The 288,358-nt window shown below is 42.7% G+C and overlaps 6 protein-coding genes and 1 non-coding gene across 16 annotated transcripts; 2 read left to right on the forward strand and 5 right to left on the reverse strand.

The window, feature by feature from the left end:
* Positions 1 to 7,112: 7,112 nt before the first annotated feature.
* On the reverse strand, positions 7,113 to 8,478 carry LOC136147158 (acidic leucine-rich nuclear phosphoprotein 32 family member E-like). 2 transcript variants are annotated; one of them, XM_065906404.1, is made up of 2 exons: positions 7,878 to 8,478; positions 7,416 to 7,711 (listed from the first exon to the last, which is right to left on the reverse strand). In XM_065906404.1, the coding sequence occupies exons 1-2, from the start codon at positions 8,201 to 8,203 to the stop codon at positions 7,549 to 7,551; spliced, it is 489 nt and encodes a 162-aa protein (XP_065762476.1). In that variant the 5' UTR covers positions 8,204 to 8,478; the 3' UTR covers positions 7,416 to 7,548. The 2 variants fall into 2 exon arrangements, with proteins under 2 accessions (XP_065762475.1, XP_065762476.1); XM_065906403.1 differs by having other exon boundaries at positions 7,113 to 8,478.
* Positions 8,479 to 24,875: 16,397 nt separating this feature from the next.
* Positions 24,876 to 154,169, reverse strand: IQGAP1 (IQ motif containing GTPase activating protein 1). 2 transcript variants are annotated; one of them, XM_065906373.1, is made up of 41 exons: positions 154,075 to 154,169; positions 153,308 to 153,434; positions 151,770 to 151,892; positions 148,818 to 148,924; positions 122,930 to 123,029; positions 89,964 to 90,120; positions 88,142 to 88,219; positions 83,669 to 83,745; positions 78,034 to 78,101; positions 76,848 to 76,961; positions 75,883 to 76,061; positions 74,783 to 74,867; positions 70,472 to 70,635; positions 69,349 to 69,433; positions 68,425 to 68,588; positions 68,061 to 68,221; positions 66,564 to 66,688; positions 63,676 to 63,839; positions 53,832 to 53,922; positions 53,368 to 53,535; positions 52,473 to 52,615; positions 49,550 to 49,720; positions 48,768 to 48,851; positions 48,591 to 48,662; positions 48,425 to 48,494; positions 47,824 to 48,032; positions 46,589 to 46,744; positions 46,189 to 46,352; positions 44,862 to 45,086; positions 42,474 to 42,614; positions 42,298 to 42,382; positions 40,739 to 40,971; positions 39,812 to 39,944; positions 38,725 to 38,827; positions 37,922 to 38,057; positions 37,452 to 37,539; positions 35,351 to 35,563; positions 34,444 to 34,610; positions 32,322 to 32,444; positions 29,623 to 29,731; positions 24,876 to 27,178 (listed from the first exon to the last, which is right to left on the reverse strand). In XM_065906373.1, exons 3-41 carry the CDS (start codon positions 151,871 to 151,873, stop codon positions 27,065 to 27,067), a joined length of 5,130 nt encoding a protein of 1,709 aa, XP_065762445.1. In that variant the 5' UTR covers positions 151,874 to 151,892; positions 153,308 to 153,434; positions 154,075 to 154,169; the 3' UTR covers positions 24,876 to 27,064. The 2 variants fall into 2 exon arrangements, with proteins under 2 accessions (XP_065762445.1, XP_065762446.1); XM_065906374.1 differs by lacking the exons at positions 148,818 to 148,924; positions 151,770 to 151,892; positions 153,308 to 153,434; positions 154,075 to 154,169 and adding an exon at positions 125,043 to 125,189.
* Positions 154,170 to 186,055: 31,886 nt separating this feature from the next.
* On the forward strand, positions 186,056 to 209,010 carry ZSCAN2 (zinc finger and SCAN domain containing 2). 4 transcript variants are annotated; one of them, XM_065906220.1, is made up of 4 exons: positions 186,056 to 186,169; positions 187,832 to 188,347; positions 206,258 to 206,345; positions 208,477 to 209,010. In XM_065906220.1, the coding sequence occupies exons 2-4, from the start codon at positions 187,942 to 187,944 to the stop codon at positions 208,610 to 208,612; spliced, it is 630 nt and encodes a 209-aa protein (XP_065762292.1). In that variant the 5' UTR covers positions 186,056 to 186,169; positions 187,832 to 187,941; the 3' UTR covers positions 208,613 to 209,010. The 4 variants fall into 4 exon arrangements, with proteins under 4 accessions (XP_065762292.1, XP_065762293.1, XP_065762290.1 ...); XM_065906221.1 differs by lacking the exon at positions 208,477 to 209,010 and adding an exon at positions 206,810 to 206,868; XM_065906218.1 differs by lacking the exons at positions 206,258 to 206,345; positions 208,477 to 209,010 and adding an exon at positions 196,080 to 199,751.
* On the reverse strand, positions 207,339 to 220,431 carry WDR73 (WD repeat domain 73). 2 transcript variants are annotated; one of them, XM_065906222.1, is made up of 9 exons: positions 220,296 to 220,431; positions 219,355 to 219,632; positions 218,542 to 218,609; positions 218,145 to 218,233; positions 216,341 to 216,429; positions 215,666 to 215,730; positions 209,784 to 209,948; positions 209,092 to 209,451; positions 207,339 to 207,954 (listed from the first exon to the last, which is right to left on the reverse strand). In XM_065906222.1, exons 2-9 carry the CDS (start codon positions 219,393 to 219,395, stop codon positions 207,719 to 207,721), a joined length of 1,113 nt encoding a protein of 370 aa, XP_065762294.1. In that variant the 5' UTR covers positions 219,396 to 219,632; positions 220,296 to 220,431; the 3' UTR covers positions 207,339 to 207,718. The 2 variants fall into 2 exon arrangements, with proteins under 2 accessions (XP_065762294.1, XP_065762295.1); XM_065906223.1 differs by having other exon boundaries at positions 219,355 to 219,578; positions 220,296 to 220,418.
* Positions 220,432 to 220,462: 31 nt separating this feature from the next.
* Positions 220,463 to 223,783, reverse strand: NMB (neuromedin B). 2 transcript variants are annotated; one of them, XM_065906227.1, is made up of 3 exons: positions 223,562 to 223,783; positions 222,763 to 222,935; positions 220,463 to 220,723 (listed from the first exon to the last, which is right to left on the reverse strand). In XM_065906227.1, the coding sequence occupies exons 1-3, from the start codon at positions 223,716 to 223,718 to the stop codon at positions 220,658 to 220,660; spliced, it is 396 nt and encodes a 131-aa protein (XP_065762299.1). In that variant the 5' UTR covers positions 223,719 to 223,783; the 3' UTR covers positions 220,463 to 220,657. The 2 variants fall into 2 exon arrangements, with proteins under 2 accessions (XP_065762299.1, XP_065762300.1); XM_065906228.1 differs by having other exon boundaries at positions 220,463 to 220,728; positions 223,562 to 223,782.
* Positions 223,784 to 233,221: 9,438 nt separating this feature from the next.
* Positions 233,222 to 268,426, reverse strand: SEC11A (SEC11 homolog A, signal peptidase complex subunit). 3 transcript variants are annotated; one of them, XM_065906224.1, is made up of 6 exons: positions 268,062 to 268,426; positions 253,412 to 253,521; positions 248,644 to 248,793; positions 239,928 to 240,047; positions 233,927 to 233,984; positions 233,222 to 233,744 (listed from the first exon to the last, which is right to left on the reverse strand). In XM_065906224.1, the coding sequence occupies exons 1-6, from the start codon at positions 268,110 to 268,112 to the stop codon at positions 233,694 to 233,696; spliced, it is 540 nt and encodes a 179-aa protein (XP_065762296.1). In that variant the 5' UTR covers positions 268,113 to 268,426; the 3' UTR covers positions 233,222 to 233,693. The 3 variants fall into 3 exon arrangements, with proteins under 3 accessions (XP_065762296.1, XP_065762297.1, XP_065762298.1); XM_065906225.1 differs by lacking the exon at positions 268,062 to 268,426 and adding an exon at positions 265,517 to 265,539; XM_065906226.1 differs by lacking the exons at positions 233,222 to 233,744; positions 233,927 to 233,984 and adding an exon at positions 239,382 to 239,418 and having other exon boundaries at positions 268,062 to 268,425.
* TRNAE-UUC (transfer RNA glutamic acid (anticodon UUC)) lies at positions 258,137 to 258,208 on the forward strand. The gene has a single exon. It is a non-coding gene; the product is annotated as a tRNA-Glu (tRNA).
* Positions 268,427 to 288,358: the final 19,932 nt, after the last annotated feature.

A 288,358-nucleotide genomic window follows, 5' to 3' on the forward strand; every position in this document is an offset into this window, starting at 1 on the left:
AAACAGCTTGTTTCATTTACTTGGTATTTATTAAAGAAATAGAAAATCAGACAGAACTAAAACCTCACCCTTATTCTTTCTCCCTCCTCCCTAGAGGTGGTCACTGGGCTCAAGTTGGTACGTGTCATTCACATTAATATTTTTACACTTTTATTACATATGACATATGGATCCACCAACTGCATATGAAGTACCAAATTTTATTTTTTAAATTTTACAGAAAACTACATCATGCTAAATAAACTTTGGCAGCTTTTTTTCATTTACCATTGCTTTTGAAATTCGTTTGTGTTGATTCATTTGTTTTAATTCCTGTGTAGTATTTCACTCTACTTTTCATGTGTCTCATAGATTGTCTTTTTTTTTTAGAAAATTTAATGAGAATATATCTCTATTAGCTAGAGGTTAGTTTGTTTCACTCATTATAATTGGATTTATTTCTTCTGTCTTATTTTGTACTGTTTATCATGCTTTTTCTTTATATTTTCTGCTTTCTTGTTACATTGTCTGGTTTCAGTTTCAAAGAACAGAATTCATCCTAGGTAAAGTACAGAAGGATTTACTATAGGGTATAAAATGGCTTAAGGACTTGTGTGGAGGGCTGAGGAAGCAGACTCTGGGTCGAAAGGTTCAGAAGTGACCTGGAGACACATGTTGCAGAACCAGGCCAACAAAAGAGCCACTGCTTCTTCTAAAGTCTGGAAGCCACCTATTGAATTGGAGGACTGTCACTACACTGGCCACCTCCTAGACCCTGAAGCCACCATAGAAAAATACAACAGTACTCACCAACAGAAACAGCACATACAAAGGCTCAGCTTCACTTCCACCTCACAAATCAAGTAAGATACAAAATTGGACTGGAAGTGCCAAAACTGCATCCAGAATCCTAGCTGCAATAACATCTAGGAAATGTAGTTATAGCCTTTCAGCTTCTGAAATATAGGAAAGTGCAGTAGGACACTGGAATGGATATTGAGCTAAATCCTGTTTTCATCCACCAATTCACCAGTGCAGGGATCTATCATATCTGGGTTCTGTTGCACTAAATGACTGTTGTTGTTTAATTTATTTTATTTTCTCTCTTTTTTTTAGTGGTTTTTGTCATACTTTGACATGAATCAGCCATGGATTTACATGTATTCCCCATCCCCATCCCCCCTCCCACCTCCCTCTCCACCCAATTCCTCTGGGTCTTCCCAGTGCACCAGGCCCGAGCACTTGTCTCATGCATCCAGCCTGGGCTGGTGATCTGTTTCACCCTAGATAATAGACATGTTTCGATGCTGTTCTCTCGAAACATCCCACCCTCGCCTTCTCCCATAGAGACCAAAAGTCTGTTCTGTACATCTGTGTCTCTTTTTATGTTTTGCATATAGGGTTATCGTTACCATCTTTCTAAATTCCATATATATGCGTTAGCATACTGTATCGGTCTTTATCTTTCTGGCTTACTTCACTCTGTATAATGGGGTCCAGTTTTATCCATCTCATTAGAACTGATTCAAATGAATTCTTTTTAACGGCTGAGTAATATTCCATGGTGTATATGTACCACAGCTTCCTTATCCATTCATCTGCTAATGGGCATCTAGGTTGCTTCCATGTCCTGGCTATTATAAATAGTGCTGCGATGAACATTGTTGTGCACGTGTCTCTTTCAGATCTGGTTTCCTCGGTGTGTATGCCCAGAAGTGGGATTGCTGGATCATATGGCAGTTCTATTTCCAGTTTTTTAAGAAATCTCCACACTGTTCTCCATAGCGGCTGTACTAGTTTGCATTCCCACCAACAGTGTAAGAGGGTTCCCTTTTCTCCACACCCTCTCCAGCATTTATTGCGTGTAGACTTTTGGATAGCAGCCATCCTGACTGGCGTGTAATGGTACCTCACTGTGGTTTTTGATTTGCATTTCTCTGATAATGAGTGATGTTGAGCATCTTTTCATGTGTTTGTTAGCCATCTGTATGTCTTCTTTGGAGAAATGTCTGTTTAGTTCTTTGGCCCATTTTTTGATTGGGCCATTTATTTTTCTGGAATTGAGCTGCAGGAGTTGCTTGTATATTTTTGAGATTAATCCTTTGTCTGTTGCTTCGTTTGCTATTATCTTCTCCCAATCTGAGGACTGTCTTTTCACCTTGCTTATAGTTTCCTTTGTTGTGCAAAAGCTTTTAAGTTTAATTAAGTCCAATTTGTTTATTTTTGCTTTTATTTCCAATATTCTGGGAGGTGAGTCATAGAGGATCCTGCTGTGATTTATGTCAGAGAGTGTTTTGCCTATGTTCTCCTCTAGGAGTTTTATAGTTTCTGTTCTTACATTTAGATCTTTAATCCATTTTGAGTTTATTTTTGTGTATGGTGTTAGCAAGTGTTCTAGTTTCATTCTTTTACAAGTGGTTGACCAGTTTTCCCAGCACCACTTGTTAAAGAGGTTGTCTTTTTTCCATTGTATATTCTTGCCTCTTTTGTCAAAGATAAGGTGTCCATAGCTTCGTGGATTTACCTCTGGGCTTTCTATTCTGTTCCATTGATCTATATTTCTGTGTTTGTGCCAGTACCATACTGTCTTGATGACTGTAGCTTTGTAGTAGAGTCTGAAGTCAGGCAGGTTGATTCCTCCAGTTCCATTCTTCTTTCTCAAGATTACTTTGGCTATTTGAGGCTTTTTGTATTTCCATACTAATTGTGAAATTATTTGTTCTAGTTCTGTGAAAAATACCGTTGGTAGCTTGATAGGGATTGCATTGAATCTATAGATTGCTTTGGGTAGTATAGCCATTTTGACAATATTGATTCTTCCAGTCCATGAACACGGTATATTTCTTCACCTGTTTGTGTCCTCTTTGATTTCTTTCATCAGTGTTTTACAGTTTTCTGTGTATAGGTCTTTTGTTTCTTTAGGTAGATATACTCCTAAGTATTTTATTCTTTTTGTTGCAATAGTGAATGATATTGTTTCGTTAATTTCTCTTTCTGTTTTCTCATTGTTAGTGTATAGGAATGCAAGGGATTTCTGTGTGTTAATTTTATATCCTGCAACTTTACTATATTCATTGATTAGTTCTAGTAATTTTCTGGTAGCGTCTTTAGGGTTTTCTATGTAGAGGATCATGTCATCTGCAAACAGTGACAGTTTCACTTCTTCTTTTCCTATCTGGATTCCTTTTACTTCTTTTTCTGCTCTGGTTGCTGTGGCCAAAACTTCCAAAACTATGTTGAATAGTAGTGATGAGAGTGGGCACCCTTGTCTTGTTCCTGATTTCAGGGGAAATGCTTTCAATTTTTTACTATTGAGGGTAATGCTTGCTGTGGGTTTGTCATATATAGCTTTTATTATGTTGAGGTATGTTCCTTCTAGTCCTGCTTTCTGGAGAGTTTTAATCATAAATGGATGTTGAATTTTGTCAAAGGCTTTTTCTGCATCCATTGAGATAATCATACGGTTTTTATCTTTCAATTTGTTAATGTGGTGTATTACATTGATTGATTTGCGGATATTAAAGAATCCTTGCATTCCTGGGATAAAGCCCACTTGGTCATGATGTATGATTTTTTTAATATGTTGTTGGATTCTGTTAGCTAGAATTTTGTTAACGATTTTTGCATCTATGTTCATCAGTGATATCGGCCTGTAGTTTTCTTTTTTTGTGGCATCTTTGTCTGGTTTTGGAATTAGGGTGATGGTGGCCTCATAGAATGAGTTTGGAAGTTTACCTTCTTCTGCAATTTTCTGGAAGAGTTTGAGTAAGATAGGTGTTAGCTCTTCTCTAAATCTTTGGTAGAATTCAGCTGTGAAGCCATCCGGTCCTGGGCTTTTGTTTGCTGGAAGATTTCTGATTACAGTTTCAATTTCCTTGCTTGTGATGGGTCTGTTAAGATCTTCTATTTCTTTCTGGTTCAGTTTTGGAAAGTTATACTTTTCTATGAATTTGTCCATTTCTTCCAAGTTGTCCATTTTATTGGCATAGAGCTGCTGGTAGTAGTCTCTTTTGATCCTTTGTATTTCAGTGTTGTCTGTCATGATCTCTCCATTTTTATTTCTAATTTTGTTAATTTGGTTCTTCTCCCTTTGTTTCTTAATGAATCTTGCTAACGGTTTATCAATTTTGTTTATTTTTTCAAAAAAACAGCTTTTAGCTTTGTTGATTTTTGCTATAGTCTCTTTAGTTTCTTTTGCCTTTATTTCTGCCCTAATTTTTAAGATTTCTTTCCTTCTACTAACCCTGGGGTTCTTCATTTCTTCCTTCTCTAGTTGCTTTAGGTGTAGAGTTAGGTTATTTATTTGACATTTTTCTTGTTTCTTGAGGTAAGCCTGTAATGCTATGAACCTTCCCCTTAGCACTGCTTTTCCAGTGTCCCATAGGTTTGGGGTTGTTGTGTTTTCATTTTCATTCATTTCTATGCATATTTTGATTTCTTTTTTGATTTCTTCTATGATTTGTTGGTTATTCAGATGCGTGTTATTTAGCCTCCATATGTTTGAATTTTTAATAATTTTTTTCCTGTAATTGAGACCTAATCTTACTGCTCTGTGGTCAGAAAAGATGACTGGAATGATTTCAATTTTTTTGAATTTACCAAGGCTAGATTTATGGCCAAGGATGTGATCTATTCTGGAGAAGGTTCCGTGTGCACTTGAGAAAAAGGTGAAGTTGATTGTTTTGGGGTGAAATGTCCTATAGATATCAATTAGGTCTAGCTGGTCCATTGTGTCATTTAAAGTTTGTGTTTCCTTGTTAATTTTCTGTTTAGTTGATCTATCCATAGTTGTGAGTGGGGTATTAAAGTCTCCCACTATTATTGTGTTACTATTAATTTCCTCTTTCATACTCGTTAGCATTTGCCTTACATATTGTGGTGCTCCTATGTTGGGTGCATATATATTTATAATTGTTATATCTTCTTCTTGGATTGATCCTTTGATCATTATGTAGTGTCCTTCTTTGTCTCTTTTCACAGCCTTTATTTTGAAGTCTATTTTATCTGATATGAGTATTGCGACTCCTGCTTTCTTTTGGTCTCTGTTTGCATGAAATATTTTTTCCAGCCCTTCACTTTTAGTCTGTATGTGTCCCTTATTTTGAGGTGAGTCTCTTGTAGACAGCATATATAGGGGTCTTATTTTTGTATCCAACCAATGCCCATTGGTTGGGGCATTCAACCCATTTACATTTAAGGTAATTATTGATAGGTGTAGTCCCGTTGCCATTTACTTTGTTGTTTTGGGTTCGCGTTTATACAGTCTTTCTGTGTTTCCTGTCTAGAGAAGATCCTTTAGCATCTGTTGAAGAGCTGGTTTGGTGGTGCTGAATTCTCTCAGCTTTTGCTTGTCTGTAAAGCTTTTGAATTCTCCTTCATATCGGAATGAGATCCTTGCTGGGTACAGTAATCTAGGTTGTAGTTTATTCTCTTTCATTACTTGAAGTATGTCCTGCCATCCCCTTCTGGCCTGAAGGGTTTCTATTGATAGATCAGCTGTTACCCTTATGGGAATCCCTTTGTGTGTTATTTGTTGTTTCTCCCTTGCTGCTTTTAATATTTGTTCTTTGTGTTTGATCTTTGTTAATTTGATTAATATGTGTCTTGGGGTGTTTCGCCTTGGGTTTATCCTGTTTGAGACTCTCTGGGTTTCTTGGACGTGGGTGGCTATTTCCTTCCCCATTTTAGGGAAGTTTTCAGCTATTATCTCCTCGAGTATTTTCTCATGGCCCTTCTTTTTGTCTTCTTCTGGGACTCCTATGATTCAAATGTTGGGGTGTTTCACATTGTCCCAGAGGTCCCTGAGGTTCTCCTTATTTCTTTTGATTCTTTTTTCTTTTTTCCTCTCTGCTTCATTTTCCACCATTTTATCTTCTACCTCACTTATCCTATCTTCTGTCTCCATTATTCTACTGTTGGTTCCCTCCAGAGTGTTTCTGATCTCATTTATTGCATCATTCATTTTTAATTGACTCTTTTTTATTTCTTCTAGCTCCTTATTAAACATTTCTTGCATCTTCTCAATCTTTGTCTCCAGGCTATTTATCTGTAACTCCATTTTGTTTTCAAGATTTTGGATCATTTTTATTATCATTATTCTAAATTCTTTTTCAGGTAGAGTCCCTATCTCCTCCTCTTTTGTTTGACTTGGTGGGCATTTTTCATGTTCCTTTACCTGTTGGGTATTTCTCTGCCTTTTCATCTTGTTTAGATTGCTGTGTCTGGAATGGGCTTTCTGTATTCTGGTGGTCTGTGGTTCCTTTTTATTTTATTTTATTTATTTATTTTTTAATGAGTGAATTTTATTTTATTTTTTTTTATTTTTATTTTTTTATTTTTCAGTGGGTTTTGTCATACATTGATATGAATCAGCCATATGTGGTTCCTTTTTAATGTGGAGGTTTCACCCAGTGGGTGGGGTTAGACGATTGGCTTGTCAAGGTTGTTGTTGTTGTTTTAACGTATGTATTTATTCATGGTCTTTGTTGCTGTGTGCGGGCTTCTCATGACACTGGCTTTTCTTGTTGTGGAACTTGGCCTTAGGCATGGAAGCCCAGTAGTTGCCCCGAGGCCTGTGAAATGTTCCCAGATCAGGGATCTAACCAGTGTTCTCTGCATTGACATGTGAATTCATAACCACTGGATCACCAGGGAAGCCCTGAGTGGCTCTTTTTTATTTCCATTTTGCCCTAATCTAATTTGGAAAATTGTCATTCTACTTCTGTTCTTATTATGGTTAATCCAATCACTTTCCATTTAATTTTTTAATCAAATAAATACATATGAATTTTTTAACAATAGCTTTACAAGGCACACAATTTTCCCAAGTAAGTCCCAGTTCCCACGGTAAATAAGTTTTTCCTGCTGTTTTGTGATTATTTTTTCAGTTTTAGATGTTAACTATTCATTTGCTACTATGGGGAAGAATGCTTTGACTCTTTTGTGCCCCCAACACAAATATGATTTTCCCTGCTCCCATTCTTTAAATGTAGTTATTAACATATGATAATTTTTGGTAAGTCAATATTAAGTGTTTACACAACACACAATAGTTCCATTTTTACACTTTTTTTTTTTAGTTAAAAACTGCCTTCACTTTTTTTTTTAAAGCGATCATATTTTAATTATGCTAAAAATGCCTAATACAATGAGCTTTAATTAGAAAAATTAAGATTCTAAATAAATGGCTAGGGAATTTCACAATGGGGGGTCAATGAAAATTTTTCTCTACATACAATATGATCATTAACAGACTAGTTATCTTATTTGGAATGATAAGGCAAAAATAGTAAAACCACGCTTTTCCTATAAAAAGTTACACATTATATTCTGTAGGGATAGCTATCATACAAGAAGAAACAAAGAAGATGTGATCACTCTATTGCACACCCAGGAACATTAGGGAATCTGGTCTTAGAATGATCTAGTCATCTTCTTCCTCTCCATCATCTTCAGCATCTCGTTTCCTCTTTTCCCATCGAAGACCTTCTTCTTCCTCTTCTTTTTCTTCTTCTTCCCCCTCTTCAACATAGTCATCATCATCTTCTTCATCCTGAATTTCTTCTTTCATCATGTATGAGAGGCCCACCTCCTCTTCTCCCTCTCCCAGTTCTGAGCCTGCTTCATCTTCATCCTCATTCTCATCCTCCTCTTCTTCCTCTTCCTCTTCCTCATATCCTTCAGGTGGACCAGCTTCATCTTCCTCTTCCTCTTCATCATCTTCATCTCCATCCTCATCATCCTCCTCTTCTGAGTCTGGTGCTTCATTATCCTCCTGGTCAAATCCATCTAAGTATGTGATTTGCTGCAGCAGTTCAAAAATACTTTCTCTGTAACCTTCCAGGTTTGTGATCTCACAGTTAAACAAGTCAAGACTCTTCAAATTTTTAAGATTTTGCAGAGCTTCTACTGTATTGAGATCTTTGATTTTGTTTCCACTCAAATTGAGGTAGGTAAGATTTGGGCATTTCTCTGCCAGAACTTCCAAGCCTCCAGAAATTATATTATCACTAAGTTCCAACTTCCGAAGTTTATTTAAGCTGGGCAGCCGGGCCAGTGAACTTAGTTCCACATTAGTCATACTCAGAAACTCTAGTTTTTTAAAAGTATCATTCAGGCCCTCAATTTCCCCATTCACACAGAGGCAATTATCAAGGACCAATTCTGTTACCTCCTCTGGAGCTCTGTCCCTTAACTCCAGGTTAATCCTCTTCTTCATCTCCATGTCCTCCTCCTGCTCTTCTGCTACCACTCTCCTCCCTTACCTTTTCCTGCCTTTCCCACTACCCCCAACCCTAAATTTTTAAAAGATTTGGAAATGAATGAAAAGAAAGGCAAATATAAACGTCCACCACCACCAGATAGGTATGGGAAAGAAAGCAGAGAATCGCAAATGGAGTCCAAGGAGTTGGGACTCTAACTCGGCTGCCCCCACCTCCTTGTCCACACACTCGCGCGCGTACTCACACGCACACACATACACACACCCTCAGTTCCTTCCCCTTCAATGGCTGCTCGGAGACTCTGCCTTCACTTTTTATTTGCTTAGATTTCTCTCAACTCATTAGAAATCCTTTCCCAAACTCTGATTTATAGTATTCAGATTTTAGCTCTGTCTCTCCCCTCTTCTGGCCCCTCTGGTCTTCTTTCTAAAGTTCCCTGAACTGTGAAAGACATTACTGAACCTATGACTGGTCAGCTTGGAAGGGAACTTCTCTCCCAGATCGCTTTGCCTACCTGCTCCATCCTGGACTCTTGCTTTCCTCACCCGCTATCTGCTGGCTCTCGTCCCATCATCACCCTGAGAGTTCCCTTCATCTCCCATCTTCTGACCTCTGCCTCCCTTCATCTCCTGCCTTCTGACCTCATCTCAGGTTGTCCTCCTGCTCCGTGTTCTAATTCATGTTAGCAGAGGACATTCTCCAATAGTTTCCTGGGAAAAAATACATAAAAGATAAATCCTTCAGGCTTTGTGTGTATGCAGATGTTTTTATTTTTCCCTCAGAGTTGATTGATATTTGGACTAAGAATAGTCTTCTTCATCAGAAATCCTCCACATTTGCTTCTTTGGATACATTGCGTCACTGTTTTCTCACTTCCAGCGTTGCCATTGGGAAGTCCACTCACATTCTGTCTCCCTTTCCTTTGTAGGTGACCTGCTTTTTGAGGGCTATTATTATTTATTTATTTTCACACACCCTCGAATACTCTGAAGGCTTAGTATTCTGATATTTTATGATAATGTACCTTGGTGGGAGGCTTTATTTTTGCTCACCACATTGGCATTAGACATGTATGTGGAAACTGAGTACTCATATTCTTTTTTTCTGGAAAATTGTCTTATTTTTTCAACAATATTCTTTTTTCTTTCTTTCATGGAGATTCTACTTGGTCAGTTAATGGATCTCCTACATTGCTCTTCTAATTTTCTCATCTTTTCTCTCCTATTTTCCATTTTTTTTTGTCTTTTGCTGTTGTTATTCTATTTCCTAATAAATTTTTTCAGCTCTTTCAATTTTGTCTTTCCTTTCTGTTGAACTTTTATTTCTGTGATTGTATTTTTAATTTCTAAGTGCTCTTTCCTGATTTCTGAATGCTTCTTTTTAAAATAGCATCCTATACTCATTTCAAGGGCGTGGTATTAATTAGAGGTTATTCATGTTTTTATATTTTCTTCTACTCCTTGTATGGTCTGTCTCTGTTTTGTCTGAGTTCAGTTTTTAGTTTGTTCATTTTGGTCTCCATCTAGAGGCTTCCCTCAAGCCTCTGGTAATCCTTGACTGCATTCATAATTAAGACAGAAACACTAAATATGTATAGATACCTTGCTTCTGGAAATTAAAATGATTTAAATTAATATTTTTATATATTCTGTAGCAGAAATTGCTAGCTGTTCTCTCAACATTCATTCTCCTCTTCTTCCTTTATTAAAAGAAATTCTGAACTTTAACTGTGTACTTCATTGCCCAGCTAAAATCAACTTAAGACTACATTTCCCATTCTCCCTTGTGAATAGATCTGGTCATGTTTCATCCCACAGATGTTAGCAGAAGAAATACAGGCAACTGTGGGATCATGCCCCTAAATGAAAAGGAGAAAGATCTTTTCCCTCTTCTTCTTACTGGCTGAAATATGGATGTGCTAACTAGATACAGCAGCTGTCATAGACCATTAGATAAAAACTGTGTTGAGAATGACAGAACAATAGTTGCAATGGCCCCTGGGGAACCACAGTATTAGCTCTAAACTGCTCCTAGGCTATAATGTCTCTGAGAGAGAAGCATTGATTTTGTTTCAAGCCCACCTGTTTTGGCCTTGTTACAGGAATCAAGCCAGGACCTATTACATTTAAATAGAAAAAAATTTGTAAGTATATTAAGATATGGTTAATAACATTTGTCTTTGAGGAGTAGGGACTACTGGGAAAATTATATTCCACTTTACACATTTCTAAATTATATACAGTTTTAGAGATAAGTATTATTACTAGTAACATCAGGAAAAAATAAGGAAGTAGAAATATCAGTTGTTTTTAAAGAACTGACTGGAAGCTCTGTGCACCTGTGAGGCTCCTTGACTAGAGAGCTCACTGGAACAGAGACCAGAATTTTCAATGCCTGTCCTCCAAGTGACAATATCCCTAGGGTTTGGGGTGTGTTTTGCTTTTTTATTGGAATATAATTGCTTTACAATGTTGCGTTGGTTTCTGCTGTACCATGGAGTGACTCTGCCATGTGTATACATATATCCCCTCCCTCTTAGACTTCTCTCCCGCACCCCCACATCTCACCCCTCTAGGTCATCACAGAGCACCGAGCTGAGCTCCTTGCGCCTTATAGCAAGTTCCTACCAGCAGCTGTTTACACAGGTGGTATATATATGTCAATTCTAATCTCCCAGTTCGTCCCACCCTCTGTTTCCCCACCTGTGTCCACATGTGTGTTTTCTACATCTTCATCTCTGTTCCTGCCCTGGAAATAGGGTCATTTGTACCACTGGAGAGACTTTAAGATTTGTTTTTTCTCTTGAGCAGGTCAATTTCTCCTGCCTAAAGAATCTTCCAGTTGACTATCCAGAGGTATAAATAAGCTGCTGGCACTCTGAGAGTCACGTGGGGGAGAAAAGTGCTAAGAGTCTCACTATTTGATGTGTTGCCTTGCACTTAATTTCTCTGTTTTCAGACAACACCTCACTGGAAACTTTGTCTTTGCCTCACCCTAAGTCCAAAACATGTCGGCCTCTGTTTCCCCAGTTAATCTCCTGTCTACAGCCACAGTGAAAAGGCATCATCACCTCACTTTGAGAGGCTGGGAATGGGATCTGGGTGTCTAACTGCACCTTGTACACATTTTTGACCAATATTTGTATTTTTAAGTCTATTCCTTCCCTCTTCAGGTGCCTCGGCCCTCTTTCTGAACTTCTTTGATGTAAACCATCTTGCTTCTCATTAGATTTTCCCCTTTCCCCTGCTTCTCAGGCACTTCAGTTTCAGCTTTTTATGTTCTGCTGTGCTGATTACCATTGCTCTACGGGGTGGAAGTCATGGCTAGGCCGGCTACCGGAAAGCCCCTAACTGGACAAAAATTAAAAGTTATATGTTGAAGTGCTGGGAGGGTTAAAAAAAAAGTTAAAAGTAAAGGCACAGGCAAGGAGAAATTGCATATGTTGGACACGCTAAGAATTTCAGGATGGTGAACCCAGAATCAGGACCTAGGTGACCTAACTTGCAGAATGGCAAAATTATTTTCTTATGTGCTAACGTCACCTAAGTTGTTTCCAAGAACTGATATGGCTGCTCTTACAGGAGTAAATTTAAAACTGGGACATTTTTTTAAAAAATTATTTAAAAAAAATTATTTTTAAATTTATTTGTGACTGCACTGGGTCTTTGTTGCTGCACGGCCTTTCTCTAGTTGCGGTTGCAAGCGGGGGCTACTCACTAGTTGTGGTGCACAGGTGTCTCCTTGCAGTGGCTTCTCTTGTGGAGCACAGGCTCTAGAGGGAAGGCTTCAGGAGTTGTGGCGCACAGGCTTTGTTGCCCCTAGACATGTGGAATCTTCCCAGACCAGGGATCGAACCTATGTCCCCTGCATTAACAGGCAGATTCTTAACCACTGGACTACCAGGGAGCTTTATTTTGAAGCTCCTCAGGTCTGTTGACCATTGCTACCACCACTTGAGCATCCGTCTAAGAGGAATAGAAGAGAAACTCTGGGAACCCACACTCACTGAGATGTATCATTTGTCTAAGTCAGGGGTTGGTAAACTTTTTGCTGTAAGGAGTTTTGCAGATCATCTGTTCTTGTCTCCTCATAACTACTCACCTCTGCCAGTGTATCATGAAAGCAGCCAAGGACAACACGTAAAGAAATGGACATGCTTGTATTCTAATAAAATTTTATTTACAACAGCATTCTTTGGGGACAGATTTGACCCATTGGCTATAGTTTGTGACCCCTGATCACATAAAACAGACTGCTGAGCACATTCTGGGGCTCAAAGAGCTCAGAAACTCTGAGTTGCTGCTTCCGTATGTCTTGGATGGTGGGGGTAATTTGCATTTTTAAAAAATTCTCGGTGATGCTAATGCTGCCTGTTCTCTGGGATCTTGCTTTGAGGACCATTACTTTTAGGTGACAGGGAACAACTGGAAAACTCTGCTATATGTCTTCCAAATGTTCTAGAAAATTTTTCTAAAATCTCTTTAAACGCTGCTTCTTCATATTTGTTCTTTCCCTGTAGAAGATTAATTAAATGCATATTAAGCATTTCCATTTTATTGTTCATGTCTTTTTACCTCCCTTTTGTATTTTTCTACTCTTAATTTTTGTGTTACCATTTAGGTAATTTCATCAGATCTGTCTTCCAGTTTACTAATTTTTCTTTTCAGCCATGTCTAATCTGTCTTTTAACCTATCCATTGAGTTTTTTCTTCCTTAAGGACTGTTTTCCCATCTACAAACTCCATTAAGTTCTTTTTCAAATACGCCTACTCTTTACTAAGGCTTCCCTGGTGGCTCAGCGGTGAAGAATCTGCCTGCAGTACAGGAGATGTAGGAGACATGGGTTCTGTTCCTGGGCTAGGAAGATTCTCTGGAGAAGGAAATGACAACCCACTCCAGTGTTCTTGCCAGTATAATCCCATAAAGAGCCTGGCAGGACACAGTCCGTGGGGTCACAAAGAGTCAGGCACAACTGAGCACGCACAACTACTCTTTACTGAGTTCTATTCTTTTCTTACCTTTTTATTCCTTCTTTTATGCCTTTAGTTATACTAATTTTATATTCTCTTTCAGCAAGTAGTTCTGTTATTTCAAGTTTGGGGAGCTCTAATCCTGTTTGTTGTATCTGCAGGCTCTTATTTATGATGGATTATTTCCTAATGTTTTTAAATATGCTTTCAACTTTAGGAGGGCTCAATTTATACCCCATGGGAACCCTGGGTAGTGGGAATATGACTCAAATGTTGCTGTTGTTTTTTTTGTTCCATGAGGTGCATGGGAATCAATGACCAGACATGAGAATTTTATTACATAGAGACCATACATTCAGACCCTAAACCCGTGTATGGGCCAAGTTTTTGGCTTCTCAAGGGGCTTCCCCTCCCCTCCTCCCAGAACCCAGGCAGAGAGAGTCAAACTTCCTTGTCAACTTTGCCTGTGGTAGAGTTTACTCTTTCAGGCTGGGATTTTACCCTGCTTACAGACTTGTATATCAACCTGTTACTACTGAATGGTTGCTGGCAGGAGGCACAATATTCCCGGATCAGAGACAGCAAGCATCATGAGCATCATTTATGTGTCAGTTTACCTTGCTCACCAGGTCCCACAGGGATGATGCAGAAGAGCCCAGATGGGGCTTCCCTGGTGGCTCAGTGGTGAAGAATCACCTGCCAATGCAGGAGACATGCGTTCCATCTCTGGTCCAGGAAGATTCCATCTGCTGTGAAACTATTGACTCTATGCCTTAGAGAAGCCGTGTGCTCAGGGCCAGTAGATCAAAATCATAGAAGGCGATTTTGATGTTGGTCATTCATGGGTCAAACCTTAAGAAATGCTGCCGTTAAGAATGAAATCACAGGGACTTCCCTGGTGATCCAGTGGCTAAGACTCTGTGCTCCCAGTGCTGGGGAGCCTGGGTTGGACTCCTGGTCAGGGAGCTAGATCCCACATGCTGCAACTAAGAGGTCACATGCCTCAACTAAGAGTTTGCATGCAGTAACAAAGGCCTGGCACAGCCAAGTAAATAAATATATGTTTTTTGAAAGAATGAAATAGCTTTTAAAAGATTGGAATAAATAAATATAAAAAAGGATGAACCCAAGAATTAATATGGGCTCCTTAGCAAAACTCCCTGCACTCTTCTTTTGCAGAGCCCAGAAAGGCAGATGCCACTTCCCAGGCTCTCTCACAGATGGGCCTGGCCACATGACCAGTTTGATTATTGAGACTTAAGGGAAAGTCAGACGGGAAGCTGTTTGAAAAACTTTGGTTTTCAGATCAAAGGAACGTATTCAACTGCAGCCAGCCCTTATCCCCTTTGTACTTGGAATACAGACGCGATGCCTGGAGCTATGGAAGCCATCTTGCAGTCACAGAAAGAGAAAGCATTAAAAAGTTCCAAATTCAGAAAGACGGAAAACAACCTGATCAGGGCTAGCACTGTGAGTAACTAAACCAATACTAGCAAGTGTTTTCTTCTAGACGTCTGTGAAACAAAGGTAGCTCTCTATGTTTAAATCACTGGGAGTCTGTTTCCCATTTTTTGCAGCCAAAATCATTCCTGATGCACTTCGGTAAAGATCTACATTTCTTTTTTTTTTCTTTTTTTCCTTTAACTTTTAATGTTTTCATAATTTTAGATTCACATAAAAGTTGCCATTTTGTAAAGAATTCCCATATACTCTTTACCCAGATTCCCAAATATTAAGATTTTATTGCACTTGCATTATTATTTCTTTCTCTGTATATATGTTCATTTTTTCTAAGCCATTTGAGAGTAAGTTGATATGATGCCACTCTATCCATAAAAACTTCAGTGTTTATTTCATAAAAACAAGAGTAGTCTCTTATGTAAACATAATATAATTATCAAAATCAGGAAATTAATTTTGATATAGTATATTATATAATCTGCAGGTATTATTTAAAAATTTTTAAAATTATCCCAATACGTTATTACGGCAAAAGAAAATCTAGGATTGCTCTCAATATTTGATTGACATGTTTCTGTAGTATCCCTTTTTTTCTTAAGGCTTTTTTTTTTAACTCATTATTCTTTCTTAAAATATGTTTATTTTTATTTATTTATTTGACTGCACCAGGTCTTAGTTTCGGCATGCAAGATCTTCCATCTTCCCTGGGCATGTGGAAACTTTAGTTGCAGTATGTGGGATATAGATCTCCAACCACTGCATTGGGAATGTAGAGTCTTAGGCCCTGGACCACCAGGGAAGTCCTCTTTAGTATCCTTTAACTTGGAACAGTTCAGTTTTTGTCTTTGACTTTGAAAATTTTTGAAGTGTGTCCGACTCTTTGCAACCCATGGACTGTACAGTCCATGGAATTTTCCAGGCCAGAATACTGGAGAGGGGAGCCGTTCCCTTCTCCAGGGGATCTTCCCAACCCAGGGATCAAACCCAGGTCTCCCCCATTGCAGGTGTATTCTTTACCAGCTGAGCCACCAGGGAAGCCCTTTGAAGTGACAGGCCAGTTATTTTATGGAAAGTCCCTTCATTAGGGTTTGTGTAGTATGTCCTCCTGATTAATTTCAGATTATTCATTTAGGTAGGAGTAGCCTAGGAGCGATGTTGCATTCTCAGTTTATCCATCAGGAGGCACGCGATGTCAGCTTGTCCCATTACTGACATTAAGTTTGGATCATTTAGCTAAGATGCTGTCTGCCAGGCTTCTTCACTGTAAAGTTTCTATTTTTTCCATTAATAGTCAATAGAACTCTTGAAGGGAAAGAGTCTGAGACTGTATAAATATTGTTTTACTTAGTAAACTTGCAACAAACTAGTTTTAGCACTCATTGATTCTTGCCTTTTCCCTATTTATCCTTTTATATTAGAATGGGCTCATGAATTCTTATTTTATTCAATAGGTTATAACCCATTACTATTATTACATTTAAGTTATCCCAGCTTTAACCTTTAATCTGGTTTCCGTATCCTTCTAATATGTCCCTATCCATTTTTTAGGTTTTTTTTTTTTTTTCTTTCTGGACACAATAAGATATCCTGACCATCTTGTACTTTTCCTTTCCAGTCCCAGAACCAGTCACTTCTCCAAGCAGTCCTGGTTTCTTTTCATGGAAAAGGACGTTTGGGCACTGGTTCTTTGATTTTTGGAAGCTAGTCTTCCTGAGTTGGCTTTTTGTGAGAGGACTTACTCTTTAGCTTCTATTACGTCACCCTTTCAGTTCTGTGCTCTTTCAACCCCTGTTGCTGTTGTTTAGATGCTAAGTCGTCTCCCACTCTTTGTGACCCCATGGACTATAGCATGCCAGGCTCCTCTGTCCATGGGATTCTCTAGGCAAGAATCCTGGAGTGCATTGCCATTTCCTTCTCCAGGGGATCTTCCTGACCCAGGGATTGAACCTGTGTCTGCTACATTGGCAGACAGGTTCTTTACCACTGAGCCACCAGGGAAGCCCTACCTCCGGATTTTTCTCCACTTTGCAGACTTGGTGCCTCTGTACTTATAGGAGCTGGAAATGTGTTTCTCCAAAGGTCAGTGACTCTGCGAAAGTATAGTGAGCTTATCAAGTATACGTTTTTACAGAATCATATCAAATTTAGGGGTAAATGTCAGAATTGCAATTTAAGGCCCAAAGTATTTCACAAATAACTTCACCCAACTCAAGCTTTTTAATGGAATCCAAAATTCTTTAGCAAAAGTGACTTACAAATACCCATTTTTTATTTTTTTGTTTCCTAAGTAATGTTTAACAGTTATTGAGAGCTTTAAGCCAGATACTATTGTAACCTCCTCTTTCTCCAGCATCTCACAGCATGTGTTTCATGGAACATTAGTCTCATAGATGGCTAAGAGGGGCTCCCTGAAAAGTAGGAGGGGTGAGCTGGTCTCTTGACTGTAGAATTTCTCAAAGCTTTTTATTATTTTTTAAAATATTTACTTATTTATTTATTTTTGGCTGCATCAGGTCTTATTTGTAGCATGTGAGATCTTTCTTTGTGGCATACAGGCTCATGGTTGCCGTGCATGGGCTTAGTTGTACAGGGGCATGTGAGATCTTAGTTCCCTGACCAGGGATCGAAACTCATCCTCTTCATTGGAAGGTGGATTCTTTTTTTTAATTAAGAAAGTATAACACATTTATAGGAGACTTAGAAAATACAGAACAAAATTACATACATAGTTCCATTATATCTTACAATTATTTTTTTAAGTAGATAAATTAAGATTTTTAGTTGGACTTTCAATATCATGCTCTCAATAATTAATAGAATGGATAGACAAAAAAGTAGAAGGATACAGTAGACTTGAAAAGCACTATGAACCAATTCAACATAATTAAGATTTATACAATTTTCACACAACAGCAGGATACAAATTCTATTCAAGTTCCCATAGACTATAAACAAGGAAACACTTTGTATTTCCTTGTTTATAGTCTATGGGAACTTGAATTTCAAGAAAGCAAAACAAGGTGCAAAAATTTCATGGTCTAAAGGTATTTAGATCATACAGAGTCTGTTCTCTTATCACTGTGGAATTATGTTAGAAATCAATATCAAAAGATATTTGAAAATAATCCACACATATTGGGAAGGTGGATTCTTAACCACTGCACCACCAGGGAAGTCCCTCAGAGGTTTTTAATATGTTTACATATGTTGTGACTTCCAAGGAGAACGATGGAATACAACACTTCCCAAATTTCTTTTTTTTCTTAATATATATACTTTACTGAAATATAGTTGACTCACAATGTTTCAAGTGCACAGCAAGTTGATTCAGTTATACATAAACACATATATCATTTTTGAAATTATGTTTCATTATTGGTTACTACAAGCTATTGACTATAGTTCCCTGTGCTATATATAGTAAACCTTTGTTGCTTGTTGCATATTTTTTAAATTAGAAATTTAGCATTCTATTCATACTAAGTCAAACAAGTAGAATCAAAATGTAGTAAATGTTTTAGTTAGGCAAAAATTAATATATTTTCTAAAATCGTACCTCTCAATCTTAGAATGTCTCTTGTAGAGCATCTGCTGACCCAGCTTCCACTCTTCCAACACCCAGTAAACCAACTCTGCTTCCTAAACATCTCTAGAATTTACCCACCCGTTTTCATCCTAGCAACCACTATCCAGTTCAAGCAGCAAAGTCTCTCACTAACTTGAGACCTTAATTGGTCCACTTGTGTATCAGTCAGGGTCCCGGCAGGAAACAGATGGCTGCTGAAACTGGAGATGGGAAGAAAAGTTAAAAAGAAACAGGGCAAGGTTTAGGGATAATGCAGGAGCCCCTGGGGCTAGTTACAGCAGGCGTCCTTAGCACTCAGGGCCAGAGGGGACCTGGGGAAGGATTGCTTACTGCAATAGGGAGAAGGTGGTTATCTGTAGAGAGGAACCCAAGAGGAACTCTGGCCTTTGGTAGGGAGAGAAGTTAACTCACAGTGACCTGGAAGAATAAGTCTTAACCTCATCTTATTCTGGGCTTCCCTGGTGGCTCAGATGGTAAAGAGTCTGCCTGCATTGCAGGAGACCTGGGTTTGACCCCTGGGTCAGGAAGATCCCCTGGAGAAGGGAATGGCAACCTACTCCAGTATTCTTGCCTGGAGAATTCCACGGACAGAGGAGCCTGGCGGGCTATAGTCCATGGGGTCACAAAGCATCAGTCACGACTGAGCGACTAACACTTTCACTTCACTTTTTAGGACCTTATTTTAGACCTCTGCTCTCCTGGGGTGCCTGTCATTAGCCAAACCCAGGCAGAAGCTGGAGGGAGACAATGATGTAGACCAGGCAGCCAGCTTCCCAGGGCACAGAGGAGAGTGGAAGGTGGAGAGTGGATCTGAGGGACAAACAGGAAGTAGCACAGCCTGGAGTCTTGCCTCCGTATCCCCATCCATCCTCCACATTTCCAAGACCCAGATCTCATCATTTCTTGCTCTTCTTAAAATCCATCCATTGCTCCCTATTACTGTTGGAATAAAATCAGTAGTTTAGCACCAACTCATGAAAGCCAACGGATAGCATCTTTTCCCAACTCTAGGGACTTCCCTGGAGGTCCAGTGGTTAAGACTCTGCGTCTGCTGGACGGGGCGAGGGTTCAATGCCTGGTTGGGGAACTTAAGATTCTGCCTGCCATGTGGTGTGGCCAAACAAGACAAAACAAAACACTCCTACCCCCCAACTCTATGTTCAATGACCAATGGCATCAAGCTTGAAATCAGCTACGGGGAGGTGTTCACACTACGGAATTGACAAATGCTACTAACCATTATTTTTTTCTTTTATAGAACTGCGTATGTTAAGACAAAAACATTTTATTAGAAGAGAAAAATGAGCTCAGAAAATGTTCTTTAAAAACTCTTTCTATTGAAAACAGAGACAATGCCCAACCTAATAGCCATGAGGGCTCCTAGCACCCAGACTATATTCTCCAAGTACCCTTTCCCACTAAAAGTAACCAGGGCTCCTTGGAGAAAAGCTTATTTGAAGTCTGGGGTGAATAAAGTAGCAAGATGTGGCTGGAACATCTTAAGCCAGAAAGCGAGGAAGCTATCAAAGTCTACTGGGGTCATGACAAAAGGACGGTCACCACTGAAGGACTTCTACTGGCCCAAGAGAGGAAAATTTGAGCATGTAAAAACATTAAAAAAAATTTTTTTAACATTTAAATTTAAAATTTAACATTAAAATTTTAGACATTTTTTAATATATGTATATCTACAGTGGATTAAAAGACATTGAATATTAAAAAAACTAGGAGTCACAGGATTGAAAAAAACAAAACCTCACTGGTCACCTTCAGAAGATGTTAGGAGCCCACCAGGCTCCTCTGGCCATGGGATTTCTCAGGCAAGAATACTGGAGGGGGTTGCCATTTCCTTCTCCAGGGGATCTTTCCCAACCCAGGGATAGAACCTTCATCTCCAGCTTGGCTGGTGGAATCATGGCCACTGAGCCAACCAGGAGGATGAAGATGTTAGGGAACAAGCTTTTCCTGAAAGCTGGCAAATAAAGGGAGAGAGACAGCATTCCATCTTTTCCTGTATCAATAGTCTTCAAGGTAACCAAATAGTTGGCGATAGGACATTCTCTTTAGAAAAATTCTGATAAATGAAGAAGTAATGGCTGATTATCATCATTTTGCAACCCTCAATGAAGTAAGAAATCAAGTCAGTCGTGTCAGTGGCTGCTGAATCCATGTGGTATGTGATGAAGCGCAGATAGGAAAATTTATAACAAACGAATCAAGCTGGAAATATTTGAACTTTGTGATCAGGATTTACATCACAAAAAGATACAGCCCTGAGATCACCCTTTAGATCAGGATGTAATAAGAAACCCCAGAGTATAGAAATTCTACAGCATCAACACCAAATATTGTGTTGGCCAAAAAGTTCATTTGCATTTTCCTATAACATCTTGTGAAAAAACCTGATAGAAATTTTTAGCCAACCCAGTATGTTGCAAGATTTGAAAAAACAGAGAGAGGTTTCCCTGCTGGCCAGTGGTTAAGAATCTGCCTTGCAACGCAAGGGACACTGGTTCAATCCTTGGTTCAGGAAGATGCCCCAGGGCAACTAAGCCCATGCACAACTCCTGAGCCTGCGCGCCCTAGGTCGTGTGCTCTGCAGTGAGAAGCCGCCACAGTGAGCAGGCTGCATGCCACAATTAGAGCTCTCCGCCTCTGGATAAAGTCCCCACAGAGCAACTAAGAACCAGAGGACTCAAAAATATTAACATTTTTAAAAAAGAGAGAATTCATAGATTAAGGGATTTAAGAAACCCATCAACTAAATGTAATGTGGGAATCTTGTTTGGCAGCTGATTCAAATATATGAAATGTTTAAACCAACTATCACATGTCTGGGGAAATGTAAACACTGACTGCCTATTCAGTATTTCAAATTTATTTTTTAGGTGTGATAATGGCTTGGAGTTTTGTTTTGTTTTTTTCTTCCAGCGTTAAGAGTGGGATTTCTCACCCTGGGTTCTACCGACATTTTGGACTAGCTCATTTTCTGTCCATGGGCCTATTCTCTGCATTGTTAAGACTGCATGAGCAGCAACCCTCGCCTCCACCCACTAGATGCCAGCCGCAGTGTCTTAATAAAGACAGCAAAAAACATCTCCAAATATTGTCAAGTGTTTCCTGGAGGGACAGTTGCACCCTGTTGAGAAACACTGTGGTGGAGACACATACCCAAGTATTTGTGGTTGAAATGATACTGTAGCTGGGATTTGTAAAAATAACCCAAGGGGATGTGGGTGAAGGTAGAGATGAAAGTGTTGGTAATTGCTTAGGCTAGACAATGGACACATGGGAGTTCATTATACCATTCCTTCTGTTTAGATGTTAGACACTTTTTTCCATAATAAAATTTTGTTAAAAAATTGTTGTACCAAAGGGGTATTAAAATATTTCTACTTTTCCAAAGCATCACTAGCATATTAGGTTTAGTAAGTTATCTCTAAGTCAAAAGGAGAAGGGGGCAGAAGAGGATGAGATGGTTAGATAATATCACTGACTCAATGGACACGAATGCGAGCAAACTCCAGGAGACAGTGAAGGAGAGGAGCCTGGCATGCTGCAGTCCATGGAGTCACAACGAGTCAGACACGACTTAGCAACTGAACAATGACAAGTCAAAGGTTATCAGTGTAATTCATAGTCATTTAATAAGCCTTAGTAAAGTCCCTCACCTACTTCCCAAGTCTTGACACAGTGTATGATCTAAAGACTGGATAATAAGCTCTTTTCCAAACCAAGTAACTTTTTTTTTTTTTTTGCTTTCAGCAAAATTGGAGGAGCTAATCATATTTTTTTATTATAATTTCATTGAGATTTGGGAGATATAATTAAAGTCCTAAAAAATGGGTGACATCATTATCACAAAACACTTTCCATTCCATCTATTAGTACTTATTATGGACTTCCTGGTGGCTCAGATGGTAAAGTATCTGTCTACAATGCGTGAGACCCGGGTTCAGTCCCTGGGTTGGGAAGGTCTCCTGGAGAAGGAAATAGCAACCCACTCCAGTATTCTTGCGTGGAAAATCCCATGGAAAGAGGAATCTGGTAGGCTACAGTCCATGGGGTCCCAAAGAGTAGGACATGACTGAGTGACTTTTTTTATTATTTATGGCAGCAAAGGTTCTCAGAGCTCACATTTATAAAAGTAAAAATAGGAAGAGAATTGATCAACAGCTCTCTTTCATTATGGCCAGTAGTAATATTTATCCACAAATTTGGGAGGAGTGGTATTCCCAGGTGGCGCTAGTGGTGAAGAACCTGCCTGTCAATGCAGGACAGGAAAGAGACAAAGGTTTGATCCCTGGGTGGGAAAAGATCCCCTGGAGGAGGGCATGGTGACCCACTTGAGTATTCTTGCCTGGAGAATCCCAAGGACAGAAGAGCCTGGTGGGCTACAGTCCATAGGGCCGCAAAGTGTTGGACACAACTGAAGTGACTTAACATGCACGCACAAAAGTTTTTTATTATTTAATCTACTCATTTTTTATGTGGCTCATTTTAAAGTCTTTATTGGATTTGTCACAAGATTACTTCTGTTTCGTGTTTTGTCTTTTTTGGCTGCTAGGTATGTGGGATGTGAGCTCCCCACCAGAGCATCCCCTGCACTAGAAGCCAGTCTTCACCACTGACTGCCAGGGAAATCCCTAGCCATAAGCTTTTACACCTGCACTTTAAGAACTTTCATTTATTTCATTAAGAGATACATTTCAAATATCTTTTACAATTTTTTGTCAAGACAATACATTAGGTGATTTTGATTAAAGATGCACTAACAATAATTATAATGCAAAGTATTTTTCTGGATCGTTAAGAGCCTTATGGTCACAGGCAATAAAATATTTTAACTTTTTTCACAAATAACAATGACAGGATGGTCAAAAGTAAGACTTATGCTTTAAAAGATAACATTAGAATAAAATTCTAAGGGAAGTAGAGGAGAAACACGAGTTTAAAGAGGAAAAAAAGATGTCAACTTTCCAATCGACAAAGGGCTTTGTCCATGTGCCTTTAATTTGTATTGGACTATGGTTGCTTTATAATGCAGTCCGTTTCCACTGTACACAAAGTGAATCAGCCACACGTACACACACACCCCCTCTTTTTTGGACTCCTTCCCATCTAGGTCTCCACGGAGCACTGAGAAGTTCCTTGCGCTGCAGCAGGTTCTCATCAGTTACCTAATTTATACGTAGTAGTGTATGTAGATACACCAGTCCCAATCTCCCCATTCATCCTACCCTGCTTCGTGAGCCTTTAAAAACAGGCAGTCCCATTGCTTCCTGCAATTAATAATAATGAAGTACAAGTATTAAAAACTAAAATAAAAGTAGGGGTTTCCATTGGGTTCCTTTAAGAGTGAGGTTATTTTTAGCTGGAAATTCACAATATGTTGGCAAGTATACACTTTATAGGGCTTCCCTGGTGGCTCAGAGGTTAAAGCGTCTGCCTGCAATGCGGGAGACTTGGGTTCGATCCCTGGGTTGGGAAGACCCCCTGGAGAAGGAAATGGCAACCCACTCCATATGGAGAAGGAAATGGCAACCCACTCCAGTATTCTTGCCTGGAGGGTCCCATGGACAGAGGAGCCTGGCAGGCTACAGTCCACAGGGTCGCAGAGTCGGACACGACTGAGCAACTTCACTTTCATACACTTTATAACTTTTTTAAAAAACTGTATTTATTTTTGGCTGTGCTGGGTCTTCATTGCTGGGTAGGCTTTTCTCCAGTTGCAGCAAGCGGGGGCTACTCTCTAGGCAGGGGCTTCTCACTGCGGTGCCTTCTCTGGTGGAGCACAAGCTCCGGAGCATAAGCTCAGTAGTTGCGGCGCACGGGCTTAGATGCCCCACGGCAAGTGGGATCTTCCCAGATCAGGGATTGAACCTTAGTCTCCTGCATTGGCACATGGATTCTTTACTACTGAGCCATCAGGCAATACCCTATATTTGTATTTTTAAGTACGGCTGCCCCCTGGGGTCTTATTTAAAAGGCAGCCATTTTCCCTCCCTTTTGCTGCTGTTTACTTTTTCCATATCCAATGTCCCGTAGTCTTTTCTGGTGATTTGTACATAATGGAGAAGTCCCCTGAGGGACATACTGTGACCTAGAGTGCTACTGTAACAATTAATGCTACTGTAATTGGAAACTTCCAGCCACTTGCTGATCAGAACTGACATTGAAATGTCCACCAATAATGATTAAAGAAAAATTGGATGATTTTTAAAAAAATATTTATTTAGGCTATGTTGGGTCTTAGTTGCATTCATGGACCCTTAGTTGTGGCGCGTGGGAGCTGACCAGGGGTCTGAACCGGGTGCCCCTGCATTGGGAGAGCAGAGTCCTAACCACTGGACCACCAGGGAGCTCCCGGGATGGTTTTTTCATTTTAAAAAAGAACTAAGTGACATTATGCTGGTTCTCCACCTTGCCACACTCCCAGTTCTTTTTATGCTAAGGCTACTTAAAGCATTTTATAATTAAAAAGGCTAAACTCACAAGTTAAAAAAATCTCTTTGAGATAGCTGATTTGTGTTTGTTCCTTCAAAAAGACTATGAAGGGGTTGTTTTCTGTTGTGGTTTTCAATGATTAAACTTCACTCTAATTAACACTGTTTTGCAGGAACTGCTAACAATGAGACTGAGGAAAATCAACACAAAAACAAATGAATGACCTTTTATTTCACACAGAGATACAGAGGCAATTGTGTGGGGCAACGATCTGACAGGCAGTCCAAATTCTGGGAGGAGGAAATACATGGTCAAAGTCATGATGGCTGGTTGAAGAGAAGGTCAAAGAAGGAAGAGAGTTGAGACAGAGACTGCTATGGCTAATAAATTAAAATTAAAAAGAGCTACTAAGTGTCAATGCCACGACCTGAATTTGTCTGGGCATCCTCAATGCTGTGAACACCGTAATTATGCATGGTTACCATCAAAATTACCATCTCGAGGTGTAGTTTGTGGCAACTGTGTCAAGGAACTATGCTCCTTACAGATCACTGAAACATCATATTTCATTAAAGAGTTGTGAACTTTGCTCATTATCTGTCATGGACGTGACCTTTGGGGCCCGACATGAATTTGGGTTGAATATTATCTTTTAAGGTAAAACGGTTGATATTTTGGTTGGTCCCAGTTTTTGAGGCGATGCCACATAGAGTGGCATCTTCTTTTAATCTGAGGGAAATATTTACTAAAAAAATTGTCTTGTGAAACACAAGAAACGAGGTCAAGGTGGTGGAGACTCTTTCCCTAACACTCCACACCTCACCTCTTCACCTGTCTGTGGGCTGCCTGGGGTGTGCAGACTCGTATGGCTGCACCCGTGGACCTGACTCAGTAAACAGTCTATCATGAAAAACACACTTCCAGCATCTGTAACTGGGATGCGTCACATGATTTGTTATCAATGAAAACAGTTTATTGGCTTTAAATATACATCAGTAAATTTTTAACTGTTAGTTTTATGATAAAAGAACACTGAACCAAAACATCAGAGGAAAGGAGGCTCAGTAGCATGATTTCAATATATTTTCCTGGATAAAAAGACTGTTTTTAAAAAGTACATGACTTTTAATCTAAGAATGAAAGCTCCATGAGCTCAATGCTTAGCACTGAATTGTTTGTGACTAAATTTAAAAAAGAGAGTTCATCAAATAAAGGCATAGTGTGGGCAGCAAGAAAAAAGACAAAAAAAAGGCGGGGTGGGGAACCAGATTTTAATATCACATGTAACATCGCTTGGCTGCTTTGGTTTGGTTTTGTTTCAGTCTGTTTAAGGCAGGATAATCTCTCTGCAACCCTGCAGATAAACCCTAGTGTTTTAGCTATAAAAAAGTTTTAAGAGTTCAGATATACAGATAAGCCAATTAAAAAAAAAAACCCCCAAGCCCTTTTCTTACAGTATTCTAAAGACTTTGAAGCATTATATAAATCTTTAAAATTCCTATCACCCCCATTTTAAGAAATAAATCTACACTTTCATAAGGCACTCTTAAGATACAAAACAGTTTTGGAAACAGTTACATTCTACGCTAGGGATAACCCATTCCTTTGCCATAGGGATGGAGTGGATCGTTTGCCTGAAACTAGTCCATCTTTGCACCAACAGAAACAACCAAGTGTTCAGACCATTCTGAATTTACCTAAATAGCTTAATTTTAACAGTGGGACTCTCCCATCCACTGATGAGAACTGCCCAAATTTAATGGTGAAATTTAAAAACAACATCCCTCTCTTTCTAGAAAATGCTTCCTTTGAACACAGAACAGTGACTTTTATTAGCTCCCGCCCATAAAGGAAGACAGAATGGAAGACAACCAAAGCCTCCCTATATCCTTCAATTTTACTGATGGAACAGAAATATAAAGGAACTTCACTTTTAAGTGACAACCAATAACTATGGATAACCTAACATTTTGCCTGTGTATCTTCTAAGTATGCACGTTATTGGGCTAATGGCTTCCACTTCTAAACAGCAAGTATTCAAATTCCACCGTCCCTATCGCTAATAGAAACAAATACCAAAGCTTACAATATAGTAATGCAACCTCTAAGACTGTAACAACATGAGAGATTTCAGGAGAATTCCCACTCTTCCCTCACAGAAGAGAACAAAGGAACAAGATGGGTCAGACTGGGCCTGAAATACAATTTCAGTATGAAGAAAGGACGACCAATGTCCCTGTTGAGCGGGAGGAGTTAAACTTGTGGAGTTGGGGGCGATATTAGACTGAGGCAATGGTATGGGCTGGGTCTTTGTTTCGGAGAAATAAAGAAGGATTTTTAGAAAGGCGGCCGCCAGGCACTTTTTTCTTTATCCTTCTGAGCTGGAAGCAAATGCTCTGTTACTTCTCGTAGAACTTCTTGTTGAGAAGGAAGATGAGGAGGTTGACGTTGACTTTAGCTCTGTCAAATAATTTCATGACGGCAACTCCTTCATACTGTAGCTGCAGCAGGTCCTGTTCAAAAAAACATTCTGATGGTTAATCAAGTCCGTGGGACAAGAAAAGGAGAGACACGAGTAGGGAAGAATCTGGAAGAGATGTGGCGTGCCTTGTGCGCCAGATGTGAGCTGGGGTGAGACACAAGTGCCCAGCTATGGACCTGCCTGCTGCGGCCCAGTTCGTCTAAGTGATACATCGCCTGGAGAAGGTGACAGCGTTTCAATCCATGATGAGACATAATAACCACTGAACACAAGAAAGGCCAGTAATATCATCTCAACACCATCTACTAGAGTCTTCATTTCCTTTTCAAATGGCAGAGCTTTCCTATCCTGAACACGACGGGGAAGAGAGGACTAAATGTTTTTTACATTTACTGTATGTTCCTCAATGCAGAAGCGTGTTATACGATGTCTGTCTAAGTCCTGTCAGAAATCCTACTGGGGTGATTACTTCAGATTTAAAGATGAGGCTACTGAGGCTGGGGTATGTTAAATGACCCGCCCAGCAGGAGAGAGCTGGACGTGGTGAGTCTGGATCTGACAGCCAAGCCCTATTTCCCGACTACCCTCCACTGTCCGAAACAACCTGAGGAAATCAGAGTGGTCTCACACCCAAACTTTGGAAGAGCAGTGGTGAAAAAGCAAGAATCAAAGGGCCTGAAGGCCGGACTTCTTGGTGGTCCAGTGGTTAAAACTTCACCTTCCAAAGCAGGGGGTGTGGGTTCGATCCCTGGGTGGGGTGGGGTGGGGTGGGGTGGGGTGGGGGGACTAAGAACCCACATGCCACAGGGCCAAAAAAAACAAAACATAAAAACAGTACTGTAACAAATTCAGTAAAGATTGCAAAAAAAATCTTTAAAAAAGACAGGGGATTGAAGGGATTCCAAAAGTTCAACCAATTCATCTTTTGGAAAAATCTTAGCGGCTCCAGGTGGACAAGGACCCTGGTGCATCACCTGAACTGTAACATCTTGCACCTGGCGGTCATTCCATAGCTAATGACTCTGTGCATGGAGTGATACAATGAGGCAGAATGGGTAGCCTACACAAATTTGGTGAAACTGAGGGAATAAGAGACTTTTTGTGTGTAAGAACTTGAGTTAGCTACGTGCATCATAAAATCATTTCACATCTGTACAGTTAACGTGTTTTGAGGGTCTGCTGGTCATTGAGAAGGAGACAGAGAAATACTACCTGTCCTTAAGGAGTCTGCAGTTTGGAAGTCGAGAGGAAAGTAAGTTGATTACTGTAGTGAACAGGGGCTGGCTCTATAGGCTACGGAGGTGAAGTAGGAACTGACTGTGGTGTGGCTGGTGGGGCAAGTTTTAGGTGTGGTAACGACATGAAAGTCCTCAATAAATGACAGAGGAAGAAAGTGGGGGGAAACTCCCAATGAAGGGAGAGCGACATGCACAAGAGCCCGAATTTCCTTTCAGGGAAAGGCCCCTGCCAGCCTGACGGGGTGCAGCCATCTGAGAAATATAAGCTGGGTACCAACCACGAAGCACTGTGTTCACAGAACTAATGGAAGCTGGACATTACCTAGGAGTCCTCTCAACACTCTTATATTTTTTAATGTAAAAAAAAAAAAGAGAGAGAGAGATGTTTCAAAATAAAAATTAGGGACAGTTATGTCACAATATGATTCACTGCAGAATTCTTCTTGAATTTAAAAGGGGATTCAGAGGGGAATTCCCTGGTGTTCCAGTAGTTAGGACTTGGTGCTTTTATTGCCCAGGGCCTGGGTTCAATTCCTGGTGGGGGAACTAAGATCCCAAAGCTGTGTGGTGCAGCCAAAAAAAGTCATATTGCGTAACAGCTTCAGACTGGAAACCCAGGCCTGTCATTTACTCTTCATTCTGATGTAACTCACGCTATTTGTCTGCTCTTTGTTCTGTGATCCCTATTTATTAACTTAGATTCAATAAAAAGTTGCTTTCTCTCAAAAAAACAAAAAGTTCCCAAAATATAAAAAAAAAAAAAAAAAAAAAAAAAAAAAAGTTCCCAAAATATAAACAAAGTGAGATTCAGTTTACAAAGATGCAACTTACACACATCTTGTCAGAAGTATACCTTTAAACCTCCTATATCAAATCAAAATGAGAGGGGGAAAAAAAAGATTTCAAGCTACTGAAAAAGTTCATGATTTTGTACTGTCGAGATCTGTACCTAAACATTTTATTCACGTCCAAGGTGTCAGTTCAATTTAGTGGCAACCCTAAGTGTAAGCTTCAGGTATGCTCGCTGAAGACTTATATGTCTGCAAAAGCTCACTAGCCCAAACAGTCTGCAAAAGTTTGCTAGCCCACACAGACCAAATCCGACACGCAGAACTCAGCTCACTGCCAAGTGCGGGTGGCTTTCCTCACCTGGGTCTCTTTTCTCCCCTTACCTACCCTGACAAGAACAAAACTGTCTCACACGCAGAGCTGTCAGTTTTACCTGGTGCAGACCTACCTGATAATGTAACATAAATGTCTCCATCTGAACTCCCATGAACTTGGCCTTTACTTCGAAGTCTCCAACTTCTTCTGTTGGACTGATTTCAAAGATGACGTTTTTAAACCTGTTTGAAACAAAACATCACAAGGATTTGATTTTTGTGTTCTCATATAAAAATATTCTGTGAAGTCTGGAAAGGAGATGAGCTCAATGTTCAGCAGTGAAAAGTGTGACAAAATAAAGGTGCGAAGTACTATCACAGGTGGGGATGTGTGTGATATTGATGCCGTAATTACCATCTGCTTTGGGATCTGGAGAGAGAGGCAACCTCTCCCGGGAGAACGCGGTTCCTACTGAGAGGAACCGCTGAGGAAGGACACAGTGACCTACGAAGGGATGACATCAGGACTCCTCTTGGCCTTCCGTGTGGCCACTCCTGAAGCGTGATAGTGAAAGGAGAATCAAGAGGAAATGGGGCCAGGAGGAGGAGGAGAAGACAGATGTCTGAATACAAGCATGTCTGAGGACTGGAAATGGTACATAAACAAAGCAGGGGTCAGAACCAAAAGAACCAAGACAGGAAGTGTTCTGGAAGGAGTAGGTGCTATGGATATAAATGGAGTGAGTATTACCAAAGATAAACTGTTATTACTGAAAATATTTAAGGTACCACTCAGTCTCAACATGTTACACGCCCAGGAGTTTATGCACCAGAAAGTGGGAGCAAGCTGTTCTCTAGGTGATCAAAGAGTGTCACCCCGGATTTCCAAAACTCAACTATGAAGCAAACTGATCTATTATAAACAGAGCTGAGAACCATGGAGGATGCAAAAGAGGTCACCGAGAAGCTAGATGAGAGGTTACAGAGTCCACAGTCTAAAACACATGCATTTCACTCAACAGGAGACTCTCACAGGTTTTATAAAGATATTATTTTATGTAATAAATAATTTTATTTTAACTGGATTGGTTTGTCATCTGGTTTCTAAGTCGGCGGTAGCAAATTATTAAATAATGATAGGCACCTGAACAATAACAGGAAATAATGACAAAAAAAGAAGGGAATAAATAATAAATTATAAAAAAGGGTTGAAAAATGCATTAAGTGCTAATCAAAAAAAAAAATAAACCCAAAACACCAAGGTGCTCAATTGAAAAAATAATCAAAGAAAACATAGATAATAAGCCATGTTTAAATACATACACACACACACACACACACCCCAAAAACCTCAACTAGAATTCTACAAAATGCAAAATTTAAAAGTGCTACCTTTTTAATCTATTAAGTCAAAAATATCAAAAATTGCTTTGTTATTCAATGATGGTAAAGAATTATTGAGGTAAGAAAGCACTTTGAAACACATTTCAGACATTGTTAGAAAATATTTTGTAATATTAATACACGAATTAAAAACATTTTTTCCCACTACTATTGAAAATAGTATGACAGTTCCTAAAAAAATTAAAAGTAGAATTTATCATATGATCCAGTCATTTCACTTATAGGTACACAGAAAGCAGGGTCTCAAGAGATATTTGTACTCCCATGTTTACCGTAACATCATTCACAAAAGCAAAAAGATGGAAGCAACCCGTATGTCCATCAATGGACAAACGGATAAGCAAAATGTGGTTCACATATACAGTGAAAAGCGACTCAGGCTTAATAAGGAAGAAAACCTGTCACAGGTTACAACCTGCATGAACCCTGAGGACATCATGCTAACTGAAGAAAGTCAGACACAAAAAACAAGTATTATATTATTCTGCTATATGAGGCAACTAGGAGTCAGATTCACAGAATCAGAGAGGAGACTGGCTGGTTTCCCAGGGCTGGGGGAAATGGGAAACGGGAGTTGTTACTTAATGAGTACAGTTTCAGTTTTGTAAGATGAAAAGGTTCACACAACAATGTGAATGTACTTAACACTACTGAACTGTACACTTGAAAGTAGTTAAGAGGGACCTCTCTGGTGGTCCAGTGGCTAAGACTCCAACTTCTAATGCACGGAGCATGAATTCGATCCCTGGTTGGGGAACTAAGATCGCACATGCCTCACTACTTAAAAAAAACTAACTACTTAAAAAAAACTAACTACTTAAAAAAAACAGTTAAGATGGTAAATTTTATGTTTTGTGTTTTTCACAATAAAAAAAATTATACACTGATCAGAAATTGCAATTTTAGGCATCTATCATAAAATAAATAATCAAAGGTGGAATCAAAGATTACATTATAAAGGTATTATTACATGTGGAATATTATAAAAAGTAAAATCAACTTAAAATATTCTACAATAGGTAAATGGTTAAATTAAAACTACAGTATTAAAAATTATGTGATCATTCAAACTATGTGAAAAATGCTCACAACATGTAATGAGGAAAAAGCTGGATACATGACTATAAAGAGTATCATTCCAATTTAAGTTAAAAAAAAAAAAAGTAGTAAAGTGAGTGAATAATCTTAATGTGAATAGAGGCATATAGGGAAAAGATACAAATACATTTCCTTCTATGAAAGGCAAATTAACTCTGGGTATTAGGCCAAATCCTGCATATAACTGACTACTTTAATTAATCAATTACAAACACATGTAAAATATAATAATGATTATCCAGATAAGAGAAAGTCAATAAGATAAAGCTATGATAAACACAGAAACAAAAATAATCAATATATAAAATAAAGTTAAAAAGTAAATACTCACTGATTTACTTGCAGGTCCTCAATTTCCAAAAGAACTCCTTTTTCATGTAGTCTTGCTGCCGTGTATTTTAGAGAGATCTTTTTGCTTTTCTTCCCTTTCATTTCCCTAGGCTTTTTGGAGACCCTGTAAAGACCACATTATGTCACTTTCTATAAGTTACTATCTACTACGAATCTCTGTTGGTCACTCAAGGATATGAGGTTGAAAAACAAACTTTCCATATGCAAGCATAAGTAACAAACCAATTCTAAAATGGCAAATGAATGCTAGAATTTCTACTTCAGGGAACTATATTGAAGGGAACCCCACAGGAGTCACTCTTAGCCCCTTGGCTGTGCAAAGAAAAAATAAAAATACCTTAGAATGTATAATTTTTAAAAGAGTTTAAGTCAGCATAGCAACACAGAGAAATGGGAACAAGGTAAAAGAAACACATGTTAGCAGGCCACTGGGATAATCAAGGCACAGAGCGGTAAGAAAAGTAAGCTAGGGAGGAACTGAGATGAATGAAAGCAGGATCTGGGACTCTCAAGGGAAGGCTCTCAAGAAATGGGGCAGAAAAGCTGGTAGTTGGATAAAAGGTAATAATCCCTGCAGCTGGCAACTGAAGTACCTACCAAAATCACAACTGCATAAAATTTTGAAGTTGGCAATTACATTTCTAGAAATTTATCTTAAAAAATATGCCTACATCTGCAAAATGACATATGTACAAGAGGCTATTTGTTGCAGAATTTTTTATAATAAGTAACGAGACAATGTCAATGTCTCTCGATGGAGAACTGACTCAGCAATTACTTTATCTCTACAACAGAATACCACGAAGCCATTAAAAAGGAAATGAGAAACTAGCTCTGTCTGCCTAGAAGGCCTGAAACAATAATGGCTCTGGCAATGAGCACATCTAGTCCCTAGATTTTGGTTTCTAAATACCATCCATCATTACAAGGAACGAGGGATGTTTGGAGAAATAGCTGATTCCAAGCCTGGGGAGGGGAGAATACAAACTGAACCAGAAACATCTTGTGTCACAGAAAGTCAAGAGGTGCTCAGAGAATGATGGGGACATTTCAGAAGGACAGAGGCACCAACTACGTGATCTTGGTTATGTGAACCTGATTTTCACCCCTTCACGCCGGCCCTGCCTCACTTTGGGAAGTCTTCAGGAAGGGAGAGAAAAGGCATAGATAGGAAGCGTAAGCAGGCTAGGGAGAGGGGAAGCTGATGGGCTAAACACAGTGAATCTATTAATAGCTGAAAGGTATATGGGTGCTTGTGGTTCTATTCATGGGATTTTTCTGGGGTTTGAAGAGTCTCAAAATGAAAAGTTGGGAGTAAATAATAAACAGCCTTCTAGTAAGCAGAATCTGTGCTTAATCACTTCACCTTTCTGGATTTTCAATTTCCCTCCCTGAAAAATGGGCAGATTGATGGTTTGTAGCCAGCACCAAGGAGGCTGCATCTGCATCAGTTCTTCCTCGAAGCTGGGGAAAAATCATGGTCTGGGAGCCTGTGCTCAGGAAGTACTGAGGCCAGGGAATTGAACTGTTTATATTAATATTGTTCCTTAAGTGAGTTTTGAGGTGCATCCTGGTTTGGGGGCCACTAAAAGACTCTTTTACAAGGTTCTTTAATTTCCAGGGCCGAGAAGATATTTTGGAACACAGGATGTTTAGAAATAAGCATCCTTGAAACCCTCCACACATTATTTATTTACCATACCATAACAAATGGAGGGCTTCCCAGGTGGCTCAGTGGTAAAGAATCTGCCTGCCGAAGCAGGAGATATAAGAGACTTGGGTTCAATCCCTGGGTCGGCAAAATCCCCTGATGAAGGAAATGGCAACCCACTCCACTATTCTTGCCTGGGAAATCCCATGGAAAGAGGAACCTGGCAGGCTACAGCCCATGGGGTCACAAAAGTCGGACACAACTGAAGTGACTTAGCATGCACGCACACATAACAAATGGAACTAGGAAATTACAAACGATTAGAAGCCAAACAAAGGACTAATGCAATAAACAGATCCAGTGTGTTGTCAGTAAAAATCTCCAATGTCACTAACTTCAGTTGCCTCTACTTCTTTTTCCCCTGACATTGATTCTTTATAAGAATACTCACTTGCCCTTGCTGGCTAAGTTATCCAGGCAGGTCTTGATGTAGCTTTTATAGTAATCCACCTGCTCTCCATAAAAGGTGGCCTTAGAGTTCAGGGCAGCGTACGTCTGCTGCAGCTTCACCAGCTCAGCCTTCCTCCTCTGTCGGTATCTCCGCTGATTCCGAATATCCTGAGACATAATTATTAAAATCACAAAAATAATGATGTCATGTACTTCTGGAACCATTAACACTAGAAGCTGGCAGTTTTTAACTCAGCCTTGCTTGTTCTTCATAGGCAGCAGTTTTATGCTCAAAAATTAACAAAGAAATTCAGATCTCATCATTTTCCCCACTTCTATTTTCTAGAGGCAGGGAAAATGGGTTACTTTCACAGACCTCCGACAGTCTCAGAATCAACTGGCAAAGCGTGTTTAAACATCTTAAATATATTGTCAGGAGAGGGAGGAAAAAAATCATTTTAATATAACAAGTGCCAAGCTGCGAGGTGTGTGTGGTGTGCTTTAGTGCAGCAGCAGAGGACGCATAAACTCCTTGGCCTGCACCAGAGCCCCTTACTTTGAGAAGACTCACACAAATCTAGGATGTGATGATCGATCTGAAGCAAATTTCTATTGCACAGTTATCACTGAAAAGAGCCAGAGGAATTCTTTAAGGCCAAAAGACAAACTGAGACACAGGAAACGCTAATCAGGATGTTCTTCCTACTAATTTAGGCCATGGAATAAGCCATGGAAGGGCAGGCTAGGACCGCATGCTGGAAGGGTCAGAAGCGACTCCCGGGAGGAGAGGACTTGAATTGGCCCATGAACTAAAGGTGTGTTGTCACTGGAACAGCTCCCGTGTCCCCACGAGCCTCTGAGATGGCTTTCAACACGGCCAGGCCACTGTTGCCCCCTAAATGCCATACCCTGGCGATGTCATTGATCAGTTCCTGGTATCTGTTCTTTGGGTCCACGGTGCCAAGCTCTGTGAGCTTCTTCAAGCCTGACTGGATCTTCTCCTTCTTCTCCTGAAGACTGAGGTTGCTGTCTTCCTTTATGGTTTTGGACTTCTTCATCTTGTCCGGAGTTTTGGCATCACGGATGGCGCGTCTCTGCATGGCCCTCTGATGCTCTGCCTCCTATAGCAAGGAAGAGGACTTCACGAAAGGACCCACCCTCACCCACACCTGAGCCTGTACAGCCCACACACTCCATTCTAGAAACAGAGGGCAACAAGTTTATGCCCCCCTGCCCCCACCCCAACAAACACATGAAGCAGAGGCTGCCCTCCTTTCATCTGGAAGAGAAACATCTATGAAGCTAGAGGTTGGCGTCTTTTTTTCCCTAATGTTGACCATTTAAAAAATCTTTATTGAATCTGTCACAATATCACTTCGGTTTTTTGACTGTGAGGCATGCGGGATCTTAGCTCCCTGACCAGGGATTGAACCTGCACCCTCTGTATTGGAAGGCGAAGTCTTAACAACTAGACTGTTAAGGAAGTCCCAAGATACTGGCTTCTTTCCTGGACTCCAAGGTTTAATCAGGAGATTGAACTCTACTGCATACAAAATCCCTCACTTTTTCCCTATCACATGTGGGATATGGAAACCATTTACTTTTATTTGAAACCTGGCGTGATGAATGTTACAATCACACCAATGCAATGCCAGTGGTGGGTCAATGTTTTTTTTCCCCCCACCTCATCACAGCTGGATCACCTTCAGGCCTGCCCTCTGCTTTCAAACGTGCTGTGAACGCCAGTGAAGAGATCTTTCTTATGTCTGGTATCTCTCCTAATCACCAACCAATGTCTGTCTGTTGTGTTCCCACCCAACAAATGATCCACACCTGCTTTCCCCTTCTTTCAGCACTTTCCTCAAAGTCTGGCTATCATCACCAGTTCTCATTACCATTCCTCTCACCCCAAATCCAGTGTCTTGTCGTAGCTGTTGCCTTATTCATCTTCCCTGCACATCTTCCTTGCCTTAGCAAGGGCTGGTGCCTCCAAAGGACCCATGGTCCGTCCTTTATGACTGTTCTCTCTCAAAACCTCAATGATCACCTCTATGCTGATAGATCCTAGCATATGGCTAAGGTTCTGGGACCCTATTTTGAACTGTTTGTACTGGGGGGTGTTTATATTCAGAAAGGTCATAATTTTTCCCAACCTGGAGCAATTCCTTTCCTAATATTCCCTTTCATTCTAATGTCAAAACTACTGCTTATCATGTGATATAAAGAGCATGAACTGGAGTCAGACAGAACCAGATCCAAGTTTGGCTCTGCTACTGTAAGTGAATTACTGTGGGCAAGTTATTTAACCTCAAGGCGGTCTCAGTTTTGTCATCTGTGAAATTGGGAATCTTGGTTCAAGCCCCATACCTTCCTGATGCTTTGCTCCTCACTGGCCCCTTTCTTAATTTCTATTATTTGTGAGTCAAGATCATGGTGAATTTTCAGTGGTTTTCTAATTGTTTCAGTTTATATGTCACATGTATCCAACTGTATCATGAGTTCACATAACTCAGGAGTCATATTCTACTCTTCTCTCCTACCTACCAAGGCATTGAACAGAATTCTAACTATAGGACTTCCTGCAACAAGAGACGCCACTGCAATGAGAAGCCCATGCTCACTGCAAACAGAGAAAGCCCTCATACAGCAACGAAGACCCAGCAGAGCCAAAAAATAAAATAATAAAATTTTAAAAAATTTTAGAAATACTATATTCAATAGATTGCTGGGCAGACTCACTGACTCTGTCTCAGGTTAAATTAAAGCACACACACAGACTGTATGCAAGTGCCAGTGAGCTCTGTGCCCTAGAAACATCGACCTCTGGATTTAGGGACCAACAGGTTTCTCAGGAAGCCCTGAGTGCTACCATCTGCCAGTCACATCCAGGCCCACCTCCCAGTGACCACCTCTTACCATCTGTGTCCCCTCTTCTCAGCCCTGTCACATGCCCACCACAGGAGAATCTATCCATCTAATTATGGTACACGATAAACCCCCAAACTTTACCTGTTCACTGGTGGCTGGTGTTTCTAGGATTTCAGTCAAGGTCTCTCCTGGCTGGAACCGGATGACATCCACAATTAAGCGTTTTGTGCTGAAAGGAGATTCGGGAGGCATCCAAACATTAGCACCTGCCCCGCTTCCTCTTGAAGGGACCTCAGCAGGAGCAGAACAAATACCGCCTCCCAGAGTCCCACTGGGCAGCCCCAACACAGGTACGCGAAGCCCCAGGATTACTCATGCAGCTATGACAGAGTGGGTACTAAGGTCAGGATCTCAGAGATGCAAATTTGTTTCAGCAAATAAAGCAGGTAAGTTCTGTGTCAAGTATAGTACGGGAGATGACCAGAACTGTATTGGGCTTAAACGGCCAAGGTCATTTTAAGTGTGAACAAGTGGACTCATTCAGCAAGACCAAGGGACAGGCGTGATCACTGGGTTACAGTCACTCCACTCCTCCTCCTTTCAATCCTCACTTCAGTAAGATGGTCCGAGCATCCATTTCTGCATTCTCATCTCCAGGCACATCGAACTTATTGGTCAGTGTGAGAGACACTTCTGTCTTAGCCAGTGCCTCCTTATTTGGGTCATTTAAATTGCCAGCACCTTCTCCTAGATTTGGAAGGGTAGGGGGAAAAAAAATCAATATAATAAAGAGAAAAGACATTGGAGAGTAGATGATAATTCAAATAAAAGAGAATGCAAGTTTGAGGAGATAGTTGAATCAGCCAATATGTACCTTGGGGCAAGGATACCCTTCAGTGAGAAAAAATATATTATGCCAAATGATTAAGACAAAGGATCCCTAATAAAATAATAAATGTTTGACAAATCATTTCAACACCGTAATATTTCTCTCTCAAAATACTCTGTTCATTTCCTTTATAGGACTTATCATTTCTAGTTATATGATTATATGTATTGTTCTTGCTACTCAGTTGTTGTGTCTGACTCGTTGTGACTCCATGGACTACAGCAGGCCAGGCCTCCCTGTCCCTCAATATCTCCCAGAGTTTGTCTAAGTTCATGTCCAATGACTTGGTGATACCACCCAACCATCTCATCCTCAGATATGTATTACATTTGAGCGTTTATAATATGCACTACATTGAGTCCATTATCCACTGGACTTCAGTTCCTAACAGATGGGGACTGCACCTCATTTCTTCCCTGATGTGGATTTGGAGCACAAACAGCGTGGAGACCGAGAGGAGACAATCACAGCACTCCTGCCGTGCTCCCCATCTCCAGCTGCCAGGCAGTTAAGTCAGAGCCTCACCTATCAGGGACTCGATGGTGGGCACCTCGCCGAGGTCGTCCAGCAGCTCATGGATCGGATCGTTGTGCTCTGGGGCAATGGCATCCTGGTGGTCTAACAGGAGCTGCATCCACACATCCAGGGGTCAATTCCATTCACACACTCAACCCACCAGCCCCCAGCCCCACCCACAACACCTAACAGCACAAAAGAGGTTAGATAACAAGACTCCTGTGTTTTCAAGAACTGACGAGCTAATCCTCAACAGACTGACCCAAATAAACAACATGACACATAGAGCAACATGCTGGCCTGTGATGTATGAAGAAGAAATACTGGTACTCTCTCAGTACCAGCTATAGAGGATTTAAATGCACCCTACAGAAGAAAGAACATGGGAGCTCACAGACATCAATACCCAAGTCATCAATGTACTCTACAACCAGTTCAAATGACTCACACTCATGCTTTCATTTAAAGCTTCCGGGACTTAATATCTTTTAATTCAGAGAAAAGTGCATTAGATCAACATTATTATTGATTCAGGGCCATTCGCCAAATCCTACTTGGTGATGTCATAAAAAATGACAATCACTGAAATTTCATTTTACTTTCTCATTTCTTGTTCTATATGCCCGCAAAGGGGAAAAGGAATGAATTATAAAAATCTGAGGTGGGGAAAAAAAGAGCACTCAAAGGAAAGTCACTCGAAGGTAACACAGAGGAAAAAGCTGGTATCTTAGATCATGTTAGAAAAGTAACACAGAGGGCCAGGGTAAAAAGAAGGAGCAGTAAAAACAGTATTTTATCCAGTCACAACAGAAATTCTGAAGCCCACCCACGGGGCTTCTGAGTCAGCTGGCCTGAGGTGGCGTTTTAGAAATTTCGTTTTTAATAACCAGCCCAGATGATATTGACGCAGGTGGCCTGGGGATCACTTCAAGAAAGTTAAGAAAAATAAGCAAAGGAAGATAAGCAACAAGGCAGATGTGATGTCAGTAAGATCAAAGGATGGGGAGGTATCTGGCGTCCAGAGACAATGGACAACAGCCAGAGAAGGCAATTAAGACAGAGCAATGGAATTACGTCATTGAAGAAGAATACTTACCGTGTGGGTGTTGATGATCTCGCCAATGGAGATGTAGATCACTGGCTTGGTAAGGGTCACTAAGTCGGAATACTCGTCCACATTAAATTTATCTTGAAGCTCTGGGACATCACAAGCAGTTTGGAAAAACCGTCTGAAAATAAACACAGCAGTCAGGCCCCCACAAATGCCATGCGTGTAAGAAGCTGACAAAGGAAGGACACCCCACAAACCCTTGGAGCGGTGAGTTCAAACAGAAGCCAGGCAAGACGGTTGACTCGAGAGAAACTGCAGCATGTCCATTGTGCTTGACAGCCCTGGGACGTTGGTGCTCTTTCCACTTTATTTTGGTTCTGCCCACAAGAACCGCTCAACCATAATTTAAGACGGTTCTCAAACACCTGTTGTTGTCAGTGGACCCAGCTCTCGAAGACAGCGCCCTGAACTCATGACTGAATGACTAACTTATAAATACTGAAAGTGTGCGCCAATTCTTCTCTGATTACAAAATAACATGTGCCTGATGTAGATGTTATGTTTATGTTAAGTACTGTCTATTTCTTAGGAACACATTTTACTTCTTAAAAATATTTTTAAAATATGATTTTTCATTTCTATTTTGGCTCTGTTGGGTCTTTGCTGCTGCTCACAGGCTTTCTCTCACTGCAGGGACATGGGCTTAGTTGCTCCACGGCATGTGAAATCTTTCTGGACCAGGGATCCAACCCATGGGATTCTCAATCACTGGACCACCAGGGAAGTCCAGGACACATTCTGGTAGTCGCACATGCTCCTCATCATCACCTGGAGCTCCGAGTGCATCAGGCGTGTATCCTATGATACTGCGGTCCAGGGAATGCTGGGTGCGGTATTTCATCTCATCTTTACCCTTAAGAGGTAGAAACATGCCCACAGAGTCTTTTAAGCACCTCATCCCTTTCCCCTTACCTGAATTTCTGGTAGGACTGGGAGAGGTATTCATTAATGATGCTCAAGTGAGCGTTATCTCCCAGGAACATCTTATTGGAAGCTGCATGCTGGAGCATCTTGGCAATGGACCCGAGATTGCGGCGTTGGTCTGTGGTGAGCTGGCCTCCTGCCGACAGGTCAATGATGTCAAAGGCATCGGGAGCAACAATGGCTGGATTCATGTATCGGTAGTAAAGCAAGTTGCCAATAATCTGGGAAGAGAGGAAAAAGAAATGGGTGTTAAAAGCCACTCCAACAAGTAAGCCACAAATGACTTTGCTAACAAAACCAGAAAATGTGGCCCTGTGAGGAAAAAAAACACTCTACACACTCATACACACCTTTTCTCAAGGCCTGAAACTAAAATGACCAAACATCCCTCGACTGGATGCAGAAAAAAAAGAAAATGAGAACAGAATTGAAAATCACTACAATGAAAGAACAGATTCAGAAGGTAAAAATGATAGACATAAAGTCTGTTACTGAGCATTTTAGGACATTCTTTGTCCACATATCACGGCAGCAAATAAAGCCATGTCAGCCACATGTACTTTTCATTACCGTGCAGGTGGGCACTCATTCTAAGCAGCTAAAACAAATCCTTGAACAGGACCTAGCGTCATCTGTCCAACCCCCACCATTCTCATGCTGCAGATGTCAAAGGCAGACAAGTTAATGCCTCTGAAATCAAAGCCACTCAACACATATCTCTTCTACAGAACAGTCAAAGCATTTCCCCTAGAGTTTCATTCAGAAAAAAAGAAAATGAATTCACCTGAACAGAAAGTCAAGAATCGAGGCCTCACTGTAGGAAAGCAGAGAGCTAGGAGAGAAGAAAAAAGCGTTCAGATTAAGGAAAAAAAAAAAAAAAAAGAGGGAGCATAGCTGAGTAAGAGAGTTATCAGCAACAGCCTTAGCGGAAACAACTGTGCTTGCTACCATTCACCTGGCCACCAGCAGAGGGAGCAATTCTTCAGCGAAAAGACAGGACTCAAAGAAATGTTATCTCAAGACAGAAAAATCCATCTTCTCTACTTGGTTGATAGCCATGTGCCATTCAAACAACATAGGAACTATACAGGATCTAAGAGAGGTATCATTTACTGTTTACAATCACTTTCAAAACCTCACGCTCAATGGCGAGTTACTGACAAAATCTATGTTAAGGTCCTTACTGCTAAAGGTCTAAGGAAGGGAATAGCTACCCACTCCAGTATTCTGGCCTAGAATATTCCATGGACTGTATAGTTCATGGGGTCGCAACGAGTTGGACACGACTGAGAGACTTCCACCTTTCCTTTTCACTTTCAAGGTCAGGCTTAGTCCTGGAGAAGGAAATCGCAACCCGCTCCAGTATTCTTGCCTGGAGAATCCCAAGGACAGAGACCAGCAGGCCACTCCATGGGTTCTCAAAGAGGCAGACACAACCAAGCGACTAAAACAAACAAAACGAAGGTCTAAGGCCAGGTGTGGTCTGGACACTTTTCCTCCAAGGGCTAGTATCGGAAGGGAAAGAACGTGCCAGCTTTTGGTCTTACCTTCAGCAGCTCATCCTCACCAGCATCGGGGAACTTCTCATGTAAGGAGTCCTTCAGCACTTTGGCAATGAAGCGCATCCCGTAGCTGTGGGGTAGACAAAACTTGGTGAGAAGGACCGGGAGCTGGAGGCCACTGGTGCTGGGCTCTACCAGGGGCCACAGCGGGCGACACTCACGGGATTTTGTCCACGGAGCTGATGATGGCTGCCAGGAACTTGTCAGTCACGGCCCGCATGTTCCGGATGGAGTTGTCTAGCCGCGTCCTGACTTCCTCGTGAGACAGGGCCTGCTCTGGTGTCACGTCATAGGGCAGTTTGCTGGGAAAGCAGAAATTACCCCCATGTATGTCAGATCATCACTTCATGGCAAATAGAAGGGGAAAAAGTAGAAGCAGTGACAGATTTTCCTTTCTTGGACAAAGGTCCATCTACTCAATGCTACAGTTCTTCCAGTAGTCATGTACGGATGTGAGAGTTGGACCATAAAGAAGGCTGAGTGCCAAAAAACTGATGCTTTCTAACTGTGGTGTTGGAGCATATACTTGAGAGTCCCTTGGAGAGCAAGGAGATCCAACCAGTCCATCCTAAAGGAAATCAACCCTGAATATTCATTAGAAGGACTGATGCTGAAGCTCCAATACTTCAGCCATCTGATGCAAACAGCCAACTCATTGGAAAAGACCCTGATGCTAGGAAAGATTGAGAGTAAGAGAAGAAGGGGGCAACAGAGGATGAGATAGTTGGAGAGCATCACCGACTCAATGGACATGAGTTTAAGCAAACTCAGGGAGATAGTGGAGGACAGGAAAGCCTGGCATGCTGCAGTCCACGGGGTTGCAAAGAGTCAAACACAACTTAGCAAATGAATGACAACAACATGTTAGACCAACAGCCTGAGGCCAGGCTGTGTCTTTCATAAGCAGAATGACCCAGAGAGACCAGGTAATTTTGCTATGTTCACAGAGCTGGTGAACGGTGGGGCCGGAACTGGGGCTCAGGATTTCAGCTGTGAATTTGGAGCCTAGATCTATGTGCTAGGCACTGTGATGGGCATTTGGGATCAAAGTGTTAGAGACATGATAGCTTCTCGAGTTCCTCACGGTTTGTACGTGTGGGAGAGACACACACGTAACTATCTGTAAACACATCGTGCAACAATAAGAAGCTGACCGGAAGTCTTACAATGCCACAGAGAAGAGGCTTCTACTCAGATTGGAGGAATCAAGAAGACTTCCATAAGGAAGGAACGTATGAACTCAGAAAAATGGGAGGGAAAAAAGTCTTCTAGGAAAGAAGATCAAACACAAGGAGGGAAGAGGGAGGAGAAATGAGAACATTAAAATAAATAGAGGCCAGGTCATGGAGGGCCCTGTGTGTATGGCTAAGTCTGGACTTTCCCAGAAGCCAGGGAGAGACATTTAAGGGACAGGAGATCTGAATTTTGAAGATTACCCGAGAACCTCACGCGTGATCTAACCCTACTCTACACCAAATGAGAAACCCACTGCAGACCACTCTGCTCACATCTCTAGCCCTCACCCAAGCTGGATAAAATCAGAAACATTTTGGCTCTCTGAGCTGTATTTCCCCAGCATTTCCCATATTCTGGTGACACATTCCTGCTCTGGATGTACTCACATAGGTGGTAAACTATGGCCCAGGCAGAGAAGTCTCCTGGATTACGGGTTTTAGTTGGCCCAACTTGGAGTGATCCAGGGCAGCTCATCATTGGCCCACAGCATCTCCTGTTCCCTCTCACAGAACACAGAGCTCTCACTCAGGTCCAGGTGTCTCTTCCCACCTAACCCCATTTCCGCGATGCCCGTGTCCTTCCAGTTCCAGGCTCTCCAGAGCTCCTTTCACCTGCCGGCATTTGGACAGGAAGACTCTGCACTCGGCAGGGCCCATCGCATCCTCCAGCCTCCGCCACGTGACGGTTCACCCGCTCAGAAAGGCTCTCTCCAACCACTCTAAGTTAGCTCCCACTTGTATGCTTCATCACAGCTCCCTACAAAACTACAGAACTCCCCTCAGCTTGCAACTTCGTTTCTATGTACCTGTCTCATCTCTCCAAACTATGAACAGAAGGCAGGGAGTGTGTTGGTTTCAATCATTATTGTATGTCTCATCTGCTATTGTATTTTTTTTTGTTTGTTTAATATAGACCATTTTTTAAAGTCTTTATTGATTTTGTTTCAATATCGCTTCTGTTTTATATTTTGTTCTGACTGAGAAGCAGGTGGGGTCTCAGCTCCCCGACAAGAGATTATCCGCATCCCACCCCACTTAGAAAGTGAAGTCTTAACCACTGAACTGCCAGGGAAGTCCCCAATATTGTATTACTATATGTGCATTTAACGCACTGTCTGGCACTTAGGAAGTACTCTATAAATATCTGCTAAATAAGTGAAGAAATTACCAACTCAACTGCTTAAAGAAGAGGTTTCTATGGGAAAACTTTTGAACAAACAACTACTAACTTTCAAATCAAAGAAATATTAACCGCTTAAAAAGAGAGAGAAAATACTAAAAACATGAAAGAAAAAGGGGCTGTGATGATCATACCTCGCCTCTCCTGTCTGGGACTCCATCTGGTTAACCCAAGACTTGTAAATATCCACGGGGTCAGTTTTGATGTTGAGGGTCTTGTCATCCATGATCTCCTTCACCACTGGAGCCAAGATCTGTCTGAGCGCATTCTGGCCCCGGGCGCCGCGGTTGAAACTCACAACCATCTTAATAACTGTCGGATTTCCTGTCACAATCTCTTGAATCTGATCTACTTTCGACCTATAAAACACAAGAAACAAGTTCAATTCAAACTAATCACGAATCTACCAACTTTCAGATCCTTCCTACTTAAAGACCCCATCTCCTTAAAAACAGAAGTAGCTGGAAAGAGGTGGGTACATGCTCTTTCTCTAGAAACTTCCCCGACTCTCATCTGAATACGGGACCTGCCGGCAGCTGCAAACTCTTATCATGGAAACATGATCGGGTCTCTTATTAGCTAAAGATGGGAAAGTTTCTTGTTTGGATAAGTTTTTTAAAAATTCAGTCTTAATACAGAATGTTTCTAAAACTACTGGCAAATCTCTTATTCTATCATCTCCCAGAAACAGCAACATTTTATATTAGTGTTTATATTAGTTCATAATTAGCATATTAGTTTACATTGTGTATATATGATTAGTTTATATTGGTGTGTAGAATATATAGTATGAAAAACTGAAATTGAAACTGTTAATCGCTCAGTCATGTCTAACTCTTGTGATCCCATGGTCTGTAGCCCACCAGGCTCCTCTGTCCATGGGATTTCTCCGGTCAGAACACTGAAGTGGGTTGCCGTTCCTTTCTCCAGAGGATCTTCCCGACCCAGGGATCAAACCCAGGTCTCCCACAATGCAGGCAGATTCTTTACCATCTGAGCCACCAGGGAAGACCAATTAATTACATATATATGGCATGTATGTAATTAATTTGTACTTTTAGTATAATTAGCTTGCATTAGTGTATAACATATGTCGCTGTTGTGGTTTAGTCCCTAAGTCATGTCTGACTCTGCGACCCTATCAACTGTAGCCCACCAGGCTCCTCTATTCATGGGATTTCCCAGGCAAGACTACTGGAGCTGATTGCCATTTTCTTCTGCAGGGGATCTTTCTGACCCACGGATGGAATCCACACTCCTGCACTGGCAGGTGAGTTCTTTATCGATGAGCCACCAGCGAAGTCCTATACATTACTGTTATAAAAAATAGATGCTTCTTTAGAGTAAGTATTTCACACATATCACAGTGTGGAAAAAAGGCACAGACAGGCCTGAATCTCTAACTGGCAGCATCTGTGATGGAGGGGAGGGGTTCCTGGCCCTGCAGAAATCTGTCCCTACTTGATCTCCTCCTGCAGGGCTGTCTTGAAGAGCCGCAGGAGCAAGTACTCCTCTCGCTGGTTGGAGGCATAGTTGTAGAGAGTGAAGATCACAGAGTCCATGAACTTGGTGGACTTGTTCTGGGGCATCTGAAAGATCAGCTTCGCCAGGTAGGTGGGATTGGTCTGAAACATAAACCAAGGGATAAGTGATTTCCATGTAACGTGAAGGCTGGCACAAATATTCAAGACTTTTCAGTTTGAAGGATCAGGATGTACCTGAATCATAAAAGAAAAATATGACAAGCCCTTTGCTCATCCCTCAGTGGAAATCAGAAAGACTTCCACAGAGATCCATGCATAAGGCTTTCTTGAGAAAACGTTAACTAAATTTTACAGTACTGATTCCAGGAGCCACTCACCTGCAGTAAATAAAATAAGTGCTGATACGCTTCCAATTTCTCTCTCTTCTCCTTGCTCAAAGCCTTCAGACCTCCCTTCTGTTTATTTAGCATCATCATATCAGACAACTGTTCCTTATTTTTTTTGGTAAGTTTCTTACTGTGGGAAACCACATCCTGTAAACAAGCACATGTATACATAAATCAAAATGCTTTCAAAGATGCAACTCCAGGCATCATGGAAAGGTTTTTAGCACCTAAAAGCTTTCGTGAAGGTCTACTGCACTGGCGGATCCCATTACATACTTTAGAATTATTATCATCTGCTATTGCTGTTTTAATCACTCAGTCGTGTCCAACTCTTTGGGACCCCATGGACTGTAGCCCACTAGGCTCCTCTGTCTATGGGATTCTCCAGGAAAGAATACTGGACTGAGTTGACACTCCCTCCTCCAAGGGATCTTCCCGACCCAGGGGTCGAACTCGCATCTCCTGCTTGGCAGGCTGATTCTTTACCACTGAGAAACCTGGGGAGCCCCTGGAATCACTACATTGAATCCCATTTTCAGTATGTCAATCAAATCTATTCCTACTCAAATCTACTTATAAAGAACCTAATCCTAAAAATGTCCATTGATTCAGGAAACCAGCTTCTAGGAGTCTATCTTACAAAGTCTTGTATACAATAAAGCTACATGTACACTGAAACATTAACTGCAATATTATTCTGTAATAAAAAAAGTTGAAAATGCCAAATAGTCTGGAAAAAGACGTGACTCAGACTACTTCCTGATCAATTATTACACTGCCATTAAAAATAGTATTTGTGATGATATCATATAAAATGTATCTTATCCTCTTTATTAAATAAAAATGTAGGATACAAAATTATTGTTAGAGTGGTGGAATAATGGGATGATTTTTATCTACGCTTTTCTATTTTTAAAAAATATTTATTTGGTTGCCCCAGGTCTTAGCTGTGGCAAGCAGACTCTTAGTTGTGTCATGTGGGATCTACTTCCCGACCAGGGATGGAACCCAGGCCCCCTGCACTGGAAGCATAGTCTTAGCCACTGGATGGCTAAGACTTCTCAACTTAAAACTATGTGATCAAATAATTTCATTTCTTATATAACGTAAAAGAAAACGTACAGCATTCACTGAGAAGAAAGCCAACCCTGCAAGGCATAAAGGTGGGGAGGCAGAGGTATCAAGCAGGACAGTGCCCCAAGGCCCTGGTTGGTACTGGACCATACCTGCAGTGTAATTTTATTTTTCACCAGCAGTCCGATTTTGATATCCATGAGATTGAGGTCATTCTCCAGCTGCTGGTTAGAACGGATAAGGGTAATAACCTCTTCCCGCATCTTCATAAGATCGAGCTCCTCCTGAAAATCCTGGTCACTTTGGTCGAGCAGGTGGACAAATTTCCGGACCACGATCATAGGCGGGTCCTCGGCACTGACTGACAGAGAGAAAGCATGTGTCAGATGAGGAATGGCATTCCCAGAAGAAGTTCTGTGTCTTGGAAAGCATCAGCATTATCTTATATTTAAAAAAGAAAGCAAAGCAGCTCTATTCACACGTAAGATATTCGTTTATTTTTGAGATGTGTAGAGACAACCACCAAGTGCAGTCTTCCTGGTCATGCTGTTGCTATGTTGTTAGGCGGAAGGCAGATACAGCAAGCAGCAAGACACCAAGCCATGGGTTAGCAAAGGGGCTTCAGTCACAAGCAGCACCCTGCCCCCCAAGCCTTGCCTGCAGGACAAGAAAAGAGATCCGTGGAGAATACCCAGAACCCGATGGCTCTCAGCCACTGCCTCAACTCTTCTCTGCTGAGCCACAGTTACTCACTGAGAGTCTTGTAGTCATCACGAGCTTTGTTTGCCCGGATAAAAGCCTGGATTTTGATAATGTCATTTATCTAAGGGACACAAAAGAAGAAATTCCTCAGTTCATCTGTCCACTGCAAACACAGCAAAACTGATTCTACTGGTGCTTCTCACCCAGGGGTACTCACATGATCTCGGAAATACTGCAGGCGTTGTCTATAGCGCTTTCTAGCTTGGTGCATCCTTGCCAGGGACTGAATCTGTGGAGAAGGAGAGGGGGTCCCAGAAATGAGAAGAGTCCTTCATCTCCGCACATGTCATGCTCACACACCATGCTGATAAGAAACCCTGCCTGGGCTACGTACCTTTATAACTTCATCTTTGTGGGAGCGCAGGTAAGCCAAGCGGTCTTGGTACGCCTTCTTCTGCTTGTATCCTCTCCACTGAGACTGAAACCCAAATGTTACAGAAGACGTGTCATTTCCCAAGGGTCAGAGGAAGTTTAAAAACTTTCCCCCAAGAGCAATTTGTGATACACCCTTAAAAAGGACCACATCCACCTGTGATGGGGGAAGGAGAGACGGGACTCTGCTTCACCAGGAGAGCACCTGGCTAACTTCCACCTCCCGGAAGTGAGCACAGCGCTGCACGCTTTTCAAAGGGCATCCACACAGATGCTCTCACTAGCTCCTCACAACCAGTTGGGGAGGAAGGTTAAGATAAACACTAGCATCCACATTTACAGAGGAGAACACAAACTCAGAGAAGGGGCTCGCCACGTCCTAACAGTGCTGGAGTCGTAACTCCTAACCCAGAATTCTTTCTGAGCTTCCCTAGCACTGAAGCAAAATCACAGTTGCTTCTCTCCATATTCAAATCTCACAAAAAGGAACAGTCTTAGGAGACAGCGAGGTGGCGAGAAGAGCCGCCACTGAGCCAGACAACTTACCGCTGAACACCATGAAGCACACGCTGATCACGTGGCAGGAGAGAAGGGGATGGTCAGAAGGCAAAAACCCCACTCAGTCACTCAACCACAGGCCCTGACAGTTTATCACACTCAGACACTCAACTGCAGGTGCTGACTGTTCATCAGTCCTGCTCTGGAAGCCCCCTTGCTGTCTGCACATAGGAGGCTCTGAAATACCTGAATGCAGGTGATGGCCGGGATCTGTTTCTTTAGGAAATTCATCCTGGATCGGAACTCCTGCCGGACTAAGTACCCCCGGCAGCAAGCCTGCAGCTTGGTGATCAAGCCTTCGTTGGCCAGCCAAAGCTGTTCCCGGTTATACGCAGCCGTTACCCCAGAGATGGAACTCTGAAAACACAGCAGTCACGTGAGAAGACATACACGTACAGAGTTTTAACAGTGTCATCACCAGTGCACACACTAATGCTCACAGCTTGCCAAGGCTATACTAGATTTTTTTAAAATACGGTGTGATTAGCTTTTTTATTTAGTGTTTTGGCTGCACTAGGTCTTCCTTGCTGCACACAGGCTTTCTCCAGTCGCGGTGCACTGGTTTCTCATTGCAATGGTCTCTCTTGAGTTCTCTAGAGTTCAGGGTTTCGTAGTTGCGGTGCACGGGCTTAGTGACCTCATGGCATGTGGGATCTGCCTGGACCAGGGATCAAAACCACGCCTCCCACATTGGCAGGTGGGTTCTTTACCACTGAGCCACCAGGAAAGCCGCTATACTAGATCTTTAGCCAAGAAACAGGAATGAAGACTTCAGGTCTATTTTTCAAGGCCAAGCTGCCCTCACATCCCCCAGCAAGGAGTAAAAAATGTGATATTCTTTGACCTCATGTTATTTCCTATACTCACTCACCTACCTAACGCTGACCATCCCAGGAACTGTGCTTGTTGATCTGGGGTCATACTGACAAGAAGACAGAGAGACAGGTGCTACCAAGGCCTGGAGCCCCTGGAACGCCAGAGAGGAGGGCCCTGTGGGGGAGTGGATAGACCACAGATGGTCTGGAGAATCAGCCTAGCGTGTCTGGACTGTTACTACCAGCCCCGGAGAACCAGCAAACTTTCAAAGAGGAATAAAACTATTAGATGTGTTTTTAGAAAAGCAGCATAGTTAGCTGAGTAGCTGGAAGATCAGCGTGAGCAGGTGAATTAGAATCCTGGTAGTGTATGATCCAAGGGAGAGCAGCCCTGACCACCCTGGGTGAGGGCAGGAGTGCTGAGAATGATTACTGAGAACACCTGCAAACCCACCTGATAGCCATGGCCCCTTCTTGTCTTTGATGTCAGAGCTATTTCCGCCCCCCATCCCCCGCCCCGGACAATGTGTACAGTTAAAAGACTACATGAGGACCTCCCTGGCAGTCCAATGGTTAAGATCCTGTGCTTTCACTGCAGGGGGGATGGGTTTGGTCCCTGGTCAGGGAATTAAGATCCCACATGACGCGCGGTGCAGCCAAAAAAAAAAACCCCCAAATAAACAGAAACAAAAAGACTATATGACCTAGGGACAGTCCATGGGATGCAAGCAGAAGCAGCTTGGTAAGATCTTTGGGAAGGAAAGCTCTTTAAGAGAGACAGACAGCTGGCATCAGGCCTGCCTGCTCTCCTCCCCGTCTTCCTACTTCCTGCCTGCCTTCCTTCTGGATGACAAGGTGACCTTGAGAATGGCAGACGGAAGAACCCTGGGACAGACCAGATCGTGGAGCCACCACATCTTCCCTGGATGCTCAAGTTCAGAATTACTTTATGTGAAGAAAAAAAAAATACACCTTTATGTACTAGTCCAGCCCTGATTTTCCCGTCAAACTGTGCTGAGGTGTCTGCTGGACTTTTAGACTGAAGATAGAAAGGCAAATCTGGTGGTGAGGAGAAGGACTAAGGCGGCGGGCGGTGAGTCTGAAGGAACAAGATTTAGGTTTGCAAGCACACAGGTGAAAACTGGGGCTACTGGCTTGAATGAGATGACTGAGGAAGACTATACAGAGGAAGAGAAGGGGGCTGATGGAACCCAGATATAACGCAAGTGGAGTCAGAGGAAACAAAAGGAGAGAGAGATTAAGAAGGGACACTCGGAAGTAGACCCAGGAGAGAACAGCACTGGAGAAGCCGAAAGAGTCGAGGGTTTAAGGAAGCGGACACACCAAGAGGTCACCTATGACGAGAGCACACCTCCTCGGTGAACTTGGCAATTAAAAGGCCACTGATACAGTCTAAAGCAAGAGTTTTACTAAAGTAAGAGCTGGATAGCCATGAGCTAAGATGTGAATGGTAATGGAGAATGAATTCATGAAGGACAGACTGACTTAAAGGCATTTAGTAAGAACAGAGTATGAACTTACAGGCAAGACTGAATCAGGAGAGTTCTACAGGATTAAAATTTTTGTCTTTTTTGTTTTCAAAGACAAGGGAGACATGATTACGTATGTGGGTGGTATTTAAAAGTATATCCTCGAACCAGCAGCACCAGTATCACCTGGGAGCTGGTCAGAAATGTAGAATTTCAGGCCTCATGTCAGACCCACAGAGTCAGTCTTCATGTCACCGGGATCCCCAGGTGACTCACACACACACGTTTGTTTGTTTTTTTCACATACACACGTTAAGTTCTGGAGAGCACTGATCTACGTTACACAGAGAAGGTGACACTTGAGACCGGTGTGCCTGGACAGCCAGAATTTTGTAGATGGCAGGGGAGGGACATCTCACATTAGCAGGGACTTTATTTTGTTTATGATTACACCTCTGATGCACAGAATATCCGGTACATGTAGGAGGACAGGAGGTATTTAGAAAGTGTCAAATGAATGAAGAAATCCTAAAAAGAACGAACAGCATCAGCAAAGACATAGGGGATGGGAAAGACGTGCTTTGAAAGCTTTAATAAAAAAATGCTAACTTTATGTGAAAGTGCAGGCTATATTCAAATACAGTAAAGTTTGGAGTTTGTGGGACAGTCAGAAAAGAGATTAAGTATGTAAATTGGGAAAGATTAAGAGTAGTTGTATTTACCCTTGTTCTTCCTAAGTAGTATAACCTCTAAACTACAGGTACTGTCTCTCAGCTCCTTCTTTTGTGAAGAAATGTGACCTACCTGGATCTCCTCCCGAGAAAGCTGCATCGAATTCTGCACAAAGTCTGAAGGTTCGTCCCATCCTCCTTCCTGGGTCTCCAGATTGTGGTAATAATAATATCCACCTTTCACCCAGTGCTTCACCCACTTGCTGTTGTTATCTCCTGACATAAAATAAAGGAAAGATCCAAGAAACTCAGAGCCACACTCCCTACAGCCACATGTCTAATCCTATAGGATCACTCTGATCAGGCTGAACAACCTAAATGAATACCATTCCCAAAGCCTACCCCTTGGGTCTGTGAGAGAGTAAAGTGGGATCCTAAGTCCCTCTTAAATTATGACTCTGTAACGTCTCATTTAGTTCATTCATGTTCACACTATAAAAAGAAAATACCTATGAAGTCCACATGTGGAAACCGACCTTGACTACCTCTGCTCCTTTCAAAGCCTACACTAAAGTAAGACCACGTGTGTCAGAAAACTGTTTTCATAAAAGACTTGCAACCATTCAGTCTTTCTAGTTAATTTTCAAAAAAAGGGGGGGGGGGCATAAAATGGGATAAAGTATCTTATCTTTATTTCCCCCTTTCTGCAGATGAACTACTTTTAAGTATCTTATAGGCTTAGGTAGTCAGAACTATACCCTATGAAAGAAACATTTTCAGAAAATTGACCTTCTTAAGTTAGCCGTGACTATGGTAACTTAAGTCACCACCTTGAGTTAGCCGTACTCAAGGTGAAGAAAAAGTTATTTTTAAATATAGGGATATTATCTCCTTGAGTCTTTACAGTAAGTCCCCTACTGTACTTCTTCAGTGCCTTTCCCTATAGCTTGTCCCTTTCCTCTTCCTCAGTTCCATGGTATTTCTAAGCTCTTACTTTCAGGACACATATTGATTCACCCATAACTCACCTGCTGCCAGTTTTTTCTTCTTGGCTTCAGCAAGGTCACTCTGGTAAGTTTCACCACATTCGGGGATGACGCCATACAAGCCGACGTCGGGAGAACGAAGGGCGCTGAGTGTTTTGCCAACATTGCCTTTCTCCACTGCTTCATTGATGGCAAAGATTCCTAAGGCAACTATCCCAGGAGAGAACTGTTACTGGAATAGTTTAGAAAACATCTAGATTTGCTTACTAGCACACTGTCACCCCTGCAACTATCTTTTTTTTTTAATTTTGGCCACACCACCTGGGAGGTGGCATGGTTCCCCGTTCAGGGATAGAGCCTGGGCCTCTGCGGTGAAAGTGCCAAATCGTAACCACTAGGCAATCAGAGAATCCCCAGCCCTCTATTTTGGTCAAGCTGAGTACTGAGCTATGGAACACCTTGCCACCCCCCACTTTCCATCAGAACAGAAATAAACTGATACATACACCTTTGTGCTTCTTGGGTGTCTTTGTTGGACTGCCAGATTCCACCTTGAATTTCATCCAACCATAACACAGCTGACTCATCCTGGGTTTCCTACAAACCATTAAGAGCAAAATGATCTTAGAGTCATGAAATCGGGGTACATGCCATGATGGTGGCTTCTGAGACTCAATGAGAGACAGAGGAAGAGGTTTCAAACATACAAGACAAGACATATGGAATAGTCAACTGGAAGAAGCCAACATCAAAAACTGGTAAAAGGGTTACATGAGAAATACCTCAAATGTAAGTGATGGGTATAGGAAGGTGAATTCCAGTCATTCAGGAGGACAAGAGCAGCTAGAAGGAGCAAAAGGTCCAAACTGGGAAGAGACCCAGGGACTTAAACACTGGCAAGGACCACAGCATGCATATGAATATGCAATACTTTTTTTTAAAAAAAACCTTCTTTGCCAGCAATATTCAGAGGGAGTAAATATTCTCTACATATTTTGGGGGGCTTCCCTGGTGACTCAGTGGTAAAGAATAAGCCTGCCAATTCAGGAAACACAGGTTCGACCCCTGATCTGGGAAGATTCCCTGGAGAAAGAAATGGCACCCCACTCCAGTATTCTTGCCTGGGAAATACCATGGACAGAGGAGCCTGGCAGGCTACAGTCCATGTGGTCGCAAAGAGTCAGACATGACTTACCAACTAAACAACAATAACAATACATTCTCTATGACCACTGTTTTTAAGACTATCAAGACTTTATCGCATGTAAAGCTAGGAGTCATTATGGGGAACTTAAAGCTTATCATCGGCTTATATTCTAAAACTTGAAAGTTAAAACAGTTGTTGGAAACTTAGAGACACATCTTCACACAGAAACATAATAAATGGTGATTAGTTTACTCAGTGTGGCCAACAAGAGTTTCTCCAGCCCAGTGAAGTTTGAGTTTAATACTAGGAACAAGGGTGAGACAGAAATGGAGTCTTTTTCTCCTTCTAGGCAAGGCACCTTGGGTTTCAAAGTGACCAGGCTGGGAGAATTGTGTTTGAGACAACCTTGGCAGACCCAGCAAGAGTAACTACTCCTGAGGCTTGAGCTAATAGCAGTTGGGATAAATAGTAGCTCAAAAATCCTTCAAGGCTACTTGATATAAATATAATTTGCCATGGCACCCAGGAGACAGCTGGGGTCAGTTACTCTGTGTTGTCAGCTGAGGCAGGGTCTTGGCTTTGGGGGAAAATGGAAAATTTCACTGTCTTCAGCACACCCAGCAGCTGAAGAAACTACAAAATCTCAGAGGAGGCTTGGCTTTCCTCCTGTGTTATTGGGAAGAGACACAATATTTTATTCAGCCAAGTCAAGAAGTCACAAATCCCAGCAGTTTACAAAGTGTCTTGGTGACAGGGTGAGGACAAAAGAAGACACCTGAAATCCAAAGTAATGATTTCACTCAAATGCAGAGTTTTAGAAAGAAAGACCACTTTAAATTATGTTTAAGTACTGGGCTTACAATCATAGGCACTGTCCCAATGTGAGAAGCTCATAGTCTCAGTAAAGGATAAAAGGACGCCAATAAACAGAACACAAGAACAAGTAACCTAATAGCTTCAGAACTTAGCCGTTTTCTACCAATGGTCAGTTTCTGTTACTCAAAATAGAAAATGGCCACACACAACTCTCAAGAGTCCTATGAATAAATACTGGCAATGCTAAGCAATAGTTTCAATATGAGATAATATACTGAGTCAGTGATAACTTAAACTGAGAAGTCATGAGCTAGACAGCTGAAGCTGTATTCTCTGAGAGAAGCGGCGTAAACATCCTTGCACCCTAAAAATGGGTACTTCCACAGAATCAGGTCATTTGGAGGTTCACTTTTAGGCTAATCATACATGAGCTATCTCTGCACAGAATCTCCTGTAAGCAAAGCCAGGAGGTTTGGCTCAGCCTTCCTTGTATCTGGAGAAAGGTGCAGCTTATCAAGAATTCTGACCATCCAGGGGACTTCCCTGCTGGTCCAGGGGCTAAGATTCCATGCTCCCAATGCAGGGAACCCAGGTTCAATCAGTTCCTGGTCAGGGAACTAGATCTTACATGCTGCAACTAAAATCAAAGACGAAGATCGAAGATTCCCTGTGCCACAACAAAGACATGGTGCAGCTGAATATATAAATATTAAGAAAAAAAATTCTGACCATCCAGAGTTCTGTCATCTCTGTCCCGTGCAGACTAAAGCAGGAGGATTAAAACAAGCACTTTCATATATACATACATTTCATACATTCCTAAGAAACAAGTGACAGAGCTGTGGTGTGAAAGGAAAAAAAAAAACACTGGATCCGTGTCTTAGGTGGGTCAGGGGAAAATGAGACAGAAACATCCTTCCTCTGACTGAAAGAGGCAAGACAGACGACATACACCATCATCCCAGTGTAAGGAAAGAAGAGGACCTCGCTGCTCCAATTAGATCAAATCAGATGACAAAATCCAACATCCTCCTGCGAGAGTCTGCTCTAAGGATTAACTCAAACCACTCGACAGAGTTAAAAACCTGAACAAGATATTGTGGAGGATATTAAGATGAAACAGATTTAATGTGAAAATGCCATATAAAATATACCGAAATAACATCCCTTGACATCTCTGACTATACTTTGAAGCACACTGATTGCATTTTAGAAGAGGTAAAGAGCCAGGGACCAGAAATAAGAATCCAAGGAGTGGGCAGTGACTGGAGGTAAAAGAGGTGGAGAAGCCACAAGATACAGGGAAAGGAAAGGGCAGACAGACAAAAGAAGAGCAGTTACCATCTGTATGTACATATACAAAAGCACAGACATTTGCAAAGGGGACTGTGAAAATGAAAAGCCGCTCAGTTGTGTCCGACTCTGCGACACCATGGACTACAGCCTGCCAGGCTTCTCTGTCCATGGAATTCTCCAGGCAAAAATACTGGAGTGGGTAGATTCCCTTCTCCAGGGAATCTTTCCAACTCAGGGATTGAACCCAGGTCTCCCACATTGCAGGTGAATTCTCTACTGTCTGAGCCTCCAGGGAGGCCTGAGAATACTGGAGTGGGTAGCCTATCCCTTCTCCAGCAGATCTTCCTGACCCGGATTCTTTACCAGTTGAGCTACCAGGGAAGCCCACAAAGGGCACGTTTCACCCCCTAAAACCTCCTTAAAAGTCTCTCTTGTTTTATGTGGCATGGATGCACGTGTCATGATTCCTAAAATATTCATAAATGTGTAGACACATATATGTGTAATATAAATGTAATATCTTAGAACTCATCACGTATATTAACTGTGCTATACATACATATAGATATACCTTAAAGCATCAAACATACCATATACGCATGAAACACACATACATGAATCTATAAAACATTTATTAACACAAGTGCTGACCATTCAAAGTGGAGCCTTGATGGTTTAGGTATCAATCCTCTAGCTGCTCACAGTAAACGCTCAGGGAAAGAGCTAGAACTGGGGGCGCCACACTGGAAGGTTTGGGACAGGAGCAGTGTACCAAACCAACGTATTCAATATTCTAGCAACTGGTCCAGCTGTGTCAGTGCACACCTGCTGGTTTCTAGCTACATGCATGTACGCACGCCTGTGTACACACAGGCTGTGGGGTGGGTGAGGAGAAGCAAGACTTAAACATTATTCATATTTACAGCTATGAGTTCCTTGAGAACCCCTAAAGATACTGGGGCAGGGCCCTGTGGGGTTCCTGGGCACAAGGTCTTTCTGTCTCCCATTTCTTTGATTATAGGAAAAAGCTTTCATTCAGCCTCTGGGACCTTCCCTGAGTTTGGTATTCTGCCCACAAGCATGTAGACCCCCAGACCAGTTGGACCTGAAGGTTGATGACGCTGACTCTTCCTTACCTCGCTACCCATCCATCAGTTTATAAAACTTCTCACTGTCTTCCCCAAGTGGGGACATGTAGTTTTCAAGGCAGGAGTTTGCTGTGTCCCCCTTTGCCTAGCAAAGTAATAAAGCTATTCTTTTCTACTCCACTCAAAACTCTGTCTTTGAGATTCAACTTGGCACTGCTGTACATAGAAGCTGAGTTTTAGGCATCACTAATACCATGCCTTGGCATTCAAACAATACTAACCCAATGACCAGTAATCTACTTTTAGCAAGTATTCCCAAGGCACTAAATTTAAATGAAGAGAGAAGTGACTTGGTGAAAACAGTGGAGGCAGGACCTCCACATATCCCTTCTACATAAAAGCAACAAAAACACTGGCAAAAATCATCAGAATCAACTTTTTCAAAAATCCAGAAATTAACCAAAGGCTTCCAGAAGACAGAGAGAGTCTATTCAAGAACAGCTGACTCTCTGTAAGAAGAGTGAGGTTTGTGGCGCTTTAAATGGCTTTATTCCCTTTTTGTGCTCTGCCCACCCCCTCCGCTCCCACCCCATACACACCTTCCTGCTTCAAATCTATCTATTCCCAGAGAACTGTCATTAGTTGACACATTAGGGAGTTCCATGGAAGACCACAGCTAGGTTCTCTTTATTTGACCTGACTCAGAGCATGCCCAGTGCAAAGAGCCTTTCTGGAGTATCTGTCTGAAATAGTAAGAGGTAACTGCTTCACATCAGAGATGTCTGGGGCAGCGGATAAACACTTCGGGAAAAATAGGCTAACCAAAGAGCTTAAAAGCACGGACTTCCCCGACGGTCCATGCTCTCACTGCCAAGGGAGAGTTCAGTTCCTGGAGTTCAAACCTTGGTTGGGGAACTAAGATCCCACAAGCTGCAGAACACAGAAAAACAACAAAACAAAACATAAAACTTCAAAGGAAAAGCTAGAGAACAAGATGTCCACAGACAGCTTTGAAAAGCTCTGACAAACTCCTAGGATGGGGATCGAGAAGATGATAGTACACGTGTAGGCTCTGCACATGCTCAAAAAAGATCTGATAAGACTGTAAGCTCTGACCGCTGGCTGACCCTGAGGCTCTGGGCAAGCATGAAGTGAAGGTTAAAGCAAAATTGTGAACTGCCTAGCTGAGTGTGGAAGGCAGGCCCCAACACATACAAAGCCCCTCAGCAAAGGCTGGAAGCTTTGCTGGTTCTAGGCATTCAAGGACATTTCTGTCTAATCATTAGCTGACCACTAGCTCACCAAGCAGAGACTTCAGTGAACACACATGACTAAGAATACAGACTTGAAAGAACTGAAAATCACTAAGAAAACAACAACAGAAATGAACTGGCACAGTAATAAACCCCAAGGAGGGGTAGAATCTGATTTCCAAACCTTCTCATTATATTATTAAAATGTCTAAATTTCAACCAAATGTCAACCAAAATGTCTTTCAACCAAAAATTACAAGATATGTAAAAAAATCAAGAAAGCATGGTCCAAAGAGGAAAAAAAAATAAAGCAAACAACATAGTAGACAAAAACATAAGTCAGCAATCTAAAGTATGTTCAAATAACTAAAGGAAATGAGAATAATGCCTCACCAAATAGAGAATATCACACACACACACACATATATATTAAAGAAACTTTAAATTATGGAGTTGAAAAATACAATAACTGAAATATTCACTAAAGGGATTCAGCAGATTCAGAGTAGAGGGAAGATATATGCAAAATGGAATTCCCTAAAGGTAAAGTGAAAGAAAAGAGGCATTTTACTTGAAGAAAGTCTGAACAGACCTATACCAAATATAGATAAAAATCAGTTAAAAAAAAAAAAATCAAAACACATCCTACAAAAATAAAACCAAACCAAAAATTCAGAACCATATGACTTCACTGGTGAATTCTACCAAATGTTTAAAGAACTAACATTGATCCTTTACAAACTTGTCTAAAACATAAAAGAGGATGGAACACTACTCAATTCATTCTACCAGGCCTTTATTACTCTGATACCAAAACCAGACACAGAGATAATACAAGAAAAACAGACCAAATTTAAATTAAGCTCTTTCGCTCGCTAAATTTGGAACTCAGATAGCTATTTTTAAAACTACTCCCAAGAGGAACTTAAATCTGATCTGAAGCTTAAAAAAAAGACAATTATACCTAAACTATAGTGTACCCAACTGAACCTGGCAGTGTAAGTAAATTTTCCTCTAATTCTCCCTATTCTTCTGCCTCTGATGGACTCTGGAAAGTTATTCCACAGCAAAAGGAAATGCTTCAAACTCTAGTCACATCCTCTAAAAGTTTAACTCCCAGGACCCAAACAAAAGGAGCAGTGAGGCCCGTCACATGATGAAAGCAGGTACAACTTACATCCTCAAACTTCTTTCCTTTTTTAGACATGGACCCAGACTTAGTTCATTCTTTCAAAGTCCACTCCTCCTGGACTAATAAGGCAGCAAAAGACAACATGACCACCACTGGCCTGTGCAGAGTCACAGCAGCCAGGCCCCACACTAGAGATTCTGCATTAGTAGAAACAGAGTTAAAGATCAGGAATCTGTATTTTAAAAATGACCTTTCAAGGTTTCTAGGGATCAGTCAAGTTTGGGAAGCTCTGATCCAACAAACTGGTATCACAGACAGACCTCCATTTATGGCTTCCTATGACAAAAAAGCATCTTCATGAAAGTGAAACAGGAGAGTGAAAAAGTTGGCTTAAAGTTTAACATTCAGAAAACTAAGGTCACGGCATCTGGTCCCATCACTTCATAGGAAATAGATAGGGAGACAGTGGAAACAGTGGCAGACTTTATTTTTGGGGGCTCCAAAATCACTGTGGATGGTGACTGCAGCCATGAAATTAAAAGATGCTTACTCCTTGGAAGGAAAGTTATGACCAACCTAGACAGCATATTAAGAAGCAGAGACATTACTTTGCCAACAAAGGTCCGTCTAGTCAAGGCTATGGTTTTTCCAGTGGTCATGTATGGATGTGAGAGTTGGACTGTGAAGAAAGTTGAGCGCCGAAAAATTGATGCTTTTAAACTGTGGTGTTGAAGAAGACTCTTGAGAGTTCCTTGGACTGCAAGGAGATCCAACCAGTCCATCCTAAAGGAAATCAGTCCTGGGTGTTCACTGGAAGGACTGATGCTGAAGCTGAAACTCCAATACTTTGACCACCTCATGCGAAGAGTTGATTCATTGGAAAAGACCCTGACGCTGGGACGGATTGAGGGCAGGAGGAGAAGGGGACGACAGAGGATGAGATGGCTGGATGGTATCACTGACTCGATGGGCATGAGTTTGAATAAACTCCGGGAGTTGGTGATGGACAGGGAGGCCTGGCGTGCTGTGATTCAAGGGGTCGCAGAGTTGGACACAACTGAGTGACTGAACTGATGGTCAACTGTTTCTCACTAGAGTAAGTAAAACCAGTTGATGTCTCTGTCTCAATTTCCTGGCTACAAAATTTCCTGGGAGTTGTGATTCAACCCACAGCACAGGATCAACTGACATGCATAATAATGATCTTCTTAAAAGGAACCTGGTACTTGCTACATGTATACATTTAGGACACATTAATGTCAAGTACTCTCATGACAACAGAATCAAAGGAGATCTATCCACACTATATTATGGGGCTTCCCTGGTGGTCTAGTGGTTGAGAATCTGCCTGCCAACGCAGGGACACCAGTTCAATTCCTGGTCCGGGAAGATCCCACATGCCAAGGGGCACCAAAAGCCTATGTGCACAACTACTGAAGCCCACACACCCTAAAGCCCATGCTCCACAAGAAGAGAAGCTACTGCAATAAGAAGACCTTGCAATGCAACTAGAGACTAGCCCCCACTCTCTACAACTAGAGAAAGCCTGTGCACAGCAACAAAGACTAACGCAGTTTAAATAAATACATAAATTTTAAAAATAAAATCTAGGCACTGAACTAATACCACAGTTGATTTTTGCCTCTTAAAAAAAAATTGTATTATCTACAACTCCTGCCCCACAGCCCAAACTTACAGAACCCACAAGGGTGTCAGTGTACAAAACCTCCAATTATACAAAAGCCCTGGTCTGTTTTACTACTTTTGACTTTCCAGAAAGAATCTGACCTCCTGAATAAAGAAATTCTTTTAGCTCTTCTGCCTGCTGCAAGAACCTCATGGCAGAGATCTTCAAAGTTGTGGGCCTCAGCACAACTGTTGAGGAGGTCCTTATCCAACTGTTGTTAGTTAGAAGAATTTAAAAGGAGATGAACCACAATTCAGACAAACAGATGGTCATTACGCTTTAATCACAGAACAAACAACTGAGGGCCTACTAAACACATGGCGACTTCCTATTCATCAAGAGAACTAAAAAAGGTGTAAATCTCATCCATTTCCTCAATAAACTGGCTGAGAGGTAAGACAAACTTTTTTTTTTTTTAAAGACAAACCTTTTAAAACTGTCTGTGTGACATTTACTTTGGAAAACATATTCATAGCAGCATTATCCCTAACAGTCACAAAGTGGAAACATGATCATCAACTCATGAATAGATAAATAAAATACGGTGCAGTCATACAATGGAATATGTTCAACAATAAAAAGAAAATACTAATGCATGCTACGGTTTGAATAAACCAAGTTAAGTGAAAGAAGCCGGTCACAAAGGACTACACCTTGTACTGATGATTTCATTTATATGGAATGTCCAGAACTGACAGATCCACACACAGAAAGCAGACTGACGGGTACCAGAGCTGAAGAGACGGGAGGGTAACGACTCGGTACTGACAGGTACAGGTTTTCTTTTCAAAAAAAAAAAATTTATTTATTGGGCTTTGCTGGGTCTTAGTTGCAGCACACAGGATCTTTCAGTCATAGCATGTGGAATCTAGTTCCCTGAACAGAGATTGAACCTGGGCCTCCTGCACTGGGACCCACAAGGGTCCCAGACTGTGGTCCACAGTCACTGGACCACAAGGGAAGTCCCCCAGTTTCTTTTTGGGGTGATGAAAATGCTGCAAAATTGATTTTGGTTATGCTGTAAAATTGATTGCCTATGAAAGACGAAAAACCACTGAACTGTACATTTTAAAGTAGTGAGCTATATGGAATGTGAACTGTATCTCCATAAAGCCATTATTTAAAAAAAACTTAATGGCATTATGTATCAAAGCTTAACATATGTATTCCCTATGACTCACAAATTCCAACTGCTAAATGTATACTTGATTGAAATGCATATGTACATTTACCAAAAGACATGTACTAAAATATTCATAGACGCACTAATTGCAATAGCAAGTGAGAAACAACCAAAAATTCACTAATAACAGAATATGTAACCACAAAACAAAATAGTATATAACAGTAAGAATGAACCAACTACTGCTACATGCAACTACATGGATGAATTTCAATAACATTATGTGGGACAAAAGAAGCCAGACACAAGAGTAAATAATGTATGATCTCATTTAAATAGAGTTCAAAACCAGACAAAAATCAACTGTGATGTCAGAAATCAGGACGCTGGTTACCAGCATGCTGTAGGGAGTGAATAAGGATATAAGGGAATATAAGGGGGTTTCTGTTATTGCTTTTTATAATCCAAGTGCCAGTTACATAGGTATGCTCACCTGAACATTTATACAACCATATACTTGAATAACTGACACATTTTCCTGGATCTTATGTTTCAACAGAGAATTTATGTAAAGAAACATAAGGTGTGTCTACAACCATAACAACAAACACCAACAAACAAACCAAATGCGTAAAATAGCACAAGTTCTGGAAGGCGGAGTCTATGACTCTTACACCTTGTGTATCCCACTGCTCTGAATCTAAGGGTGCCCAGGGAAGAGAGTCATTGAGTGAACGCCCCTCCCTCTGTCTCGGCTCTAGGATGGATGGCGTTCTCTGAACAGAAAGAACAATTCAGGGCCACTCACCTGGGCCTTCTCTCTCTTTGCTCGGATCAGTGTATCCTGATAATGCTGGGCCACTTCTGCAAGGACTCCCTCGAGTTTAGCTGCAGGAATCTGCAAGGCCTGCAGGGTCTTCTGGGCATCACCTTCATCCAGGGCTTCGTTAATCAAACCAATGGCTAAAATCCCTACACAGGGGTGGACAGAAAGTTATTTTTTTTCATTGAGAAACTGTATAAATAAGTCTTTAAACAAGCTAAGTGACCATCAATCCTCTACCCAAGTGCTATCATGAGTTAAACTACAATTTGCCATCCAAAATGTTAAACAGCATTTAAATTTTTTCCTTTAAATGTAGTGGGTTTTTTTCATCTAAGTAAACTCCCTTATATCTATTTTCCTATTGAAATCTCAAGTCTTTATGTTTTATTTTTAATTGGTCTAACTGAAGAGTGATGAGGACTGTGACAAAACTAGCTTTACAGGATAGCTTTCGAGTATACTCCAATGTGTGATCAAAGCTATTCTTGGCTCACAAAAAGTCTAGGGCTCAAGGGAACCTTTTTTTTAACTTTTTACTTTGGATTAGGGCACAGCTGATTAACAACGCTGTGATAGTTTTAGGTGAACAGTGAAGAGACTCTGCCGCACATATACACGTGCCCACTCTCCCCCGAACTCCCCTCTAATCCAGGCTGCCCCATAACATCGAGCAGAGTTCCCTGTGCTGTACAGTAGGTCCTTGTTGGTTAGCCATTTTCAACATAGCAGTCTGCACATGTCAATCCCAAACCCAAGCATTCAAGGGAATCTTAAAAATCACCTAGTTCAACATTTTTATAGAAAAAAATAAAAGGATGAGGTTTAGGTATCTCTTCAAGATCACACAGCAAACAAGTGGCAGGTGGAAAATCAAAGCTCAGGGCATCCTCCTCCAAAGCAATGCTCTTCCCATTAAATCACTGATAATTTCTCACAGGAAACACTAAATAAAACTAGGAATGTTTACTCCTTATGTATCTCAGCCAGCTGGACTACTCTTTAATTTTTATTTTTTGGTAAACCACATGGCATGTGGGATCTTCATTCCCCAACCAGGGATCGAATCCACACCCCCAACAGTGGAAGTGCATAGTCTTAACCACTGGACCACCAGAGAAGTCCCTGCACTGCTTCCGTAACGACTCCACTGTATAATAAATGCTGGTCTTTGTCTCTGGTTTCTGGAAAGTGAATGCTGCTCAGTTGTGTCTTGACTCTATGCGACCCCCTGGGCTGTGACCCACCAGGCTCCTCTGTCCATGGGATTTTTCTGGCAAGAATACTGGAGTGGGAAGCCATTCCCTTCTCTGGGGTATCTTTCTGACCCAGGGACCAAACCCGGGTCTCCTGCACTGCAGGCAGATTCTTTACCATATTTCCCAAGTGACAGGAGTATCTTTGTTGCTCATGGTGGGCCCCTAGGATCACACCTGAGTTTATGCCAAACAGGTGATTCCTACTGGGCCCCTAGAAACTTCTGGGGTAGGGGCTGGTCATGCTGGAAAGACCAATCATGTGATCAGAAGGTTGGGGTTTTGAGTCATATGATCTCTGAACTTCTGCTTAGCTATTCCAGACACAAAAAGCAGACTGGAAATTGAATTCAATTACTTGGCAACTACTCTGCCAAGTAATTCAATCAATCAGAAGGATTGAAGCCCCAGTAAAGCCTCTGGATAGCCAAAGCTCAGATGACCTTCCCAGGCTATGACACACATCGATGGGCTGGAAAGGGCAACATATCCTGAGGACACAGAAGCTTTGAATTTGGGGCCCTTCCAGACATCACCCCATTGGTTTCTTTTGACTGGTCCTGATTTGTACTCTTTACATAAAACTCTTTTTGTACTCTTGTACAAAAAATTCAATTTGTACTCTTTACAATACTTTGGCCTGGAGAAGGCAATGGCAACCCACTCCAGTACGCTTGCCTGGAGAATCCCATGGACGGAGGAGCCTGCTAGGCTGCAGTCCATGGGGTCGCTAGGAGTCGGACACAACTGAGTGACTTCACTTTCACTTTTCACTTTCATGCACTGGAGAAGGAAATGGCAACCCACTCCAGTGTTCTTGCCTGGAGAATCCCACGAACGGGGGAGCCTGGTGGGCTGCTGTCTATGGGGTCAAACAGAGTCGGACACGAGTGAAGTGACTTAGCAGCAGCAGCAATACTTTGGCCACCTGATGCAACAAGCTGACTCATTAGAAAAGACCCTGATGCTGGCAAAGATTGAAGTCAGGAGGAAAAGAAGACAACAGAGGACAAGATGATTGGATGGCATCACTGACTCAATGGACATGAGTTTGAGCAAACCTCAGGAGATGGTGAAGGACAGGGAAGCCTGGCATGCTGCAGTCTATGAGGTTGCAGAGTCGGACACAACTGAGTGACTGAACAACAACAATAAAACTATAACCACAAGTACAGTGCCTTCCTGAGCTCAGTCAGTCAGTCTAATCAACTACTGAAACTGAGGGGGTAGAGGGGACCCCGGAATATATTTTCGGAAGTGCGGTGACCTGGGAACACCAGGTTCAAAGGTGGTGTCTGAAGTGAGAGACATCTTAGGGAGGACAATTTGTGCAATATGATCTAGCTCCAGGCAGTGTCAGAACCTGCTATAACAGCATTTAAAAGTAACAGAGAACATTCAATTCACCTCCTGAAAAACCTTAGTTCTCTTTACATACTTCTCCAATCATAGCAGTGGCCTGGTGTTTTTAAAACAATAGACAACCATAGCTTTTTGAGATAGTTAAATGGTTTTTTCAATTTCTAAAAATCCCCTAGGGGTAGTGCTCCCGGGAGGGTGGAATCACACTGTGTGTGACGGTGACATGATCTGGGGGAGCGGAGGCAGACCACTCACTCTCATGTTCCTCCTGCACCACCAGGTTCACATGGTCCACAGAAGCTTGGATGTCATTCCACGTAATGAATTCATTGTTCTCTGCACGGGCTTGAGCTTTCAGCTTCATCAGCTCATCCAGATACCTGCCCCATTCCCCCAACAAAAGAGGGAAGAAGTGCAGCGTTAGAAAAGGGACCTGCAAGGTTATTTCTGTGGACAGGAATAAGAAGACGTGAGGGCACAGGACCTAAGAGATGGCTGAGGAACTCCAACAATTTGATGTATTCTAGAGGCCAGCTTTGGGACCCAGGCGTTAACCTGAACAAAGGGTAAAAATACAAAGATATCACTAATTCTTAATATCTATATGAAAAATATCTATATTACTTGTTATAAATTTCAGGTAAGACTAACTCTGGAATCAGAGGCAGCAGCTCAAACAATCCCTCTGAGGATCAGAAAACAAGGTCATGCACCAGCTAATAAACATAGAAGGAATGACAGACCAACAAATCACCATTCAGCAACTCTCACCCAAAGTCTGGATTTACACAAGGATTATCATTGGGGTTAAAAACATTAGGTGAATGGAATGGGAAACTGGACATTGTGATAGTGTAAAAGGTACAAAAAAAAAGATTATGTTCTGGAGATAAGGGAGAAAAATACATAATGAAGGGACTAGCAGACTCCCTAATCGAAGGATCAATCTCAGTATCTCTGATGGTGGGGAGAAGCAGGCACTACACGCCTCTTAAAATGAGGAAATATGAAACACAAGTCACCAAAAATACCTCACTGAATCCCGACAAGCCTTCAGACCGGATTTCCAACTTACAGGAATAAAGCAAACACTAGGAAGCAACCAAAACTGAAGATGGGACATTTTAGAGGACAACTGGCTCCAACTCTTTAACAAGTCAGCGTTATAAAGAAAGGGACAATGCTAGATTAAAAACTATCAAAGTGGGGGTTGTGAGGTGGAAGGAGGTTCAAGAGGAAGGGGACATGTGTATACCTATGGCTGATTCATGTTGATGTATGCCGAAAACCACCACAATAAAGCAATTATCCTTTAATTAAAGATAAATAAATTTTTTAAATAAAATAAATAAAAGATAACAAAGGGACACAATATGGATTGCATCCTGGTTTGAATAACCAGCTGAAAAGAACAAACAGTTTGGGAACAAGAGAAGAAGTATGAAAACAGACTAGATTTAGAAAATATTCAAGAAGTATTATTGACTTGACAAAGTATAAGAGTGTTATTTTGACTACATGACAAATATCCTCATTGTTTTAAATAAGCATATTTATAACAAATTTAGGAGTGGAATGCTACAGTATCTGTAATTTACTACAAATCCTTCAGCATAATAAAACAAGCTGAAATACGGGGTGGGGTGGGGAGGCGAGTGGAACTAAAAGACGATCACAAGGAAGTCACGATTCCTGCAGAGAAAATAAGAGTGCTGGTTCACAGAAGACAGAGTTAGGGTCAGGGGCACCCACCTCTGGCAGTTTTCCTCTTCAATGTTGGTAAGACCTGTCACTGAACTGCTCAGCTGTTTCCACACTGTGTTCATGTCTCCAGATTCCAGTGCCCTGTTGATTAGGGCCACTGATGACAGCATCTCCACCGCAACAGAGAGCTCAGGGTGGGTGAGGCTATGCTGTACAGAGGGAGAGGTGGGGAAAGAGTAAGGAAGGGCATTCTGGAAGACCCAGGGAGGGCAGACATTTAATAAACCACATGGAATCTAACTTCCTGGTTTAAAAAAAAAAAAAGGTTCTGCCTAACTACACCCAGAAGTGGGTATTAAATTCATGTTCACTCTTGTTTTGCTCACAAACAGCACGGGTTTGGTGAACTCACCTCGGGACTCTGCTGCTGCAGGGTGGCCAGCTCCTTCTGATAAAGCTCGGCAGCAAACGGGTACACCTGCGGCAGCTGGGCTTCGGGGTTCATCAGTTCCAGGACAGTCTTCTCAGCCACACCCTTCTGGATTGCGGCGTTGATCGCTGCCACGGCTGCCAACCCTGAGTGGAGAACACGAGGTCAAAAAGGCCACTGGCTCCCAGAGCCCCAAGCAGGCACAGAGGCCAGTTTTCACAGGAGAAAATCATATTCTGCAGCTAAACTATTAGTCGTGACGTTTGAAGTGGAACTTCCACCTTCAGACAGTGGTCTTCTTAGTCTGAGGATGAACTCAACGGTATGTGAGCTGCATCTCAGTAAATCTGTTTTCTTTCCTCTTCTCCTCACCCCTCCTGCTCCTGCCTGCCACCACTACACTCTACCTAAAACACCCCTCCCCTACATCAAGGAGAGCCTGGTAAAGGTGGTGGTGTTGTCGTCATTCAGACACTAAGCTGTTTCTAACTCTTTGCGACCCTGTAGGCTGAAGCCCACCAGGCTCCTCTGTCCACAGGATTCTTCAGGCAAGAATGCTGGAGTGTGTTGCCATTTCTTTCTCCAGGAGATCTTCCTGACCCAGGGATCAAATCCACATCTCTTACATTGACAGGCAGATTCTTTACCACTGAGCCACCAGGGAAGTCCCAACCGACCACATAAGCACATGCTTAGAGCCAAAGTGAGCCTACACGGACTCTGGTTCTACTTTTAAAACTGGAGGACTCCTACTGCCACCAAAGGTACCTGGTAGTTGACTGTGGCTGATAGGCTTGGGGTGGGTTGAGGAGCGACAGAATCTACTCTCAGGCCCCTCCATGACACAACGCCACTCTCCTCCCCTACTCAGTATTTCAGGGGACACACAGTTGAGGGGATTCTTACTTCTCTGATATTGCTGGGCGGCAGTGTTTGCGGCATCCACTCCAGACTGTAGCTCCTCCTTCTGCAGGGGCTCAGCCTGACCACCCTGAGAAAAACAGAGAACATTCAGGTAAAGATGACTTGCCTGCATGTCCAGGCCTCACAGTTCTCATATCTCAACAACAGTCATTAGGAACACTGAGCCATAGACCTAAGAGACAGCTTCAGGCTACAAGCAGCTGAAGCAGCAGCCCGAACTAGAGTCAAAAACCCTTGTCAAATCTGGGGGAGAAGGACTTTCCAGATACCAACACACTTAAAAGAATATTTTGTAAAGAGCATCAAAATGTTCCAAGATAAAATCTTTATAAAAGCATTAGCACATTAATGTTGCTTTCTCTGGCCAATAATGAGAATTTATAAAATGTACACTAGTCCTTATGTAGCCAAAAAAAAAAAGCCCCTTGGATTTGTTCTAAAAAATAAAAACCCATAAAGTACAATCCCACACAGTTTACTCTTACTGCAATATTAAATGCTTTCCCAGTGTTAGCCAGAGGAAACTTGTGAGGTATGGTTTTTTTAAAAAGTGGAAATTCCTGAAGTAAGAATATAAAATTTCAGGTTCTCCCCAATGGTTTTTGTCGTTGTTCAGTCACTGAGTCGTGTCCGACTCTTTTGCAACCCCATGGACTATAGCCCACCAAGCTCCTCTGGTCCATGGGATTTCCCAGGCAAGAATATTGGAGTGAGTTGCCATTTCCTTCTCCAGGGGATCTTCCTAACCCAGGGAATGAACCTGCATCTCCTGAATTGGCAGGTAGATACCTGACCACTGAGCCACCTGGGAAGTCCTCTGCCCAGCAGTTTTAAGTTGGGGATTTAGGGGACTTCAAGTGAAGGGATGGTGAGATTCAGAGGGTGGACGAAGCTATTTAAGAGGGGATTTACAACTCTACAACCAAAAGAGAGCTGAAGATAATCTGCACTTTACCTGAGGATATTAAACAGCTTAATTCACATGCAGGAGAAAGTTATATTAGCGGGCAGGAAAAAAACGGCCCCACTGATATCTTTACACAGCAGCATGAGATTGAAATGGATGGATGTCAAGCCTTACAGGTGCCACTCAAGATGCTCTTACCTGTCTCTTCTCCTCTCTGTCACTCAGGAGCTGCTTGAGGTACCAGTCACTATTCTGCTGCTGCAGCCCTCGCAGGCCCAGTGCGGGTGACTGCAGGATCTTGAACAAGGCTGGTGCAGATCCCTGCTCCAAAGCCAGGTCTATATTTGTTAACGCAGCAAGCACTGAGGAGGGAAAAAAAGGCAAACGCTTAAGACAATACTATGTTAACATCATAGCCGGGAATATTTTTCCTTCCCCAAAACCAGTCTCAGTTCAGACTGGGGAAATATAATTAGATAGCCTTTCCTGTGGAGCATCACAGAAGCACTAGGCTTTGAGGGTGGAAGAGAACCTTAAAGTCTCCAAGTTCAGAGGTTCCCAGGGTGTTCAGAATTAACGGATTCCTAGACCACACCCCAGGCCTACTTACAAATTTCTAGATGCAGACAGGGTGGCACCAATAAGGGCAGCAATTTAAGAGGCATCAATAATACATGCCTGCATTCCCGCTAAAATGCCAAGTCTTTATCCAGACTAAACTACTACACAGGAGAAAGTGTCTCCCACTGCAATTTACTACATCTCTGGATGATTCTGTTTAAAAAAAAATTGTTAAAGCTCACACACTAGAGTTGACACTTGAGTACCTCCAACCCCTCTTCCCTGTGACAGTCTACTCCCAAAAAAGAGCCTTAGTTCCTTCAAATATTTCTTATTCAGCATCATTCTGAATCCCTCCATCATCCTGGCATCTCCTGAAGGTACTCTGCCCCTAAGCAGTGCTGAGACACGGAGGCTGGTCTGACCGTGTGGAGCAGAAGGGGCTCTCCGCACTGCCTCAATATTCTTTACTTCTAGCCACAGAACCTGACATCACACAAAGTCATTAACACATTATCAACAGTAAAAATGCAGATTTCCCTTCATCTGAAAATGATAATAAAGGTACGTTCCTCCTAAAATTCCTCATGAGAGTAAATGAAATCATACACGTGAAAGTACTTTGCATATTATAAAATAAATAAGGTATTAAGTTGAAAGTCAAAATAATACACTTTCTGATTTCAGAAATGACAGCCCCTGGAAAATCATAATTATTATTTTCAGCTTCCCTATTTTTAGAAGGAAAAATAGGGTTCTCCTTCCCTTGCCCCACCCAGGAATGAACATCTAATCTTACCATCAAAGTAGCAAAACAAATCAAAAATAAAATACTAAAAATCAAAATATTGGGGGCATAGCAGTAGTTATCAGTTTAAACTGTTTTCATTTGTAAAAAAAAAAAAAAAAAGAGAAAATTAATGTAAGGTGTTATAAAGAAAACGGTTCAAGAGAAAACAAAATCTCAAACTAGAACTAATACATGACACCAAGAGGTAAAAGGACGAAAGGCTAGATTCCTAAGAGACTGTTCCCTTCTTCCCAACCTTCTCCCCTGCGGTTTGGCTCACTGATCACCACACCGAGGAGGCGAGCAGCTCTCTGAACCACGGCTGCAGGTCTACGTGGCCATCAGCCAACCAACCAAGCACTTTCCCACCACAAGGACCTGCACCTGCTGCAAACAAAGCCAGGAACAAAACAAACAGGTTGTCTCCATCCTCAGGGAGCTTCTGCAGTAGTGGGGGACAGAAAATAAAAGCAACACAGGCTGGTAACAACCAGGCTTCCTCTAGGGATGTAACACAAGAGTCTCAGATGATCATCTGCAAAGGTATCTAGTCATTTATGCTTTTACTGGAAATATAAACTTACTATGTACATAAATATGTAAATATTTAAGTGGATATTTACTAATACTTATACTCTAAAGTTTAGAACAGGGGTTCCCAACCTCCAGGATCTAATGCCTGATGATCTGATGTGGAGCTGATGTAATAACAATAGAAATAAAGTGCACAAGGAATATAAAGCGCTTGAATCATCCTGAAGCCATTCCCCACCCCAACCCCATCACCCTGGTCCGTGGAAAAATTACCTTCCATAAAACTGGTCCTTGGTGCCAAAAAAGTTGGGGACCACTGGTTTGGAACATTATTCACATACTTTCTCCCACTATGCTTTAATTATCTAATTTTCCTTATCCTACTTAACAAAAAAAACAACTTTTTTTCATTTTTAACTCTTTAGCCTTCAGCTTTCTTCTGGGGCAGCATAATGGCTTCACTGCTCGCTCTCAAGCCCTAGGGAAAGAATCTTATCTATAATTACACTAAAATAATTCTTGGGACCTAAAGTCCCTCTGTCTTCCAACTTTCCCTTGTCTCTGACTTTCCCTACTGTTAGGATAAGATTGTCCCTCTATTGAGAATTCTGCCTTATCCTCACCTCCTTACCTCCCCTAAGAACCCCAGTGAAGGGTCATGTACAAACCTTGAGGAAAAGTCATCAATCTTTCTCTATTCTATGACTGTATTTCACACGTCTCTGGTTGCCTTGAAATTACTCACTGAATGGTTCTAGCCAAGTTGCCCTGAAATTATGCATTTGCCTACCTTCCTCACTGAAACATATCTGAGGGAATTTTTACTATTTTGCTCCTCTGACCACATAAGAACAATATGCATGGAACACTTTCAAAATACACACATACGTTTCTTTCCTTATGAGTTTATAACTAACTCTAACATAATCAGCCAGGTATAGCAATAAAGGCCCCAAACAACACAGTAGAGAAAAGTCCCGTAGTAAATAAGAGTCTTTTATGCAGTGTATGCAGCAGGAAATGTGCTGGACTTTCTTCGACAGAGAGAACTAAGTGCAAGGACATTCTGGTTTATACTTGCTGACTAAAGCAGTATTCATACAGATACAGCACAACCAATCACCCATACGTGAATGGAACTACAGCTCTATTCAGAAAGCTATTATCCTAAATGAACCAGAACGGAACAGAATACACAGACTCCTGGTCAGGATTTAGAACTCTCTACCATAACGAGTGGATAAAATCTATAAATTCTCACCAGTTATTCAGAGCATTAGTGCAAGTGAGAAATTAAGATCTCCAAAGAACAGAGAGGACCCTGATGACTATTACTACTATTATTATCTTGATCAAAATAAGATCAAGGTCAAGTCTGGTTGAATTAAACAAGGTTTTTTAGTTCTGTCGGTGACTCTAACCCTAAGCTAGGAATTATGAGGATTTAAAAAGAAGCAGAATTCATAAGCAAACTCAAGTTTAAGTCTATATAGATGTAAAAAACAAAGAACAAGCACTTAAGACAACAGAGAATTAAATACAAAATTATGTGGTTAAGCATACAGATGCTGTAGAAGATGTGAAAGGCAAGTATATTGTGAGCTAGGATATGCACTGAGGTGAGAACTGAGCTGAATCTTGAATGATGGGTATAATTTGGATGAGGTAAGAGATGAGGCGTGAGGGCATTACAGTGGGGCAGTTACATGATTAACAACAGTAATGATAATGTTATTGAGTGCTTACTAAATATGAGCCAATTTACATATATTATCTCATCACGTGTATAATGACTCTGTGTCACAGGTGCCCAGTTCCCACAGTGATTAATACAAGGGCAAGAGATCAAACCCCAGGTCTGCACAACTCCAGAGCCACTCTTCATGAGTCATAAAATGAACACAATGAACGTGGGAGATGATTAGGCACATGAGTTTCTACAGAGAGTTGCATGCATCAAACAGTGCATAAATAGCTCCACGAGGCCAGGGAACAGCGTTTTATCTGGCAAGTAATAAGAAACTGATGCAGGAAAAAAAAAAAAAAAGAAACTGATGCAGGTTCTTTTGCAGAAGAGAGACTAAATTAATTCAAGAAATTAATTTTTCAGAAAAAAAATTAATTTTTCAAAAGTGTATAACACATACACAAAAATCAAGATGAACAGGACAGCCTCATTTCTATTTAAATATATGTTCTGAAGGATAAGTTAAAAATAACAAGCATGGTTATTCTTAGGAGTCTAATTTTTTATTTGTGGCTCATTTCTGGATAACTTGTATTGTTCTTTAAAAGAAAAACAAAACTATTATTACTTTAAAAATAGGACAATAAAATCCCTCTTCAGATTTAAGTGTCTAACACAGGGTGACAAGAGTGAAACTGCAGCCCAAAACTCCAGTCCGTGAGTTACAACAGAAGAGCAGGGGGCAGGGGGCGGGGGACGTGCTGCCTGAGGACAATGGTAGCCCAAAGAGAAGACACATGAACACAAAAGACAGTAAACATGCAATAGTTCCTAAGCAAACCCACAAATGCCTGATATAAACTTAAACCATGAACAGATCCACAGGCACATTATTCAGTGACATTCCTTTAGGGGCCTGATGGGGGCACATACTTACAGTTGACTTTATTTATATTGCCTTGAATTTCAGCTTGAGTGAGCAGTTCCTCATAAACGTCCCGTTCTCTCTCTGAGCTTTCTGTCTGAAGATGAATAAAAGGTGTAGTTAAATTAGCTGAAGTCTCTAGGAAGACCAAAGAAATACATGTGTGTTCCTCCCCCACCACGACAGAGTCAAGAGCAAGAAAGGGTGTAGCTTAAAATCCTTAATAAAGAACAAAGTTACAAGATTGTGACCAAAAACATAAAAAAGGAGATCCAATCATAAATAACAAGCTCAAGAGGTTCTTCCAGAATCAGGCAGAAGGAGACCCTGGTGAACCCTGCCCTGCTCATCTGGGAGCCTGAACCCTTGTCTCAGACTAGATCTCAGAGCCTCTCACAGGTTTGCACACAATTCGAGAAGAAAGTAGATGTCAAAATATAATCTAATACTGAAAGACTACACATTGGTAACTCCATTTCATTTATATAAAATTCCAAAAAAGATAAGCTAAAGTGATAGAAAATAGACCTGGAGTTGTCGGGGTCAGGGGTGGACAGAGGGAGGCAGTAGAGGTTGACTTTGAAAGGGAGATATGGGAACTTTGCAGGTGGTGGTCACATATCTGTATACACTGGTCAAAACTCATCAAACTGTACACTTTACATGGGTGGGTTTTATTATACATCGATTACTATCTCAATAAAACTGATCTTTAAAATGGAGTCATATTAAATAATGAAAGACTGTAAATCAGTTGTGAAAAGTGAAAGTTGCTCAGTTGTGTTTGACTCTTTGTGACCCCCATGGACTATACAGTCCATGGAATTCTCCAGGCCAGAATACGGGAGTGGGTAGCCCTTCCCTTCTCCAGGGAATCTTCCCAACCCAGCAATCAAACCCAGGTCTCCCACATTGCAGGCAGATTCTTTACCAGCTGGGCGACCAGGGAAGCCTGAGAATACTGGAGTGGGTAGCCTATCCCTTCTCCAGCAGATCTTCCCAATGCAGGAATCGAACCGGGGTCTCCTGCATTGCAGGCAGATTCTTTACCAGCTGAGCTACCACGGAAGCCCCTATAAATCAATTAAAAAGAGCAAATGTTCCATTTTTACCCTGTTTTTAGCATTTGCCATTTTGTCCTGTTTGGCCTGGTAAAGTACATCCTGGTAGGTAGAGGCCAAACATTCTTCAAGATTCACAAGCATGGCATTGGGATTTTTCAAAGCTGTGAAGGTGTCAGCTGGAATTCTGTGGTCAATAGCTTCGTTAATGGCAATAACAGCTGCATGTACTGAAAAAAAGAATTCAAAACACAGAACACTAAGGTTATATAAAGTAAAGGATGTACATTACACATTCAAACACAGCAATCCCCCAGCAAAGACAGAGGCTGCTTTTCATAGACAGAGGGGTTAGAGGAATCCCCAGATCTTGTGAGCCCTGTCTTTTCCCTAACACACAAAGTCACAGCTCTGCCTATCATCCATGTCTGAAATGCTCAATCTGGAATCTTATGGGGAAAACATTTGTAAGGGACTTTGCAGGGAGCATGTGAGCATTTGTTCTGGTAATGTTCACCCTTAATTATCATGTAAACACCATTAGAAGATAAGAAACTAAAAAAGGCATTGAAATGTAGAATTTGCTTTCTAGTGCTTTTATTTTAATCAAAACTATTTGATTTTTTCTCACTTATTTCCAAATAACAGCATAAACAACTGTATAGCAGTGTCTGAAACTGTATCTACTGACCTAAAGAAAGAAGTAAATGTTAGTCGCTCAGTCATGTTTGACTCTTTGCAACCCCATGGACGGTAGCCCAGCAGGCTCTTCTGTCCAGGGGGATTCTCCAAGCAAGAATACTGAAGTGGGTTGCCATTCCCTTCTCCAGGGGATCTTCCCAACCCAGGGATCGAACTGGGATCTCCTGCATTGCAAGCAGACTCTGTCTTTACTGTCTGAGCCACTAGACACTTGCTGGCAAAATTCCTCATGTCCAAGACCACCATTATAGTATTAATCATTGAAAGCAGTAGCAACAACTCCACTTGAACCCACGAAATCACTCTCTTCTTACATGCGGCTTCATCCACTGACAGCTCATTAGCCAGAATACCCCCGATCTTGCTAAAGGCAGGCATCTGAATCCCATACTTCTCCAGTTCAATCTTCATGTTGTTGATTTCTTCTTCTACAGGAAAGAATTAAGACCAAAGGTAAGCACCTTTTCAGAACTTAGAAGGAAACAGATTCCTTAAACACAAAATGTACTGGATAAAATGACTTCTAACTCTTAGGATTGTTATAAGGATTTAAATAAGATAATATTAACACATGGAAAGCACTTAACCTAATATCTGGTATATAACATGCATTCAATAGACACACAATTATTATCAGTACTATCACGAGCATCAGAAATAACCGTAACATGAGACTGGCTCTATAGAGAATAGTTTTCCCAAACTGCTACTAATGGCATTTCCTCTAATGAACTTATGAATAGAGCAACTTTAAAGGAACCTCAAACAAGAAGTGAATCCAAGTCACTAGCTACTATTAAACAATTTTGTGTCTAAGGCCAGAAGCCAAATGATACAGAAAACAACATGTTAAGGTTTGGCCCTTGCCCCAAGTCTGAGGAACAACTTCTCTGGAAGAAAAAATATCACAGATAAAAGCTGTATTACCAATTTTTAAAGCTCCAAAGCCTATAAAATAATCACCAGTTGAAAAAGATTTGAGTCTATTTTACCCTTCACCAATATTCTCCCTGTTCTTTTTCTCCCCTAGCCCCCATCTCTTCAAGGATTTGACTATAGCAAATATACACAGAAACACCCACCCAAATAAAGTAAAGTTTTAAAATTAGTAAATTGCCATCTTTGTATCATCTCACCACCCACCCCCCCACCTTCGTTTGCCTACAAATGATGCTCACTGGAAGGGAAGGGGAAAGACTGTCACAAAGTTTTTCTCACTGTACGTGAACATTTAATATTAGATGTTAATATTCTAATTTACATATAAGAAAACACAGACTTCTCAACCACACCCATGTCATAACTGAGAGAACAGAGCCTGAAATCCCGTTTCGTGTTCCTTCCACCATACCGGGAGAAGCAGGTTCCTTGTGCTTTTTTGTTTTAATCACTGCTGGCACAGTGTTTTTAAAGCCCCACATCTTTAAGATTGGTACAGTTGACTCTCCAGGCTATTTCCACATAAATCAAGCACTTCCTGCCAGGTCTGGAACTTCTTACCTGTGAAGTCAACCTTTCCATACAGGTCTTGAATCTGAGGAGCCAGGCCTAGTTTGAACAGGTACAAACTAGAAGACAAAATACGCAAAAGAGTCAGATCTCCCAGCTGGATGTTCTGCTGCTCTAAAGTCAAACGGGAAAACCAGCATAAAGAACAGAAGCATTCTGAACAGGGAGACTCCCAGGACTCTGCCATATTACACTCAGCAGCTATGATACTTAATCTCAGAGCCTTCTTTTAGTTTTATATAACAAGGAGGTCCTTAAAAGTCACATAATGTAATGCAAAAAGCACTGGGCTGGGAATCAGGAGACACAAGTTTAAGTCCTAGCTACAGGACAAATCCAATAAGCAAACAGACATTAATACAAATGTCAATATAAAAAAGGTAAGTGAAGTCTCTTCATTTCTGTTTAACTTCCTGTGATCAGTAAGTTTTTTTAATTTTTTTGTGATCAGTACATTTTAAGTAAAAAGACATTTTAGAAAAGTCTCATGAAAATGACTCAGATAGCAAATCTTATTTAAGCTGAATTCATATTACTGATGGAAAAGTTTAATTCAAGTACTTTAAGAGTTTTACATAAAGTATATATCATAAATCTTTATTCTTTAAATAAAATTCTCCTAGACTCTAAGTCCCATGAAGTCAGGGTTAATAAAAGTCTTGTTTACCAGTGCCTACCCAGAGCCTGACATATATTAATAAATAATAATCAATATTTCACAGATGGATGGATGTCTATAAACATGAATCAGATTAACCATAGACTAAGGCTCTACCAGCTCAGAATAAATTAGAAGAGATCAGAAAACCACTCCACAGGGATTAACATGAGCAAGACATTGACAGCCTAGTAATAAGAGAGGAAATAAAAAATATCTAAGAAACAAACCACAGAAACTCAACAGAGTAGCCTATAGCATTTGCAGATAATCTCTACATCTCAATGCTATCTAAATACAAATATGTATCATGTACACTGCATTCACAAAACTGATCAGCATCCAAACTGTATAAGATAAACCCAAATGCATAATCTTGAAAAAATCAAGTATTCTGAAAACACATTAGTATATACACATCCACAGTAACCAATCATTTTCTCAGGTAAGTACAAATACAAATCATATGTCTGCAATTACAGGCTTTTCTTTAGAATAAAATGCTCGAGATGGAAATAAAGTTCCTCTCTCCAAAGATTTTACATTATTCAATACAGTTTCCATAGTCAAAGAGCTAATGACTTTCTGGACAAGTAATATGCTTCTTCAAAGACTTTCCCTGCATAGGATGTTCCATCTGCATTCTAAAATAGTAAAGATATTTTTCTCCAGAAGCTTCTTCCTCTTTTATTTCTACTGTAGAACAAGAAAGTGGTTGCCACACTTCAACAAAAGCTTGAGCGTGTTCCTTTCACAGCCCCAAAAGAGTGAGTTCCTAAGGTCTTCAATGGTAATCAAAGGCGTCACAGTGCTATCACCAGTTGCTGTAAAAAGCAGAGAAGGGAAGCCGAAAGCAGATGGGCATTATCTTGCTTTTATCTCATTTTAATTATTAGGAATATTTTAAGGACATGATGGAGCTATAAATGGAATCCTAATGGCCACTTGGGTCCTCTTATCCAGCCTCGAAAGCACTTAACCTCACAGCTAAAACTTAAAATTCCTAATACTAAACATCACTTTCAGTTTTTGTTCCTGGCCTCCTGTGCTTGCTTTCACAAATAAGCTATCAGCTACCTATCACAATCAGCCTGTAATTGAGTTCAGATTTCTTTTCATTTTTTTCCTATTTAAGTTATACTCTACAGCAATGAGGAGAAGAAGCTGTGTCAGCCCATCTGGATGCTGATTATCATCAATGACTGTGAAAGTGAAGTTGCTCAACTGTGTCCACTCTTTGCGACCCCTATGGACTGTAGCCCACCAAGCTCCTCCATCCATGGAATTTTCTAGGCAAGAGTACTGGAGTGGTTTGCCATTTCCTTCTCCAGGGGATCTTCCCAACCCAGGGATCGAACCCGGGTCTCCCACATTGCAGGCAGACGCTTTACCGTCTGAGCCACCAGGGAATACAAATCAATGATTGTAGAGTAACCTATGAAAGAAGTCACTATGCTAATCTCAAAGATTACTAACAAATGCTCTTAAACACAGCAGCTGTTGAGGAAACACAACCTAGTACAGGCCCACATCCCTTACCTAAATTCTCTGGGCCAAATATTAATTTAGGATTTCTCAGAAAAGTTGTACAATGTATGCAGCAAAATAAAACACCCCCAACAAGTCTTGGGGAAGCACCGCTAACCAAATACATTACCTTTTCTGCAGAGAAACATCTGAATAATCACATTAAGTAGATATACATTCTAAGTAATCTCAATTAATACTGATCAGATCTTGCCAACAAATGAGTTTGAACTGAACCAAAACTCACAAGAGTTTTTAGCATTTTTTTTTTTAATTTAAGATAAAGGATAATGGGCCAATTTAACCCCAAACTGAATTCTTAAAAAGATAAAGCATGCGAGTGGGGAATGGAAAGGAAGTATACAAATACACCTGGAATAATGGAGAAGTAGGGTCTCATCTGAGAGTGGAGTGTAAACTACAAGTGTAACTTAGTCTGACTGAAGTACAGTAACTATCTCTGGAATAATGCCAGTCAAGACTTGGGGGGAAAAATACAGATGGCAAGAAGGGGGGAAAACAAGGAGATAATGCTTCTTTATCACTGTTGATCCTAAAGGGAAACAGTGCCTCACCCAAAACAGGTAGGTGAAGTGAGGGAGCTGCCTTGAACACTGTCCTATGAGGGTAAACAAGAGCCTCAAGCACTCAGAAACACTTCCTACATATTATCAAGAGTGGCCAACCCACCCCTCAGGAAAAACACTGTAAGCGAGGAAAGAGATTGTAAATCACCAACCAGGACACACTGCTGTGTATATACTTTCTAAGCACGAACTGCCTATTGAAGAGAAATGGAGAACAATAGCAGGCTTCCTCCCTTTCTCATTCTGATTCCATCATGAGAAAAGCACAGTTAGCTCTTCAGTCTCTCTTCAAGGGATGTGACAGCCTGCGACCCAGGTTACATGGCAGAGAGCAGTAGCTACAGAACTAGCAGAGAGGAACTCTGCCAGCTTAGCTTCTCTGCCTGCCAACTTCAGATATCCACGGTGGGTACCGCCTTCACAAGACCATCAACACTGACAGACCTCATGGAACACTGAGCCAACCACAACACTTAGAATCAATCTGATTTTAGCTCAGACATATACATCTGAAATGGCTACATTCTGAAAACTCTCTGATTTGTCACCTATTCCTAAACAATGTTTTTAAATTCTCATTTTACCATTGTTAGTCCAACATTATGCTATGTACCTTTGAGAGAAAAAAAAAGTAAGGCATGATTTCTGTCCCTAAGATGCTAATAAATATAATAGGGAGAAAAGATATGAAAGAAGGAATATATAACTAAACACACAAAAAAAACAAAAAAATCCAGAGGCTTAGAAAAAGGTAAAAAGCTGTCATTATTGGAGAAACTTCACCAAGAAAATGAGAACTGAACTGAAACTTGACTGGATAAGTAGAGACAAACATGAAGAGCCCTTCCATAAAGACAAACTGCCATTTCCTTTTTCACTGACAGGTACAAATTATCCCCTTGGGCTGGAGAAAGGAAGGGAGATTTGTTATAATGTATAATTTGGACACTAGCACATTTACTGTGGTTATATACTAGGCATCTAAATACTAACAACACAAGGATAAAGAACAAAGAAAATACTTCTTGCTCCTAAGGAGTCCACAAGAGAGCCAAGCACAAACAGTAACCAGAGGACAATGCAACAAGTAAGATAAGCGGAGTGAGAGCTTTGCTCCAAAACGCTAGAGGAGCACAGAGATGGTAAGTAGCTGACTCTGCTTCAGAAGGAAAAAGTAAGAGAAGATACTTATGGCAGCATTCTGAGGTGGCACCCGGGGAAGAGCACAGGTTAAACCAGGGAGAAAGGGGCATTTCAGGCAGAGGAAACAGCAGAACCAAAGGCATGAGATACTAGAGGACAGATACACAGGAGGGAATGGCTAGAGGTGACACTACAATGGAATCATCAAAGCATTTTATGGAGTGTTTGGTAAGATGAAGGCTGTTTTGGAAAGACAGCTCTGAGTGCAGCATAACAGATGTACCAGAAGGTAGAGAGTCTAGGGAGGGAAACTCTGAGGGGGTTAATGTGTCTATCAGTCCACACAAGAGGTCTACCAGCCCTCAGTTACATTCTCTTTTACAGGTTTCACTCTGATTTCAGTGATACCCAGGGTCTGGAACACATTAGGTGCATATACAGGATGTGATATAAAAAGAACAGCGCAAGCGGAAAAAAAAAGAAAATCTCATACTCAATGTTCTTTCTTATACTCACCCACTTGTATCACCTTCTGGTTTAGTCCTATGGCCAACCAGCAAATCTGAGCCACCCTGAAATACTAGACTACTAGCACCTACCCTCCTCCCTTCCCATCCCACCCTCCCTCCAGACATACCACCTCCTCCCTCCAGTTTAGTACTGTGTTCCTTCTAAGGGCTGAGGACCTGAAATTAAGTCATCTTCCAAATTTACTATGAAACTGAGAAAAAAATTATACCTTGTTTCAGTTCTTATTTATTATATTTGCATTGTCATAAAAATTATTTAAGGAATAAATGTCTTTCAAGGTCCTAGATAACTAAACAAATTATCAATCAATCATTTGATAATTGCTGGTACTATGCTACCAATCAGTATCAAGACATAGAGTATTATGTTCAGAAAGACTCACAAACTTAGAGAACAAACTTAAGGTTGCTGGGGTGGAAAGACAGGGGGAAGGTATAGTTAGGGAGTTTGGGATGGACGTGTACACACTGCTATATTTAAAATGGGTAACCAACAAGGACCTACTGTATATACAGCACAGGGAACTCTGCTCAATGTTATGTGGTGGGCTGGATGGGAGGGAGGTTTGAGGGAGAATAGATACATGTATACATATGGCTGAGACCCTTCCATATGCACCTAAAACTGTCACAACATTGTTAACTGGCTATACTCCCAATACTGAATAAAGAGTTTAAAAAAAAGACACAGTATATTTTGTAATTCAGTTTATCAGGTTGAAACAAAATGGTAAACAGTTAAATTTTCAAATATATATAGTTTTTTATAATTTTAAGAGATTTTAATTTAAAAGAGGGGCTATATCAAGTGAAATGCATAGTTCAGAGAGATATGGCTGACATAATAATGTTACATTAATTTCAGATGTACAGCATAAGATGATCACCACAGTAAGTCTAGTTAACTTCCATCACCACACATAATTACGAATTTTTTTCTTGTAATGAGAACTTTTAAGATCTACTCTCTTAGCCACTTTCAAATACATAATACAGTATTATTAACTATAGTCACCATGATGTACCTTACATTCCCAGGACCTGTTTATTTTACAACAGGGAGTTTGTACCTTTTGACCACCTTCACTCATTTCACCCACTCCCAAATCCCCACCTCTGGCAACTACCAATCTGTGCTCTATATCTATATACTGCTTATTCTACCAAGAAAATCTGATTACCTCAGTGCATGAATACAGTAGATACATCTTGGCATGTTCTTTCGATCATAGATATCTGTAGTTTCTGGATAAAAAATCTAAGGAGAAATAAAAGAAGTAGAGTCAGGTATGCATCCACTGGGTTTCAGTTAATCATTCACCAGTCATGAGTAAAACAAGTAAAACTTTGGACAATTTAAAAAGATCATCAGTGTTTCACAAATAACTTCATTAGGGTGAACAGACAATTCATCATAAGCAATGTAAGGAATCAACCTTACTAATGTAGGAATCAACCCTGAATATTCACTGGAAGGAATTCATTGGACGCTGAAGCTCTAATGCTTTGGCCTCCTGACGCTAAGAGCTGACTCACTGGAAAAGACCCTGATGCTGAGAAAGACTGAAGGCAAAAGGAGAAGGGGGCGGCAGCAGAGGATGAGGTGGTTAGATAGCATCACTGACTCAGTGGACATGAATCTGAGCAAACTCCCGGAGACAGTGAAAGACAGGGAAGCCTGGCTTGCTGCAGTCCATGGGGTTGCAGAGTCGGACACGACTGAGCACCACCACCGCTCCCACAATACCTATGGCTCCCAATAAGAAAGAACTGTGCACCAAAAGAGAGACGGGATGTACCAGAATCATCTCTTTTAATAATTTTTAAAATTTTATATGCTCATTTCCTAAGACTAAAATGTCTTCCCCTGAACAGTGAAAAACAAGGTCAAAATCAGTCATCCTTCCCCCCAAATATTACAGAATCCATTTCAGAAAGTAATAGAAAAACAAGGTTGGTTAGGTAGGACAGAGACAGATTATGAGGACTTTTGACAGTCAGACCAGTTTGAACTTGATACGCAGGCCTCAGAGAAGTCCTAGCTTCAAAGCCAAAGCTAAAAACGGAGCCTCAGGAAGATCTGACTGCAGACAAGACACAGAACACAGTGAACAGTGGAGACTGAAGCTGGAGAAACCAAGCCGGGAGGTTGCTTCAGCAGATAAAGCAGACGCTGCAAACGACTGAGGAAGGCTGGGGAAAGGGCTGTGCTCGGGAGTCACGGGAACGCCAAGGCTGAGCCTGGGTGACTGGGAAAGTGACGACACGGTGCCACTTAAACAGAGGAGAAGGTCACCAGGGAGAAAGGGCAGGGTTAGTTTTAGATATGAGACATTCCAAGCAACAGAAAGCTATCCACAGAGAAATGTCTAGTAGCCAATTGAAGACACTGTTTATCATAAAGCAAAGAGTCTTCAAAACAACTGAAACCATGAGAATGGGAGAATGTAGCTAAAAACAGAACTGCATCTTAAGGAATGCCCACTAGGATACAGAAGGCAGGAAAGCTGAAGAAAACAGAGGACTATTAGGCAGATTAAAAACAATTTTAAAAAGCAAAAACAATAACATGTTTCATAGAGAAGATGGCCAACAGCACCAATTATAATGAAGAGTCAAATGGATAAAAACAGAAAAACTATCATATTAAGTCTCTATAATTAGTTTGTATGTACCACATAAAGAGATTAGGAAAGACATCCCAGTAAAACTATACATGTGTTGATATATGGCAGAAACCAACACAATACTGTAAATCAATCATCATCCAACTAAAAATAAATAAGTTTTAAAAAATACTATATAGGTATTGTCAATTATTGATCACACATTATATTACGGGCAAAAACACATTTTTTTAGGCTAAGCATCTTTAGTCTACATTACTCAAAAATCTTCTGGACTTAAATCCTACAGAGCAAGGCTAATAGCCATGTGCTCAGTCACTTCAGTTGTGTCCGACTCTTTGCGACCCCATGGACTGTAGCCCACTGGAGTGGGTTGCCATTCCCTTCTCCAATTGTCCTGACAGCCTTTGGGGAATTCTGTTTGTGGTTCAGGACAAGGCACTACTGTGAGTAAACAAAAATGGTAATAAAATTAAATTATTAAAAAGGCATTTTTGTAGTAAAAATACTATTAGCAAGAGCAATTATTAATAAAGCTCTTAGTATCATTCAAAAAGGCTAAACTGCCACTGCCCATTGGGCGTACTATACAAAAGACAGGAACAGGAAGTTACAGGTGCACAGAAAGGCCTGGTGGCTCTAAGAACGTGAAGTATTGCATTTCCTGACATGTGTGGGACTTAATTCTTGAACGTACAGTGCAGGGAAGAGAGCTTCAGCACTTTGCTTGGAACAAAAGAGGACACAAGCTAGTCTTCAGTCAAGACGTAGCTCTGAGTTAAACTCAATTCAACAGGTATGTGTGCGACAGTGAGCAGAACACTCCACGAAATGCCAAATGCTCATTTCCCAGTGGCTTCAGCCACCTTCTGATACTCTACATTTCTTTTGAATCTTTCTTTGGTTACAAAAATTTAGACTCCACAGGAAAGTATAGAGAATGAAAACCACCCCTTAACTCCATCACACAGAAATGAAAACTATTTCTGTCTGTGGATTTTTCCCAAGAACACTCTATTTTTAGACAAAAATCACGACCTCATCTAAGCCAGAACACAAACTTGTATAATCTTAGCCTGATTTTATTTTTCACTTAACGCATCACAGTTAGATATACAGATTGACATCATCCTTTTTTAACGGCAGCAGTAGTATTTGACGGGCTGTAACATGGTTAATACCCAGAGTGAAAGAACATGTGGTTTGCTATCAATTTTTTACATCATAAGCAATGCTGAAAAGCCTTACATATACTATTTTTTTCCTGCTTGTCTAATTTTTTTTCTTTCTTTTTTTTTTTTTTTAGCTGGTGGGGTGTGGGTGGGGATAAATTCCTAGAAGAAGAATTCTTAAGTCAAAGGATGGTCGGGGTGGGGGAATAAAAGCTGTCCTTGCCTCTAACAGTGATACTACATCATGGCCTCTCTGGCTATTCAAGACAGGACTGGGTAGCTAGTTGTATGATCACCACCCAGGACAGTGATTCTCTTGCTTTCTGTACATCGCCTGCTCAACAAGTCCGTGCTTCACCTATATCCTAGTCATATGACTGACATTCCCTTTTAACTGTACACCTTGATCACCAAATGCTAGTGACTATTCTAATCTTTATATCAGAGCAGTTCCACGATGCTAGTTTATTGAAGGGAAGACTTCTGCCCGAGTGACCAAGAGGGACATGACCCCCTGCTGCTTGCCCTGGGCCAAAGTAAGTGGGAAACAACCCCCCAGCTCCACCACCAACAGCAAAGACTGCTGCCATTATTCTGCCTGCTCTCTGCAGCCCACGGCAGGTTGTCACTCCAGAGCCTTGCTCCAGACATGAAAGATCCCCTATCCAATAAACCAGGGATGTCTCTGTTGCTGTCTCTGGGCTCTTCCTTCAGTCTCAAAGCTGGGCAACTGCAAGGCTTGCCAGCCTGGGAGATGCAGCCCATTGAGATGGCAATTTCACCAAGAGCAGCACCAAGCAAACACATGAGCAAAAGTGCTCAAAGATGCTCCTCCCGTATCAGAGGTACCGCCACGGGCGTTCCTGGTGGCAAGGCCAAGAACCTGCCTGCCGATGCACTGGACTCTGGCTTGATCTCTGGCCGGGAAGATTCTGCCTATCACAGAGCACCTAAGCCCGTGTGCCACAACTACCGAGCCCGTGCTCTAGAGCCCGGGAGCTCCAACGTCTGAGCCCCCGTGCCGCAACTACTGAAGCCCTCACGCCTAGAGCCTGCACTCTGCAACGAGAGAAAGCTCGAAGGCAGCAACGAAGACTCCATGCAGCCAAAAAAAAAAGTTACAGCCATCATTCCAAACTCAAGATGTAAAAATTAAATATGTGTCACTTTTCTGTCATCAATTATACCTCAGTAAAGCTGTCATAAACACAAACTACAGCCATCGCCAAGACCAGATACAAGAAGTAAACATCATTTATATGGCCTACACAATCTGAAACATAAAATAAACCCTTCATACTCTGCACAGATTTAATTATTCAAAAGCTGGAAAATGATGTTTCTAAAATATTTCCTTATGTTTCCTAAAGTCAGACCTGGATGTAGCAATTCTGTGAACAAATAAAATCCACTGAATTGTGTACATTAAAATGGTGAATTTCATGGCACGTGATTTTTTTTTCCTGGCTATACCTCAAGGCTTGTAGGATCTTAGTTCCCCAAAAGGGATTGAACCTGAATGTCCTGAGTCCTAACCACTGGACCACCAAGGAATTCCCTCATGGTGTGAGAATTTTAACGTTTATAATTTGGTGTAGTAAAAGTAAAGGACATCATAGGGAATTTCTCTAGGGTAAGGTGAAGCAGGGATGAGAAATATAAAAGAAAAAGAACAAAGCCAATTCCTAAAACAAACTGGAGAGATCCTTTAGCATTTAAAAAAGAAAAAAAAAATTACACACACACACACATATATATAAAACACCAATTGAGGATAGTTTTATATGTTGAATGAAAACTGTTATGCCAAAACAGCCAGAACTAAGCCAGAACCGTGAGTATCACATTAAATTACCTTAGGCAATCCAATCTCGCCCATGGCATTCAACCACTGAATCACATTATCAGTATGTCTGAAGTGAAGGCCAGTTGCCTAGAACAAATAAAAGACCATTAGGCACTGTTTGGCAATACTGAAGCAAATACTAAACAAAAACTCTCCTTGTAAAAGCTTCTCTGAGACTTCGCATGGTCCCCTTAAACTTAAGGTCTATCTCCAGCATATGTTCACATTCTAATCCCTAGAAGCCAAACTCACATCTCAGCTCTTCTCAGTGAAGAACCATCTGGTGAATCTTCTGAGTACAGTGTGCTCAACAGAACATGGTCTTGGGAATTCAATTATTCTGGATTCTGTTCCTGATGCAGCCATCTCTTGGTGACACTGGGCAAATCTCTTCACCCTTTTGAGTCTGAGTTTCCCCATCTTTCATGGAGAAGGAAATGGCAACCCACTCCAGTATCCTTGCCTGGGAAATCCCATGGACAGAGTAGCCTGGCGGGCTATACAGTCCACAGGGTCATAAAGAGCTGGCCATGACTTAGTGACTGACACTGTTACCCATCTTTAACATCTACTTTATGTCTGTCAGAAAGATTAACTGAGAAAATGTACATAAAACACTCAATGTGGTGTCTGGCTGGTAGAAGATACTCCCAAAGTGAGGTTTTCTCATACTTCACATACAAACTTCCCCCTCTGAACCTCTGCACCTGTTGTTTTTTTAGGAAGGCTTACTCTCAAGGCAGGTAGAAGAGTAGGCTAATTGCTTTTACTGCTGCTGCAATCTCCAGGCCTCTCACGTCTATCTGTTCTGCACACATTTTGTAGACTCTTGACAGAACAACTCAGGAAGTATCTTCAGAATAACTACTTAGTTAACACTCCACATATAAATCTTTGCTTTTTTAAAAATTTTTAAATGAGGTTAGCATATTCTTTATTTATTTTTTGATTGCACTGTGCCGTGTGTGGGAGCTTAGCTCCCCGACCAGGGATTGAACCCACATCCCCTTCAGTGGAAGCACAGAGTCTTAACTCTTGGACAAGCAGAGAAGTCCCAAGTCTTTGCTTTTCGATGAGGGAAAGTTTCTACTTGGGATGTTAATTTTGGCTTAAGATCTATATTTTCCTTGTTTTCCTTCGAATTTAAACATAAAACAAAATCTCTCTTGATTCTGTCTTCATTCTTAATCCTGAGCTCTGACCCAGTTCTGACAGTTGACCCTTCATACATTTGCTCTTGGTTTTGCAATCTTCCACTATCTTCTACACTTACCCTTTTCTAGATAAGAGCTCTTAGGAAAGCTTCCCACAGAAATTCTGTAGGCAATGGAATTTGGTCCTTGTCAACATCCCAACTTACTTAAGGTCATCCTCTTTTTGAGGACTGCAAGAATCAAACACTCATCTCAATTTCCTGAAATCAGATCACTTTCCTACTTATCTTAAACTTTAATATCACGAGGTGATTTTCTTCCCTCCAAAGTTGTTAATGCTTTCAATTTGTCAACAAATCTCAGAGTTTGGTTAAAATTAAAGTAGTAATTTCCCTAGTTATTTCCTCTGCCTTCTAAGAAATAAAAACCTCATTAAGGACCATGAAAATTTCTCTATACAAATTACTCATTAGAATTGCACCAGGAATATGGTCAGCTCAGATTCTTTTACTACTATATCTTGACTTTGCACTGAACTTTCTCCACTCTGCCAGGCATTTTATTTTGCTGGAAAAAAGACATTTCCACATATTTCTCAGTAACTCTTTCATGGGATAAAGGATGCTAAACTCTCTCTGACTTATGGAAACTGAAGCACCAAACAGGGAAGGACTCACCTTGTATCTGGTCTGCTCTCGGTCATAGATCTTCTTCAGCGACACCACTTTAGGGGAGAAGAAGTTTCCCAGTTTGGCAAGGTAGACCCCATTCCTAAGCCCCTCTTCCAGTTCCGTGGTGGGAGGCAGATCTTCCCCAAGGCATGCTTCCATCCACCTGCACAGAAGGAGAGAGGCCTTGAGAAAAAGAGAGGGAAGGTCTGAACACTCTCCTTGGAGATCTCAAGCTCAATTTCCACTCTCCTTGGACAAGTTTATATCAAACATAGGTAACACTCTTTGAAGATTCAATTTCAGGGGCTTCCCTGGTGGCTAAGTGGTTAAAGAATCCACCTGCCAATGCAGGAGACAGGGTTTGATCCCTGATCTGGGAAGATTCCACATGACTCTGAGTGACTGAGCCTGTGCCCCACAACTACTGAGCCTGTGCTCTAGAGCCCAGGAGCTGCAATTACTGAAAACCGAGCACCCTAGAGCCCAAGTTCTGCAACAAGAGAAGTCACTGCAATGAGAGAAACCCGTGCAGCAATTAGAGAGTAGCTCCCCACTTGCTGCAACTAAGAAAAGCCCGTGCAGCAGTGAAGATCCAACACAGACAAAAATAAATAAACAAAATTATTTAACAAAAAAAAGATTAGGTTTCATACTCATCCTTGTCCTCGCCCAGTCACATCTCAGGAGCCAGGAACTGAGGGAAATTCCTGAGTATAAATGACGCCCTCTTTGCCCTTCTTTTCTCTCCTGCAACAAGATGCCAGCTGGCTTCCAGGTCCTCACTGCCCACGAAGCTCAGCCCAGACCCTCTCCCTCACTCCTTCAGTTGCTCCTGAAGAATTCCTAAGAAAAATCTTTTGTAACTGAAGCCACCATCTCTCAGCTGCTCAGAAACTTAAATTTGTAGATGAAGTTCTCTTCTGGTTTGAGAATTCAGCATCAACAGTGAATTTCTAGGTTCAGATTTTAAAGGTGTTTGGGGGTTACCAAAACAGTCAATCATCTCACCTAAAATACTTTAGGAAATTCCAATGGAACCAGTACAAATGAACCTTACAAATGTTTTTTTAAGAGAGGAGAAGAAGTTAGAAAGGAAAAGAAAACTATACTGTCCACCTCAGATTCCTCTTATAAGAATTCAAGGAAGCCCAAGATAAAACCCTCGTGGCTCAGATGGTAAAGAATCTGCCTGCAATGCAGGAGACCTGGGTTCAATCCCTAGGTCAGAAAGATCTCCTAGAGAAGGGAATGGCAACCCACTCTAGTATTCTTGTCTGGCAAATTCCATGGACAGAGGAGTCTGGTGGGCTACAGTCCGTGGGCTCACAGATCCACTTGACAGAGCAACACTTTCACATTCAAGATAAAACAAAGCAAAATTTACTTCACACATTTTCTACCAATAGAAATGTAGGTAATTGCCATTCAGGGCGATGATTTTAAACTTTTTTTTTTTTTTTTGAGTCATAGAATCCTTGGAATATGGAAGGAAAGCTATAGACCTCCCCTCAAAAATGTACACATACTTAAGTTTATAATTTCAGAGATTTTATTGACTCCATATTGAAAACCTTTAATTTAAAATTATGCTACTCAAACTTTACAAGGCTATTGTTATCCCCATGTTCTTCACCACACCAGGGGAGCAGGTAGGGTAGAAAGAGGACCACTATATGATGCCTGGTCTATTTCACTAGTGCCAAATATTTGAAAAGCCCAAATGAAAAACACAAAAGAACAAAGATGGTGGGGTGGGAAGAGGACCAATATATGATGCCTGGTCTATTTCACTAGTGCTAAATATTTGAAAAGCCAAGTGAAAAACATAAAAGAACAAAGATACAGCAGACTGAAGTAAAAATTAGATTTATTGACAAATGAGACAACATAAAAATTAAGCGTTTATAACATCAATGGATACATAAAGCTTAAATTAAAAGATAAATAAAATTTCTTGTATTCCATCTTTTCAAACTTAGAGTACCACTCAGAATCTTTAAAAAAAATAATAAGGGAAAGCAACAGTGGCCCTGCTTTTCTCAAGCTCTATAGAATAGTTATTCATCCTCTTTCAAGACTATTCTGTTTCTAACTCAAGACAGCACACTGTCTGACACTAAGTTGGTACTCAAATAAATATTAGTTGGACAGATGAATGGGCAAGAGAATTTTTTGGTTACTTCCTATATCCAATGGTATTGTATTTTCTCCTCTGGCTTTTCTTTTACATAGTAGAATTGAAATGTCAGGAGGGGAAAAAGAAGAAACAAATGAATTTTCCAAGAGAGTCGCCACAGTAACTAGATACCAATTTTGTAACAACTATAAAATCCAAACTATGCTTCTCCAACAGCCTAAAGACCAGGAGGGCAATGTGGGGAAGAACATAGGTTCATGGTATGAAAAAGAGCTGTAGTCATCAGAAATAATCATCCCTCCAATGTTTTACTGCTAAAAAGGATCCAGCAAACAGCTCCTGGCAACCCCTGCTCTCGGGGGGCAGTCTAACTTGTGTTCTCATTAACAGGGACAAACCTGGAATAACTCGAAGCCAAACACAGCCCTTTACCACATAAGGGTGTAAAGAAAAAGTAACATTTTCCTCTCAAAATGGAGAAGACTGTGGACAAACAGCACACTAGTCCTTTTGCCTTGCATCAGAGCCAGCAACCAGGGCTCAGGAGGCTCTCCTCTCCGAGACTAGATTACAATCACATTAAAACGGGGGACCACAGCCACGCCCCCCACAACCCTTCTCTGTCTCCTCTCGTCTGACCGCTCTAAAACAGTCCCAACTAATGACAAGACTCGCAAGCTTCCTGGTGGAGCTGAATGCCCTGCATGCCACACAACTGTCAGGCCAGAAGAAAAGTCACCTGTGACCTGGCCACAAAAGATAAAGCAGAGAGCAGGAGCTAGAAGAAACAGGCGAAGCATACAAGTGTCTCTAAACAAGCCCCTATCTGCACGCCAGTTCCCTGCGTGGCTCATCCCTCATTCTAAACTCTGCTCCACAGCAAAAGTATCATCTGGTTTGTTTATAAGCATAAAGTTAGCTAAATGAGGACCAAATTATTTTGGAAAATTAAGAATATTAAGTGACGTGCTATATTACTATCATTTTTAATCACAGCAGCAGTTTGAGTTCTACTATAATTCTGAGGAGATACAACAAACCCACCTGTCCTCTCCAGCCCATCTGAGATTCCCCCTCTGACACTAATTCAAAGAACCACAAAACGCAAGAGCAAGGAGCTGTTAGGACAAATCCCTTTGGGTTCTTCCTCCCAGTGTAACACACACCCATTATAGAAAACTACAAGACCTTTCTCATTATTTTATGAATATTTTCGATGTCTCTGAACACCCTGAGTCACATTAAAACTCTAAGTGCTTAATCAGTCACCTATGTTGGATATTTATAACATTTCTAAATGTTTTCAACTGTTAAATAATTCTCCAAGGAACATCTTTGTACACAATATTCTTCTGTATTTATAATTAATTGCTTCGGAAAGATCTTAGAAGTTTAACTCTGAAACAAAAGACGTTATTGACCATAAGCTCACCCCAAGGTTGTACCAATTTGCACAACCCTCTTGTTTTACAAATAAGAATTAAGGCCTACCCAAGGTTACCTGCTAGTTAGTGAAAAACGTGGGATAAGAGGACCCTGATTCCTAGTTTAGAATCCTTCTAAATTAGGATTAGAATCCTTCTAAACTTCTAAACTAGCAATAAAACCATTATTGCTCTTATCACATCACCCCAGAAGCCTAACAGGGCTAAGCTCCACAGAGCCATCTAAACAGGACAGAGCTGCAACTCTCCCATGCAGGAAAAAGACTGGAATCTCTGCACGTTTTGTCCACTTAATAGGGTTTTAAATATTTCAGCTTAACTGTAAGTCCACCAGCATTTCTCAGCTCAGACACAAAGCTTCCTTATAAAACATTTAACTGTATTTAACTGTATAAGTTCACTTTAGAATAAATCTATGCATTGATACCGATCTTATGCCAGACACAAAAAAAATCAACTCAAAATGGATTAAAGACTTGAACACTGTAAATCTGAAACTGTAAAACCCCTTTAAGAAAACATAGAAGGTAAGCTCCTTGGTATCAGTGTAGGAGACAATTTTTTTGGAGTGTTTGACACCAAAAGCAAAGACATCAAAAGTAAAAATGAACAAGGAGGATTACGTGAAACTAAAAAGCTTCTGCTGCACAGCAAAGGAAACCATCAACAAAATGAAAAGGCAACGCAAATCATATATCTGATAAGGGGTTAATATCCAAAATATGTGAAGAACTCAATAACTCAACAGCAAAAAAAAGGAAAAAAACAAACAAACCAATTTTTAGAGGAACTGAATAGTTTCCAAAGGCATACAAATGGCAAATAGGTAAGTGAAAAGATGCTCTGCATCATTAAATCATCAAGGAAATGCAAATCAAAATCACAATGAGATATCACCTCACACCTGTTAGAATGGCTACCATCAAAAAGACAAGAGAAAACAAGTGTTGGTGAGGATCTGAAGACACCCTTGTGCACTGCTGGTGGTGTAGACAAGGAGTGTCAATCATCGCCACTGCAGTAAACAAAGAATGCTGAGGCCATCAGGCCATCGGCCACCACGGCCGCACCCGATGGCACACCCTAAGGGGAGTTCAGGATGGAGGAAAACGGGTTGCCTGCCACCAAGCCAGCGGCCCCTACATCCACCCTCAACGGTGTATTCTGAGGGGATTCAAGACAGAAAAAAAATGGATACTGGCTCTAGATAGGCTGCATATCAAACAAATAATTTTGGACTTCCCTGGTGGTGCAGTGGATAAGACTTTGTGATTCCAATGCAGGGAACCACAGGTTCGATTTCTGGTTGGGGAACTAAGACCCAACACGGTGCACAGTGTACCACCAAAAAAAAAGAAGGAATAATTTCAATAAGCTCAGACTCCTGCATCTTCCCATATGTAGAAAAGCACTAAATTTGTTAACTTGAGATGTCTGGGTGGTGGTGGTGGTGTTGATAGCAGTAATCTTATGATGTTCCGACTACCTAAGCATTTTGGGTTTTTTTTCCAAAAAACTCTCATTTTTTCCTGGCTCCTCCCTTACCTCTTTGAAACAGTCCTTCCGAGCTATCTGAGAGGCTGTCTATCGGGTTTAAGTCAGCCGAATAAAACATAATTCTCAACTTTCAGATTGCACTTTTTTTTTCCAGTCAACAGTGGGAATATAAATTGGTACAGCCACTATGGAGGCAATATGGATGTTCCTCAAAAAATTAAGAAGAGAACTGCCTTTCATCCAGCAGTCCCACCGCTGGGTATACTCCCTGGGTATTAACAGGGTGGTTACAGGACCTAAATCTTGGACTCGGGTAAAACCCCAAATCCGAGGATGCTCAACTCCTGTATATAAAATGTCGTAGTATTTGCATACAACCTAAGCACACCCTCCCCATATACTTTAAATCATCTGTAGATTACTTATAATACCTGATACATTGTAAATGCTATGTAAATAATTGCTGCCAAGCAGCAAATTCAAGTTTTGCTTTTTGGAACTTTTCAGAATTATTTTTTCCCTGGATATTTTCAATCCACAGTTGACTGAATCCATAGATGCTGAACCTGCAGATACAGAGGGATGACTGTATGTCCAAATGAAATGAAGACAGGATATCGAAAATATATTTGCACTCTCACAATCATCACGACACTAATTCACAACAGCCAAGATGTGGAAACAAGCCAAGGACTCACGAATGCGTGAACGGATAAAGAGGTTATGATATATGGACTGTTGTTGCTTTCAGTCACTTGTGTCCGACTCTTTGTGACCCCATGGACTGCAGCACACCAGGCTTCCCTGTCCTTCACCATCTCCCAAAGTTTGCTCAAGTTCATGTCCATTGAGTTGGTGATGCCATCCAACCGTCTCATCCTCTGTTGTCCCCTTCTCCTTCTGCCTTCAATCTTTCCCAGCATCAGGTATGCACATACATACAAAGAAATATTATTCAGCCATGAAAATGAAGGAAATCCTGCCACTTGTGACAACATGGACGGACCTTGAGGGCAGCGTGCAAAGTAAAATAAACCAAAAGGAAAAAAAAATACCATATGGTATCAATCACACGTGGAATCTAATAAAATAAATAAATAAAGTCACACTTTAGTGCTTGCCAGGTGGTAAGGCCTGGAGAAAATAGGGAGAGATTGGTAAAAGGATGCAAACTTACACCTGTAAGATGAATAGGGTCTGAGGATCTAACATAAAACACAGTGACTATACTTGATAACTGTGTTGTATAACTGAAAGAAAGCAGAAATTTAAATGTTCTCACCAAAAAAGAAAGAAAAAGATAAACATGTGAGGTGATGGATATGTTAACTAGATGGAGGAAATCCTTTCACAACGTATACATACATCACATCACCACAATGTACTTGCTTTCAAAGTCCTACAATTTTATATGCTACTTATACCTAAATAAAGCTGAAATCTAAAAATAAAATAAAATAAAATAAATTTGGGACTTCCTTGGCAGTCCACCTGTTAAGACTACACGCTTTCAATGCAAGGGGCACAGGGTGGACTCCTGCTGGGAAACTATGATCCCACAAGCCTTGCAGGGAGGCCAAAAAAAACAAAAATTAACTGAATGAATAAATAAATAAAATCTATGCACAAAAGAAAAGTCATTGGCCAACACAATTCTCATGTTACCAACTCTCATGTTGAAAACTATCTTACTATTCATAGAATTTCACGGTTGGAAGGCTCATTAAAACCCTTCCGGTCTGCCCTAACTCCTCCACTCCCCTCTCACCTCCCACTCCCTCCCTCATTTTAGCGCCTGAATACCCCCAAAACATCTTGGTCAAATCATGCTGTGAACTGACTCTGCGGTGGCTCAGTGGTAAAGAATCCACCTGCAAGTGAGGAGGCACAAGAGAGGCGGGTTCAATCTCTGGGTTGGGAAGATTTCCTGGATTAGAAAATCCTACTCCAGTATTCTTCCCTGGGGAATCCCATGGACAAAGCAGCTTTGCAGGATACAGTCCACAGGGTCTCAAAGAGTCGGACAGGACTGAGTGAGCTCAAGTATATGAGCATCCAGGCTGACCCCTGATCACTGATGTTGACGTGGAATCACACATTCAAGTTATTAACCCATTTCATCTCAGGATTCTAGTAGCCAAAAAGCTTTTTACTAAGCCAGCATCAGCTCTCCATGAGCACCCTAAGCTGCCTTATGGAGCAAGACAACATATGGAATTAAAATATAATGTGTCCAGACACAGCCAGGGACTTTTAAAGACCTGGATTTATATCTTGTCTCTGTTACTCATCAAGACCAAAGTCACTTACCCAATTTCTTCATTTGTTAAAAGGGAATAACAATACTTTCCGGATAGGTCTATTGTTGAGGCTTAAATAAGATTACATGTGAAATGCAGGGCTTAAGCACAGGGCATGGCCGGGTATTTTAAAAACATGTGTGCTTTTCCTCCTTTCCTCTCATATGATGAGCCACATGCTGACACTTCTGCCAGTAAGATGATTCCAGTTCCTTCAAGGGTGCCTCAAGAAGAGAACAGCACCTACCTCACAGGACGACTGTGAGGGTTAAGAGAGATAACCACATACAGAGTTAAGAACAGTGCCTGGCATAAAGTTGGCACTCAGAGCATCAGCTGGTGCTACCAGGAGTCTGAGAGGTGACTCCCTGCCCCTCGAACCTTCCTCATTCATCTCTACCACTTACGTTCCAGGTGTGGTCTGACTGGCCTAAAATGGAACTGGAACATCACTTCTTCATTCTGAACAGACCAAAACCACAGACAAAGCCTTGATTAAATTACTGTATAACACTTTTCTAATCAAGAGTTTCTTAGGATGTTTTCCCCTGACCTCTGCAGCTCCGCATATTAGATTCTTGTTTGCACTCGTCTCTAGCACATTTCTTCCTGCTTGATTCAGCCCGCTGTCCCAAATGCCAACGTATTTGCAGACCCTAATTCTGTGGCCCAAAACATTACCTTCTCTCCCAGCTTCACATTATCCATAAATAGTAGTGGATTTTGAAGAACGTGAGGAGTCAACCAAAGGGCCACAGCAGAGAAGGCCTCCAGGCAGAATAAACACCACGTACAAAGGGAGGACTGAGAAAACACAGCGGTTACGGACCAGCTCGGCACTGACACTGCTGGAAGGGAAATGGGGGTAATGGGGAAAAAAAGAGCAGGAGGTAATGGGGGGAAAAAAAGAGCAGGTTGGATGGTGCAAGGCCTGTTTATCAGCTAAGAAACCTCTCCATCCGTCACAAGGGACGCTGAAGGATTTTAAGTCGGAAGCTTTAGAAAATCGCTTTGGCAACAATATAGGCTTTTAAAATTTTTCTTCAAGTACAAATGTTTTAACAAATAAGTCACTTAAAAAAAAGAAGTTCTGAGAATATTATACCAACTGGGGACACCAGCACACTCTTATCTGTAATGAGGTGTCTCCGCCAGGGCCACAGACCTCAGTGACAAAACTCTTAACATTAAGGAAATGGAGAACAGAGTTAGTCCTTCCTCCCACAAAAAGGGGTATAAACTTTGAACATTTTCTCCTCAAGTTTAACCCTAAAACAGCTTTAACAAATCTAACTCAAATGAAAATTACTAAAAAAAAAAAAATTAAGTCACATCTTACCTGAAATACAACTATTAAACAAGAAAAGTAATTTTTAAATGGTTTGTTTTCTAGAAATAATGCTAAAAAAAAAAATCTCTAACACCATGTTTTAATTTTGGCAGACATTAAGCTAACTACTTCACATGGGTTATCAGAGTTGAACCTTGCAAAACCCCTTAAGGTAAATAGTATTATTATTCTTATTTTACTGATTAAAAAAGCAAACAAAACAAAACATGGGCTCCTCAAAGCAAAGTAACCTGTCCAAGATAACTTGTCTTGTAAGTGGCTGAGCTCACAATTAAACCCAAGTTGGTATGATTCTAAAGCTCAAACTCAACTGCTGCAATATATTGCCTCCTTTGAAAATAATAATAGTTATCATCTACTTAATACCCACCAATGAAAGCTCAAGTTCTGATGCTTCTTAAAGCATCCTAAACCACAGGGCATGGCCTTCATTAACAACCCTTATTCTAGCAAGTACCAAAAAAGAGACCTATTAAACACTGAAGTTGACATTCTTAGTGTGAAAAATACGTGCTTATATAAAAGCCCATCTTTACTATAATGGCATAATAATTCTTATAAATAGTCCTGATATAATTTCATATTTAGCCTATTTTGATAAAACTTTGATTTATACATATTTTAAAAATGTACTCTGATAGTTACGTACCCATTTAGGAAACATTTCTAATGGATCACTCTGTGCAACTTTACAGTGGCATAAAAAAGTGCTGAATACCTGGAGATCACCCCTCTGAGAAGAGAGAAGCTTAAACCACCAGCTACAATAGGAGATGATATTTGAACTAGGCTTTGTAAGATAAATTGTATGTAGAGAGATGAAAACGGGAAAAACAGACACCGAAGATAAAGAAGACAGCACAAAAAAAGAGCAAAAAGGACTGAAAACAAATGGCATATTTAAGGAATGACAAATTCGTGTGGTAAAGGAATACAAGGAGATGTATCTGGAACATTAGAGTTTTAATCTGCAGGCAATGGAAACCACAAAACTTTCTGAGCAGAAGTGTAGCTTGGTCAGATCTGACATTTAGCGTGGTAACTAGGACAACAGCACAGAAGACAGAGTCAACAGAGAAATATTAGGCAACTATTTCAAGAATCCAGGTGATAAGGTCTTCAATTAGGGCAATAGCAGAAACAGAAAAATGATGAGTAATTTCAGAGAAAGAATTGACCCCATTTGAGGATCTGTTATATGGCTGAGAATAGGGGTTAGAAGGACACTGAGGAAGATGAAGGTTTAACAGACAAATTGGGAGGAAAAACAAAGTTAGCTCCTGACCTTACATTAAATATCAAGTGGATTAGAGATTTAAAAACATTAAAAAATTAATGTTGAAAATTGTTAATGTTTTTAAATTAATATTAAAAATTTAAATCATTTAAAAAATAAAGAAATGAATAATCATATAACCTTGAAATGAGAAAGGTCTTTCCAAACAAGACTGTGGACACAGAAATCATTTTTTTAAAGGGGGAAATGAACTGGCTACATCAGTTAAACTTCTACAAGGCAATTAAAAAAAAAATTAAAATTTGAAAGAAGCCAGAGGAGAAATCTGCAACCCATAACAAGGAGTCAATAATCTCCCATAATCTTTATTTTTATTTTTTTGGCCACATGCCATGCAGGAGGAGGAGAGACTGAACCTGAGTCCCACCCTCCACCGTGGAAGCATGGGGTCCTAACCATCGGACCACCCGGGAAGGCCCCTCTCACATAATTTTTAGATGCACATGTACACACACACACACACACACACATATAAATGCTTTAAATAAATAAAATGACAAATATCTCCCTAGGAAAATACTCTAGAAACACAGGCAACTCAGAAAAGAATACAAATAACCAGCAATTATGGGGAAAAAATCTTAATCTCATTACTGATCAAAGGAATTCAAATTAAAGTAACAATAACACCATTTTCAGCTACCAGACTGGCAAAGATGAAAAAGAAGAAGAGTAACTTATCATTGCCCAGTATGCAGGGAAACTTCACGTTCTCACACTGTCCCACTGGCGACGTGTACCATCTATAGCAAACTTGCAAAAACTTCCATAAAAGGAACAAGGTTGTTTTATTTTTAAGAGATGATTTGGTGTCTCGTGGAATGGATGGCTAAATAAAAGAAAAAGCCATTAAACAAGGCTGGGGACCCCAGGGGAAGCAGGCCAGAATGAAAAGCTCATATCTGAAACGTGTTCAACTGAAGAGGTCCATGAGACACCCAGGCAGAGACGTGTTGGAAGTACAAGTCTGAAAAACTCAAGAGAAAGACCAGGTTGGAAACCCAGATTTGAAAAGTGGCGTCCTGGGAGTGGATGAGCTCCCTAGAGAAAGACTGTAGCAAAAAATTTTCAAGTTCCAGGACTGTGCCTTGGAAAACGCTGACACTTAAGAGGCGAATATTACAGAGAAAGGACACTTACTATGGTAAAATGAGAACTATGAGAGAATCACATGATGACAATCAAGGAAGAAAACATTTTAGGAAGCTGAGAGAGGTCACCAGCTTCAAATGCTGCACTGAGATGGGTGGCAAGAAGAAAAAGACCTGGCAAATAAGAAAGAAGGTCATCTGGGACCCCAACAGGGGACGTCTCAGTGGAGCGGTGAGACAGGATCAGATTACTATTACCAGAAACGTCACTAGAGGTGGAGAACCAGAGACAGCAAGGGTAGAGTTCTTTCTCAAGAAATCTAAAAAGGGAAGATGAGAAACCAGGAGAATAAAGAAAGGGTTAGGACTTCCCTGGTGGTCCAGTGGTTAAGAATCGACCTGTCAATGCAGGGGACAAGGGTGCGATCCCTGGTCCGGGAAGATCGCACATGCTGTGGGGCAGCTAAGCCCGTGTGCCACAACTACTGAGACCTGCTAGAGCCCCAGAGCCCGCACTCCACCACAGAAGCCGCTGAGAGAGAAGCCTGCGCGCTGCAACAAAGAGCAGCCCCCAAGTGCGGCAACGGAGACCCAGCACAGCCGGAAATAAAGGAGAGAAAAAGAAACAGCTGGGGTCGCAAAGAGTTGGACATGACTGAGTGACTGAACCGACTGAGCCTGCAGTGGTGGCACAGCCAGGGAAGGCATGTATTTCCCTCTCTCTTTTTTAAATAATTGAAGAAGAGGCACTTATTTGCACCTCACATGGAAAGAGGGACTAAAGACACAAGAAACAGAGAGTAAGGAAGAAGATTCTGAAGAACACAGGGGGCAGTTATCTATAGAAAGGAACATATCCGCTTCCTTGAGAAAAGAGGGAAGGAAATAATGAGCAAGAATGACATACCTAACTATACCTCTCTGAGCTTCAGCTTCCTGTCTGTAAAGCAGGATTAGGAATAGCACCTATTCTCATAAGACTGCTGTGAGGATTAATTGAGATAACGCAAACAAGCGCTGCTGCTGCTGCTGCTGCTGCTAAGTTGCTTCAGTCGTTTCCGACTCTGTGCGACCCCATGGACTGCAGCCTACCAGGCCCCTCCGTCCACAGGATTTTCCAGGCAAGAGTACTGGAGTGGGGTGCCATTGCCTTCTCCAATATAACTGCTAGTAGGCTCTAAATTTTGGTAGCTACGGGTTTGTGCATGTGTAGGGGACACCCAAATCCCAGAAATAAACCTGCTTCTAGAGTCTGACACCCAGTAACTTGTGGGCTCCCTGATAACTTCTGCCAAAGGGAGCATCTACGTGGCCCTACCCATCCCACCACTCGGCAAGATAAAGAAATGACTATTTGGAGGACTCTAGTGTGGTAAGCCTTGAAACAAGCCCAGACCAAGAGCATATGGAGAGAAGAATCAAGGTGAGAATCTGAATTAGGGGTCTGTGAAGAGGAAACCAGTTGAACAAGTTCCACCCAGCACATGACTTCAGCGGTTTCCCAGCTCTGTGCAATACAGAAGCGGAACATACCAATGCCGGAACTGACTACTCCAAACCACTGAGATTCGGTTCCTCCAGGAGCGGCTAGGCGGGTACACACCCAGCTTGCAGAGCAAACGCCCCCCCAAATGTCAGCATGACTCACCAAAGAAAAACCTCCCGAGTAGGTCGTCTTTCCTCATAAATAGGATAAGTACTGAGCCACTAACACATATGAGCACCATCTCAGCCCTGAAAACAGCCTCATAATTTCAACACTGTGTGGCAAAAACCCAGTCCTGAGAAAAAGGAGTGTAGATTATTCAAAAAGGCATTCCTCACCATATGAAGAGGGAAGGGAATTAGGGCTGGGTTCCCAGAGAAAATGGCATTTATGTGTTAATGTGCGTGTGTGTGTCTGTGTGTCTTGATGGGGGGAACATGTCAAGTCAAAGGAAGAAACTGTACAGAATCTTTGAAGGATTTGAAACAGGGAAGGAAGTGATTAGGTCTGATTTACAAGATCACTCCAAACACAATGGATTAGGAAGAGGGGCTATTAATGGGTGCAGAACTACTAAACAAAGGCATGCGGTCACCCAGGCAAGACATGACAAGGGCTAGTTTCCCAAGCCATACACACAAAAGGAGAAATCTTGATAGTATCTGTTTTAAAAGAAACTTCTGAACATGAATTAAACCAATCTGAACAGCCATAGGGATAAGTGAGAAGTAGAAGGGAATTTTTTTTTCTTCATCTTAAGTAACTTAGTTTAACCTCTGTGTTCCTTGATACCTAATATAGACCCACCCCTGAACTAATCATTTCATTCTGCTGAACTGGACATGAGGTATGCCGGATTCACTTGCCAAAATTAAATGTCTGAATTTCAAAAGGGTCCCTCGTCTTAACTAGGGTGGTAGAAACTAGACTATGGTGATGGTTGCACCACTTGGTAAATTTACTAAAAATCACTGAGTTATACACTGAAAATGAGAGAATTTTATGGTATTTAAACTATACTTCAGTGAAAAGTTCCTGGGCAAACAGGATTAACTCACTTTCAGACCAAATCTTCAGAAGCTCAGCCTGGTGAAACATTACCATGTTCAACCTATCCACCCATCCACCTCGACTTTACCATATATCATAAAGCATGAAAGTCCTTTTAACCCTAAATGAAAAAAAAAAAAAAACAAACACAAAACTTCAAAGTAAGCTAAAGCCTCAGCCTTGGCACTGCTGATTGTGATCAGCTCTTGAGAAAAAAAAAATCAGGTGAGAGTCCTCTACTAGGTGGAAGACAGGCACATATTTCTTTGCAAAAAAACCAATTCTCTGAGTCACTGCCGACTGCAGCAGCTGCTAGAGCCCAGGGGAACAAGGAGAGCCTGCAGAGCAAGAATGCACCAAAAAAGTTAATGATCAGATCTAGTCGTTAGTGAGAATATATCAAGAGGCGGGGTTAACTGTGATAATCATGAAAGACATAGCCCTTGGTCTCTAAAGTGAAAAAAAAAGTCACTCAGTCATGTCTGACTTTCTGTGACTCTATGGACTGTAGTCCACCAGGCTCCTCTGTCCATGGGATTCTCCAGGCAAGAATACTAGAGTGGGTAGCCATTTCCTTCTCCATAGATATTCCAGACACAGGGATCAAATTCAGGGTTCCTGCACTGCAGGCAGATTCTTCACCATCTTAGTCACTAGGGAAGCCCCTAAGGCTCACAGTAAATTAGATAAGAGATAAATATAAAGCACTATACTGTGAAAACTACAATAAAGACACTTGGGGGCAGGAACTACAGAGACACAAGAGTATGTGTGTGCTCAGTCACATCCAATTTTTTGTGACCCCATAGACTGCAGCCTGCCAGGCTCCTCTGTCGATGGGATTTTTCAGGCAAGAATATTAGAACACGTTGTCATGCCCTACCCCTGGGGATCTTCCCGACCCAGGGGTTGAATCTGCATCTCCTGCATTGACAGGTGGATTCTTTACCACTGAGTCACTTGGGAAGTCCACAGAGACACAAGAGAGGAGCACCTAACTCAGACCTGGAGTAAGGGTGAGTGTCCAAGCAAGCTTCTTGGAGGAGGCACCGCCTAAATTTATTTTCTTAGACAGGCAATATATATTTACACAGGTCAAAATTTTAAGGCATAAAAAAAGATACCTAGTTAAAAGGAAGAAAATCTCATGAAGTGAAAAGGCAGAGTGTCACATGCTGCAGAGATTAAGTAAAATAAGTCATGAAAATTTTCCAGTGGACACAGCAATTCGGTCATTGGTGACTTGAGCAAGAGAAATCACAGTGGGGGAGGGGGAAGGAGGGCATACAATCATACCCCCCCTGAGTTAAGACACACCAAAAAAATGGGCATAGGGAATAAAGACAAGCTTTCCTTGAAGGAGAAAAGAAGAGGCAATAATCGTAGACAGAGTCTCGTATTGATGGAGTCTGTCTAAAATGGGTGAGGATATTTATGTGCTAAAGAAAAAGAATTGGCGGGGAAAAAAAAGGTCAAGTTATGAGCTCAAGTTAAGAAAAGAACACTGGATAAGAACCCTAGGAGACAAGAAGGGACAGGATCCAGACCACAGAGAGAAGATTGAATCTTAAGAAGAAAAACAGTTCTCCCATTGCTACAGGGAAGGAAGTCAAGATGGCATGATAAAGGAGATGAGGTAAATTTGTTAGGGCCAGAAAAAATGAGGGAGTTTGTAGAGAAAGCAGAGTTCATCAAGTTGTGACATGGGAAGCCAGGGATGGAGATGTGTACTAAAGGTTGATAAAATTGATCAGCCGTGCCAATCTCTGACAATTCAAGTGGTACTTTCAAAAGACACCTCTGTCCATGAACTTTCCTACCATCTACCACTGGAAATAATCTCTTCTTCCTCCAAACTTCCTCTAGACTTTCTTACTCTGTATCTCTTTACCTCTTAACATTATTTAAGAAGGTAAGGGTAGAATCCTTTTCTGATTTCTATATGAAGCATGGTGCTCAGTAAATAACTGCTGAATGACACAAACTGTTCTTTCTCTCTTGCTTGAGGACCACAGTCCTGGTCTCAATAATTAATACAATCAAATAATGAAAGAAACAGGAAACAACCCTAAACTCTCATCATCACCAACAATGAAATTCTCTTAACCACCAAGCACCCCTATTCCACACAACTTTTCACCAACTCAATGGAACAACATTCTGAGCATCTACTTTGTGAAAAGCACTGTGGCAGGAGATGCTGCTGGACACCAAGAAGTGGGAAAAGACTCACCGCCAAAGGGCACAAGAGAGTGGGACGAGCACACACCCAGCTCTGCTGTCCGTCTCCTCCCATACCACTTCAGACTGCACTGCAGAACTCAGCCATGAAGGAACCTCTTCCTTAGCTAAACCTTCACACATTAACTTTTTGCATCATTTCCAGGGCAACCTAGATTGCCTTGTGACATCAGTTAGATCTTCCATCCTTTGATGTTGAGTAATTTTTTAATAACTCTTCCCTTGTAGCTCGGTCGGTCAAGAATCTGCCTGCAATCACAGGAGACCCAGGTTCAATTCCTGGGTCTGGAAGATTCCCTGGAGAAGGAAATGGCAGCTCATTTCAGTGTGCTTGCCTGAAAAAATCCCATGGACAGAGCAGCCTGGTGGGCTACAGTCCACGGGGTCCCAAAGAGTCTGACACAACTGAAGCAACGAAGCATGCAACATAACCATCCCAACTTTTTTAGCCATATCAAAAAAAAAAAAAGAAAATGAGCAATGGAATGTTATCAAGTCATTCAAATTAAAAGCACCTTTTAATAATAGGAAATGGAAATTAAAACTATTTTAAGTAACTTGAGAAAGCCCTTAGGCTAGAACATAATCTTCCATTAACCATTATACAGTCTGTACATAAAAATCTGCAACATGTGTTTTCTCAAAGCAAGTTTTGGGAAATCTCTTCTTGTTACAAAGTTCTTCCTCATATTAAGCAGATTTCTATTGACAAGTTCTGTTCCTCTGGTACTGAACATGATAAATTGAAACCCTTTCATTTTTCGGGGATTTTTAAATAATGGCAGGCAAAACATACAGGTGAATAAATTCCTATACTGGAGGAGAGGTTGATCTTTTGCAATTCTATGATTCTGTGTTCCCTCTAAATTTTGTTTCCATATTAAGTGATCTCAGTCCTTTAAGTTACTCCCCAAGCACTGTAATCTCCACACTGTGCTGCGCTGTCATTCAGTCATGTCCGACTCTCTGGGACCCCATGGACTGTACCCCACCGGGCTCCTCTGTCCGTGGGATTCTCCAGTCAAGAATACTGGAGTGGGTTGCCATGCCCTCCTCCAGGGGATCTTCCCGACCTAGACCTTTCTTAATGCTGGACACGCTCGATCAACATGCTCTAGTCCCAGATCTCAACTAGCGGACGGACGCCCACTGACTGGGCGTGGTTCCCCAGGGAAGGATCCTGATGTTCAGCAGTGTCTGCTGTGCGTACCTATCGAGGTCCCTCTTGAGGTATGGCCTCCAGAACAGAACCCAGCCTGAGGCAGCCTCTGACCCTTACAGAGGCTGGCAGAACCACCTCTTCCTTTGCTGCGTAGGTCACATTTCTACAGTGAGTTAACAAACATCTCATTTGTATACCTGTGGCTGATTCATGTTGATGTATGGCAGAAACCAATACAATATTGTAAAGCAATTATCCTCCAATTAAAGAAAGAAAGAAAGTCAGCAGCTGCATTAGCTCCTAACATAAAAAAGAAATCTCAGGTCTGATTCATTTTGTTTTTCTTTCCACTAATCCCCTTCCTACCAATGCTACTTCTCTATCCTGTGTTACAGACACTCCATTTTTTGAACCCCAGCACAGGACGTCACAGTTACCATTATTAAATTTCATCATTACATTCAAGGTATTCTGAAAGCAAAATCTGTCATGTATTAACCATGTGCAGCGTATTGACCATTCCAGCAACTGAAGTTTGATCAATATACCACTAATGCATTCACAAGTCCAAACACAAATGTTTTACATGTAACATGCCCTAACAAGTTATCTTTGAATTAAAAATCTAGCTGCTCCTTTTTTTGAGCTACAATGCATATTAGATAGATTCACCATTTTTTAACCATTTTACATAATGGAGTTCAGTGGTTTTTAGCATATTCACAATGTTGTGCAACCACCATGACTATCTAATTCCAGAAAATTTCCACCACCCAGAAGGAACCCTACACCCATGAAGCAGTCATTCCCCATGGAGCAGCTCTTCTGGAATGATTTATTCAACTGGCTACAAATCTTAATCACATTACAGTCTCGTCCACATGTATCCAATCTGCAGAAGCATCACAAGACAAACCCTCAAATGCCTTACTGAAATCTAGACACTACCCTGCTTCTCTGATTCACCAATCTAGGACCCTGTCCAAAAGGCAATGATGTCATGGTGGCAAGGCCTTTCACAGAAGTCCTGGCTGACTCCTGAGGATCCCTTCATTTCTTACCATAAGCCATGTATACATGCTTAGTCTCTCTGTCGTGGCTGATTCTTGGCAATGCCATAGACTGTACCTGCCAAGCACCTCTGTTCATGGGATTTCACAGGCAAGAATACTAGAGTGAAGAGTCATTCCCTTCTCCAGGGGATTTTCCTGACCCAGGGATCGAGCCCGAGTCTCCTGCACTGCAATCAGATTCTTTACCGTCTGAGCCACCAGGGAAGCCCTCTATAACATATGACAGAACATATGCTATGGACTTTTGCCAGAGACTAGTACTAGACTAGAATTTGTGATATCCTCTCCTTTTTAATAACTAGTACATTTGCAGTTCCCCATTTTCAAAACCACACTCCTGTTCTTCACAATGTCTTAAAGACCGCTGGTGACAGTTCAGTAATTGTGCCTACCCAGTTCATACCATAATGGCTTTAGTTTAAGCTCTATAAACCAAGAACATGAGAACTCAATGAAGGAAGTAAAGAAACTACAGATAAAACATAAAACAGTTAAAAAGTGACCATCAACAGGTCTTGAATTCTTAATTGAAATAGTCCCTTGAATCCATTATTCTGAGAGAGAACACTATTTCCCAAACAAGTACACCCTGGAACACTAGTCCTAAGAAAGACAATCTGTGAGGAAAGAATCTGATAGCAAACTAGGTTGGAGGAATATTGCCCTTGGAGATTCAGAATTTACAGCCCATGATAGTCTAACAGTCCACTAGTTACATAATCTGTTTAACTTGGTTTAATACAGTATTTCTGAAATGTATCTGACCACTAAACCCTTTCCTCCTTAATGTCATATTAATAGAATACACCTCAAAATAGTGATACAGAGGTTAGCTACACAGTTTTCCAAAGTTCCTCAAAACTGTACTCTCCTTTAACACAAAGAATAAATTGTGAGTTTGACAAGTTGATTCATACCTTCACAGTATACATACATGTCAAAGTTATCCATCCCAAAATCTGTTTTCTCAAGACCAACTTCATTACACTATTAACCTTTGTAACAATACAACTTGCTAGAAAACTCTCTGGGAACTTCTAGCTAATTTTTCTAAGAGGACATTTAAGCCATATGTTGCAAAATTCTCAAAAGTTGAAATGCTTTATTCTGAAAAAAAAAAAAAAGAAAAGCTAAATCTCAATTCACAGACTAAAGAGTTTGGCAAATTCCAGAGCACATTTCATGAGAGAGCCATTCCTAGTACTCACTATCTAAGACTGGGGTCCTCAGCCCTGGGACCACAGACTGGTACTGGTCTGTAGCCCGTTAGGAGATGAGCAGCTGGCAAGCGAGTGAAGCTTCATCTGTATTTACAGCCACTCCCCATTGCTGTATCACCATCTAAGTTCCATCTCCTAACAGATTAGCATCAGCAGCAGACTCTCATCAGAGTGCCAACACTACTGTGCCTGAATCAGCCCAAACCACCCCCTCTAACCCCCATCCGTGGGACCGATCCAGGGGCCAGTTCCAAAAAGGCTGGGGATGGCTGATTTAAGATACTATCCAAATACCATCTAGAGAAAAAGAGTTTTACCTCACTCTTTACACCAAAATAAATTCCGAAGGGACCAAAGGGTCAAATGTTAAAATTCTTTACATCCTAAAAATACTTGAAGACAGCCTAGGGGAATATTTTTGTATAGAGAAGGACCAAAGAGTCCCTTTAAAAATGATACAGTCATAAAGCTAAAAAACAAAACCTTAGTAAAACCAAATACGTTTTTAAAATTCTAAATTATTTTAAACACCTTAAAATTGAAAGTTAAAAGACAGTATCCAAAGAGGGTCAACCTCTTCAATATAAAAAGAGCTCTTACATCAATAAGAGCAATAATAACATGCTAGAAAAATGAGCAGGACTTCCCTGGTGGTCCAGTGGGTGAGAATCTGTCTGCCAATACAGGGGGCATGGGTTCAATCCCTGGCCCAGGAAGATTCCACAAGCCTCGGAGCAACTAAGTCCGTGCACCCTGCCTGTAGGGCCCTCGAGCCACAACTACCGAAGCCCAAGCGTCTGGAGCCTGTGCTCCGCAACAAGAGAAGTCACCGAAGTGAGAAGCCCATGCTTCTAGAGAAGCCCACAACTAGAGAGTAGCCCCTGCTCTCCACAACTAGAGAATACCTGCGTGCAGCAGTGAAGACCCAGTACAGCCAAAAATAAACAAATAAAAATATCAAGGGTTTAAAAAAGAAGAAGAAAGAAAAACGGGCAAAGAATTCTGCCAAAACAGTTCACAGAAAAGGAAACAGAAAGGCTTTTAAACACATGTAAAGATGCTCAGCTTCACTCAGAGTTAGGCAATCTGAAAAAGAAACTGCAATTACAATACCATGTTCAACTATGAAAACAAACAAACAAACAAGAAAAGTACTCTATGTTAGTTAAATCATAGGGAAAGCAGTCCTCTCATATATCACTGATGTACATATAGTCTGGTACAACCTCCAGAGAGAGCAGACTGACAATATTTGTCTGTATAGTCAAAACTAAGGTTTTTCCAGTAGTCATTTACAGATGTGATAGTTGGACCATAAAGAAGGCTGAGCACCAAAGAATTAATGCTTTCAAACTGTGGTGTTGGAGAAGACTCTTGAGAGAGTCCCTTGGACTGCAAGGAGATCAAACCAGTCAAACCTAAAGGAAATCAACCCTGAATATTCATTGAAAGGACTGATGCTGAAGCTGAAGCTCCAATACTCTGGCCACCTGAGTCCAAGAGCTGACTCACCGAAAAAAAACCCTGATGTTGGAAAAGATTGAAGGCAGGAGGAGAAGGGGATGACAGAGAATAAGATGGCTGGATGGCATCACTGACTCAATGGACATGAGTTCGGGAAAACTCTGGGAGATGGTGAAAGACAGGGAAGCCTGGCATGCTGCAGTCCATGGGGTCACAGAGTCAGACAGGATTGAGCAACTGAACAACAAAATGTGGCTATTCCCACTGACTTAGAAACTCCACTGTAGTACAATGTAACCAATGCAGTACTTCAACTAATGTGTTGGGGCTTCCCTGGTAGCTAAGTGGTAAAGAATCCACCTGCCAAGGAGACTCAAGTTCAATCCCTGGGTCAGGAAGATCACCTGGACGAGGAAATGGCAACCCACTCCAGTATTCTCGCCTGGGAAATTCCATGGACAGAGGAGCCTGGCGGGCTACAGTCCATGGGGTCACAAAAGAGTTGGACACAGCTTAATAACTAAAAAAAAAACAAGCTAATTTGGTTTAGATCATAGATTTGAGCCTAGATAGTCAAACTCCACCAGCACCTTGCAGGTGTGTAGTTTCCTATCTTAAGTAACTGTTAATGAAGGGGAGAGGAAATTAAATAGCATGGGATAGCATTGGTCTGGGGGAGGGGGGGTTATTTGCCTGTACATGATCATTGTCTTTAAAGAATCACTTGGAAGAGATCAAAAGTGGATATGTGCATCCTCATCGTGTCAGACTCTGCGGCACCATGCACTATAGCCCTCCAGGCTCCTCTGTCCATGGAATTCTGCAGGCATTAACACTGGAGTGGGCTGCCATTTCTTCCTCCAGGGGAATATTCCCAACCGGGGGATCAAACCCGCATCTCCTGCACTGCAGGCGGATTCTTTACCGCTGAGCCATCAGTAAAGCCCAGGTGATAGGAGACCAGATTATCTTTGTAAATCAGTTAGGCAATGAGAGTAGCTTGAATAAGGGAAGTGGCAGTGAGGATGGGGTGAGCTGACAGAAATAGATGGGGTGTGGGTGTGTGTGCACTCATGTCTGCACATGTACGTATTAAAACAACAATAAAAAACTGCATCAATTAGACCTGAAAGGTGACAGGAAAAAAAAAATGTAATTTCTAGGTTTGCCTAACTGAATGTCTAGTAGAGCTGGCAAGTGAGGTTGAGAAAGAAGATAAACTGGAAGAGGGATGATTATAAATTCATCTTTGTAAGTTCTTGGGTTTGGATTTTTTTCTTTTTAATATCCATGGAGAGGTGTGGGTCCACAATCCCTTATTCCAATATTTAAAATTCAAGGTTCCTTGAAAATCAAATGATTTGTTCTCATAAATCTGTAGCAACTTGTTTAGCAATAAAGTGATCTCAAACAAAACCCAAAAAAAAGAAATTCCACTTCTAGAAACTCATCCTACAACACTTGTAAGTGCAAGATGGCAGCCATACAAAGCTGCTAACTACACCACTAGTGATGAGAGTAAAAGCTGGGAGGGATATGTCCACTGACAGGTTAAATCCATCCACTGAAAAACCATGCATCTGTGAAGGGGAAAATGAAACAAATGAAGCACTATAATGTATTCAGGCAGAATATATTACAAGATGCAAAGAAGAAAGTATAGTGTTATCACTTCTACACAAGGAAACAAAAGTGATTTTGCATATATGGAGAAGATCTGGGTGCCTGGGAAACAAGACTAGGCAGGCAGACTCCTTTTTTCTTTACTGAATATCCTAGCAAAGCTTCTGAATTAAGTATCATGTCCCTATACTACCTGTTTTTTAAGTGATTAATAATGAAAGTGTTATTTTAAAAAGTTAAAGACCAAATTTGCCAACACCTTTGTGGGTATTCTTGAGTTTTTAAAGGAAAACCCCCAAAGTCAAGCCACTGTCTAGCACAAGCTCGTCAAACTAGCAATGACTAAGCAGCACTGTCCAAAGACACAACATAGTGATAAGTCTTCGGGGCAGGAAAACATCGTGCTTTGGTAGTCATGGAAGTGATAAGTAACTTTTGTCTCCTTTCAGCTGTTTTAAACTTTATCTGAGATGCATGTTATTTGTAATAAAATGATCTGCTACACCAGAAGATTTTTTCAATTCAATTTTTTTTTTTTTTTTTTTGGACTGCTCCACTCGGCTTACCAGATCCTAGCTGTCCCACCAGGGATTAGACCCTCGCTCTCAGCAGTGAAAGCATCAAGTCCCAACCACTGGACCACCAGGGAATTGCCTTACATTTTATATTTATATCATTTTTCTATTTTTAATGATCATAGGGTTTTTTCCCCTTTCAGGTTTTCTAAATGTGCCCCATTCCCTCTTTTTATACTTCAGTTTCTCTGCTTCAATTTTTAGGAACACTAACTAAGTCATTTCAAGGAAACAGTCTTAGTTTTTTATGTTGCTGATTAATGATCCCTAGCAAAAGGCTGATGCTTTCTACCTTACGGATAAACACCTATCACAACAATAGTATTTCCTTCCATTGCAAAAGCCTCACAATTTTTCTTAAATCCAGAGTCCTCTGAGTCCCCAGACTTCTAGCCCAACAGAAGCCAAGCCCTGGGCTGGCAGCCGCCTCTCCGATGCTCCTTCTGCTTCTCGTTAGGATTTCCAGTGAGTCAACAGGAAGGTATTCGGAGTAAGGAAGAAATAGAGGCCTGGAGACAGGCCTTTCCTCCACCCACAACACCAAAAAATACAAATCTTGCCAAACTGTCCAAGGCAATTTCCAATGCCACTCCTGTCTGCATGAGGTCACTATTGAAAAAATAAGCAACTGGGAAGGAAGAAAGCTTTTCTGAGCTGAACTGAGAAGAGGTGCTGGGTTAGGAAGAAGAAAACTAACCAGGCCCTCTCTCTAGCCTCCCCAGAGCTGCTATATGCAACCATGGAACCTCTACTGCGTCCACTTTCAATCCCGGGAGGCCATCTTAGTGAGCAGGAGTTAGGTCAAAAAAGTCAAACAGATACAAGTTTATCACAGATCAGTTATGTCTCTTGTTGCTGTTTAGTCACTCAGTGGTGTCTGACTCTTCGAAACCCCATGGACTTTAGCCCACCAGGTTCCTCTGTCCATGGGATTCTCCAGGCAAGAATACTGGAGTGGGTTGCCATTTCCTCCTCCAGGGCATTTTTCTCACTCATGGATCAAACCTGAGTCTCCTGAATTGGCAGGCAGATTCTTTGCCACTGAGCCTCCAGGGAAGTCCCAAGTTACGTTTCTAGACCCTTGTAAAAAATCACTTAACTTAATGTTTACTGCATTCCTTATAAGCATGCAGGCACGAATTTTTCCTCAATCAAGAGTCAGCAGTTACTCATGTATGCCTGTCACTATCTTTAGCTTTGTAAGAAAAAGTATACTAGGCAGAGTCCGACAATTTGTTAGACGCAAAAATACATGAGACAAATACAGAGACCACCTATATGAAGCAGGTAAAAGAGACTCTGCAATGAGAAGCTAGAAATAGCTCATGTTCCCTCACCCACCTGACACCAGGAAGCTGTTTAATGTCTGGGAACTAGCTGACTGAATTGTGGACTTAAATGTTGCCCCTTCAGTAGAGGTTGACAGCGGTAGTGATAGTGTCACACAGAAGTGGGCTTGAGTTCCACAGATAGTTACGTGACCTTGAAATATGTGATACCAACTAATTTTTGTCCCTCTTTAAAATAAAAACAATGCCTATCTCATTGTAATGTTGTATGCAAGGAGATCAAACCAATCAATCCTAAAGGAAATCAACCCTGAACATTCATCGAAAGGACTGATGCTGAAGCTCCAATACTTTGACCACCTGATGCGAAGAGTCAACACATTGGAAAAGCCCCTGATGCTGGGGAAGCCTGAAGGCAGAAGGAAAAGAGGGTGGCAGAAGATGAGATGGTTAGATGGCATCACTGACTCCATGGACATGAATCTGAGCAAACTCTGGGAGACAGTGAAAGACACGGGAGCCTGGCATGCTGTGGTCCATGGGGTTACAGGGAGTTGGAGATGACTTAGCATCTGAACACACAACATACCATCATTCTGCTTAATTATTGGTAACTACTGCTGCTGGCATTAAATTTTGAAGCACAAATGGTTTGCCAGTGAGAGACTGGACCAGGGAAAAGCACCAAGCCTGGAATCTGGATCTATCACTTAAAGAGATGGTGAGTCAAGCTCTCTGCACTTTGCTTTCTTTTCTGTTAAATGTAGATAAGAAAAAGCACCTCACGTGACTTCAAGCACAGCTAACTAGACAACACATATGAAAGGCTTAGCACAGTACCCAGTACATGATGAGTGCTGAATAAATGGTACTGATGATGATGATGATGATGAAGAGGGAGAGAGGGGAAGACACTGGCAAACAGAAAATATTGTATATCATGCTGTCCATGCAAACTGCAGGGTTGGTTTTTGGTGTGGGGGGTGGGGGTTGTTTTACTACCTCTTAGCTGGTGTAAAGGTATCTGAAGTATTAAAGTTTCTACAATAAAACACTGAAAAAAGTTAATTCTTCCTATCACACAATTAAAAGAAAAAAATTTTAAACATTCAGATTTAAGCAAGTAGATTTTCCCTTCAACATAAACCCTTTAACCAGATTTTTTCATTTATATATTTAAGATTTTTTGGTTCACACGCAGTCAAAGTACGGGGATCAATGAGATTATGAGGTCTTTCAGAAGAAAAATCAAATGGCAGGGTCTTTTTTCGATCAGGTAGGCAACGGAACCTCTGCATTCATGTGGCACTTCACTCAGCTTGCTCAGATACGGTCTCTAGGCAACCAAGTCCCAACTTAAACAAACAACCCCAGCCGCATGAATCACTTCCGGATGGACTCACTTTGCCTACCAGCCCTTTCTTACACAAATACTTCCTGTGAAAGGGTTTACTTAGCAGCCCCAGATGGAAACAGCCATGCGACCATCAAATACCTCACAGTTTAAAAATATTCGAAACAGATCCTTCTACCATCAGGTATCCCCAAATTGCTAAACTGTGAAACAGAAGGAATCATGCAGAAATTAAGAGACAAAGTATCATGCAAAGCCAGAAAATCACATTCCTAAAACATGCCAACTTAGGCCTTCAAGTATATTTTTACTGTTTCTTAAATTGGGAACGTCAAGACATATGAACAATTGCTGCTTTGACATCTAAGGCCAGAGAAATATGTCAGATGAGGTCAAACTAACTGCCCAAGACTTAGCCCAACCAAACTTTCCTAACCTTGACTGGCGAACAAACCGGTTAACACCAATTTCCTGTGGTCATAACCACTCCAACACTTACTGAAAATAAGGGAAACTGGTAAAGTAACCAACTCTTGGCTACAAACTCCTTTTTTCCACCTGCAAAGGATCCTAAATCACACTATTTAGTGATACATACAGGATCCTTTGCAGGTGGAAAGAAGGAGTTTGTAGCCAAATCAGAGATCTTTTGATCTATTAACAATAGTAGAGAGGGAAAAGGAGTTAGTAGGCCAAAATGAACACTGCAACAGGACAAAGCAACCACCATTAACAGACTCAAAGAGGAAAAATCAAGATGGCCAAAAGCCAAGTTAGTGAGACAGAAGATTTAAACAAACAAGATCAGCCATAAGACACTGAGATATCTAACCTACCAACAGGCACCCCCAAGAAAGACTACTAAATTAGAACCAATTATTAAAGGTATAACAATTTCCAAGAGCAAAAATAAACAAAAAAGATATTAAGATATAAATTGAGAAGAGTCTCCACATTCAAGGCAAAATTACAAAGCCAGTATCAACTGTAATATGTAACATGAGGACACTTTATAAGAAGTAAGAATCTTACAAGTTTCAAATTGTGAAACAGTATTTTTAAAATGTTACTTGTGTTGGAGCTAAAAATCAAGCTAGCTTCAAATGTTGTTTCTAAATAACAAATACAAAAAATGAAGTCATACATTTCTCTAAGAAAAATGAAATACAGTTCACCGTAACAGAATAATAAGCCTAGAAAGACAACTATATGTAATTCAATATATGACATAGTTGATATCAATTGCTAACACATAGTATAAAGATTATTTTTAAATATCAGAATGATTTAGAAACATGAAATTTAAAGACTTAGATGCCTAAAAAATTAAATCACTAAATCATAGAAAAGTTAACAGAAAACTTCAAATTTTAGCAAAGCCTTACAGAAATTAAACTAGATAGCAGAAATTGCAAAAAGATTAACACTGAAACTACATAAAATTTAAAACTTTCATACAGTGAAAGAATAAAATGGAAAATCAAGAGAAAATATAGCAATACGACAACCTGATACCCATAAGAAAGCTTCCAAAAATCAACAATATAACTCTAGAAGACAGACAAATGCCATTGATAATTTGCAAAATAAAACAATAAACAAATATATGGGAAAACATTTAATCTTTTCAGAAATCAAGGCAATATAACTTTGGAATAAACCTAAATAAACTACAGACATCACGTACCCAATGAAAATAGTAATTAAGACAGCAATTACAAATTCTAAATTTCTTTACTGTCTGAGCCACCAGGGAAGCCCAAAATTTGTGTTACCACTATCTAAAAATTATATACTTGGACACTTTTCCCTTTTTCTTTCTTCTTTTTTCAATCAAGAGATAGAACCTGGGCCCTCCGCAGTAAAAGTGCAGAGTCTTAAACACTGGACCACCAGGGAATTCACAGTTTTTCCTAATCCATTCCTTTTTCATTATAAAATTCCTGATCATTGTAAAAAGCATTTTGTTGCTGCTGCTAAGTCACTTCCGTCGTCTCCGACTCTGTGCGACCCCATAGAAGGCAGCCTACTAGGCTCCCCCGTCCCTGGGATTCTCCAGGCAAGAACACTGGAGTGGGTTGCCACTGCCTTCAAAAAGCATTTTAGGTATATGGAAAAGCATTATGTAAAAAGGAAAAGTCTTCTCACACCCTCCAATACCTAGAAGTATCCCCTTGTTCTTTCAGACAACAGCTTAAGAATGAAGAGAAAAAACTAGAGCTACCAACCTTGAGAATCCTGAAAGTACCAATAAAATTCCCCGGGAAAGTTTATGAATGCCTCAGCGTCTTCATATTAAATCTGCTTTTCCCCAAGGACCAGGATAAAGAATACATCTATTGAGTTCCTACTGTACTTCAGACACTGTGCCAGGCACGTAACACTCACTCAACCCCCTAAAGTGCACAGCATTCTGCAAAGTGCAAACTTGGGCTCTGTCCCCCAAGGTTAAGAAACTTGCAAGACCAGAATCAGACTCACACCTGCCAAAACTGAAAGTCCTCATTCTTCACACTTTGAGTATTTCAACAGTCAAGATTTTCAAAGATGCTTTATTCAGGCTTTTAAAAATGTGTTTTACTTAATTATAAGTATTATGAGACTATGGTCATATGACTCTTCTTAGTAATCACAACAGCTAATAACTAGTAGACTGCCTAATTTATACCAGATTACTGTCCACATTTCTCAAATTGTAAATTTACTAAATGGCTCAGCTACACTGTAGGCAAGGTTTATGTGGCCTAGCTGGGAACATATCTGCTGATTTGTAACATTGTAACAATGTGAAAAAGCACTCTTAGTTTGAATCAGTTTTATCACTTTTAAACAGCAACATACTTCTTACCATGGAGTCTGTCCAAGGCAGTTGCACTAGGTAAGTTTCAGAAAAAATGAGACTTTCATCTATGTCACCATTTTAAGAACAAATCCCACCCCATACTCCTCCTTGATAATCATAAACACATGAATGCATCCAGCTTGTACTTCGAAAGTACCACTACAAAGCTACATTTATTGTGTCCCCTTAGTCACACTGGGCCTCATCAAACAATTAAATTTGTTTTCTCATCTGTGAAAGGAGAGCTTGGGTCAATCTAAAAATTACCCTCCCCAATCTCTAAGTGATATTCCTCCCTAAGGGAATTCTCCAAGCTGGTGGGCAAGCTTCCAGTTAAACGCCTTTAATTTCTCTTTTCATGATCGCAGTGTGCCAGCCTAGATACATCCAGATGTAACTAGAATTCTGATCCCACTTACAGGAAAGGAGATCTGGAAAATATTCAATGCCAGCAACAAAGACACACATACATACAAAAGAGAATTTGTTCTCAAGGACTGATTTCTTTGCAAGATACTTTTTCAACGCCCCTAAATTACAGAAGGTAAAGTGCTTCTATTTAGTGTTACACTCTTGTTAACATCACATGGTTTTTGAGAGTCTCCAACCAGGCACAGCCTTCACTTTCCCCACTTTGGGGGAGCGGGGGGAGGAGTTGCTCTGCTCCCTGACTTAAGCAAGAGGAAGGAGACCCATGATGGGCTCAGAAGGGTGTATGGGCAAGCCTCTGAAAGAAGGAATCCTAAACTGTCAAACTTGGGGAAATGCTGGAATTAGCCTCCTTCCTGTGACCTTAAACCTAACTGGATCTCCTCCCATTTTTAGTCCTACTCATTCCTTCTCCTCCCCTGCAGAATATTACATTCCCTTCTCAGTTCTTTTCACCTGAACCTTCTGATCTTTCTGTTACTGAACACTTACCACATCTCATATATTTAAATCTCACCTCCTTCAACTGAGTGAAAAATGCTCTTTATCTCTACTGTACAACTGCTGCTAAGCCAAAACAAATGTAAAGCCCATTCAGAACAGGCAATAGGATAAAAACGAGCCCATATTTAAGCATAAATACAGAATGTAAGAAGTCTCACTTAATAAAAAGCCCTCGGTCTGCTCTGTAGCCCTCAGCATAAAACTCGATGACACTGCATTAGAACACTAACTTAATTTCCGTACTGAAACTAAAGGAAAGCAGAATCTCTGTAGTTTCTGTTTCCCAACCATGCCCAGAGTGTACACTTGTAGAGAATCACTCCCAAACTTTCCCACTTAACCTTTCAGGTTAAGCTCACAACACGCTCTCACTTATTCTCCACACATACTCTCACTTACACTCCCTGTTTACATGCTCTCTCCCTCCACACGCTCTCCTCTCTTCCCACAGCAGACAGCACAGAGCCCCGGGATAGACAACGGGGCCACTGTGCCATAAGGTGGGGCTACTAGACGGAGGGGCAGCAGCGTTATAAATAGAACTGAAGAGGGGAACCTTTTCTCCCCTGGATCTCTCTGATCTTTCTTCCTGGCCTTGGAGTGGGCGTAAATTCCAGACATTGGGACTCCTCCAAACTGGGAGGGGCAGAGGTTATGAAGGAAACAGGATGGGGCCAATCCAAAGAGGCAAAAAGGACTTGTGCCAGAGGTACCTGGGCAGCACACAAGGCACATACAGCCCAGCTCACCAGGGCAGGAGACGCTACCGCTGCTAATAACTGAAGCTGCAGCTAATAAGGAAGAGCGTGTGATCTGCCTGTGGCACACCTCGGACACTCTAGGGGTGGCAGCAGCCTCAATGGGTGGCCAGCAGGTATCCCAGTCTCCTTTTCTCTGCACAACATCCCCAGGCTTCTTGTCCTAGCCCTCTTTCGGTGTAAAGTCTAAAGAGGTGCTTCCGAAGTTGATAATCTAATCAAAGCTTTAAACAACAAAAACTACTGCATCCAGATCTCCTGTAACTGCCTCCATAAAATAAACCAGGCACATTTCCTCAATGTGGGGCCAAAGCGCAGAGTGTACAAGGACAAAAAGCCACTATTATGCTCTCCTCTATAGCCAAAAGCATGAAAAATCAAGACTGTCTCAAATGTCTCACCGCCTTAATCACTCCCTAAGTATGCAGAAGCACCCAACTGAAAAACGTCCCAGGAGATCATGGCTCCTGGATGGATTTTAAAGGAAATGGGAGCCTTTTTTATTCAAGAAAAAAAAAAAAAAAAAAAACACCTGCCAGAAAAAAACATGCTCTGGAGTAGAGGGAAATGAAATGCCTTCCTAGCGCAGCACTTGAAGAAGAAAATGTGATAAAGAATACCATCCTAGTCAGGCTATCGTAATCTAGTGTAAGGGAGAGTTCTAAAATGTGATTTTCAATCTCATTTCTCTACTAGGGGGGACCATGAGAACCATTTTGCTGTTGTTGTTTAGTCACCAGGTCGTGTCTGACTCTCTGCGATCACAGGGACTATAGCCCGCCAGTCTCCTCTGTCCATGGGATTCTCCAGGCAAGAATACTAGAGCTATTTCCTTCTCCAGAGGGATCTTCCCGAGCCAGGGATTGAAACTACGTCTCCTGCATTGGCAGTTGGATTCTTTACCACTGAGTCACTAGGAAAGCCCAATCAGAACCATCAGGAGTTTTTAAAATATATAGTTATCTGGACCTTCTAGCCCAGATCTAATAAACCAGAATCTCTGTGGTAAAGTTCAAATAGTCACATTTCTTAAGCTCCCCTGACAATTCTGAGGTACACAGCTGGTTAAAAACCACTGTTTAAAATGATAGAAACTATTCTTCAATCAAGAAAACTGCACCTGACCATGGACATTCAGACCTCAGTTTCCTTACTGAAATGAGATGGCTGAACTAGATAAGCTGAACTGGGGACTTCCCTGGGCAGTTCAAGGGTTAAGACTCCAAGCTTTCACTGCCAAGGGTGCAATTTTGATCCCTCATCGGGGAACCAAGATCACTCAAGCCACAAGCATGGCCAAATTAAAAAATAATAATAGTGGAACTGGATTAGTGGTCGCAAGGGAATGTTAACTAAAATACCCTCTTTTAAAAATGGAATTTTACTGTGCAAATCCAATATTAAAAGCAGAAATGTTTTAGACAGGGGAAGGAAGATAGGCTGGGGCCCTTCTCTCATCCACAGGTCACCTCAACAAAGACACCAAGTCTTCACAGAGCACAAGGTGGTCTTTCATATCAGCTACAGCTTTCAAATTCTTTACCTTCCAAAATTAGATCTAGTCCATAATTTGAGTAACAGAGGACTTAATGCTTTTGTTCCTTACAAACTCTGCATGAGAAACATTCTCCTTCCTAATAACGTATTCACCTCCTTCCATTTAACCTTCCATTTAGAAAAACAAGTGTTATTACCATTCTCTCCACCTAAATATCATCATTAATCCCCTCTCCGCTCCCCTAGTCTCATGCAAGGGCTTTAAGCTCAGAAAAGAAGCCCAGATTCAAGAAGATGCATCAAATGCATATTAGAGGTAACCCCAGGAATAGAAAGAAGGAGAATGGGATCAGGGAGGAACACAAAGGGGACTCCAACTGTGCCTTTTTAGAGCAAGGGGAACTATCTGAAGGACTGACATTTGCTAGTTTTGGAATACATGATGTTTGCTGTATTGTTCTCTGGACTTTCCTGTAGTGTTTTAAAATTTTCAAAATTAAAAACGCAAAACAAGACAAAAAAACTTGTTTATTAGCACCCTTTGAAAAATTCTGGATTTTCATTAGACTTTAACCACAAAACCTCTCATTTTCCCTTGCTGGCCTTTTCCACCAAAGCTCACTTATAGGATACATGATCTGTAATTACATCTATCTATCCCGCAATCTTGTAAAAAAAAAAAAAAAAAAAAACCAAGCACCAGAACAAAAGAAATGAACTACTGATAGTAAATCGACACTCTAAAACCACAAGGTCTTGGAGCATCTGAAATGGAAAACATCAGTTGCACATTAACTTCACAAAGAAAGCAAATGACACTGCCTTTGGTAAACAGTCTTTGAATATTGCCAAATGGATGGAGATACACCCAGAGCACTACCAAGGGGAAAACGGACCCAATTCACATATAAAGCAAAATCAGTAAATAACCAGTGAAACATTAAGGCCCCAAACTTGAAACTTAAAAATGCTTTCCTCCTATATAGCTGGTAGTGCCCAAAACATGCACCATAAGCATAAAACTGAACAACACAAACCTAGAAATTCTTCAGTATATATAAGTGCCCACTGGACACAACTGAAGAGAATGAACAAAGTGTCCCTCAGACTGTTTCATGATAAACTACAAATCAAGGCTACTTGCGCCTATGAAAAAAATATCCTAGCTATACTTATTCCTTCAAACGACCTGCCTGACTACACCTACAACATACTCAATGAGACTTTTATCTTTGTCCCCACAGTATCAGCTCCTTTCTCCCAATCTTCTCTCCAGCCAATCTTTACCTCTTTGCTTCTTCCAAATGACAAAGGTATTCGTAGGCCACATTCTGACGTCTCCTCTCATCCATCTCCTCTGCAGTAAGTCTCTCATTATCCAGAACAGCTAAAACATAAAAGAAAGAATGTAAGCGCAAGACCCTGTAACCCTTCCTGAGCGATGAAAGAATGCCACAGCATCAAATTCCTGCTGGTCACCTGGAGAGTTAGGGTAACGTGTGGATAGCCAGGTGTAATATAATGACTTTCCTCAGATAGGAACCATTTTTCGATTGTTATATATTCATCTTAGTATTACTTAAAAGTACAATATTATGTTATTGTACTTTTAAGTACAATAACATATTGTACAGTTGTTACAGTTGTTCAGTTGCTAACTTGTGTCCAACTCTTTCAACCTCAGGGACTACAGCCCGCTAGCCTCCTCTATCCATGGGATTCTTCAGGCAATAATACTGAAGTCAGTCAGTTGCTATTTCCTTCTCCAGGGGATCTTCCTGACCCAGGGATTGAACTCACGTCTCCTACAGTGGCATGTGGATTCTTTACTGATGAGCAACCTGGGATACCCCCAATATTATGAACATGTACTATATGTACTATATCACTTGAGATTTTGGTCCAAATTTGTGCTGATCTCTCTGCCAGACTCTCAATCCAGAGCACTTCATGCTTTTTCACTTTTTTATTAATCACTAAAGCCAGCAATCATTGAGACCTAAGTGGCAATAATTGTACTGTGTATTTTACATGCATTCTCCCATGGAAGCCCCACAACAATCCTGTGATTATCAAATGATTTACAAATGAGGAAATTGAGGCTGGGTGATCTTTGCCCCAAGGCTAATAAATGATGGGGGCCTATATTCAAACCCAGGTGGTCTGTATCAAAAGCCCCTAAGATTAACTTCAAAGCAACCTGCTTCCTTTATAGGCATCCAGGATACAGAAAAAATGCCTAAGTGCTGGGGCTGGCATTCAATGCCTTTCTCAATTTAGCCGCAACTACTTTTGGTAACTCTTTCCCCTGCCCCCCACCACTGTGTACTCCACACAACTCAGGAGCCAACACACACAGCGCTCTTCTCTTCCCTAACTTAGTTCACGCTCTTCCGCTTCACCTTCATGTCTTGCCCCACCCTGCCCTGTCACAATGCACAGCATCCTGCAAGGCTGTGTTTATATGTCCCATCTGTGCTCCTACTGCCTTCCCCAAACCCCTCCTCTTCATCCACATTACCTTTTAAGCCTGGTTGGTTCACATGACATATTTATCTCGACCCCTCCTTATTAACATTAGATAGTTACACCTGTCTGCCTCCCTGATTAAAACGTTCTTTGAAAGCAGGGTCTGGTCTTACTCAGCTTTAACATCACAAATTTGACATAATACTTCGCACAAAACTGTCGAGTGAAATTAGCCAAAAACACTATTCTCAGAATATCAAATAAAATCGGAAACCTCAAGACTCCAAAAGGCCCTCCTTTGGCCAGCGGTAACTATTCCACCTGCAGTTCAGTGATGTCCCAGGACAGGGACAGAAAATGAGATTCGGAAAATGAGGAAGTCAGAGGTATGTTTCTTTTTTTCTTTTTGTGTCTTCACTTTTGAAATCCTGTCGAGGGAACTAAGCCCGAGAAAGCTGAAGTGACTTGCCCAGGGCCGCACCTCTCAGCTAGCCTGGGGCGGGGCAGGTTTGGACCCTGGATGTACCCGCAGGCAGCGCTCGGGCAGCGCCTTCCCGCGAAGCCCGAGCAGAGCCCGCGTCTCGGGGCTCCGGTTCCCGGGACACGCCCTGCACCGTCCTCTTGCCACCTCACCCTAGGCCGTCTCCCCAATCTCGGTCGAGCTGGGCGGCGAGAGGCGCTGGGTGGGGCCCTCCGGCCGCAGCGCCCGGGACCAGGAGTGGGGGCGGCCGGGGTCCTCCCCGCCGCCTCGGACACCGAGGGGGCGCGGGCTGGGGGCCTCGCCACCCGCCACCCCGTCGCACCGGCTCTTCCGGGTCCGCACGGCCCACAGCCGCCCTGCCCCACCCGCCCGGCCAGCCTCCCGGGAAAACGGCGCCGGGGAGACGGCGAGCCCGCCCCGGGACCCCCGCACAGCGAAGCCCACACTCACAGCCATAATGCGGCCGAGCCACGCCCAGTCCGTCAACCTCGTCCGCGGAGGACATGGCGGCCGAGCCCGGGTCTCTGCTCAGGAAGCGGCGAGACCTTGGAGGCGCGGGCGGCGGCGGCGGCAGCTACTGCACAGTGAGCGGGCTGCCCTGGTCCCCGAGGCTCCGCCCCGCGCCGCCGGCCCCACCCGCGGGCCCCGCCCCAGCGTCCCCGCCCCAGCGTCCCCGCCCCAGCGTCCCCGCCCCAGCGTCCCCGCCCTGCCGGGCCGACAGGAGAGGGCGGAAGGAGGCGGAGCCTGAGCCTCCCGGCTCCGCTCCTGGCCCCCTCCCTGCACCCACAACGCCCTCTGGAGGCGGAAGGAAGAAGGCGGAGCCTGCCCGCCAGCCCTTCTCGCTGGCAGCTCCTCTCGACTGAGAAGACCCGCCCGGGCCTTGGATCTTTGCCCTCGCCGGCCGCCGCCCTATCCGCGCCACTTATCAAAATGCCGCCAGTGTCTGTAGCCTGACACAAAAAACATGGGCATCTTCCGCTCCCCTTACCGCCTAACCAAATTCTTCTGCACCAAAAGACTCAAGGAAGGCCTCCTTTGAAGTGGCCCAGTGTGTTCCTGTGGACACATGCAGGACCCAAACTGCCCTAAGGGGCCGCACATACTGGCAGTCGAGACTTCTCCCAGATTTCGTCAGGTCTTCCAGATTCGCCAGCTATCGCTGGAGTTGAACTGCTTAACCCCTCTAATATCTGAGAAGTGGATGCTAAAGCCGGAGTGTTGTGTTTATCCAGATTTCCTTTCCCCTAGATTCATTGCCACTGTTTTTTGCAAGTTCTTCCTTTTAGGGGACTCTACCTTTTTAGGAGTGCCTCCTCTGCTTGCAACTTGTGGCCTGCCCTTAAAATATTGGTATGCAATGGAATTCTGTCCTCAGCTCTCTTCAGTTTTTTCTTTGCCCATATTTTTTCTGAATAACTTTATGCACGTTCACCTTAAATTGCTGAGGAGTCATAAACATGTATCTCAGACCAGACTTCCTAGAAGCCCCAGTTCAGTATTTTCGGCTGCGTAGTGGACATTTTAAACTATGAATCCCGCAGACACTTAGGGTCGAACCTGACCTTGCTCCTGTTATAACCCCTATTGTGTATGCCCAGTCGCTCAGGCTTGTCCCACTCTTTGTGACCCTATGGACTGTAGCCTACCAGGCTCCCCTGTCCATGGAATTCTCCAGGCAAAAATACTGGAGTGGGTTTTCATTTCCTCCTCCATGGGATCTTCCCCACCCAGGATCCTAGGAGGCATCTCCTACATTGGCAGGATTAGGCACTGTTAATTGACAAAAAGTCTGATATAACTATAAGATTAAGATTATCTGGATTTATGAAATATAATTTAAAAATTCAGTCCCAAGGACTCAACCTCTCTTTTTTGAAGACTTATTGAAAATATTAACTATTTGGGTGCCTGATTTAAAAGATAAATCTAGTATAAAGGCTAGTCCACAGATAGTGGGGCTCCTGCTTGAAATCCAGCCAGGAGCTCTGGGCACTATCACAAGCTCTGGTAGCCGTTGTGACCTTCCATTAAGAGAACTCATGCTCTGAACACAGGTATGCTTTAGTTTAAACATTAAGATTTAATTATGAAATCTGAGGACACAATCCACAAAATAAAATCACAATAGTTTTTTCTTCTCTTACAATGATGCAGTATATAACTCCTCCATATTAAACTACTTTTCCAGACAGATAGGAATTATATTTTCAAACACAGAATGAAATTGCTCAGGATGTTTAAAACTCACATTTGAAAAGAGTTCACAATATTACATCTAAGTTTCACAGAAGATCCCAGTGATCACCAGGAGATCTACTAAAGTCCAGTTTTTCCAACCCTAGCAGATCCAAACTTCAGGGAATAACTGCTATCAGTAGTGCTCAGTTCACAGTCAGGACACACCAGACTCCTTGTCTCATGTCTTATGTGCAGTTGGTATTATTTCTGAAGTGTCTTGCTTTTGTCTCTGTCTCCACTGTGATTACATCATCTCTGTTCTCCACTCTGCCAGCCAAGTCCCTGCAGTGACTTGCCTATTCTTTCTAAACTGCAAATGCGGTCGTATTCTTCCTTATTATGGTCTTTTCCTAATACTTTCTTCAGGATATAGTCCAAGTTCCTTAGCATGCCAAATAAGCCACTTCACAACCTGACTCCAGACTTTTTGCTCTAGCAACTTTCATTTTACCCATTCTTCCTTTAAAATATTAAAATGAGATACTTGATAAACTGTAAGTACAGAATACCTCCATTAAAAAAAAAAATGGCCAAAGGTTTAATTTGTTACAAATTCAGAAATTAGTTCTTTTTTTTTTCATTTATTTTTAATAGTTGGAGGCTAATTACTTTAGAATATTGTAGTGGTGTTTGCCATACATTGACATGAGTCAGCCATGGATTTACATGTGTTCCCCATCCCGATCCTCCCTCCCCAGAAATTAGTTCTTTCTTAAAAATCACTTTTTTAAAAGATGTTTTTGATGTGGACCATTTTTAAAGTCTTTATTGAATTTGTTACAATATTGCTTCTGTTTTATGTTTTGCTTTTTTTTTTTTTTTTTTGGCCCGGAGGCATACAGAATCTTAGCTCCCCCACCCTCTGCTTTGGAAGGAGAAGTCTCAAGCACTGGACTACCAGGGAAGTTTTGAACTATACAGTTCCAACAGGTATTAAATATTTAAGCTCATATCCCACTGAATTTCAAATATCTAAAATAGCTTTTATCTAATTGTCACAAATTGTCATTCTTCTTAAGTAAATAAATGAAATGTACTGAGGCTTTACTGGACTTTGTATGCTATATTTATTTCCTCATCTGAACCTTATAATAATCCTAACAAAGAAATATTATCTCAACAATTTAAAGATGAGAAAATGGAGAACTAAGTAATTCAACTGAAGCCACACAGCAACAGGCAGAACTGGAACTCAAGTTCAGGTCTGTTTAATGACAGAATCCACATGCCTGTTCAATGAAAACAAATTCAGGGAAATGTACATTATGGTCATAACTGACATCAGAGTACCAACGTTTTCTTTTTTTTTAATTTATTTTTAATTGGAGGATAATTGCTTTACAGTGTTGTGTTGGTTTCTGCCATATAACAACATGAACCAGCCCTAAGTATACATATGTCCCCTCCCTCTTGAACCTCCGTCCCACCCCTTATCCCATCGCACCCCTCTAAGTTGTCACATAGCACCAGGTTGAGCTCCCTGTGTTATACAACTTCCCACTAGCTGTCTATTTTACACATGGTTATATGTTTCAATGCCACCCTCTCAATTCATCCCACTATCTTCTTCCTCTGCTGTGTCCACAAGTCTGCCTGCATCTCTTCCTGCCCTGCAAATAGATTCATCAGTACCTAATTGATCCTATTGGCAAGAGGGTGAAAAAGCAACCTTTCTCATGCACTGCTGATTGGGCAGTCCAACTTTGTGGTTACACAGCCATCCTTCAAACAAGGAATTTCACTTCTTGGAATATATTGTAGCAAAGTTATTTTTTAACGTGAAAAAATTTGATGATGAAGATGCTTATTGGAAAAGTCTTAAATGCCCATCACTAGGTTGTTTCTGTTTGCTTGGTTTATACTTAGTAATGGCAGCTCCACACAATGGAATGCTATACAGCCATAAGTAATGATTTATCGTTCCGGTCAGACTTGAAGAAATAGACACCCATTGTTTTTTTTTCTTTGTTTCTTGTTTTTGGCCTTGCCTCATGTCATGTGGGCTTTTAGTACCCACCCCCCCAAGGGATCGAACCCATGCCCCTTGCCATAGAAGCACTGAGTCCTAACCACTGGACCACCAGGGAACTCAAAAAACCCACTTTATTATCTTTAGAGGAAAGAAGACTGAAAGGGAAGTATTTATAATAAACATGTATAGACTAGAACACTGGAGCAAGGAAAAAATAGGACTAACAGAAGCCTGATGGCATGGCTCTGTCCGTCTGGGCATCTTGGTTTTTGCCACAGGCCTATTCTACCCTCCTCTCTCTCTGACAACCAGCTTCCTCCATTCTAATTTTTTCTGCTCCCTCACAACTCTAACCTCTATTTGATGCAAGGCCATGGTGTCCTTACATCATCAGCTCCACTGAGGATGTCGGTTGCCCAATTCCATGATCCAGGGACATCTGATTGGCCCAGTTCATCTTTTCACCCCATGAGCATGTCTCTGACCACCTAGAGGTGGGCTGTCCTTGGGTCAGATGCCAAGCCTTTAGTTCAATCAGCTGGGGTCATGAGATCAAGTCGATTAAGAGTAGAAAACTATGAGTTGACATTATTTCCTTTAATGGGTAGGCAAATAGTGATCAATATTTTTAATATGATGGTTAAGTAAAAATAACATTATGAACTAATAAACATACCACTTTTGCTTTAAAAGTATAGGTAGATAGATCATATGTACATATGAATTTTTTAAAAAGGCCTGAAGCAATATAATAACAGTGGTTTCTCCAAATGGGGATTTACAACAGATTTGTGTGGGATTTATTTGCCTCTGTGTACTTACCAAGAGTTCTACAACAAGCTACTCATAATATTATTTTTTCAGTAAGTATATATATGAATAAAGTTAGTAAATATGAAAAGAATAAGTAAACAATAATTAAATGACCCCAAAAATGAGCTAATGGGCTGTTTTGGAGACAGAATTGGTTCATGACCTCAAGGAATTTACAGACTCATGGGAGTGGAGCAATATTAACAGAATAGGTTCAGATAAACACTATAATAGAGATTTCGCTTGACTTTGGATAGCTTTTAGCCTCTTATCTGCCTGAGAAACTCCTGCTCAACTTCCCAGACTCAACTCAACTGTCACCTCTTCCCCAAGCAAAATTAATCACTTCCTCGTTTATTTCCCATAGCACTTAGAAACTGCATGTCTTCAAAAAAAAAAGAAGTCCCAATTTTTTTCACATTTTAATACTTCTGAAATCAGACAGCCTTACAATCAGTATTAAAAGAAACTAGCCAGCTGCCAGGTAAAGAAGTTGATGGGAAAGTACCATAATTGTTATTGCACATGTGTTAATTTAGCTAATTTCTCAGAAAAGGAGAGAGAACTTTCAGAGCTGGAACTGATGACAGATTCATGCTTGATGATGACTAAAGTGAAAGTGAAAGTCGCTCAGTCATGTCTGACTCTTTGTAACCTGTCCTGTCTGACAGGAGTCCTGTCAGACTCCTCTGTCCATGGAATTCACCAGGCAAGAATACTGGAGTACATAACCATTCCCTTCTCCAGGGGATCTTCCAACCCAGGGATGGAACCTAGGTCTCCTGCATTGCAGGCAGACTCTTTACCATCTGAGCCACAGTTGTTGACTTAGGAATGGCTAAGTGGATCCAAATAGAGTTAGACTTTTCACAAAAAGTTTGACTCCAACTTTGATTTAGAGAAGAGCTAGTAAGTAATCCTGGTGATTAAGTGAAAAGTGAAGTCACTCAATCATGTCCAACTCTTTGCAACCCCATGGACTGTAGCCTACCAGGCTCCTCCATCCGTGGGATTTTCCAGGCAAGGGTACTAGAGTGGGTTGCCATTTCCTTCTCCAGGGGATCTTCCCAACCCAGGAATCAAACGCAGGTCTCCTGCATTGTGGGCAGATGCTGTACTGTCTGAGCCACTAGGGAAGCCTAAATACCAGTGATAAATATACTCTATTGTCAATCAATTTTTTAAAATCATATACATTTGATAAGATATTCTCAATGTCCCAAAAAACTGTTAGAAGATAATTAAAAATGTCTTCAGTTCCAGTGAATGAGGTACAAGGCCCTAGATATTGAAAAACTAATTCCTCTTCTTTAAAAATATAAGTTGAGAACTAAATATTAGTTCCATGGATAGCCTTTGCTACCAGAAATTTTATTCCTGCAAAAATCTCTTAAATGAAATGGATGGTCTTCGAGATATTCCAAACTGTGATAGAAATAATGCATTGAATTTGAGTAGGTCCCTTCTTTTTTTTTTTTTTTTATTATTTTTTTTCCAGTGGGTTTTGTCATACATTGATATGAATCAGCCATAGAGTTACACGTATTCCCCATGAGTAGGTCCCTTCTTCAGTCATCATTCACAGATGACTTCAGACAAACTTCATGATTCAAAAGAACCAATTCAAATCGAATGTGTGAACTTTTTCCCAAATGTTCTGTATGTATAGGCATAGTGATTGTATGTATGTATGTATAGGCATAAAAGAGGTTTTGTTTTCTTTTTTATTTAAGTTTAATTTAAATTTATTTCTATTTTATTTTATATTAATGAGTATATTATTTTAAATTATACTTCTATCATTTAACACTATATCCTATATAATATGCTGTGATGAAGGAAATCTGACTTTATTTTCTTTTTAATGTTTAATCAAAATAATTTTTAAGTTGTAAAAAATGTCTTCAGTTCCAAGAAGTGTGTACTTTTACATGGCTCTATTATAGCACTTAACTCATAGATCACAATGTTATTTACCTGTCAATCTTCCCAGACAGATCATTATCTTCTCAAAGACAGAAATTTGGGTAAATAAACTCAGTGTGAATTGTCAACAAATGCAGCATACTTAACAGTTGGAATTTTAAGATTTGCTTTTTACATAGTTCATATAGAAAATTTCCAGAAGGATGGATTCCTTAGGTTAGATAGCAACATTTTTTACTGCTTCGGTTCCTTTTCTTGTATGAATACATATAGGGCTTGGATGCAGATTGCTTCTTTTACAAGAGACTGGAAAATCTGAGGCTATAGCTTTTCAATACTCTTAAAGGTCAAAGGTTAAGGAATTCTAAAGTCAGTGCCCAAGATTCTGCCCTTGGTTACCCATTCATACATTAATCTAGGGATTGTTTTGAAGGGCTCTTGCTGACGTAATGAAGGGTTACTAATCAGTTGATCTTAAGGTAGGGAGATTATCCAGGTAATCACATGAGCCCTTTAAAAATAGAGTTTCTTTAGCTGGTAGCAGAAGTCAAAGAGATTCAAAGCACAGAAAGAATCTGATGGGCCATTGCCAGTTTTAAAGATGGTTGGGGCCACATGGGAAGGACCTGAAAAAAGCCTTGAGGCACTGAGAGTGACCTCAGACTAACAGTCAGCAAAGGAAACAGGGACTTCAGATCTATAAACCCAAGAATTTTGATTCTGTAGACGACTTAACTGAGCTTGGGAATAGATTCTTCCCCAAACACTCAAAGTAAGAGCCCAGTCCAGTAAACATTCTTACTTTGGTCTTATAAGTCTTGAGTAAAAAATCCAGTCAAGCTTGCTCAGAATTCAGTAGAAAACTAATACATATGACCTAGGACACTTGCATGTACGGCGAGGGGAATAAAGTGGTTCACAAGTTGTATTGCCAAATATACTGATGATAAAATTTTGCATTAAAAGAACTATGAGCTAGTTGGGCACCCTGTTCCTCTCTTACAAGATCATCTCCATAATGAGTCTTTTGAGCAGCTATGCTAAGTCCCTTCAGTCGTGTCCAACTCTGTGCGACCCCATAGACAGCAGCCCACCAGGCTCTGCCGTCCCTGGGATTCTCCAGGCAAGAACACTGGAGTGGGTTGCCATTTCCTTCTCCAATGCATGAAAGTGAAAAGTGAAAGTGAAGTCGCTCAGTCGTGTTCGACTCCCAGCGACCCCATGGACTGCAGCCTACCAGGCTCCTCTGTCCATGGGATTTTCCAGGCAAGAGTACTGGAGTGGGGTGCCATTGCCTTCTCCTTGAGCAGCTATAACCAATAATAAAAGTGAGTATTCCATTTGATCTATGCAATCTCTGAACTCATTTCTCTGTCTTCCTATAGACTGAACAACTTGGGTAAGTAACCTAAGACTAGAGTAGAACAAAGGGGTCAGCACAGCAAATTACAGAATACCATGAAGTGGGTCTCTATCAAAAGTCAGTTTTCATCTTCATTAAACCTTAAGTTTAAGATTTAAGTTAAGGACTTCCCTGATGGTCCAGTGGCTGAGACAGTGCTCGCTATGCAGGGGGTCTGGGTTCAGTCCTTGGTCAGGGAACTAGATCCCATATGCTGCAACTAAGGATGCTGTATGCCACAATCACAACCCGGTGCAGCCAAATAAATGAATAAATATTTTTTTAAACCATAAGTGTTATCTATCACTATTTAACTCTCCTTTACTTCTTCATTGGAAGAAAACCTAGTTGCCTTGCACTTCAAGTATTTAGATATTCCAGACTTTGTGTCTGGGCATATCTCCTGTCAGGTATTTTGACTTTTGACACATCTTCAACCTCACAGCTTTTCAGAAAGGAGCAAAATTTTTTTAACTATCTGTTTAAAAGAATCTGCCTGCGATGTGGGAGGTTTGGGTTCGATCCCTGGGTGGGGAAGATGCCCTGAAGAAGGGAACAGCTACCCACTCCAGTATTCTTGTCTGGAGAATCCCAGGGACAGAGGAGACTGGCGGACTACAGTCCGTGGGGCCACAGAGTCAGACACAACTGAGAGACTAACACTTTCACTTCACTCACCAACTATTTACCATGTTCCGAAACATGCTAGGTGCTTTACTGTCTCATTTAATCCTCACAATAACCCTATGAAAAAAATATAATTATTCTCATTTTTATAAATGAGAAATAGGCACAAAGAGGTGAGGTATTTTGCTCAAGGTCATAAGAATCAGGATGAGAAATCAAGCCTAAGTCTTTCAGATTCTAAAATCTCTGACAAATCACCATTCAACACCAGCTCACAGATGATAGACAGCCTGTCAATGAGAAGGTGTTCATTCAGTTCTTGTGCATGCCTAATTGCCTCTGGAAACCTTTCAGCAAACATTTCTGAACATCCATGTCCTGGTCTAGGGACAGCTGACCACGACAGGCTCAGAATTTGCAGAAGGAAAGCCAGAAAGTCAGCACAGCAAGGAGTTGGGACACTGACTTCCTAACTGGGCTTAAAATAAGCCACAAGGCATTACTGCAGTCTCCAGGCTATTGACAAAGGACAATACAAGGACTATCAAGAAACGTATTAGGATCCATCTGTTCAGGAGGTAGCTAGACCAAACTGTGGAGAGAAGAGGGGTAAATGGGGCAAAGAACACCAGACTCCCTCATGGGCCTGGATGCTGAGATAAGCCTGCATGAGCTGGTTTCCCTCGTGGCAAGCTTCTTAAACATCTACAAGGATAACAGTGCATTACTAGTAACAATAGCTAACTTGTGATGAATGTCCTCCAGGTCCACTTCTAGATGTTTTGTGCACTATCTTTTTGATCTTTGCGACAGGCCTATGAGGCAAGAACTATAACTGATCCTTGAACAGCATGGGTTTAAACTGCACAGATTCACTAAGATGCAAGTATTTTTCAACAGTAAATACTACAGAACTACATGGTTGGTGGTTGACTGAATCCTCAGATGCTGAGGAACTGTGAATATGTGTGTGTGTGCGTGTATGCTCACTCAGTTGCGTCGGACTCCTTTCGACCCTATAAACTGTAGCCCACCAGGCTCCTCTGTCCATGAAATTCTCCAAGCAAGAATACTGAAGTGAGTTGCCCTTTTTTCTGTAGGGCATCTTCCTGACCCAGGGATCAAACCCACGTCTCTTATGTTTCCTGCATTGACAGGTGAGTTTTCTAACCAGCTGAGCCACCAGGGAAGCCCCATGAGTTGTTCAAGGGTCAACTATAGAAGAATTCTCCAATCTAAGGAAGAGGAGGGACTTCCCCAGCAGTCCAGTGGTTAAGATTTTACCACTGAGTCACTAGGGGAGTTCAGCAGAATTCATACAGGGAACTTAAAGAAAGTTTAATTTTAAGACCCTGCCTTGCAGTCATCTATTTATTCATATATCAATTGCTCTAAGTGACACTTCCTCCAAGGAGTCTTCCTTGACTCTCAACATAGTCCCTTTAGGACTTCCCTGGTGGCTCAGTGGTAAAGAATCAGCCCGCCTATGCAGGGGACACAGGTTCAATCCCTGCTCCAGGAAGGTTCTGCATGCGGGACAACTCAGCCCGTGCACACACTCCTGAGACCGTGCACTCTAGAGCCCGTGCTCCACAACGGGAGAAGCCACAGCAACGAGAAGCCCGCACACGGCACCTAAACAGTAGCCCCTGTTTGCCACAACTAGAGCAAATCCACATGAAGTAGTGAAGGCCCAATGCAGTCAAAAAAAGAGATGCCATGTGGGACAACTAAGACCCAGTGCAGTCAAAAAAAAATAGACAGCCCTTCTGTGGCTCCCATGTTCTTCTTTGTATTGAAAATGTGTGTCTGTATGTCGGTCTCCTTCAGCTAACTTATGTATTCCTTGAGAGAACTGTTGTGTCTATATCTATATCCCTAGCACCTTGGACTGGGCCTGGATGTCATAGGTGTATAATAAGTATTTGCTGAATTAAATTGAATCATTTGGGGAGATACGATGTGGATTGGACATGTATTCATATATTCTGTTTGTGATATGCCTTTGACTCTGAAGAGGTAGGGCAGGCTGTGTCCAGGTTTGGACTTAAGTTAACTTGAAGTTAAGTGCTTTGGGTTTTCTTCAGTTGAGCCTAAATCACCTGGATAAAGAAATATATATACACATAGTACACAAATGACATATTCAGGGCAAAACTCCTGCTCATCAGTAAAAGCAAGCTTTTAATTTCAGGATCCCTACATTTTTCTATTTAGTAATCTGACGTGCAGTTAAAACAGATGGGATCGACGTTGCATCCTGACTGCGAGGAGAGAAGCCAGACATTTGAGTACTGGGACCTCATTGTGGATGAAGAATCCAGAATCTGGGGCAGATGGCATGGTCATCCCAAGAGGAGAGTCAGGAAGGAAAGTTGTTTTCAGAGCCCATGTAAGGATCTTACATGCTCCACTAGGGAGATTCAACTCTCTCCTGTAGACAATAGGCAACTAAGATTTTATAAGCAGGGGAGGAATGATTTGATTCAATAAAGTTTTATGAAATGTTGTACTAGGTACTAATGAGGTCATAAAGTTGAGTTAAACATAGGCTCTGCCCTTTAGACGGGTACACAAAACAGAGTACAAGGTAAAATAAAAAAGTGAGTGAAACCCAAGACATACAATAGAAAGGGTTATGGAGATTCCACCTGCTTGATGGCAGAGATGTGGAAATATTTCCTGGAGAGGGAGTGTTTTAAAAGGAATTTAAAGAATAGATGCTTTATGAACACAGAATTCACTGAACAGCCAATAAACTCATAGAAGTTGTTCAACTTCAAGACTAATCAGGAAAGTGCATATTAAAACCACAATGAGATGTTATTTCACACCTATCAGACTTGAAAAATTCAAAAGTCTCTAAAACTCAGGGCCAACAAGAAAAAATAGTAAAGGTAATATTTACACCCTGGTGGTGATGGTGGAAATTAGTACAGTCACTTTGGAGAATAATTTGGCAACATCCAGGTAAAGATGCACTCACCCTGTGACCTCAGGATCTCACTTCCAGGTGTGTATACCCAGAGAAACTCCTACATATTGCAAAATACACAAGGAGATGTACCCAAAATAGGCAGAAATACCTGTGACAGCAAAAACCAGAAATGACCCGATAGCTATCGTCAGGAAAACAGGTGAATGTGGTATAATTATATACTGAATGTTAAAGTAAGGAAACTAATTAAGTTCAACATGGAAAATCTCACAAACAGAACATCGGGGGAGGGGAGGTACAGAATTTTTAACCTTGCTACTCATTTATATACAACATAAACAAGTTTATGCAAACCAGTAGTATACATTGCTTAGGGATATATATCAGTATCTCCTTATAAATATATCTAGAGAGACAGAGGGCATCAATAAATACAAAGGCACAGGAGTGAGAAATACCAAATTAAGGAGCATAGAATATGGATTGGAGAAAGGCTGTAACTGGGGAGGAAGTCACAGGAACGTTTAAGTGTAGTGGTAAAATCTTCTTTCCTTTTTTTTTTTTTTTTAATTTCTTAAGCCAAAGGGCAGGTACACAGTTGTTCTTTCCTCTCCTCTTTGTAACTTTTGTATACCATTTTTCTTTTTTTTTTTGCTATGCCACGACATGGCTTGCAGGATCTTAGTTCCCTGACCAGGGATGGAACCCCAGTCCACGGAATGAAAGGGCTGAGTCCTAACCACGGGACCACCAGGGAATTTACCCTTTTGTACAGCTTACATACTAATTTAAAAAAAAAATAATAAGTGGGGCTTCCCTGGTGGCTCAGTGGTAAAGAATCTACCTTCCAGTATGGGACACACAAGTTCCGTCCCTGGTCTGGGAGGATCCCACATGCCGTGGAGCAACTAAGCCTGTGGGCCCCAACTACTGAGCCCACATTGCAGCAACTCCTGAAGCCCGCCCGCCCCAGGGCCTGTGCTTTGCAACAAGAAAACCCATCGCAAACAGAAGCCTTCACCCTACAACTAGTGAGCAGTCCCCGCTCTCTGGAACTAGAGCGTGAGCACAGCAATGAAGACCCAGAGCAACCAAAAATAAATAAATAAAGTTATTGTTTTGTTAAAGTGGATGCTTGTTTATTCAGAAGAATTGAGCAGAAAGTCATTCTAGAGGGAAGGATGTTCCGGCAGGCTACATCCAGGGAACAAAATACCACTGTTCTATTTGGCACGATAAAGGGTGTTTTATATCATAAGCACAGCAACTTGTAATTATAAAACATCCTGTACCTTATAAATCACTTTCGCCTACACCAGCTCATTTAATTATCAACTTGAGAGACAAGTATTCCCATTTTATAAGTGGGGGAAAATGCTCAGAAAGTTTAGGTTGTTAGAGAAGAAGTTAAAAGGATATCCAATTAACAGTAGTGGTTATCACTGGTAGGTGGAGTAGCAGCTGATTTTACCTTTCTTGTTTGCTGAATTCTATTTTCTGATATTTCTAAAATGAACATTTAAAAAATAATAAAGCAGGGAGGGGAAGGGAACAGGAAAAAAGTAACTTCCTGAAAGTCAAATAGTGGAGTTCTTTGATTCTGATCCTATATCCTAAATAAACAAATGACAACAGAAGAAATAAAGAAGCTGACATTGGAAAAAATGTTTAATTTCACTGATAAAGAAATACAAATTAAAACAATATGTAAGGATCATGTCTATTATATTAGCAAAAGTGTTTTTTGAAGATGAGGGTGTGGTGAAACTAGCAGTCATTTATGACTGGTAGCATTGTAAATTGGTACAATTCACTCAGAAAACGATTTGGCAGCTAGCAACGAGAGCTGTAAAAGTGTTCACACCCTGTGGAAATAATCCAAAATGTGGAAATTTTTTTTTTTCTGAAAGGAAAAAATAAGGATGTTCTCAAGAGCATTATTAATATAGCAGGTCATCCTCCATTCAAACAGAGGGTCTGAGTTTGGCTGTTTATAGGAGGGTAAGCCTGTAATCTTCTGAATGCTTGTTTGCACTAATTGATGTACATAAAGGGAGGGTTTGTTTTTTAGCTGAAGGAAAAGTGACAAAGTGTGAGTGTGTGATTTAGAATAAATGGAGGAGATTGACCTGGTTGGTGTCCGGACTCAGACATCTGGACTGTCTTTTTTTTTATCTCTTCTTAGTGTAACTCATCTCTATGAGATTTAAGTGGAAAAGATTTGTTTGTGGAAGAGTATTGTTTTCCTATTTGCTTTTTTTTTCTCTTGTGAAATATCTTATAAATTAAAAGTCAAGAGTATATAAACAATGCATATTAATTGATTTTTTAAAGATTTTTTAAAATGTGGACCATTTTTTTAAGTCTTTATTGAAATTGTTACGATATTGCTTTTGTTTTGTTTTGGTTTTTCAGCCGCTAGGCATGTGGGATCTTAGCGCCCTGACCAGAGATGGGACCTAACCACCTGCTTTAGGAGGTGAAGTTTTAACCATTGGACCACTAGGAAATTAAAGAATTATAATTCTATGATTAAAAGAATATTTGTGCTTAGCATCCAGCTTAAGAAATAGAAAAAAAAAACCTGAGAATCCTTCTTCCCCATTCCAATTAACCTCTACTTTGAATTTTATATTAATAAACCCTTTGTTTTTCATGACAGTTTGTGCTTATTGCTTAAGCAATATAGTATTTGGTTTTGTCTGTTTTAATCTGTATTGTATTTTGGTCCTTACTATATGTATTTTCTGCATCTTATTTTTCCCTCTCAATATTGAGTTATTGAGGCCTATCTATGTTAATAGATACAACTATAGTTTATTTATTTGTCCAGATGTATTCAACAATTCCACTGTGTGAATTTACCATATTTGCTGGAGGTGGGGCCACTAAATCTGCATTTTAAACAAGCACCTCAGTAGGAGGAATGCAGGTAGTTTTCGACTCATGCTTTGAGAAATACTCTTAGAGGTTGAGGCCAAGCTATCACTTTTTAGTCTCCCAGCTCTCTACCTCTACCTTTTAATTTCATTTAAACTGCCTGCCTCCCACTTTCCAACAATATTTTTCTCCTTCTTCTTCTTTTTTTTTTTTTGGCTGTGCTGGGTCCTCACATGCAGACTCTGTAGTTTCAGTTGCAGGCTTGGTTGCCCTGTGACATGTGGAATCTTAGTTCCCTGACCAAGGATTGAACCTGCATCCCCTGCATTGAAAGGTGAATTCTTTATCACTGGACCAACCAGGGAAGCCCCTCTTCACCTCCATAATTCTTATTCTTTGAATTTCCTCTTTAAACTATAAACTCCTACAAAGTAAAGATGAGATCATTATCATTGTTGTTATCGACATTTACAGAACACACACAACATACCAGGTACTATACAAAGAGTTTGCTATGTATCATCTCATTAATCCTCATCGACCCCATAAAGGCTTATCCCCACTTTACAGGTAAAGAAATGAGGATCAGAGAGTAACTTGCCCAAGTGTAACAGCTTTTTAAATGTGGAATTCTTTCATTGTTTTGTCTTTATACCTCTTGTATCTGGTGTAGGACTTGGTGTATCAGTTCAGTCGCTCAGTCATGTCCAATTCTTTGTTACCCCATGGACTGCAGCATGCCAGACTTCCCTGTCCATTACCAACTCCCGGAGCCTACTCAAACTCATGTCCATTGAGTCAGTCATGCCATCCAAGCATCTCATCCTCTGTCATCCCCTTCTCCTCCCGCCATCAATCTTTCCCAGCATCAGGGTCTTTTTCAATGAGTCAACTCTTCTCATCAGGTGGCCACAGTATTGGAGTTTCAGCTTTAACATCAGTCCTTCCGATGAACACCCAGGACTGATTTCCTTTAGGATGGACTGGTTGGATCTCCTTACAGTCCAAGAGACTCTCAAGAGTGTTCTCCAACACCACAGTTCAAAAGCATCATTTTTTTGGCACTCAGCTTTCTTTATAGTCCAACTTTCACAACCATACATGACCACTGGAAAAACCATAGCCTTGACTAGACAGACCTTTGTTGGTCTAGGTTGGTCATAACTTTCCTTCCAAGGAGCAGGTGTGTTTTAATTTCATGGCTGCAGTCACCATCTGCAGTGATTCTGGACCCCCCAAAAATAAAGTCTGCCGCTGTTTCCATTGTTTCCCTATCTATTTGCCATGAAATGATGGGACCAGATGCCATGATCTTAGTTTTCTGAATGTTGAGCTTTAAGCCAACTTGTTCACTCTCCTCTTTCACTTTCATCAAGAGGCTCTTTAGCTCTTCTTCACTTTCTGCCATAAGGGTGGTATCATCTGCATAGCTGAGGTTATTGATACTTGGTGTATAGCACTCAATAAATTTTTGGTATTATTTTAGTTGAACTGAAGGGAAATATCACTGAGAACAGATGAAAAACCATCTCTTTAGTTTAGAGGCTGGAATGCGGATGGAAAACAGGAGCGAGGAACAAGATTTGGGATGCCAGATGATTACAGGGGTGAATTCTGGGGAGTGACATTGTGGCAAGGAATAAGGAAAAATCGAGGCATTTTCCTTTTTTCTTTCTTTTTTTTTTTTTACTGTGGGCGCTTCTGTACTGTTTGGAGAATTTTACAAAAAGCACATGGTGCTTTTACAATTAAAAAGATGGGGGGCAGTGTGGAGACAAGTTCCATGACTCAGCACCAGCAAAATACAGGAAAGAGGGGGAAAGAGAAATCTAAGCCAAAGGTATCGTGGAGGTGAGATGCTCAATTAAAAGAGCCTGGACATGATAGCCCTGAGAATATGATACATATTAATGGAAGTTTGACAAAAAGGAGAGGGGGACTTCCCTGGTAGTCCAGTGGTTAAGAATCCCACTTTGCAAGGCAGGTAACACAGGTTTGACCCCTGGTTGGGGAACTAAGATCCCATGTGCTGCTGAGCTATTGACCCCCTCCCTGCACCACAACTAGAGAGAATCTGTGTGCCGAATCGAAAGATTCCCATGACCCAGTGAAGATTCCTTGTGCTGCAACTATTTATTTGGCTTCAACACAGCCAAATAAATAAATAAAATAGTTTTTTAAAATATAGTGAGTCTTCACAGACATAGAAAACAAAATTGTTTAAAAAGGTTAGGGAGGGGAGGAATGTGACAGTAGGGTTTAGGAAGAATTCTTTTGAGGTAGAAAGAAGGTTTAATGGTCTTGCCTTTTTGTTCTGTATCTCCCAGTGCCTGCCACAGTGCTTGGTGATTAACAGTCATCTACTGGAGAGCTACTATGGGCCAGACACTAAGCCCTTGATATCATGCATTGAGGCAATGCTTTTCATTTTTCCCTCTGGAATGTGATTTACACATGGCTGCCCAATCAAACTTCCTTAAACACTGATCATGCCTCTCCTCTATTGGAAAACCATCATTGAGGACAGACACTCCATTCCCCCAGAGAATAATATCCACACTCAGTTTGGCAACTAATAGCCTCCCTGGTGTAACCCTCACTCACCTGTCCCTCTTCGTCTCACACCACTGCTTTTCCAGCACAAGTTCCTTGCCTATGAGCATGCCTCCAAGAATTCATCCAATGAATGTTTATTGAGCACCTAGTACATGCCAGGCACTGTTTTAGGTGCCAGGGAAAGAATGGCAAGTAGGAGAGATGGCTCCCACCTACCACTGAAAGTTAGTTGCACAGTTGTGTCCGACTCTTTGTGATTCCATGGACTGCAGCCTGTTCCGCTCCTCCATCCATGGAATTCTCCAGACAAGAGTACTGGAGTGGGTTGCCATTTCCTTCTCCAGGGGATCTTCCTCACCCTCCTACCATGATGTTTACCAAAACAAGTAAACAGGAAAAGATCAGACAGGTATAAGGACTTTGAGAAAATAAAATAGGATATGGGACTTCCCTGGTTATTTAACATACTGATTGTATCTGACTTAGAACAGTGCTTGGATAGATAAGATAAATGAAGACGATATGCTCGTATAGTACCATGAAAGGGCTATAAAACCATTCCCAGCTAATGGGAATGTAATTTCCTCTCCTATTTTCAGGCCTGGGTCAAGAAATACTGAGTTGGCCAAAATTTCCCTTCAGGTTTCACTGTAACATCTTATGGAAAAACCTGAACCAACTCTTTGGTCAACCCAATATTAATTGGCAACTTAGCAAGTCCATCCCTAAGGAATCACTCAAGTGTTTTCTGAGCTCTTTAGCACACAGCTTTCTGGAGAACCTAGTCAAACTAGAGGGGTATAAGCAGGAGAAAAACATCAGAGGCCATTAGAAAAAATTTATTCTGAGACTTATGCATTTATAAATGTCCTGTCAGAGCAGAATCTCTCACTGGAAGGCATTTAAAATCTAAGGCATGGAGGCCCACATTTATATAGTTTTATTAAGAAGAAATCAGAGGGGTTCTAATCAAGCAACTGTTGTTCCTATACAAGCTGTACCTCAGGGAAACCAAATAGTTGATTGGGGGAGTTCTCTTTAAAGAAGTATTTCAAAAAAGTAATAAAAGCTTGTTGCAAAAATGAGGGAAAAAAAAAAAATTCAGCTAATAGATGAAGAAGGATGACAGATATAAAAGCATTTGGCAAACCCAAGTGAAATAAGGGCTTATCAATGGTTGCCAACTTCATAAGAAAAGAGACAAACAGAGGTACCAGGTGCTTCCTGACAGAAGTGCATAAGATCACTATGGAGCGTTATTGCCCATATTGTTGTTGTTTAGTTGCTCAGTCATGTTCGGGTCTTTGCGACCCCATGGACTGGAGCCCACCAGACTCCTCTGTTCTCCATTGTCTCCCGGAGTTTGCTCAAATTCACGTCCATTGAGTTGGTGATGATATCCAACCATCTCATCCTCTGCCTCCCCCTTCTCCTTTTGCCTTCAATCTTTCCCAGCATCAGGATCTTTTTATTTCCCAGGCAACAATACTGGAGAGGGTTACCATTTCCTTCTCCAGGGGATCTTAATGACCCAGGGATTGATCTCGCATCTCCTGCATTGGCAGGCAGATTGTTTACCACTGAGCTACCAGGGAAACCCATTCTTGCTTTCCCCTTCCCTAAATCTGAATCTGATCATATTTACAGATCCAACTACCAACATTAGGAGAGCAGATGATGAGGAGCATGTTAAAGGATCCCATAGGTTGAAATTAGCAAAATACAGACCTGTAGACACTTAGAGGACAAGTTTTTTGTTTTTGCTTTTGTTTTTGTTTTCCAAACAAATGAAATACAAGGAAAGGAGAGAGAAGAGGGATGACTTCTGTAAGGAACATATCAACCAGTTGAATGCAAAGATCTTATCTGGATTTTGATTCAAAACAAACTGAAAAATAAAAACAGGGACTTCCCTGGTGGTCCAGCGGTTAGGACTCTGCCTGAGTTCAATCCCTGGTCAGGGAATTAAGATCCTGAAAACCATTCAGCACGACCAAAAGACATGTAAAGTAAAAATAAAAATAAAAAAACATAAGATAATTAGGGAAATGTGAACACTTACTGCAGTATTTGTATTAGTATTTGGAGTATTACAAAATCTTGTTAATTTTTTGTAAGAACAATAATAGTACTGTGGCTGCCTTTAGTAGAAGAGCCATCTTTTAAAGCTGTGGTTCTCAAACTTGGGCATGCATAATAATCACCTGGAGGGCTTATTAAAACACATATTGTGGGACTTTCCTTGTAGTCCAGTGGTTAATACTTTGCCTTCCAATGCAGGCAACACAGGTTTGATCTGTGGTCAGGGAGCAAAGGTCTCATGGAGCTTGGGGTGAGAAAACCAAAATTTAAAAAAAACAAAAAACAGAAGCAATATTGTAACAAATCCAATAAAGACTTTTTAAAAAATGGTCCACATTAAAAAAAATCTTTGAAAAAAAATTTTTAAATAAAACACATATTGTTAGGTCCCACCCCTAGCTTCCAATTCAGTAAGTCTGGGATGGGGACTTAGAACTTGCATTTCTAACAAGTTCCCAGATGATGATAAAGCTGTTGGTCAGGGATCACATTTTATGAACTTATAGCACTGAATTAACCAGATTTTTTTTCCCATTCAATTATCTATTTTTTAATACTTTCAGTTCAGTTTAGTCACTCACTCATGTCTGATTCTTTGCAACCCCATGGACTGCAGCACACCAGGCTTCCTTGTCCATCACCAACTCCCGGAGCTTGCTCAAACTCATGTTCATCGAGTCAGTGATGCTATCCAACTTTCATCCTCTGTCGTCCCCTTCTCTTGCCTTCAATCTTTCCCAGCATCAGGGTCTTTTCCAATGAGTCAGTTCTTCGTATCAGGTGGTCAAAGTATTGGAGTTTCAGTTTCAGCATCAGTCCTTCCAATGAATGTTCAGGACTGATTTCCTTGAGGATTGACTGGTTTTTTGCAGAGTTCCAAAGAATAGCAAGGAGAGATAAGAAAGCCTTCCTCAGCTATCAGTGCAAAGAAATAGAAGAAAACAATAGAATGGGAAAGACTAGAGATCTCTTCAAGAAAATCAGAGATACCAAGGGAACATTTCATGCAAAGATGGGCACAATAAATGATGGAAATTTTTTAATACATATTTTTATTTATTTGACTGCACCAGCGCTTCATTGAGGCATGCAGAATCTTTAGTTGTGGTATTTGAATGCTTAGTTTCGGCAGGTGGGATCTAGTTCCCTGACTAAGGACAGAACCTGGGCCCCCTGCGTTGGGAGCATGGAGCCTCAGCCACTGGACCACCAGGGAAGTCCCCCTGATCAATTATCTATTAAAGAAAGTGTTTAGGTCGTCATCTGAGTTCTATCCCCTGTTTTAGCACTCAGATGGCACTCCATATACTGGAAGAGAACTAGTGTTCCAAGGCTGATGTATTAGTCTGTATTGACATACGAAAGTTTGAAAAAAAAAACCTTCAATCTCCCACTTTTCTCTCCAGAGTGTTCAATACCCAACTCCCTTCTTACCCACTTACATCTTCCATGAGGATCAAGGACCCCACCATCAGACCCTGTAAAGTTGTTGGGAACCTAGGCTACCTCCCCACATCATCTCCAATTTCAGAGTGGTTTAATGGACATAATATGGTTCCTTCAGTTGTGTGGTGTCTCAGAGATGCTCTAACAAATCCCAGAGCTGGTCTGTTCCATGTTGTGGAAGAGGAGACCTGCAGACAGATTCTGGTTTTTCTGTGAGTTAATTACATGACCCATAATGAGTCATTTAGGGCTTCCCTGTTGGCTCAGCGGTAAAGAATCTGCCTGCGATGCAAGCAACCTGGGTTGGATCCCTGGGTCAGGAAGATCCCCGGAGGAGGAAATGGCAACCTACTCCAGTATTCTTGCCTGGAGAATCACATGGCCAGAGGAGCCTGGTGACCTACAGTCCCATGGGGTCGCAAAGAGTTGGATAGGAACAAAGGGACTTAGCACACACACAATGATAGAATGACTACATTTATCTCACTTCTCTTTTAGTAACCAGGCATCAACCACAAAACTCACATTTCCCTATGAGTCAGTCAAAAACACTGAAGGAATGCTTTCTGTGTTTAGAACACTGTTTGGACCCTCTAGGTTTATCCTTGCCATGAAAAAACAGAAAAAGAGAACAGATTAGGGCCTGACATGAGCTGCCAATGCTCAGCTTTTCTCTATTTGGAGCACTTAGAGATAATAGCGGTGGGACCTCCTAGTGGTCCAGTGGCTGAAACTCCGAACTTCTAATGCAAGGTTTGACCCCTGGTCTCCATCCCTGGGTCGGGAAAATCCTCTGGAGAAGGAAATGGCGGTCCACTCCAGTATTCTTGCCTGGGAACTCCCATGGACAGAGGAGCTGGCAGGCTACAGTCCATAGAGTTGCAAAGAGTTGGACATGACCAAGCGACTGAGCATCCACACAGGGAATTAAGGTTCCATGTGCCTTGCAGCGCAGCCAAGAAAAAACAAAGACAACAGCGACAGAAATTTGGAAGGGAGGAGAAGCACGAAAGACTATCTCCTACATCAGGTGAGTGTTCTGATGGCACAAAAGGTGTGCTTTCTGCCGGAAGCTCTTGTCGCATTCACTGCAGTGAAAGGGTTTCTCTCCTGTGTGCGTTCTCTGGTGTGTAAGGAAATGGGAACGCTGATTGAAGGTTTTGCCGCACTCGGGGCAGCGATAGGGTCTGTCTCCCAAGTGGATCCGCTGGTGGGTGATGAAGTGAGAGCTCTGGTTGAAGCTCTTGCCGCACTCGCCACATTTATAGGGTCTTTCTCCGGTGTGGATCCGCTGGTGCTTGACCAGGGCAGAGCTGTCGGCAAAACCCTTCCCACAGCCGTCGCACTTAAAAGGCCTCTCGCCTGTGTGTGTCCTCTGGTGCGTGACCAGGTGCGAGCTCTGACTGAAGCTCTTGTGGCAGTAAGGACAGTGGAAGGGCCTTTCTCCCGAGTGAGTGCTCATGTGGGCCACAAAATGAGAGCTATCTCGGAAGCCCTTCCCGCACTCGGGGCACTTGAAGGGCCGCTCTCCAGTGTGGGTCCGCTGGTGCTTAATCAGATCCGAGCTCTGGCCGAAACTCTCCCCGCAGTCGCGACACCCGTAGGGCTTCACTCCAGTGTGGGTCCTCTGGTGGGTGATGAAATTGGAGCTGCGACTGAAGCTCTTGTGACACTGAAGGCACACGTAGGGCTTCTCCCCTGTGTGGGTTCTCTGGTGCACCGTGAGGTGCGGTTTCCGTGCAAAAGTCTTCCCACATTCGGGGCACTGGTGGGGTCTCTCGCCCGTGTGGGTTCTCTGATGTTTAATGAGGGTCGAGCTGTCGCTGAATTTTTTCTCACACCTGTGGCACTGGTAGGGTTTCTCTCCTGTGTGTGTTCTGCGGTGGGTGACGAGGTCTGAACTCTGTTTGAAGCCTTTCCCACACTCTATGCACTTATAGGGCCTCTCGCCAGTATGGGTTCTTTGGTGCCTTATGAGATAGGAGTTCTGGTTAAAGCTTTTCCCACATTCCGCACACACCAGCTTCTTTCCTATATATCCTTCCAGGAGCTTGTTTAATTCCTTCTCCTGTGAAAAGGGCCCCTGCTGACACTCTCCCAAGAGGGTACCATGCTGCCCTTCTAACTCAAGACCCCTCTCCCAGTTTCCTCCCCAGCTAGGAGGAGGAGGAATATCTTTATTGGCCCCTTCTGAGGATGTTCCACATGGTTCTGCAGTTTTGGAAACGTCCTGATCGAGTTGTACCACCTGATGCTTAAATTCTGAAAAGTTAACAGAAGTAACACAGGATGAAGTTATTACTTATCAGGAAAGATCATCAGAAAGCAGCAAGAAAGAATAAAATTAGTATTTTTGCTACAGACCACATTTAATCTGACTACTCTCATTCTGATTCCTGAAGAGTATATCCCTGGTGGCTCAGTGGTAAAGAATCCACCTGTCAATTCAGGAGATTTAGGATCAATCCCTGGGTCGGGAAGATCCCCTGAAGGAGGATGTGGCAACCCACTCCAGTTTTCTTGCCTAGAGAATCCCATGGACAGAGGAGCCTGGCAGGCTATAGTCCATGGGGTTGCAAAAAAGTCAGACACGACTTAGCGAATAAACATCAATTAGGAAAGATCAGCAGAAAGCAGCAAGAAGATTAAAATTAGTGTTTTTGCGACAGACCACATTTAGTTTGACTACTCTCATTTTGATTCCTGAAGAGTTTACTGAAGATCACTGAGCTTCCCATTCATGACAGAAGGAATTCCCAAGCCCTTTTTATTTTAAGATGGTCCAATGAACCCTGAGGTGACCTTGATATCAAGAGTAAAGCACATATTGTCAGAACTGGGCAACTTTTCTCAATGATGTTAGAGTCTAGACAAAAGTGAAAGGTTTAATTTAAATGAAGGCTTCATTTGGTCAATGACTGATGGTCCAGGAAGTCAAAGTTAAACTTCTAATAGCAAGAACAAAGTCGTGGGCAGGGTTTCCCTGCTGGCTCAGTGGTGAAGAATTCGCCTGCCAATGCAGGGGATGCAGGTTCAATCCCTGGTCAGGGAAGATCCCACATTCTGCAGGACAACTAAGCCTGTGAACCACAACTACTGAGCCCAGGAGCTCTAAAGTCTGCACATTGTAACAAGAGAAGCCACTGCAATGAGAAGCCCATGCACTGCAAGTAGAGAGTAACCCCTGCTCGCCACAACTAGAGAAAGCCCACATGAAGCAATGATGACCCAGCACAGCCAAAAATAAATAAAATTTTTTTAAAAAGTCTAGGGCAGCATTCCAAATTCCTTAACTAAACAGGGACTGAAATGCTAGATTTCTACCCACCAGGCAACACATCTCACCTGTGTGACTTTCCCTCAGGATCTTCCTTGCCTCAAAATTTTGCAGTGGAAGGACCCATGCCTCTTCTTTCTGCTCCAGCTGGGAGATTACACTTGGTTTCGAAATCCTATAAGGAAGGTGAACACAGGATGTTAATTTGAGCCATCACAGAAGGCTTGAGAAAATGCAAGCCCCTTTTCTTCCCCAGGTAAAGGAGACTACCCCAGGAAATTCTGATGTATGTTCGGTGCTCCAGTGGTTACAAATCCACCTGCTAATACAAGGGACACAGATTAGATCCCTGGTCTGTTTCGGGAACATTCCACATGCTGCAGGACAACTAAGCCAGTGCACCAGAATTACCGAGCCCTGCCGTGAGAAGCCCCTGTAATGAGGAGACTGTGCACTGCAACTAGAGGAAGCCTGTGTGCAGCAACAAAGACCCAGTGCAGCCAGAAATAAATAAATAAAAATGGAAAGGGCAGCCATGATGACGTGACAAAACAGGGTGATCTCCCCAGAGGCTGAGAAAAAGCTCTTTGCTTCCCATTTAAAAAAAAAAAAAAGTCAGACTTGGGTGATAGAAACTCTAGAATAAGCACAATAACTCATCCCTCAAGGCACAAGGCTAAACTCCTGCGGAGAGATAACTTTATCAAAACAAAGCCGCCGCGACCTCACCCTTAGAAAGAATCAAGGAAGTTAACTATAATGTTTGGTTTTCAAATTTTCCCAGAAGGGCAGCAGTCAATATAACCATGAGAAAAAGACAAACACTTGTAGTGGGAAAAAAAGAAAAAAAGGACACAGGACATGAATGGGCAATTCACAAAAAAAAATAAAGCAGCCTAAAAATATGTGAAAAACTTTTAACTCATCATTAGCCAAAGAAATTCAGATTAAAACAATGACACACAGGGAATATAGTATAAAGGTAAAGAGTGCAAACTCAGGAGTCTTATTGTCTGAATTTGAATCCTAACAATGTCTCTGACTACATGTGTGACCTCAGGAACGTTACTTAAACTCCCTGTGTCTCTGTGTCTTCATCTATAAATTAGGGATAATGATAAAACCCACCTCAGGGCTTCCCTGGTGCCTCAGTGGTAAAGAATCCGACTGCCAATGCAGGAGACATGGGTTTGAAACCCCGGTCTGGGAGGATCCCCAAGCCATGGAACTACTATGTCCTTAAAGTCACTAATACAGGGAACACAGGTTCAATTCCTGGTTTGGGGGAAGATCTTACATGCCGAGGGGCAACTAAGCCTGTGCACAACAACTACTGCGCCTATACTCTCGAGCCTGGGAGTACTCTAGAGTCCATGTGCCGTAATTGCTGAAGCCCAAGCACCCAAGAGCTCATGCTCTGCAACGAGAAGCCACTGCAATGAGCAGCCCTTGCACTGCAACTAGAAAAAAGTCTGTGCAGCAACAAAGACCCAGCACAGCCAAAAATAAATAAATACATTTCATTTAATTAAAAAGACCTACCTTACAGAGTTGTTATGAGGATGAAATGATTAAGTCTTCAATAAATGTTAGCTATCACTATTGTTTTACCTACACTCTTAGATTATGATACCCCCCATGATAGATAGAATATGAAGAAATAGACACTTCATATAATGCTAACAGGAATAAATAAATTGATTCAGTCTTTTTGGAAGGCATTTGGCAAAAATACCAAATATCTTAGAAATGTATCTATTCTCAAACCCAGAAATTTCTAGAGAGTCTAAAGAAATGAACAAAAGTAAACAAACAAAAAAAGGACATTGTGCAAAAAATATATATATTAGCTAACTGTTAACTAATTATTTCAATAAACAAGACTTTTAAAAAGGCAGTTAGTTAAGAGAGCATCATCACAATACTAGTGAAAATTTAAAATGACCCAAATAGCTCCCAACAAAGAAATAATTTCATTTGATTGAGCCATCTGAAATTGCCAGTTTATAGGTTAAAAGTAGTCCAAAAATGTATGGTTCAATTTTATGTAATTACTGTATTCCATATAATAAAATACTAAGTAGTTACTTTAATGTACAGATATTTATTATTGTCAAAATATATTCACAGTACATTGTGTAAGAAAGTAAGATATACCACTGAATATTCAGTATGATCCCAATTATTTTTATTTCCTTTTTTTTTTTAATTGTATATATGCTTAGATCGTAACTCTTCAGTAGTGGAATAGATGACTTTTGTTTTCATTTTGCTTATCTTTCCCTTTAGTGAATATATATTACTTGTGTAATAGATATGAAGTAAAGCAGAAAGAAGGAGAGACATCCCAGAAAGAAGGTGATCCAGTGATTAAGAATCTGTGCTTCCACCACAAGGGACATGAGTTCAATTCCTGGTCAGGGATTTAAGATCCTGTGTGCCTCATGGTACAGCCAAAAAAAAAAAAAAAGGCAGAGTTGCTATGGTATTTTAGAAAGAGCACTGGAGGGGTCGGTTTGTTTGTTTAAGTGACGGAAAAAAAAACTCTGGGGAGAGCACCTTCCCTTTTCCACAAAGACCTGGGCTGGGCTCACTTTTGCCACTTAACTTTAAGTCTCAGGGTCCTCAGCTGGAAAAGGGGAATGAAAATACATATATCAAAGGGCTATGATAAGATATCAATCAGACAGAAAAATATCAAAGAAATCTGAAAACCACTAAGTGCCATAAAAATAGAAGTCATTCTTTTTCTGCCAGGGAGGTGTCAATTACTCTCACACAGAGCTGGAGCTCTAAGAGACCAACATCCCCAGAGACTTCTCAGATCTGGGCCCTCTCAAAGTGTTTAAGATAAAGGGACTCCCCTGGTGGTCTTGCAGTTAGGACTCCAAGATCCACTGCATGGGGGCATGGGTTCAATCCCTGGTCAGGGAACTAAAATCCCACAAGCCACTTGGTACAACCAAAAATTTTAAAAATTATATTAATAAAGCTAAGATGAAGGAAAATTGCATCCTTACCCTTTGGGAGCCCATTCTTGTATCTGTGCTGGGCGGTATCCCTGAAGAGGACTCTCTAAGCAGTGTCCAGGTAACCCACTTGTCCCTGAAGTCCCCAGCCACATCACTGAGGGTCATCAGTTCCTAAAGCAAGAGATCTCAGTATACATCAAGAGTTCTCTAGACATTCTCACCATTATCTCAAAACCGAAAGACAGCTACCACCATACCCAAACAAAATCCCCTCAACCAGAACAGCTCTGAGGTAAATGCTGAAAAAAGTCCGTAAAGTCAAAGCTATGGTTTTTCCATTAGTCACATATGGATGTGAGAGTTGGACCATAAAGGGGCTGAGGGCTGAAGAGTTGATTATTTCAAATTATGGTGCTGGAGAAGACTCTTGAGAGTCCTTTGGATAGCAAGGAGATCACACCAGTCAATCCTAAAGGAAATCAACCCTGAATATTCACTGCAAGGGCTGATGTTGAAGCTAAAGCTCCAATATTTTGACCACGTGATGCAAAGAGATGACTCACTGGAAAAGAGTCTGATGCTGGGAAAGATTGAGGGCAGAAGGAGAAGGGGCCAGCAGAACATGAGATGGTTAGATAGCATCAACAACTCAATGGACATGAATCTGAGCAAATTTAGGGAGATACTGGAGGTCAGGGAAGACTGGCATGCTGCAGTCCATGGGGTTGCAAAGAGTTGGACACGACTTAGAGACTGAACAACAACAAAAACAAATGTTGTCCACAACAGAAGGGATGCTCTTCTTTTTTTTACATAATCATTCCTTTGGCCAAATTTCTCATCACAAAGTGAGGACTGGGCCTCCAAACACATCTGTAGAACCCTCACTCTTTTGAAGACATGAATGTTTTGAGGGAGAAATTTTCCACAATGGACAAGAAAAACAGGAGGGAGTGTGTGGGTATAACTCGATTTCTGGAAAGCACTGGATTCTCTCCAACAACATTTTCCTCAGCTAGGTAGGAGATTTCGGACTTAATTAGCCTCCGGTTAGTTATGAGAAAGGCTGACTTTTCTTGTCTTGTAGATTTAGTGTCAATTTCAAGGGCTAACTGTGCAGAAGCCCAAAGGGAACTGTCCTAGGTATCATTCTATTTCAAGGTTTAATGCCGTCAGAAGTGAGACTCAAAAGACATGGATTGAAAAAACCAACATAGATAAACTGTAAAATTAAGTGAAATTTAATGGGGATAACCATAAAACAAAATATTTGGGGGCTGAAAACAATCATTAAGACATTAATAAAATCAACATCAGTATCATGAAGAAATTATTGGGGGGAGATGGTCAGGTTACTGGATGAATCATTAAGTTATTCAGTAATCAATATGCTGTAAGGCAGTAGAAGTCACAAAAAATATAGAAGATAATGTTGGGTTTTTTGTTTGTTTTTCCATTTAAAGAGTTTCCAAAAGAAACAAATACAAGTCAGCAAGCTGAATCTGCTACAAAGAATTCTGCGTTTCAGTGCAGAATGGACTAGACTGGGGTGAGGAAGTTTGACTCTTTTTCATCTTTTGTCTTACCTGTCGAAGTACCTGGTACTACTAGAATACACAAACACTTTTCCTGGGAACACTGATGCATTTACAGACATTGCTATTGGCCACTTAGAATGTACTGGGAATACATATCATCTCTCTGGTTTAAAACCTTAATGAAAAAAAAAAAAATAATGTCATTAGGATGTGAACACTGTAATGAGTCTGAGCAAACATTTTATTTCTACATCCATTACAAACCCACAGCAGGGCCCCCCTGCAGGAGACAGCGGGATGGAGAACTCTTAGTCAGGGTTGGACAAACGCTGTTTCCCACCCAGTCTGTTGCCCCCTGTACAGGTGACCTCAGGTGACCTCAAAGGCCCTAGAGGCTGTGGTGCTGTGACTAAGTGCCATTGTGAGAAGCACTAGTTGGTTCTCTGGGTTTATTAATAGGAACATGACCGCGCGGCTAGGACCGAGACCCATTCTCCTCCCTCGCGGAGCCTCAGGCCCTAATCTGGATGCAGCGATCAGAGGGTCGCAAAGCTAAACTGAAACCAGAAGACCATCACCGAGGAGAAAAAAAAAGAAAAAAGAAAGAAAGAAAGAAAGATTAAGAGGATGAGCTATCCCGACGCAGGCAGAGGAAAGTGTAGCCACCTCTCCCCACTCTTCAGCAAGACCCGTGGGCTTTGAAAAGCGAGCGCAGGGACCCGGCAGGGACAACCTCGGGGCGCTGGGCGAGCCCCATCCACGCCCCTCAGCAGCTCCGAGGCTGCAGCCGCAGTCTCCTTCCCCGGATCACTCACCGCCCTCGGGCCCAGCCCCGGACGGAACACCGAGCGAGGGTCCTCCACCGCCGAGTCACAGCCAGCTCGCTACGCCGTGGCGGTCCTGCCCAGAACCCGACCGGGATTCGTGACAGGGCTGTGAGGACACAGGTGGGACGCCCTGCAGGGCAGCAGCAGCCGGAAAATACCGCCCCCGTCCTCTTGCCATTGGCCTCTCGGCCTGTAGGCCGAGAAGTCTTCCCCGTCCATAGGCTGAGAGAGCTTTCAATCACCGCGCAGCCTTTTGGGAAGTGTAGTTCTGAGCGAGACCGCAAAGGATTGGGAGTCCCGGGAAGCCGGGTTCCCAGCGGTGACAAGTATACTAAACCCACTTCCCGACCTACATGGTCACTAGGACCGCCTCTTCGGAGCTGAGAAGGGGATCCAAGCACTGTAATTAGAGAGGGATCTGAAGATGCGAACCTCCGGGCCTCACCTGACTGGCGCAGAGCAGCCCGGTACCAAACACGGTATCTCCCGCGCTCTACCACCTAGCCTTCCAGAGAGAGGAGCAGCTCCCGCTACGACCTTGGGGTGCAGCCTCCTCTGCCGGGTCCCTGCCCTAACCTGGGGCGGCCAGAGCCTGAATGGTGTGTCCCGACGCTAAGTTCCGGGCCGACTCAGACTGGACATAACAGACCCCAATCAGGAGCCGTTAGGTGAAAACCAGACTCTGCTTCCCTCTATTAGCAGCACAATTCTAAGGCCAATCTCCTTTCCATTATAGCCAGAGGAAGCCTGAGAGAGCGTCAAGTATTCTAGGAAAGGTGGTATCGGGTTCCAAACTGTGAAGACTCCTGGATCTTACCTGAGAGCCAGTGTTCCCTTGGGGGCCAGTGTAGAGGGGGTGTGGGGGAGGCGGGGACTACGTAAAAAATAATGAAAGACTTTCTTTACAATGAAAAGCTATGCCTATCTACTCTGTTGATTCACTGCAACTAAAAAAAAAAAAAGAAAGTACATCAGCAGAAAACTGAAAACAGAATTACCATATGATTCAACAATCCACTCCTGGGATATACCTAGATAAAACTGTAATTCAAAAATTTTCATGCACCCCTATGTTCATAGCAGCACTGTTCACAATAGCCAAAACATGGGAACAGCCTAAGTGTCCACAGACAGATGAATGGATAAAGATGTGTTATGTATACACAATGGAATATTACTCAGTCGTTAAAAAGAACAAAAGAATGCCATTTGCAGCAACATGGGTGGGTCTAGGGATTATCATGCTAAGTGAAGTCAGAAAGACAAATGCCATACAATGTCACTTAAATGTGGAATCTAAAATATAGCACAAATGAACCTATTGCTGAAGCAGTAATAGATTCACAGACATAGAAAACAGACTTGTGGTTGCTAAGGAGTCGGGGGAGAGGGATGGACTGGGAATCCAAACAAGGGCGAGTTTGGGGTTGTCAGATGCAAACTACTAACATTACACTTAGAATGAATATACAACAAGGTCCTACTGTGTAGTGCAAGGAACTGTATTCACTATCCTGTTATAAGCCATTATGGAAAAGAATATTTAGGTATATTAGATATAACAAATATATATATATATATATAGGAGTATGTGAAAGTTTTAGTCACCCAGTTATGGCAGAAAGTGAAGAAGAGCTAAAGAGCCTCTTGATGAAAGTGAAAGAAGAGAGTGAAAAAGTTGGCTTAAAGCTCAACATTCAGAAAACTAAGATCCTGGCATCTGGTCCCATCACTTCATGGCAAATAGATGGGGAAACAGTGGAAACAGTGGCTAACTTTATTTTTCTGGGCTCCAAAATCACTGTGAATAGTGATTGCAGCCATGAAATTAAAAGATGCTTACTCCTTGGAAGGAAAGTTATGACCAACCTAGACAGCATATTAAAAAGCAGGGACATTACTTTGCCAGCAAAGGTCCATCTAGTCAAGGCTATGGTTTTTCCAGTAGTCATGTATGGATGTGAGAGTTGGACTAGAAAGAAAGCTGAGTGCAGAAGAATTGATGCTTTTGAATTGTGGTGTTGGCAAAGACTCTTGAGAGTCCCTTGGACTGCAAGGAGATCCAACTAGTCCAGCTTAAAGGAGATCAGTCCTGGGTGTTCATTAGAGGGACTGATGTTGAAGCTGAAACTCCAGTACTTTGGCCACCTGATGCAGAGAGCTGACTCATTTGAAAAGACCCTGATCCTGGCAAAGATTGAGGGTAGGAGGAGAAGGGGAAGACAGAGGATGAGATGGCTGGATGGCATCACTGACACAATGGACATGGGTTGGGTGGACTCTGGGAGTTGGTGATGGATAGGGAGACCTGGTATGCTGTGGTTCATGGGGTCACAAAGAGTTGGACACGACTGAGCAACTGAACTGAACTGAACATGTCTAACTCTTTGTGACCCCATGGTCCGTAGCCTGCCAGGCTCCTCTGGATATGGAATTCTCCAGACAAGACACTGGAGTGGGTTGCCATTCTATTCTCCAGGGGATTTTCCAAACCTAGGGATCAAGCCCCAGTCTCCTGCATGGCAGGCAGATTCTTCACTGTCTTAGGCACCAGGGAAGCCCATTTAGAAATATATATAGGTATAAAGAATGTGTATAGGTATATAACTGACTCACTGCTGGAAAGCAAAGATTGGCACAACATTGTAAATCAACTATACTTCAGTTTAAAAAATAGTAATGATAAAAAGATAAATAAAGCAATAGATAGGGAAAAAAAGGAAAAGTACATTTTGTGATGGACTGCAAAAAGCTGAGAATTACCAGCCAATGAGCTAACCGCAGAAGATACCTTTGATGCTAATTCAACCATTCTCCAGCAAACATGCATGATGCATCTTCTAACAAATATTCACTGGGAGTGTTCTATGCTCAAGAACACTGTGGTTACCCACAGAAATCACACATGGCCCTTGCTCTCATGAAGCTCATGGCCTGATAGGGGAGATAAACCAAGTAAGACGTTAAAATACGAAGCTAATATTCTGTCTTTTCTTTCTTGTTTCATTTAACCAGAGGGATTCAGTTAGTATCTGCAACATAATTGTAGTCATTTGCAAGGTAATCACAATAGCAGTTCAGAGCTTTCTGTCCACCATAAACCGATGGCTGGGTTTACTTTTCAGCAACAGCAGGAGACATCCAGGAAACCAAGAGTTTTCCAGGAGTCATGGGGCTGAAGCATTGTTCAGGCCCTAGAGAATCAAAGGCACCTCTCGACCTCTCAGGGGTCTTTCTGGTATTCTGCCATTGATGGGGGGGAGGGGGGGGTAGATTCCGTAGCTCTCCAATCAGTAGGGAGTGTAAAGGGAAGATGAGGGAAGACTCACAGATGCTGATGCTTATATATATATATATATATATATATATATATATATATAAGGCTTATATATATATAAGCCTGGCTGATGCTTATCCCTGCCTCTTCTTTCTCTTTCTGACTTGTCTCTTTTGTCCCAGTCTTTTTTTAAAAATAATTTATTTAGTTATTATTTTTGGCTGCACTGGATCTTTGTTGCTCCATGCAGGCTCTCTCTAGTTGCAGTGAGCAAAGTCTACTCTCTAACTGCAGTGAGTGGGCTTCTCATTGCAGTGACTTCTCTTACTGCGGAGCAGGGGCCTTAGGGTGCTCGGACCTCAGTAATTGCAGCTCCCAGGCTCTAGAGCACAGGCTCAGCAGTTGTGGCACACAGGCTTAGTTGCTCCAAGGTACGTGGGATCCTCCTAGACCTGAGATCGAACCCGTGACTCCTGCATTGACAGGCGGATTCTTTACCACTGAGCCACTAAGAAGCTCTGTGCTGAAGTCTTTTAGTCACCATCATCAGATACGTGGGGGAAAAGTGAAGACAGGGTTGGAAGAGCAGAGAAGCTTGGTGTCCACAGGAGCAGTCAGTAGAGGAAACGAGACCAGGTACCTCAGGTGGCTGAGAGGAGGGGAAGGAAACTGTGAAAGTATCTCGTGGAGAAAGATTTTCGGCAGGTGCTATAACTGAAATTTTTAAGAGAAGGAGTATATTTGTTATCTATGGCTGCATAACAAACTACCCCCAAACTTAGTAGTTTAAAACAGCATTTATTAATATTTATTTATTTGGCAGGATCAGGTCTTGATTGGCTCAGGCTTAGATGCCTGGTGACATGTGGGATCTTAGTTCCCCAACCAGGGACGGAACCCACATCCCCTGCATTGGAAAGCCGATTCCTAACCACTGAGCCACCAGGGAAGTCCCCCAAACAACAAACATTTAGTATCTTACAGTTCCTGTGAGTCGGGAATCTAGAAGACCTTAGCTGAGTGTCACTGACGAAGGGTCTCTCACGAGGCGGCTGTCTAGATATTGGCTGGAGCTGCCGTTATCTGAAGGTTTGACTGGGGCTGAACCTGCTTCCGAGATCACTCATAGAGCTGTTTCCTCAGACAGGCCTGTCTTCATCACATGGCAGCTGGTTTCCCCAGAGTGAGTGATCTAAGAGAGGTAGGAAGAGGAGCTAACCTGATCTTGGAAGCGACATACCATCCCTGGTACAGTGTGGAAGAGGGCTACACGGCACGTGAACCCCAGGAGACAAGAGTCATTGACGGACTTCCCTGGTGGGCCAGTGGTTAAGAGTCCATGCTCCCAATGCAGGGAGCTGGGCTTCAATCCCTGGTCCTGGAACTAGATCTCGCATGCTGCAGTTAAGACCCAGCACAGCCAAAGGTGGGAGCGAGTAGGAATCATTGTGGCTTTCACAAGTCTAAAACATATGTTAGGACATTTTCCTTGTGACTAATCTCAAACTCCTGTGACACCCCTTTTGGAAACTTATAGTAGAGATCTATATGTATGGGGAAATTAGGGGTGGGATGTGGTCACAATGTTCACACTATGAGTGAGATGTGCAAATTTTTTTTTTAGTATCTCTGTGATGGCTCAGATGGTAAAGAATCCACCTGCAATATAGGAGACCCAGGTTCGATCCCTGGATCAGGAAGATCCTCTGGAGAAGGGAATGGCAACCCACTCCAGTATTCTTGCCCTGAGAATTCCATAGACAGATGAGCCTGGCAGGGTACAGTCCATGGGATCACAAAGTGTTGAACATGACTGAGTGATTAACACTTTCACTACTTCCACATAATTGAACTTAGATTTCTCAGAAGATTTTCTTTACAGGAAACTTCAGCTTACCAGCTAACAGTCTCTTCTGGGTTTAAAAAAAGCCAGTTTGGGGTAAATCTTAGTCGATTTGAAATTCAAACTCCCTCTGAAACTGTCTCCTCCAAAGTTCTTCCCTCCACTTCTTCCAAAGGTGTTATTTTGGTACAAGGGGAAAGGACCCTGGTTCTCCGGCTGATCTTCTCCCCTGGCTCCTGCTCACTCCCGTGAGGTACAGCTCCCCTCACCACATGTCTGCTTTGGCCTCTGTACTGGTCGAACCCCCGCCTGACCCATTCAAGCCTGAAGTTCTGTTTTCTCTGCTGCCTTCTTCGGCTGCTGCCCGGGAGTCTTGGGTATGGTGGTGATCCTTTGGGATGCTTCCTAGCTCCAACTTGAGCTACCTCAGTCGCCTCACTGGGAGCTCGTAGGGACTTCTGAAACCCTTCGTGCTTCACAGCATTAAAGAAGCCTTCGGTGCTACCTCTAACCCTCTTTATGCTCAGTTCACCTGTGGCTGCCATTTCCATCTATTGTAACTGCCTCGTGGATGCTCTATGAGTCAGTTTCCTTTAATAGTTCAAAAAATAAATAGGCTGTACTTTCCAAGTTTCAGCTTCCCTTTCAACCTCCCTGGGGTTCTTATTATCATTTCCCTCCCCCCTCACTCATGATAAATTCCCTGGCCTACTTTTAGTGGCTGCCTGGAAGTCCTTTTATAAGGAACTGCACTTGGCCATGGGTAGGAGGAACCTGACCACTGTGGTTTAGCCACATCAGGGGTTATTTTTCTCATGTATCAAGAAGTACAGGACTGGTGCAGGAAGTCTGGGATGACATCAAGGATCCAGGCATGGACTTCCCTGGAGGTTCAGTGGTTGGGACTCCACACTTCCAATGTAGGGGGCATGGGTTTGATCCCTAGTTGGGGAACTGAGATCCCATGTGCTGCACGGTGAGGCCAAACACTTTTTAAAAAAAGGATCCTGGCATCTTCTGTCTTCCTGCTCTGCCAAACTTAGTGTGTGGCTCTTATCCTCATGGTCACTTCCAGACATCATGTTTACATTCCAGAATAGAATAAAATACTATTCTGTCATTAAATGCTATTATCATGGAAATTTTTTTATGAGTGGCAACACAGTTATTGAAATATAATCCCGTTTGTATGTAGTATTTGTCATTTGTCTACCAGCACTCTATCCTTCCATGGGCAATGGCACCTGATCTTTCTTTCTTTTTAAAAAATTTACTTATTTGGCTGCACTGGGTCTTAGTTACTGCATGTGGGACCCTTTTAGTCGTGACATATGGGATCTAGTTCCCAGATCAGGGATCAGACCTGCAACCCATGAATTAGGAGCTCAGAGTCTTAGTCACTGGACCACAAGGAAGTGAAAGTCACTCAGTTGTGTCCAAGTCTTGGCAACCCCATGGACTGTAGCCTGCCAGGCTCCTCTGTCCATGGGATTCTCCAAGCAAGGATACTGGAGTGGGTAGCCTATCACTTCTCCAGGGGATCTTCCCTACCAAGGGATAGGAACGGTGTCTCCTGCATTGCAGGTGAATTCTTTACCGGCTGAGTCCCAATCTTTCTTTAGAAAACGGCACCTAGTGGTTCAGATGGGAACTGCCACGTTACTAGGCCACCTCGGTCTCTGGGTTTGGATTAGAGGTGGAACTTGACCAGTCTTGAGGCAGTCACAGCACTGGGTCACTTTTCACATGATGATTTGTCAGGGAACATGCGAGTTACCCAAGCTGAGCCTATGAGGGACCTTCCCTGGGACTTTTTAAGTTAAAACCAAAAGGGAAAGACCTTTCCCTCTTTGGAATTGAAAATGAGAAGATGTGAATTTGCAGGGCAGTGGCGTCTCTCACAAGCACAACTGCAGTCTGAGAGAATGAGGTAAACGTGGAGAGAGGAAAGCCAAGAGCAGGAACCCTGAGGCAGTCCTGAGAATACTTGAGTCTTTGGTTACTGAGGCCAGAAATAACCGTGAAGGTTTCTTTTATGAGTCAGTAAATAGTCCTTTCTTGACTAAGCTAGATTGAATGGTAAAGTTCAGGCACAGGAATTTTTTTTTTTTTGTCTTCTCTGATGGTTTTTTTTTTTTTCCTCTCTGATGGTTTTTATTCTTATTTTAAAATTTTAATTGGAGGATAACTGTTTTACAATGTTGTGTTGGTTCTGCTGTGTAACAACAGGAATCAGTTATGAGTATATGTACAATCCCTCTGTCGTGAACCTCCCTCCCACTCACCCCTGACTCTTTTTTTAATTATTATTTTAAAGAAATCTTGCTTTGGCCTCACCACATGTGGAACCCTCACTCCCTGCACAGGAAATAGAAAGAGTCTTAACCACTGGACAACCAGGGAAGGCCCCTAGGCACTCAAAATTTTAAAATTCCCCACTAATGCCCCATATCTATTTAAAAAAATATCCAAGCATGTGTAGACACACAAACACACATGTATATGCACATAAACATTTGCTCATCTGCATCTTAAATATTCCTCAATGAATACATTAATTTTTTAATGCCATGTTTTACAATGAGCCATTTAAGCTAAGTGAAAAAGGTTCAGATAACTCACATAAAAGGGAATAAAATTAGAAACAAAATGAGCAACTTTCATCCTTTTTAATAATAAAAAATAGTAAAAAAAAAAAAAAAAAAGTTAAACCCTTTTAAGCCGAATCATTTCCAGGATAATTAACCAATTCAGCTCCTTGGTAGAAATTCAAAAGAAAACATCTAATGCCTAGGTCTACATGATAAAAAGAATCAGGCAGGGATTATCACCAACTGGTATATAGTAATGGGGTAGTTCTCTTAAGAACACCCTCTTTACTGAAGATGGAGTTCAGCATGTCCTCATTTGAAGGGAAGCCCAAGGTTTCTAGAGGGCCTCCCCACCACACCCCCTGCCAAGATCTGGAAACCAACTTCATTTCCTGTCTCTGGTAACCCGACAGCCCTTATAAAAAGACTTTTCTGTGCACTGTGAACCTTCTGAGAAGGGCTTTGTGACCCTCAGAGGCTAACTTCTACAAGACAGAAACTCTCTATTTAAAAATGCGTGTTGAAATCACATATTCCATCACCATGGGGAGTTTCTTATTTTCTCTAACAAAGGACTTTTATTTATTTTTATGAGTATGTGAGTAATATGAAAAACTATTTGAAACACTAGAAATGTAGCTCAATGAGAAGAGAGAAATCTTATCACCCATTAAAAACCATTGTTGATATCTTACTACCTATCAGTGTGTGTGTGCGTGAGTGTGTGTGTGTGTGTATGTGTGTGATAGGAAATTTTGGCTGGGCAGAAGCTAGAGTTTGGATATCTCAGGGGGGAATAGGAGGCTCCTTCCTTTCTTTCCTTACTGCAGTTTCTGTTAAGTGTGTGGGCATCAGGTGTGTTTTCTTTTTTTATTCAAATGAGAGAGGAGATTTTTGACGCAGAGTTGCCTGGGGTGGAGAAGAAGCGAGGACGACAATTTAAGGAATGGTGTGGTATCTGCTTTATTTTTTTCTTCCATTACAGTAGGCCAAGAAAAGGACAGAACTGTTTCACAGAGGCTGACCTTGATCTTGGCCACTGGCAGTTCTCTTCAGGGCACAGGTGAAGCAATGCAACCCAGACCTGGAGCAAGGATGTGTGTGTGTGTGTGTGTGTGTGTGTGTGTGTGTGTGTGTGTGTGTGTGTGTGTGTGTGTGTGTACCTGCTCAGTCACTCAGTCATGTCCGGCTCCTTGGGATCCCATGAACTGCAGCTCGCCGTCCGTGGGGGCTTTTCAGGCAAGAGTACTGAAGTGGGTTGCCATGCCCTCCTTCAGGGGATCTTCCTGATGCAGGGATCAAACCCTCTCCAGTGTGTCTCTGGCATTGGCAGGTGGATCCTTTATCACTGTGCAGATCCTCTCTTAGTCCATGGGCGATGGTGATGCTGCCTTATGGAGCAGCTCTCTGAATCAAGGCTGTTGCAGACAGGCCAGGGTGAGGAGGAGGATGTGGGATGTGCAAAACAAGAGAAATAGTGCCATATCTGAGGATTATGGAAAAAAGGGAAGAATTTCCTGGGTGAGGGTGGGGAAGGACTCTGAGGTCTTGTAGTCTAAGAGACTGGATTTAGAGCAACGCTCTCAAACTTGAACATACATACGAATCATCTGTGGAGAAAACTTTTTTAAATTTTACTTTTAAACACCTCTTATTATTTTGATTGTTTTTCCTTCAAGGACATTGATGACAACACCATTTATAGGGGAATTTTTAGTTTACATTCACTTACATGGATGATCCAAAATAAATCCCAAAGATTTTTAAGCTGTACTACTTGGGGAGCAATAAATATCAGATGGCATTTCTTTCTAATACAATGATTTAAGCAGCATTTTCTTTTCCTATCCAATACATGATTTTTTTTTAAGGTTGCAGGTGATGTGGTTTTACTTCTAAAACTTTTTGGAAGGTGGGAGGGGGGATCGGGATGGGGAATACATGTAAATCCATGGCTGATTCATGTCAGTGTATGACAAAACCCACTACAATATTGTAATTAGCCTCCAACTAATAAAAATAAATGAAAAAAAATAAAAATAAAAATAAAGTTTTTGGTGATAAAAATTTATGTAACGTAGCATTCCAAAAATTTAAGTGTACAACCCAGTGGGGTTTAGTATATTCACAATGTTGGGCAACCATCACCACTACCTAATTAAAAAATATTTCCATCATCCCCAAAAAAACCCCTTACTCATTAGCAGGGAATTCCAATGCCTCCCTTCTTCCATTCCCCATGCAAACTCTAATCTACTTTCTGTCTTATGGATTTGCCTATCCTGGACATTTCATATGAAGGGAATCATAAAATATGTGGCCTTTTTTGCCTGGCTTCTTTCACTTAACATAATATTTTCAAGGCTTATCCATGTTGTAACATATATCAAAACTTCATACCTTTCTATGGCTGAATGATAATCCATGGTATGGTTGTACCAGGGCTTCCCTGCTGGCTCAGATGGTAAACAATCTGCCTGCAATGCGGGAGGCCCAGGTTTGATCCCTGGGTTGGGAAGATCCCCTGGAGAAGGGAATAGCAACCCACTACAGTATTCTTGCCTGGAGAATTCCATGGGCAGAGGAGCCTGGCAGGCTACAGTTCATGGGGTCGCAAAGAGTAGGACAAGACTGAGTGACTAACACACACACACACACACACACCCCACAGATACACCATGTTTTGTTTATCCACTTAGCAGTTGATGTGGAAGCTTACATTTTCTTTTTTTAAATATTTATTTATTTGGCTGCGTCAAGTCTTATTTGTGGCATATGGTATCTAGTTCCCTGGCCAGGGATCAAACCCAGGCCCCCTGCATTGGAAGCGTGGAGTCTTAGCCACTGGCCCACCAGGGAAGTCCAGTCCTGGAGCTTGTATTTTAAATACATATCCGGATTCAGTAGGGCCTGAGGTTCTGCATTTCTGGCAGACTCCCAAGTGTTGTCCCATATTGCTGGTTCAAGGACTTCACTTTGAGTAGTGAGGATTTAGAAATCAAGACTACACTTTAGAGCATCACAATTTGGGATGTTAATAAAAACATGCACCTGAAACATACTGGTTAAACACTCTCATACACACTAAAAAACAAAAGAGTTGAATCATGCTGTTACAATTGTTTCAGCAAAGCTGATCAGGATTTTTCTTTTCTTTTTTGATGAGGTATTTATTAATCTTTAGCATGGAGTTCTGCCTTCTTTAAAGTTATTACCATGAACACATGAAAGAACTGTTGTTTCACACCTTGCACTTGAACTTAGCAAACATTTGCAGTTACTGATACCTATAAGCAATGGATGGTCATATTAACCATGAGTGAGTGCATGCTAACTGGCTTTAGCTGTGTCCAACTCTTTGTGACCCCATGGACTGTAGCCCACCAGGCTCCTCTATCCATGGGATTCTCCAGGAAAGAATACTGGAGTGGGTTGCCATGTCCTACTCCAGGAAATCTTCCCCACCCTGAACCCGAATCTCCTGTGGCTTCTGCATTGACAGGCGGGTTCTTTACCAGCTGAGCCATTGGTGAAACTCCATATTAACCCCATAATTAAGGGAAGTTTCTTATCAACAATGGAGGTTTGACCTCCCTGATTTATGAATTCGCTAATCCCTTTTCCTTGTTATAGGTATTTCCCATAGGAGATGGGATCACCTCTTCTGTGAGAACATTTCTGAGCCCAGGGCACCGAGGGACATATTGATACACATCAGCCTAAAGAAATAAACATATTTCATCTAACCTGCCACTTATGTACCTCTGAGAAAGGGAATAAAACTGCCAGTTACACTCTGATATGTTGTCACTTCGAAGATGCATTCTGATTTCAGTGATACTGAAAGGTAAGATGTGTGCATCCAGAGTGAGTGAAACGTGGCGGTGCTCTCGTCTGTACCAGACTCAGACTCTGTGCCATTACAAGCCCTGCGCTTGCCTGCATTAGAAGCACAGAGTATTAACCACTGGACCACCAGGGAAGTCCCATTCTAGAGCTATTTTGAGTGGATTTCCATTCCTTGAAAACAAACATTCCCTAAATAAGTAAAACAATGGTAACTGAAAAAGCAAGTCAGAGGGAACTCCCTGGTGATCCAGTGACTATTAAGACAGTGCAGGGGGTGCAGGTTTGATCCCTGGTTTGGGAACTAAGATCTCACATGCCACACAGCATGGTCCAAAAAAAAGCAAGTTAGAAATATAATCTTTGCAATCCGAGACAGAGAACACTGATATTGTCCAATCTCGGTGACCACAGATTAATACTCTTTGGCCTTTAATTCATAGGGCTCTTTTCTTCCTTTTAAAGTAGATAATACATTACTACACTTCCATGGCCAAGATCTCAAACAATTTAGAAAAACTGAATACCTACTCCATGCCTTCAACAACACTGCTTTTTTCTCTACTCCAAAGTAACCATTGTGAATGGTCTAGTGAATGTGAGACTTTTTTTCCTATTTATATGTGCATTTTTCTCATGTATAGTACCACACACTGGGGAACATAGTCTTGTAGGCCAAATATAGTCTATAATGGGTTTTGTTTGACTCACACAGAATTTTTTTTAATTTGAAATAGAGGACTTCCCTGGTGGTCCAGTGACTAAGATTCTGCACTTCCAATGTAGGGGGCCTGGATTTGATACCTGGTCAGGGCAACCCACTCCAGGACTCTTGCCTGGAAAATCCCATGGACGGGAGGAGCCTGGTAGGCTGCAGTCCATGGGGTTGCTACGAGTCGGACATGACTGAACGACTTCACTTTCCCTTTTCACTGTCATGCATTGGAGAAGGAAATGGCAACCCACTCCAGTGTTCTTGCCTGCAGAATCCCAGGGACAGGGGAGCCTGGTGGGTTGCCGTCTATGGGGTCGCACAGAGTTGGACACAACTGAAGCGACTTAGCAGCAGCAGCAGTAGCAGCGGAACTAGATCCCAGATGCTGCAAGTAAAACCCAGTGCAGCCAGATAAATAAATAATATAAATATTAAAAATAAAAGAAAACTGGAAATAGTCGTCAACATTTTAAATTGGGATAGTTCATGAAAATCTTAAAAACCTGGAGATAAGTCATCACTGGGTGCCTACTTCTGCCTGAAAACAATTGACTGTTGCTGAGCAGTGGGCTGCCCTCTGCAGCTGGGGTGAGCGCTCCTCTTCCTAGCCCCCCCTCTTCCCAGATGTCTTCCCTTAGTTCACCCCACCATTTATGTTACCTGCATGGCCCGTATAAGCATTCACTTTTTTTTTTAACCTTTATACATATTGTTCTGTAACCCTCTTTTTTTTTAATTTTTATTTTTATGTAACTCTCTTTTTTCACTTAAAAACATCCCAGGGGCATCCTGCTATGCAAATACATACTGATATCTTATTCTTTTTTTTTAAATTATGTATTTATTTTTGGCTGAGCTGGGTCTTCTTGCTGTGCTCGGGCTTTCCTCTAGCTGCACTCTTTTGTTGCGGTGTGTAGGCTTCTCATTGTGGTGGCTTCTCTTGTTGTGGTTCCCAGGCTCAAGAGTATGGGCTCAGCAGTTGTGAAACACGGGCTTAGCTGCTCCATGGCACATGGCATCTTCCTGGATTAGGGATCGAACCCTTATCCCCTGCATTGGTAGGTGGATTCTAATTCACTGAGCTATCAGGGAAGTCTGATCTTACTGTTTTTACTAGGTACAATCCATTCTCATTGTCCATGGATTCCGTACTTGAAAATTTACCTATTCTCAAAAATTATTTGCAATTCCAACGTCAATGATCATTGCACTTCTAAGGTCATTTGCAGACATGTGCAGAACTGCAAAAAATTTGAGTCATTTGACGAGTGTGTTCCACCTGAGTTTGAACAAGGCCATGTTCTGCCTCCAGCTTCAGCTCTCATACTGCAAACAAATATCCTTTGTGTGTTTCACTTAATGCCACTTTTTTTGTTGTTGTATATTGTGGGTTTTGTTGTTCATTTCCCTTCACCTGATCCCCAGGGCGGGAAGCCTGACATTGGGCTCAGAACCTTCACAACAGTGAGAGAACTTCTTTGGTATTATTGTTCCCCAGTTTTGTGGGTCACCCACCTGGCAGGTATGGGGTTTGATTTTATTGTGATTGCACCCCTCCTACCATCTCATTGAGGCTTCTTCTTTGTCTTTGGATGTGGGTATCTTTTTTTGGTGGGTTGCGGCGTCCTCCTGTCAGTGGTTGTTGAGCACCTAGTTGTTATTTTGGTGCTCTTGCAGGAAGAGATGAGTGCATGTCCTTCTACTCTGCCATTTTGAGACAGTCTCCTGATTTCACTTTTTAAATGGCTCCCAAATGTAGTGTTGACGTGCTGTGTAGTGTTTCTGGGATCCAGAAGGCTGGAATGTGTCTTATGGAGAAAATATGTGTGTTAGGTAAGCTTCCTTCAGGCGTGAGTCACAGTGTTCTTGGTTGTGAGTTCCATGCTAATGAATCAACAATACCTTACACCTAGAACAAGGAAGAGAAACTTAGCTGACCTGTATATGAGGCTGCTCCAAAAAGTGCTAAAGTAACATTTATAGTGTGTGATAAAGTTATAGAAAAGATGGACTAAATTTATAGATTCATGAGATGACAAGCAATAAAATAGCACAGTTGACAGCACTGTTGTGAGGTTTGAAAGATAAAGAAATTTATACTCACATTGACTCAGGAAAATGTTAAATCTTTTCAGCAAGTGCTGGCTGGCTCAAATATTTCAAAAGTCAGTAAGAGCATGAAAAATATTAAATTTTCAGGCAAGACTGGCTCTGCAGATCAAGAGGCTATGGTAAAAAATTTTTTTAAACCTGCTAAGTGTTATACAGGAAAAGGGTTATATGGAAGAGTAAGTTTACACTGCTGATGAAATAAACTTGTTTTACAAGGATGTTGGCAAATGAACCCACACAACACAAATGGCCTCCAAAGTCTTCCCTTTAAATCATTGAAAGACCATGCATTCAATTATTTGTTAGAAATATATATTAAATAAGGTGACTTTAAATAGTAACACACACAAAACAAGGTTATATTTTGATGCATACATACATGCTAAGTCCCTTCAATCATGTCTGACTCTTCGTGACCCTGTGGACCATAACCCACCAGGCTTCTTTGTCCATAGGATTCTCCAGACAAAAATACTGGATGGGTTTCCATGCCCTCCTCCAGGGAATCTTTCTGACCCAGGGAATTGAACCTGCATCTCTTATGTCTCCTGCATTGGCAGATAGGTTCTTTACCATTACTGCCGCCTCAAAGGCCATATATAATTGATGGGTTGATGAAAATATGGTTAGAGGCCCCAAGGAACCTAACCTATTTCTGGTAAGAACAATGGTCCTGTATTTGCTAATTCAGTTTTTCAGTGGCTTTATAGAACATGATGATGTTGTTAAGAAACAAAATTCAAATGAGTAAATTTAAAAATCAAACTGGCTTTATTCAACAATGAATGAATCAAGTGGCATTCCATCTAGAAACCAGAAAGGAGCTCCAGAGAGCTACAGAAAGAGCAAGGTTGTTATAGACAAAAGGGGCAGTGACCAGGAAAAAAGTGGATGACCTCTAGGGGATCAGAGGTGTCTACTAGGCAGATTACCACACTACTGTTGACCAGGAATTTCCAAGAATTCATTAAATTCTTAAGACTGACTGGTTAAGGGCTTCCTTGGTGGCTCAGATAGCAAATGATCTGCCTGCAGTACAGGAGACACAGGTTCACTCCCTGGTCCAGGAAGACCCCCACATGCCTCAGAGCAGCCGAGCCCACGTGCTGCAAATACTGAGTCCGGAGTGCCCTAGAGTCCATGGTCCACAGCAAGAGAAGCCAGAGCACCACAACCAGAGAGTAGCCCCTCATAACACAACCAGAGAGTAACCCCTGCTTGCCACAACCTAGAGAAAAGCCCACGCAGCAACAAAGACCAAGCGCAGACAAATAAATAAATAACATATTAAAAAAAAAAGAAGGTGGGAGAGGGGATCAGGATGGGGAATACGTGTAACTCTATGGCTGATTCACATCAGTGTATGACAAAACCCACTGAAAAAAAAAATAAATTAATTAAAAAAAAAAAAGACTGACTGGTTAAGGTGACATGCCTGCAGGAGATTGAAATTGCAAATAGGTTGGGTACTAAGTTTTGCCTTGGTGACATGGGCTTAGGAAAAGTAACTTCATTTTGGGTCTGTGCTCTTTTTTTATTTAATCATTAATTATTAGTATTACATATCTGAGGATTCAGAATTTTTAAAAACTTTTTCTTTCATTTTGGAGTATAGCTGATTAACAATGTTGCGATAGTTTCAGGTGCATAGCAGAGTGGCTTAGTCATGCATCTATGTGGATCCATTCTGCCCTAAAGACTATGAAGAAAACTGAGCACTGAAGAATTTATGCTTTTGAACTGTGGTATTGGAGAAGACTCTTGAGAGTCCTTTGGACTGCAAGAAGATCCAACCAGTCCATCCTAAAGGAAATCAGTCCTGAATATTCATTGGAAGGACTAATGCTGAAGCTGAAACTCCAATACTTTGGCCATCTGATATGAAGAACTAACTCATTGGAAAAGACCCTGATGCTGGGAAAGATTGAAGGCAAGAGGAGAAGGGGATGACCGAGGGTGAGATGGTTGGATGGCATGACTGACTCAATGGACATGAGTTTGAGTAGGCTCTGGGAATTGGTGATGGACAGAGAAGCCTGGTGTGCTGCAGTCCATGAGGTCGCAAAGAGTCGGACACGACTGAGCGACTGAACTGGACTGATTTTCACCTAAACTCCCCTCCCATCCAGGCTGCTACATAACATTGAACAGAATTCGCTGTGCTATACCGTAGGAACTTGTTGGTTATCCTTTTTAAATAGAGCAGTGTGTACATGTGCATCCCAAACTCCCAAACTATCCCTTCCGCCCATCTTTCCCTTCGGACCCAGCAACCATACCTTCTCCAAGTCTGTGAATCTGTTTCTGTTTTGTAAGTTTATTTGTATCATTTCTTTTTAGATTCCACATAAAGGGGATATCACACAGTATCAACTCTATTTTAGGCCTATGTTCTCTTTTTTTTTAATACTGTAAATAATGACAAGTCAATGATATTTAGAATTAAACAATATGCATCTATCATAATCAACTGGATCACTCCATTATTTAGCAATATTTAGGTGAATTTCAGTTTTTTTATATTATATCCGGTTTGTACATGTCTCTGTATGCATGAATATTTTTCTGTGATACTCAGAAGTCCAAAACTGTTTCAAAGGGCCTATTTAAAACATTGATAGATATTGCTAAATCATATTCCAGAGGTTCTCTCCATTTATACTTCTGCCAAAAGTCTATGAAAGTGCTTGTTTTTCTGGCTCTTCATCAGACTGGGTATTACCAACTCCTAAAAAATTTTTTCCCAAAGTGATTGTCATACAATGATACCACATATTAATGTGTATATTTGGATTATTGGGGAATTTGCATATCTCTCTCATATGGTTAGTGACCAATTCAAAAGGTTTTACTTGAAGAATATAATGGCTGCATTCTCATATACTTTTCTTATGTTGCAGGAAAGGGGACTCCTTCCAGGGTCTGAGAGTGGGCTCTTGTCCAACCCTCAGAAATGAATTGTCCGAGGAGACACATATGCTGACAAAGCAAGGGACTTTATGGGGAAGGGCCACCCGGGTGGAGAGCAGCAGGTGGGGGAACCCAGGAGGACTCCTCTACCACGTGACTCGCAGTCTCGGATTTTATGGTGGTGGGGTTAGTTTCCAGGTTGTCTCCGGACAATCATTCTGACTCAGGGTCCGTCATGGTGGCACACGCGTCGCTCAGCCAACATGGATTCCAGCGAGCAGGATTCTGGGAGATTGGTAGGACGTGTAAGCTGGTATCGCCTCTCTCCTCTTGACCTTTCCTGAATTCTTCCAGCCAGTGGTAGCTTGTTAGTTCCAGGACCTTGTATTGTTAAGATAATTCATGTAAGTGACTGCGATCTTGCCTGGCCAGGCTTGGCAGTTTCCGTCAGTGTTTCCCTGATGCTGACATCACAGACATTATATTAATAGTAAATCTACATATTCATTGACCCACACACCTAGTTACTCAGGGTGACACGGTCTTGCATGGGTCTCTCTTTTTTTTTTAATTGGAGGCTAACTACTTTATAATGTTGCAGTGGTGTCTGCCATACATTGACATGAATCAGCCATGGGTGTACATGTGTTCCCCATCCTGCACCCCCTCCCACCTCCCTCCCCATCCCATCCCTCAGGGTCATCCCAGTGCACCAGCCCTGAGCACCCTGTCTCATGCATCCAACCTGGACTGGCGATCTGTTTCACATATGATAACATACATGTTTCAATGCCATTCTTTCAAATTATCCTACCCTGGCCTTCTCCCACAGAGTCCAAAAGACTATTCTTTACATCTGTGTCTCTTTTGCTGTCTCGAATATAGGGTCACCATTACCATCTTTCTAAATTCCATATATATTGCATGTGTCTTGAGGAAGCTCTAGGTTGAGCACTGTCAATGGCTTCCTGCCGTCATCTAAAGCCTGGGTTCTTTCTGTTTTTCTGCTCTGCCCTCTAAGGCTGCCTCCTACTCTTGCCATGTCATGGCTGCAACAGTTGCAGACACCACATCAGCCTGGAAAAATCTGTAGAAACAATGGAACCATCTCTTCAGAGTATGGAAACTGTTCCCAGGAGCCCTCATGCAGATTATCTTTCTCATCTCACAAGTCAGAACTGTGTCACTGTTCACCGCTTAAACCAGTCACTGGGAAGGAAAACAGGATCAGCAAGATTAGCTTAAAGTGAAATGAAATGAAAGTCGTTCAGTTGTGTCTGACTCTTTTCAACTCCATGGAGTATCGCCCACCAGGCTCCTCTGTCCATGGAATTCTCCAGGCAAGAATACTGGAGTGGGTAGCCATTCCCTTCTCCAGAGGATCTTCTCAACCCAGGGATCAAACCTGGATCTCCTGCATTGCAGGCAGATTCTTTACTATCTGAGCCACCAGGGAAGCTCCCAAAAGAAAGTGAAAGTGTTAGTCACTCAGTCTGACTCTGTGACCCCATGGACTGTAGACCGCCATATTTCTCTGTTCATGGGATTCTCTAGCCAAGAATACTGGATGATTGGCTTAGAGTCTTGGAATAGGCCTTCCAATCCTGACCCAGGGGCCTTACACTTACAGTCTTCTGCCTGGAATGCTCTTCCCTGAGGTATCAGCAAGGCACAGTCTCTTGTCTTCTTCCAGTCTTTCTCTATTTCTCATCTTAACAGCAAGCCTTTTTGTGACCATCTTGTTCACAATTATACCTCCAGCACTCTCCATGTGTTTTATCTGCTTTAGTTTATTCTTACCTACCATGTGCCAATACAGAAGATGCAAGAGACCTGGGCTCTATCTCTGAGTACAGAATGTCCCCTGGAGAAGGGAATGGCAACCCACTCCAGTATTATTGCCTGTGGAATCCCATAGACAGAGGAGCCTGGTGGGCTACAGTCCATGGCATTGCAAAGAGTTGGATATGACTGAGCAAATAAACACACACACACATCATGTGCTTTACTTATTGTTTAAAATTTTTTATAATTTTTAAAAAATTCATTGTCCATCTCTTTCAACCAGAATGCTAGTTCAATGAGGGTAGGGATTTTGCGATTTTATCCGTTGCTCCGTCATTGGCACATCCTTCATTGTTGCTGTTCAGTCCCTCAGTCATACCCAACTCGTTGCAACCCCATGGACTGCAGCATACCAGGCTTACCTGTCCTTCACCATCTCCTGGAGTCTTCCCAAGTTCAAGTCCATTGAGTCTGGCACATATAAATAAAACTCAATAAATATTTGCTGAATGAGAGTAGTCTATCTGAATGAATTCCACCTGAATCCATCTCTCAATGAATGCTAAACTCAGGGGAGGGCAAGAGGGGAGTTGTTTACTGACCACCCCCAAACTCCTGCAATAGTGACATACCAGCAGAACAACCACACGGCCTCCCCAGTTTCACACGCCAATCTCTGCCCTGCCGAGCACTGCCATGTAGATTCGGGGTTGCGGCTGTTCCATGGATGGCGGCACAACACAGCTCCTGATACTGACCATGCTGCCCCAACATCCCTCCCCAACTGGTCTTGGGTAGGACTTCCCAGATAATACAATGGTTAAGAATCCACTTGCCCATGCAGGGGACACGGGTTCGATCCCTGGTCTGGGAAGATTCCACATGCCTTGGAACAATTAAGCCTGTGCGCCACAACCACGGAGCCCAGTGCTACAACTTCTGAAGCCCACACACCCTAGAGCCCATAATCCACCACAGTGAGAAGCCCGTGCACCGCAACTGGAGAATAGCTAGCCCCTGCTCACCACAAGTAGGAAAGTCAGCACAGCAATGAAGCCCCAGAGCAATCAAAAATAAATTAAATTAAAAACAAGAACCTTTAAAAAGAAATTGATCCCAGGCGGCCTGAGCATGCAGCAGCGTGAAGCAGGATTCAGGTTTCCAGCCAGAGACTGAAGTCAGGCCGAGGCAGCTAGAGTACTGAATCTAGCCACTAGACCATCGGGGAGCAGGGGTCAGTGCCAAGGCCCTGTCCTGCCTGCTGCGTGGCAGCGAATTTCCACCTCGAGACGGAAATGAGTGAAACAAGTCGAGTGTTTATAAAAGGAAAAAGAGTAGGTGTGTATAGGCACATAAATGGACTCAGAGAGTCATGCCCTCGTGGTAGTTTGAATCACTTCTATGGAGCAATTCTTCTGGGTTTCCTTTGGCCAATCGTCTTGCTTTGCCTGGTTCTGAGTGTATTTGGTACATCGCAGTATCCCCGCTGTGTGCACCTGCATCTCTTAGCCAAGACGGACTCTAGCAAAGAGAGACAAGTACTATGGGATGGTGCCCCCACTTTTTGACCTTCAAGGAGCCTTTCTGCACACGTGTCGTCGGGAAGATACCCTTAAGAATGAGGAATATGTGGTCTTTTATCTCGTATCTGGGCAGGACTCAGCTCCTCCCTTGCTCCTACTATTTTGGGGCATCTGTCCACAGAGGAGGAATTCCAGCTACTCAGCCTGGGGCCCATCTCTCTCCTGCCTCAAAATGACCACACCGCCCATGGGTGCCAAGCTTAGCTGGGAGCTTCTGCTCCTGGCCACGCTGCAAGCTTCGCTGATGGATGACTTTGGGACCTGGCTCCCCAGCTCCTCTCATCCCTGGGTCTGGCCCTTGCCCTCAGTGGCTACGGAAGCTACACTGATCACATGTCCATCACCTGTGCTCATGGTCCCTTCGCCTCCTCTGCTCCAGCGCCTTCCACCCCCATCTAATCAACCTCCGAAGGCCTGGCCATGTCGCAACCTGCTTCCACTTCAGGGCCTCAGCCCCTCTCTCCTTATTCCATCTCTCCTTGCCCCTTATGGTAACCAGATCTGCCCTTTCTCCTCACCCCTGCCTCTTTCACTTCCTTGCTTATTGTTCCCTTTCAGCCTCCTACTCAGTCTAGACCCTGTGGTAGGCTTTTTAATCATGTTCTTGCTGGTGCCCAGGAATTCCTGTTTTTTTGACTTTCTCATCCACCCACATCCGGGGGTTCCTGTTGTGTACTTGAGCAGCTCCAGGTCTGGCAGAAGTGGCCACCATACTGCCTAGCTAGAGGGGCTTGTCCTCCCACCCCAGTTCCATCTGTCACTCTTTTTCCTCCTGCAGTCCTGGGTTCTGCCACATGACTGGCCTGCAGAGCGGGAAAGAGATGGGGAGACAAGCGAGGAACACAGACATCAGGGCCTCAGTGTTCTGGGCTGCCTGCCTGGGTGGGTGGGTGAGGGGGCGTCTTCTGTCTTCTTCCTCCTTGAGGCCTGTACGATTCCCTTCTGTGTGTATTAAGTCATTTTAGTCATGTCAATCTTTGTGACCCTATGGACTGTAGCCCACCAGGCTCCTCTCTCCATGGGATTCTCCAGGCAAAAATACTGGGGTGAGTTGTTATGCCCTCCTCCAGGGTATCTTCTCAACCCAGGGATCGAACCCACGTCTCATGTCTCCTGCACTGGCAAGCAGGTTCTTTACTTTCCCTTAAATTTGTATAAAAACTTTCATGTCATTAGGGAAATTGCCTAATTTCACAAATGTTTTGAGTCAACTTATTACTAGACATGCTTGCCCTTCAGGAACTCCTTAGAAGTTCATTGGAGTTTTAAGACCTCAATAAGACGCTGGAGTGAAAAACAAACAAAAAAAATACAGAAAGATTACAATGTGTGGACTCCACCCTATTTTATTGAAAATTTAGAAATGTACACAAATATATTTCTTTATGCTTTCTGGGCATCCCTGGAGGCTCAGATGGTAAAGAATCTGCTTGCAATGCAGGAGACCGGAATACAATCCCTGGGTCAGAAAGATCCCCTGAAGAAAGGAATGGCTATCCATTCCGGTATTCTTGCCTGGAGAATTCCTTGTGAATATATTTCTTAATGTTTTCTAAGCACAAGAAGGAATTCGAACTTTCCTTGTTGATTCATAGTTAAAGAACTGTTAGGTCTTGTCCTAGCCTTTTTAAATAAACTCAGTTGAACCTTGAAAATAAACTGGTTCCAGAATGGATCCAGACTGTAACTTATTAACTCATGCTTTGAATATGAGTGATGGTTAAAGATAATTTTTATTGGAATATAATTGCTTTTCTCTGCTGCACAACGAAGTGAATCAGCTATATGTACAAGTATCTCTCACCTCCCCCCCCCACCCTAGCCCTCTGGGTCATCACAGAGCACCAGGCTGAGCTCCCTGAGCTATACAGCTCTCCACCAGCTCTCTGTTTTACACACGGTAGTGTATATGTGTCAGTAAAGATAATTTTTTGAAGAGGACAGAATCATGACTCTTACACAGATTAAAAATGAACACATGTCAAGGATTTTAATTTCACTCATTAATTAATCAGGGAACCAGTAAGATGTTACAACAAATTCACAAGAGAATTCAAAGAACACAAATGAACACACAAGCAGAAAGGGAATGCTAAAATTAATTTATAAATAGACGCAAATGTATATCTATCCACAGGGCAATCAACAGTTGCTTTCTATCAAACACGACTAATTTGAATTTCTATGAACAAGAATAATTTGTATTAACAAAGGTTTTCTACAACTTATAGAACTGTAAAATAGATCAAAGACAATAAAAAGCAGAGATAATATGGAAGAATACCTTAGATAAGGCAGCCAGTAATTTTTTTTTTTTTTTGGTTCATTTCAGACTTTCACTTTTTCCTAACAGTGACCATGGGAGAAGACCAAAAAATCTAAGTAAATAAAAATTTAAAATGTGTACATCACGGCATATATATTTGTTGAAATCCTTTGATATGTGTACTTAAGATCTGTGCATTTCATCATGTATATAAATTTTATCTCAGTTAAAAATATTTTTAATCTAAGAAAGTTCTAAACTGACAAAACTTGTGACCATTAAAAATATTATTAATAAAATTAAAAGCTAATTAATACGCTGAGACTTGGGGAGAGGGGGCCGAAAGGATTGAGGACTAAAAATGGAGGCTTGGGATCTGGTAAAAGACTCCAGATCCTGCTTAGGATCTGGAGTGCTGAGGGAGTGGAATCACTTAACAGGCCTGAGTCTGAAGGACAGGTCCGCAGGGTCACCTTGGTGGGAATGAGCAGGAGCATCAAACAGTGACACCTTGTGGTAGTGATGAGCAACTGCAGGAACAGCCGCTGTCCAGGGCTTGGGAGGTCTGGGCTTCTCTCCCACCCGTGTCAGTGTCCACAGGACTTCTTTGTGGGTTGTGTAAACCCCCGGACTCTGGGCAGTCCAGGAGAAGGGGGAGCTCCAGCGAGGAGGTAATTGGCTAATTTAGTGGTTAGAGGCTTGTTGTTCAGTGGCTAAATCGTGTCTGACTTTGTGACCCCGTGGACTGCAGCGTGTCAGGTTTCCTTGTCCTTCACTATCTCCCAGAGTTTGCTCAGATTCATGCCCTTTGAGTCGGTGATGCCATCCAGCCATCTCATCCTCTGTCGTCCCCTTCTCATCCTGCCTTCAATCTTTCCCAGCATCAGGGGCTTTTCCAATGAGTCAGCTCTTCGCATCAAGTGGCCAAAACATTAGAGTTTTGAGGCTAGAGTTAGTTTTAGCTTCATTTGCTTTGGAAAATGTTTAAAGACATCCAGATTGTCCACATTCATATGCATAGAAAAAAAGAATGAAAGGAAATCCACTAAAATGGTAACAGCTTATTTTTGGGTTGAGATTATACACATTTTTTATTATCTTTTTAAAGGTTTCTGTATGTTCCAAAATTTCAACAATAAGTATATATCAGTTCGCTGTTTTGTTCTGACAGAAATATTTGTTTTTCTCATAAATGGTGTACATGGTATACTACTGTGATTTTTAAATTTTTAGTTATTTTTATTTTTGAAGACAATTTTTTAGAACAGTTTTTCGTCTGGCTTGTCTTTGTGTTTTCTTTTTTGCAGTGTCGTGCAGCTTGTGGGGTCATCGATTCCCAACCAGAGATTGAACCCAAGACCTCAGAAGTGAAAGCCCAGAATCCTAACCACTGGACTGCCAGGGAATTCCTCTGGAGAGCTTTAAGTTCATAGTAAAATTAAAAGGAAGGTGCAGTGGATGGACCTAGAAATTGTCATACAGAGTAAAGTCAGACAGACAGTTAGAAACAAGTGCCATATAGTATTGCTCACACGTGGAATCTAGAAAAATGGTTCAGATGAATTCATTTGCGAAGCAGAAAGAGAGTCACAGGTGTGGACACAAACCTTACAGTTACCAAGGGGGGTGGGGTGAAGCGGGAGATGGGATTGGCATGTATCCACTGCTGTGTATAAAACAGATAACTAACGAGAACCTGCCGTACAGTGCTGGGAAGTCTCCTCGGTGCTCTCTGGTGACCTAAATGGTGAGGAAATCCAAAAAAGACTGGATATATGTATATGCATAACTGATTCACCTCGTTGTACTGCAGAAACTAATAGCGTCATAAAGCAAATATGTTTAGTTTTATAAGAAACTACCCAACTATCATCCAGAGTAACTGTACTATTTTGCTCCACATCCTCATCAACACTCTTTTATTTTTTAAATCTTTTGGCCATGTGGCGTGAGGGATCTTAGTTCCCTGCCCAGGGATTGAACCTGTACCCCCCGCATTAGCAGGCGGAGTCTTAACCACTGGACCACCAGAGAAGTCCCAGTACGTCTATTTTAACACAAAAAGTTTTAAGAGGAAATAACACAAAATTCCTCAACATTATTATTATTGAAAAAACAAATAAATGCACACACATGGCAAAGTGTCATATATTTTAGGAAACTATGAAATTAAAAGTAAAAAAGTCTCCCTCCTGTTTTCTAGTACCTCTTGATAGACTTTATCACCGTTCACACTTCCTTGTGTATGCAACAAGCAAAATGTTTTAGGTATCTCTCAGCATATATAGTAAATGTTTCTTTACATTTTTTTTTTCACAAAATGTATCATACTATGTGCACAGCCTCTTACCCCACCTGGAGATCTTTCTACATTAGCATATAGAGATCAACCTCATTTTTAAAAAAGCAACAGCATTCCAAGGAAAGATACTCCAAACACTATTTATCTAGGCCTCTGTCTGTGTGTGCCCTCCTTAGTCACTCAGTCATATCTGACTCTTTGCAACCCCATGGACTGTAGCCCATCAGGCTCCTCTAACTATGGACTTCTCCAAGCAAGAATACTGGAGTGGGTCGCCATGCCCTCCTCCAGGCGAGGCCTCTATCTATAAACATTTAAATTATTTCATTTTTTTGCTATAAATACTTCAGCAATAAACATTCTTATACCTATCTTGACATATGTTTACTATTATATTTATATGATGTACTCCTAGCAATAGAATTGTTGGTTCTCCTTCTAAAAATGATTGCACCAATTTGTACTACCATCAACAGTAGGAGGGTGAATTATCTTCCTCATTGTCAACATACTGTGTATTATCACACTTAAAATTTTTTTGCTGAGACTTCCCTGGAGGGCCAGTGGTTAAGACTGTGTTTCCAATGCAGGGGGCACAAGTCTGATCCCTGGTTGGATAACTAGGATGCTGCAAGATATGGAAAAAAAAACCAAACAAGTTCTTATCACAAGAAAAAAAAATTGTTTAAATTGTCAAAGGTTGAAAGCAGGAGGAGAAGGGGATGATGCAGAGAATGAGATGGTTGGATGACATCACTGATTCAATGGACATGAGTTTGAGCAAACTCCGGGAGATGGTGAAGGACAGGGTAACCAGGTATGCTGCAGTCCATAGGGTCGAAAAGAGTCGGACACAACTGAGTAACTGAACACAACAAATAATAGGAGAAAAAATGGCATCTACCTTTGTTTTGATTTGCATTTTAAAAATTATTATAAATTTTTATAATTATAATTTATAATTTTATAATAATCATAATTTTATATTTATTATAAATGTTTTTAAAGTGGGATTGAGTGCTCACTCCCTGCCCCACTGCCCCTGTCTCTCTCTGTGAGCTGCTTATTCTTACCTTTTATCTGTTTTCCTATTGAGTTCTTGGTCCTTTTCATACGCATCTGTATAACGTCATAGTACATCAGAAATTAACCCTCGGTTTGTTACAAATACCTCCCCCATTTTGTCATTTCTTCCTGAATTCATTTATGGACTATTATGGTTTGCAGATGTTTTTGTGTTTTCAAATTTACTTTTTTTCCTGATTTCTGAATGCCTTAGTTTTAAAATTTACAAAAATTCAAGTTGCTTGCGTATGTGTGTGTGTATGTGTAAAGCATATCAAGCACACAATAGTAAAAGCCCATTATCAGAAAGTTTATGGCACCAAATCATTCCTTTCGGAAGTCTCTACCTCCCAGGCCATGTGACTCAGTAAATCACATAGTCAGTGGCTTCAATAACTTTGTAAAGGAGTATCTCAGGGGTAAGGACTCCGCTGGTGGATCAGATGATAAAGAACCTGCCTGAAACGCAGGGGACATGGGTTCAATCCCTGGGTGGGGAAGATTCCCTGGAGAAGGGAACTGCTACCCACTCCAGTATTCTTGCCAGGAGAATTCCCAAGGACAGAGGAGCCTGGCGGGCTACAGTCTATGGGGTTGTAAAAGAGTCGGACACTACTTATAACTATGAACAACAACAAATCTTAGGGTCAGCCAGGCTCTGACAAGCCAGTCAGGCTCTGACATTTCTTTTACCTGCCAAGTGTCTTGGAAACTTTTACTAAATGTCCCCCCAAAATTTTTTTTCTTTTTTCAATGGTCAACTAACTATTCTAGTGATAATTTTCTTCTTATGAACTAAGCAGGCTAGGGATGCACTAGTGTGTGTAGTGTGTGGGGTGTCTGGGTGTGTTTCCCTGTGCATGAAAGTGTATGTATTTAATTTTTTCCCTTTTTTTCACCCTATTTTGGTAACTAGTCTTTACCTGTAAAAGCTTGGGGGACACTGAGGATTCCAGAGCCAGATCTACTCTAAAACACCCCTCAAGCCACCTCCAGCACCACCCGTGCCTCTGCGTCTGGGCAAGCATCACCCACACCCAGGCCGCCTCCTGAGTCATTCAGTCCAGCCCAGAGCACCCTTGTGTCTTCCCAGAAATGTCCTTGAATAGAGCAGTTCAGCACAGGGCATGGGAACTGGCCAGAGGCTGTAAATCCATTTTTCTCTTTGGCACAAAGGGGCTAGAGAAGCCCAGGCAGGCACAGGACAGCTGAAAAAGAGAAAAGCCAACATTCCCGGAGGGGCAACTCAAGGTCCAAAGCAAAGGGCCTCCTTCTGCCACACTAAATGCAAACCATTCATTTAAAAAAAAAACAACACAGGGAAAGATACTGGTCTTGGAAGATAAAAAAAAATTTCACTCTAAAAAAATTTTTTTTAATCCTGCTCTAGCTCTTTTTACATGAGTATGTGTTAAGTGATACTTAATTTCACATTTTTTTCAGTGACACTTCCTTGAACTGAATTTCACCCTCAGTCTATAAAATAAATGTTACCCTGATTCCATTTGCTAGTTTCTCTTCCTGTCTGGGCGTTCCTACAATGATCCCCTCTTTCGGCCTTTCCTTCTCTTTAGCCCAGTCTTGCAGCATCCTACAACACTGTTCCTTTAAATTATCTTTTCCTGGGACTTCCTTGGTGATCCAGGAGTTAGGACTTCACCTTCCAATGCAGGGAGTATGAGTTCAATCCCTGGTCAGGGACCTTAGATCCGTCATGCCCTGAGGCCAAAAAATTTTAAAACAGAAGCAATACTGTAACAAATTCAATAAAGATTCTAAAAATGGTTCACATCAAAAAATGTTTAAATTATCTTTTCCCAGTCACACTTGGCAGGCTTCTATGGCATAACTAGCAGAAAGGTGACATACCTTTTGCATAATCTGAGCAGTCTCCCTTCTTACTCTGTCATCAAGGAAGTAGGTTGGAGTAAGCAATGCTGGGAGTCTCGAGTAGGAGGAGTTACTTCCTGGACCCTCAAGGCCCACAGGCCCCTCTGCCTCAATGCCTAGACCTCACCTGCTCAGATGTCATTGGCTCTGATTGTCACTAGGTGTTATAGAAAGCAGGATCTGCCCATCCCCATCTCCATCACCTCCATCTACTTGAGATGAGCTGGGTGCTCTCCAAAGGCTTTAGGCTGAGCATTGCTTGGGGTGAGTTTCCTTCTTGCTCAACATCTAAAGACAAGTAGTGACATGTGTAGTTTCTGCCTGTCCTAGAGGCCTTCAATCTCCAGATTGGATAACTCACCTTTGTGGGGTGTATTAGTAAGGAAATCTAGAGCCTATCACCTCTCCCCTGGTAGATATCTGGAGTGGCCATGTGATTTATTTATTTATTATTATTACTTTTTAATTTGGCTGTTCCAGGTCTTAGTTGTGGCATTCAGGATCTTTAGTTGTGGCATGTGAACTCTTAGTTGCAGCTTGTGAGATATCTAGTTCCCTAACCAGGGTTTGAACCTGGGCCCCCTGCACTAGGAGAGCAGACTTTTAGCCACTGGACCACGAGGGAAGTCCCAGCCATGTGATTCAGACTCAAACAACCAAATACTCTTTTCCTGGTCTTGGAACCTTGAGCGGAAGGCAGGCAAACAGATATGGCTAGAGCATCACCAGAGCTCACGGGGTGGGCAGCCTGGGTTGTTTTTGCTAAGAGATTGTTGCTGTGGTTTGGGGGACCTGACTCCCTTTTCTTGGTTTCCTGACTATTTTCAAGCCTGATACTTCAGTTCCCATTTACTCTGTAAGTTCCCTTATAGTCTTTCAATAAGTCCCTTTTAAAAGTTAGCCAGAGTCATCCTTTGAAGCTTCTAACCAAGAGCACTCACTGTAGAACTGAGCCTCTGTCATCCCTGTGGTTTGGAGGATGGAGAAAAGGAATCACTGGGAGAAGCAACCTTGCTCACTATTCTGGACTTGTTCTGGGCTTGCTCACTGTCCAGGGTGGTCTTACGGCACTGGCGTGGGTATCAGGACCATTATGCCCCAAATTGGACTTAAGTGTGACTTGCTCTCTATCTAAATGTAGGGTAAGTTGACACTGGCCAGGACCAACTTCTCAGAGAATCAGGCATGGCACAGAGATGGCTAGGTCTTAGATTCTCCTGTGACAAGACGGTGCCAGTTTCTTGACCTCATGGGTTGTCTTGGGAGAGTAGAGGGAAATGAATCCCTAGGCTCCTGGGAAGTTTCAGCTGTATCCCACCTCCCCAGATCCCTGCCCCAACCAAACAAATATCTTGCCTTTTGTGTAAATTTCCATTCCTCGTGGAGGTGAAAAAGTGGAGATACAAGCTTTGTGAGTACAATATCAAGTGCAGAATTATCATCCTCAGTCATTTTGGAGATCTCGCTTTTTTAAGAGTTCTGACCACTGCAGAGGTGGCGGCTGGGAATCATGCCTGCAGGTACTTAAGTGCAGATTTCTCAGGCCAGCCTGGAGTGGCACTGTTTGCATGAGGTCACTTTGGACTAATAACTTAAGATGCTACCCTACCAGGGACAGAGCATTTAATAACTGAACCTCTCTCTGCATCTTTATACTTAAAGAGGTTAATTAGTGAAAAATGGGTGAAATTCAAATAATCTTTGGAGTGGTGCAGAGAACTTTCCAAGAGTGACATAAAACTCAGAAGCTATAAAAAGACAAGAATGATAAACCTGACAGCAGAAACATGTCAAATTTCTAAAAAAAAAAAAAAAAAACAGCAAAAATTGAACAGCATAATGAGAAAAACAGCAGAAACTTCTGTGACAAACAAAGGATTCATTTTCTTAGCTAAGAGCTTTTTCCATCCAGGGATCAGAGTCTCTTATCTCTCCTGCATTGAAAGGCAGGTTCTTTAATACTAGATCCACTTGGGAAGCCCAAAGAGCTTTTACAAGTAAATTCAACTTTAAAAATAGGAAGAAGATATGAAAAATCAGTTCATAGAAAATGAGATTAAAATCACCAATAATCATGAAACATTTTTCAAACATTCATGAAATGAAAAGTAAATTTTCATGAAAATGAAATTTAAATAAAAATTAAAACAAATGTGGTCATTTGATTGTGTATGCTCCCAATAATTTCCTTGTACAAAAATATACCATTGTTCTAACACAGGCCATTAATTATTGACTAGATGGATTAATACCACTTTTCTTACCCAAACATTATTGATCAGAGACATTCAATATTCACTAACATAACAAATCGGTGTTAGTTTCTGCAACAATCACCTAGTCAATAATGTTAGGAGTGTCTTTCTTTCTGGCCTTGTATTTCCCTCTTGAATTTCCAGGCAGGTACCCACCTGCTGTCATACACTGATACGACAGGCATTTCTTTAAGAGCACTGTGAAATGAAATATTTCCCGCCATATCAGTGGGCAAAAGTGTCATAGCTATCTGCGATTCTCTCTCTCCAGATGTGAATTTCTGAGCTATGCCAATAGCAGCACCACTCCCTACATGAGGAAAGGATGTCACAGTCATCAGTGACTGTGCTGTGCTTAGTCGCTCTGTCGTGTCCAATTCTTGACCCCATGGACTGCAGCCAGCCCTCCAATATCAGCTGGTGAGCCCTAAGGGAAAATGCAGGATGCTGGCCCTAGATCGCTGAGATGCATATGAAAGAAATGACTTCAATATCCCAAATTCTTGCACCTTCCGATACACAGAAGAGTACTAAATTCCTTAATTTGACATCGGTTTTTCTTACTGAACAATAATCTTTGATGTGCAGACTGCCTGCTCCCTTCCTTACAAACTTGTATATAGCCTGACTCCCTCTCCCGCCTCCTGGGAGCTATTTCTTAGGGCTGAGATATTGTCTCCCGGGCTTGGAGTCCTGAACATTCCCAACTGAACAAAACATTCTATTTTCGGCTTGCGACTAATTTTTTAGTGGACAGTGCCAGCCACTGAAACCCCACAAGAGAGGCCAATCTGTCACTCTCAGCCCCCCCAGTGCCGAGATTGACAATAAGTAAGGCTGGGATAACCATTAATACCAAGGAGACGTGGAGCAGGTGCGCTGGGGGCTGAGACTCCGCCTAGGGCGGTCTGATGAGGCAGGCTCCTTACAGGAGGAAACCGAGGAAAGAATGGGAGGTCCGCGACAGAAGAGGCGGGACAAAGCTCTCCTCCTGACCCAGGAACACCACGTGCGTAAACAAAGTGGCATCCAGAAGCCAGGTGCGAGCGGGCGGGCAGGCTGTGGGAGGGCCGCCGGGATGCGCGGGAAGGGACTTCTCCAGGCGGATTCTTTTCCTACTCAGGGGCCGCTTTGGGCTGTCGAAGGGCCTAACAAAATTATCTGCCACACAGTTTACAGCTGAAAGGGAGCTTCCATCCAACTTTCTATTTTTATAGACCACTATTTGGAGGAAATAAAGAAGTGGAGTGATCTGTCCCAGGTCACAGCTCTGGGGCCCTTACTGCCAGTCGGTGGATTTTCCCGCCTCGGTTCCTTCCGCACTGCGCAGGTTATCAAATCCCCAAACTCTGCTCCCTGGCCCGAGGTCGCAGTCGGCTAGTGGGGACTACATCTCCCACAATGCCTTCGGCCCAGCCTCTCTCCCGCCGCCAGGCTGGGTCCGTATTCACCAATGGGAAAGCAGAGTTTCCTGGGATCGTTCTCGGTGGCCAATGAGCGCGACGAGGGGGCGGGCCTCTCCCGTCCATTGTTCTCGGTGCCCCTCGGGCTTGAGCCGCTGCGACTCCGGAGGGGCCGGACCGTGCCCGGGGGCGCTTTAGCGCGTGGAGCTACCGAGGAAGCGGCATCCGGTCTCTGGAGAGGTGAGCCCGGGGACACAGAGCTGGAGCCGCGCTGGCCCGGGGAGCAGCCCGAGGCCAGGGGATAACGGGCCTGGAGCCAGTACGGGCAGCCCTGCTGGGGGAGGGGCGTCGGGGGCTGTGTCCGTGTCCTGCGGGCCCCCGGCTGTCCGAGTTTAGCCGCCCCGTCGGGCTCTGGGAGCCGACCTGAACTCTTCTCCCCTGCGGCGAGCTCCTTGTACATCCAGCCAGGGGCGCAGGCTTTAGACTGAAAGGCACAGTGGACGACATCCCGCGCAGCTCGTTTTAAAGATGGGGAAACTGAGCTTCAGAGGGGGCGTGTCTGGCCCCAGGTGGGACAACGCTTAAATTGTCTGGGAACGGTTTTCCTGCTCCCCACCCCCAAGTTAAGAACTGTGTTATAACTGTTTCTTCTAGCCATTTGGTGAATACAGTTTGAGAGCTTTAGTGTTTCCACCGGCTTTTCTTTTTTCTTCTTTTTAAAAAGTTTTCCCGGGAGTGTTTCTGAGTCTTTATGCTGTAGTGATGATTTTTAAAAATAACTTCATTGCCTTTTAATCTTTGTTTTAAATAACTGCTCTCCACATTCTTGTAGAATTTCTCTCCAGGTTTTTTTTTCCTTGTGTATGTGTTCATTTTTAAAAGGAATTGGGGTCATACTGTATCTGTGGTTTTTCTGTCTTGCTGGTTTTGTTTTTATTCATTAGTTTTCACATTATGAGGATTATCTTAAATCACCAATGATTAATAATTATTGTCAGCATAATTTTAAAAATATTTAAAAATACATACATCAGAGTACACAAATCTTAAATTTCATATGTATGCTCTTATGCAACCATTGCCAAATCAAGACATAAAACATATCCAGCTCCTTTGAGCCCCTTCTCAGTAATATCCCCAACCCTCCACCCCCCCATAATTAGCCCTTATTACATCATCAGCATAGTTTTTAGTACATTTTACTATATGGATGTGCCATAATTAGCCATTCTCCTGCTGCTGGATTTTAAGGTATCAATTTTTTTTGCAATTAGAAACAATGCTATGGTTGTGTGTCCTTGCAAATATTTAGTAAATATCTCTTTGCAAAGATGGTTATTTTAAAAAATAAATTCCTCAGGGGCCAAGGCTGGATCTAAGAATATGAACATTTTAAAACATCATGTTTTAAAATATAATAATGCAGTTGAGATATTTCCTTCCTTTCACTGAGGCTTAGAGTGCCTTGACATCTGATCCTTTGTAAATTCTTAAGACATTCCTTTCAGATTAGTAGGATGGGTGTTCTTATCTGTTTATTAGGTAGTCCGTGAGGTTATATGACTGAGTTGTATGTTAGGTCAAGGTCACTGACTCTGCAGCAAGTCTGAACTGACTTAGAGCAGGATAGCTCTGTCCTGGGTTCTTGCAAGGGCTTTGAATTTTCTCATACTCATGCTTTGGTCTTTTGGGAAGAAAAGCCCTGTATTTTGTGCTCGTGATTCTTCTTCTCTTGCCACAGAGATGCTTTCAGGAATAAGCCATTTTTCCTTTAAGAGGAACAGGAAACTTCTCCTGATTTGCGGATGTAAGAATCACTTGGTGGCCTGACCTGGGCTGTTGTGAGTTAGATTGTTTTAGGACCTTTTACTTATTGATCCTAGTTCTCTCTCTCATTCTTAGCCAGACCACTTGTTGAAACTGGAGAAGGGTGCTGTCTTCTCAGGGAGCCTGCCTGGAGAAGACTGAAGGTCAAGATCAAAAGCCTGAGTGATTCCAACCCAAGGACGTGGATGATGGCCTCAGAGGGGCCAAGAGTAACCGCTCCGCGGAGCCCAGTAGTCCGCCTCCCTCGGGAGGAAGACAACCAGGAGGAGGAGGTGGCCACCTTGATCCTGGAGGACGACTCCTGGGTACAGGAAGCTGTGCTGCAGGAAGATGGCCCTGAGCCCGAGCCCTTTCCCCAGGGTGCTGGCAAGGGCAGCCCCCACGAGGACGTGGCCGGAGGGCCGCAGGGGGCACTCGGCCGCCTTCGAGAGCTCTGCCGGCGCTGGCTGAGGCCAGAGATGCACACCAAGGAGCAAATGCTGACCGTGCTGCCCCGGGAAATTCAGGCCTGGCTGCAGGAGCATCGGCCCGAGAGTGGCGAGGAAGCGGTGGCCCTGGTGGAGGACTTGACCCAGACCCTTCGGGACAGTGGTGAGATGGAGAGCCTCATGGGGAGAGGGTGGGAGCTCCCCGCCGACCCCAAAATGGAGGGGTGTGGTGTTTGCAGAGGAGGAAAAGGCGGCATCCAGGACTGAGTCCCCATCAGCCCCTGCCCTCCAGTCGGTCTGCAAGCGATCAGCACGCTGTCACCCCAAATGCCCTGGTTGTTTGCAGTGACAGTTCCAGAATCTCAGCATAAGATATTACTCTTTTAAGTAAGAAGAGTAATTTTTAGGGCTTAGAGGACTATTTTTTTTTATGTTTGGCTATTCTGGGTCTTCATTGCTGCTCAGGTTTTTCTGTAGTTGCAGCGAGCGGGGGCTGCTCTCGTTGTGGTGCACCGACTTCTCATTGCGGTGGCTTCTCTTGTTGCAGAGCACGGGCTCTAGGGCACAAGAGCTTTGGTAGTTGTGGCACATGGACTTAGATGCTCCATAGCATGTGGAATGTTCCCAGTCAGGGATCAAACCCATATCCTCTGCATGGGCAGGGGAATTCTTTACCACTGAGCCACCAGGGAAGCCCAGAACTACCGTTGGAGCTACATTTACATAGTTAGCACAGTTGTTATTTGTGTTGTAGTTGGAATGGTTGGGAAGCTGATGGAGGTGATGAGGAAGGGACTGAAGACCCTGCAGACCACCTCTTGGCACTTTCACCTGGTTGTGCAATACACATCCAGATAGTTTAAGTTCCAGCAATTAGAGAAACCAAATCCTGTTTTTTTAAAGTGAGTATTTTTTATGAAATCATGATAAATGACGAGTAAGCCAACTAATAACTAGGGACTTAGTCTCTGGTATAAAGTCATCTTGGGCTCTTAAAAGAGTAATTCCAAACTGGAGCTTTTTGCAACTTAATATGTTTGTCTCTAGTCATTCAACCACCCTGCCACCTTTCTGGTCTTCAGCTGTAAACTGGGCTGCCTTGATTACCAAAGGTTTACTGCAGATCTGCCTGTGCCCCTGGGCTTCCTGGGTGCTCAGTGGTAAAAAATCTGCCTGCCAATGCAGGAGACATGATCCCTGGGTCGGGAAGATCTCCCGAAGAAGGAAGTGGCAACCTGTTCCAGTATTCTTGCCTAGGAAGTCCCATGAACAGAGGAGCCTGGTGGGCTACAGTCCCTGGGGTTGCAAGAGTCAGACATGACTTGGCAACTGAACAACAGCAACCACCTGTATCCCTAGGACTGTTTCAGGACCGTGGGGAACGCGGCGACCTTTGTGCTGCTGAGAGCTGCAGAGGTTCAGAGAGAGGGGGGTTGGAGGGGAGAGGAGAGGCAAGGTCAGCGAAGGCTTTGTGAATGATGGACCCTTGAGCAGGGGTTGAGCTGGTGGGGGGTTTGGAAAGGTGCGGGGGGAGGGGGAGGGTGTGGCATTCCAGGAGCTGTGCTAAGCAGAGGCCTGGAAGAATGGACCCGCGTGGGATCATTCGGGTGACCATTTGGGTGACCGACCATAAGGAAGACTGGCGGATTGGAGTGGAAAGTGTGGTTTTAGGAAGTGGTGGGAAGTAGGGTTTGGGGGAAGGGTGGGTGAGGCTTTGGCCTCAGCAGGTTGTAACAAGGGCCCCAGGGGCAGGGGAGGAAGCTGAGCTCAACGACAGGATGCAGGTTTTATCCTGGAGGTGGGAGAGCAGCTGGGAAGCCGCCTGGATGCTGGGTGTGCAGTGATAGGGTGGGGACAGCAAGGGAAGGGGAGGAGATGGGACTTGTGAGAAAGAACTCATGGTAACACCAGCCAGCACTGATGGATCCTCTTTGTGGGCCAAGCAGTGTGCCTAGCATCTTATATGCAAAACTCACATAGATATCACCACCTTGAGAGATCGGCAGGATTATCATCACTGGGGAAGATAAGTGACTCCATTAAGATTGTGCCCCCAGTATGAGGCTGAACAGGAATGCCAGCTCAGGGGTCTGAGGACGTGGCTCATGTTCTTAATCATTTCATCACAAATGAAATGCAAAGTCCTAGTTCTTGGTAGGATATTGGAAAGAGGGGCTACAGATGAGGACTGTAGGTGACTCATCTGTAGGGTCCGTAGGTGACTAGGGACTTCCCTGGTGGTCCATTGTTTGAGTCTCTTTGCTTTAAATGCAGGGGCCACAGGTTCAATCCCTGGTCAGGGAACTAGATCTTACATGCCGTGAGTGAGTGATAGTTGCTCAGTCATGTCTGACTCTTTGAGACCTCATGGACTGGAGCCCACCAGGTTCCTCTGTCCATGGAATTCTCCAGGTGAGAATACTGAATTGAGTTGCCATTTCCTTCTCCTACATGCTGTGAGACATGACCAAAAAAAAATTGTTTTTAAGACAAAGGTGACTAATTCAAAGGCATCTAGTCTGGAGGATTCGGAAGACTGGGAAGGGAAGATGGTTTGGGGGCGAAGTTGTAACAATGCCCAGAGACTTGGGAGGTGTGAATAAAGCTTGCTTTGGAGAAGAGGGTGGTCATGGAGGGTCCACTGTGAGCCCAGGCCTGCACTGAGCACCTTACACCTCCATCTCACTAATAATCCCTTGAAGTGTGTGGGACCATTTAACAGATGAGGACATGGACATTCAGCAAAGTCCAGCTCTTTGAGAACTGGTTCGTGGTGGAACCAGGATTCAAACTCCAGTCTGTTTGCTTCCACATGTGTTTGGGGGGAATCTCAGGGTTTTTTTTAATATTTATTTTTATTTATTCATTTATTTGGCTGCACTGGCTCTTAGAAGTGGCTTGCAGACTCTTACTTGGGGCGCTTGAGATCTAGTTCCCTGACCAGGGACAGCACCTGGGCCCCCTTCACTGGGAAGCCATGGAGTCTTAGCCAGTGGACCACCAGGGAAGTCCCTACCCCAGGTTTTATTTGAAGCAAAGTCCCAGATGGCCTTTGACCCTGAAAAATAACTTTTAAAATTTTCCTCTTCCGGCTTAAAAAAAGCAAAAGCCTCTCTTCCTTTTTAAAAACCTTGTTTACTTTTCTGACGGATGTAATAAGTCTGTGATGAACGCCAGGCTCTTGAGTCAGAAGCTAAAGAGAGGCCAGAGGGCTGAAGGGCTGAGGAGAAGCCCCTGGGTTATTGTGAGTTGGAGTCACAGAGCAGGGGGTCACCAGGTGTCTCTGACGCAATGACTGGCCCCCACGGTGACCGCCTTCCCCACCTGGCTTTGTTTTATCTTTCATGGGACGCCCCAGATGGAGAATGTCCAGACTGAGCAGCTAGTCAGTGCTCTAATTTCTGCCTCTGAGGTCATCTTCATTGGTTTTTGTTTCTTCAACATGTGTTCCTGACCTGCCTGGTGATTGCTCAGAGGAACCTCTGCAGTGATCTCCATCCCTTGTCAAGCACGCTCTCAGGATAAGACCACTTGACCTCTAGTCTCTTTGTCCAGCCCAGGACCTTTGGTCACATGTTTTACCCAGCACGTTTTTAAGACCTGGTTAGACCATGTTGTTTAATATTTAACTAGCAGGCACCTCTGGCTGTTCTCAGATCAAATATCTTGCATTTCAGTTGAGACTGGACCTGTATTAATAGTTTTGGAATTTATTTCCCACAGTTCTGAAGGCTCTTAAGTCCAAGATCCAAGTGCCATCAGATCTGGTGAGAACCTGCTACCTGAGTCACAAACAGATGTTTTCTTTTTTTTAACTAATTAATTAATTTGGCTGCATTGGGTCTTAGTTGCAGCACACGGGATCTTCCTTGCGGTGCACGGACTTTCTAGTTGTGGCACGTGGGCTCCAGAGCACTCGGGCTCAGTAGTTATGGCTCTCCGGCTTAGTTGCCCCCCTGCATGTGGGATCCTAGGTCCCCAAACAGGGCTTGAATCTGAGTTCCCTGTGTTGCAAGGCAGATTCTTAACTACTGGGCTACCAGGGAAGTCCCTTATGTTAATGGTTTATGAGGTAAAGCTCATCTCTCTTTGCGTTTCCTAGGGACATTTTTGATCCCTATGCATGCATGTTCAGTTGCTGCGTTGCGTCCAACTCTGCGACCCCATGGACCATAGCCCTCTAGACCCCTCTGTCCATGGAATTCTCCAGGCAAGAATGCTGGAGTGGGTTGCCATGAACTCCATTCCCAGCCTCACTCAGGCTCTTGCTGTTTCACCAGACTCTGGCAGGAGCCTCAGAGGGACCATGCCTTCAGCCTCTTCCTCCTGTAGGCAGCTGCTGCAGTCCTGCCTGAGCGATGGGACACTTCTGCTACACATCCTCTCTAGTCCCCCAGTGTCTCCAGATCAAGCACAACCTCTTTGTTCTGCTCGCACTCGTGGCCCCGTGTGGCCTGGCCCAGGCTGGTCCTCCCCTGACCCCCTCCCCACAGCCCTCGCTCCATTCAGATCCTGCTGTTCCTTGGACATAGCCTGTGCTTGCTAGCTTTCACCTGCGCTGCTGAATTGTGACTTGGAATGACCTTGTTCCATCCCTGTGTGATGGTCATCCTCTGAGTACACAGCTTTGGACACCTGCTCCATAAAGCCGTCCTTACTTCCGGCCTCTCTTCCCCATCCCTAGATCCACCACCTGAGAGCATCTCTGTCACCTCTGCTTGACGTCATCGCCCCTAGAACTTTCAGATTCACCTTCTCTTTTGGCTTTGTATTATCTATTGTTTTAAGATTTTTTTTTATGTAGACCATTTTTAAAGTCTTTATGGAACTTGTTACAATATTATTTCTGTTTTATGTTTTGAATTTTTGGCCACAAGGCACGTGGGATCTTAGTTCCTTGACTGGCGATGGAACCCACACCCCCTGCATTGGAGGGTGAAGTCTTAACCACTAAACCATCAGGGAAATCTCTTGTTTTCTGTTTGTATCAGTCCTCATCTTATTTCTTCTAGGAGCCTATAAAATCCCCAAAGTCAAGGAACCTGTTTTCTTTTCCTTTTTTTTTTTTAAAAACAGTACCCAGTACAGTGCCCTACACATAGTGGAGACTCATTATTGTCGGAGTGAGAAAAGTGAATCTTTCCTGTGTGGAGAAAGAACTGCTGGGTCAATAAAGGAGGCAAACGGATAGCTTCATCATTCCAGGCTTATCTGCCTTTCCCTTGAGAAAGCCAAGCTAAACTTGTGTTTTAAAACATAATGGGGTCAAGCCCAAAGTTAGCAGAATATAGCCTGGGATATTCCAAAATCTCAAAAGGGAGACTGGGTAAGATCTGGGAGAATTCTCAGACCAGGAGGCAAGTCAGGCCAGGCAGCTTAGTACAACCAGAGAGGACCTACGCTTTTTTTTTTTTTTTTTTAAATATTTAGGTATTTATATGACTGTACCTGGTTTTGCTTGCAGCACACAGGATCTTTAGTTGCATGAAAACTCTTAGTTGTGGCATGTGGGATCTAGTACCCTGACGAGGGATTGAACCCAGGCCCCCTGCATTGGGAGCGTGGAGTCTTAGCCACTGGGCCACCAGGGAAACCCCGAGAGCACCTGCTCTTAGGTTTTCACTCTTGGAAGCTCTGTATTAATTCTTTGTTTATATTTAGAAAACTCAATGGGTATTATCATCTTTTACACTGTTAACAAATACACTTTTATAATTTTTATTTATTTATTTATTTAGGGCTGTGCTGGGTCCTGTTGCTGTGTGGGTTTCCTCTAGTTGAGGTTCAAGGGCTTCTCGTCGCAGTGGCTCCTCTTGTTGCAGAGCCCAGGCTCTAGGCATGTGGGCTCAATAGTTGTGGCTCCCAGGCTCTAGAGCACGGGCTCAGTAGTTGTGGTACACAAGCTTAGTTGCCCCGCAGCACATGGAATTTTCCCTGGCCAGGGATCGAACCCGTGTCCCCTACATTGGGTTGGTGGACTTTTTACCACTGAGCCAGCAGGAAGCCCATACACTTTCTTGTCAATAAGAAGAGAGAGAGCAATGTAGGGTTATAAAGGTATATGTCATCTTAAAACCACGATTCTCAGGTTCAGAACAACATCACTTAATTCATTTAAATATTTGAAATGTATACAACACAGAGCTCTTGAGATGTAATGTTATTACTAAACTGTTTGGCAGTCATTCATTTAAACTGATAACAGCTCCTTGCTGTTTTTACCAGCACTTCGTCTTTCAAGCAGTCAGAGTTCAGGGGGAACAATGGTCCAAGCCACTTAGGTGCTATCGGGTTCCCACCAGGCTCGCCAAGACAGCACCCTGATGGGGAGAATCCCACTGGGACATCAGCTGTATCAGAATTAGAGACCCACTTTTGCATTTCAGACCAGTGGCTCTGACCGTGGTATTGAGACCCAGCATTATGTCACAGTCAGGTGGGAGGGACCTGTGAGCCTAACACACACTAAAGCACTGAAGTCTGTGACCAATGATCTCGTTGTTCACTTACAGCACATGCACACTTATCCCTGTATTGACAGCAAATTTCTCCACACTTACTCTGATACGTTTTCTAATATGGGAGAGAAAGCAGAGGCCTCTGGCTGGGCAGGGGCACACACGTGGCCCTCTGAATTCTATGTGAGCCTAGAGCCTGGGTCAGGGTAGGAAAATGCAAGAATAATTGGTTTAGGATGAGTTGTAATCGTCTGCTAACCAATAAGGGTCCTTTGGCAATTCAGTAGTATTTGGACAATGGTCCAACCCTTTTGAAAAAACTAAAAGTGGCTCTCTGCTTCATAACTTGCACAGAAATAAATTCAAATGAGTTACAGATCTATACTGTAAACCATCTGAAATCATCTATAGTAGAGTATTTTTGGAATCTTGCAGTGGGATAGGACTTCTTAATTTTAAAACAAGTCATCAAAGCTAGATTGGACTCATGGAAACAAATAAAAGTCCTTTATATTAAAAAGATACTGTGAAGAAAGTTCAAAGCCAGTGCAGAGACTGGGAGGAAATATTTGCAAAAAAGCCTGCAGTGTAGCAGATAAGAGTCGAAATCTTGCTCTATAAGAGCATCTACAATTCATAAAAAACGTCAACCCAGTGGAATAAAAGGTAAAAGATAATGACCTGGCAATTTAGAAATGAATAAAAACGAATTATATCCATAAGAAAAGATGTTCAGGTTTACAGATTACCAGGGAAATAGCCATTAAATCGAGATGCTATTCTGTAGCCTGTGAGACCATCAGAAATTGAATAGTAGGACTTCCCTGGTGGCCCAGTGGTTACAACTTTGCCTTCCAATGAGTGGGGTGCAGGTTTGATCCCTGGTCTGGGAACTGAGATATTCCACATGCATTAAGGGCAAAAGGCCAAAATATACAATAGAAGCAATATCGTAACACATTCAATAAAGATGTCAAAAAAAAAAAAAACCCTTAAAAAATTGAATCATGTTTAGAATTTTCTGCCTTTTTGAGCATTGACTTCCTTTAAAACTGATTCCAGAATTCTTCTAGTAAGTAATATGTGTTATTTATGTGTTTATTTTTGGCGGTGCTGGGTCTTCATTGCTGTGCAGGCTTTTTCTCTAGTTGCTGCGAGTGGGGGCTCCTGTCTGGTTGTGGTGCGTGGGCTTCTCACTGCAGGGGCTTCTGTTGATGCAGAGCTCAGGCTCTCGAGCTCAAGAGCTTCAGCAGTTGCAGCCCTCGGGGCTCTGGAGTTGTGGCATCTTCCTGGATCCGGGATTGAACTTGTGTCTGCCACATTGGCAGAGGATTTCTTCACAGCCGAGCCACCAGGGTAGCCCCTCCCCTTTGATTTTCTTTTCTCATCATTACAGGAAATTGAGTACAAATTGCACATTTTCCCTCATTGTTTCAGATTTTGAGATCCAGAGTGAAAATGGGGAGAGCTCTAACCAGGACATATTCGAGGACGTCGAGTCCCACGAGATGTTCTCAGACGTGCCGGATGGGGAAGGTATCCCGCAGTCCGACTGGGAAAGTGACGTGGAGAGAGACTGCAACCCCCAGGGGCCCCGGAGAAACACCCCCAGGAAGGACCGCGGGGTGGTGCCCGCCCCGGGCAGGGAAGCTGGCCAGCTCATCGGCCTCCAGGGCACCTACCTGGGCGAGAAGCCTTACGAGTGTCCCCAGTGCGGGAAAACCTTCAGCCGGAAGTCCCACCTCATCACCCACGAGCGGACCCACACGGGCGAGAAGTCCTACAAATGCGATGAGTGCGGCAAGAGCTTCAGTGACGGCTCCAACTTCAGCAGGCACCAGACCACGCACACCGGGGAGAAGCCCTACAAGTGCCGGGACTGCGGCAAAAGCTTCAGCCGGAGCGCCAACCTCATCACCCACCAGCGGATTCACACGGGCGAGAAGCCCTTCCGCTGCGCCGAGTGCGGCAAGAGCTTCAGCCGGAGCCCCAACCTCATCGCGCACCAGCGGACCCACACGGGCGAGAAGCCCTACTCATGCCCCGAGTGCGGCAAGAGCTTCGGCAACCGGTCCAGCCTGAACACGCACCAGGGCATCCACACGGGCGAGAAGCCCTATGAGTGCAAGGAGTGCGGCGAGAGCTTCAGCTACAACTCCAACCTCATCAGGCACCAGCGGATCCACACGGGCGAGAAGCCCTACAAGTGTCCCGACTGCGGCCAGAGGTTCAGCCAGAGCTCGGCCCTCATCACCCACCGGAGGACCCACACGGGCGAGAAGCCCTACCAGTGCGGCGAGTGCGGCAAGAGCTTCAGCCGCAGCTCCAACCTGGCCACGCACCGCCGGACCCACCTGGTGGAGAAGCCCTACAAGTGTGGGGAGTGCGGCAAAAGCTTCAGCCAGAGCTCCAGCCTCATCGCCCACCAGGGCACGCACACGGGCGAGAAGCCCTACGAGTGCCGGACGTGCGGGGAGAGCTTCAGCTGGAGCTCCAACCTCCTGAAGCACCAGCGGATCCACACGGGCGAGAAGCCCTACAAGTGCGGGGAGTGCGGGAAGGGCTTCAGCCAGCGCTCCCAGCTGGTGGTGCACCAGCGGACCCACACGGGCGAGAAACCCTACAAGTGCCTCATGTGCGGCAAGAGCTTCAGCCGGGGCTCCATCCTGGTCATGCACCAGAGGGCCCACCGCGGGGACAAGCCGTACCGCTGCCCCGAGTGCGGCAAGGGCTTCAGCTGGAACTCGGTGCTTATCATCCACCAGCGGATCCACACCGGCGAGAAGCCCTACAAGTGCCCCGACTGCGGCAAGGGCTTCAGCAACAGTTCCAACTTCATCACCCATCAGCGAACTCACCTGAAGGAGAAGCTCTACTGAAAGGGCAGAGAGGGAGGGAGCGTGAGGGCCGGGGGGCCGGAGAGGGACCAGCCACCCTGCCCCCACGCAGGGATGTGTCTTTAGAGGAGCCGTTCCTCCTGAAGGCATGTTGCCAGGATCTTAACCCCTGCTCACCCTCACTCCTGGGATCCTGTCACATTGGCAGTCAGTCAGACCCTGAGAACCGAGCTTAGGAATGGAAGCTCAGAACGCTTGGTCCTTTTCCTGTGACACTTCTCAACTCGGTTGGCTCCGTCTCTCCTGATCCTCTGTGCCTCAGTTTCCCCTTTGATAGAACAGGAGGGATAGTTCTCTGTGTGCAATGGAAGCCATCGTGGCCCTCATTTCAGAGAGAGGCCCCAGACCTGGTCCTTCTGCTGCCACTGTTGGGCTAAGGTCCTTTCACCCAAGCTGCGAGCATCCCAGGCCCCCTGCCTTGGCAGAACTGGCTCTTCCTGCCTCTGGGTCCTGGGTTTGGATTTCTGGTCAAGGCAGAGGGGCTTCTCCTGTTCTGAGTCATCCGCATGAAGGTGAAGTCCTTTCCTAGTTCTAGAAAGTATCAGGAACACAGAAACACGGGGGTGTCTGGCCCGGAACCTTTCCATTGATAGGAGGTTGCCCAGGGCCTACCAGGGAAGATGTAAACGGAGAAGTGATGTGTTTACTCTTGTCTCTGCTCACTGTCCTGGGGTAAGTCGGCTGTGGGAGTTGGGGACGCACTTACTCTTGCAGGGTTTCGGGTTTTGAGTGTGAGGTGTCATCAAAGCCCCCAGCTGCCTCCCCCTGGTGGATGGTATTTCTCTCATTCAGGGTGATCGTCCTGCACTGTGCATGCAGGGTGGCCTTGCGTCTTTACCCGCCAGATCCGTGGCCCCGTAATTGTCACCCCGTGCACGCATCGTTTCTGTCTTACGTACACAGATCTAGAATTCCGTCTGGTAGCGTTTGTGTACAAAGAGCATTCTTTTTAAGGTGGTGTTGATTTTGAGGCCACATTGTCTGTCACCTGGAGAGATCTGGGCTTGAATCAAGATACAGTGTCTCCCTTAATCTTGAGATGCTCCCAGGGTTTTGTTCTCGGCCGTGAAACAGTGAAGACAGGATGATAGCAGGTGAAGGGGTTTTTTAGGAGGGAAGAGGATGGTAAAAACAGGCTTTTCTCTCCTATGCGTGGGGTCTGCACTCAGAACGCACCTTGGTTTTTACAGGGTGGCTGCTCCAAATTGCCTAATAAAGTCGAGTCCCATTCTTTTCCCAAGTCTGTCTTTTTACATGTGTTAAAAACCCAAGCTTGACTGTTAGCAAACCCACGTCTCACTTCCCCACTCCATCCACCTGCTCACCTCCTGCCTCAGGCCAGAAGTGGTCCAAGACCTTTAGAGGGAAAAAGGTCACTTGCTTCAAAGGGCACAGCTTTAAGGCAAACCTGGTCCCATGTGTTCGACCAGCACACACCCCTCTCCACTTGCCCTTTGCCAGCACTGCATCCAGCCTGTCAGCCGACGCCTGGAGCCCCAGCTTTGGCTGCTGTGCCAGATGGTCTCCCCAGGAGGTGTCCTCTCCATCCAGAATCGGCTCAGTTAGACACAGGAAGCTTTAGGCAGCAGCAGCTGTTACACCAAACCACTAGGCTGTGAGATCCCCATCGCTGACTCCATTCCTTCACTTACTGAGAAAGCGTGTACTGAGGGCGTGTGTACCATCGCTGTGCTGGGGAAAGGCTGTGAACAAGAAGTTCTGTCACGCATCGTCATGCCGCTTTACTGGAGCAAAGATTCCCATCTGTCTGGGAAAAGACAAGATCTGCCCTGCCTGTAAGGGAGGGGGGCCAAGAGGGTTTCCTCGGTGACACCCTGGAATTTGGGTTGTAGAAGGTGGTGGCTCTCTTTAAGTCTCACCTTGAGAAAACAATGGATACTAAGTTTTTTAAACTTTTCTAAATAAATTTCCTTCTTTATTCCTCCCTACCTGGTAGAGACACAAAATATCCTGGGAATAAAAAGCAAATGAGATTAGCTAGAATTGCAGAATCAAACAGGCAGCAACCAGGTTGGGAAAATGACAGATGGTTTTCTAGAAAGGTTGAGAGCCCCTGGCTTCCTGTCCTGCTTGCAGCTAGAGGGGGTCTGCAGAGGCGCAGAGGGGTCTGTGTGGCAGGAAGTTTGGATGGAAGGACACAGCTTGTTCCCCTGAAAAATATCAAGAAGCCCCCACCCCCTGGGCAGATCTACCTCTGCCAGCCGTGTTTCTTTAACAGACTGTCCCTTCTTCAAGGTACATATATTAAGAGACCAGGTTTTTTGTTACCAGTTTGTTTCTAAGTTCACGAGAACAGCCTTGGGACAATTAAAAACCTACAATAACTGGTTTATTTGCTTTGCCCTCAGCGTGGCCCCACAATGACCACCCTATACTGCCTGGCCCTGCCAGCCCCCAGGCCTCTGCTCACCTCTGAGAACCTCAAACCTGCCTCTGCCTGGTGTGGCCTCCCTCAGCGTCCCGCCCCCAAACCAGCAAACTGCTCTGAACCTTGCCCCTTCCTCACCTCAGGGCTCAGCCTGGAGATGCACTTTTGGTTTAACAGTGCTTTCTAGTCCACCTGCCGCTTGCCTCCACCCCCCTGCAGAGCTCAGGACCTTGCTCTTCTGCGGTTTTCTCCCTCGATTTCTAGTCTGTCCCTCTCTACTGACTTCTTCCTGCAACTTACCTTTAGTGTTCCTAGAGCCTCAGACTTGCAAGTTCAGAACTCACGCCCCCACCTGCCTCCTTTGATGTCCTGTGACCAGTGTGCTGGTGACTACAGGTGAATTTCCTTTTTGTGAGTAGCACCGCCATCCACTAGGTCTCACCCAACCCAGATACCTGGGAGTCACCCAAGACTTCCTCCTTCCAATCCCTTAGAGCCATTTGGGAACCAGGCCCTACAAAATTCTTAGCCATTTGGGAATACAAGCGCCCATGGAGTGATGAGAGCTGGACTGACCTGGCTCTGGGCACACTTGTGCCACTAACCACACACCCTCACTCTTATTATTAGAGATTTTACAATTTGAGGCAGGTCATCATGAGACCTCTTGTTTTCCATGGACTTCTACTTGCCTGTGAGTTGCACTTCTGGCTTGCAGTAACCCATGATAGCTGAGAGTTGCACAGTCTATGGCAAGGTTACTCTGCACAGGCAGCATGCTAATCAGCTCTACATGCAGGTCTGAATCCTGACAACCAACCTGTGAGGTAGTAAGTTATCCCCACTTTACAGATGAGGACCTGAAGACCCAGAGGAGAGGTTCAGTTTGTAACTTGCCCAGCTGCTGCTGCTGCTAAGTCGCTTAAGTTGTGTCCGACTCTGTGCGACCCCATAGACGGCAGCCCACCAGGCTCTCCCATCCTTGGGATTCTCCAGGCAAGAACACTGGAGTGGGTAACCATTTCCTTCTCTAATGCATGAAAGTGAAAAGTGAAGTTGCTCAGTCCTGACTCTTGTCGACTCCATAGACTGCAGCCTACCAGGCTCCTCCGTCCATGGGGTTTTCCAGGCAAGAGTACTGGAGTGGGGTGCCATTGCCTTCTCCGAACTTGTCCAGCACCTGTCGCTTAACCACTGTACTCCTGATGTCAATTAACCCCACTGCATTAAAAAAAAAACATTTTTTTTCCATGCCACATGGCAGGTGGGATCTTAGTTCCCCAACCAAGGATTGAACCAGAGCCCCCGCCTTGTAAGCACAGTCTTAACCACAGGACCACCAGAGAAGTCCCCCCACTGCATTATTAAAGCCAAAAGAAATCCCACAGAAACAAATGGAAAGAACAAGGAAACATTAAAATCGGCATATTGGCTACTTGTTCCAGTCCTCTCCCCTAGTGTCAGGTTGATCCACTGTTGTAACTGACCCTTTCTTGCCCATCACTGGGGGTCACTCTCCTCAACTCTTTATCCCTAATGGGAGGTCTGTCTCATAACCAGAGAGTTGGGTGGGGGCCCCATGTGCTGGGCTTGCCCCCTCCCAGTCTCTCAAAGACAGACCTGGAGTTTTTTTCAAATGTAGGGCCATTATAACCTCCCTGTTGCCTGACCTTGTGAAGCTATTTCAAATCTCTGGATAGATATTAAAGTCTTTGCTTTCTCTCGCCCTCTTGATAACATAGCACATGGCCATAGAGGAAGTGGAAGTAGAATTGCATGGGTGATGCTCACATTTTGAGATAGAAGATTTCAGAGCCTAGTGGGGAGCAGGGAGCCACAGCCTTTGGGCATCTAAGCCTGCAAACCCTAACTAGAGGCCTACACATGCAACTAGAGTGCCGCACAATACCGAGTGCCACCACGAAGACCCAGATTAAAATTTAAATTAATTTTTAAGGTTATTTTAAAAAAAAAAAGAACAGGTAAAAGCAGAGATGCTCTAATGACTGGATGTTGGGAACCAAAGCTCTCTCCTGGGCTGGGTCTTTGCCCCTCTTTCCTGGTCCCTGAGGCAGTTCTGTGGAACTTCTAGGCTAGGCTGGTTGGAAAGCTAGGTGTGTGTGCACCCTGAAAGAGGTGGGCTGAGTTTTCCACGTTAGGCCTCTTGGAACTCTTGTTCTTAAGATCCAAGAGGCTAGAAGAAATCTCCATGACCCAGACTTGCAGCTGGATTTAGGGCTCTACAGATAGAGCCCCTCTTGTCCTATACCCCACCACAGGCTGTCCCTCCTGGGGGGAATCATATCTTCACCCACCTTCCATTGAATTTAAGACCCTTTATGTGTTAAACAGGGAGTGAGACCTACTACACAAAATTTGTTGTCAGAACCAAATCAGATAACATATGCTGAGAGGGACTTCCCTGGTGGCTCAGTGGTTAAGACTCTATGCTTCCAATGCAGAGAGCACCGGTTCGATCCCTGATCAGGAAACTAAGATCCCACATGCCATGCAGAGCGGCCAGAAATAACAAAGGTATAAAGTATAGTTTTCCCACCCTCTTCCCTGAGGGTGCACTTTCTTTCCTCCTGGACTCTCCCAGCTGCTCTCTAGTACTTCCTTCCAGTCATTTACTTTGAAAGCTACTCCATTTAGCACTTAATCTTATTACTTTGAAGTTCCTTGAGTTGTTCACCATTCCACTTTAGAAAGTGCACCCTCTGCCAGTTTGCACTCAAGAGGAGGAAGTGTTTTTCTTGGCCCAAAGTATATTCTCTACAATGGTCTGTTAAATGAATAAGCGTCAATGATAGTCATCTTGAATCACCCAGGACTGTGCACTGGGGAAATGAGGGCCATGGGGCGAGAGGAGCAAAGGGGAGGATAGTAGTGAAGCATTACTACAGTGGGCAGCCAGAAAAGCTCTTTGTTTAAATGGCAAAACATCTGAATTGGGGTCTCAGCGCCACCCTGAGAACTGGGTCCAAGCTGCCAGGGTTTATTCACCTGTATAATAGGATTAAATAGGGATTAACAGGGATAAACACCCGCTTTCAGCTGCAAGGGAAATGCTTTGCCAAGGTCCCTCTGTTCCAGGAAATCCCCCCCCGCCCCCAGGCGGAGTAAGGCGAGAAGCCGCCACCTCCCCAAATTCCCACGCGGGTGGGAGAAGCGAGGCAGGACTGCAACCTCTCAACTTGCGTGGACTACAGACAGCTGTGGCTCAGCAACCCCGAATCTCCGTGTAGGAAAGTCCCACCCGTCATCGATGATTCGCATCGATAACCGGCGCCCAAGCCACTCCGAAAGATCATTGCTTAATGCTGCTGTCAGTCGGCAGACGCTGGCGGAGGCCTATGGGAAATGTAGTTCAGCCAGCCCGAGTCCTTCGGAAGTTTGCATTTCCGGTTCCGGCGTTTAGTCGCTGTCCGAAAGTGGTAACTTGAGATCTTGCTCGGGGTGGGAATGTCGTGTAGGGACTGTGTGTGGCCAAAGAGAAGGTGCCGCGGAGTCAGGCCCCCGGTGGTGGTCGCAGGGCCTCGACTGACGGGAGCGGGTCTCACCTCAGGTCTGAGCCGCTCACACGGGCTGGGCGTGACCAGGCAGGCGAAGACCCGGGGTCCGACAGCTTCCGTCCGGAACCCGGGGGAGGATGCGCCCCTCATGCTGGCGGCGCCCGCCTTCTCGCTGTCCGCCAGGCCCGGCGGGGACGACTCTGGTTCCGTAGCCGACGAGGCAGCTCCGTCCGCAGAGCCTGCGTTTACCCCATAGAGCTTTCAAAGAAGGTCGCCCGCGGAGCAGCGTAGCTTTCCGGTGAAAGTCACGCTTTTGAGGGTCAGACACCCCGTCCGCCGTCACCGGACTGCCCATCTCCAGCCAGCTTTGTGTCCTCAGACAAGGTCCCGGCGGTCTCTGAGCCATGACTGCTTCAGCTTTGAGGGGGTGGAAGCCTGAGTATATCAACTTTCTTTCCAACTGTAACATCTTTTGAGTCTGTGATCACATTATCCTTGCTCTCACATCTAGGAACCTTAATAACCAGGGTAATTCTCCTTGTTTGGGAGAGTTATGATGCCGGGACTGGGGAATCCCCAGAGAGCGCCCCCCACCCCTCCAAATCTGAGAACCCAGCCTGTGGGAAGGACAGCTGAGGGCTGGAAGTATTGAACCTCCAAAGCCTAGAGCAGGCTCCATTCAGGCGCTGCTCTCCAAGGTGCTGCCACCTTGGGTGCCCGTCTGGCTCTTGGACCGCACATACTTGGCAACACTTTGAAGACCAGTGGCTTGGGAGAGCGGGCAGTTTTTCGTTCCTATTTTATCCATCTGCCCATTCTCATTCTTCAGTGTGGATAACTGGCATTTTCTTGGTGTAAATTGCTATACAAAACCAGCTTCACACTCCCCTTCTTTCCAACCAGATCACCAGCCTGTCAAACTTTTGGAGCTGCCTCCCCAGAGGGGAAGCCAGTGACAGAGGGCCAGACTCTACGGGGCATCAGGCTATGGCACAGGCAGGGGTGGGGGTGTGGGGAAGAACAGGAAGACTATTTTCATCACCTCAGTCTTACTGGGCTAACCTTGTGGTTTTCACTAGAATTCACTTTGTAATGTATGTCTCTGGCTCTAGAATTTCAAGCTCTGCTTCAATTCCTATCTGAAGGTGGCTTCTCAGGGAAGTGAAGGAAGAGGTTTGAAGTTCAGAGCAGAGCTGCAGGGTTTCTCTCTGATCTGAACAATGGCTGTAGCTGTGGACGAACAAATCCACACTCCTCAAGTACAAGAAGGGCTTCGAATAGTGAAGCTGGAAAGCTGGAAGAAGATTCCCACAGGGAGCAGGAAATTTTCCTTCAAGCGAATGTCCCTGGACCAGAGACCTCCTGCCAGTGCTTTTGGCATTTCTGCTATTGAGAAGCAGCAGGACTCCGGGAGTCCCTCATCCAACTCTGGAAGCTTGGTTATCAGTGGTTGAGACCAGAGAGGTAGTCGAAAGAGCAGTTCCCAGAGTCGCTAGTCCTGGAACCATTCCTGGCTGTCCTTCCCCAGGAGATCCAGATCTGAGTTAGACAGAAGCATCCAGAGAGCAGACTGGAGGCAGTGGCCCTGGTGGAAAATTTGCAAAGAGAACCTGGAAGACAGCAGCTGCAGGTGAGATACGGGAACTTAGTTCTGAGTAAAGTAGAGGAACGTGAGAGCGCCACCTTCGGTTGCCAGCAGTATATGGATGATGTGTAGACTTTTCTCTTGGTATCAATGTGGAATTTGCTCATTACAGCTTCCCTTCCATTTTCAGACTGACTCTTCTTTTCTTTTTCCTTAAACATTTTTAAATTAATTAATTAACTTGGCTGTCCTGGCTCTTAGTTGCGGCATGCAGACTCTTAGTTGTGGCATGTGGGATCTAGTTCCTCAACCAAGGGTCGAACGAACCCCAGGCCTCATGCATTGGGAGCATGGCATCTTAGCACTGGACCACTGGGGAAGTCCCTTCCACTTTTCAGACCGACTCTTCAGAGAAAGCACAATATTGGGTACTCTTGAGTGTTGGTCCCTGCCGTTAAATAAGAAAATTGCTTAAAATAGAGTGAGCACCTCTCTGATACAGGAGGAACATGCATAAGCTATTTTCTCTTTGCAGAATAGCTCTCATTCAGCAGGAGCCAGCCTGAAGCAAGGGGCTTCACCAGGCTTTACAAACTTCATTGAACCTTTGGGTCCTGTTGCAAAATAGCTTTCCAGTTTTGCCTAGAAGTGAGCAGAAGCAACCCCAGGAGAGCTGGATGGACAGACTGCAGTGGGTCTGGGTTCCAGATATTATCTCTCGGGTATCTTCCACACCCACCCTCCTCACTGCCTCTGCAGTGATCTGCATAAGACTGAGCTCCCCCTCTGCCTGTTTTTTAAGATTTAAAAAAATGCATTTATTTTTGTTTGCACTGGGTCTTTGTTGCTGTGTGCAGTCTTCCTCTTTTTGCAGAGCGTGGGCTCTGGGCACAGGGGCTCGGTAGTTGCGGCTCTTGGGCTCTAGAGTGCTGGCTCAGTAGTTTTGGCACATGTGCTTAGTTTCTATGTGGCGTATGGAATCCTCCCAGACCAGGGATCAAACCCAAACCCATGTCTCCTTCATTGACATGAATTCTTAACCACTAGACCACCAGGGAAGCCCTCCCGCTTCTTTGCTTCTTTATGTCTTGGGATGTTTTTTTACTGCCTACAGAATTTTGACCTTCTCCAGTCCTTAACAGGGATTCAGGGAAGGAATCCTCAGGATCAGTACTGGGTTCCCTAAACATCCATCTGAAGCAAGCACAGAATCCATGTTTCTGTTCCAGGTCATGGTGATGATGTCACAGCCAGATCAGAAGACCAAATGAATCGCAGCCCCAAAGCAGAACTGGGAGCCTCCCACAAGAGCGAGCAGTAAGCAGCAGCAGTGGGAGGGAGCGAGGGAGAAGGGACCCTTCGTGGGTGGGTGTGAAACCTCCCCTGATTATAGGAAGTGGGATAAAAGGGTACAGCTCCTTTCCCCGGGAGGGTGTGGCATGTAACTGAGCTGAGCACAGGAATCTGGGGGATCCTCAGTGGGCACCTCCACAGGGAGGAGGCACCTTGGTTGGCAGGTTTTGTAACACTCCACAGCAAAGTCTGTGACACTGCTCCTCACATGAGGGAGACATCATTGGTCCCAGCAGGTAAGGTGTGGGCACCGATTTTAGGCCTGGTTGGTAGGAAAGGCAGAAGGCAGGGTTAAACTATTGTGGACTAATTTGCAAAACAGGTACATGTCCCAGACCAATTCAGATGATTCCCATGTGCTGTCAAAACTGAAGAATAGGGACTTCCCTGGTGGTCCAGTGGCTAACTCTCTTGTGTTCCCAATGCAGGGAGCCCGTGTTCAATCCCTGGTCAGAGAACTAGATCCCACCAGCTGCAACTAAGAGTTACCACGCTGCAACTATGATCTGGCATAGCCAAATAAATAAATAAAAATAAATATTTAAAAAATGTCATCAGCCTGCAAAATATTACCCAAATCTCCTTTCTTGTTTAAGGTAGGCCACAGCTGAGGTATTAAAGGCACTGTTTTCCTTGACACTAAGATTGATAGTTTGTCTTAAAAGTAATAGTCACTTCCTTCCTTCTGTATCTAGATCTTGCCCTCATGATAATTCTTTAACATCTGGTGGTAGTGGTAAAGAAACTGCCTGCCAGTGCAGGAGACTTAAAGAGACACAGGTTCGATCCCTGGGTTGGGAAGATCCCCAACGCAAGAAGGGCATGGCAACCCACTCCAGTATTCTTGCCTGGAGAATTCCATGGACAGAGGAGCCTGGAGGCTACAGTCCATGGGGTCACAAAGAGACAGACACAAATGAGCAACTAACACAACACTACAATACATCTTAGTTCTGTAAAAGAATTCACAAAACCTGTTTACATTTATCAGCTCTTCAGATTCTCTATATTGTGAATACGGATGGGGTAAAACACTGCCATTCTACACTCGGGAGAAATGGGGCACCCAGAGCTAAGAGCAGTTACCAAGTATTTATTGTGCCATGCATCCTAGCAGTTATTTTTAAATATGTTACTTCTAACCTTCCCAACAGCCCTGCCAGGTAGTTATTACCAGCCTCATTTTACAAATAAAGAAACCGGGGTGGGGTGACAGGCTGGTTAACTTGCCCTCAGCCACTCAGCTGGTAGCAGGGCCGTCTGCTGTCGCCTGAATCCTGAATCCGTCTCCTTGCTCTGCAGCAGGTTCCCAGGGCCTGGGCTGAAAGATGCTGGTGTCAGTGAGAAGCGCAAGGGTCCACCCAGTCCCACACGTGCAGAGAGGCATCACTGGCTGCCGATAACACAGTCCTTGGTTTGTAGGGGTGCCAGGTGTGGGTGGTGACCAGCGGGGCAGGGTCCATCCCACTGTCGTCTAGGAAGATGTGACCTCTGTGAGTGAAGAGAGGTTCTACTTGGCGCCCCACTCCAGCCCAAGATGTGACATCATAGACCTGGACCGTCCCATCGAACCCTGAGGAAGAACAAGGGAAGACAGTGTTGACGCTGTATGTCTAAAACGGTCTTTATAATTTGCTCTGTGGAACCAAAACAGGCTGGAGGGTGAGGAATCAGACAGTAATGAGGTACTTAAAGACCAACCGAAGGGCATGTGACATGTGACGTCAACAGCAGCTAATGACGTCACAGAGCACATACTGATGAGCATGTGTGGTCTGTCTATCATGTGCCAGGCCCGAGGCTAACGCTGCATTCTCTCTCTTTTACCCCTCATGATTATATGAAGTAGGTAGTACTTTTTTTTTTTAAGTTTATGTATTTAGTTTCAGCATGTGGGATCCAATTCCCTGACCAGGGATCAAACCCAGGCCCCCTACATTGGGAGCAAGGAATCTTAGCCACTGGACCACCAGGGAAGTTCCCATGAGATAGGTTATTATTATCTTCCCCAAGAAACTGAGGGTAAAGAGACTTTTCAAACCTTTTCTGCTAACCCCCAGTTCTAATCCCTCCACATGTGGGTCCCTCCCTGCAGACGGCCTTGTCTCCTACCTGATGGGGGAAACAGAGAAGCCTACAGAGAGAGAAATACCCCAGAGACGCCTACAGAGAGAATTACCCCCGCCTGGCTCATGTCTCCTGCTCTTTCTGGATCCGGTTGTTATCAATGAGTCTCTCCTGCTCCCTCAATTATTTTCAGCCTCTCCCTGCTCAGAGGATTCTTCCGTGGGCTTTAAGATACCTCATTACACACCCTCACTCAGCTAGATGCTGCCAGGCCAGACCCAGGAGTCTGCTGACCTCACTGGCTTTCTGTAATTCTAAAAGCGAGTTGCCTGAGAGGCACCTCAGATCCTGTCACCTCTCCCTGGTTAAGCCCATGGCTGTTCTGGTGCTGTACCACCTGCAGGCTTCTGGACCAACCTCAGAACTGAGTTCCTGCTGGGACAGGAAAGGCCCGCTACCCACGTGTGAAGTTTGGTAGCCAGGATGAGGAAGGGCCATCCCTCATGAACCTGGAGAACTAGGAGCTTTTCTGTGACAACTGTACCTTCTGGGGCCAGATTTACTATGGGGCTGTGGGCTCCCTCCTGAGTACCTGAGAGTCCTCTGGGAGAGAGATGAAGTGACAAAGTCCTCTCAGCAGTACCTGAAATGGCCAAGCAGTTGTCCAGGCCAGGGGCCCAAGTCACTCGCAGCAGCTCTGGCTCAGGGCTGGGTGTGGACACAGGGCACTGGACTGAGCTCACAGGCTGGCAGAGATCCCGGGGGTCGAGAAGACAGAGCTGCCCGTCTGAGCCAAGGCGGGCAATGCTGGGCCCAGGGCCCCGGCCCCCAGCTTCAGCACACCACCGCCTTCCAGCAGACCCAGGGCCGGGGCCGAGGTTCTCTAACGGGGCCCACTTCTGGCGGGTGTCGACCAGCCCCAGGCGGCCTGAGGAGCAGCAGAAGGCGAAGGTGTCTGTGTCCAGGACCTGCAGGCTACTTAGCACATCATCGTCACTGACACCTGGAGAACGGGGCGAGTGAGAAAAGCTGCTGCAATCAGATGGGGCTGGTGGGCCCAGCCGACGGGTGGCCAGTCCTCTCCTTGGGGAAGCTCCCCACCAGCCCCAGGCAGAGCGAACCACGTCCCCGGTGCCCCTCGTCTCACAGGTGCACTTAGCCGGCTGGGTGCTGCTCTCAGGACCACCTCCCCACACCCAGAACAGGAGCCCCTGAGGCCAGGCCTTGCCTCTCATTCATCTCGCTTCCCCAGCAGCGGGCACACAGGGCTGAATTTGGATTCCAGTGTGGCTGAGTGGAGCTGGGAGGCAGAGGAGCTGGAAGGGACTGCGGTACCTGAGGTGTACGTGGTCTTCTGTGAGTCCAGATCCACTACCTTCAGGCTGCTGAGCCTTGCACCGTGGAGGATGCTGGGTGCCACCGATGGGAAAACGGCCACCCTGGGCCAAAGAGGGCCGTCGCTCTCGTGCACGTCCATGGTACTAACAGCTCTGATGACATCTGGCGGGAAGCAGGAGAGGCTCAGAATGTTAAGGCAGGTCTGGAATGGTAAGGGCCAGGCAGAAGGTCAGGGGAGAAAAGGAGCTCCCTGTCGGTGAAGGAAGATGTGGAGACCTAATAACTCCGTGCTGTGTTTCCACTTCTGGAACTGTCAGGGCACTGTCATTTCTCTATGATTTGTCTTATGAACTATTTCACAGACTGGAGATAATGAACGACAGCAGCCACGTCCAAACCCACCCAGCAGTTCCGGCTTTTTATAGTTTTGCGGAGAACAAATAAGGAAGAGAGAAGCACACACCAGCACTGTCGTCTGTAACAGGAACAGTTTAGGCAGTGACGTTATTTCTTCAAAAACATGTCCCGTGACCTCAAGCTGTTTACTGAAGCCCAACATGTGAAGGTTACAACACAGATGTCTTCAAACATAAATAGGGTAAGAAAGTCCACGTCTTTTTTACACTGAACATCGACATACTTGACCTCAGGCTAAGTCAGACTTTAGATCCCACCCTCTGCCATCTCCACGTGTAACACAGTTCAGAACAAGCAGTTTGCTGGGCACACTACTGTTACTTAAAGGGAGACACGTTTTCCATTTTCTATTTTCTTGCTCTTAGAGAGGGTTTACTGTTTGGTTTCCAGGTTCTCTGAAGAAAATGGAGCGCTGTATATTTACACTCTAGATGAGAAAGGGATTGATCAAAGAAAAAACACCAGCACGGCTGATCAAGCAAGCATGCGACAGCTATTGCCTTGTGACAGTTCACACACACACACACACACACACACACACACACACACACACACAGAGTCACAGAGGGCGTGGCTGGGCCGGGCTGGCTGCAGAGGCCTCCCGAGCCCTGCTCCCCAAGCCACAGGCTCTCGGTGCCCCTGGTGCAGACTTGCCGAACATAACTGCGCTGCCCCAGGGGCTGCAGGGGGGCAGGGAGGTTGAAGCAGACACAACAGCTGAGCCTCAGGCCCAGTGTGTCTCTGGGGGCACCAGTGAGGCCGAGATTCAAACAGCCCAGCCCACCTGACTCTCCCGGGCCTCACTTAGATGGCTCCCTCTTCCCCTTCCACAAACTCCAGGGAGCCTTGCAGGGATCCCCCAGGACCTGCTCAGAGCCAGGGGTTCTCAGGTGGGATCTGTCCCCTGATGGCAGGGAAGGGGGCAGCTGAGGGAAAACCATCAAAGGCCGATTTCAAAGATGTGGTGGAAGACAAAAGCTTTGGAGCTCCTGACTGGACAGTTACTCCACAGTTAACAAGAGGAAAGAAATAGGTTCTTCCTCCTCCTCCTCCCCTCTCTCAGGGGAAAAATACCTTCTCTAGGAAAGCACACCACCCTCACCAAACCAACTGAAAGGAAAAATTACTATGAAGTCAAAGCAAAAGATGCTGTGAGGCACCTCTAAGAACTGGGCAATAAAGAAAAGTTGGGACTTCCCTGGCAGTCCAGTGGTTAAGACTTTGCCTTCCAATGCAAGGGATGCGGGTTCGATCCCTGGGCAGGGAACTAAGATCCCACTTGCTGCAAGACAGCTAAACCCGTGCACCTAAACTACTGAGGCCAGGCACTGCAACACAGATCCCGCATGCCACAACTAAGACCCAGTGCAGCCAAAAATAAATCAATAAATATTATTTGAAAAGAAGAAAGCAAGAAGGTTGTGTCTGAAGATTAAACCAGTAGAACTGGTCACAGCAGCTGTAAGCGACCTTCAGGAGTCAGAATGGCTCCAGAACCGAGACACTGAGCAAACCTATTACCAGGTTGAAAGGAAAGTGGTGGCCATGAGAGGGCGCTGTGGAGCCACCAAGGCACTGTGGGGGGAGGGGTGGGAAGGTTTTAACTTCAGTGGAGGCCTCAGCAGAGAGCTGTCTGACACTGTTAGACATGTCTTCATCTCTTTACATCCTCAGCAGACTCCTCAGCCCCAGAGCTGAGAGGAGAGGCCACAGACCCTACCTCCAGGGGCCAGGACAGCACCTAGGCCTGGGGCGCCACGTCTTCACAAGGTCTATACTCTCTGCCTCTGGAGAGCTTGGGCTTCCCTGGTGGCTCAGTCGGTAACGCGTCTGCCTACAACGTGGGAGACCTGGGTTTGCTCTAAGAGACCTGGGTGTGCTCTAGGAAAGCACACCACCCTCTCCAAACCAACGGAAAGAAAAAACTACTGTGAAGTCAAAGCAAAAGATGCTGTGAGGCACCTCCAAGAACTGGGCAATAAAAGAAAGTTGGAAGATCCCCTGGAGAAGGAAAGGGCAACACACTCCAGTATTCTTGCCTGGAAAATCCCATGGACGGGGGGAGTGCAAAGTCAGACATGACTGAGTGACTTCACTTTCACAGAGAGCTTATAACCACTTTGGAAGAGCTTATAATCATTTGGAGCTGGTTCTTCTTGCTATGCTTAGGTTAGGTCTTTTATAGGAAAAGAATAAGGATCTGGAATACTTCATCTTTGGGGATACTTATTTTTTCATTATAAACTAATAAAACGGCATTCTGGTTTATACAGCGGTCCTCCGGGTCTGGTCACTACATCCAGTCCTACCAACAGATGAGATTTACTCTCAGTGCTCACCAAATCAGGTTTCTGAGACACCAAAGCTGTGGGTCAAAACCTGGACCTTAGAAAATACACTTTTAGGTATCTACAAAAACAGCTGGCCAGACTTGCCCAGATTATGGACTATTCTGCACTAATATCCAGAGGAAGATCATGATCTGATTTCCTACTGGCACATGAGAGTGTCAGGGCACATCTCCTCGGGCCGAGCTCCCCGGGGCCTGGGGCTGCAGCTTCTCTGTGGCACCTGGTACCCAGGCAGTGTCGGAACAGGAGGCAGCTCCAAAGGTGCCCCCACCCCAGTTTTAAACCACCGCTGCCCCACACTGCCTAGTCTTAGAGAAACATGAAAAACAACGATCAGTTCCTGGCATAAGGACAGATACAGTGATCACGGGAACAGAATGGAGGGTCCAGAAATAAATCCTCACATTCACGGTCGACTGATTTTCAACAAACACACCAAGGCAGATCAGTGGAGAAAGGTCAGGCTTCTTGACCCATGGTGCTGGGAAAACCTGACATTCACAGGCAAAGAGATGAGCTTAGACTCTTCAGTCATACCACACACCAAAGTGAACTCTAAGAGATTTAAATGTTGGAGTTAAAGCAATAAAACTTTTGGGAAAAAAAAAAAACATGGGGGAAATCTATGGGTAAGATAGTTATGACACCAAAAGCACCATTCTGAAGAGAAATTAAAATGGACCTCATTAAAATTTAAAATTTTATGCTTCAGAGGACCCTATTAAGAAAATGAAAGACAAGGAGAAAATATGAGCAAAACATACATCTGATAAACAACTTGTAGCCAGAATGTACAAAGAGCTCTCACAACTCAAAAAAAAAAGAAAAAAAAAAAAAGGGCAGGTTTCCCTGGTGGTTCAGTGGTAAAGAATCCGCCTGCCACTGTGGGAAACATAGGTTCGATCCCTGAGTCAGAGAGATCTCCCTGGAGAAGGAAAGAGCAACCCACTCCAGTATTCTTGCCTGGGAAATTCCATGGACAGAGGAGCCTGGTTGGCTACAGTATGTTGGATCACAAAGGGTCAGACACGCCTGAACCACTAAACAACAACAATTCATAGTTACCACCAGGCATGATTATAAGCAGACTCAAATCAGACTAGAATTAAGTCTTGGTTCTGTTACCATCTTTGACCAAGTGAGCCTCTCTGGACAGTTTGTTCTCAGACTCATGAGAATTTAATGAGCTCACACATGGAAAGTGATCAGTACAGTGACTGGAATATAACATACACTCATTAATATTACTGTTACATCTTACAGATTGTTGATTAATGTGAACAAGTATCTAAGAAAATGTACAATGGAATTAGAATATCAAAGGGCCTATGACAGCATATGATCTCAGCCTGCTGGCAGGGAGTGGATAACAAAACACCCTCGTTAAGATTTGAATAGGTATTTTACCACAGAAGATACATGAATGGCTAGTAAACATTAAAAAGATGCTCAACACTACTAGTTATTAAGAAACTGCAGACAAAGCCACATGATACACAATTTCACATCCATTACGATGGCTTTAATAAAAAAGACAATAGCACATGTTGGTGCAGAACATAGAGAAACAGGAACCCTCATACACTGCTGGTAGGAATGTAAATGATGAAGCCATTCTCAAAGAGTCTGGGAGTTCCCTAAAAAACCCAATGTAAATTCACCACATGATCCAGCAATTTCATTCCTAATATCTATCCAAGACATATGAAAACATGGTCCACACACTTGTACATGAATGATCTTAGCAGCATTATTCCTAATAGCCAGAAATCAGATCCAGCAACTGGTGAATGGATAGACAAATGTGCTACATCCATAGGAAGGAACACTGTTCAGCCTTAGAAAGGAACAAACTGCTGATACATGTTACAACACTGTATCACATGGCAGACCACAAAAGTATTATCATTATGCTCAGTGAAAGAAGCCAGCCAGGAGAGACCACATGTTGTCTGAGTCCACTGATATGAAACATCCAGAAAAGGCAAATCTGTCATAGAGACAGAAAGCAGGGTGTGGGCAAGGAGATTAGCAGTAACTGGCATGACAGATCTTACTGAGGACATAAACATGTTCTAAAACTGACTTACAGTGGTAGTTGCACAACTTGTTAAATTTACAAAAAAAAAAAAATCACTGAATTGTATACTTAAAATGGGTGAATTTCAATAACATTATGAAAAAAAAATCATAATGATAAAGAAGTATATTCAGACACCTGGAAGCTACAGCATCAGACAACTGAGAAGGAAGAAATGACAAAGGAGGGCCCGCAGGGTCAGTGCCCCAAACCCAAACGAGGACCAGGACTGCCTCCTGCAGCAGTGGGGCTGGGGGAGGAGCACACAGCGGTTTCTGGGAAGCACCCGAGACAGACAGCGTGGGAACCACAGGCAGAGACCACACGAGCCAAGGGGCAGTTCCCAGGGAGGCTGCCTTTGCCTCTGGGCCCGAGTCCATGCTGGCCCGCAATGCTCCCACCCAAGGAGGAATGGAGGGGCTGGTGTCTGCCTGATGGGAACCAGAAACCCGCCGCTGGAGGGGATGCGCCAAGGGAACCCCCTCCATTCCCACAGGAACAGTACAAACGCTTCCTGCGCCTTTCCATCTCCTGCAGGTCAGCCCGGCCTTTTCCTCACTCTGTTTTCCTTCCCAGAGAGCAGCATGGCTGGAAAGAGAGGTGACCTCCCTGCTGCCCTCGTGCTGCCCCTGCCCACGGGAGAGGCCTGCCACTCACAAGGTGCCCTGCCTCTGACTGGGTTGGCGCGCTCCATTCCTGATGCAAGCTGTAGGAAGCTCCATGAGGGGCTTGTGTGCACTGCTCTGGCTACTAATTCATCTCTGGTGTGTTAAAGTAGATACTGCATTTTCAAAATAAATTTTGGGGGCCACAAGGCATGCAGGATCTTAGCTCCTCAACAAGGGATCCTGTCCCCTGTGGTGGAAGCATGGAGTCTTAAACACTAGATCACCAGGGGAGTGTCTATAGATTCTCCATTTAATTCCCAGTCGGCTCTGAGTCTACTTCTTAACCGGCTCAGATTAGGGATTGGGGGTGTGGGAGAAACAGGCTTTCCCACACCCCCATCCCTCACCAATTCAGTTACTCACCACTGTCCTCTGCGAGCTGCCACACCTGCAGGTTACACCCGGGAAGGCCACTGGTCACCAGCAACCTATTAGGATGGACAGGGAGCCCTCAGCGCAGACAGTGGGGAGCTCACCACATACCCCAGCCTCTCCCTCTCCAGCGCACTCAGCGTGGGGTCCCACACTCCCCAGATTGGGAGAGCTTACAGCAAAGAGGGTCATCAAGACCAGTCACCCTCATTTAACAGATGAGGGGCAGGCTTGATCCCCTCCAGGGACAGCTGTGGGACTGAGCCCTGGCTGCCACTTGGCATGACGTGTCCAAGAGGACCCAGCAGGGAGCCCGAACACAGAACCCTCACCCACAGGCTTTCGGCCTCTGCCAACCGAGCTGTTAGCCCCAACCACCCACCATCGGCTCTCTGAGAAACTAACAGCATCCCTTCTGCTTTATGCCCTGGTGCAACACCATTGATCTGTGGGTTACAGTAGTCAGATGGTCTGTGAGGGACCAAGATACCACCCAGCGCTGGTGTCTCTGTATTCCAGAGACAGCCCGTGTGCACAGCCCGTCCATGTGCCCCTGTGCTGAGGGTGGAGGGGGAGGAGTGGTGATAAAGAGGCAGGATCACCCTGCCGTTTGCAGCCACTCCATCCGGAATGGAAGATCTAGGTCACAGACAAAGCTGACCTTACCTGGTGTCTGGCACGTGCTTCAGATCAAAGACAGACCTGTCTGAAAATCCTCCATGCTGTACCTTGAAATCTCTTTCGGGGAATAAGCCCTAAAATACAAAGAGGTGGCCAATCAGAGAGGGCTGCTCTCTAAAGGAGTGTTTCAGAGGAGCTCCAGGTGAGGAGCCATATCCCAGCCTGGGAGGAAACCCTGGAAGCCGCTCAGGTGGTAACGATGCTTCTTGAGCAGGGCCTCTGGGCACTGTTACTTGTATAATAAATGTTGGTCTCAGCTGCCTACAGAGATGGCTTTCTTTCCTGCACATCCAAAGCCTTTCTTTTAACCTTTCTCCATAGCAAAAGCATTATATTCCAAGCCTGCTTAGGGGAGTCACAGAAGTTTAACAGTGTATCAGAGAAATAACTAGAATGTATCAGCAGACATACACAGCCCCATTCCTCCTGGCACCTCCCACCAGAAGTTAGGTGGGTTCCTCCAGCAGTAAAAATACAACCGTCAATCATCCAGTATTCACTGTGCCAGCCACCTTATTTAGTGCTTTATCACACTGAATTCTTAGAACCACCCTGTGACGTGGACAGTATAATTATCCCTATTCTAAAATGACAGAGCTAGGATACAGGGAGCTTAAGCAACTTTTCTAAGGTCACATAAGGGTTATGTTACACATTTGAACCCAAGTCTGTCTAACCAAAGTCCATGCTCTTAGCTGCTGGACTACTATCTCCACATGAGGAACCAGAGGCAGGAGAAAAAGAGGTGGCCACAAGAGAAAAGAGGGACTTGCCTGGTGGTCCAGTGGTTAAGAATCTGACTTGAAATGTAGGGGATATGGGTTCAATCCCTGGTCAGGGAACTAAGATCCCATATGCCTCAGAGCCCACATGCCACAAGATTTCCACAAATGCAACAAAGATCCCAAGTGCCACAACTAAGACCCAACGTGGCCAAATAAACAAATTTTTTTTAAAAAGAGAGAGAAAAGAGGAAAAGCCAAGGGTGAGGTGAGAGGTAAATCGGGTCTCTTATCAAGGCTTGATTTTGGTGTGGTCCTGGTTCCTGAGGGGTGGAGATGAGGGAGAACAAGAGCGCTAGAAAGAAATTTACTCGAGGACAGCAAAGGCTGAACTGATCTAGCCGATGAGTCTGAGTGATTTCAGAGTGACATCAGGCAACCATCAACGTTTTTCATCACACATTCTTTTCTCCTGGCTTCTGGATCACTGGCTGTTTCTGAGATGCTTTCTACTTTGAACACTATTCATTCCCAGTATTCCTTGTGGGTCCATCTTCCTCTACCCATTCTTCAAATGTCCTCCCTGAGGTTCTGTCTTTAGCCATCATCTCTTCTTACTATTTATACACTACATTCTGAGCTGATCTTAATCATTCTAAGGTTTTAACCGCCCTTGATACTCTAATGGCTCCCTAAATCTGTTTCTTTTTTTTTTTCACACCTACAGGATCTTAGTTACCCCCACCAGGGTTTGAACCCAGGCCCCCTGCAGTGGAAGCACAGAGTTATAACTGGACCACCAGGGAATTCCCCCTCAATCTATTTTTGATAAAGTATAATTGACTTCTTGCTCTAGGAGCCCTCTGTAAATCACAGGACTTTCTGTAGCACTTAAACCTCTCTGCATATCTGTCTCTCTTTATTAGACTCCAAGGGCAGGCTCAGTGCTTACAGTTTCTCTCTTTCTAGTACCCAGGAAAATATTTAGTAGACAATAGGGGCTCTATAAAGGTTTAATAAGTGAGTAGAAGCAGACACATACAGTCAGCACATATATTTCAAGTTACCTGGTTTTCTTTTACAGAAAGTCTGAGAGGCAGTATGAGATGAAGAATCTCATTTTTTTTCAGGCTTTCATAGCCAGCAACCAAGATTCCTGGAAAAAGAAGCAGAATATGCTGGGACAAACTGCTAGAAAGATTGTGAACCATGGCTGGGTCGAGACACTTTGCCATATCTCCCAAAGCAAAAATAAACTCCTTTGCCAGTGGTATGCAGCCTCGTATCGGGGGACTGGAAGAGAGCTAGATAGAAATATAATGCTGATAGAACAAGAAGTTGCTGCAAGTGAGCAAGAGGTTTTCAAGTTCTCAGAAATGGCTGGGTCCCTCTAGGTTGAGCTCCTTGAGTCCCAGCTTCAGGAGTGGAATTCTGTCTCCTTCAGGGTCAGGAAGGGCATCTCACCTTTGTCACCAATCCATTCAAGCACTCGAGTGGCTCCTGAGAGGTCAAATGCATGGAAATCTTGGTACCTGAAGGACAGAGACACGATGTCACATATTGATGCATGGCACTTTTCCAACTGTTCAAGATGAGATGTCAGCATGGTTTGGTGGTTGGGGGCCCAAGTTTTGGAATCAAGCAGAACTGGGATCAAATCTTGTTACATATTTTACCTTCTGTGTGACTAGGACCAGGCCAGTCACAATTTCTCTGAGCCTTGTCCTCATGCGTAAAATGGAACTCCCAGAGTACTTCACAAGGTTGGTGTGCAGAATCGAGACAATCTTTGTTTAAGGTTTAACTCAGAGGCTGGTGCAAAATAAATGGTCACTTGCTTCCCTGGTGGCTCAGATGGTAAAGAATCTGACTACAATGTGGGAGACCTGGGTTGGACCCCTGGGTTGGGAAGATTCCCTGGAGAAGGAAATGGCAACCCACTCCAGTATTCTTGCCTGGATAATCCCATGGACAGAGGAGCCTGGCCGGCTACAATCCATGGGGTCGTTCAGAATTGGACACAACTGAGCAACTAACACTATAAAACAAAAATTATGCTATTATTATCCCCCACAAGCACGGCTCCTACCAGGACTTCACACAACTTGCACACACAGAAAGGTGCCATTTCTCAGAAGCGGGAGCCGAGGCCCAGACGGAGTCCTCCGTACAGGTCCCAGCCCACACCAGGATTCCCCGCATGCTCCATCCCGCGCCCGTCGGCCCCCAAGCCAGTTCCCTGGCCCAGATTCCACGTCCCATGCCCACACGATTTACAAGCGCAAGGACTCCACCAGCCAGTCCTCCGCGGGCTCCATGGCAACAGCCGCTTCCGGTATCCTATTTCCGCCTCTGAATCTTCCTGGGCAGGCGCGGCCTTCTCGCGAGGAGTGGGCGCGGCCTGCTTTGACCTGGGGGTGGGGCCCAGAGATGCCCTAGCGCAGGCGCAGACCTGCCGTACTTTTTCCGCGCTCGGTCTGGGGTTCTCCGGATAAACTCTCCTGGAAAAATGACGTCAAGTCAGGGATTCCCAGGATGTCAGTTCCAGACGGGACCTGAGGGATCAAATACACGCTGGTTTTATGAACGTGTATTTGCAGATCAGAGGAAAAGGCCCGATAAAATACGCCCCGTTAAACTCGAATATTATGTAAAACAGAGAGTAGTTTTTTTCATTTATGTCCATTCAAGGACATCCTTTTTCATTAAGTATGTCCATGCAAGGACTTCTTGGCAGTGCAGTGGTTGACTTCGTGCTCCCAATGCAGGGACAAGGGTTTGATCCCTGGTCTGGGATCTAAGATCCCGCGTGCCATAGCGCAGCCAAAAACAAAAACACACAGTTAAGTCCACGCAATATTTAGGATATCTTTTTATACGAAAACATTATTCATTGTTGATCTGAAATTCGACTATAACGGAGTGTCCTGTATGTTTATTTGCTAACAGTCAGTCCCACAAGGCCAGAGAAGAGAGTAAGCGGACACTAGGGTCTGGATCCCAGCTCAGCTCTCTTCTTTGTAAGCGCTGGGCACTCCCCTCAAACCTTGGCGAGTAGATAAAAATCAGGTAAGCGAAGCCCTCCCGTGTAGAGTAGGTAGTTCTCTTTTACAGGTGGGAAACAAGAGAGACTTGCCTCTGCCAGTAGGTGGCAGCGGCGAGAGTAGAAAAGTGGCTGGCAGAGGACCTGGCATCCCAGCAGGCACTGAGTGAGTTACCTGCTTGCGAATGAGTGGATGAGCAGAAGCACAGAATCAGTGCCAGGCTGGTGCCACGGAGTGTTCTGGGCTCTTCGGGGCCAGCCCCATCTCAGCGAACACCAGGTGTTCCAGTCTCCTTTCCCTCCCATCCCCTCCAGCACAGGTAGAAGGAGAGGACCAGACAGTTACGTAAAGAGCAGGGTTTTATTCACGACTGCAACAGGGAAGCAAGAAATACGGCAGGGACGTCATTTGCATCTGCACTGGCAATATTCCTGACAGCCCAACCAGAAATCACGGTAGTGGAGTGACAGAGGTGTAAGCCCATGGTTTACATCCAGATGGGTCCCATGCAGCACCTTCCCTGGGTGGGCACAATCTCAGCCATGTCGTCGTGTCTTCCTGATTAATAGCATCACTTCTGCAGCATTTGCACCAGCATCCTCCTGTGCTGAAGGGGAACACACAGAGGAATTGGCCTGGGCAGGGGTGGGGCAAATGATAGGGGCATCCTGCCATTCCTAAGTGCAGGGCCCCCACAGAGGTCAGCAGGGGCAGCCTCCCCACCCCACCCAGTACCTTTCTCCCTGAAGGGCCTGGGAGGGGTCAGGGCAGTGGTTTTCTCAACCTCACAGAGACAGTCAATGGAGATCTTAGAAATAAAGTCCAAGCACCAGGCCCGGCCCTGGGCCAGACAGTGTTTTGACTCCCTGACCTCCAGCTCTGCTCCAGACCTCACTTCTGAAGTCCTAGCTCTGGGGGGTACTGCTTCCTCTGAGATTTTCTAGTTGGTCTTCATGTTTCGGGCCTTCAAGACCAGTGGACCCAGAGGGGCTATCGTCTTCCTTCAGACCCAGCCAGCCTGAGTACCTAGCCCTTACACCTGAAGTCTTTAGGGGCCACGTGGCATGTGAGGTCTTAGCTCCCCAACCAGGGATCAAACCCATGTCCCCTGCACTGGGAGCAAAGAGTTCAACTACTGGACTGCCAGAGGAGTACCAGGCTGGTGGTTCTGTGCATCAGGAGGGTCAAGGTTGACTGGGGCTGGGGGTGAACTTTCTCTAGGGAATGCCCCCCCTCTTTCACAATGTATACACTATATTCTACGCACAGTGGGAGACACATGGTTAAGTCCACCGGTGCTGCCAGGGAGCTCACAGACTGGTAACAGGTTCTGTTTACTAAGTGTTTTCTATGCATTAGGCATCACGCTCAGCATGTGACATAAATGGTCTCATTTAAGGGAAGAGGGACACTATTATTCCCACTTTAGGGTTGAGGAAGATGAGGCTTAGAGAGGCTAAATGACATTTCTAAGGTCCCACAGCTACCAAGTAGCTGGATTATGAGCCCAGAATGCTGTCACGAGAGTCCACATTCTACTATACCTTACTGCCTTCTTTACAGAGCAACAAAGTACCAGGGAGGGTGTGTGGAATGGGGAGGCGCCGGGAGCAGAGAATGGATGAGCTGCCCCTCTGCCAGGCTGGAGACGAAGGCTGGCTTGGCTCTAGCTCTGGGGCCTTGAACCCTATGTGTGTGCGTGCTCAATCACGTCAGTTGTATCCGACTCTCTGGGACCCCATGGACTGTAACCCTCCAGGCTCCTCTGTCCATGGGATTCTCCAGGCAAGAAGGCCCTCCTCCAGGGGACCTTCCTCATCCAGGTCCCCTGCCCTCCTCCAGGGGACCTTCGAACCTGCCTCTCTTACATCTCCAGCATTGGCAGCCAGGTTCTTTACCACTAGCACCACCCGGAAGCCCCCCGCCCAAACCCCATAGGTCAGTGGTTTACAACCAAGGGCGATTTTTTTGGCTCCCTCCCATGAGCCCTCACCAGGGGACCTCTGGCAGTGTCTGGAGCATTGTTAGCTGTCTTAACTGTGGGCATAGAGGGAGGCTATGCCAGTGGATAAAGACAAGGGAGGCTGCTAAACTTCCTACAATGCGCAGAACAGCCCCTGCAACGTAGGATTGTCCCGCCCAGAAGAGCAGGAGTGCTGGGATTGAGAAACCCTACCAGTGGTCTCTGAGGCAGATGAGAAACTGGGAAGAGCGCTGATCAAAGTGAACAAGGTTCAGACTTGGTCCTGGCTGCTGATTCACTCTTTTCATCCTTTCTGTGGGCCCCAGGGTCCCAATAAGCACATACAGGGCACAACGAAGGTGGGGTGGGGCAAGTCTGCATAGACCAGGGGGTGAGGGGTGGGGGGAAGGTCCTGCTGGAAGAAGCTGGATAAGCCCAGGCTGCACCTTTAGACTGGGCAGTGGGTGAGGAGGAGCATCTTCCCCTATTTTTTTGTCCCTCGGGGTTTGCTGAGAAGGTCAGCTCCCTTTCTTGGAATCCTCCCACTTTGAGCTCTGGATCACAGGGAGAGCCTAGAATCCCTGGCTTTCCTGGGCCTCTCCTGCCCTGGCTGGGCACTGATACCCTAAGCCCAATGCGGGATCCAGGGGGAGCCCTGGCTGAGTTCTCCTGGCTCACCTGGGTGTGAGGTGCTGGGCCACTCAGGGTCATGCCCAGAGCTTTCTTTTGCAGGAGGACCCTGAGCAGATGATGACTCAGCCGTGGTGTCTGGTCCCTCAGGGAGGTGTGAGGAGCTGTCTCCAGTAGGGATGGGCTGGGGGGCTCCAGGCTCTTCTTGCCCATGAAGTGACCTAGAAAGGAGGTGCCAAGGCACAGGGAAGTCAGGGAGCAAGGATGCTATCCCAGTGGGCAAGTCCCCATCTCTCCCACGTCTCAGTTCTCCTGGCAGGAAGATACACACACAGCCTTTCTCCTCCTGGTCACCGGAAACCGACAAAGAACCCCCAGTGGGGCAAAGCCTGCACCTCAGCTTTTCCGGAGCAGGTAGAGGTGGGTGGACGGGATGGCACAGCTGGAAGGGGCGGTGGGAGGCTCCAAGGGCCAGGAAGAAACTCTGCCAGTTGTGCTGTCTGCTTAGAAGAGGGACGGGAAACAGCAGAGAAAGAAGTGAGGGCAAGAGGTGTCTGGAAGGTGGAGATGCAAAGACACACTAGAGGTCGGAAGATTCAGTGCAGTCTTGTCTAAGGGAAGAGGCACAGACTGGCAGGTACATCTAGGATCCAGCCTCAGCTCTGCTTTAAACCGGCTGAGTGAATGATTTAAACCAAGTCACTGGGTCTGGGTCTCAAGTTCCCCCATCTTACTAGATGAGTTCCAGGGTCCCCACTAGCCTGGACACTAGTGTCCATGTTGAGGAGAGGCCAGAGAAGGAAGGTGGGAGGGACGGGGAGCGCTTGCCGGAACCCCGAAGACTCACCGGTGGCCCAGAGGTTGCCCCGCGGGTGCACTCGGATCTTGCTGGCCCGGCTGCGGGGCTCCGGGAGATCCCAGCCGAGCGGGGCGGCGCCGGCCGCGAGCAGAGCGAAGAGCAGGAGGCCGCCGAGCAGCCGAGCGCCCCCCGCCCGCAGGGTCATGGCTGGGCGCGGGTGACACCACGGTTTACTTGCACTTGGCTGTGGCTCGGATCGCCGGCGCGTGCCTTCTCTCCTTTTAAACCCGCGCCGCTGGGGGCGGAGCCGCCCCGAGGAGCCCGCCCCCGGCGCGCTCGCGGCCGCCCCGGCCCCGCCCTCTCGGAGTCTCGAGTCGGCCCGGGCCAGGGTCGGGGACCCCCTTCACCGCCCCCACGCCCGCACTCCTGACCCGACGTGGGCATGGCTTCCTCAGGGTGTCCGGATCCAAGCCCACCAGCTTCAAGCTGATGGGGGCAAAGCCGGCTCCCCTGGCCCTCCTCGCCACTCCCAACGGCTTTCGGCCCTTCAAGGTAGAAAAGGGGGCGAGGACGCCGCCTTCCTGGGTAACATAGGCGTTACTGTGCCCAGCAAAGTGCCGGGCGCCAGAGGAGCTTGCCAGTCGGCCCCTCCCTCTTGGAGCATCTGACCTGCTCACCCACCTATCTTTATGCCCTCTCTCTCCCAGCCAGCACTCACCAGGTAAGCCGAAATCACACCACATGCTCCGGAAGGGAGTGCAGAAGGATGGAAGGGGAGCCCTCCTCAACCCACCTCAAATGGTGAGAGCCTGGCTTCTCAGTCGGCCAGGAGGCAGAGCTTTGGGTCAGGGGAGTGAAAGGAGCACTGGACCCGGAGTCCATATACAAGCTGTGTGATCTCTTTGACCCTCACCTTCTTCAACTGTCAAATGGGAATAACCCTGCTGCCCTATTTTTAATAATTTTACATCTTTTTAGCCCAGTTATTTTGTGGCAGGAAGCAGCAGTCCTACAGGACTCTCAAAGTCAGCACTCTCCTCTCAAGGAGCCAGCCGTTCAGGCTTGTCTTGGAAAGAACTTTTAGGTCAGTGGCAACATTTAATGAACAGGAGAAGACGCTGTGCTCCAGAATAATACATTTATTTTTGCTTAAATGTTTACCAAACACCAACATTCAGAGCACCATGCTAAGGACAGGAGGGGAGACAAAAGATAACCATCTGCTTCCACCGTAGCTGACCATCTCATTGGAGAGACAGAGTACAAAAGCAGTCAATGAGAGGCACAGGATACCAACCAACCCCTGGGCTCTGGACTCTTCTCAGAAACACTGCAGTGTGGCTGTCAGAGAACCTACTCCCCAGACTGGCTCAATGATGGTACCTGCTATTATTACTCTTGCCATGTCTAGCTCAGCAAGGCTCTGTGGATCACCATCTTAAAAGGGAAAGTGTGTACAAGAAGCTGATTGTCATGCTGAGCTACCAGAAAGCATAACAGGCAAGACAAGGACACTCCGTTTCCGGCCCAGGCTTTCTTCCCACTCTCCCTGCTTCTCATCTCCCACCCTGGCATTTACACCTCTCTGTATTCTTGTCACTGCTTAAGCCATAGTGTACAGATATAGCTCTCATCACATTCCCATTATAATCGTTCCCTTTAGACCCCCTCCCTCTGCTTGCATCACACACCCATCCTGCCTTCTCTGGTCCTCGGTCATAGAAGTTAGGAGGTGGTATTGCGTGCTGCCTCACTTAGATGCTTGAAGGAATCTTATTTGGCAGGTTTACCTCTCCTCATTTTATAGCTGCAAGCAGGCTCGGACTGGAAACCTGCCCAGACGTCACGCTGGAATCAGACTTCAGGTCTGTTCAGAGCACTCCTTCAGGCCCCCCGAGTCACCAGGAACCGATGCTGCTTTCTCTGAGCCACACCCACTCCCGATGTACCATCCCGTTAAAGAGCAGGTTGGTGTGGATGTCTCAAGGGGGCGAGGGAGCAGGCACTGACTGACTCGAGTTTCACCTCTCTCCTACAGGTGACCCTGGCACCTTGGTTCTGCTCTGACAGGTTCATTTATAGTTAGGCAAACCTCCTCTGACATAGCCTGTGTTCACAGCTCCAACCACACCTGCGAGAATGATCCCCGATGCCCCTGGGGATTATTTCATCTGTCAGGTGAGCACAGGAAAAGAGGGGCTTCCAAGGACCCCAGAGAAAGCAGCAGGGCAGCAGCTCCACAGCCAGCTATAAGCCACTGTATCCCAGCAATGTGCAGTGTTAGGCACAGCAGAGAGGGGGCTTGCCCAAGACAGCACTTCCACGTCAGATCCCTCAGGGAGTAGTGCTGGGCTGAGTTTAAAGTGAGGACCTCAACTGCACACTGCCTGTTCCTAAGTCCTCTCTCCCTGGCGGAAGACAGGCAGTGCATCACATGGACAGTGAATCATATGGAACTGCCAGGGGAAGCTCTTCAGAGCTCACTCTGACCCTCTGAGATTTCAGACAATGCAGAGAAGATTCAAAGGACACCCAAAAGATGAATAAGGGGTGAAAGATATATGGCAAATCCTCTGATAACCAACACCAACCAAATATTTAGACTGCATCATGCTTTTAATCAAAGATTGCTTAAAATAAAGAACATATATAGCATTGATTGCTACGTTTCATTAAATTAGAATCAATTACAAATAACATCTTTTCACAGCCAAATCTTTTTTGTTATTGTTTTCCAAAGCACTTACATGCACACTCCTTTGATCACCAACACTACTCTGATGCAGTAAAGGATAGTACTATGTCCATTTTATAGATGAGTTAACTCAAGCAAACACAAGTTAGTTGCACAGAAGCTAAACAAACAGAGAAATCCTGAGTGTGGACTTCAAACACATGAAAGGTACAGAGGACCAAAGAGAAAATAAAAAGCAGAAATTTAAATGAGACATAAATGAGCCTAGAGAAAAAGGAAGGGTGACAAACAGAGATGCTCAGAATAAGATGGTGTAAAATTAGTCTCCTGGCAAATCTCTGAGCACAGATCCCACATGCATGGGGTGTGGAGAGAAAGAGAAACATCTTGGGACGTCTCAGGTCCTGCTCTTTAGGTTCAGAATGGGCAAGGGGCGGTAGAATCAGGAGAAATGCATAATCTTTAAGAGAGGAAGAAAAAGTGTCAGGGATATTTGATACAATTTCACAAAGTCAGAGGGAACACATAGGAACTAGCTAGAATATCAAAATATTAACCATTAAAAAGGAACTATTTCAGGAACTGAAATTGCCAAAATACAACAATTTTTCAAGACAATATTCAAAAACAAAATAGAGAAGATACATCTAATGAGAAAGTGACGAGAATGCCAAGAATGGCTAAGAAAGATAAGCAGCTGCTGCTCAGCTAAATGGCACAGATGCTCAGGAAAGTTACCACAACCCTAACCAAGTGAGGAGCCCCAGGACCCGTGTTCATAAGATGATTTGGGTCTAACAGGTACTTCAGGGGGCATTTCAGTAACTGAAATAAATACTCTTTTTAACTCCAAAGAGGTTTAAATACTTGGAAGTTTACCTGAGAATCTCACTATTTCTAGGCAATTTACAGAGGAAATTCATGGAAGAACAACCTAGGGCTTCTATGAAAGAGAACACCCAAGGGCCTTGTGATTGTGGAGCTTATTCCAGATAAATGAATCTCATGAGAGTTTATAAAGGTAGAATAACTGGGTTATGACATTGTGGGCTGGTAAACATAACCAGAATTCAAGTTCTGGCTCTGCCACCCACAGGTCTGGAGATCCTGGGCAAATCTCTTCACCTCCAGTTTCTCTCTTTTGTAAAATGGAGTTTGAGGACTAAAGGAGAAAAAAAAAATGTTATAAATTCAAAAGCACTTGGCCAAGCACTGGACAATTTGGAGTACTCACTATTATTAGCTGGATCCTAGGAAAAGCAAAGCCTGCCTTACATCTGAAGTCCATTACAGGGGAAAAAGCCTCCCTCGGTAGCGGGTAAGGTATTGACACAACAGTCCGCAAAATGCCTATTACATCGTCACTTGTTTGATAAACAAATGCTAGCATTCCCACCTCAACTGTTGACCAATTCCAAGAAACATGTTCTATATGGCATTCTCTCTTCTTGCTTAAATAAGTTGTCAAGCTGACAACTCTCAGCAAAGCATCATGCGAGCAGATTTCCTTACTTGCCTGCCCAAAGTCCTGAGTATAAATTATTTTAACTCGATTCCTTGAATGAAAGCTGGAAACCAGCTTGAAAGGGTTCCAGATTTGGCTCAAATGGTAAAGAATCCGCCTGCAGTGCAGAAGACCTGGGTTAGAACCAGCTTAGCCATCTAAATAAACCGGCCAGTTAAAATAAGGGCTTTACAGAAATGATTCTTGATGGAGAGTAGGTGGCATTCCAGAAACTCCTAAAATTAACAGAACAAGGATCTATAATTTGAAAGTTGCCTTGAATATAACTGTATATGAGAGATGAGTAACTACTGTTTTTATAGTACAAACTTAAGAAGAAGCAAGATAACATGTTCTTGGCTGGTAAGGATAAGAGGCTGGATATAATAGACCTGAAAAGAGGTTTATCAGAATGGAAAAGAGGTATGAAATTTTTGTTTCTTAAAAAAAGACCATGAGTTTATAAGGACTTCCCTGGCGGTCTAGTGGTTAAAACTCTGCAGTTCCAGTGCAGGGGGTACAGGTTCAATCCCTGATCAGGAAGATCCTGCATGCCACATGATGTGATAAAAAAAAAAAAAAAAGACCATGAGTTTTTAAAGATTAAGGAAAACTGCTTTACAGGAAAACTAACTGAAGGAAGATTCCTGGCTGATTAGATGGGTAGCTGATTTTTTGCGAGGTGGCTTTCTGCAGAAGGGGCCAAAGTATACCTTAACATTCTCAGGAATAGCTCTATGAAAATCATTAGGCTAATTAATATAGAGATTATTGCATAATGCTACACAGTGTCCTTGCAGTGAGGTCTCAGAAGAGAAGTTTCTAGATTTCTGAGTGTCATTACAAGTTTTTAAAAAATTCCCACTTTATATCCATTCCATGAACCATAGATATGATTCTTTCCCTCTTCACATTAGCCCCTAAGGAGCTGAGAACCAAAGCAATGGATCTTCTCCAGCAGACAGCAGGATCTTCTGACATGTCTTGTAGTTACTAACCTCACCTCCCATTTTATCCTTTCCTCCTCCCATGCTCATTTCAACCCCAAATTCTTCAACTGTTTTATATCATATCACATAGTACTGGAAGAATCTTTATGAGCCACTTTGTTCCAAATCCTTTCTGGAACAAAAGAGGGTATAAATAAATCTAAAATGTGAAAAACACTGTGACAGGCACTAGGGGATATACAAGAATGAATTACAGGCTAGTCTTGTTTATATGCCTTCAAGGAGCTAGTTGGAGAGCTGGACACACCTAAGACAAACCACTCCGAGGACAGTGAACAAAGTACTGAGGAGACAGCACCAAGAAGGAAGCACTGTATACCTGAAAGCTTGGTGAATTAGAAACACCCCTCTTTGACCTCCCTGTGCATCTCTTAAGGTTGCACTTACGATCCTATGTGGAAAGATCTGTTTATACATTGCCCCAATTAAGGCACTGAGTTCCTGGCAGAGGAGGGACCTTGCCTCACTCATCTTTGTCTCCCCAGGGCCTGGCCCCAAAGCTGGCACAGAGTAGATGCTCAATAAATGTCTCCTGAATGAGAAAGCTTTTAGTAAGCAGAGAAGTGAGCAGGCACTCCAGGAAGGGCGACCCAGCATAAACAAAGATTGGATGTCTATACAGTGAGACCATTGTCAAGGCTATGAGAACCTGGGGTCTGCTAAGAGCTGAGGTCAGAAAAACCCTGCAGGCCTGGGATGCTACAGGACCTAGAAGGCAATGTCCTCGCTGTTTCTGATAACCTCTGCATATTCTAATTCCCAACACTTTTTGGTTACACAGAGTTCTTTCTATATCCAGATTCACCATAAATATGCATGAAGGGTTAAATTTGTTGTTTTATTTCAGAAACTTCTCTGGTATTACTTGAGGTTATAATAAGGGACAATGGGGACAGAGACATGCCTGGCCAGGAAACAGCCTGAGGAGCTGACAAAGGTCCGTATAGTCAAAGCTATGGTTTTTCCTGCAGTCATGTATGGATGTGAGAGCTGGACCATAAAGAAGGCTAAGCACCGAAAAACTGATACTTTCTAACTGTGGTGCTGGAGAAGACTCCTTAGAGTCCCTTGGACTGCAAGGAGATCAAATCAGTCAATCCTAAAGGAAATCAGTCCTGAATATTCATTGGAAGGACTGATGCTGAAGCTGAAGCTCCAGTACTCTGGCCAACTGATGTGAAGGGCCAACTCACTGGAAAAGATCCTGATGCTGGGAAAGATTGAAGGCAGGAGGAGAAGGAGATAAGAGATAATGAGATGGTTGGATGGCATCACTGACTCAATGGACTTGAGCTTGAGTAAACTCTGGGAGATTGTGAAGGACAGGGAAACCTGGCGTGCTGCAGTCCATGGGGTTGTAAAGAGTAGGACACAAGTTAGCAACTGAACCACAAACTGAGGCTCATCCTGAGGAAGGTGGATAATCCATTCAGCCAGCTAGAATTTCTGAAGCTCAATAGGGTGATAAATGTCATAAGAAAGGTACCTTCAGAACCAGGGGGAGCTCCCACACCTGAGAGGTTATTAGCATTTGGTAACATCCTTATGCAAATGACCAAGAAATACAGTCAGGGATAACAGAGCCTTTATTCCAAGCCTGGGTAGGTTCTTTGAGAAGACTGTGACTCCCTAAGAAAACTGACAAAAGCCAATAACTTCTCCCACTGAGAAAGAGAACACAGCAAGAGACCAAGAACACACAAACAAAATGAAGAAAACAGGATTAACATAAAATATTCTAGAAAGGGAACATGTCGTTTTAAATAGAACCGTTGAGAGATAAAGTTTTTTGATTTAAATTTGGCAAGACCAAGATAATGTACTCACTAAATATCAGGCAAATACAAATCACTTTAATGATTCATATGCTCCGATCCAGGATAACAGCACAACAGTGTTGCTACCCTTAGTTACTGCTTCTGGTTCCAATGCATGATTAAACTAAACACTTGGTATATGCTGCCGGATGCTACTGGGAAAACAGAGCACAGTGTCTATAAAACGGGGCTCCTGCACTGGAGGAACTTACAGTCCGACAGGGGAACTTGAGTCCACAGTCACCAAGATACACAAATAGTGTAAGGCTGCGAACACTGACTGACAGAGAAGGAATAATTACGTTGTGAAAAAAGTGAGACTCGGATAAGCAGAAATGCGAGTATAAAATAAGTGAAAACATGGTGGTACAGCACAAGGTTGCTTCATGTCAGCACAATTCAAAGTCTGAACTTCACACGTAGGAAATACGAGGGTAAATACAAAATCTGTGGTCTAAAAAGAGACACTTCCTAAAGGTTAAAGGGGTATGAAAATGAACTAACAGGTGGAAATTATCTAAAATAGGCACACCAGCATGTTATAGGAAAACTGGATGTAAAGTCATGCAAGCAACAGTCATGAGTTATGTATCTGGATTCAAGGGATGGCGATGAGAATGGGATGACATGGATAAATGCTGGCTTTTAAATGACTAAATATGATGAGAAAATGACAAATCCAGGCAAATATGCCTTTAAAGAGAAGTTGAAATGTGAGGGGGAAGTTTGCACGAATTGCCATGAGCTTCAGTTTAAAGACAGGACGATCGACTGGAGGAGTCCTGCGGGACCAGGCAGAAACAGGACTGGAACTGAGGACAGGCACTTGAGACACTCATGGAGACTGATGAGGTGATGACTCACAGCCAACAGATAATCCATTATCATGTTCTCATCCGAAGTTTTCTCAATTCCTCTTCGATTCTCTTCACTCACAATGGTTAAACCCACCTAACTTCCCACTAGCCCTGTAAAATCTCAAAGAGCTTATACTTCCCTTAAAATAACGAATCAAGCACCTATGGCATTTCTTACATTTCCAAAGAGCTTTTAAAAATACATCTACTGAGATTTCCCTGGCGGACCAGTGGTTAAGACTCCGCACTTCCAACGCATGGGGCACGGGTGTGATCCCTGTTCAAGGAACTAGGATCCCACATTCCTTGTGGTGTGACCAAAAACAACCACATTTACTAATAAAATCTCCCAGTTTTAAGTCTTATATTTTAGCACTAAAATATAAAACCTGGGAACACGGTACCTCATTCCACAAATAATTTTTTTTTTTTAATTTTTGGCTACTAGAGTGAGTCAAATATTTTTAAATGATCTGATTACTTTTCAGAGAAATTTAGCTGTTGCTTCAAACTATGGCATCCAGTAAAGGAGGAAAAACAGTAATTTTATAAGACTGGGTATGAAAATAAGCAAGTGAGGAAAATATAAACACTTCCCTCCCAGTAAGTGTAAAAGGAGAAGGAACCTGGATCACGGAGGATACAAGTACAAGCATGTTTACACTCTGGCGAGTTAGGATCACAAAGAACTTTGAGATCCCAACCTTTGCCAGCAGAACACACGACTTCTCCCCAGAGAAGTCTCAGAAAGGTTGGTACAAAAACAGCCAGTTACTACTGGCTCCGCAGTTAACCCCGCCATCTTTAGGTTGTCAGGAAGGAAAAAGGGAGTAAGCAGCAATTTTTCTACCACACGTGGAGGTGGGGTGGGGGTGGGGGGACATTTCGGCACTCTCCTTGGCTCATGAGAAAATAGAAACACTATGTAAGCCTCAAAGACAGGTTCAAAGAAGCTCTTGTTAGCAGTAATTTGCCAAGTTTCATACTCTGTTGATATCTTTAAGAGTCTGTATGCAAAGTTTGAAAGCTAAAGCCTAGAGAATGGATTTAGGATGGCTGATCTCTACAGGGGAGGGTTTCAGAAGATTAATGTCCCTGTTCTCATTCCATTAGAATTAAAGTATGGGCTGATTTCCACCTCAGTTGAACGAATCATAAAAACCATTCATTTAGCCCACTATTTTGCAAAGTATTGAGATTTCACACTAATACAGAAAGAACAGAAAGGATTAAGAGTCTTTTGTGCTTAAAACACACCAGTTACCACATACTCCTTATTTCCTTTACTGTCTCAGTATTAAAAAAAAGAAAGCAACTGGGCTTTGCCTTCATCACCTTAAACCTTGCCTTCTGTAAGTCTGCATTAGAGAAAAGCAAAGCCAGGCACTTAGGAGAACAGATTCAGGCAAGTTAAGAGTCTAAAGAAAACAAGTAGCATACTTGCCCTCCAGCACCTTCCTCATGCCTCCCCCAGATGCTAAAACTCACTGCCACCCTGTAGAAAGGGTTGAGAAGGTCTCAAGTGCAGAAAAGGTTACAAGTCTACAGGAAAGTGAGAGTTACTGAACCTCTCAGCAACCAGCGGGGCTAATACACATCTGAGCCACACCCTCGTGAAGAGTCAATTTTATGACTAAGAGATCCTACTTCTGCTTCACAAAAACAAAAACAAGCAGACAAAAACCAATTGTCAGCATTAGGACAAACTTCTTGGCTGAAGAACTGTTCCCATCAAAGCCTTTACCTCCCCAAGGGGCGCTAAGAACCAGCACAGGAAAGCAAATTTCAAACGCTTTCCCGACAAACACAAGTCAGGGATAAGGGGTTTCAATATGCAAAGTCTTTTATTTAAAATTTTGAAAAGTTAAGACTATGACCACCTCAGTATACACCATTCCCATTAGAAGGGGGAATGGCAGTTTCAAACTCGGGCAGAGCTGTATTTTCATTTACAGAATTCTGTAGGCACTTTAGAAGTGAAGCTTGGCTTCAAAATACAAACACTGGGGGCTTTGGCTCAACCTTTTAATATAAAAAATTCACTGATGTACAAAAATGCGAAGTGTGACAGTGACAACATATGAAAATCTGTGACTGAAAGTCCCCTCGAGTGCACGTGGTGGGGCACACACACCCGCCCACATGTACTCTGGCGTGGAAACATAAACTAATGCAAACCAGTGCTACCAAGAAGCGCCGACATATGTTCTCCATTCCACCAACCACAGATCGGCATCTACTCCAAACATCCAGTAACAAAAAGTACAGCATCTTCCAGGAACAGCAAGGCAGACTTCTTACTCACGATGGACCAGCACAAATAAACCCAGCAAAAAGAGCACAGCGTACTAGAAAATAAACACAGAAGCACAAGTCAGAGAAGCTTGGAAAAGTTCACAAAGCCTCAGTTAATTAACTGGCCTTTGGGACCATGATAAATCACTAAATCATCCAACTGGCCTTTCATCTTTTAACTGTAATCCATTTAATAGTTTCCAAAACTCATGAAACACAAAGTATCAGATCTTACCTTAAATTTAGGATAGTCATTCATGAGGATCGTCACAATCCCAATATAAGGAACAAATCTAAACAAACAAAAAAGAGATTGAGCATCACAGAACTTTCTAAGTAGCTATTATCATTTACGGAATATTCTCAGTTCTATCTTCCATTGAATACTGATTTTCGGCTGACAAAGTCCACTTGTATATACTGTTCTATTAGACTCTTTCAACAGCCCATGTGATAGGGAAGTTAGCGATATCACCATTTTATAGATGAGGAAACAGTTGCTCATGCCCAAGGTACATGGCAGAACCAGTACCAAATCTGAGGTATCTGACCTCTAGTTGGTGACCCTAATGCCACAGGCTTATTCAGTGTCAGGGGCTGGGCTTGTTGTTATAACCTTGGGAAAGCTGTCAGTCTAGCTGGGGAGACCAGGCAAACACAGCCAGAACTTTACAAGGTACTTCATGTTAAGTGTCCCAAAAGTGAGTGTAACAGCTCTATTATAGTACTTAAGATTTCACCACTCTCTCCTTTTATTATAACCATGTGTAATCTGACTTGGTCTCTCTTCATCCAGAAACTTGTTTTGGAATAGTCTAAACCCCCAGTAGCTCAGTTGGTAAAGAATCTGCCTGCTACGCGGGAGACCCGGGTTTGATCCCCGGATGAAGGAAAGAATACAACTACTCACTCCAGTATTCTGGCCTGGAGAATTCCATGGACTGTATAGTCCATGCGGTCGCAAAGAGTAGGACATGACTGAAGCAACTTTCACTTTCACTGCCTGCAGAAGGTCCATCTCAGCTTCCATCTTCCTTTTCATCTCTCCAGCATTTGGCTTTTGATGACCTGAAACCTGCCCATGAAACCTTTTTCCTTGGGTTCCATTAATACACCAGTCTCTTCCTCCACCTCCACCTACTACCTCTTGGCTGCAACACCTGTTTTATTATTTTTCACTAGTTCTTGCTTTCCTGTCATCCCTAAAGTCTGTGCCCTCAAACTAGGTAAAAACCACATATTAAATAATCTCATAGCACCTCATATATTTTTTCAGAAATCTTCATCATGAGTTTAATTACAGAATTAGTTGCCTAACGAGCTGGACAGTATCTGTCTTCCCTACTAGTCTCTAAGCTCTCCAGGGGCAAAACCAGTGGCAATCTGCTCCCCACTGTATCTTCAAGGCCAAACATGTTACATACACGGCACACAGCAGGCTTCCAGCAAAGACTGACCGACTGAAGGCTGGGATGTCCTGGCCTTGTCTTTTCTCTTTCCCTGGGGAATCTCATCTCCTCCCAGGACTTCAATTTTCCCCTCAAAACAAAAGGCTCCTCAACATAAAAATTCAGGGGAGAGAGAGATGTGGGAGGAAACAGCTGTTAGAAATGTACAACTTTCTTTTTCTTCCTCTGCTCCTGTTGGATTCCAGAGTGGACTGGGTGATACCATCCTAGAGAAGGGAGGCTGATCTTCGCCTATTTCAAAGTATCTCAGACATTTTTATTCAGGGCACTCACAACTGTTGCACACACCAAAGGTGCACAAACATAAATGACCTCCTATATAACACCTCCACCATCAAAGGCTCAGGCAGTCTTGAAAAACAGAAGTTTTGTCTGGGGTGCATTTCACTTCCTTTTGAGAACTCCTCTTACTTCCTGTTTCCTGTCCCCACCCCCATCCTATCCTTCTCCCTTCTGGCAGTACTATCCAGACCCATCTCTCCTCCTCCCCAAACTCCCATTCCTGTAAGTTGATGTTTCTTAAAACCTACACCTCTCTTGTGAGAATCACTTGAACAGCTTGTTATGATGCTCTATCTTCCCAGGTTTACTGAGTCAGCGTACCTCCGGAAGGTCGGGCTCAAATGACACTTCTGCACATTTAAGTACAAGAAGCACAGCTTTAGTCAGTGAGGTGTATGGAACAGGTGTGTAGTGACAGTAACTTCCTCTTTTAGGGACCATGCTTTAGTTTCAACCCCTGGGACCTCTAAGAACTGAACAGTCACTACAGAATGGCCTTGCTAAAGCTCTACAAGGGTAGATAAAGGTTTTCTATATTTTTAATACATATATTTTTTCCTTTTAATGCAACAACTCTATTTCTTTTGTCTCATTTATAACATCTCAAATAAGCAACAGTTTCCAGTCTTTCAGAAAGAAAATCATCTAATTTAAGAATATAAAGGCAAATGCCTTTCAGTAAAATGCAGATTAGAAGTTATAAAAGCATCTGTGACTTCCATGAAAACAATGATCAGGCTGCCAGTTCTGGCCTGATGAGCAATCAGCAGCCATTCTCAGGGGTAGAGACTTTCAATGTCACCTCCATGCAATGATATCTATGCTCAAAGAACCAATGATTACACAGTCTGCATATAGGTTATCCGTGGAAATATTTTTTTCCCCTAAAGGTGATTTTACGTTGCTTACCATAAGTGAAATAGAAGCAACCTGATCTTTAAGAGTAACAGAAGTAAAATATAAGGTTGCCAGAATATGACAGGCAGTCCAAAGTCAAATGAAAATTTCGTTATTTGTACCACTGATTCCCTCCATGGACAGACAAGAGCTGCTATCATCAGTCATCTTAAATTCAAATCATTTGCACTTTTTTCCTACTGAACTCAGATAAACCCTGCTGAAGCAGAGTTGATAATAAGTGAAAGTTTAAAATAAGTTAAAAAAAAAATGCCATTCACAAAGCCAACTTCAACACCAGACAGTGTGGCAAGTTAACATCTAGAAGCAGAGTATAGGGTAAATATGTATTCCCAGGAGTTCTCGGTATCAAAGGTGCTGCTATGAAAGGAGCCTCAGGAGGAAGAAAGAAGAACCATCTGCTGATATTTTGGGTGAAAATAATCTGTCAGATGTCAAGAGAGGTCTATGCCTGGGAAGTCTGGACCCTAGTAGCTGACTTAAGAAGGATCACTATTTCTATCCCAGAATGATCTGTTTCAAGTTAAGTAAAAAGTACATTTTGAAAGCCTCCTCTATAAACCTGATTACTCTGGCTTAAAACTCTGATTACTCTGGTTTATAAACCTCACTTACTCTGTTCCTCCCTTTATTTTTATTCTCTTTACCATTGTCAATATTTTTCTATTTCCTGATATTCTGCCAGGCTTTCTCCTTTTCTCCTGTTGCTTTCTACCCTTCTGAGACTAACAGCTTCTCTTGTGTTTTTCAACTACCTGAAGTTAGAAAGAATCACCCCTATTCTTAGTAGGTTCAGTATTAGTTTCACTTTCTAAAATTGTTTTATTCCATGCTAAAACATGAATGAACCTTGAAAACGTTATGCTAGGTAGAAGAAGCCAGACATAAAAGACCACATATTTAAAAACAAACAAACATATATTATAAGATTCTGTTTATACAGCATGTCCAGAACAGGCAATCCATAGAGACAGAAAGTAAATGAGTGGTTGCCAGGGGCTGCAAGGAAAAGGGGACAAGGAGTGACTGCAAATGAATACCCAGTTTTCTTTTTGGGGTGTGGAAATGTTCTGGAATTAAATAATGGTGACGGTTTTACGACTTTCTGAATATAATAAGACCCACTGTACTGTACACTTTAAAATGATAAATTTTATATCCCAATATATGTGAATTATAGCTCAATAAAAAATGTTTTAAACTTGTTTTTATTTAGTGCCTTAGGCTTCAGTGTGCAGCTGTTTGAGAAAAAAAAAAATAATTCCAAGGTTTGGGTACAGTCTGACTCTGAAATGTAGTTTAGTGTTTTATAAACACAATTTCCACAAAAGGAGGTGATGTGCCCCATTATGCGTCAGGGTTAAGTGGTGACAGGATCAACAGAAAGTGAATTTGCACACTTAAGGCTGTGCTACTGCCTCTGACATCCCAGGTGCTTACACTTCAGGGAAGGTTACTTAATTCAGAGAGTTCCAGACCATAACATTTTTTGTATTAAAAGCAAGAAAAAGGTCTATAACTTTCAACATTGAGACTTTAGAAATGACACTGTATACAGTTAAGGATTAAAAAAAAAAAATCTTCAGAATGACAAGCTACTTGAGAAAAAGAAAGCCTGGTTTCTCCCCCTTTTCGTGGGATGATGCATTTTTTACCCCAAATGGGGCCAAGGTGAGCAGACAGAGCAGCATGAAACACCTTACAATCAAGATCTAGATAAAGGGACACTGTCATACCAGTAGGAGTATAAATAAAACTGTACAGCAAAACTTGCCAAAAGCCTTAAAATACGCTGTTTCACCAGGTCACTCCACTTCTAAAAATTTACTGTGAAAAAAGCACTGGGCAAGGCCAATGAGACATGTAAAAGGGATGTTCCTCATTAACACTTCACAATTTAAAAAAAAGACAACAATCGAAGGCATCCAACACATAGGAGGTTGGCTAAATAAAAATGTGGTCTTTCCACATAGTGGAGTAGCATACGACTTTGATGATATTAAAATGATGATACGGAAATAAGTCTTTTGATCTGTGGATACTACTAGTAATATTGGGGGATAAAAAAGAGGTTATAAGCAGCATGACCATTCTTTCCCCATACACAAAATGTGTTTATGTCTGTATACACACTTACATATTAAGATCTGCATCTTTATACATAAAATATTAAAAGAACATGAACCAAAAAGTTAAATATTTATGGAGGGAGTGAAAAGGAGAGAAGGGATTTTGCTTTCTGATGTCTGTTATTTCCTTGTGTTTCTACAAGAATTTGTACATTTGCAATTAAAGGAAAAACAAAAAGACTCAAAGAAGATGATACTACCAGCACCTTGGGAACAGAGGGAAATGGGGACTGTGCCTTCTCTGAAGCCCTGATGTATCTGATTTGAATTACAAAAGTATGTTTGGCTCCATCCTAGGAAATCAAGTTCCCTTGAACTTGAGGCATACACAAAATCCAGCTCTGCTGAAGACAAAACACCTTGGTGCTTTTTCTGACCCACTGTCTTTAGCCCCAAACTGAACATCTCTTCTACTGTAAGTTTTACTTAAAAACTTGAACTTATTTCTTTACGAGAACACGGTTCATCGGTCCCACTGTTGGCTCATGGGACCACTGAATCCACCGCGTCTGTTCTAGGTTAGGAGCAGGTGTCCTGACAGTGGAGGGGAGTACCACAGGCATCTAAATAGTGAGAACAAGTGCTGCCCATCTCAAGTGTTATACCAGCAATTTGGGGGTGATGGTTAAAACAGTGGGTTCTGGAGTCAGCCAGCCATTTTTAGTATCAGTGTGATCTTAGATAAGCAACCTCACAACGTCCGTGTTTCCTCATCTGTAGAATGGAAATATTAGGGTTGTTCTGAGGTTAAAATGAGGTAATTCATGTCAAGAAAGCACTTAGGATGAGTCTCTGGCACATAGTAAGCCCTAGTAAATGTGAGTTATTGTTAATACTATTAATAACATGAAGGTGGTAATAATCCCATATTTCCTCATACCAATAACTTACAATTCCTGTCCTCCACTCATCTGTTCTCCTGATAAAATCTGAAATAAACAGGCTTAATATAACTTTAAAATTTCATTTGACCTCAGTAATTTCACAACTAGAAATAAAACAGTATGGAATACATTATCGTGATGAAATTAATCTAGATGAACACTTTCAGTTGCTGACTCAGTAAATACTTACGAAACATGAGTTTTAACAAGGAGGATTACTATCACTCTGGATCCCCAGAGCTTAGCACAGAACAGACATCAGAGTACATGGGAGGTGCACAAAAACATTTCATAAATGAATTAAACAAATGAATTTTTAAAACTGTCACTCTAATTCATCCTCATCACTAATATTTTGTTCTTTTTCATCAGTCCACATTCTCCCCTCTGGAGCAATAAACCTGAAGTTACAGATGTGTTTTAAGAAGTGTACGTTTTCAAAAGATACAAGATGATTTGACCAAAACAGGACCAAATCATTACATTCAATTGTGTATGATCAGCCAATACAAACGAGATAGCCAATGTGTCATAAATCTCCCCTCTATACTTACCCCCTTGCTCTCCCCACAACATCTTTTTTCTCTAACCAATGTTGTCCTTGTTTATAGAGGCCTCGGTCATCAACCGCATTATTATCTCCTTTGGTTAAAAACTTGATATGTCCATTTTGCCTTAAAAGAGTAAGGGAAATCCAAGTCATCGAATACCTTCATGCCATTTCAAAGTACAAAATTTGCTCATGATAACTGAAAATTCCTATGGAACTGTGGTATTTTATCATCATTCTCAATATAAAAATAATTATTTAGCCAAAAGATGTTCACAGCTGTGTTGTTTATAACAGGAAAAAACTGAAAACAAGCTAAAAGGCTAAAAGGAGTTGAAATCCATACAAGCATTAAGGATAATGATATAGAAAAACATTTAATGACATTAGAAGAGCATACAAATTTTATTAAGGTAAAAAATATTACAAAATAGCATGTACAGAATAATTTTTTATATTTTTATTTTTATAATAAAACGAACACAAACCACCAACTTTCTGGAAATACCAAGAGCAAAGGAAAACACTAAACTATTCTACAGGATATAATCTGCAAAGTGAAGAAGACAATGGGAAACTGCAGAATGACCCAGTTTCTTTAACCAATAAATCACAAGAAACAAAGAAAGTTAGGGAAGGAATTTACAGATTAAATATAAGACATAAAGCTATATTAACCAAATGCAACTGAGGACGTCCTTTAAATCTGGATTCAAACAAATTGCTGATAAAAGTTAAGACACAATTGGAAATGTGAACAAAGATTGGAAACTTAATAATACAAAGAAACGTTTGTTCATTTTTTTAGGTGTAAGCATGCTAATTATAAAACAAACACAAACCACCAACTTTCTGGAAATGCCAAGAGCAAAGGAAAACACTGGAGCAGCCGTGAAGAGATACCCACGTCCAAGGTCAGGAGGGGCAGCCATGAAGAGATGCCCCGCGTCCAGTTAACAGAAAACCAAGCAAGATGGTAGGTGTTGCGAGAGGGCATCAGAGGGCAGACACAATAAAACCATAATCACAGAAAACTAGCCAATCTGATCACATGGACCACAGCCTTGTCTAACTCAATGAAACTAAGCCATGCCGTGTGGGGCCACCCAAGATAGACGGGTCATGGTGGAGAGGTCTGACAGAATGTGGTCCACTGGAGAAGGGAATGGCAAACCACTTCAGTATTCTTGCCTTGAGAACCCCATGAACAGTATGAAAAGGCAAAATGATAGGATACTGAAAGAGGAACTCCCCAGGTCAGTAGGTGCCCAAAATGCTACTGGAGATCAGGGGAGAAATAACTCCAGAAAGAATGAAGGGATGGAGCCAAAGCAAAAACAATACCCAGTCGTGGATGTGAATGGTGATAGAAACAAGGTCCGATGCTGTAAACAGCAATATTGCACAGGAACCTGGAATATTAAGTCCATGAATCAAGGCAAATTGGAAGTAGTCAAACAGGAGATGGCAACAGTGAATGTCGACATTCTAGGAATCACTGAACTAAAAATGGACTGGAATGGGTAAATTTAACTCAGATGACCATGACATCTACTACTGTGGGGAGGAATCCCTTAGAAGAAATGGAGTAGCCATCACGGTCAAAAGGAGTCCGAAATGCAGTACTTGGATGCAATCTCAAAAATGACAGAATGATCTCTGTTTGTTTCCAAGGTAAACCATTCAATATCACTGTAATCCAAGCCTATGCCCCAACCAGTAATGCTGAAGAAGCTGAAGTTGAACAGTTCTATGAAGACCTACAAGACCTTTTAGAACTAATACCCAAAAAAGATGTCCTTTTCATTATAGTGAACTAGAGTGCAAAAGTAGATAAAGTAGACAGTCAAGAAATATCTGGAGTAAAAGGCAAATTTGGCCTTGGAGTATGGAATGAAGCAGGGCAAAGGCTAATAGAGTTTTGCCAAGAGAACGCACTGGTCATAGCAAACACCCTATTCCAACAACACAAGAGAAGACTCCACACATGGACATCACCAGATGGTCAACACTGAAATCAGATTATATTCTTTGCAGCCAAAGATGCAGAAGCTCTATACAGTCAGCAAAAACAAGACCAGGAGCTGACTGTGGCTCAGATCATGAACTCCTTATTGCCAAATTCAGACTTAAATTGAAGAAAGTAGGGAAAACCACTAGACCATTCAGGTATGACCTAAATCAACTCCCTTATGACTATACAGTGGAAGTGAGAAATAGATTTAAGGGACTAGATCTGATAGACGGAGAGCCTGATGAACTATGGACGGAGGTTCGTGACATTGTACAGGAGACAGTGATCAAGACCATCCCCATGGAAAAGAAATGCAAAAAGGCAAAATGGTTGTTTAAGGAGGCCTTACAAATGGCTGTGAAAAGAAGAGAAGTGAAAAGCAAAGGAGAAAGGGAAAGATATTCCCATTTGAATGCAGTGTTCCAAAGACTAGCCAGGAGAGATAAGAAAGACTTCCTCAGCGATCAATGCAAAGAAATAGAGGAAAACAACAGAATGGGAAAGACAAGAGATCTCTTCAAGAAAATCAGAGATACCAAGGGAACATTTCATGCAAAGATGGGTTTGATAAAGGACAGAAATGGTATGGACCTAACAGAAGCAGAAGATATTAAGAAGAGGTAGCAAGAATACACAGAACTGTACAAAAAAGGTCTTCATGACCCAGATAATCATGATGGTGTGATCACTCACCTAGAGCCAGACATCCTGGAATGTGAAGTTAAGTTGGCCTTAGAAAGCATCAGTACGAACAAAGCTAGTGGAGGTGATGAAATTCCAGATGAGCTATTTCAAATCCTGAAAGATGATGCTGTGAAAGTGCTGCACTCAATATGCCAGCAAATTTGGAAAACTCAGCAGTGGCCACAGGACTGGAAAAGTGTCAGTTTTCATTCAAATCCCAAAGAAAGGCAATCCCAAAGAATGCTCAAACTACCACACAATTGCACTCATCTCACATACTAGTAAAGTAATGCTCAAAATTCTCCAATCCAGGCTTCAGCAATACATGAACTGTGAACTTCCAGATGTTCAAGCTGGTTTTAGAAAAGGCAGAGGAACCAGAGATCAAATTGCCAACATCCACTGTATCATCGAAAAAGCAAGAGAGTTCCAGAAAAACATCTATTTCTGCTTTATTGACTATGCCAAAGCCTTTGACTGTGTGGATCATAGTAAACTGTGGACAATTCTGAAAGAGATGGGAATACCAGACCACCTGACCTGCCTCCTGAGAAACCTATATGCAGGAAGCAACAGTTAGAACTGGACATGGAACAAAAGACTGGTTTGAAATAAGAAAACAAGTACGTCAAGGCTGCATATTGTCACCATGCTAATTTAACTTATATGCAGAGTACATCATGAGAAATACTGGACTGGAAGAAGCACAAGTTGGAATCAAGATTACCGGGAGAAATACCAATAACCTCAGATATGCAGATGGCACCACCCTTATGGCAGAAAGTGAAGGGGAACTAAAAAGCCTCTTGATGAAAGTGAAAGAGGAGAGTGAAAAAGTTGGCTTAAAGCCCAACATTCAGAAAACTAAGATCATGGCATCTGGTCCCATCACTTCATGGCAAATAGATGGGAAAACAGTGGAAACAGTGACTGACTTTATTTTTGGGGGGCTCCAAAATCACTGCAGATGGTGATTGTAGCCATTAAATTAAAAGATGCTTACTCCTTGGAAGGAAAGTTATGATCAATCTAGATAGCATATTAAAAAGCAGAGACATTACTTTGCCAACAAAGGTCTGTCTAGTTAAGGCTATGGTTTTTCCAGTGGTCATGTATGGATGTGAGAGTTGGACTGTGAAGAAAGCTGAGTGCTGAAAAATTGATGCTTTTGAACTGTGGTGTTGGAGAAGACTCTTGAGAGTCCCTTGGACTGCAAGGAGATCCAACCAGTCCATCCTAAAGCAGTACAGTCCTGGGTGTCCATTGAAGGACAGAGGCTGAACTGAAACTCCAATACTTTGGCCACTTGATGCGAAGAGATGACTCACTGGAAAAAACCTTGATGCTGGGAGGGATCGGGGGCAGGAGGAGAAGGGGACAACAGAGGATGAGATGGCTGGATGGCATCACTGACTCGATGAACTTGAGTTTGAATAAACTCTGGGAGTTGGTGATGGACAGGGAGGGCTGGTGTGCTGCAGTCCATGGGGTTGCAAAGAGTCGGACATGACTGAGTGACAGAAATGACTGAACTGCTGCTAATTATAGCTTATTGGAACTAGGTGATTGATGCATGGAAGTTCATTATACTGTTTTGTCTACTTTTGTGAATGCTAGAAATCCTCATATTAAAAGAAAAATTGAAAAAGAAAAATACTAAGCAAGGTCTAAAATGATAGACCAAGGTGTGAACAGCAGCTATCTATAGGGTTTTAAGTTTTCTCTCCAACAAATATATACTACTTTTATAAGCCAGGGTCTATATAAACATCATATTACTTGATTAGACAATTATTAGTTTAATAATACTAAAGAACCAGGCTTCCCTGGTGGCTCAGATGGTAAAGAATCCGCCTGCAATGCGGGAGACCTGGGTTCTATTCCTTGGTTGGGAAGATCCCCTAGAGGAGGGCATGGCAATCCACTCCAGTATCCTTGCCTGGAGGATCCCCAAGGACAGAGGAGCTTGGCAGGGTGCCGTTCATGGGGTCACAAAGAGTTGGACATGACTGAGCAGCTAAGCACATACACATACAAATGAAATAAATTAAAAAATAATAATAATGATACTAAAGAACCATGGGGCTTCTAGTAATCTTAAAATTAATAGGAATTTACAGTTGACAAAGACTATCTTAAAACTAACTCAAATGAGTTTGAGTTAACAGTTTAACTAGAAAGAAGAAAAATAGCTTCAGCTCCTACACACTAATACCTACTTAGATTCTAAGGCAGAAACTGGCTCACTAGACACTAAATCATCAGCAGATAGAACTAAATTGGAGGTGTTGCAAACACTAAAAACATTCAAGTGCAAACAGTGTCATTAAAAATGAGATTCCAATTATAAGAAATGCAAATATATACAGAGAAAAATAACCTGTAGTTGACAACTCAGTAAGTGAAAGAATGTTTGAAAAATCCTGGACGGTAAAAGAAAACAGATGTGCAAGGGGGTGGGGATAGTGAGTTGCAAGAGACCATCACGAAAATGCAGAGTAAGGACTAAGTCACCCCCATGGCAATTCTTCTAAACTCTTTATCACGTGCCAGTATTCAATATCACCAAATTATAATACTACCTACAGGCTGAACTTACTAAATACATATTAGAGCAGGCTATAAAATAAGATACAGAGTTTATAAGTGGGGAAAATGTATTAAGAATTGCTCATAGGCTAATACAAAGAGCTATCCAAGAGAATTCAGTCAACTGATAACATTTAATAGCTACCTTTCACCTTTTAAATTAAAAAACCAACTTCACTCTCTCCTCTTTCCTAATACATGGAAGACAAGAAACAGGTGAGGGAATGAGAAGGATTTAAGGAAGATGTTTTTTTGCTGTTTGCCACACTACATATTGCCACAGCTTTCATTCCAATCCCAAAAAAAGGCAAGGCCAAAGAATGTTCAAACTACAGCACAATTCCACTCATCTCACCCGCTAGCAAAGTAATGCTCAAAACTCCCCAAGCCAGGTTTCAACAGTAGGCGAACCATGAACTTCCAGATGTTCATGATGGATTTAGAAAAGGCAGGGGAAGCAAAGATCAAATTGCCAACATCCATTGGATCATCGAAAAAGCAAGAGAGTTCAGAAAAACATCTACTTCTGTTTTATCGACTATACCAAAGCCTTTGACTGTGTGGGTCACAACAAATTGTGGAGAATTCTTAAAGAGATGGGAATACCAGACCACCTGACCTGCCTTCTGAAAAATCTGTATGCAGGTCAAGAAGCAATAGTTAGAACTGGACATGGAACAACAGACTGGTTCCAAATTGGGAAAGAAGTATGTTAAGACTGTATATTGTCACCCTGCTTATTTAACTTATATATGCAGAGTACATCATGTGAAATGCCAGGTTGGACAAAACACAAGTTGGAATCAAGATTGCTAAGAGAAAAATATCAATAACCTCAGATACATAGATGATACCACCCTTATGGCAGAAAGTGAAGAAGAACTAAAGAGCCTCTTAATGAAAGTGAAAGAGGAGAGTGAAAAAGTTGCCTTAAAACTCAACATTCAGAAAACTAAGATCATGGCATCCCATCCCATCACTTCATGGCAAACAGATAAGAAATAGTGGAAACAATGAGAGACTTTATTTTGGGAGGCTCCAAAATCACTGCAGATGGTGACTGCAGCCATGAAATTAAAAGACACTTGCTCCTTGGAAGAAAAGCTATGACCAAACTACACAGCATATTAAAAAGCAGAGACATAAAAAAAAAAAAAAAAAAGCAGAGACATTACTTTGCCAACAAAGGTCTGACTAGTCAAAGTGATGGTTTTCCTAGTAGTCACATATGGATGTGAGAGTTGGACTACAAAGAAAGCTGAGTGCCAAAGAATGATGCTTTTGAACTGTAGTGTTGGAGAAGACTCTTGAGAGTCCCTTGGACTGCAAGGAGATCCAATTAGCCAATCCTAAAGGAAATCAGTCCTGAATATTCATTGCAAGGACTGATGCTGAAGCTGAAACTCCCCAATACTCTGGCCACCTGATGCAAAGAACTGACTCATTGGAAAACACCCTGATTCTGGGAAAGATTGAAAGCAGGAGGAGAAGGAGTTGACAGAGGATGAGATGGTTGGATGGCATCACTGACTCCATGGACATGAGTTTGAGCAAACTTCAGGAGTTGGTGATAGACAGGGAAGCCTGGCGTATTGCAGTCCGTTGGGTTGCAAAGAGTCAGACACGACTGAGCAACTGAACTGAATTGAAATGACAGTACACATAACCTTACCTGCATGCACATCTCTGGTTTTTGTTTTTTTTTTAATTCTCAACTTTAATTCTGAAATATAATTTCCACAAATTTTAACACAGCCTTTATAGATTCCATGATAATCCCTAATCTTCATATGACTTTTGCACTTCTAAGCTCTTTAATTTGTTTCCTCAGGATTTTGTTTTCAGTGCTTAATCAAGAAGGGTTTCCACATGCTTTATCCTCTTAGTTCTTTTTAAAAAAATTTTATTTATGTTTAATTGAAGGATAACTGCTTTATAACACTGTGTTGGTTTCTGCCATATATATACATGAATCAACCATAGGTATATGTATGCTCCCTCCCTCTAGAACCTCCCACGCAAGACAACTTTTTTAAAATAAAAAACTCCATTCAAAGGATCACATATAAAAATGTACAAGTTGTGCTCTACCCAAAGCAGGGTCTGATTTTTTCTGATAAATCTGGGGGAAAGTTGGTCCTGATTTGTTCACAAAAGGCGGTGCTGAGAACAATATACACAAATACACTTTGAGAATTTGGAAAACACTATCTGTACTGAATAAACCTTCATGATTCTTAAAAAAAATAAATAAATAAAACTAAGTTATTCCTTCCTTCCAAGTCACTAATAGAATGCCATTTAAAAATTATAATCTTGGGACTTCCCTGGTGGTCCAGGGGCGAAGACTCTGTGTTCCCAGTGCAGGGGGTCTAGGTTCCATCCCTGGTCAGGGAACTAGATCCCACATGCTGCAACGAAGGCCCAGTGTAGCCAAATAAATAAAAATACTTCCAAAAAAGTATAATCTCTCAATATATTGAGGTATAGAAAAAGAAGAACGGTCATATCTTTATTTCATCAATGAAGAAAGAACTCTTCTAAGCTAGAATGTTTACAATGATCTTCAAAAAGCAACAGGCGACGGTTCCCTCCATTGTAAGTGGAGAATATAAACTATTTGAGAGGGTTTAAGAATGAGGCAGAATTTATTTAGGGCTTCCTCATACTCAAGGGCCTACATCACTACCACTGCTTTACCTCCCTCTCATATGTTTCCCAGGACACTCCCTTTTCCTCCATTTCTTTCCGTCTTTCCGTTCTAACTAGGAAGGTTACAGATTTGGAAGGGACGGGTGAGGATACGTAGCTGCACAGTGGGCTCAGGCTAAGAACCCAGAGCTCATCTTCCTGAACTTCTTTCTGTCACAGATAGGGAAACTGAAACCTGGGATGTGACCGCTTTTGCTCACTGTTACACCCTTCCTCCACCCCCAGTGAATTCTAAAGGTCTTACAAATGTTCTTTTCAATTCTAAAATCCTTCTATATTTACAAGAATAAATAATTTCAGATTTCAATAGTTTTCTTTGGAATTTTGAAAAAGTTGATAAATTTATTCTTACAATGTCTGTGAGATTGCCTTAAAGGTTTACTTTTGAAAGATCAGGGCTACCTCATCCATTATATAAGATCCTTGTTTGGGATCAATCTTTATGTGATGTTTTTTTCTGGGATGATATATAGGGTCACTGATCTGGTTGGGACGTAGAAGAGATCCAAGAAAAACCTCCAGAAAAGCCCTCAGGGAAATAGATGAATTAGTAAGTATTTAGTTTTCCAAATGTCACCAAAAGAGGTTCATAAAAATGGACTAGAAGAAGGACCTAGGAGTTTCCCACCATTTCTTAAATCTTTGGGCTATCAAAATGAAATACTACAAAAACTAAAACACAAACATATTTTAAAATAGAGAAGATATAGTTTGCACATACTTTTCATGAATCTTCAAGACTCGGTGAACTATAGGAATCTCTCTTCCTTCTATCCTAAAAACAACAATTTCTCCCACTCGTATGGGATCTTCAACTCGATTTGTTAGAAAGAGAAGATCTCCTCTATGAAATGCAGGTTCCATGCTGCCACTGGGAGGGAAAAAAGAATATAACAACAAAAGAGTGTCTGAGATTAAATTTATTTTCAAAGTTAGATATTCAACAAAAGTTATCACCTTTGGAATATACTTAATACCTTAACAAATATATCAACATACATGTGTACTGTCCTCCAAAAAAAGTTTCTTATACTAATTAGTTATACTAAAGGTTTCCTTTAGTTAACTAGTTCTATTGCAACCATTACTATTCAAAGGAACTTAAATTTTGAAAAGGGCAATGTTACTAATTCCTTAACCTTTTAAAATTTCAAAACAGAATATAAAAGAATGAACTTTATAATCCCTGCCCTTATTCTCCATCTGAAAACACTAAAGATATTCAAATATTCAAATGAGAACCGGATCATCTTCTTCTGCCATTTATAAAGATACAGAGCAAGATGACCTTATGGTTTCAATCCAACAAGAAGGAAAAACAGCTCATCAAGTCAAGGACAGTCAGCAACAGAGATAATGCTTGTGCTATCAATTGATTTATTTAAAGAAGAGAAACAAGAAAGAAAACCAAGGACAAAAGCAGAGATTTTTGCCTAAGAATTTAAAAAACGAGCAAAGAATTCAATTTCATGGTACTTAGTGGTTACAAACTTCTAGAGTGTCTTCTTACCTTTCACCTGTTCTACCTTATACCACGTCCTTCAAAGGTCCTAAGATATTTGCACTACTTGATGAAACTTTTTTTTCTATAATGAAATAGTGCATCAGTATTTCAGAAACTCAAGCTCTAATTTTCAATAACTGTAAGTTAAATAAGGAAAAAATGGATAGACAAGGATAAAATTCAACACAAGAACATGACAAGGTTCAAACACTTCTGTTTGAAGACTCTGGTCTTCTATATATATAAAAGAGTATCGCAGTGGCTCCCAAACTCTGGTGCACACAAGAATCATCTGAGAAACTTAAAAATCCCCAAGCCCAGGTCACGTCTCACACCACTTAAATCAGAATGTCTGAGGATGAGAAGAGACATCAAACCAATATTCTGCAAAGATCCCAGGTGATTCAAACATGAGCAAATTTGGGGGCTCACTGGAAATATAGATTTTTCAGCACAATGTTTATTCTTAAAACTTCTGTTAAGCTTCCTCATGGGGCAATCAATTCCCTTTCTTGGAAGGTGTTCAGACAAAAGATGAAACATGTGTTCGATGAAAACATTATTGAAGGTATTCTAGACATGAAATTTTCAAGTTTTTATTTTGGTTGATTTTTTTAAAAAATCAGTGACATCCTTGGTTCAAATAAAACCTTGCTTAAAAATTATATAAATAAAACATAAAAGTTGAGTTATTCTGATTCAATAACTCAGCTTTATCGAGCACTTATATGCAAAGTGCTAATTCTAAGTGGTGTTTCTTTATTTCAAACAATCTTCAGAACAATTCTAAGATGCAGGTACTATAATTATCCTAACTTTATAGATAAGGAGACTGAGGCTTAGACTGGCCTAGAGTTATTAGTTAAAAAAAAAAAGAAAAATTATAAAAGAGGGAATTAGACCAAGGGAGTCTACTCTCACTGTGCCTCTGAGATACTCTAGAACTTTAAGTGGGGAGTTATCATGATCACATTTGCACTTAAAAAAAAAAGATCACATCAGAAGCTACAGAGTTTACAGAAGACATTCAAATATTTATTGAATTCATGAACAGATGGAAAAGATAAGAAGGTAAATTGGGAGACCACTTGTCCAGGGTATTATCTACAACTGAATACTTGGCAATTATTAAGTGTTATTAAAACATGCACACTGGAAAATAAGGATAAGGGGAAAAGACTGAAAAAAGAATACATGCAGAGTTACCTCAATTATGTAAGAAATAATATACATGAAAAAGAGACTAAAATGTTAATAGTGATTATATCCCAGAACTCTAGGTGACTTAGTTTCATCTAGATTTTTTATGTTTTCAAAATTTCATATAATGAAGATATATTAAGTTTTTTTTATTTTTATTATAAAAGCATTTTTTTTAAAGGTCACTACAATAGCCCAAGCAGGAAATGAAGAGGGCCTGAAACAGAAAACAGCAGGGAGGACAGCGATTAAAGGGCAGAATAGAGGGAGGGAAAACAACAAATTTGATGGTCAGGTGGATTATGACAGAAGGGGGAACATGAATGACTCTTAAGTTTTTAACACTGGCAACTGAGCAGATGGTCGTGAGAGTCACAGAACTAGAAGGAAGAAGAACAGGTTTTTGAGAATGGGAGATGAATTTCACTTTTATTGGTGGAGCTTCAAGTGCCTGGTCAACATCTAGGTAGAGATGTTAGCGTAGTATGAAAACAAGAGTGTAGATTCAAGGGATAAAGTTGGATGAGGAAAAAAGAGATTTAAGAATCCAGATACACATGGCAATTCAAAACAGATAAAAGCATGTGGTAAAAAGGACTATTAAAGAAATAATTATTAAAGAAACTTTTTAAAAATTAAATAATTAGTAGACTTCTTACTATTTATTATCTGATCAAACTATACTTTTAAATATAATACATCATCAATCAATTTTGTAAGAGGTCATATATAATTTATATAAATTAAACTGGGGAATTCCCTGGAGGTCCATGGTTAGAACTCTTCTACTGTAGGGGGCCTAGGTTCAATCCTCCATCAGGGAATAAAGATTCCGAAGGCCATGCAGCATAACCATAAACATATTTTATATATAAATAAAAATAAAACTGACTTCAGTGTCACAAAGGGGGAAATGTTTTGAATGTTCCCTGAAACTTCAGTAAAGAAAATAAATAATAAGTATTTGTCTTTATTCCCAATAGTTTCACAAAAGTCTTAAAAGTGGATTTTCAGGTGGCCTGAGTCCTTGGAGGTACATTTGGATCTAGGCAAAAATTATATTCCTTGAAGTTTCATGAAATCAGGTAAGTTACTTTTTCTCTAATGACTACTCCCACCAGTCTTGACCAGATGCTCTCTTGACCTGGTCTCTTTTCATTTTTTTTCTTTATTCCACATTGACAATCAGAAAAGTTTAATATATGAATAACCTAGCTACCAAAAAACCTTATCCAAACATCCCTTTTAAATCCCAGCTGATATTTTCAGGACCACTAAAGTGTGGAGCAGGTGTTTAGTACAACCCCCTACTCACTCCATCATTTCCAGTTTAAAGGTAATTAGACTGTCCTTAAGCATCTCCACTGAATGGAACTCAATCTGAAATAATCCCAGAAGAATTTTCAAAAGAAGTCTCCCTGGGCCTTCTTTCTACAGCTTTTCCCCACAGTGACAATTAGTGTGGCTTCTCCTTCCATTAGTGTTTGAATACTCACTGAATTCAAACCTGTCCAGGAACTTAGGGCCACATAATTTTAGATCTGGAACATCTAGGCCTAGCCTTCATTTTATAGATGAGGAAGCTATGATTCAATCTGTAAGAGACTTGCCCAAGGTTGTAGGTTAGACAATGAAAGAGCTAAAGACCCAAGTCTCCATACTCCTAGAACAATACATTAAGTGCTTTCCCAGATAATAAAATCCATGTTTCACTGGATCTCTAAAATCACAATTGCATTTGATTAGTAATAAAGACAGATCGAGGGTGTGCGTATGAGTATCAGTAAGGGAGGAGGAAGATACTGGAGACCCAGTGCTTCCAACCACTTACTGATGGAAGTAAAGCCTAGTAAACAGTCAGAGTCAAATTCTTCTTGTTAAGACTAATGTACTATTATCTAGACTCTAGGTAATGCTAATGATTCAATTTATTTTATATTTATACTCTATTATCCCCAGAAAATACTTGAGACAGCTTACATAATTAAGCTTCAAATAAGACCAAATTATAATGATTCAATTAAATAACCAAGTGTTAATTCTCCAATAATGAGTTACTAAATTAAGTTTTTCAAATCATTAAGAATATGAGTACAAGGATAGGGAAGGAAAAATCAGTATGTTTGTCACTTTAAGAGATGGCACTAATATATTCAAAATTCCTGAAGTCTATTTAGAAGTGATATTTAAAGGTCAGCATGAAACATGGAAATAATTAGTGAGGCTTCTGTACTGACACTGAGAACATGTTGCAGAAGAATTCTTAATTTATGAAGATGATAGATGATCTTGTAAATTAACAACTAAGTATCAGCCCTGATTGGAGACAAAAATGGCAACCCACTCCAGTATTCTTGCCTGGAAAATCCCATGGACAGAGGAGCCTGGCAGGCTACAGTACATGGGGTCACAAAGAGTTGGACATGACTGAGCAACTAAACCACCATCAGCCCTGATAGACTAAAGTAAAAAAAAACAAGAAGACAGAAAGATTTAGGGAAAATAAACTAAACTGAAACACTTCCTTAACAGATGTGCCAAAAATAAAGCTCATATGGTAAACATTTCATGGAAAAGTCAGGAGCCCTTTGGGATCTGAATGGAAAGCGCCTGACAAAGTTGAGAATTTCTCACAACTGAGAAAGAAAAACAAATTTTCTTCCAGGTCCTCTTCTGGGAAACAGTAATGTCTAAAGGAATGATATATCCATTATTCAACATCTCAGTTTCTCTCCCAAGTAATGCCATGCAACTCTATACTTCGAAAAGAAAAATTAATTGTTACCTGAGCACCACTACAATCGGACTTTCACTTCCAGTTATGACCATTAACCCCTTCCAGATCATTAGTGCCGAGGAGACAATCATTCCAAAATTTAGGACTTGATAATAGAGCTGTAAGAACAAGAGAAGAAATCAGATCCATAGTTAGCCCGACTGAGGAAAGCAACCGAGAGTAGTATCAATTTTAAAGTTTCAAGTAGTACTATTAGGGCACCTGAAGTTGAGACTCCTTTAGAAATTTTGTTTATTTTTTTGACTGCACTGGGTCTTAGTTGTGGCATGTGTGATCTAGTTCCCTGACCAGGGATCGAACCCAGGTCCCCTACACTGGGAGCGCAGAGTCTTAGCCACTGAACCCCAGGGAAGTCCCAGAGACTGCCTTTCCAACTGTGCGTGTAATTACCCTATGAGCACATCCAGTACAGCCCTTCAAGCCACCCGAAGAATCCTGCTCCGCTCTGTTTGCTAAAACACGTTACATTCACATGATTAACATTGTTTTCAGAACTTCATATAAATTATTTCATTTGGGCTTCACAACCATTCAGCTTAAATTCCATCACATTCACGGCACATACCAGCCAACAGCAATGTACCTGTGCTTCGAAACTCCTCTAGGACTCACTTTTCTACAATAAATAGCCCTTGATAATTACAGGCTATTCAATGACATTTAACCTGAACCCTCATTTTATAGGTGAGGAAACTTAGTCTCAGAGAGAGGAAGTGACTTTGTCAAAGCCAAACCACTTGTTCCATATTATTTTTTGAAGAGACAAAAAATAGTCTTTTTATTCCAAAGACATTTAAGAAAGTAGAGTCAGAGAGGATAAGGATAGAAAAGCTAGCTTTTAAGAAGTGATTGTGGTCCGCTTGTGGATCGGCAGTCATGAATTCAGCTGCTGCTGCTGCTGCTAAGTTGCTTCAGTCGTGTCCAACTCTGTGCGACCCCATAGACGGCAGCCCACCAGGCTCCCCCGTCCCTGGGATTCTTCATGCAAGAACACTGGAGTGGGTTGCCATTTCCTTCTCCAATGCAAGAAAGTGAAGTCGCTCAGTCGTGTCCAACTCTTAGCAACCCCATGGACTGCAGCCCACCAGGCTCCCCCATCCCTGGGATTCTTCATGCAAGAACACTGGAGTGGGTTGCCATTTCCTTCTCCAATGCAAGAAAGTGAAGTCGCTCAGTCGTGTCCAACTCTTAGCAACCCCATGGACTGCAGCCCACCAGGCTCCTCCAATCATGGGATTTTCCAGGCAAGAGTACTGGAGTGGGGTGCCATTGCCTTCTCCGAAGGAATTCAGCTAGAGGTTCTATTTTCCAAACTTACCATGCTAAGAAAGTCACCCATATATACTACTGGTTAGGGCAAAAGATTATTAAGGGCCCCAATCCAGAGTCACTGAAGGAAGGGCTGTGGAACTTATAAAAACTACAAAACATAGTTTCATGATTTCTTATTTAAAACCTTTCGGGTTCAAAAAGGCTTCATAATTCAGAATTGGCCAGATTTTGAAAAGGTAATACCCGAACATACCATATAGTACATAACACTCTGAGCAGGCAATATCCTATAGTCAAGTCTATTAATATTTCTGCAACAAAACATAAAAAACACAGTGAAATAAATAAAGCTAAAAATAGCTACATGTCAGTCAGTTCAAATCTGTTTTGCTGAGGAAAAGCTTTCTGTTTTCAGAAGGGCACAGATGTAGCATTGTCAGAACAGGTGTGAGACAGCTAATAAAATAACTGGTTGGGGTTTTTTCCTTTTTTTTTTTGGCTGCACCCTGTAGCATGTGGGATCTTAGTTCCCCATCCAGGGATGGACCCTGTGCCCCCTGCCATGGAGGACAGATTCTTAACCACCAGGCTATCACAGAAGTCCCTAAAGTAGCTGTTCTTTAAAAGAAAAATGAAAGATTTAAAAAAATCTTGATTTTCTCTGTTCCTGCAAGAAGGTCACTATAATTACTCTTCTCTTTTTCCTCAGACATGTAATCCTATTTTCACTACACAATCATTGTTGTGACATGTATCCAATCATCAAGAGCAACCTCAACAGTAGAGAAAGAGGCCGAGTCTCTCACTATGTATAAATGTCCCTTAAAAGATGCAGGCCTGTACACTTCTAAGTCAGTGTGTGACTTGTCTGTCAAAACCTAGACAGAAGCACATATCTGCGAAAACAAATATTCTACCTGAGCAAAAGTTTGAAAGTACCGTGTTTTTCACTCTCTTCTCCCCTTTTTCATAAAGACAAAAATCTTTACTCAAAAGCCCCTGCTTTCTTCACCCCTGTATCTAAATGCTAATGAATGTACAGAATGAATGTAGAGAAAGAAGTATTTTGGGTATTGACAGAAATAAGGTGACAGCTACCTAACCTCATACCATTTGGCCAAAGCAAGCTATTAATAGGACATTGTGACATATGTAGAGTAACAATCACAGAACTGAATAGCCCCATTATTTTTTCTAAGAAATGACTGGAACATTACGTTCTTCAGTGTTCAAAGTTAAAGAATGTTATTAAAAACCAGTCAAAGCTCTATGTAATATCTCTTGGTAGCTATGGCATAAGGATTTATGTGTGCTATTTCTCTTTTGCACTTTTAGGAAGTAGTGTGTGGAGACTTCCCAAAAAAGTTCCATGACTAGAATAATCTACATAAGTTAAAATACACAGTAAGTAATAAATTACAAGAATTTGAGAAAAACCTACAACAGAAAATTCAGCAAAATAAAGCTGATAATAAGTTGTTGTGTTTTTTTCATTTATTTTTATTAGTTGGAGGCTAATTACTTTATAATATTGTAGTGGTTTTTGCCATACATTGACATGAATCAGCCATGGATTTACATGTGACCCCCATCCTGATCCCCTCTCCCACCTCCCTCCCCATCCCATCCCTGTGGGTCTTCCCAGTGATAGTAAGTTTAAATATTATAATTTAACAAGTTCTAATACGGAAGTTGGGGCTTCTATGGTGGCTCAATGGTAAAGAATCCGCCTGCCAATGCAGGATATGCAGGTCCAAGTCCTAGGTCATGAAGATCCCTTGGAGAAAGAAATAGCAACCCACGCCAGTATTCTTGCCTGGGAAATCTCATGGACAAAGGAGCCTAGTGGGTACAGTCCATGGGGTTGCAAAAGAGTCAGAAACAACTTAGTGACTAAACAACAACAAATTTGGAAGTTATATATACTTGCACTTATTAGTTATCAAACACACCATTTTATTTCCTGTTCTCGTAAGAGATACTTGAAGTTCAACAAAGAGTATTTCCATAGGAGTTCAGACTTCTAGTAATCTCAAATGAAGACAAACATGACCATGGAAGCAAAAATGTGTCTGAGAACTACAAAATAGCAGTTGGCTTAAGTCTTAAATTCCACTTATTTTGAGACCTCAAACTTAAGAGACTTCTTAATTCATAATCACAATTCCCCTGGTTTCTAATTCATAGAAGTAGCAATTAAAAACTAGAGTATTAGAAGCAGATACACTGAGAGCAACTACCAGTAAAATTTACGGCACTGAAAAACGGAAGCATATTCAGAACGGACACTTATTATGGTCCAATATATAAAGTCACTGATAGTCCCAATGAGGGTCTTAAATGATAACAACAACAAAAACTCTTGATTTGTCTAAACAGGCATAAGATGACTTTCATTTTAAAAAATCCATTAAATTTCTTTAAAATCTGACAAATGAAAACATATCCATGCAACACTTGTATAGTAGTTTCATTCATAATAGCCTCAAATTGGAAAACAAACAAACAAATGTCCACCAACAGGTGAATAAATAAATTACAACATTATTTCCAAATGATGGAAAACCACTCAGGAATAGAAATGAATAAACTATTGAAACACACAGCACAGATGAATCTCAAAAATACGCTATTTACTCTGTTTAATGTTATGGGGAGCCTGGATAGAAGGGGAGCTTAGGGGAAAATGGATACGTGTATATATACGGCTGAGTCCCTTTGCCATCCACTTGAAACTATCACGACATTGTTTGTTAACCAGCTATACCCCAATACAAAATAAAAAAGTTAAAAAAAAAAAAAAAAAGAAACATGTTATTCAGGTCAAGTTGGAGAAAAAGGGATCAAATTTACCTTCCTGCCTGAAATAATTAAAACGCTAGATAAAATATATGAACAAAGGTTTTCAGACACTGGACACCTGACGGTCCAGGCAGCATAGGACTGTGAAAGGAGAAACAAGGTTAGCCCTACAATTGCCCCAACTTACAGACTGGATGGTTTCCAGGCCACATGGCAAAATGGAAATGTAGCCAGAGCCTACAAGTCTCCTGACTTGATGACAAAGAACTGAGAGTCTGGGGAGACGAAGGCAGCTTTGATTGTAAGGCATTACAGAAATGAGAACTACACAAAGATCTATGCAGCCTCTATTCTCAAGTCTTCAGCTGAGTGATGATCAGCAAGGATTAGCACATGCATTTAGGGGGAAATGAATCATCTAAAGAATCATCTAAAAGGAGCAACAGAACAATTCTAAAAGCTCATATAGGGCAGGAATAATTTGTTTCCATTGGTCAGAGTGGAAATGTTCATAACACATTGGCTTTGGATGGCATACTCAAAAGTTACTGTTTAGTTGTGGTGAAAAATTAACCTTGGACTAAAGGCTGCTGTGGACTTGCCTAACAAAGCCTTTTTAAAAAGCCTTGAATTGGTAATTCCCTGGTGGTCCAGTGGTTAGGACTCAGCGCTTTCACTGCTGCCGCCCAGGTTCAACCCCTGGTTGGGGAACTAAGATCCCACAAGCTGTGTGGCTCAGTCAGAATTAAAAACAAATAAGATGGTAGGGGAAAGACTGAGCACATTAGAGACTTGGATGATAGAAAATATATCCAAGACCCAACTCAAATCTCTAGAGATTAAAAAGAAAACATCTGAAATGAAAACCACACAGGCTGGCTATGGCCATACCGCCTTGCATGTGCCGAATCTTGTCTGATAACCACACAAAATGGAATAACAGCAGATTAGACATCACAAAAGAAAAGTTTAGTGAAACTAAAGTCATAGTAATAAAAAACTATTTCAAGATGCAACTGGAGATTATCATACCAAGTGAAGTAACTCAGAAAGAGAAAGACAAATATCAAATTATATCACTTATATGTGGAATCTAAAATATGGCACAAATGAACCTATTTAAAACACAAACTGACTCACAGACATAAAGAACACACTCTCCCCCAAGAAGCAGGAGAGGGAGGGATGGACTGGAAGTTTGGGGCTTGGTAGATGCAAACCATTACATTCAGAATGGATAAACAACCAGATCCTAATGTATAGTACAGGGAACTATATTCAATATCTTGTGATAAAACATAATGGAAAAGAATAGAAGAAATGGACAAATTCACAGTTATAGTCCAAAATGTCAATATCCCCTCTGAATAACTGAAAATTAAAAAAAAAATCAATAAGCATAGAAAAGATTTGAACAACACTACCAACCAATTTGACTTAACTGATATTTATAGAACATTCTGTCCAACAAGAGCAGATACACATTCCTTTTAAGTACACACAGACCGTTCAGAAAGACAAACCATATTCAAGACCACAAAACAAATCTCAATAAATAGAAAGGAATTTGAATTATGCAAAGAGTATTCTCCAATCACAATGGCATGAAAATAGAAATCAGTAACAGAAAGATACCTGAAAAACTGCCCCAAATGTTTAGAAATCAAATAAGATACTTCTAAAATCACCCATGGTAGAAGAAATCCAAAGAGAATAAAAATACATTTCAAAATCTGAGGGATGCATTGAAAGTAGTATGTAGAGGGGATTTTATAACAGTAAATCCTATGTTAAGAAAAACAGAAAGGTCTCAAATTACAAGTTGTGTTTTGGTTTATATTCAGTTCAAAATATTTTGCAATTTCCCTGTGATTCTCCTTTGACCCATGAGTTATTTAGAAATGCACTGTTTAATTTTCAAATATTTGTAGATTTCCCAAATTAAGCTTCCAACTTAAAACACTAGGAAAACTCAAATGAAATCCAAAGTAACTCACAAAAAAGAAATACTAAAATTAGGAGTAGAAATAAGTGAAACAGAAGACAGAAAAACAGCAAAGAAAAACAAACCAATTTGACTCTGAAAAAGAAGACATATATATGTGTGGGTAACTGAATCTCTTTGCTATACACCTGCAACTATTACAACATTGTTAATTGACTACATTTCAATTTAAAAAAAAATAACAAAGTAAAAATGGTTAGGATAGAAAATTTTGTTAAGTGTATTTCACAATTTTACAAAATTATGTGAAATGAAAGCAACCAGCTACAAAAGGATTTTGTAGAATTTTACAGGATTCCATTTAAGTAAAATGTCTGCTTTGATTTACTAAAAGCCAATTGCTGATAAAAAATTAAATAAAATAATAAAATATCTAGTAAAGGTAAATCATAGAGATTCAAAGCAGATTAGTGGATGTCTGGGGCGGGGAGTGGAAATGGGCATTGACTAAAAGCACACAAAAGATCTTTTGGGATGATGAAACTACCCTAAAAATGGATTGTGGTGATAGGTGCACAACCCTATATAAATTTACTAAAACCCATGAACTATACACTTAAAACGGGTGAATTTTATGAATTATACTTCAATAAAGTGTTTTTTTTTTTTTTAAAGGCACAAATTCACAAAAGTAACAGAAGAAAACAAAGTAGGGAAGGCCAGGACTTCCCTGGAGGCCCAGCGGTTAACACAAGGGTTAACACAGTGCTTAACCACCTTCCATACAGGAGGTGTGGGTTCGATCCCTCTTCGGGGAGCTAAGATCCCACATGCCTTGTGGCCAAAAACTAAAACAGAATATTGCAAAAAATTCAATAAAGATTTTTAAATGGTCCACACCAAAAAAAATAAAAACAACAAAAAAACCCCCACAAAAGTACAAAAGTCTTGGAGTAAGGGAAGTTTTTTAAATTGACCTGAAATCCAGAAGCCATGAAGAAAAAAATGGTAAATTTGACTACCCAAAACAATATAAAAGAGCAAATAACCAAGAAAAAAAAACCCAATAACTATGCATGGCAAATTATACTGTAAGCTAAATCAAAACACAAATGACAAACTGGGAGAAAATATTTACTATATATATATATACAAAACAGAAGACTAATCGTCCTATAAAGAGATCCTACAAATCAATAACAACAATCCAAAAGGAAAATAAGCAAAGTGTTATGAACTGCTAGCTCATTGAAAATGAAATATAAACTCCAAAATCACATGAAAATATGCTCAACCAAACTCATAATGAGCAAAATACAAGTAAGCTGTCCTGATATACCACTTTTCATTTATTAGAATGGAAAAAATCTAAAAGTCTGAAAACACAATGCTGGCAAGACTATAGGAAAAAGTGACTTTCACTTTTTGTGGGGGGCGGAGGAGAACAATGTAAATATATTAACTATTTAAACTATTCATTAAAAACCAGGAGGAGGGAGTCCATGATCTTATTTTAACTACCTTGTTTTTCTGAGACACGTGGCACTTGATCATCTTTTTCTCACTCCCTGATCCCTCAGTTTCTGTGTCACCAACCTCAGACCCTGACCTCTTCTCTGACATCCCATTAAATACAAGTGTTCTAGGAGTCCAACCTTTGCCCTTTTCTCTTTCCACTCTGCAGTCTTATCTATTCATAGATTCAATTATCACATATCAGCATATATCACCCAAATCTCTTCTCCAAACCAGACCAATTCTATCCAATTGGTAAGTATATCCAGTTATTTACTGAAAATCACCTAGGTGTTACATAGACACTTTAAATTCAACACGTACAGAGCTGAACTCAATCCTTTTCCTCTACCTCCCTCTATATACTCTAGCTTAGTGATTAGTCCCACCATGCATGTAAGTCCTCTAAATTTTACCTTCCCAACCTCTCTTATATCCAACCCACTGGCTTTATTTCTATGACTACTGCCTTACTTCACATCTTACCTCCACTTACCCAGACTACTGAAGCAATCTGACAGTTCTATCTCTAGTACATCTTTCTAATTCATGCAACAATATATAATTATTGTTTGTAAAGTGAAAATAAAATTATTGAGCTGTCTGCTCAAAATCTTCTCTTACCACCTCTCAAAATCTTCTCTGACCACCTATAGGCTAAATTCTGAACCCCTAAGTACAGAGGGCCTTCCATGATCTGGCTTGGCTCTTGCTGTCCTCTCCTTTCTTCTTACTGAAGTGATTCTCTAGATTCAAACCATAATTTAACTTGTAATGCAGTATATCACAGTGTCAGTCAGCCTCTTTCCCTAGCCACTCATGTCTCTTAGCCAATGGTCAAATGGCTATAGCAGCCAAGATGAAGGTTAGCAATGTGGACTTTCACTCACCAGGACCAGCTTGGTTCTAGCCAATGATGAGTGCCTAGACTGCCAACTGCAAAGACCAACAATGCCACCATTCCTGACACTGGATTACTTCCATCATGGAAGGGGCAGTAATTTCTTCTTTCTAGAATAGACTCTGGATACAGAGGGCTTCCCTAGTAGCTCAGCAGTAAAGAATCTCTGCAGTGCAGGAGACCTAGGTCTGATCTCTGGGTCCGGAAGATCCGGAGGAAGAAAATGGCAACCCACTCCGGTATTCTTGCCTCGGAACTCCCATGGACAGAGGAGCATCATGGGCTACAGTTCATGGGGTCACAAAGAGTCGGACACAACTTAGCAATTAAACCACCACAGCCACAGATCTGTCTTCCTTGTCTTCAGTATTTCCATCAAAACCAGCACCCATGAACTTACAGAATGCCTTTATGACTCATCATGACATTCCATACAGCACTGCTTCTGATCAGAAAACTTATTTTACAGGTAATAAAGCATAACGGTCACATGGGCACACAGTCATGAATTTCACTGGTCTTATATGTCGGAGAAGGCAATGGCACCCCACTCCAGTACTCTTGCCTGGAAAATCCCAAGGATGGAGGAGCCTGGTAGGCTGCAGTCCATGGGGTCGCTTAGAGTTGGACAAGACTGAGTGACTTCACTTTCACTTTTCACTTTCATGCACTGGAGAAGGAAATGGCAACCCACTCCAGTATTCTTGCCTGGAGAATCCCAGGGACCGAGGAGCCTGGTGGGCTGCCGTCTATGAGGTCGCACAGAGTCGGACACGACTGAAGCGACTTAGCAGCAGCAGCATGTGTCCTCTATCATCTTAAGTGGCTGGCCTGAGAGAACAGTGGAAGAGTAGGCATTATAAATTTATTGTCTTTCGGCACCAAATCCATCCTTCTGTGTTACTAGGCTGAGCCCTGTAAACAAGGGCACCTTTTCCCACTGCCTCAAGGATGTACGTTTTTCTTAACAAAGGCACTGCAGGGCCGCTGCAAGATGACGGAGAGTGGGAAGGGCTTCTCTTCCCATGGAGTGTTTGTATTTCACCAGGTAGCCAGTAGATCTGAGTATAGGAGGTCTGCGAGAGCACACCTCAGAGACCATCACAGACTGGCTCCTGCCCACATACACTCACAAATTTCTCAGCCTCTCAGTAGGCCGCTTCTATGGACCAGTTCCAGTTCCTTGCTCTGGCAAATGTCACTACATGTCCCTGTGGCAGCCACACCCTCTCCAAAGAAGTCTGTTATCTCAGGTTATTGGAAGGGGCTTGGAGAGAGGTATTCTGCTAGTACTTTGTTGACTCCCTTAACCTAGAAGGCACAATTACTGGTTTCTGTACACACTATTTCTGAACCTTAAGAGTCCTCTTTTACCCATTTTAGTGGCTGAGCAACTTTTAACCAGTTGACAACTCTCTATATTTAATACCCTGCTAGTGATAAAGATTTTTCCCCATCCTAAACAAGACCAGATTAGCTTTCAATAATCAAAAAAAGTAATGGATCTGTCCTCGGTGTTGTATATACGTCCTATTTGCAGTACACTTGCTCATATTAGGTTCAAGTCTAAGAAGAATCTAGGCTTCTGTGTGCTTCACTAGAGGGCCAATTTATTAAAAAGAAAAAGTTACCAAAAATATCTGGAATTCAATCAGAAATCACTACAGTAGGCATTAAGAGTTAAGTGATCCTAAGAGATAGATATAAAAAGAAGGACTTCCCTGGTGGTCCGGTGGTTAAGACTCCGCCCTTCCGGTGCAGGAAGCAGGGGTTCAATTCCTCGTCAAAGATCCCACATGCTTCATGGGCACGGCCAAAATATTTTTTTAAAAAATAGAAAGACAACAAAAGAAAGGGTTGTGCCAAGTCTTAAAGTCTTCAGATTTTGGTAGAAAAACATACAGATAATCAAAATCCAAAGAAATGCCAAGTTCAATCAAGTAAAGGAAAAGACCTAAGGTGACAGACACTAAGAGGAAATTCTGTGACAGTCAGACTAGTCCATCAGGGCTCAAACACGGGTCCAGTCAGGCTGGCCAAAGTCCTCTGGTCATTAAGAATTCTCAGCAAAAAACAAAAACTTCTCAGCAAACAGAGAATTACACATAAAAGTAATAGAAAAATTATTTGGCATAACATACTTATTTAGCAAGTAAGCATCTTTTCACTCCAGGACTCTTATGTTAAAGACTCTGTGCATATTTGGAATCTTAAGTTTTTGTAACATTTAAAGAGAATCTGACCTATTAAAGAAGGTCAGGTTTGCAATTCTAATTCAAAATGTACAATCAATTGTTGTAGATTTATATTTTAATCAGAAAACTTACTATTTATATATTATATTCAAATGCTGAAACATGTGAGAGAATCTAAGCTTCAAATTTATAAAAATTACATAAGTATGAACTGATGTTTGTTGAATAATTAACCTTCTTAAAAAGGAAATTCTTTAAATTTATAAATCAAATTTAATACTTTTAAGATGTCTGTTTACAAATTAGCCTAAATATTTAAAGGCCCTTAAAAGTGATTCTTAAAATTTGCTAGACCTGGGAAGTCCCTGGAAGCCCAGTGGTCAGGGCCCTGTGATTTCACTGCCAAATGCCCAGGTTCAATACCTGGTCAGGGAACTAAGATCCCACAGGCCTCATGGTGTGCCAAAAAAAAAGTTGCTAGACTTTCAATAGGATAAGATTTGAAAACTGATTCTAAAAGATTTAAGAACTGAGTTTTTAAATTTTAGACTTTGTAAATTGAGGTGTTTTTTTTCCCAAATACAAGAATTCTAAATAGGCTTTTCTGCACACAAAGGCTATCTCAATGGGCATCAAGAAATTAACCTACAACCAGAGGAGTGATGGAACCAACTTGCTAAATTCTGAGGAATCTTGCAAGCTGATTGTTAAACACAGTTATAAAAATTAGTACAATCGGGTGGAGAGGGAAGTGGGAGGGGGGATCGGGATGGGGAATACATGTAACTCCATGGCTGATTCATGTCAATGTATGACAAAACCCACTGAAATGTTGTGAAGTAATTAGCCTCCAACTAATAAAAAAAAAAAAATTAGTACAATTACTTTAAAAACAAAGTTAACAAATAATCTAAATTCATCAGTTTCTTTTTTATTACATTTTACCATTATCTATGTTCTTGAGATTATTTTTAAAATTTTATTTGTAAGGTGGAAATTATAGTTGCAGCCTACTACATTTCTTCCTAATTCAACATTCAGTGATGTCATGTCAGGAGCTTGAAATCGGTCATGTTGGAAGTATTTACACCACAGAAATGGGCAAACTATAATCAGGGCTTTGTGGATTAAGGAAAGACTCAGAAAAGCTGTGCTCTGATATTACAGTAAAAGAGCCACAATGTAAAGAGGAGAAGACAAATAAAACAGTATATAACAGCTAAAAGGGCATTAGAGATCACCTAATAGTCTAGGGTGGTACACAAAGGCTCAAAAATAATACAAGGGGCGTTCTCAAGACAGTTAAGTACACAAAGTTTGAACAGAACTATGTTCATACACACAGTGAAATGAAATAGGCAGGAAAATTAAACCCCAGTTTACAAGAGAGAGAAAAAGCAGGCTGTAAAATGACTAGGACTTATTGCAAACACCATTCTAATGGGCTTGGGACTTTAACTTACAATAGGATCTACTGAAGTTTGAGGGTAGGACAGAAGACATTAATCTAGCAACAGCTTATTGGATGCCATGAAGGTAGTGAAACACTTTAATTCTGAAAATTGTGAAGCAGACAGAAAAAAAAATTACACACAGTAAACAATCACGGGGGCCTGGAGGGCTACAGTTCATAGGGCTAAAGAGAGTTGGACGTGACTGAAGCAATTTAGCACACACAAGTTAAAAATCAATTAAAACTCAAAGCTCAAAGAATACATACTCTGGTTCCACTTCTATAAAACACAAACCCATCAATACTGACAAAAAGCAAATCAGTGGTCTACAAGGGATCTCATGGGTGATAGAAATGTTCTGTATCGACTGTAATGTATGTATATAACTGTAGAAATTTATCAACTGATACATTTTTATTTTTGGCCTTGCCGGGTGGCTTCTGAAATCTTAGTTCTTGACCAGGGATGGATCCCAGGCCATCAGCAGTGAAAATCCCGAGTCCTAACCACTGGCCTGTCAGGGGATTCCCTCAACTGATGCACTTTAAATGGATGGAGTTTACTGTACTAAAGTATTCCTCTATTAAAAAATAATTACAACTGAAATTAATCAAACATTTGATGAAACTTCTAGTTTCCCTCTTTTCATCTAGTAAGCTCTCGGTCCAAATGCATGTGTGCATACTTAGTCACTTGAGTGGAGTTCAACTCTTTGCAACCCTATGGACTGTGTAGCCCATCAGGCTTCTCTACCCATGGGATTCTCCAAGCAAGAATACTGGAGTGGATAGGCATGCCCTCCTCCAGGGGATCTTCCCAACCCAGGAATCGGACCCTAGTCTCCTGTACTGCAGGCAGATTCTTTACCGCTGAGCCACCAGGGAAACCCCTCAGTACCTATAGTCAGTACCATCAATTTTTTCCTCAGATACTATGTGAAGGTAAAACCTCATTTCTAACTTTTCCTCACCCCCATCCCCATGCAATCCAATCCTTCCCATCCCCTCCTAACAATCTCTGGTAGGCTGCTCATTTTCTTTACCTGCACAATGGGCATAAAATGACCTACCTCACAGGTATATAATGCACTCCATATATAGCAAGAGGTCAAAATAGTTACTGTTCTGCCTTAGTCATTTTCTACATATTGATGCTCCTTGAAGACCAGTCTGTCTTATTTATCTTTGCATTTTTCTCACTGAACCTAGCACAGGGAACAATAGAGGCCCCAAATAAGAATTTCTCCAGAGAAATGTCTGTGGCACCTAGAAATTCAGATATGGATGAAAAAACACTAAACAGGTGAGAATTTTAAATGTTATAAAAACATAAAAGTCGTGCAATTTGAAAAGGAAAGATCAATTATAACTGAAGGAAGTAGGAAACATTTCTAAGAGATAGCTGAGGTCTGAGCTAGCTGAGGTCTGAAGAGGAGTAAGGGAAGGGTGCATATTTTCTTCCCTAAATGGTAATTATAAACTGCGAAATAGACGTCTAAGAGAAAAACCTTTAATAGTGACATCAGGATCCTTCTTAACAGCAAAATACTGTAAAAAAGGTCCGAGGCAAGCAAAACTAGGCTCTTCAGACACTACTGACCTCGAAGACAAAAAGAAGCAACTTTCCCCAATGACTAAATAATTACAGGGCTTCCCAGGTGTCTCAGTGATAAATAATCTGCCTGCCAATGCAGGAGACACGGGTTCCATCTCTGATCCGAGAAGATACCCTGGAGAAGGAAATGGCAACACACTCCAGTATTCTTGCCTGGGAAACCCCATGGACAGAGGTGACTGGCGGGCTACTGTCCATGGGGTCGCAAAAGAATCGGACACGATAGAAACAACTAAACAACAACAACAGGACTAAATAATTGCAACAGGACTATCCGGAATATGATCTCTAAGTTCAGGATGGAATAAGGTTTAAGGACAAAAATCAGGAAATGTAAGTTTCAAGATCCCTGTACCACTAATATTCTGAGGTACACCTTAACGCTAAAGTGGACTCGAGGGCAAGCAGAGTAACTGTTTCAACTCTGAACTCGAAGGTAGTTCCAGGAAGTCAGTACAGACCCAGACCGCTGGGGCCCAGCTGTACTAGAAGGGTTGCAACAGGCTCAAAGTAGAATGGCTTTTGTGGGGCCTATAACCGTCTCCCCGAGCATCCCAGAAGCCTGAGAAGCAGTGGACTGCTAAACCCAGTCGCCAGAATCCATCGGAAGTCACTGCGATTGAAGTTTGCCGCCCTACCCAGTCTAACACAATAAGCAGCCCCAACTCCCACTTAAAAAGAGCCCTAAGGTTTCCACTTGCTTCCCTGCCTCATTATGGGCAATGGAACGTGACGATCAGGCTTCCCGCTCCGCCCGGAGAAGGCCCAGTCTCAACTAAGGGCTAAAACAGCGAGTGGATAAAGCAATCTCTGGCCACAAACTCCACAAAGAGATGGAAGAGTGCAAGCGTCAGACCAGCTCAGGCCCTCATACTGGGGCCCAGAGGTCCGCGGGGCAACAGTGGAAGGTACAAAGGGAACGGTGGGCGGCCAAGCTCACCTGCCGCTTGTTCATCCGCCGCACATCGTCCAAAAAATCTAGCGACAGCATGGCGGGGCCGGCGAGGGGACACGGGAAGAAGAAAGGGCGCGATGTAACCGGCGGGAGGAACGGCTGGCGCACGGGCCAAGCGCACACTGGACAGGACTCCGCGGTGCCCGCGCTTCCGCTTCCGGGGTGGAACCGGCGCGGCTCCGCCCCCTCGCCGCGACAGGCGGACAAAGGGACTCCCGGCCGTCCTAGTCCAATCTCCTGGCCTGGCCTCGCTGAAGGAGGCTCTCGTACCTCCTGGAGCTTGTCTGCTGAGAGTCGACTGAAGCCCACTTCCCGCGTTCATCCTCCGGGCCCAAACTGAGGCGGCCGCTCAGGGTTAGGTAGGAGACCGCCCTGCAACCTCCGGAAGGCGGGACCTAGCGCACGCCTGGCCAATAGGGAACCGTGTCTCTGCGGGCAGAAACGGCCCCTGAGTGGCCCGCCTCGGTTCAAGCCGGGGCCGCGAGTCTGGGTGTGGCGCTGGATTTGTCCTGAGCTCCGGGAAACTGACCACTGAGGTATTTCCATAAGTGCTGTTGGGTTAGGGCGGAGGCTGTGACTTTCAGAGCACTGCCTGAAGCTTTCAGGAGTTTAAGAAGCTCTTAGTTGCGGAGGAAATCTGGTAGGATTAGAAAACTACCAAACCCAGAGGTGAGAGGGAGACAAGAGGAGAAAACTGCCAAACCATGGGGCTTCCCTGGTAGCTCAGATGATAAAGAATCTGCCTGCAATGCAGGAGACCTGGGTTTGATGCCTGGGTCAGGAAGATCCTCTGGAGAAGGGAAAGCCTACCCACTCCACTGTTGCTTAGAGAACCCCATGGACAGAGGACCCTGGTGGGCTACAGTCTACGGGGTCCCAAAGAGTCAGACACGACTGAGCACCTGATGGATGACGGGTGGATTCATCAACTGATGAAGGGATGAACAAAATGTGGTATATCCATACAACTGAATATTTAGAAACAAAAAGAAATATTGTGACACAGATGAACCTTTAAAAACATTAGATTCTTAAAACATTGCTTCTTAATGAAAGAAGCCAATCACAAAAGACCATGAATTTTATGTAAAATGTCCCGAATAGTCAAATCCATAAAGACAGAAAGCAGTGGTTGCCAGGGCTGGGAGGGTTGAGTAAAGTGGGAGGTGATGCTAGTGGGTATGGGGTTTCTTTTGGGGGGAAGGTGTTGAAAATGTTCTAAAATTGATTGTGGTGATAGTTATACAACTCTATGAATATACTAAAAAAAAAAAAAACCACTGAATTGTATGCTTCAAATTGGTGAACTGTATGGTATGTGAATTATATCACAATAAAGCTGTTACAAAAAAGAAAAAAGAACCATTGACTTCTTGTTCGTTGTTAAATTTCCAGTGGCGAATGCACAACCTGACCAACATTGAGCACCCAACAAATATTTGTTGTATTTAAAATGTGTGTGTATTGGGAATCTCCAACTATTGTGCATAGGTAAGCCACACTTATTGAGTCAAAATATGAATCCCTGATTTCTCGAAATTAAAAGGCCTGTGGAGGAAAATAGACATAAGTTCCTTGAAGGCAAGGACCTTTTCTTGTCCATTCATCTCTCCCCAGCTTTCTTAACAATAACTAACTTTCTCCATTTTTTAAAGAAATTTATTTAATTAATGTATTTTTGGTTGCACTGTGTCTTCGTCACTGGGCACAGGATTTGTGTAGTTGCAGCCAGCAGGGGCTACTCTAGTTTCGGAGCATGGGCTTGAGGGCACGAGGGCTCAGTAGTTGTAATATAGGGGATTAGTTGTCCCACGGCATGTGGGATCTAATTCCCTGACCAGGGATCACACCTGGGCCCCCTTCATGGGGAGCATGGAGTCTTGGCCACTGGACCACTGGGGAAGTCCCCTACTTCAAAAACTTTAAATGTCAGACTAATTATGATTTTCTCAGATATCATGTTACATCTCAATAGTCATTTCACTCTTTAGGTTGTGTTGGCTCTATAGTTTGTCTCAGCTAATGTTCAGTTGTTAGGATGCCGTTACTGTAATGTATTGTTTCATAATAAGTGTTTAGTTTATGTGTTAAATTTGAAATTTCACTGTATTACATTTTATTTTCAACTAACAAAAATGAATCATTAATTCAAATCAGTTAGTTGAAAGTTAATTAAATCAGGATGCTGAATATGTTCAAACTCAGAAAAAAAGTTGTAAATGAAATATTGCCCAGGAATCCAGTGCAAATATATATACTGGGAGAATCTGACTGCACTGGGACTGGGTAACCCACAAGTGTAATGAATTATGATGAGCAGCTAAAAAAGAACAGTACTAATAGACATGTGATAAGCCTCTAAGAAGTGTGTTTTATTAAACTGGCAGTAAAAAACAAACGTATGGTTACAAGCGGGGAAAAGAAAGGAGGAGGGATAAATTGGGAGATGTGGATTGCTATGTACACACTACTATATATAAAATAGATAACTACTAAGGACCTACTGTATAGCACAGGGAACTCTGCTTAATACTCTAATGACTTATATAGGAAAAGAATCTAAAAAACAGTAGATACAGGTATGTTGTGTTTGCATATCGGGTTCACTTTGCTGTACACCTAAAACAAACAATATTGTAAATTAACTATACTCTAAGTTTTACATTTTTGTTATACTCTAATGAAAATGTTTAAAAAAATAAATAAGATAACTGGTTGTCTATTTGCCCCTGGTTCCCAGTGCATACGTGTGGTTCATTCCATAGCTTATGAAATTTGGTCAAAACAGTATCAACTAAGTCTGAGATTTTAGTCCCTTTTTTTTTTAATGGCCAATCTGATAATCAAAAAAATGTTTTCTAGAGGAAGAAAACCCCACAAAATAATACTATCTAATATAACTTTGATAAAATTTCTCGCTAAAGATCAAAACTATAAAGCTATACTCTGAAGCTGTGCTTTTTATAGCCAAAACAGTGACAGGTCATATTTTTGCCAAAACGCTTTTAAAGTCAGTCACAGTGTTAATGATTAAAAGTTCAGTAAGAAAACTAAGATTTTGGCAAAATTCCTTTATCAAAAGATATTGTTGAAAGAAACAGATGCTGTTGGACATTGCATAGTATCCATGGCATATAAAGTAGACAGACACATTGTCTGGAGTTGCCTAGGGCTGCTAGAGAAAGTCATCCTACTATGGTAGGTCCTAGAAATCGATCACACCCCTTTCCCCTCGTTTTCATTGAGCTGATGAATTTGTTATCTATGTCTGTATAACAAATCACCCCCAAACCTAGCAACTTAAAACAAGAAACGTTATCTCTGTTTCTGTGGGTCAGAAATTTGAGACCGCCCTCACCTACCAGTGGTTTAGGTTCAAAGTCCCTCCGAAAGTTATAGTCAAACTATCCAGAGGGGCTGCCATCTCATCTGAAGGCTTAACTGAGGGAGGGTCTGCTCCATGTTCACTCATGTAATTGGTAGGTCTTGGTTATTCCTGGGCTGTTGGATTGAAGCCTTGGTTCATACTTGGCTGTTTCCCATAGGTCTCCTTGCCATGTGGACCTCGCTTTAGGGCAGCTTACAACATGGCTGTTAACTTCTATCAGAGTGAATGATCCAAGAGAGAAAAAAAATGAATCTAGACTAGGATAACCAACTTATCCTGATTTTCCTGGGTTTTGCACTGAAATTCATTTATTTGGCTGTGCTGGGTCTTAGTTGTGGCATGTGAGATCTAGTTCCCTGACTGAGGATAGAAGCAGGGCCCCCTACAATGGGAGTGTGGAGTCTTAGCCCCTGGACCACCAGGGAAGTTCCCTACATTCTTAATATCTCTCTTTGACCACTTTCTTCATTCCCACTGTCACTACCTTGGTTCATGCTACTTTCACTTATCCTGATTATTGCAGTGAAGCCCTCATCTGTTTTCCGACCTGCAGTCTTGCTCCAGGTCTTGCCTTACTCCAGTCTACCCTCCACACTGCAGCCAGAGTGATTTATCCAAGCCGTTAATTTGGTGATGTTACTTTCTTACATAAAATCTTTCAGTAGATCCTCCTGACTCACAGGATATGTCAAATTCCTTAGCATGCTACAAAAGACATTATGATTATGATCTGGCCCCTGCCTCCCTCTCCCTCCCCTTGCATTTGAGACCATGTAGTTCCCTGAATGCCACATGTTCTCACTTTTGTGCAAGTTGCCTCCTCTGCCTGAAAAGAGATGCCTCCTCCATCTCACCCCAGCACTTTATTTTTTTTTAAGTTTTTTTAAAATTTATTTTCGGCCGTGCTGGGTCTTCTCTAGTTGCGTTGATTCTCGGTTACTCTCTAGTTGCCATAAGAGGGCTTCTCATTGCGGTGCCTTCTCTTGTTGAGGAGCATGGGCTCTAGAGCTGGGGCTCAGTGATTGTGGTGCACGGATTTAGTTGCTCTGGGGACATGTGGAATCTCCCCAGACCAGGGATCAAACCTGTGTCCCCTGCATTAGGCAAGCAGATTCTTTAACCACTAGACCACCAGGGAAGCCCACCCCAGCACTTTTTATTCCTCCTTGCCTTTCAGATTCAGCTCAATCACCACCTTCTCTGGGAAGCTTTCACTGCACTTTTCCTATTTGCATTCTTACCATCATTTGTGTATTGTGTAGTTGAACATTGTGTATCTGTTGCTCTCACCAGACTCTGAGTTTCCTGGAGGCAAGAGCTTTAAAACTTATCTTTTTACTCCCAACTTCTTACGTGAAACAAACACATAAGAGAGGTTGCCAAATGAATGAATGGAGGCCCAGCCCTTCCAGAGACAGAGGGATCAAGGATAACTTTAAGGATAGGATTACCCTCCCTCAGATTCACAGTGTGTGCTCAAGGCTGAAAGTGAATTTATTGAAATAAGAAGCAGAAGATATAGGGAACTTCCCTGGTAGTCCAGTGGTTAAGACTCCATGCTTCCGTGTATGTATGGCTGAATCCCTTCACTGTGTACCTGAAACTATCACAACATTGTTTGTTAATCAGCTATATCCCAATACAAAAGAAAAAGTCAAAAAAATAAAAGTAAATTAAAAAGCTAAAAAAAAATGCCAAGTACTCTTGCACTTCCACTTCAGGGGGCACAGATTCCATCCCTGATCAGGGAGCTAGATCCCACATGTCACATGGCATGGCTAAAAAAAAACCAAAAAACAAAACAGAAGATATAGCCTTCGTTCTTGAAGGGTTTTCAGTATGATTTGCAGCAGAAAAAGAAAAAGGTATCTATTATGAAAGGAAACAAGCTAGATATAACTGCTAGCCTATACATGCTATTGAAACTCATAGAAGAAAGACTCTCAGGCACGGCCTTAGTCAAAGGAAATTCTTGAGGGAAGCTGGACCACAGCTAGGTCAGCTTTGTATTGTAATAAAGGAAGCGTAATGTCCAGCACAGGTTAGAAACGGGGTTAGGTGGGGGGGATGGCTAACTCCCAGTTTTCATTCCTTGGGAGCTTACCGTTTTGAATAAAAGGGAGGCTAGGTAAGAAATAATTGGGATGAAAAGAATCCGTTAGGAAGGAAGAGGACCTGGAGAGATTAATATAAACTGGGTGGATCTGGAAAGGCTTAATGAGACTTCCCTGCAGTGTTGGGATAGAAACAGTACCTCTTATGAAAATAATTCAGATATTTAGGACAGGTGATACCACACTACATAAAGATGTAAAGCCTCAGGAATGAACTTTTCCAAATGCGGGTCCCTGACTTGCTATTTTCTCTGCTCACCAGACTGCCAGTCTTTCCAAACACATAAGTCTTCTGGACCCCATCAATCACAATGGCATGTCTGATATTTTTCTTTACATATATCCTGCTGGCCTGCCTGAAGGAAACACCTTATAGAGTATAAATCAGGCCAATTTAATTTTTTGTTTGCTTGGTTTTGGGGGGTTTTGTTTGTTTATTTGGCTGCACTGGATCTTAGTTGCGGCATGCAGGATCATTCGAACTCTTAGTTTTGGTAAGTGGTATTTAGTTCCCTGACCAGAGATCCAACCCAGGCCCCCTGTATTGGGAGCATAGAGTCTTAGCCACTGGACCACCAGAAAAGTCCAAGATCCACTTGACTTTGAATCACAAATTAATCCACTCACTGGCTATGTGATCTTGGGCCAGTCAATTAACTATTTTTATCCTCACTTTTCTGGTATGTAAGATGGGGAATAAAAATCATTTCATCATTCGAAGATTACACAAGATCGTACATGTTGCTAATGCTGTTTGCACAATGGATGACAAATGCTAAGTGGGCAATAAATGCAAATAATTATTAAAAACAGGAAGTGGATTCAGCTGATATCCAAATGCTCAGACCTAAGAAAGCCTGTCATTGTGTAACTGAACCTCGGACGGGGGAGCCTGGTGGGCTGACATCTATGGGGTTGCACAGAGTCGGACACGACTGAAGTGACTTAGCAGCAGCAGCAAGTCACATCTATACAAATCAATGGTGTTTACCAGCAGAAGCAAAGGTGATGCCATTTTGGAAAACTCTATTCAAGAAAAAAAATGCTATGATCTCACCCACATTTCCTTGACCATCCCCCAATGAAGGAAGTGGTAGGTAGAAGGAGAAGGTCTCCCTGTGACCCTGACAGGAAAGGAAGTGGCCCTGGGCATACTGGGTAGGCTAGTGCCCAGGTCAAACTGGATGTCTAGCTCTTCCTCAGTGCCACCTTCCAAAAGGATCTATCTGGGTTTGCTGAGGGGGGACACATCCACTCCCCTCCCCCCCCCCCCCCCCCCCGTCAAGATCAAGTCAGAGGCTAAAGAAATGGGACTTTCTGCCCACCAACCCAGTGGCTACAGACATGAGAAATTATGGTTTCAAAGTGTCTGCTGGGACTCCCCTGGTGGTCCAGTGGCTAAGACTCTCTGCTTCCAATGCAGGAGCCCCAGGGTTCAATCCCTGGTCAGGGAGCTAAATACCATATGCTGCATTTAAGACCCAGTGCAGCCAAAGAAATAAACAATTAATAATAATAAAGTAAATGTAACTATTTTAAAAAATAGTAATGAAGTAGCTCTGTATAACACGAGGCATCAGGAAGAAGTATCACTCCCCCAAATCAAAGATGTCTTCTGGGTAGAGAGTATTACTAAGGTCACTCAAGTCTCCCTGGGCGAGTTTCAGAGAGCTCTCTTTAAAAAGTCCTGGACAGCTGCAGGGGCAGCTGGGAGAAGGAAGCTCGGCTTTCCGGATTGGTATGTGTGTGCAAGTGGTGGGGGGTGGGGGCATCAGTTTCCTGTTTGGCCATTGTGCTTTGGCTAAAAGGAGAAAGGGGCCTTGCTGTTTGCTTTTTAGTTCTTAGTGAGGAGAAAGTCATGGGTTTTTTGTTGTTTTGTTTTAATTTTTTACTATATATATAAATGTGCTTCCCAGGTGGTGCTAGTGGTAAAGAACCCGTGGGCCAACGAAGTAGACATAAGAGATTTGGGTTCGATTCCTGAGTTGGGAAGATCCCCTGGAGGAGGGCACCACAACCCGACCCAGTATCTTGCCTTAGAAATCCCACAGACAGAGGAGCTTGGCGGGCTGCAGTTCATAGAGTCACAGAGACAGACATGACTGAAGTAACTTAGCACACGTATATATACATGTATGTACACACACACATATATAAATATATATACACATATGTACACACACACGTTTAAAATATTTATTCATTTGGCTGTACCCGGTCTTAGTTGTGGCACGCAGGACCTTCAGTCTTTAGTTGTGACATGTGAACTCATAGTTGCAGCATGTGGGATCCAGTCCCTGACCAGGGATCAAAGCCAGGCCCCCTGCATTGGCAGCATGGAGTCTCAGCCACTGGACCACCAAGGAAGTCCTGTCATGTTGTGAATGTGGAGGTCCTGTGTGTGAAGCTACAAGAGTAGCCGGGGGGAGCCAACCATAGCCCCTCCCTCTAACTGGGGCTTCCACCCCCTCTGTCACTGATGAATTATCTCTAGAGCTTTTGCATCTTGTAGCTAATGACAGGGGTAGCTCCTCTTGGTACCTTAGGGATCCTGTGGGAATCTGTTGAAGCAATGAATCACCACTGGAAATGTGGTTTGTGTAAATTTGGATTTGAATATAATGTTCACTTAATGTAACCACATGCAAAGAAATAATCATTAGCAATCATTTCTACATGTACTCAAGCATTAAAAAACATTAACCTAAAAGCTACTGTGAGGGCTGAAACATGGTATGCTTTGGCCACTGCCTCCCTCATCTCTGATTCCTTGCCAATCCTTCACCCTATAATCCAGGCCTATGCGAACACTTGCTGCCCCAGGATATCACAGAGCACTTAATGAAGTGAGTTCTGGACCAAACTGCTTTACCTTTTACAAACTACGTGACTATAGGCAAGTTATTTTAACTTCTTTGTGCCTCAGCTTCCTTATCTGTAAACAGGGATTGTGGTATCAAGGTGTGTCTTTGTTTTTTGTTTTTTTTTTATGAAGATAAAGATATCACATGCATCGGGGCAGCTAAGCTTATGAGGTTGCAACGATTGAGCATGTGCACCTAGAGCCCATGCTCTGCGACAGGAGAAGCCGCTGCAGTGAGAAGACTGCTCCACAAAACCAGAGAGGGTCCAAGCGCAACAACAAAGACTCAGCACAACCCAAAAACAAGGTCAAGTGAGCTAATGTAAACCACTAGAACAGTGAAAGTGTTGGTCTCTCAAAGTGTCTGACTCTTTGCAACCTGATGGACTGTAGCCCGCCAGGGTCCTCTGTCCAGGCAAGAATACTGGAGTGTGTTGCCATGCCCCTCTCCAGGGGATCTTCCCAACCCAGGGATCAAACTCAGGTCTCTGGCATTACAGACAGATCCTTTACCATCTGAGCCACCAGGGAAGCCCCAGAATAGTATCTGACACTTAGTAAATAATATTTATTGGGGCTTCCCTGGTGGTTCAGTAGCTGGTAGGCCACCTTGCAATGCAGGGGACGCCAGTTCAATCTCTGGTCTGAGAGGATTTCCCCAGGTGCCTATGTGCCGCATCTACCGAGCCTGCAATCTCTGCAACAGGAAAAAGTCACTGCGATGAGAAGCCTGTTCTTCGAAACTAGGAAAAGCCCACATGCAGCAACAAAGACCCAGTGCAGCCAAATAAATAAATGGTTGCTGTTCAGTCACTTAGTCGTGTCCACCTCTTTTTGACCCCATGGACTGCAACATGCCAGGCTTCCCTGTTCTTCACTATCTCCTGGAGTTTGCTCAAACCCATGTCCATTGAGTTGATGATGCCATCCAACCATCTTATCCTCTGCCGCCCCATTCTCCTCCTGCTGTCTCTTTCCCAGCATCAGGGTCTTTTCCAACAAGTCTGCTCTTCATTGGAAGGACTGATGCTGAAGCTGAAACTCCAATACCTTGGCCACCTAATGCGAAGAACTGATTCATTGGAAAAGACCCTGATGCTGGGAAAGATTGAAGGCGGGAGGAGAAGGGGATGACAGAGGATGAGATGGTTGGATAGCATCACCGACTTGATGGACATGAGTTTGAGTAAGCTCTGGGAGCTGGTGATGGACAGGGAGGCCTGGCGTGCTGCAGTCCATCGGGTCTCAAAGAATCAGACATGACTGAGCAACTGAACTGAACTGAACTAAAGTCAGCTTCAGCATCAGTCCTTCCAATGAATATTCAGGGTTGATTTCCTTTAGGATTGACTGGTTTGATAATAAATAATTATCACTGTTAGGATGTACTTCCACGTGGAAGCCTGAAAAGTTCCTACTTCTTCCAGACCTTGTTTAAGTGTCATCTGTTCTGTGAAGCCTGCTTAGACCTCCCTGGGGCAGAATTAACATGCCTTCATTAGTTCCACTGCCGTATTTTATATGTCCTTTTATCTGTCCTTTGGTACATTGAACTTCAATCATGCCCAATTATCTGAATCAAATGTACAGTTTCAAGGCCTGATATAATCCGGAAAAAGAATAGTCACTGCAGGAGAAATTCTTGCTTTTTTAAAGAAGAGATTGTTAACCCACGTGAGTCTGTAACTAGGAAAGTTGAACTGAACAGGTGGAGGAATACTTTTGGGGTAGAGTACTTCCTGGGCTGGGCCTGCCACATTCCAGATTTGTCAACATCCTGCCTTCCAACTCCTTCCAGCTGCTAACTAGACTGCCCAGAGAAAAATGCGCCACACCAGCCTTACCTCTCGCCCTGGGGGCCCCAGCTGTGCCCAACTTCTTTCAGTTCCACAGAAGGGTGCCAGGCCTTCCCTACCTCTGCTCTTTCTGCCTCGAGTGTTTTCCAGCCCTCTCTTCTCCCTTTTCCTAGCCCTTCTTTAGGCAATCTTTATCCCCTTCTCCACCCCAAAGGCTTTCTTTTATCTCTCCAAGATGGCTCCAATTATTCTACTAAGTAAAGATCCTTTGGAGTCAGAAATTGCAACCCACTCCAGCATTCTTGCCTGCAGAATCCCATGGACAGAGGGGCCTGGCGGGCTACAGTCCATAGGGGTGCAAAAGAGACAAGACTGAGCGATTGAGAGGGGAAAGCAGTCACTCAGCCCTTCATATTTCCCCTATCACAACATTTACTACATTTGATTAATATTTTACTTGTTTGCCTGGCTTTTCTGCACCATTGTAGGTTTCACAAGCTAGGGGATATGCCTGTAAAAGTAGCCCATGGCACACCGACCCATAGTTGATGTTTAGTAACTGTTGTTAAGAGCAAAAAGAAAGAAACGAACAAGTGAGCAGAAGGAATGAGCATCTGCAGCTGGCGCCTGCATGCATTCCCTGCTTCGTTAGCTTCCCAAGGGATTCTGGGCACCTTGGGGCTAAGCAAACAACAAACAAACACTAAAGCCATCTCTCGGGGATAGAAAGAAAATGGACTCAGAGAGCTGTGTGTGTGTAAGTCACTCTGTCATGTCCGGCTCCTGGCAACCCCATGGACTGTGTGTAGCCTGCCAGGCTGCACTGTCCATGGAATTCTCCAGGCCAGAACACTGGAGTGGGTAGCCGTTCCCTTCTCCAGGGGATCTTTCCAACTCAAGGATGGAACCCAGGTCTCCCGAATTGCAGGCTGATTCTTTATTGTCTGAGCCACCAGGAAAGCCACCAGGAGAGCTGTACCTGAAACATTTAAAATGTCAAACTATGGAGAAGGAAATGGCAACCCACTCCAGTATTCTTGCCTGGAGAATCCCATGGATGGAGGAGCCTGGTGGGCTACAGTCCATGGGGTCGCAAAGAGTCGGACACGACTGAGCGACTTAACTAACTAACTAATTAAATAATGATTGGACAATTAAATTAAAAAAATAAATAAATATAATGTCAAACTAGAGGGTCTCAGAATATGAATTTTTACTCACTTCCTTCACAATTCAGCCCTACCTAATTCAACATGTTTTCAAGGAAAGAAAGAAAAAAAATGGAAGAAAAGAAAACTATATAGACAAAATACTTCAATGTCATAATGCTGAGTATGATTTTCTCTAAGCCAGGGCTAATGATATAAGGTTCATGGAGCACTTGAAACGGGGTCAGTCTAAACTGAGATATACTGCAGGTAAAAAATACGTGCTAGACCTGGAAGACTCAGGATGAGAAAAAAGAAATGTAAGCTATTGGTTCTCTTGGTTATAAGTTGAAATGATAACACTTTTAATATATTAAATTAAATAAAGTGCATTAATTTTAATTTCACTTATTTCTTTTCACTTTTTAAGATGGCTCAGTCATGCCCAACTCTTCGAAACCCTTTGGACTGTAGTCCACCAGGTTCCTGTGTCCAGTGGATTTTTCAGGCAAGAATAATGGAGTGGGTTGCCATGCTCTTCTCCAGGGGATCTTTCAGACCCAGGGATCGAACCTGCATCTCCTGTGTCTCCTGCATTGCAGGCGGATTCTTTAGCAGCTGAGTCATCGGGGAAGACCTAAGATGGCTACCAGATAATTTAAAATTGCATTTGTGTGCATGGGGAGCTTAATTCTCAAGCTAGGTCAGGGAGCTGCCTCTTTTCTGCTCAGATCTGCTTTTCCAGTCCTTTCCTGGTCTATGAAATGCCCTTGAACCCTGGCATTTTCTCTCCACTGCCTTTGGTGTGACCTCTGGGGCTGTGACTTTGGTGTGGCAACAGGTCTGTGCCCTGTGTCCTGACCTTGGGGCCTGTGTGCCCAGTTTGCTCACCAGAGCCCTCACCCTGGCTGGAGCCTGTGACCTGACCATGCAACTGCATAGTTACCTCTGGCATAAGGCTTGGTTTTCGTTTACTTTGTTTTTGTTGCATGTGGGAATTTGGCAAAAAGAAATGAAGTCTGTTTTTTCTTTTTCTTTTTGTTTATTTATATGGCTCTGCTGGGTCTTAGTTGTGGCACCCAGGATCTTTCAGTTGTGGCATGCAGCATCACTGTTTTTTTTGTTTTTGTTTTTGTTTAGTTGTGGCATTTGAGATCTAGTTCCCAGACCAGGAATCAAACCCTCACCCCCTGCATTGGAAGGGAGAGTCTTAGCCACTGGACCTCCAGGGAAATACTGAGATCTATTCTTTCTTTAGGCAGATATTTTGAAGTCATCTCTCAGAAAACACCGATAGATGAGAAAATACACCATAAAATGCCTCAAGTTGATCATTGTCAGAAACAACTTGTCAATATGTGCAAACTTTTTTCCCCTCTACTCCCTTAAATTAAGAGAAGGTTAATTCTTCCATGAAGCAACCATTTGGGTAGAGGGCCTGATGGATCAATTGGCCGTGCAATTGTCCCAAGTCTTCAGTGTAACTTTTTTGACTACGCCAAGAAATCCTCTTACTACAGAATGGTCAGTTCAGTTCTCTGAACTGACTTTTCTTCTACGTAAAGTGAGACTCTCTCAAAAAAAAAAAAAAAAGAAAGAAAGAAACTATCTCAATCATGCCAACTTCATTTCTTTGTATTATTTTTTTTTCCTTCAAACTTTTTATTTTATATTGGGGTATGGTCAATTAACAATGTTGTGATAGTTTCAGGCGAACAGTGAAGGGACTCAGCCACACCATTACATGTATCTGTTCTCCCCCAAACTCCCCTTCCATACAGGCTGCCACATAACATTGAGCAGAGTTCCCTGTGCTGTACAATAGGAACTTACTGGTTATCCACTTCAAATATACCAGTGTGTACATGTTGATCCCCAACTCCCTAACTATGCCTTCCCCCAGCAACCATAAGTTCATTTTCTAAGTCTGTCTTTTTCTGTTTTGTAAGTTCATCTTTATCATTTCTTTTGGATTCCACATATAAGGGATGTCACAGGATATTTATTCTTCTCTGTATGACTTACTTCATTCCATATGACACTCTCTAGGTCCATCCATGTTTCTGCAAATTCAGTCATGCCAACTTTAAAAGTCCATAGGCTTACATATGTGAGTTGGAAGGAGAGTTATTCTAAAGAAACACAAACCATCCTCCTCCCCAGGAGTGCCAACTTTTCTGCTGGTCTGAAGTATGCTGTGCTATGGTTAGTTGTTCAGTTGCGTCTGATTCTTTTCGACCACATGAACTACAGCCTTCCAGGCTCCTCTGTCCATGGGATTCTCCCGGCAAGAATACTGGAGTGGGTTGCCATGCCTTCCTCCAGGGAATCTTCCCAACCCAGGGATCGAACCCAGGTTTCCCACATTGCAGGCAGATTCTTTACCAGCTGAGCTACCAGGGAAGCCCTGTCTGTGGTATAGGGGTAGGCAAGCATTGGTGCTTTATTATTATTATTTAATATGCTTATTTGGCTGCATCAGGTCTTCACTGTGACATGTGGGATTTTCGTTGCAGCCTGTGGGATCTCTCTTCTTTTTTTTTTTTTTGGTGGTTGCAGCATATGGGATCTAGTTCCTTGACCAAGGACTGAACTCAGGCCCCTTGCATTGAGAGTGGAGTCTTAGCCACTGGACCATCAGGGAAGTCCCTAGCATTGGTGCATTAAAGCCATGTGACCCTGACTCTGCCTCTTATTAGCAGTGATTTGTGGCAAGTAATTTCACTTCTCTAAGCCTCAGTTTCCTTCTCGATAAATTGGGGATAACATAGCCTAATGGAAAACACCTGGCTCAGAGGAGTTGTTTTTGACCATATTATGCTTGGTGGCTCAGACAATCAAGAATCTGCCTGCAATGTGGAGACCAGGGTTTGATCCTTGGGTTGGGAGAAGGGGACGGCAACCCCCTCCAGTATTCTTGCATGGAGAATCCCATGGATAGAAGAGCCTAGTGGGCTGCAGTCCTTGGAGTTGCAAAGAATCGGAGGTGACTGAGCAACTAACATTTTCACATTATCCTTTATCATAACCCTCCTGACCTTGGGGACCCCTATTCCTGCCAGCATGTATGACTGTTGCCTTGTCTTAGTAAGAAATAATAATAGAGACTTCCCTGGTGGTCCAGTGGTTAGAACCCCAGGCTTCCACTGCAGGGGGCCAGAGTTCAATCCCTTGTTGGGGAACTAAGATTCTCATAAGCCAAGAGCTGTGGCCAGTAAATCATAAATAAATTAATTAAATAATTATATATAAATAGCTTTCCCAACCTTTAGAAAGAAAAATACACTCACTGATTTCGTTACTTTCTTATTAAGTTAAGACTTAGACTGGTTAATGTCTTACTTTGCCCTTTCATTTCACAGTCAGAGTTCTTGGCTTTCGAGTGTTTTACTGCATTGTAGTTCTTTCTCTCCTTTCTTCCTTTTCTTTTCTTTTCTTTTTTTTTTAAAACGTAGTTCTATTTTTTAAGTCTTTATTAAATGTGTTACAACATTGCTTATGTTTTATGTTTTGATTTTTTGGCCACAAGACATGTGGGATGTTAGTTCCCCAACCAGGGACTCAACCTCTGCACTGGAAAGCAAAGTCTTAAGCACTGAACCACCAGGGAATTTCCTCTCCTGTCTGCTCCGACACTACAGTGACCCTCAAGACGCTGCTTCAGTCATGACCAGTCAACTGGCAAATCCCCCATCCGCCCCCATTCTGCCCAACTTCACCACCATGACACTTGGCACTTAGCACTGCTTCTTTGTGATTCAGATGGTAAAGAGTTCGCCTGCAAAACAGGAAACTGGGGTTCAATCCCTGAGTCAAGAAGAGCCTCTGGAGAAGGGAACAGCCACCCACTCCAGTATTCCTGCCTGGAGAACCCCATCGGCTATCGTCCACAGGGTTGCAAACAGTTGGACACGACTGAGCAACTAACTGCCGCCACGACCACTGCTTCTTTGGGTGCTTCCCTCCTCCTCTGGTTCCCAGCACCATGAGAAGTTACCCACCTAGACAGATCAGGATCCTGACGCATTTCCCAGCACCTAGCGGTCTTGCCTCTCTCCTCTAGTTTCTGATCATCCCATCTTTAAGTGGTGTGTCACAATTTTTTCTCTCTCCTCAGACCTCCCACCAGTCACCACCGCCCCTCACCTCTCCCCCATGGGTGACATTCCTTCTCACTTGCCTGTGGTTACTTCAAAGCCAGCACCTGCAGCCACACCACGCTCCCCCAGCTCACAAGCGGAAGCCGCTTCCTATCGAAAGCAGGGCCCTCCACCTTTACCCCTCCTGCCGTCTGGGTACACTTAGGGGGAAAGAACAAGATCATCAGTGATATGCCCTCAGCCTCTCCCACTCCATTACATCCTCCCTGTCAGCATTTAGGATCTCTTTCATAAAAAAGAAAGAAAGAAAGAAAGAAATCTTCCTTGCCCTCACTTCCCCCTCTAACCTTCTCTCTCCTCTATTTTAACCAAAGTTCTTGAAATCAAGCCCATGCTCTCTGCTTCCTCTTCTTGCTCCCCACTCTGGTTTCGGCCCTAGGGCTCCGCTGAAGACTTCCTGCATGCCATGAATTCTAAGCACTTTATACAGCTGCGGGTTTCCCTTCTCAATCACGAGGCTGGCGGCAGTCCTGCCTCTATAAAACACCTATAAGGTGTGGATGACTTAGCCAAGGCTCCAAATATCTGGCAGGGGTTTGCAATCAGACCGTTGGGCTCAGAGTCTATGCTCTTGATGGCCACGCTGTATTGTATCCCCGACACCCAAACTGGACAATGTCTGTTCTCAGTACTCAGCCTGGTGCCTTGCATGTAGCAGGAGATGGATAAACATGTCTGGATGAACGAACACATCCTGTCCCCATGGTTCAGGTTCTTACTCTCTCACTCAGAATAACCAACCCACAAACAAAGGGTACTTAAAAAGTGCATGGGTTTGGATTTATGTCTATTTTTCTGAAAGAGACACAGTTCTCATGTTTTACATGAACATCTAGGTTCCCCCAGAAGTTAATAACCTCTTGATTCATTCATTTTTCTTTTTTAAAAATACTTTTAGTTATCTATTTATTTGGGGGCTGTGCTGGGTCTTTGTTGCTGCGTGGGCTCTTCTCTAGGATAGCAGGGCTACTTTCTAGTTGTGGTGCATGGTCTTCTCATTGCAGTGGCTACTCTTGGGGAGAACGGGCTCTAGGGCTTGTGGGCTTCAGTAGTTGCGGCTCCTGGGCTCTAGAGCACAGGTTCAGTAGTTGTGGTGCATGGGTTTAGTTGTTCTGAGGCATGTGGGATCTTTCCAGATCAGGGATCGAACTCATGTCTCCTGCATTGGCAGGTGGATTGTTTACCACTGAGTCACCAGGGAATCCCAATTTATTCATTTTTCTGTCTTCAGTTTCATTTTCTCCAACCTCTTCCCCCTTATATCCTGTACATTGTCATTAGATGACTGGATTGTCAGTGTTATGTTCTCTGTTGCTGGTTTAAAAAAAAAAAAAAGAATAACCTCCCTCCACCTGAAAATTCTTGAGTGCCTTCCCGGGTGGCTGCCTCCAAGATAATCAAACACTCTGGTCCAACGGCCAAGACTTTGGGTAATCAAACCCCAACACATTTTAGCAGTGCTATCTCCCACTTTTACACAAATCCTCTGTTCCAAACTGAAGTCTTCTTGTAACTTCAAAATTTCTGTTCTAACCTAGCTTTCAACAATTCATTCAACAATAATGTATTGTGCTCCTGGTCTAAACCAGGCACTATGCCTGGAAAGAGGATGCAAAGATGAATATAGCACAGTCCTCGAATTTTCCTGGCAGGCCAGTGGTTAAGACTCTGCCTTCCACTGCAGGGGACATGGGTTTGATCCTTGGTCAGGGAACTAAGATCCTGCATTCTACAGGGCAACAAGAGAAGACCTCTGGCCACAACGAAGACCTAGCATAGTCAAAATTAAAAAATAATAATAATAAAAATAAAGACTTTTAAAAACAAACACAGCCTTTATCCTTAAGAAATTATCAATCCAATCTGGGTGAGAGATGTGACAACAAAATTCCCCCAAATATTCATGGGAATTATTCCTTCTTGGAGGTGGGGTGGAGCTGATAGTAAGGAAGAATTTCTAAGTTAAACACATCTGTATGATATGTTTCTTTAAAAATAAGCATGCATTAATTTTGTAACCAAGAAAAAGGTAATATTCAGTGAAGATTATAATTAATTTGATTTTGAGCATCTAAGTTTCAAAGGAGAATAACCATAACTGCAAAAGAACTAGTAAAATTAATGAGGAAAGATCAGTCAACCAAATAGAAAAAGGGGCAAAATATTCGAAAAGAATTTCTCAGAAGACAAAACATTTACAGTCCCAAAACTGTGAATATATGAATATACAAATGCATGTTCAACCTCATTAGTCACCAAGAAGTACAAATTGAGACCACAATGAAATTCTATTTGATATCTATCTGAGAGATGAAAATTAAGAAATCTGACAAAACCAAGTATTGAAGAGGATTTGGAACAATAAGATCACCTATACAATGTTGTTGAAACTGTAAGTTGGTAAAAACCACTTTGGTTAGCAGTTTGGGATTGTAAGGCTGAAAGTTCACTTAGCTTTTGACCCAACAGTTTTACTCCTGTATAAATTTGTGTGATTTCCCTGGTGGTCCAGTGGTTAAGAATCTGCCTCAATGCAGGTGTCATGGGTTTGATTCCTGGTTAGGGAGCTAAGATTCCACATGCCATGGAGCATCGAAGCCCTCACCACAACTGCTGAGCTTGCGCACCACAACTAGAGAGTCCATGCACCAAAATGAAAGCTCCCACGTGACTCAGTGAAGATCCTGCATGCCCCAGGTAAGACCCAGCACAGCCAAGTAAGTAAATACGCAAGAGAAATTCTTGCACTTGTGCACCAGTGGGTTTTATATGAATATTCTTAGTAGCACTTTGGCAATAGCAAAAACTTGCAACAATCTGAAATGCTCCATATCAGTAAAGTGGCTGTGTTAGTTGGAGGCCCCCCAAAGCAGAGACTGGGACGAGGACTTGGGTGCAGGTTATTTATTTGGGAAGGGATCTCCAGCAGAGGAGTGAAGAAGAGGGAGACAGTTGAGGCAAAGCAGCAGGAAAAGCCAATGTGAGGCATGTGAGTCCATAGAGACCACTGAGAAATATGCAAAATGCCTCCCAGAATTGTCCATCTGAAGGAAAGGAGCCTGGGCATTTACCCCTTGGCTCACATCCCCCATTGGTTGAGGGCTAAGGCTCTTTCCTTTCAGTCTCTGCCTGGGAGAGGACTGAGAAGGCACTTATGGCTTTTGAGAAGGAGGTAAAGCAGAAATTGGAGAGGCCCCAGGCCTAGCACTTGCGGTGGGCATTGTCAGTAAGTGGGAGGTCCCATGAAGCTGGCTACCACACATTTAGCTAAAACCAGATGTGGGCCAAAGGGAAGAACACAGAGCACCAAGAGTGTTTGCTGCCAGCAACAAAGCAACATTAGCATATTCACACATTGAAATGGTCTACAGCATCCACAATAAATAGCTACACGCCACAGAGCAGAGATGGATCTTAGCAATAAAACAGGAAGGGTAAAAAAGAAGTCCCAGGACACGCTGCTATGTATACATTAGACAAATGAGAAGGATTTACCATATAGCACAGGGAACTATATTCAATATCTTGTAATAACCTATAATGGAATGAGTCTGAAGTTGTATACCTGAAACTAAGACAATGTTGTTAATCAACTATAGTTGAATTTTTTAAAAAGAAATTCCAGGATATTAAGTAAGGAATTATATCATTTTAATAAGCAACTATAATTAATAATACACATTTTGGGAATATGTGCGCATGTTCACACACACAAATATATACTTATGTCTGTATGTAAATACATTTTTGTTGTTGTTCAGTTGCAAAGTCGTGTCTGACTGTGTCTCCATGCATTGCAGCACACCAGGCTCCCCTGTCCTTCACTATCTCCTGGAGTTTGCTCAAATTCACGTCCATTGAGTTGGTGATGCTATCTAACCATCTTATCCTCTGCCATCCCCTTCTCCTTTTGTCTTCAATCTTTCCTAGCATCAGGGTCTTTTATACAAATTTTTGAAAATTAAAAAAAAATGTTTTCTGTTTGTTTGAATTCCAACAAAAGAAAAAAATGCAAAAGATTACTAAAAGAACATATAAAGAATTCTGAAAATTAATGAGAAAAGGACAATTTACATTCCTACCATTGGTAGAGGAGGGTTCCCTTAAAAAGCAACACTTTTAACTTTAAATTTTTATAAAGCTGGGACAATTTTTAAAGATAACTTTTTGGGAATTCTCTAGTGGTCCAGTAGTTAGGCCTCCACAGATTTCACTGCTGAGGGTATGGGTTCAGTCCCTGCTCAGGGAACTAAAGTCCTGCAAGTTGTGTGGTACAGTTAAAAAAAAAAAGTATATAGATATATATAGGACTTCTCAAGTGACACTTATGGTAAAGAACCCACCTGCCAATGCAGGAGAAATAAGACACTTGGGTTTGTTCCCTGGGTTGGAAATATCCCCTAGAGGAGGGCATGGCAACCCACTCTAGTACTCTTGCCTGGAGAATCCTATGGACAGAGGAGCCTGGCAGGCTATGGTCCATGGGGTCTCAAAAGAGTTGGACATGACTGAAGTGACTTAGTACACATGCAAGCATTGATGTATATACATATATATAATGAAATATTTATTTTTATATTAATTATTTTTAAGAACAAAAATATGATAAATACAAGATTAAGCAACGGGGTGGAGATCACTCTGTAATGTATGGAAATATCAAATCACCATACTGGACACCAAGAAACTAACATAACATTGTAGGTCAATTATACTTCAAAAAGCCTCCCAAAAAACAAGCAAACAAACTCCAAGCAAAAGAGATCAGATTTGTGATTGCCAGAGGACGTGGTACTTGGAGGGGGATGAGGAG

Source organism: Muntiacus reevesi, chromosome 15 (genome assembly GCF_963930625.1).
Source record: "Muntiacus reevesi chromosome 15, mMunRee1.1, whole genome shotgun sequence".
Taxonomy (NCBI): domain Eukaryota; kingdom Metazoa; phylum Chordata; class Mammalia; order Artiodactyla; family Cervidae; genus Muntiacus; species Muntiacus reevesi.

Excerpts from the sequence above, each read along its gene's own strand:
- LOC136147158 (XM_065906403.1), bottom strand. The coding sequence starts at position 8,203 with ATGGAGATGAAGAAGAGGATTAACCTGGAGTTAAGGGACAGAGCTCCA.
- IQGAP1 (XM_065906373.1), bottom strand. The coding sequence starts at position 151,873 with ATGTGGCTGGGGACTTCAGGGACAAGTGGGTTACCTGGACACTGCTTA. Across the intron at positions 70,636-74,782 it reads CAATATAAATAAAGTCAACT|TGCTTGCTGCGTTAACAAAT; the intron begins GTAAGTATGTGC and ends TTCCCTCCTCAG. Across the intron at positions 38,828-39,811 it reads AGATCATCAACACCCACACG|CTCCTGTTAGACCACCAGGA; the intron begins GTAAGTATTCTT and ends GTGTGGATGCAG.
- ZSCAN2 (XM_065906218.1), top strand. The coding sequence starts at position 187,942 with ATGATGGCCTCAGAGGGGCCAAGAGTAACCGCTCCGCGGAGCCCAGTA. Across the intron at positions 188,348-196,079 it reads CCAGACCCTTCGGGACAGTG|ATTTTGAGATCCAGAGTGAA; the intron begins GTGAGATGGAGA and ends TCATTGTTTCAG.
- WDR73 (XM_065906222.1), bottom strand. The coding sequence starts at position 219,395 with ATGGAGCCCGCGGAGGACTGGCTGGTGGAGTCCTTGCGCTT. Across the intron at positions 218,234-218,541 it reads TGAATGGATTGGTGACAAAG|GAATCTTGGTTGCTGGCTAT; the intron begins GTGAGATGCCCT and ends TTCTTTTTCCAG. Across the intron at positions 215,731-216,340 it reads AAGCACGTGCCAGACACCAG|GTTGCTGGTGACCAGTGGCC; the intron begins GTAAGGTCAGCT and ends CCATCCTAATAG.
- NMB (XM_065906227.1), bottom strand. The coding sequence starts at position 223,718 with ATGACCCTGCGGGCGGGGGGCGCTCGGCTGCTCGGCGGCCTCCTGCTC. Across the intron at positions 222,936-223,561 it reads GGGCAACCTCTGGGCCACCG|GTCACTTCATGGGCAAGAAG; the intron begins GTGAGTCTTCGG and ends CCTCCTTTCTAG. Across the intron at positions 220,724-222,762 it reads GCCCAGCACCTCACACCCAG|GAGGATGCTGGTGCAAATGC; the intron begins GTGAGCCAGGAG and ends CCTTCAGCACAG.
- SEC11A (XM_065906224.1), bottom strand. The coding sequence starts at position 268,112 with ATGCTGTCGCTAGATTTTTTGGACGATGTGCGGCGGATGAACAAGCGG. Across the intron at positions 248,794-253,411 it reads CCGATTGTAGTGGTGCTCAG|TGGCAGCATGGAACCTGCAT; the intron begins GTAACAATTAAT and ends TTTCCCTCCCAG. Across the intron at positions 233,985-239,927 it reads GTTGTGGGGAGAGCAAGGGG|ATTTGTTCCTTATATTGGGA; the intron begins GTAAGTATAGAG and ends TTGTTTGTTTAG.